Source organism: Dromaius novaehollandiae, chromosome 5 (assembly GCF_036370855.1).
Source record: "Dromaius novaehollandiae isolate bDroNov1 chromosome 5, bDroNov1.hap1, whole genome shotgun sequence".
NCBI classification, from domain to species: Eukaryota; Metazoa; Chordata; class Aves; order Casuariiformes; family Dromaiidae; genus Dromaius; species Dromaius novaehollandiae.
The window spans coordinates 13884930-14141959 of record NC_088102.1 but is presented as its reverse complement, the minus strand read 5'-3'; the positions used below and the strand labels follow the sequence as shown (position 1 = coordinate 14141959).

Genomic DNA, 257030 nt, shown 5'->3' with positions numbered 1-257030 from the left:
TTAATCTCTCTATTTCGAATGTCATTTTTCATTAGCCACAGAATATGGTCATTTATGAAAGAGGAAAGCATCAAACATTTTCTGCTCATCCAGGCTACTAGTGTAGTGCTTTGAAAACTGCAGCCTTCAGAACAGGCATTTGTTTAGAAATGATGTCAAGTGTTAAAATGTGCAACTAAGCGAGATGATAAAGCTTGTTTTTCTTTAATACCTCTTTGACCTTTTGGTTGCATCTAAGACTTTCTTTGTTTCTTCCTGTAATACACTGTAAAGTTAAGCTTATGTTCTTTTTATCAGATTTGTTATAGGACAAGTTTCTGAAGTTTTGTTCATAGAGGACCACTTCACAGGAGCAGACCTCAGGGTGAGAAAAGTATAATACATGTGTATAATGATTTCTTTCCATATCCTCCTAAGACAGCCCCCGCTGGTGGATTTCTTTTCAGGTCCCTTGAGCTCTAAGGCTTGAGGCCTGTCACAATGGTTTCCTCTTGAAAACAGCGACCCAGCTCGGTCAGAGCAATGTGTTGTCTCTGGAACAGGCAGATCTTTCATGGCTTCTTGCTGTCATGCAGAGTCCTAGGAAAGGTAGAGGGAACCAGAGGAGTCCAAAATATGTAGTGGTGGGGTTTTTGGCTTCTGAAGGGCTGACAGCTTTGAGTGCTCAGCGCTTACCCACATCCCCATACAGCTGAAGTAACCTTCTGACTGCTACAGCAACACAACCTCTACTGACTAGCTGAAGATGCTCATAACTGAAAGTGTTTTTGCCAAATTTATATGGGACTTCTCAGGCTGCACTTCTGAAATTACTGATGCAGAGTTTTGGAGGATTTGGTAGCTGGTGGTTTCAAAGGGTGTGCAAGCTCTGGACTAAACATCCAGCACGTGCTTGTGTGCAAATACCACTTGAGAGGGGCCTTAATGGCGGTGGTAATTCACCCTGGTCATGTAGTCTGCAGAATACCAAAGTGTATGCACATGGTGAGGCACAACACCTCCTCCTGAGAGGCTGGTCTTTAGCCCATCCAAGCCTGTGACAAAGCTGTCCTTTGCAGAATTGCTGGGAAACAGAAGCAGCCTAGTATTTAGTAGCATTTTCAGGAAGTATTTTGAAAACTTAAGCACCATAAATAAAAGAGCTAACACATTGTCTTGCAACTTTATTATGAACAGGAAAGATCATTAGAGTCCAAATTCCAGGAGACTGAACACATCAAATCTCAGCCTGGCACAGCTGTGGGCTGCACAAGCAGCACTCTGCAGATGGAAATTGTCACAAGGAAAAACATATTCACTAAGGAGAATATTTTAGAAGACTGAGTTCTTTACCTTTCAAGGAATCACACTGCCTAATCGACACTTTGTCCCTCATGCTAATGTTATTGTGCAGTTTTGCATACTGATTACAATCTGTCTTTAAATTATGCTTTTATTTGTGTGTTAGTGGCCTATCCTCGTTAGTCTTTTCTGTGGCTGGGGTAAGAAATGCCTATCTAACTTTTATAATGCAGCCAATTTGTTTCTCAGGCTTCAGACTGAATGCTCTTGCTGTAAGGCTGAGACTCATCTGAATTATTAATTGGAAGATTTAGTGATAAGGAAATTGTCGTAATTTCAGTATTGGGAATAATGCATATAATTTTGCAAGCTTTATGGTGGAAAATATCTTGCACCTAGTCAGGATGTGGGTATACAGGCAAAGATAAATGAGCACACCAGCAAAAATTTCTGCTATTTTTCTAGGCAAACAATATAATGCAGCAGTCAAATGGAAATTCATTTGTTAAATAGAATTCAGAGCAGGTTGCTATAAGCTGCTGGTGAGGTTATGCTGACAAGGATCAAGATGGCTAGTTTATCTGTAGTTTGTATTCTAATTTGTCCAAATTCCTGAATAATTCTAATGTGATTCAGAGGTGCCAGGCAATTAAATGTGATGGTCCACAGCCAGACAGTATAGTCTGTGTATCATCAGTAGGTTTAAAATGAGCCCTAATGCCTTTATAAGATTTGGTGTGTGGGTTGTCCCTAGCGTGGCTAGACACATGAATTGAATGTACTGTAAATAAACTGTGGCATAAAAACTTTCATTAGTGCCCAGAAAGCAGAGAAAATACTGATGAAAGTTGGAATGAGAACATCTGATTGCAGCGGATAACTCCTGCCTGACAGTTGTAGGACTGGAGCAAAGAAAAGTTCAGCCAGCACAGAGAGGGAGAAACCTGCTTCTGACACCATCGTTAGTTAGGAATAGTTCTGTAGAGGTCAGTGGAGCTATGTTATAAGGTTTTTCATCTTTGGTCTTCTGTATTTCTGAGGGTCTGCTGCCATGGTGTTCATTTCACAGACGTGGGACTAAAACAGAAGGACACAGAAAGACCCTCAGGGTGTCCCAATGAGCCTGTAGAAGAACTCAGAACTGATTATGTCTCCCCTGATTTCCAGTCTTTCTATTGCCTGGACTGCAAGCAGCAGCCTCAGTAATAATAATCATAAACCTAACAGCAGTCTGGATGTCGAGGGTCTGGGATGTCCCCAGATTCTGCTGCTTTCTCCCATGATCTGTTTAGTTGTGTCTCCATTTGATCGTCTGACTAGGCCAGGTTTGCATACCAGAAGACAAGTAAACATGCCTTTTTCCTCTTTTTTTGCCCCCCCCCTTTTTTTTCCTCCTAGAATAAAGCCTGCAATATTCATAGTTGTGCCATTTCTTGCATTATGCATGCCAAAAATCTGCCTGGACAGCCTAGGGTATGCAGGTAACAGATGTAATGAGCAAATGCTGCTGCGTGGAATACAACTAATGGGCTACATGCTACAGTACTTGTACGAATCCATAGCAACTGAGCTGGCCTTAAAGGAATTATCCCAGATGTGTACCGGTGTAAATGGGATGAAAATCTGACTAACTGTCACTGGCCTCTGAAAGAGCTACTAAAAAGAGAAGCTTTACTTGTTGCTTTCAGTCAGCAATATTACATACCTGAGGCTTCCCCATGAGTCTTGCCTGTTAGTTACCTGCTGAAGAAAGTGAGTGTGCTCTCAACAAATTGTGTGTCTCTGAAAAGTCTTTCTCAGATAATAGGTGCTTTCTTGTTGCCTCTTTAATAGCCATAGCAGCCCAATGAATCTCTCTGTGCAGTGCTGCCTTTTTAAAGCCTTCCTCTTTTGCAAGAAGAGCTGTTTCTTTTAACAGAAGTTGTATGAAGCAGAATTTACTCAGCAGAAGAAGAACATTAAAAAATCTGAGCAATCAAAAAGTATTGATGTTTAGCTAGTGTAGATGGTACTAACTGAAGAAGGTACCGATGTGTGAAGGTAGTTTGTGAGAAGGGACTTTGTAGTGGCTTTTTAAAATTTATCTCCTTTTGCATGTCTACTCCTGGATACTACTTGCAAACAAGTATAAACTGAAGCATGTTAAGAAATGGGATACCTGCAATGGCAGTGCCTATAGAGACTTGAGGTGGAACCTAGGTGCTCTATAGAAATTTCTGAATACTGTATGCGGAGATGCTTGCAGCACTAATGTATTGTTTCAGTGTAAGAGGGCTTTGTAAGGAGAGATGACTAGGAAGAGAAAGGAATGGCCCACAGTAATGTGCTTTCTGCAAATACTTAAGGGCTGTCAAAAATCAATGCCAAATCTCCTGGCTCTGAGGAACTCTGGTTTTCATCTTTTGCTAAACCTAGAGGGCTAGAAGGACTGCAGGTCAGGATCACATGGTGTTGGAGCAATTTTTCTTGAGGCGAGGGGAGTTTCTTAGGGGAACTAGAATGAAGTGTAGGCAGCCACATGGATGTCTAAAGAAATTAAGCTAATTGATATGAGACTGTAAGTGAGATGAACATGCCTTATAGCTGATTAAGTGCTGCTTTCAGACTTAAACAGTATACTTGGCCTAGGAATGCTGCAGTCCACCGTATTCCCTCTTGAGCAAGCACCTTAAAGGGGGCTTTCTGTACTTGGTCCAATCTGTTAGGTATGCATAGTTCTGTGGTTAGGTATTGTTAGCCCAGGGACTGGCCTATGAATAGGAAATTGCAGATTTCACATCCAAAAGGAAAAAAAGATGAGGATAAAAAAAAAAAAACATATTTGGTAAAGCTAGACAGGTAATGCAATATGCATAGCCTATGCAATTACAATCAAGAGACTATTATGTCAAGTATGGTATAATCAAGTAATATGAGACAATCCTTCCTTCATAAATTTACACTACTAAAAAAAAAAAAAGAATTATCCTAACTTTTCATAAAAATAAAGTACAAATTTTGGGCAAATTAACTTTATGGCAGGGCTTGGGAATTGAATGTGTATTTTCATGAGTTGCAAGTTAGGCTGCTTGGGTGGAAGCAGCACTTTCTCTCTAAACAAAACAGAAATTTAAACCTCAAAACAGAATAATCTTAGAAGGGAGAGACAAGTGGAACCATAAGGAGCTCAAACAAGAAATCAAGTTTAATTGGTGCCGTCTAGAGTGCCAAAAAGTGCATTTCATCTTCCTCATCAACTGGGAATGAAAGAAAAGTAAAAGGCAGTCTAAACCTATTTTAAATAAAACACTTTTTCAGGGCCTCTGCAAAGTGTGATTTCACTGTATTTGTTGTGTTTCCATACCTTGGCGTCCTGGGCTCTGAGATCTAAGTAATGAGCTGTTAATAGACATTTTTTCAATTAGACCATTTCTTCCTGAGTAACAAATGCTCTTCTGTTAAAGCGATTTAGTCTAGGAATTGGTTTTCACCATTGACACAAGTCAGGTCATTGTAGGCAGGACTTGACAGCTCTAGCAAAAAGCATATCACTGTAGCTTGCATAGCATGATTTTTTTCTCTTTAAAAAGTGGTGGGGGGGAACCAAAATGAGAATGATTAAAAACAGTTTGTGTTGCTAAAAGCTTTTTCCTGGGACTTTTTCATAATATGTTCTAAAGATCAGGGGAACACAGTGAGCATTGTGACTAGAATGTCTTATTGCAGTTGTGTTGTGCTGACACAGCCATCATCCTAACTTTGCTTACGTTCTTCTATCTACCCTGCAACTTGTCAAAAAAAATTGTGCTGGTTCAAAACAGCAAGCCACAAGTTTTCAGTTCTGTTATATATATTCTCTGGGCAAAATATGGAAAATCGCTCTACCTGTTTTATCATGCATGAGCACTAATATCTTAGAAATGATTTGTCATTTTAAAGATTTTGATGTATGAATTCATTTTTGTGTGCTTCCACTTCAGGTCTCATCTTTCTCACCTTCAGACTATTGTGATCTCCAAAAGTATAGGTGAGTAGGGATCAGAAAAGTATATTTCAGTTCTTGTGCTAGGACTCAACTTGAGAAATGAAGCTTTTATTCTTTTTCTCTATTTCTTGAGTTACAACCTAAACACAAGAAATTTAGGCCTACATCCTCACTTTCTTCCTGGGATTAGGCATCTCATCTTAGTATAACTCTGGGTTTTGGGGATGAGAGCGTTTGCCCATCCTGTGGAGGATAAAGACTGTGAGGCACTGAAGGATCATTGAAATAAATTGTCAAATTACAGTCAAGTGGATCACATTCCCTGAAACTTATCTGCCTGCAAAAAATAATCCCACCAGAGCGGGACCTGTTATCTTCACAGTTAGAAGTGCTGTTAATGTTGTCCCCAGTCTTGTTAGGTCACTGGTGCAATAACTACTTCAAGGTGAGAGGTTACATGCTCTGGGGTTCAGTACAGGGCTTCCTCCTTGTGTCTTACTACACAACTTAGGCCAGACTAAGAGGCTTTCTGCTGTAGGAATAAGGCTAACTGAGGGCTTAACTTGAAGCCCACTGAAATCTATAACGAGCATGTCATGAAAATATTTTTTTATTCCTTGTGATTTCTTTTATGATGCCACATGTGAAGAACTGGAATGGAAAAGGATGCTGACTGGCACTGACATTACAAAGTTAATTAATCTGGGACTTGCTGCTGCTTCTCTTCTTCTAAATCATAGAGCTGTCATTGCTTAGCTAGGTATAGTAAATATTGCCACAGCTCTGCACCTCAAGTGTGTCTGCTCTGATGCATAAATCACAAAGGAAAAAATCTACATGGGTGGATAAATTTAAATATGAATTCATTAGAGTTGATTTTAAAAGTAAGAATTTGTCTGAAGAATCATAGTTAGAATATTAATGTATATACATCTGTGCGGGGAATGCTGGCGAGAAGGTATTTAATTCCCATCAGGGGTCCTCTCCAGTGATTGCCTCTTGTATCAATTGCAGTTTTGGCACTTGCAGAGAAAGATAGTCACCCCAATGATGCATGCAATAACTGTCTGCAGAGATGATTCTTGCCTCATCAGAGGAGGAGCTGGGGTGGGAGGGACCTTGTAACTCCAAAAGGTTTAGGGTGTAGATCCCTAGCCAACCGCGAGGAGCCCCATCTGGCCCAAAGAAGAGTGCACGTTTTTGCAGCATGGGTGCTGCAGAAACATGGTGGGCAAAATTCTTTTTCATCCTGGATCTTAACTAATGCTTTTAGAGGGATGAATCTGATCCAAACAAAATGTTCCCTCAATGGAAGGCAGCTCCCTACCCGAATAAAGCAATGGAAGCCAGTGAAGGAAGGATGGGGTTTTCTTGATGGAGAGTGTTGCCTGTACTGGTGTTGGTATTCAAGGTCACTCTCTTTGTTAGTGTTGTGTTTCCTTAATGAGTTTTACTGATGTGTTCGTGTCAAGGTCTCGAGCACTGCAATGCCAGCTAGGTCACAGTCAGGACATCTCAAGCATTCAGATTTGTCTTTAAGAATTATCACAATTTGATTCAATGGCAAAGATTCAGCCAGGGTTATTACACGCAAGCACACCCCTAACATGTTTGGCCTAGTGATTGTTGTGTTAGGCATTAAAATATACTAATCTGTGGCCAGGTGGTTTACGCAGTACCGAAAGACTTCCCCTAAGACCACCTCTATTGTCACCAAGTGTCTATCCTCTTGTATACTGCAATTGGAACAATGCAGTCTACAAATTATATTCCATCTTCAGTTTCTCACTTTGGTTTCAGTCCTTTATCTTCCTGCTCCAGGCTTGTCTATACCTAGCATAACTGTTTTCTCTCGTGTCCGTAATAAGATTCAAGATTGTGTCAATGCAGATTAGCAAGGCTTTGCATGAGCAGTATATGCTGATAGCACACTGGTGAATCTTCCAGAGAGAATCCTGGATGATATGCTGATTGAGAACGAAACTCCAAGTACTTAATAAACACTTGGTATTAAAGTTTTGTGGACTGCTAGCGTAGAAATGTGGGCCTGAAGCCTATTAGATACTGAGTTTAGCATATATGAAGAATTTGCAGTTATGTTGATATAAGCTGCTACCTTTTAGCCTGGAAAGTTGATTATCTTTTCGTGTTAAATGGAAGAAAGACAAAAATTTGATGGCTTGTTAAGTTAGAATGATTAGGTGCTTTGCCAGAATTATGCTGCCTAATGAGCAGGTGTGAGGTCATGTTTAATGAGTATTATAATTATTGTAATAGCATGATAAGCATTAATATAAGTTGGAAGTAGATTTAAATGAAAAATTTCGATAACCTGCAAGAATTAGCCCAATATAAAGCTTAGCAAATGCTTGGGGACATTAATGTGTAAAGTAGTTAAAATAAGATGTTTTAGAGCTGCTTTCTGCTGGATGACATTCGTTAACCCCTGACCATCTTGCTTCATCAAACCAAAGGGGTGGAATTACTGAAGAATGTGGCTATGAACACAGACAACAGTTGTGAGCTGTTCTTGCTTTGTCTTGTGCCTGGATGGAGATGACTGCTTTGATTTTATGGCAATAAAGGGATGTTAATTCACCTCTCTTATTTCTCCAAAGTGAACGGTGGTGATTTCACAGCGATGAAACAAAATCTAACAACGCAACTAATGATTAATTGACTGTGCAATCTGAGTACCAAGCATTCGCATTGAGTATAACTTTGTGATTTTTGCTTTTATCAGCTTCTAAACCTGGAGAAACGAAAGACAGCAAGAAAAGCTCTGCTAGATATCAACCTGGTGTTATTAGAATTCTCTTTCCCTTTTTCCCCTCTTTTCCCTTTCTGATTCTTAGGAAGGGTGGAATTCTTACCTGCCCTATTCTACTAATCAGAAACTTGTGGGGATTTGGCTTTGTAAAAATTTGTGGATACTTTATAAGAAAAGTTACTTTATGAAGTAAGGCTTTATAAGAGAAAAATTCAGTAAATCTGTTTGCACTTTAAAACTTAAATTGAAGACCTATTTGTTACAATTGCTTTACTGTGGGGAAACATTTTAATTATTTTGAGGCAATTAAGAGATTATGGGCAAGAAATTTATAACGTACATAATGGCTTTTGCAGTTAAAGCTTAACATCAGTGCTATGGTTTGGAATGTAAATGGGGATAGAACACTTCTACACAACTGTTGTTGTAGAGGACTAAAATATATGGCTCATGCTTAAGCAAATTTTCATAGCACATAGTGGATCTGTAGATTATGGTATATCCTTTTCTGTTGCATCATTTAGGACTTCATTCAACAGAGCATTTAAGTACACATTCAAATCATTCTGAGGTCAAGTTTCTACTCAAACACTTATTACTTCATTTAGAAAGCACTTTTAGGGGAATTAAGATAGACTGACAAGTGATAAATGTGGCTTTGTGAGAGAGAAAGCCCTGGGATCTGAGGGTGATAAAAGATCCTGCTCTGAAAGTGGAGAATAATTGCAATAGAAGTTTTTACAGGGGAAAAAAGGCATTTTTTTTTCCATGAAGATAAGCTCTAAAACCAGCAACTGAAGAGGGCAAGATTGAACCTCAGTTGGAAGTGCATCCTATTCACAAGTAGCAATGCCTTTCATTACACCAGGATTGAAGTTATTCTTTTTAGCTTCGGGTAAATAAAAACAGATAGCAACTAAGAATATAGCTTTACTAATACAGTCATGGGGAAACATCAAAGAGAAAACAAAATGAGAGAGAAGTTGCAATGGGTGTCAGGTTGTTAGAGAATGACTGAATTGCTAAACTTTTTTTTAACAATGAGGCCTTTAACAAAGATATGGAGGAAAAAAACGGAAAAGGATGAAAATGTTCTGATATTGTTGTCAGTATAAGACTATGTAGACAGGAACATACCAAGACAATGTATACAGGTCAGCACATCTGGCTCATGGTCATTAGAAGCTGTTGCTTACACTGAGGATTGATGTTAGACCCAAGGTACTTTTCAGAACTGCATCAGCCCTCTTCTGAAAAGCGACATAGATCTTAAAGGTCGGAGATGAGTGCTGTATGGGAGTTACAGGCTTAGAAAATTTGGTACTGAGACACCTCAGGTCTAATGATTTTGAGAGGGACATTGGAGTCCGTCAAACCTGCAATTGAAACTCTGTGCAGAAGGACTGACTGAACTAGCACAGGACTTGACAACAGCATAGCTGAAAATAGATCAAGACTGCCAGTAAGGGGGAAGAAGAATACAAACTATACCTGCAGGGCTCAAGTCCATTGTGAGCAAACCCAAAGCGCTTTGAGAACATCCAGTATGTTACTGTAAAGTGGTGACAAAATTACCACGAACACAAAAGGGAAGTATTTGAAAAAGTAAATGATAAAACTGGATAAGAGTGAATTGTTTAATTGCTGGTTGTAGGATATCAATTAATAGGTATAGTGTTTAAGATCAGACAGAACCATTAGATGATCTAGTCTGAACTCTGTATGTTGTGTCTCTGTCATTCTATATTGATGGAGGTGTTAAAAGAATTTTCCAACCACTTCTCTAAGTGTTTTATTGCAATAATTAATCACAGTCATGGATGGAAATTGTACATGGGAAATCAGGTATTGGCTGCAGCCATTGACTTCTGTTATGTTATTCCTGTGATAGATTCCTGTGACCTTTAGAATATGGTTTTTTTTTCTAAACTTTTGATTTCTTTTTGGCAGCAACAGAAGGATTTGAATTTCTGTAAGTCTCTGGCTACAAGGTATTTCTTCCAGTTCTCACCTAAACGCTGGGATGGGGCTCAGTTTGGCACCGCCTTCCTGTCTGCAGTGTCCTCTAAAAAGCTTGTACACCTGCACTGGGAGCAGAGTTCAATACTGTGGGTCTTCCTTGTGGCCTATGATCATCACTCTGCTCCTGCCCACTATTTCCAGGTCACTCTTCTGAAGCTCACATTAGCCACAGCATTGCACAGGGATATAATTGCTTGCTTTTCAAATGCCCTGATTCCCAGGAGACAAGCTTCCATTCCATTAACATGGCCTGGCATTGTTTGCATCAAAATGCAAAACTTTAGATTTAGCTATACGAAAATACTTGCCATTAGAAAGAGGGGCTTTGCTTATGGATGTCTCTGAAGAACTACCTATTGTTATTTCGGATTTCAGGGTCTGGGGACCTTCTTGCACAGAGTCACTCTGATTTGCATAGTCCCCTCCTTTCCTTGTACTGCTTTTCTGTATATTGGGTTTGGACAACTCAGCATTCATATTAAAATATCCTGGTGTTCAGCAGTAGAAAGGTGAGTACAGTATTCACTGAAAAGAATTAGAAACAATTAGAGGCCTGAAGGGAGTCTCTGCCAAAGAGTGATTGAGAAGACCAAATTTGCATAATTCTTCCAAGTGATATTTAAGGAGAGAGATCATAATTGTCTGAAAGGATTACAAGGTTGTAAACATGAAAGGGGGAGAATAATTGTATAGGCAAGTCCAAAGATGTCAATTAGTATGTTAGATTAATTTCTCCTTGTTTAATTTTAAGTAGCTGTATAATCTTGTTCTGTGATAGATTTTGGAGTGCAAATTCTTTTTAATTAAAAGTGCTGGAAGGGGAAAGGATTAGTTGGATAAATTTTCTGGTTTGAGAGAAGTAGTTAGAAACTGTTGATTGAAAACTACCTATTTTTGTCATGAGTCAAATTTAGAATTTAAGCTATTTCTGGACTTTTGAAGAGTTTTGAAGAAAGTGATATTTTTTATTCAGAATTATTAAGATTTTGATTTTTAGCCTTAACTTGGGATGAGAGAATATTTTTGCATCTGAAAAAATGCATTTGCTCTTCATGAGTTCATAATGCTTAGGCAGCATTATTTTTCTTAGCAAGTTATATCCTGTTTCGCAGGTATCTTTTTTTATTCTTTTCTATTTTAATATGATTTGGTGTGCCTCACGACAATCTATTCCTTTGTTTTTCCCTGATCAGTGTTCTGTGTCATTTACATTTTGGTTTCAGTTTTCATTCATTAAAATGACATTTTTCATCTTCTGCTTCATTGCACTGTTGAGGACTTGCCACTTATTTTCATCACCCTTTCTGTTCTTACTCTTGGCAAATGAAATAATTAATCAAAACAAAAAATCCTGCTCTATGTACTCACAAGCCTTGATAGAGAATCTGAATACTTCAGAAGTCCTTTGGAATAGATATAGAGAGGTTTCCTGGCCATGTGGAGATATATCAGCAATTTTATAATGCTTGGGAGAAAATTAGGCTTTTCTGTCATTGGGAAAAGCTATTTCAAGGCAAACTCTCAGCCACAGGAATGGTGAGTTCTGTATTTCTGGACAGAAGAATAACAACGAGTCCATCAAACTATTTGCATGAATGAAAGATGGAAATGTTGATGGAGATGTTCTGAGGACAATGTTTTAGATATTGCCCTCCATTATTAATGTCCTTGAGAAGATAAGTACTCTGAGAAATGCTGTAGCGGTCAGGCCTACCACCCATTTGGTCACAGAGTCTTTTCATTCTGAAGAGGATATTATTCATTTGCTCTTCCAGCCTCTACTATTTTGTATAATTTAACCACATTCAGTCTCCTAAAACTTCAGTTTCTATTAAATCTGTACTTGGGCTGAATACCTTGTCTGGTGATACAACAGAGCCCTCCTAAAGTCACAGTGCACCACAGTAAGTTGAGAGCTTAGTCCAGAGAGACCAAGTGAAAAAAACTGGGTAGTTGGTTTTAAGTATCTCCAACCACATATTCCAAAAATCTATTTGGTGACAGAATTTTCTGGTTGCTTTAATCCCAGTGTAGAAATTGAACATATGCAAAAATATAAAAACAACAATGCAAAGAAAAACAGTATCTATTGTGAAAAAAATGAGTCTCTCTCTCATACCCCAGGTCTCTGTGTGGTTGTCTCACGAAATCAAAAACAATTTGCCAAAAAATGAGGAAATTCTTTGTTATAACCTTTCAAAGTTCTTTTTGGTTTGGAAAAAATAAAATGAACAATGGTCAAATTGGTGAACCTGAGTGAAATTTTGAGTGAACTATGAAGACCTTTTTTCTCATGTTCATTGAAAATGTGCAAACTTACCATCAGTTATTCAGATTGAAGAGAAATTTGAAATATGCAACACATTAAAATTGAGTAATTTTTCTAGCTATTTTGATCAATTCAGTGGAAATTTGTTACAGGGTTACATATTGTTCTGTAACAGAACTTGTTACAGAAAAATAAGTTACAGCACTATAGCCTATTTACCACAAAAAAACTACTAATTGCTTGAAAAGGCCAGTTTCAGTCTACATATCAGTACACATAGTGTGGGAAAATGAGCTGGGTGAAGCATAGAAGTAGATTTTGAACTTGTGTGGAATGAAAGAACATAATAGAACAGGATATTAAATAATCAGATATGTAATATCTTGCAGAAACTTAATTTTGTATAATTGCCAAAATAGCAGTTTAGTGTCAAATGACAAATGATAATATAAAAAGATTAATCTGATACTGTTCTCTTGTTCAGTAAATATCAGGATTTATTGTTCTGTAGCGTACATATTTTCTTAGGTAAGGTAAAAGGTAACTTTCACCTCTTGAATGCCAAATCCTAGTATTATTGAACAGAAAAATGAATGTTTGGTCTTAGAGATTGTCTAAATCTTATATACCTCAATGAGTCAACAGTAAGATTTTTTTTTTCCCCCCATCTGCTTTTTATCTTAGTCTTTTCAAGAGGAGATAATGGCTTTTTTGGATCTCCAAGTTTATTTACTGCAGGTCAGATTCTGTTAGAAACAGTTGGCCCTGGGGAACTTTATTCTATGTGATTTTTTTGTGAACTTCAACGGAATTATTTGTGGCATGACCTGCTACCCAGTGCAAGTAAACATGGCAGCATAGAAACATGAAGTGAGTAATAGCTTTTGCACTGAAGTAAGCCTCACCTTGGCTTTATGTTGTGGCTTACTTGTGTGATGCTATTAGCTACCATTGTTCTCCACAGTACTTCCATAGATCTCTGAAGAACTGTTTCAAAACAGCCCAGCAAGTACTTACATACATTAAAAACGGTCAGATTTTTGTATTATCCATGAAGAATACAAAGAGCAGTGGGAGTTGCTGCCAACTGCATTGAATCTCTGGCTTCAGGTTTTAAGATACTTAGGTGGGAATTGAGTAATTCTGATGTACTGGTTCATAGTAACTTATCAGATGATTGTTTTTAGAGAGTCATCAGAAAAAATATATTTTTCTGAGGATGTAACAAATATTAGGTCATCCTTTTAGCTGTATCAGAAGGAACTATTTAAATTTTTGCAGTGATCTCACTGATTATTACCACATATTGCACTAAGTAAAGTTTCTTCCATACATGAGCCTGTAAGAGTCAGTACTTCAAATACAGGATTTGTCATCAATGGATACAACTTTAAAGATTTATTAAAGATTTATTGCTGTATTCTGCCCCTAACTGAGCAGTGATACTGTAGCCAAGAGGGAAATCCACAGGATTTCCCTTTTTCTCTTTTTGTTTTCCTCTGCTTCTCCTTTTGCTCTCTTTCTTCTGGTGCTTGGCAGGAGGTGCACTCCTCGGTGGTGAAATGGTGAGAAATGGAAAATTCTAAGGAGGAAATCGGAAACCACAGGTAAAACTATGACTTTTTGGAGCCAAGTGGTGAAACTCCCGTTGGCTACAGGAGTCCAAGTTCTCCTTATAACTTAAAAAAACTCTGTATGTTAGAAATACCAAACTGCACATAGAGAAAAAAGGTGCAAATGTGGAAGGTAACAGTCCTGAAGGCCTTTGTCTGGGAAAGTCAGGGTCGTGTCAAGTATGTATGCAATGTAGGAGGCACATAAGTCACAAGTATTCAAGTATTTATTTTGTTTGTTTTCATTTTTTTTCTTCAGTCTGCAGAGTGCTGCCTAGTGAATTGATAATGGGTTTATTTTCCTTATTTGCCTTTCACAGGTAAATGCAAAGCAGGACCTTATACTCCCAGAGGCCACAGATTGAAAACCAGTGCTCTCTAGTTCACAGATAAAGAGAGACTGCTTTAGAAAGTAATTTAAAACAGCAGCTCATTACTCATTAACTTTTTCAGAGCCTTCTTGCTGTTGCCTATGTAAGAGCAGGCTACCTGGCTAAATAAGGGGCCTGAAGCTGTGGGTTAGTTGCCCTGTCCCCCAACCTCAGAGAAGGTGCTGTCAGAGAGATGTGCACTAGAGGCTTTGAGTATATCCACCGATTTCTCTTCTGAAAGAAGATAGAGATTGGAGCTGGATAACAAATGTGCTGAAGTGCTTCATCTTGCTTGTGCATCCCTTTTCCAGTTACCATGAGCATTTTGCTGGACTGATGCTACACAGAACAATCCCATTCAAACGTATTGCCCAGGGCATGTTTTAATGAAAGAAAAAATCAAAACATCTCCACTGGTGTCTTTTATTAAGTAATGCAAAATACAGTATTAATTATGACACTGCATGCATTTTAGACAATATAAATGCAAGCCTACAGAAAATATGTGACAAAGAAACCCTCAATTACTTTTGAGGTAGTATACAAGGGAAAATAGGAAAGCAGAAACACAGTGGATTAAAAGAACAAAATATTGGTATCACTTTGTGCATACATTAGTCACTCATAAATACATTTGTATGAAATAAGATACAATTCCATTCTCTTTAAAAAATATACTTCTTCAAATTCACCGTTCTTGTTTGTTCTGTTTTCACATGACATTTTATGGTATTTTATCAGGTGGATTTATTTTTTTGTCACCGCCGTCATGATTCTACCCTTTTCCTCCAAGAGTTTAGGCACAGATGGCCTCATGCACAAAAATAAATAAGAAACCTGCTTGAAGGGAAAAGAATTCTGCTCAAATAGCTGAGGATAGTCTAATAAATACCATTTTATTTATAAAAATATTTCAGGTTTATAAAAGAGGGGAGGGGACAGTCTCCCACGTGGAAAGGATGTCAAGTGAAAAGTGCTGTATAACATTTTTTGAAGAGATTTTTCTTTTAAACATACAGTACCATTATGAATATATATTTTATAATAATCCTGTTTCTTAGAACCTTATTGTTTACTAGAAGTATCAAATGCTGTTTGTTTCCTTCTGTTTGTTTTCTTATTGCAGTTTTGGAAGATGCCTAGTTCAGAAGGGTGCCGTATAATTGTGCTTTTGTAAGGCTGTCCTTCCGAGTCAAACCAGTACTCCCAGTCCGTTGAAACTGCTGCTGTTTGCTGTGTATACCCGAATGGCTTCCTTGTTCCATGGAAGACTGGTGAATTTCTGATGCCTCCACTGAACTCTGATTGAGGGACTCGGCTGAGCTGTTGGGGCTCACGTCCACGTATTCTCTTTTCAATACCGGGCTACTTTCGATGTTTTTACTACTGCATAACTGGACGGTGATCCTTTCATTTTTCTGGTCTCTTGATTCTTTTGTTTTGTAAGTGGACAACTTGTCCTGTTTACAGCTAGTGCTGATGTCAATATTCAAGCCACTGTCTGTTCTCAGGAAGCAAGAATCCACAAGTCTGCTTTGGCAGATGTCATCTACTTCTGAGCAACTATCTGCTTTGTAACTAGCATAGATGGGGCTTGTTCGACTGTCTCCTTTTTTAATAGGGCTGCTGTAGTACTGCTCTGAAAAACTACAGGGTGATAGCCTGTCAGTGTTCCTGTAGGAGTATGCACCAATGTCCTCCACACTCAATTGCCTCCATCGCCCAGGCAAGTCTTCTTCTGAGAGATGGGTACTCCTGCACTCATTCCTCATTTTCTGATTTGCCAAAGCCTGCTGTGGTGTTATGGCTGAGAAATGAAAAGGCTCGTTTGCATAAGGAGGCAGAGTCCTAGTAAAGGTGGGTGAGTTCTCATTGTCATCAGCAAGCTCCATGTGCTGCACAGGTTTGGACTTGACAAACCTAGGACTCCCCTGATGCTCATAACCTGCAGGTGACTTTCTTTCAAACAGTTCATCTCGGTTGCTCATGTAGATTGCTTGCTGAGAGGCTGTCATTGTGTTGGCTTGGGCGTTCTCCTTTTCCTCGGATGTAACACTGAAGCTGGAATAGGAGCTGGATGTTGGCAAAGAGGTAATGTACTCTGGGAAGGCTTCGTGAGAGAAGCTGGAGTGGAAGCCGTCTTCTTCTACAGTGCTGTCAGTGGAGTTCTGGGACCTGAGGAACCCCACGTCTTTCACTTGTGTGTCCACACTCTGTCTCCTCTCCCTCCTCCTTTCCTCAGGGCAGTAAAGGGCAGTGTCACTACAGTAGATGTCTGACTTGTACTGGGGCCTTTGTCCGAGTTTTCCAGTAGAGTCCTGAAAATTAAGATCCCTTGTGGATGGGCTTGACAAATGTGAGGACAGGCTGTTTGGATCTGGTTTTTCCAGTACTTTGGCAATGACGCAAGTGGGTATGGAATCAGCGTAAGAAGTGTGGCACAAGGGGACAGAAAGGCTGCACCCATGTTTTTCCAGATGGATGCTGACTCTTTCCTGAAAGTCAGATGGCAACTGTAATATAAAGAGATGACAAAGGGGATAAGAGAAAAGGGTGCGTGTCAATACTGGTATCTGCTTGGATTTATGCAATGTTGATGGACGAGTGCAATTTATGACATTACATGGTTCACTGTATACGATTTTTTGACTACTGCATTAATTCATTTAGCAATAGCTGCAATCTCTGTGCATTTCTGAAAATAAATGTAATCAAATGACTACTTAACATTTGGAAATCTTCATCTGCTCCCCCACATGGAAAATATTATGAAACCTAAAGGATTCCTTCCAAATTAATTCAAGCTGCATAGAAATGACCTAGAGAATGTATTAAATAATGATCTTAAAAAGGCAGGTAGGGAAACATAGCGTACAGAAACACTTTGCAGACTGTATGCACATGTGGTTTGCAGCTGGAACGTGGGGCTGCTGAGGTCTCTGCTAGGGTGAGGAAAGATGAGGAAGGGTCAGATTATATTCTGTTCTTCTGCCTTTCTGCCAGCTCCTCTTGCCTCCAACCCAGTGCCAAATTGGCTCCTGCCCTTCATTGTTGCATTTAATAAAAATGCTATCTGAAGAGGCTGGAAAGTTGGTTTCACTGCTGTTTGAAGCGGTGGTGCTGGTTGCTGTGTGAGAGGAGTGTTTCTCTGTGTTGGGGGAGAAGCAAATCAAACCAGACGTCTTGCCCCAGTGCTCAAACATTGCTTGTCAGATCAACAAAAAGCCTCTCAGCATTCTTCCCTCTTCCAGCAGCTGCTGGCTGACTGCTTTTCTAGTTTCTTACTAAATTGACAGAAATAGGAGCTAAGACCTGAACCTACATTACAATTCCTATGGCAGACTACCCAAAATTAATCAATAAGTCTGCTAGGCGTAAGAAATCATATAAATTTCGGAGAAAGTTAGGATCAGCTCTGTGGACAGCGATTCCATCTGCTGTTTTGTCACATGGACCAGAAGAGATTGAGAGACTACATTCATAGGTGTGGCTCAAAAGTCCTACTGGTAATACCAAGTATGCTTACCAGTCAGATTTAATCTGCCTTGCTCATTTCAAATTTCTATCAGCAATCAGACAGGGATATACCAGAGGACTGTATAAGAGCTGTCTCACAGTTTTTCTTGCTGGAAATCAAAAGAATCTCATGTTAGGGCTAGGTTTGTAGCTTAGTTTATAACTGTGGTAGCTCCTTCGATACTCATTTTGATTTACATCACTTAAGAATTTTGCCCTTGAATTCTTGGCTGAACTGATTTACTCACCAAGGTGAGTATGTTTTTATAACTAGAAATTAAATTTCCCTAGTCCTCTTTACCTCTTTAAAGTCCTGGCAATCATACTCCCTCCCTAAGTTTGTTTCTCTACAAGAGAACGGAATCCCACAACTGCTGAAGCCGTTCTCTCTTTCTCTTAGGCAAGAGAAACTTAGGGGTGCCTCCTGCTTATAATGATCTCACATCATACAACATATGGTTTTTTTTTTTTTTTTTTTTTTTTTTTTTTTTTTTTGCTTTATTGGGTTTTTTGCTGTGGGTTTACTCCCCAAAACTCAGTGCATTCAAAATATAGCATTTTGGGAAATGGCATTCTTGTCAGTGTGGAGCAGGATGAGCGTTCTTTCAACCAATAGACCTTCCATGATATTCTGGATTAATCATTTTGTTGTTAATTAACTCATAAATCTTCCACTGGAAATAAAGAGTACAATATTGCCAATCTGCTGGCAGACAGCAATATTAGTCATAGTAAGTAGCAATGCAACAAAGATTCAATAAATGGGTTGCAAAATAGGACTGCTGTAAATTGCTATAAAGGTGTGGAAAAGAAATACAAATCATTTAACCCAAAACTGCTGTGTAGGACAGCTGTTAACTTAGCATACCATTACACTGCTATTTGAGCTATCTGATATGCATTATTTAGATCATGAAATGCATTAAGAAAAGGAACATTCTTTTTCTGGTATAATGCTGCATACTGGAATTACTAAAGTGATATTGCTGCTATGGATAATATACAATCCATTGTCAAGCAACATTTGTATTTGTAAGCAGTTCATTGCCTGTGACAGTACATTCAGAATTGCTAAATTAATAAATGCTTGCAGTTATGAGTGGAGATTTTGCCTATTTGATTGACTGTATGACACTCTTCAAGAAATAGTGGGCAGATTCCAATCTGTGATATTTTTCTGTAAGTGGTTTCTAAGTATGTTTAAGATCCTAATTCTTGCTAATGGATATGGTGCTTTCAGGTATGAATAATGTCATGATGACTCCTGGACATGAATTGCTAATGAAAGTTAGTTACTAGGAAGGGGGGGAAAGAAAAAAAAAAAAAACAAAAAAAAAAAAACAGGATCAAGATATTGGTTAATGTGGAAGTTCTGTCTCAGTTCTGAGAAATAACTGCCCCATTTGGCAGAACAGTGTTGATCTACCCTTATTTACCAGAGTTGCTTAGTGCTGTTAAGCAGTCTACTGACTTAGAAATAGTTTTTACATTTCACATTGTTTTGCATTATCCCATCACAAAATTGCACTAAACTGACAAGACAGATAAAGGGAATGCTTTTGTTTAGTATTAGTGACCTTCACCGTAGCAATACACATCCGGAAGGTGCTACTGCTTTGTACAGAGGCTTGCTTCCCAAAAGACAGCCTTGTTCGCTAAGATAATATTTGTCTGTCTTTTAAGGAGTCTGTTTCTCAAACCTAGTTTCCTTGGAAGACATGATTATTATTTAAAGTTTACACCTTGGAAATAATTCATCCAGTGCTCTGGTTGCTTTAGAAAAAATGTATTTTTTCTGTCAGTCTATTTTAAAATTCAGGCTTGTAAATTAGTTGGATTGGAAAATAGCTTCAGGAAGAAAATCGATTAGATCAGCATCTTTGATGCCTTGCAGGTTGTCATTGCTCTCCCTCCCTCCCCCTGCCAACATTTTGCAGTCTAGCGTTCTCAGCACTTCGATTTTGCTAAACCTTTATTTTTCAGCATGATCAGTGCAGGCTAACTCCACTGAATAGCAGAGTTTTTGGAAAAGTGTACCACCAACTTCCATCACTAGCTGTGACTTTGTTAACAGCTCCCTCAGCTACATAGAGGACCAACAGGTCTACAACCACCCTCCCGCTGTTGCTTAAAGGGGGGGAAAAAACCAAAGCCTTCAGGGCAAACAAGTTCTGGATATGTGTAGAATAGTCTGTTTTCCATGAAGCATTTGTTTCTTTAAAGAATGATCAAGCTTGGTTACATTACCTCAGAAAGCTTATGTGCCCTGTCGTAATTCTTGCTGCACTGGAGCAACTGAGCAGCTAAATTGCAGTCCTTCCTATAGAGCTCCTAAAAAAAACAAACAACAAAAAATAGCCTGTTTTTTTAAATTTGTATCTAGCCTGTGGCTTTCAGCCTTTCTCCTATTCCTGGGCAATCTTTTAAAAGTTGACTTTGGGGAAGTTTGGAACATACTTGAATTTTTAAATTCATTAAGATTTTTGGTATCTTGCATGGTCCGGGGATTTTTGCCACTTGGCTCTGTAAGAGTGGATAAACAAAAGTACCAGACAAAATTTTGAGAACTGTTACTTCATAACATTAATCTGCATTTCATAAGACAGATACTTACCACTAGGAACTGGACTTTATTCCGTTAACATGCATGGAACCATGAAGGTTAAAATAAACATGATCTTTTAAGCAAACAGAAAATTTAAGAACAAACAATATTTACTGAACATCACCTGGATCAGCATGGAGATACTAATTTAGAAAATGCTGAAATAATCTCATGAGACTGTGGGAGAAATTCATTGCAAACATATTTTGTATTATTTTTTTAAAAATGTCCTTTGCTGCTTTATGAATTTTTTTTGATGATTCTTGGCTCCTCTCATATTTTGTAGAAGGTATCTATGCATATTAAATTTCACTGTGAATATTTAATACCACAGAAAAGGATATTTTTACTGAATAAGAAATTACCATGAGAATTTCACACAGGGAAAAAGAGAATTTAAAACAAGCTGGTTATACTATTTTTATGCTGAATGGCTTCCACAGCCTATTTAACGGGAAAACTCAGTACAGAATTTGCCCTCAACTCCATACTTCATCTTAATTTAATTTGACACTGTATCCTCCAATCACTATCTTCAGGTTTCTGGAGGTGAGCGCTGTGTTGCTTCTTCTGATCAAGGTGCCGTTAAGAAAGCAAAGTTGGCTTCAGAAACTGGTTTTATAAGTGAGCATAGATGAGATGCACAAAGCATAAAAACACTATGGACAGCAGGCAGTGTTCACCCGTAAACATTATAAAATGTTTATAGAGGAAAGAATGTTGAACAGTGAAATGACTGGAATTTTTGCTGGTGCTAATGTTGTCATTTCATTGCATGAAGATTTTAAATGTTCCACTTTTTCCTTTAAAAAGTGATAAATTTTGTGTGAAAAGGAAAGTTGGAAATTTGTCTGTTTTGAAATATCATTTTAAAGGTGTTCTCTAATAATAGGCTCAACAAGGTTCTCCTGGGATTAGTTTGCTGTGAGGCATGTGAGGAGCAAATGTATATTTCTTACAGTTGTTAGGTGATTTATATCTTCATATTCAAGTGCCTTGAGAAAATCTTGTTTGTTTGTTTGTTTTTTCGTGTGTGTGAGCTTTATATATGCACCTTTCTGCCTTAAATGTGATGGGGAAATAGGTTTCATTCATGTAGATGTTGAATTTTATATTGGTACACTATCTTTATTCCTGAAAACGGATGCCAGCAGTAGAAATCCAAGCATTCCATTTAAAAGCAAAATCTGCAGCATGTACATGTGATTCCGGCACGTTGCACTCATGCTGTGCACTTAATATATTGCTGCACGTGTATGTATAGCACAGACAAGTATTGCAGATCCCTCCTGGCATTACTAGACACACAAGAATGAAATCATTCCAGAAACTAACCCTGTCTTTAAAAGCTGTGAGGTTCTGTTTCTGCAAAGTGGTTGTCATGGAGAGTGCAAAAAGCATTTCTCGCACTTTATTTTTAGCAGCTTTAAAAATTACTACAAAAAAACTACATGCAGGTCGAATGTGCCACATGTGCTTTGTTCTCAACAGTGATGTGACAGGCCATGTGACCGGAGTGAATTTTTGTCCTTTAATATTGATCTGAATGGAAACTAGCCACATGTGTGGCAACTGGAACAATAATCAGCAATTATGTCTGAAAGTATTTTCCATGGTCTTGCACGTGTTTTTGCATCAAAAGCATCATTTCATGTCTGTCAGTGGAATAAGGGGAAATAACATCCAGGGAAGAAATACTCGTGACACAAAAACATATTCTCCCTGTGTGGGATTCTTCAGTTCAATATCATCTTTAGTTGTTATGTACAGTATTAAAGGTTTGTTTCATAGTCCTTTATTTAAAAGACTGGCCACATTTAACCTTTTCTTTCATTTGTGAAACTACATAACTAAAGGTAGGATTTTGTCTGTGAATTAGCCTCAAGTATGAAGAAGGGCTACTCTTATTTGAGACTTCCAGACCATAATATAATGTTCAGAGCAATTCAGAATATTTCTGATACCTTGGAAGAAGAGTACTCTGTATTCCAGTTCAGTCTAAGCTGCCTTTTTAAAACTATCAACAATGAAAACCTTTCTTCATATGTGGGCTTAAAGCTGACTCCATGTAGTAGTGGAAGTGCAGGAATATTTACTGGGAGAGATTTACCAATTTTTATAAATCTGAAATAACACCATTGATTTCAGCTGAATTACTCTGGATTTATACCTGTGCCTCTAAAAACCTAAATTTAGCCCATTGCATTTGCCAAGTACCTTTAATTATAGATATTAGAGTTATGAAATAACTACTGTTTCAACACAATTTCTGTAGAAATAAAGGGCCAGATTGTGAACACTGTTGCCTTTGGAAAGCTGTTAACCACATATGCATTCCTATTCACATCAACAGGCGTATTCATGGGATCAGATGCTCCCTGCTACGATTAAGAGTTCATATGGAATATGGAAGGGTTGAATGTGAGATGCTAAAGAAAAGGTATCAACAGAAACATATCTTGTGTCGATGAATATTTTTTCTAAGTGCTGAAGGAATGATATAATAATGACACCCCCCCACAGCTTTGCTGTCTTCCTTAATTTGTCCCACAGAATGAGCTTGTTTGCTAGTTGCAGAGCACCTGGTGGTTTTCAGCTGTGTTTAGTGAGATGCAGGGCGACAACTGCAAAGAATATTCCCTGTTTCCTTCCATGCAGAGATAGGTAAGGAATTACACATGAACCACAGCTGGGGAAAATCTAGCTCTTGCTCCCTTCAAGTCTGAGTGACCAGGTTGGGTCAGTTCTGCCTTCTCCTAGCAGAGCTCCCCTATGCTGGGATCCCCTTCCAGGGAGCAAAGCCTGAATGATTGCATGAGCTGTGGGAAACAGAGGGCTCGATCATGTGCTTATCCTCGTTATGAATCCTCCCTGTGTGGATGCATCCACTGAGTAGCTCTGAGCATGGGCTTCTGCCAGTCTGCTCTAATTATGGCAAATTCAGTGGAGTGATATCACCATTTCCTAGAATATTTTTTCTCATTAATTTTAGGTTAGACATAAGGGGGGGGGGGGAAATCAATAAAAAGTCTCATCCCGACCCCATGACTTAAGGAGAGCTGAAATTCCAGATTGATGGGAAACATCAAACGTAACTTAATTGCAGAGGTGGCAGCTTATCTTTTATGCAAACAATAAGAAATTATTCTAATTACATAGGAGGTGCATGGCCTACTTCATTTCTGAGTATAACCTCAAGATGTACCCATAATTAAATACTTACATTGTCTTCTGACAACTTATCTATTGTCACCTTGGCCTCTATTAAGTGATTATTCAGTGCAATTATTTCATGGCTCAAAGCCCGTTTTTCCTCTTCATAATGTTGACCCTGCGTAGAAAATGAAGTAAGTCAGTACTTTTACTACTGTCAGAATATTTCAGAAAAATGTCCAAAGCTTGATGTCATTCTCAAACCCAGAGAAAAGCACAACAGATCAATATTTCATTTTTTTCTATTTTTTTTTTTTGCTATTTTCACTCAGCAGGCAAGGTACTTTGAAAATGTGGAGGTCAAATTGAGCTCACATTTACAGACTTACTCAAAAAGCTCTAGCTAGCATGTGAAAAAGCATTATATTGAACAACAGCTATTGCTCATTTGTTACAGGATAGGGTTTCTAACCTGGAAGGGACTTGGGCTTCTCTTGGCTTTTGCTACAAGAATGTTCCAGTTATGCCATTAGTTCCCATTCTCATCAGGGAGGAAGAAGAATATTTAACAAGGAAAGTAGCTGTGTCTGAGCCAATTTATTTTAGCTGTTGACTGGGCTGGCTGCTTTAGAAGCCCTGAATGAGGTTGTTCATTTCTCAGGTTGAATATTTGCCTAATTGTGGGGCTAACACATGCTGGCAGAATGTGACCCACTGTGGGATAACAGAAAAACAATCTGATTCAGAACTTCTTTCTGCCCACTAATATAATCTTGTTTTACTGGTAGGCTGTAACTCTTTATTATAAATGCAAAGGAATCAGCAAGAAAAGTAAAGTGCCACTGGCCCTTCCCATATTCTGTCCCATTTTCGTATTGCAGTGTTTGTTGTCCGGCTCATATACCAAAAGTTATTTTGCAATGATCATTTATAACCCTGCCTCCAGCCTTCCATTAGTATTGAAAAGAGCATGTGTGTTGTGGCAGCATCCGAACACGCTGAGATCAAGGCATTTTCCTCGTGCTCAGTGCTGTATGAGGGCAGAATGAAAGGAATTCTGCCAATTATCCACAGGTCTCTTTTAGAAAGCAGCGTTGCAAATGAGAATAGAAAGTAGGCTAAACCCTAACGTACGTCTATTTTATTTCGCAAACTTATTCCAGCGACAAGTTCGCAATCCCCCTTTCCATTCTAGAATAGTTAAAGTAATTTGTGAAAGATTTTCTTCAGCAGGCTGATCATATTAGCTACTGAAACTTCCCAAATACCATATTGTCAGGGTCACAGAGAAATACTGCACCAACACACGCTTGGCGTTGTCAGTTAATTGACAGCAATGGGAGTTGTATGTCTTGAAGTCCGAACAAATATCAAGGTTAATTATCTGGCTGCAATGCACCAGGCTATATTAAAGAAGGGTGATTACATTCGAAGCAGCAACTCTTATCCTAAGTTGCTGTTTAAAGAAAAACACATTCTAAAATGGAATAAGCAAACCCCCAGTTTGCTTTGTAGCACAGATATGATTGAGGTGTCTTTGTCACCATCTGGCCTCGCCCTATTTTAATGTCTGCTTTTCTTTGGACTGGCTTCTCCCTGCTGTTCCAAGGATGCCCTCCTGAAGGGCCCAGCTGTGGCAGGAGGCAGGATTGGGCTCAGCACCTCTCCTGTGTTCGTCCCCATTGCTCGGGTTGCCAGTGCTCCAGCTAGCTGCTTGGAGACTGTATCACGGAAAGCTGAAGTGTAATTTTGAAGCTGAAGTGTAATTTTGAAAAGCACCTTGGGACTGAAGGAGTTCCAACCTCACCAATTTTAACAAGGTGCAGAATCTAAGCGGCTATGTTTTTTAATTAGATAGATCGACGTGGATTTATATGAGGCCCTTAACTGTCATTGATTTTAATGGGCACTAAGCAACTAGGCACTTTGTAATCCTCCTGGACATCTGTGCACTTCTAGAAATCTGCCTCCTTTGAGAGTGTGACTGAAGATTACATTTTCAAAGGTATTTAGCTGCGTAATGAGGTAGACAAGTGCTATATCGGTATCTCCAACCACCTAAATACTTGGGAAAAATCTGTCCCTCCAGGTTTCTAAGTCACTTCATGCTTTTGAAGGATTCAGGTCCACTGTGTATGAACTTAATCTTCCAAATAACTGTTGTATTGAGGATTTTATCAAACCTTGTATGACAAGCTGCAGTCAATGCCAGCTCAGCTGATTTGTTGGACTCCCCTTTACCTTAAGTCTTGATTTCAACAAGTGTTGCTCATGTATAACCAAGTTGAACTTGGTTCAATATATTTTGCAGTTCAGGAGAGTTTGTCTGATCTAGGATTTATAGGCTTCAGCACAGAGTAGAATTCGTAAAAGGGCAGCAGATTCAGGCTTAGGAAGCAGTAGCTTCCGTTACATCGAGTAATGCCGAATCTGACTGAATTATGGTTTCATTTTCTTTCAGTTACTGATAGCTTTGGGGGTGACATTGTCCAGACTTGGTGCCTGACCAAATATGATTAAAAAAGTAGGCTGTTGAACTTCACCTTGATTCAAATTTATCTTTAATGGGTCAGCAGACAGACACCAAAGTCACAGCCATCACAGCAGTGCTGTGGCAGAGGTGGCAGGAGAAAGAAAGGCCAGTCCTCTCTGCCAGTGTATGTTGACACCCTTCTCTTGAAATCACCATTGGTGACATGAGCCAAGTGTCTGCCCAGCTGTGGCAAAACAGGACAGCCTCAGGGTGAACAGGACACTGAAATGCTCCTATATTTTGACCACACACTGTGTGTACACTGTGTTCAGGGCTTTAGCCAGATTGTGGCACAGCGATGGAAACAAGATGGCAGAGGTTTAACCATGGGGGAAATAGTGCCCTCGGGAGAAATGGTGGAGGTAGTTCTCGATCACTGCGTTAAAAGGGTTGCTGGTTACTTGGGGTTGCAATTTCGAGCTCTTCAGTTGCTCCCTGACAATCATATTGCCGGAGTGATGGAGAGGAGGACAGGAGTCACAACACCAATGCCACAATTGAGAGTTACAAATAGGAAGGCTTATTGTATTTGTAACCACCTACTGAAGGATCCTTTGTTCCGCTCTACAGCTTTCAGATGCTTGGTTCTTCCACGAGTCCAGTGATCTCTCTCCTCTCCTTTAGGCATGGCTTTCTGTTCTGCAGGTCTAACAACCTCTCTCTCAAAAGTTAATAGTAGATTAAGTTAATTGGGTTAGTGATATGTCAATAGCTTGCAGCTAGGCTGAGGACTCCTGAAGCCCAATCCCAAATGGCACAGCTGTAGGGTGCAAAGGGCTGATCTGCTGGGTGAACTTTGTTCAGAAATTTTTGTTGAATCAGCTCAAATCTGTCTTATCTCTCCCTCCTCACCCAGCACAAAGCCAACATAAAAGAATACAGCTCTATACCGTCTGACTAATTTGACAGAGCTGCAATCATGTGCCCACATCTGAGTCTGATCAAATTTGTACTGCAGGGTGACTCCAGCAGCGCACAGCTTCAGTATTAATGATTGGGGAACCAAGCACTAAGAGCCATTGTTCCTAGCCTGTATTTAGCCTGAGCCTTGCAGCTTCCTTCTGATGATGGAACAGGGTATCTGCTCTTTCCAACAGGATCAAATGATATAATAGAAGCTGACTGTCTCTGTCTGTAACCTCGTATTTCATATATTTCGTACCTGTAACAGCTACATATTTTCACAGATCTATAAAAAAATATAAGATGGGACTTTCAAAGCATTTGGTATCTAGTCCCTGGACCTGTTATCTGTGGTAAAAGTAGGGTGAAAAGAGTTTTGATAAACTCTTAAACTCTCACAGAAGAATAGATTAAAAAGCGTATGTTGGAAGGTAACAAAAGCTGGATGAATGGATCCTCATGAGGCTTTCCTTGTGTATTAGTGGAGCAGTGAAGGCTCTTACTCTAGTCCTTTAGCATGGATTAGCCTAAAAGTTGGTTTGTCCCTGTGGTAGTGTTTTAATCTCCCTGTGTAATGATTCCATCAGCTAGAGAGCGTCCTACTGTAAAGTAGTATCAACTTCAAAGTCAAGGCCACTTGCTGGCTTTGTTGTCCTGAAGGAGCTCTGGAGATGTGTACAGACCTTTTGAAACCAATCTCAATTTTGCAAATAAGCAGTGCTGGCCTGTGGAAATGTCAGATTTACTTTGCCATGTTTGAAAAGGGTATTATTGTTCTTGATGTTCCTGTAACAGGCTTTTCAATGCTGTCATGATAATAATACAGTGATAATAGTGGCCATCGAGGCAGGCCAGCAGCATTCCTTCAATGACAGAGAAAGAGAGAGAGAGGAGATGGTTACAAATACCACAGAAGTGGCGCTTTTATCCCATCCTGAACACCTGGACAGAGGTTTATTGTAACGCTTACTGATGTGGAATGCAACAGAACTCTGCTCCTTTTTTTCTTGACTACTGTGCATTTCCAGGAGGAAGAAAGCACAGAGGAAAAATTCCCCACCTTTTTGGACCAGTATTACACTATTAGTGCATTTCTCAGAGAACCCCAGTCATACTAATCTTAATATAGCAAATACTAGTAGGTGCTGTAAGGCATCTGTGAACCAACTGCAGTGCATTTACTGCTGTCCTGTGGACTGTAGTTGGGGAACAGGTGCTTCTGGGGATACATTTTCAAAACAAGGTCTGTGTGTTTTATAGTGGTATTTTATAATCCTATTGAAATCATCCTACGAAGGATAAAAGAGGGATAAAATTTGTTCTGTAACAAATTATGGCTACCACACCTGACTTGACTCCTGTGACAACTGGTTTACAGCTATTGGGGCTGTTATGATATTTGTATTTTATTATCTTTTTTTTAAATTAAATAGCTGGTTATTAGCAAATCCTGACATCTGCTATAGAATCAGATGCTTTCTATTGTCATGGAAAACAAGATTTAATATATAATTAATATATCTTAGATTCTAATAAAATAGGGAATAAATATGCATTGCATATGGCATAAGTTCACTTCTGTTTCTCCCTGGTATACTGCCAAGACTTCAAAGAGACTCCAGCTTAGATTTGGTACATGTGAATGCATGTCTTCTGGAGTCAGTGGAGCAGCATCTCATTATCACTAATCATTACACTAATAATGAGGGATAAGAGAGTATCTATCACAAAGAAAGGGTACCCGGATGCTCTGTGCATTCTCAGTGATTGTTCAGTGACAATATTTCAATGCTGAGTGAGGACAAATTTGTTTTATAGCATCTGTCAGCACGTTTCACACCATGGTGAGCTACAGATAAAGGCACTCATCACTTGGGGACCTGAAGGCTGGGAGAGTACACAAGTACTCTCTCCTACCAGGAGTGGAAACCTTTCACTGTGGCAGAGAGCAATAGTGTAGCTTAGGTTCAAGCTTGTGTGCTCTCTTATTCCCATCCAGGTGTGTCATGATCTCTGCTGAGCATGGCACTATTTTGAAATATGGTGTGTGAACCAAGGGACCTCTTGGCTTGCTGAGAGGTGGGGGTGGGGGGTGAGTTGGCCAGGGGCATATCCTGCAATGTAAACAAAAGAAGAACGAGAAAACTTGTGGTGGAAATAAAACCTTTTTTCTATTGTAACTCTTTAAGTTAACAGCTGTTCTATTTACAATACTTCCCCACAGACCACATGCATAACATATGTTTTAGCAATTGGCTCATAAAAAGGCAAAATGTGGTTTGGATTTGCAGATATTACTGGGTATTCTGTGCAGTAATTCATGATTTTAAGCATTACTGCATGTTAGTTTCTGCTTTGCAGCTCTTCACATTATTATGACAGATTTTTAAAAAGCTCTACTACGTGTTTGTGTGTTTGCATGTTTATGGATGTTTTGAAGCTATGTGAGTTTAAAGCCTAGATATCCATAGCTAGGTTCACGCTCACATGCACCCATGGGCAGAAACTGTAATAAAAGCACAGCGAACTGACAGGGTGGAAACAACAAATAAAAATAAGGAAAGACATTTCAACAAATAATGAAACTGCCATTTGATGCCAGTTTGACGTGATTCTTGGAGTGTGGGATTTGGTGCTGATCATTACTTAGCAATGCCATTCAATATGCATTGCATTTTTGGTTTTACATCTTTGTATACCAACCTTATTTTGGTTTTACAGCAAAATAGGTATCTAAAGGAGATATTCACTTAGAGACTCATCGAACCCGCAAGTCTGTTTAAGAAAGTGTATTTTTACAGGCAGCTAGAGAAAAAGAGCCAAACATTTTGCTAATTTACTAGGTAATTCTTTGTCAAGTTACAAAGAAAATTGCAGGAACCTGTAGGGACTTCTGCACAGTCTGTGGCAGCATCCTGATTGCACTTTATGATGTACCACTGTCTCATCTTGGCTTCCCACTGCAGTAATCCCCATGACACTCATCCTTGTCTCAACACCTCTTCATAATGCTAATAGAGCCTGGCTTTCAGGAATGCCATTACATTATGGTAAGAAGTAATGACTAATTCATTATATTTATTCTATGGCCTATTAGATATTTATTTAAAGTAATTTTCTGTTTCCAAGCTGCCAAGGCCACAGGCAAGGCTGCAGCCTTCAGAGACAAATTTATGGCATTAAGGATTTTAAAATACTCACTGCTCTGGGAGGGTCAGAGAAGATATGCAGTTGATGTGTCTTATGCCTGAGGCCTTACCTATTGCAAAAGCTTATGTCATGTCGGAGTTCTTCCACTTAAAGACGACAGTGGCAATAACATTATTGCAACATGACAGGCCTTTCTTATGATGGACAAATGGGAAAAGGGAAACGACAGCTATATGGGGACTGGGTTTTCTGGGGAATAGGCTAGATTGTCTGTTATCATCATAGCTTAATTTTTCTGTTTTTATGATTTTAACTAGGAGCTCATCAAAATAATCAGAATTATACGGTCACAGTGAAATGAATGAAATGGAGGTTTCAGCTGACCTATTGGTAGGTAACAATTTTTCTCTTTCTCATGTTTTTTTGTTATATGAATCGGTAGAAAAAGAGAAGTACTATTACTTCAGACCACACAAGGTGGGCTCGTCAGGCTCGCAGCTTGAATCTGTCACTCTAGTGACTGATCATTTGATGCTCAAACTTTCTAGCCACACAGGTTCATCTGTGAAAATACTAGAGACAAGATATTGCTTAGATCTTTTTAAATGGACTCGGACAAGAAAGATATATTAGTTTCTCTAGATGAAGAAGTTCTAGGAAGAAAAGCACGAAATTTTAAACTTTGGAATCTTGTATTCATTCATATTGATTGCAGATGATGTTAATAGACAAATGCATTCTAATTAGAATTGACTTCATAAGCAAGGCCAATCTCCTAACTAAGCTAAGCAAAACTAAAGTTAGACTGTTTGCAGTATTTTGCTCTTTCATACTTTGTTCTGCTCTAGGAATTTTTGAATTCACATTTCCTGCCACCTTTTGGCATCTTTTCTTGATAATTAGGTAGGTAAAAGTAAAATGAAACTCCCCTCCCCCTGTAATTGCTGCCTTAAAATAACTATTTAGCTAAATGCTCTCCCTTGGGAGTTAAGACATTTTTCTCTCTCAGAAAAGTTTGCTCTGACTGATCTCACCCCCGTGGCAAGGCTGAATTTTCCTCCCTAGATTTGTACTTGAACTCCAGTGTGCAAGACCTCTTCTTGGAGTAAAGATCCCAGCCCAAGCCCAAGCCCTGCTCCCCAGTGCCTGGCCAGCCCCGAGCACAGCCGCAGTGGGCTGCTAGCCAGCTGCTCCACTCTGCTCCGAGCGGCATGTGTCCTCTTGGAGAGGACTTCATGTTATTAGTCACAATATTGGTCTTATTGCTGTATTACTGCTATACTGTGCTATTGCTATATTCTTGTTCTACCTAAGTTCACAATTAGGACTCTTCCTTTTGTTGAAATGGATTTTTATAAACATGTCCATCTTCAGAGTGCATGTGTCTTTATATTCTGCTGTTCTCATCTCTTGAATGTGTTTAATATACATTGAAACATCAGCTGGGATATTGATTGGAAAGATTTGACGAGAATGTGAAAAATTCAGAAGTGTAGTACAGGGAACAGACATAATGCACTTGTGTGCCTTTTCTGTGTGAATTAGCTCCTCCAGTTTTATTAAAAAATATCTCTGTTATTCACTTTAAAATATCATGTTGGATAATGCTATTTAAGGTTTTCAGGTTTTTTTTTTTTTTCAATCTAGCCAAGCTTCTTGAGAACGTTGTGAGAAAATCCCCATAAGCTGTTTTTCAAGGCAGAGCAGGAGAAGTTCATTAAAGTAAAATGCTCTGTTCGAATATCCAGCCCCTCAGACCCTGCTAAACATAGCATCTTTTTGGCAGCATCCCAATTCAAACTGCCAGACCCAAGTATAATGACTATATTAAATAACTAGTGTGGAAAAAAGTCTAAAAAAGAGAAGAATCATTATGTAAATTGCTTCAACAAAGAAAGAATTTTGTTTCCAACCCTGCTAATACATTACTCGAGTCTCAGCTGCCTCCTAATTCAGCTTTCTGTCGAATTATTTTGGTGGTTGTTGTGCTTTTTTGTGGGGGTTTAGTCGTAGCTCCTTGGAATTGCTGAGAAATTGTGGATGGAGGGACAGACTGGAACATGCTAGAGAATGAAAGCTAGGTTTGCTGCATCTCTGTGGTCACATGAGACTGCAAGATACAGTCAAATTTTATCCTCCGTTCAAGGCCATTGTTTTTGCTGACTGCTATTTCGGGAGTCAATTCTACTCATCATACGGAGAGGCTGCAGAATGGATCACTTCATCTATTCAGCTTTACTATAAAGGAAATGCAACATTTCTTCCCCATCTGACTGCTGGGATCAAATCCAAAGAAAATAAAATACAGATATATTTTTATGAAAGGATTTGTTCCTTACATTGCTGCTCAGGGTAGTTACTTGCTGTTGTCTCTAGACTTTGTGTAGATGAGAGAGATCGTCAGGTTTGGTGAAAAGAAAATGTTGTAGTATTTCTTCTCTTCATAGGGGAATTGCCATATGGATTGATTGTTTTACCTAAACCAGTTCCACTGTCCTCTGTGCCATTTCAGAGCTATGTTTAGCTCCAGTACATTACACTGTAGCTCCGCTGTCCTTTTCTCAATGGTCAATCTGGCCTAGAACTTCTTTGCTGCTACGCTGCACTTCACTGTCCCATCAGTTGTGTTTGTACAACTCTTTGTGGCCATGTCGTAAACCAGACTGGTAAAAATTAACCCTTTAAAATGAAAATAACCTCTGTTTTGGAAAGAGGCTTTTTAAGCTGTCCTTGCCATTGAGGAAAGAGTGCACGCAGTCCCACCCTCAGGATTTCTTGGTGGCCTTCAGAGATCCAGCCCACAGTGGGGACATGTTCCTGTAGTATCTCAAAATTCAATTGGTTTCTTTTAGGCTAGAGCTTTGCAAAACTTTGAATACTGTGACTTCTTGTTACCATTTATCATAGCCATTCATACAGCTCCTATTAATATTAAGTCTCTAAGGTATTATTTTCACAGCACCTTATAAATATTAACATCCCCTTCAGGAGAGGCTAAGGCAGGCCTTCCCTTGCTTAATAGTCTAGAGTGGTGTTGTCCAAGTCTAAGCCAGTCACCTTTCAGCCTTCCTTCAATCAGTAAACAGATTTCTTCCTGAGTTTCCTCATCAGATTGTGATTGTTTAAGAATCATCAGAGGAACAGCTCTCCCACAGTGCCTGTTTCTCTCTACTGGCTATTACAGATGCTGAGGGTAAAAATGCTTCACACATTTACATGCTAAATAGGCATCTAACTTTTAGCGACTGAATACCAGGTAAAATGAAACTCACCTTGAGTTACTTGCTCACTGCCATACAAATCGTTTTTGGTGGTTCTGCAGCTAGTGAGTAGGTGAGAAAGGCTTCCAGCAGGCTCACTGGAAGTGACCTGTTGCATATTGGTTTTGATGGAAAGACCTCAAGAAATGGAAAATGTGCCGCTCTCCTTGAGAACAGGAGACATAAGCCTCTGCATTTGCAAATACATGGCTCTTCCCCATTTGAACTGGTCTGGTTTCTGAGTGCAGCCATTGTTCTTGTTTTGTCTGATTAAAAAGCTGTCTGATATTAAGCGTTTTCTTCCTGTGAAGACATTTATACAAAGCAGTTGTCTGTCTTTGCTACACTGAACTGAGCTCTGTGGGTATCTTGCTGTGAGGAGCTTCTTTAGTTCTCGCTCTGATTTTTCAGTTGTCAGTTGACATTATAGTGATTTTCAACAACCTTTTGAAAAAATGTAAATATTAGAATTTCATGCAGTGTCCTAAAACTGGACTTTCCCTTGTTTGAAACTTTGACAAAAATCATCATTCTGCTCTATTCACTTTTTCCATAGTTATACAAATGTTACAAACTTTACATTTGTTGTCTTTGTCATGACATTCTGCTGGAAGCTTATGTTGAGCTGTTCAGCCAGTTTGACTTTCAGAGACCCTGACCTTTCCTGAGTTACTGCTTTCCAGAGTACAGCTCCTCCTTTTCACTTCCCCTTCTCCATGTTTTGGATATGGCCTGCAAAGCATTTCTGTATGTTACACACTTTTAGTTGTCTGTGGGAAAATATATTTTGACTGAATGGGCATAATTCTGAAAGGATCCAGGTAATTCTGAATGATTTACTTATCATTATTTAGCAATGTTGATAATCCTTTTTATCTAATTTTATCAGCAATAATATTATGTTTACTTTTAGGATACTGTTGAAAACATTGATTAATGCTAAGAACTGAACAAACCATTGGGCTGTCCTCACCCAGCCCTGGGAAAGAATTTTTTGGTAATGGAAATACTCCATGTGTCTGCTATTTTTTGAGATGGCTTTTAATCATTTTGCGGCTTATCTACTAACTGCTTTTGGTATTGCGTCTTGCTAGTCTTTTAATCAGAATGCTATGAAGTGATATTTTTCACATCTTATGGAAGTCCAAACATATCTATGTGGTTGCTGTTACTAAAGAAAGACCAGGATTTATTTAACAATTTTTCATAAAACCTTGTTGACTTCCATTATTTATATTCCTATGATTCACTTTTTCAGTAGCTGAACCTCTTAAACTGTCACTTTGTGTCTTGTACAACCTCTATTTACCCTGTTCTATACTTGACCTTTTGAATATTGGCATGAATAAGCATTTTTTTCAACCTCTTAGAATTATCCCAACATTCAGAGACTTACTCAGAATAAATATTAGCTTGACAAGTTAATATGTATTTTTATTTTACCTTGGAATAAAAAGCTGCAAATCTCCTCAGCCAGTTCTTTTGGGACTCTTAGATGGGAGCCTTACAGGCTACCACTTCCACAAAATCACAGAGTAGTTGTGGTTGCAAGGGATCTCTGGAGATCATCTGGTCCAACACCCTTGCTCAGGGCAGGGTCAGCTAGAGCAGATTTCCCAGGACCATGTCCAGTCAGGTTTTGAATATCTCCAAGGATGGAGGCTCCACAACCTCTCTGGGCAACCTGTCCAGTGTTCGACCACCCTCACGGTGAAGTGTTTTCTTGTGTTCAGGCAGAATTCCCTGTGTTTTAGTTCGTGCCCATTGCCTCTCATCCTGTCACTGGGCACCACTGAGAAGAGTTTGGCTCTGTCTTCTTTACACCCTCCCATCAGGTATTTATACAGACTGATAAGATACCCCCGAGCCTTCTCTTCTCCAGGCTGAACAGTCCCAGCACTCTCAGCCTCTCCTCATACAGCACATGCTCCAATTTCTTAATCATCTTTGTGGCCCTTTGCTGGACTCACTCCAGCATGTCCATGCCCTTTTACTGGGGAGCCCAGTTCTGGACCCAGCACTCCAGATGTGGTCTCACCAGTGCGGAACTGCGAGGAAGGATCACCTTCCTCTACCTGCTGGCAACGCTCTTCCTAATGCAGCCCAGGATACCACTGTCTGCCTTTGCCATAAAGGTGCACTGCTGGCCCTTGTTCAACTTGCTGCCCATTAGGACTCCCAGGTCCTCCTCTGCAAAGCTGCTCTCCAGCTGGTTGGCTGTCACCCTGTACTGTTACTGGCTTGTTCCTGCCCAGGTGCAGGGCTTTGCACTTCACTTTTGTTAAATCTCATGAGATTCCTGTCTGCCCATATCTCCAGGCTGTTGAGGTCCCTCTGAGTAGCAGTGCAACCATCTGGTGTATTGGTCACTTCTCCCAGTTTTGTATCATCTGCAAACTTGCTGAGGGTGCCTTCAGTCTCATCATCCAGGTCATTAATGAAGACGTTAAACAGTATTGGCCTCAATATCCACACCTGAGGGGACTGATATTATTAAAAAAAGAAAAATTTTGAGTATTCCCTAAGACACATTGCTTAACATTTTGTTTAGCTTCTATTGAATGGGGAAGTTGAATCACAATCAGTAGTAATAAATGATCTGGCTTAAAGCAAAGGGTGGCATGGAGAGCTCTGCCTCCTGCTAAGAAGAGCAGAGGAGCTCAACTGCTGAGCAAAGAGGGGAAGATGCTCAGCTCGTCTCTGGCTCATGTGTAGCGAAACAAGGGTGTGAGATGGCCCTGAAACCCCAGTATGGCAGAGCCAGATGTTTCCCAGCACAGGCATTGAAAGCTCAATGCAACCTGTGACGCTGGCCTTGCAAATCTGGTGTAAGAAGCACATCACAGTTATTACATAGTCAGGAGGCAGTTAATCCATATTGGACAACACAGGGCCACAAAAACAACATGAGGGGACTCTGGACAGTATTATTGCCCATGAGTATCCAAATAACCCAAGGATCTTGTATATCTCTGCGTGGTGTACAGAATGATTTTGAAATAATGTTCTGCAAAGCATCAGAGATGGCAACTATGTCTGTAAGGAGCTTTTCAGTCTCACCTTAACACACATGATTTCTTTTTGTATCTATGGTGTTTGTTTAGTGACGTGTCTCTGAAAATTAATTACTGCTTATAACTAATTCATTTACTTTCAAGCACAGCTCTTAAAAAAATCTTCCTGGTAAACATACAGTGTTAAAATGAACCGCTTTCAATTTGTTCTTTTGGTAATTTGTTTTTCCCTTCTGTAAGGGGTGGTCCTTAAACAGTGGATGCTGAAATCATTTAACAGCTACTTCCTTCCTGCCAAGGGACTATGGAAGGCTCCGGGATCCTAGTATGTAAACTATCCTCTGGCATTTAGAAAATGCAGTTGTGATGCCATAACCAAATCCCCCCTTGCTGTAAAAAGTAAGGACTTATTGGCTTGCGGGAAAGGTAAATATTGGACAGGATGTTAGTTCCACTGTACTGGTCAGAAAAGGAAGGAAAAACGTGAAGATGAGACTTGTGCTTAAGAAAAGTACTAGCTAATATTTATGGCTTTGATCTTAGGAAATAACTCCAGGGGAAAGCTTTTTAGTCATAAATTTTGGAAAGGAATTGGAAATATTTTTCAGAGACAGCCCCCCTCCCCCCGAAAGGTAAATGTTTTCAGACAGACTCTAAAGTCACAGTTTCAGAAAAGTCCCTAGCCTGCTACGCTAGCTAGCCCCATGAATTGAAACACTTCTGGTCCTCATCAGGGAGAGGAGGCAGCTCCTGGTAATGCCACAGACCAGGCAAGATGGTTGAGGGTGTGCTTTTGCAAGACTGCTTAGAGGCTGACTTTCACCTGCCATCCCAGAAATGCTTGCACTATATGGATCAACCTATGTGTTGCAAGGCTTAGGATCTTTGAACAAAGATATTGTTCCAGCACAATTTTTGCTAATAGTAATGGAAGCTGTGTATCTGTGTTGAATAAAGAACGATAAACTCTTAAATGACTATTCTTTTTTTCAGGTCCCATTCACAGCTTCTGAAAAGTGGTGGTGTCTTGTATGTGCCCTTAGGTAATATGCCATGTCACAGCTGGCTCATGGCACTGCTTCTGTCCATTCCCTTGAGTGTCAGGTTAGTTATGGGATCCTCTATAGAAACTCAGAGCTTTAGGGTTAAAACAGACACAACCTGGCAAATAACCTATGCTGTTCTTTATCAGAATGTAACAAATGGGCTGTTGCTGTCCTTGTCATTCCTTTCACCCTCCATCACATGTGTTGGTCAAAAGCATTTCTAGGAAAAATAATTTTAAATTCAGGGAAACTTTTCCTCTCTCTCTAATTAGTCTGGCTTTGTCCTCAACTTTTAGTTTATGACTATTGGCTGTTGTTCCTCTTGCTATATTTTCATGTTGGTCAGTTTGAAGGAGGGATGTTCTGCCCATACGGCATAGTTTATTGTGTGCACTAGTCGTCCTCAGAACTGGTGTCTAATTTGCTGGTCCTTTTTGAAGGTTTCCTGTCATAAAATTTTGTCCTTTAAGAGCGGAGATGTAATTTGCTTTTCAGCTTTTGAGGTCTGCTCATTGAGAGAAATGTGTTAATGTGGAAGGACACTGAAGAGCTGTACTGATTCTCATTAGTGATAAGAAATTACTGTGTCAAGGCTTTAGACAAAATCTCTGATTGTCAAAATGGCTCTTTTATCCTAAAGCCAGCTCTAGCTTGGAATGTTAATAAATATCCTGCTCTGCTTTTCCACTCCAAAGTAAGAGAATGAATACTCTCCACATGCAGGAATACATTTCTGAGGCCAGTAAGGGGCTAACCTTCAGATAACCTGACAATTAGAAAGCAATGTTGCATACCTCTGCACTAGTCTCAAGGTTCAGAAGAAGTCATAAGAGTCACTCTCAGAGGTGCGGAGGTCGAGTATGTTCTGGATGAAAATCAGTTTTAAATCCCCTTCTGTAATCTGCTGTGGTAGGGAAAGCTCTTGGCATGCTACAAAATCTAGCTCCAGTAAATGGCTTAAGGTGAACAAGAAAGCTATAGCTCAGTTCCTTCTCAATTTACCTGCTACTGCTGTAGGGAAAATATAACTTAATATAGCTATTTTTAAATGTATTAGAGTATAATTTAATACAGACAGACAGGAGAATATAAACAGTCATTGTAGGCAATACAAGACCTGTACTATTTAAACCTCTTCATGGTCTGTGCTAACTGCTTAGAGTAATAAAACAAGGCACTTTTTGAAGGTACAGGAACATTTCCTGCCAGTCTGGCATGATTTCAAAGTCCATATTTTCCAGCAGATTAAATATAGGAGGTTGATTTGAAGTAATGTCCTAATTGCCATACGATAGCTAACAAAAATGCAACTTAAGAGCTGGCATAAGGAGCTGTGTCAGTTTTTAGGTCATCTTTTGTGGAAATCCAGGCATTCATAAATAATTTAGGTCACCTTGTCATAGCAACATTTTTTTTAAAATAGGTTTTCAGTGCCAACAAGAAGACCGTTGTTATCAACAAATCTGATTCACCTAACTAATGCTATAAACGTTTCATCCAGCGTTTCCTGTGGTTGAAGTATCCTTATCATTTCTATTGGTAAGTAACTGCCTGAGGATCCTAGTCATGTGCAAAATTGGCTAATATTTCATGAGAAGATTGTTACCTAGTGGATGAAGTCCCAGTCTGTGTACGTCTTCTACATATCCTAGTGCAGTAAGAACCACTCCAGGCATGTCTCACTGCTTTGAGTAGCTGAAGGTCATTAACTGAGCAGCCTGTCTGCTTCTCCGGTTTCATGTTTTGTGAAAGCTTTGAGCTCTGGTGGTCTGCTCTGAATGGTGAGGCCAGTTTATCCAGTTTTGGGAAAGCCTCAATACAAGTTGGTCAGCGTCAGCCTCAATCAGAAGAAAGGTTGTCCTTGAACAGGGATGAGTGACCCAGAATGAGGTCATTGACATGAGGGTGAATGGATTGCAGAAGTGGAAATGAAAAATGAAAGTCAAATGGTGAGTTGTTTAAATGGTACAACATGTTAATTGTCACTATTTGTCACCGTCAAGTGACCATGGATCTGTTAGAAGTCCAGAACTGAAAACCTTAATGTATTCTTTAGTGGAACAAAAGCCACTGAATTATGCAGCAGACTAAAATGTTCCTACTACAGGTGACTCAGCTTTGCTATGTATTATTTAAAAAAAACCCCTATGATATTAGCCTGCTGCTTTGTAACTGCAATTTATACTGCCCTTTTTCACTGTAATTTTTTTACAGATCCCTAATTTAGCCACAATCATTGGAAACAGTCCTACTAATGCACTTTTGCAGTATGCATTCATCTTCATCTAAGTTTGTGGCTGCCTCTAACAGTATTTTAAATATACAACAGAACTGATGTTGACTCTTCTAACTTCAGATAATGAAAACTGGAATCATATTTGCATTTCTAATCTAAGAAAAGACATTTGAAGAGCATCTAAGCTATATGCTAGTGGATTGCCTTGACAATCTGGAGCAGCATCAGAATGGGAGGTTAAGATGCTCCAGTGCTATGTAAATATGAAGAAAGAGATGGAAACAGCACATTGCTAGTGTTTAGAGCAGCTGCCAAAACAGAGCCCCATATCCTGACTCAAAATCTGGTTTTAATATTCACAGAGTTGCCAAAAAAAAAAAAAAAAAAGGGGGGGGGGGAGAAAAAAGAAAAGTTTGAGTTAGGGCTACACTTCAGGTTTTAATTCAGAAAATAACTGAGCAGAAACCACATGTTTCACATCAGCAACAACTTCTCCAGCTTTGGAAATTTCATACTTCTTTTTAATTAATTGTACTGTTGCTTAAACATGGTGGCCTGAACATTTAAAAATAACATGAAGGGATTCCCCCTCAGGTGCATTTTCCATTATTCATGTGCTGCTAAGAGATTTTCCTCAAATTATCACTATAAAAACTTTCTCATGAAGTTAAATATTTCAAAATATAGCAGATAAAACCAGGATTAAAAATAGAAATGGCTTTCCAGACTTAACACTGGAGACCATTACACTGTGCTCATAACATCAACAAGATGCACAGTATTTCTTCTAAAAGAGGACTAAAATTCAATAATCATTTGGGGATATATAACGGTGTCAAAACAGAGATGACGAGAGAACCATTTTATTATAGAGAACCATTTTATTATCCTACCTGTTGTGAGAATGAACAGGAGTTTCCAAATAAAAGAGGCAGAGGAAGCAGTAAAATCCCTCCAGCCTGTTTTTTTTTTAATAACACTGATATTCATTTTCCTCCTCTTCCAAATCTCATTTTTAAAGTCACTTTTCAATTCCCCCCAAAGTGAGGGAAAAAATATGACTGGGTATTTTGGTAGTGATTGCGGAGGCTGCCACCTCCTGACTACTGAGAAGAACTGCTGGGCAGGAGTCAGAATTGAAAACCGAGCCCGAATAGAAAATTCTTTCATTTTTCAGCTACTTGGCCACACACAACAGTACATATCAGTGATATTTACTATCAGGATCAAAATATAAGCTAGAGGCTAAACTGCGCCATAGCATGAACAGGGATTTTAAAGTCACTGGAACTCTGTGCGCCTGCACGAGTCAAGGATTAACTGATAAAGATGGGAATAGCTTGTTGCCAATCTACTATTAGATAGAGGCTGAAAACTCATTCTCTAAATTAGTGTGTGTTAACCCTGTGCAGGAGTCTGAAAGGCTCTCTGTTTTGGCCTTTCTAAATATGAAAGCACAAGGCTTAATAAGTATTGCATATATTCCTGCTCCTTTAGGTTGAACGCGAAGGAACTTGAGTGAAAAAATCTGGAAAATGAATGGCCTGAGAGTGCTGAGGAGCTACTTCAATCTCCTAGCGCCTCAAAATCCTGCTTGGAGCAGGACAAGTAAAATGTATTTTGCCCTTTAGGAAATAACAAAAATAATGTCAATTATGAAAGTAACACTAAAAAAAATACAGGTGCCATATGCTGTTATGGCATACACAAGCACTACAAGAATGATTCAAGGCTCACTGAAATTAATAGAAATGTACCGCTGAAATGTGATTGCGTTCCCTAGCGTAGCAGTAGTGCCTGCGAGCCTTAACCACGGACCAGGATCCCATCAGGAGCAAAATGTCACTCAAAGAACAAAAATGAAGAGATCTCAGCATCAAATGGATAGGCCTTAACCACCTGCACCTGCTTGGACTAAGTACTATATTCCTGCGTAAAGGACAACGGAGCCTGGTTTTGTTCACGAGAGAACCCTTTTGCATTCATTCGATTACATCTGTATCATCCCTTTGGATTCATCCTGAAAACATGACCCTTGCCAAAGACCCACAGTCCTCGAGACCTCTTCAGCCTGATGGAAAATGTGGTATGTTTCTAATATGTCAGCTAATATGTACATTTACTGTGAACAATGCTCAAAATGATGGGGATGGGGGGAAGCAGAGGTACAGTTTGAATTTCAGTGGCAGATGGGGGCTGCTGCCTCGCACAGGAGATGCTGTCACAGAGATGCTGCCACTTGCCTAAATATGTGGTCATGTGGTGGTATTCCAAAGAGGAGAAATTGCATCATATTCTCTATTTTAGACACTGAGTCTTTATCCTTGTCTGCATATAACAATTCTGCATCAAAACTGAATAGGTTGGTAACTCACAGGATGTCCTCTTAGTCTCACCTGCCACTGCTTTGCTTTTTCCATCCCCCTGATACTTTGTGAGCAATCAGCCTTGGGTCACTTCTGCCTTAGCCAGACTGAGCCTGCAGCCAGCTGGCTTCATCTGACTCCCTGATTTCTGTGCGATATTGTAGAAACAAGGACCCTTTTTGTCTGGTTTAGAGTCTGAGTTTAGAATTTAGTGTTTTTTGGTGTAAGCCCATGGTAGGCCTTTACTTTCATTTCTGGCACAAAATGTAGCCCCTAAAAGCTTATATGATAAGAAAAGAAAAAGTGATCATCTGCTAAAGAATCAACACATCTGGATAGCTGTATCCAAGGATAGTAGACCTGTGGCTACAGACCACTTCTGAAAATCTGGCTGTGGATCTCAGTGAGGACTGTGAGGCATGAAGGACTTTTTAAAATCTGGCCCTACTCATATAGATGCGTTGAATACACAGCAACATCAAGAAAATGCTCCGTTCACAAAAGTGCTTGAGGCCAAAGGAGCATAAGACTAGAAAGGACACTGTGAGTTACTGAGTCCAGCTCCATGCTATTGCAGACAGCTGTGTTGTAAATCCTGATCATAAACTGATCACGCTTCAGCTTAAATGTAGCTAAGTAGTAGCATTGCCCCTAATAAAAGTAGTTCTAGTCCTCTGGGGGTTTGCAACCTTTTTCTAATATTTAGGCTAGATTTATTAATGACTAGTGTCTATCCATTTGTTATTGTAGCAGCACTGTCTTTTAACTTAAAAAGCTTTTGGCCTTTGCTGTTTATACCATGATGAGTTTACAGAAAGCAGTCAGGATCCCTGCAACCTTTATTCTCTTAGGCTAAACAAGCCAGCCTGTTTTGTTCTCATTTCAGAAGATAAATTCTTCATTTCCTTGATTATTGTAGTCTTGTTAAAGACTAAATTAATCTTCCCTGCATGGAGGTGCCCAGGACTTTATCTGTATTCTAGGCGACCTCATCAGGGCCTTCTTCTCTAAAAATGCCTCATGAGGGACATCTCAAATCATGAGATGGAAGTGCCATTCTTCCCCTGTTCACTATAAAAGGAACATGGGAATTCTGTGTTCCTAAACTGAGTTACTTGGTTAGACGGGATGAATCTGGCCAAAGGACCTCATCTTGTGCAGTGCACTGCAAAATTTCATCCTGCTTCTGTGACTCAGGGGCATCCATTCGTGTGTACTTTCCAGTTCTCATCATGGCTGCAGAACTGCTAGAATGGACGGAGCACAAGCGGTTGCAGTTGGACCACTGATGGTAGAAAGGCGTGAGATTGTTTTTTCACTGACCATAATGCTGCATCCTTGGTACCTGGGAATGGAGATGGTTCCATTGCTCTCCCCCTCAGCAGCAGCATGTTTGTGTCCTGCTTCCACATGGTAATTTTCAATTTCATATCTTCATTTGTATGAGTTATTCTTTCCCCTTTGGTCCACATAAGTATCTGTTTACTTCTTTTGGGGCTGTCCCTAACATCTGCTTCCTCACTCTCCATTTAGATGACTTCTTTTTTTCCTGTCATACTGATTACACACTCAAAATCCCTTTTACTGTGTGTTTTAATTCCCCTTGTGAAGTCTAACTCAGCTTGAGTTTAGCCAATTTTCACTTTATTTCCATGCTTGCTGACATAAAGGTTTCTGCCTTCAGTCCTTTCAGAGGCTTTGTTTATTCAAAATATCACCTGTAAGGTGGTTCCTCACTCAATTAGTCCCAGAACTCTCCTTTACAATTTTTTCCCTAATTTGCAGTGCATAATCCTGTATCTTTGATTTCAAGTTCTTTAAAGACTTCTCTACATTTCATGTTCTTGATTTCTTCAGTCCAGTTAAACTGTCCTCTTAAATCTTCTGAATTCTGTCAGTCCAGTTAAATATTCTGCTTAAATGGTCTGAATTTGGCTGTAAAACCCAAAGTCAAAGCTGCACATACAAATCTGACATTGCCCTGTGACTCTAAGCCCTCTCTCCACACAGCTTGTTTTTTCAAACGCACATTTCACTCCTTAATGACGACCATTTGAGAGTTTCTGTGAGTTGGTACTGAGCCGTGCTTCTTTCCTTAGTGTGGCTACTACTCCATTTACAATCGCATGGACCTTCTCCCCACACAGATCTCATGGTGCCCTTGTAGCAGCTATAACAATTTCCTATAATTGCACTCCATGCTCTTTGTGGAAAGCATCTTCAGTACTTATTCTGACAAAAATTAGTAACAAATAAGGAAGAAAAAGAAATTTTTCTTCTGTTATCATTCTAATTGTAACTTTTCCCCCTGACTAGTGGACTAGTTTGTTTTGACTGAACTGGTGCCCCACATTTCTATTTGCTACCACATAGGAGAATTATGGAAGAAAACACTTTTAAAATGGAAACTGTTCTTCCAGGCTATTTGTGTCACTACGGGATGAACAATTTTTCAGCTCTTCTTCTGAGCTTATAAATTGAGCCCAGATGAAGTTATATCTCTAGCTCTATGGGGAAGGAAAGAGATAGAAAACATATATTTCCTAATCAGATCTCAATCATCTAGCTGAGTGACTTTCAACTAGTTTAAACTAATTACATTGAAATTATCCAGTGGGCAACAGCAAAAGAACTTAGAAAATTTGGGGATTCATTCATTTTATTGGGTTTACAGTGCTATCTGCAAAAAATTAGTATCCCAGCTCTACTTTTTCTTACATAAGACCTGATTAAGCCCACTCCTTAGGCATTTATGTCTCACCTAATAAGCCAAAGACTGAGCAGAGGTTCTCTAAAACTCAGGTAAACATCCAGCTTGTACAGGTAGGTCCTAGAGGAGACTTGTATTTCCTGGTGACCTACAGCACCTGCCGACCAACACCGTGCTCTGGTGCTCTCCCTTTCTCTCTCTCTCTCTCTTTCTGTCTCCCTCTTTCCCACCGACACTAAAGCTCACACTTTAGAGTACCTTCCCCCAGCTAAACTTCAGTGCCACGTTTGATTTCTCTCAGAGTTTATATCCTGGGATGTTTGGCTGAAGGTAATTTTAGCTCCCTGAACCATGTTAAAGCAGGACTGGGATTTCAACTATCCTTATAGAAACTAATTCATAGGTCATAAACATACCACCGGAAGCAATTGCTTGTCCTTAATTTTGAAAAGAGAGTGCATTTGGAGATCTTTTCCCTCCTCATAGGAAGAAAAAAAATCTGCTACAACACTAATTCCATGTACCTCTTAATTAGGTTATTTAATTAGGATGCTTTTGATCTGAACATTATTGTTCTGTATTGCAGTCCAGAGGGACTGACCACTTCCGAGATTCAACTTTCTATGGATAACGAGCAGCACTTGGTTGCAAAGAAGGATGATCTCTTAAACTACCTGGAAAATTCTCTTAAGAGCAGCCTCAGAACATGGGGATTAATCTTGATTCTCTATTCTAGCTCCATTTGAATTCTTTAACTGTTAGTTCACTGGAAAAGAAAATAATAAAACTTTACTGCCTTTCTGAAGGGCTTTTAGTTCTTTTGTAGGCATGTGTGCATTTCAAGCACACAGGAACTTATATAGAATACAAGCTGCTGATTTAAATAGGGTTGTGGGAATAGTGCTGGGAAAGGCTGAACAAATAAAATGGAACTAGTTCATTCATCATTTTAATAGCATTTAGCTTGCCTCATAAAGGAAGTCGCAGCTTTTACTGCTCATACAAGGACTTATGCCACTATTAAAGAATGATGCTTCAGCTACTTCTGCTCAGAACTGCAGAGTGTGACAAACCCCAGTGGACTGAATCTATTTACTACTTAGTATCTAAATGCTAACTAATAAAGCAAAGTGGAAGGGCAGTGTTTGGAAACAAGAATTGCAATATTTAAAATTTAAAGGTAGGAAGAAGAATAATATCTTAAATAAAAACATTTTGCTCAGCACATTGAGAAGTTCAGTGTTTCCACATTTAAATCTGTTGACTTTTATGGCTTCATGTTGCATTAAAGTCCAAAAGCTTAATAGGATCAAGCCCTCATGAAAACATGAACTCCTACTCTAAAATGCTTAGCTGGTGAGATTCTCAGTCACTGTGGAAAAATCTTGGTGGATACACACCTAACGCTTCCTAAGCCTGTCACTGATTTTCACCCAATTTCTGCATCCAAAGCTTTCAACAAAAATGTTGCATCAGTGAGAAACCCTTTAGGCTCCCATTGATTCAGGATGCATGCTACAAAAATAAAGGATGAGAGAAAGAACAGCGAAATCCCCTTGTTTGGCCAAAAATGTCATTTCAGAAGTGTTCCCTCCAGAGAACTGCAGTGTAGATAGCTCCTGTACACTTCCACCCTATGAAATGGGAGCCCTGGGCCATGATGTATTCTGTAGTCTATTTTTGCACTGAATCACTGCAGTATCTCATGGGAACTGTTGTTCATTCAGGGCAGATGGTGCGGAGAAGTCAGCGAGACAAGAACCTAAATGGCAAATCCCTGAGACACTTTGGTGCCATTTCTAATGCAGAAAGTTCAGTCTGGTTTGCAGTTACAAATTGAACATCTCTCAAATTCTTTTTTAAATGAATCTGACCCTTTCTGAGAATGAAAAGAATTTAACCATATCATTTTGGCGATCAAATATAAAACTGGGTAATTTTCCACTGAAAACGAGTTAAAACAGAACTTTTCCTCCAGCTCTACAGGAGCCTTTAGAGGCTTCTCTTTCACCTTTCTGCTAAGCTGTAGTTATCCACTCCTACAGAGAGCAGCTGCAGGTGTCTGTCTGTCCTGGACTTTCCTAAATCATAGCCAAACTCCCTTCAGTCTTTACTGATACCGTTTACTGGTGTGTTTTCCACCTGTGAGTAGCTGGGGTAGCACCTACCTGACTCCGGAGCCCCTGTGCCAAGAGTCAACATGCTTTTTGCTCACCCCCCAACATCCTCACTCAGAGACTTCCAGTGTCTTCCTTCTCCTGCCTCTACTTCCCAGGTGGCACAAAGCCTCTGAGGGGAGAAGCTCTTCCTGCTGCCCATGTCAGGATGTGTCACTGACAGAACTCTATTTTTGACTATATTCCAACAGGGAATTTTCCAATAGCAAATGGCTTTTCTGGATGTGAAGATCATCAAGGTATAGCAGTCGCTGGGCCCCACGCAGGGAGATCGTGGCTCATCTACTTGCTGCTATGGCTTTTTTTTTTCTATTCTGTGTTTCTAAGGAGCGCCTGCAGTTCCAGCTGCCATGGCAGAAGGCAGAGTCTGTACAGTCCCTTGCACAGGAATGATGCATACTTTGCTCTCATAGAGATTGCAGCTTCACGTATAGTTACTGATCTAAATTTAAATCTCTTATCTAGTCTAAAATAATATGATTGTCCTCCTGTATGAAAGCATATAACTACTAGGGGAGGTTCATATCACTTATATATTGTTAGGTTTACATGGGAGTGAGTATAATCTGAGGTAACAATTTGCAAATGTGTTGAGTAGAAAACGGAGGGGCAGGAAAAAAATGTGAGGTGGGAATAAAAATATTCTCATAAGGTATCTAATTAGGAAGGAAAGAAAACAAGCCATCCATCTCTCAGATTTATTTTGCTTTCATGGTTTACTCTTCTGGCTTATCAATTGCATCAGCCTACACTTTCCAAGCTAAGTATTTGATAGAGACCAATAAAAGATCTAAATAGCAGAAGAACTGTACTGAGTCGGGCCGTCTAGCCCACCGTCCTGTTGGAGGATGGAAGTGCCTAGAGGAGGGCAGAAGAACAGAGCAAGCACGTAGTGATAATTTTCCAGGATGTGCTACCAGCTCCTGACAATTTGCACCTGAAGCACTTCACACTTAGTGGTGATGCTATACTCAAGAGGTTTCTCTTAGATGAATTTGCTTAATCACTTCCTGAACCCAGGTGTTATTTTAGCATCCATAATATCCCATGGCAGGAAGATCTACAATTTAACTAGGTGCTGTGTGAAGAAGTGTCTCCTTTCTTTGTTTGGTTTTGTTTTGTTTTGAATCTGTCACTTACTGCTGTTATTTGCTACCCTCTGGTTCCACATTAGCTGGGATGAAAAAAGCTGTTAGCTTTTTGGATGTCTTTCCTGTGATCCTCCTCTCTCTACAGTTTTGTCTATGGACTGAAGAGTCCTATCCATGTAGTTGTTCTTTGCATGGAATGTGCTCCATATTTTTCTCATCCTGTTGCTCTTCTTTGCATTTTTTCTATTTCTCCCATATCTTTTCTGAAAAAGAGCAACCTAAACTGCATGCAACAGTTAACTTGTGAATGCTGCACCGACTTATATATGACATAATGATGTTTCCTATTCTGTTCTTTTATCCTTTATAATATACAAAAAGTTTTTAAGCTGATATTTCCATAGAAGTATCTATTGTACCTCAAAACCCAGAGCGGTAATAGTTTTGAATTTGTCACTGTGTGCAAAGCTAGAACCGGGTTTCTGACATGCTCTCGGTCACTCTGCTCTGAAATCCTGCGGCTCACCACAGTCCCCTCTAACCCTTATGGCCCTGAGTTGCTTGCTGTCATCAAAGAGTGTTGTCATCACACTAGTCACCTGCATTTTAAAGGTCATTTCTGAATATGCTGACCTGCACAGGCCTGAGATCAGATCTGTCCCTGGCCTGCCTTCATTGAAAAAATGGGCCATTTATACCTAATTTTCATTTCCCCCCTTTTTTACTTTGCTTAATAGTAGAAAAATACTAATTTATAGCCACTGTCATCAGTCACACCAGAATTTAAATTTAACCTGTCATCTTTTCTATGCCTTCTGTATGTGGAACATATGTTTAAGGGTACAGGAAGTTGGTAAAAATAACAGCTTCAACTTCTTTATTCTCGTTGTCCATAAGCACCTGAAAGGAAATATCTTGACTTCCAAATCACATATTTCTGGTGCGGGCATTTAGAAATAAATGAGTATGAACGTATCAGTCTGGAGTTAGCTGATTTGTTTAAATGTATAATTCTATTTCTTAAAAACATCTATATTCTGTTTTTTCAGAAAAGTTTCATCTTTATCAGTCAAAGACAACTCACAAAGCAAAGGCTATGACACTGGTCTTGGATCCACCACTTTCATCTGCTTGGTATCTCATTCTGATTATATGCACTGCCAACTAGAAGGCTTTAATTTTCATGTTTTGCTTAGTGTTTGGTTGGAGAAGAAGTGGGAATAATTGGCTGTAATAATGGACTGTTCATGCCTGCAAAGTAAAATGAACACATTCATGGGCTCACTTCCTTCTGCTGTTGGTGCAGACTGTTTTATGCAAATTGACTTGCAGTGGAAGCATATCTCTAGGTTCTGGCTGTGAGAGGAAAAGTAAATAAGCCTAAACAATTAGAGTAACGCTCATGCAGGTGCAAAGAGCCTGCACAAAGCTCTGTTTACTCTTGCCTTCAAGCCCCTTTAATCATCACTGTGGAGCTTAAGTTGTACTTAAGGCTTTTGTGTGGTGCATTTCCCACATAGAGCATTTGAGTGCTTCTGTTTCACTACAAAAAGTCTCAGCCTTAAAGATGTATCTGGTACCAAAATAGCTGTGAGCATCTTCTCAGTCCTTGATGGAATAAGCCACTTCAGTTACGAGGAATGGGCAAGCCGTAGAGTCTCCAAGGTCATTCAGAGGTTTCTATCACTGCTTAGTAACACAGTTTAAAAAAAAAAAAAAAAAGCAGAAAAAAAAGTCTGATTTGTTTAATTCTACAAACAATAGGTAAGGGTGGCAACTGTTAGATGATGGGAATCAAAGACTTATGAAAAAATTCAGCTCTGCCATGGTAATTATCTGCACATCTAATGAAATGTAAACCCCCATGGAAATCTATATACTACTGGGACTGTCTGTTCTGTAATTTAATGTTTTGTATAATTCTTTTTTCTCCAGTAATGGAATCTCCTTTCATTTGCTTGCCCTACTGCTACTTTAAACTCAAGCAGTTAAAGCGGTGCTATAACGATCCCCGAAAAGCTTTGTTCATGTTACTGAAATTCATAATAACAGATTATTTCCTTCTCTTGTGGTGCATCCTAAAATACCAGTGCACAAAGTGAGCTATTCATCTATTTACATTTACATTAGTGGTGGCCTGAAGGGATAATTTCAGGCAGAAATTCTATAAGATTTTCTGCAGCCAAGCTCTTGCTTTAAGGGCAGAAAAATCACAAGGCTGTTCAACCAATGCTTCTTTTTTCTGGGAAACTGCAACAGAAGACCAATTTCAGCCCATTTATTAAGAAAAAAAATCAAGTATAAGCAAATATTTGAGCTATGTGTATTTTATTTTTGGATAAAGGATGTGTAAAATTCACCTAGTCATAGATTTTAGGGTTTAAAGGCAGTGTTAAATCAGCTAATATAATCTCATCTATAAATCAGTTCACTGAATTCTATTCTTGCACTAAGACCATAGTATGTGGTGGCAGAGGAACACATTTAATGTACATAAATTTGCTTATATTGCCTGTCCAAATAACTCTTGTTTTTTTTTTTAACCAAAACATGAATGATCTCAGACACAGTATTTAAAGGCAGCTGAAAACGTGGGGCATTTACCACTTCTTCCCCCATCAGTTGTCAAACTCTGCCTCCATCTCTTTTGCTCTCTCATCTCTCATCAGTTTTGTTCTTCTGTGAATTTCTCCACATATCTATTTTTCTCCTGGCATCTTCTCTTCCCAGGCTGACACTTTTTTTGTCATCCAGACAAGATATTACAGGGAAGAGAGGTGATAACATTGTTAACAGAAGGACTTGGAGAAATAAGGGAGAGCAACCACCATCAAGCTGGTCTTCTCCCAGTCCCTTTGGGAACTGGAGGACAGTCTCAGATCCAGGTGGCAGAACTAGCCAAAGCTTATCTATGAGGTAGGCAAAACAAAATGTTATGACAGTAGCGGAGTGAACTCCTAACAAAGGGAAGAGGTGAGAAGTGCTGAGGAGGCAAACAGAAAGGGATTACTAGCATTTTGAAGGTGTCTACGTGAAGGATGGGGGCTCTGCGCATGAGCAGTGGGGTTTAGGGTGGCTCTGACTGAGAGAAGATTTGGGGAAACTGCACTGTGTTTTTGGAGGAATTCCAGATGATGGGCTAGGGACAGGTTTTCACGGGGGACCCACCTAAGCTCCTCAGTCTCCTACCTTCTTCCTCTCACTCCTCCCTCTGGAATATGGGACTTCTACCTCCCCTTGCTGCCATGCAGTTGACAATCCCCAGTGTTTCCCACAAGAACCAGCTTAGTCTCCCTCCACCTTTTTCCCTCCCCACTCCCAGCAGCCTTTCCAAATTTCTGGAGGAAGCAAAGGACAGAGTCTGTTATGGGGGAAGAGAGAAAAATGTGCTCTTGGGAAGAGGAGCTGGAGGAGAGCACTGGAGGATAAGGCTTTCTATTCCTACTACTACACAGAATAGCAGGGACATTCTGGCTATTTCAGAGAGGTACTGACTACTCTCCCACACCCTCCACGGCCATACCAAAATACTGTATGTGCTCCTCCATGTCGTCTTGCTTCTGCAAATGTTGCTTCGTACATTTGTGCCACCCTTTGAAGCCAGGAAGCTTCAAACTTTGTCTAGGCAACATGAATTCAGGCTTACCAATCTTGAAGCCAGTGGTAAGAAAATCCCTATTAATTTCCAAGAATGATAACGGACCACCATAGTACAGCTGAATGTAATGGGATGCAGGTATATTCAGAATGTAGAGCACTGGGAAGGGAAGCTCCCTGGTTCTGCAGTGAAGTAGCTGGTTCTACGTTCAGGCCATAAATAGTACCTGAAACATTCAACACTTACTTGAAGAGGTATCTGCTATAAGAAGTGAAAGATGCTAGGTCCTGGCCTAAGTCATGGACCTTTTTGGTAGGGCATTAGCTGTTCTATACTCACTGAGTCATGTATTTTCCCAGTTACATGTCATGTTATCCTGAGAAGTGAAATATGAGATTTACTTGTACTTTATTTTGGCTTTGGGATAAATATATTTAAATCATTCTCTTTTCCATAATGCAGATGTAGGCTGTTTTTCAGTTATAATGGAAAAAGTTATCTTGTAGATACCTGATAGCATACTCTTTTAAATTATTTACCTTCTACACTTGATTTAAAAAAAAAAAAAACAAAATGAAGTATTACATTTGTCAATTAACTTGGGTGGAGAGATTGCATCCAAGAAACATTTGAGGATTGGGGGGGTTAGCAAATGCAGGAAACTGTCCTTTCTTCCTCTTGCAGATTTGTCATTCTTCAATATGGCAAAGCAGGTGTTTGAGTTTCAGACACCTAAAATCAAATGATTGCTGCAAGCATGCAGCCAAAGCCACTTATGTGTAACCAGTGCTCTACTTGAGAAAAGGGTGAAGGTTTTGTGTAGAACACATTTAACAGAGGTTTAAGTACAGCACTCTGTAGCTGAAAAATACTGAGTAAATGGTAATGTGTTCTTCATGGGCATACAGCTAAAGCAACTTTGAGCTGGGGAGATCTGCTCTGAGAAGGAAATTTGACGGACACTGGGAAAGGTGGAAGATGCCTGAGAGAAATGAGCTTAGAATCCATGGAGGCAATGGGATAACCACATATGGGACTTGGTGAGTGAGACTGCAGTTCTTCAGATGCAGTTAAGCAATTTGCCATTCAGCACCCACACTTCGAAATATCAAGGAGTGGTGCTTTGAAAATTAACATCTCCCTAAGATTTATCCCTTCTTTGGAGTGAATTCTGTAGCCCCTATTTAAAGGAAAACTGCTGCTGGAGTCACATACAAGATAGCAGAAGTCTGAGACTGGATTTAACTGAAATAACGTTAAAACCCCCATGAAGCACAAATTAATTGGAAAGAGCTTAATTGGGATCACCATTTTATTGGGATATCTCTAAGGGAACTGATTTAGTCTAATGAGAATGGATGGCAGTGTCTGCTGATTAACTGGGAGAGCGTTAGCATATGTTGAGCTTAACGGGGAGGGCTCCGGCAAATTTTAAAGTGTGTTCAAGGCTTTCCTAGCTCAGAAGGGGGAGGCCTGGTTTTGCGTTGCTATTGTCAGGAGAGATTTTATTTAGGAAAGAATATCATCCAGACTGTTTTGTATACAAACTCTTCCTTTCACCAGAAGATTCACCAACTGTGGTATTATAAGGGAATTATATATTTTTTTAAAAGTCAGACCATCTGTCTTCCTACAATAAATATAATTAGAGTTAGCTATAGGGTATCTTAGCAGAGAGAAGAAAGGCAATTCTACTGTCATTGGACCCTGCAGATAAGACTGACAGATGCTTGTGATATTTTAACAGATATGTTCCTAGACTTTCTACTCTGCCTGCCTCAGTTGGGTGCTAAAACAGATTATTCCTACTCTGATCATTTCAGGCCTTTATTATTGCAATGCTTAACTTTACACAATTCCTGAAACTCCAACTGGATCATGTATAAAATGTTGCCTCCAAAGTTCCTATAATAAGTGCCATGTCTAAGATAGGCTTCCAGTCCCTCTTGCTTGCACTGTCTTTTCACATTCCTTCCCTGTAAAACAAGCTGTGTTTCTACTAAAATTCTTGGTATCCCAATGTAGCAGTGTAATTCAGAATTTCCTATGCAGCATATGCTGTAATGAGCTACAGCTTAATATCTAATGATGTTGGCCTTTGGTGATCCTTAATTGCTTGTATAGTCGCTTAGGTCAAGAGCTTTTGCTTCATGTTTAAAAACTCTCTCCTGTGCAATAACGTCCTGCTGAGAAGGTTTGGATTTAAGACCATCCTCTGTTTATCTTGGCTCATGCTTAAATATTTGTACTGTTGAATTTTAATTCTTTGTATTGTACTCAGAGATTCAGGACAGGAAAGTTTGAGTGCAACAGTAATACAAATGATTGATACAGCGGCTATCAAAGTTGCCAAACTAGCTAATCTCTATATTTACAATGTTAATGTTTTCTACAAAATTGTCAGTTAACTTGTCTATTATGGCATTAAATAATCCTGGCTGCCACAGCCAAGCTGTGAAGAAGTCAGCTACACAGTTATTGAACTGGAAGTTATTGGTGGTGGTGTGGGGGGGAAGCATTTTCCGTTCCCCTTGGCACCTTTCATTTGCTGTAGGTTTTTGACTGTATTTCAGGAGTTCTAGCAGAAAATCCATGAAAACAGGTTATTCTCCAGAGTCATGTTTTACTATAAAGACAGCAGTTTATAACACCATTCCACTCCTCCTTCATTTCTACTGTCAACTCCTGTTATGTCCTTCCACTTCCAATCTATTGCCTTCTTCCCTTGTGAGATGAGACCTCCCACTGACAAACCATGGTTATGGAGAAACCATTGCTGTTTTCTTCTCTAGCTATCACTTTCTGACCACCAGCCTGCTCCCTTTAAGACTATCAATCACCTGAAGACTTCTTGGACTCAATCCCTCTTCCTGCACTCAAGTCGTCTTTGTTACTGATATCCTGCTCTCTCTTCCCAGCCCACTCTGGGTGCAGAATTTCTATGCTTCTGTACCCGCACTGACCTCTCTAGGACCATAGCCGGTCCTTTTCCGTAAATGGCCCCCTACTGAGGCCGCTTTTCTTATGCAACTCACAGTCTAGTCCCAGCTTTCTTACGCTTAGGTGACTGTTCTTTATGAACGAAATACACAGCACACATTTCTAACCCACTGGGAATGTGAAAATAGTGTTTCCAGCTCCAAAAGAAGTGTGATGTACCTCTTGTAAAGGACTTTTCAAGCCTATACAAACTATATAGTTTAAAAAAAAAAAAAATCCTAACTCTACCCTTCCCACCCTATTCTTTCCTGCAGCAGCTATATGCCAATAGGAGCATTTCATATTCCAGAGGGAGAGATGTGGCATAGAGGTTTGTGTTTTGAATACAAAATCCTGGATCTCATAAAAGGGAAGTATTTGTTGAATTACAGAGTCACTATCAGTAGGAACAAAGTGCGGCTAAGAGTTGACTTTGGTACCTGTAGCTGTTATGCTATTAAATTCTATGGATGCAAGGTTATGCTTAAAATTGGTAACTATTACAGTTAGACTATGAAGCCTACACTAACACCTTTAAACCTGAACTTGTCACTGTTCCTCTTCAGGCAGATAGCTGATACTTTCTTGATAGTGTACAGGCACAAAAAGAGAGACTTAAGAGTGTTAATCATTTATAAGGCAGCATCCGGAATCTTGTTCTGGGTTGCTCTCTCCTAACGATGTTAGCAAATTCAGACTTCATGAGCAAGAAATTCCCATTCTGCAGTAGAGCAGGTCTCTGCAGGGGTACTTTGAGCATCCACTGTTGACACACTATGAACTTATCACACACCCTAAGACTCTGGCAGTTCTCTTCAAAACCCAATATGGTGCTAGAAAACTGAGCTGGCTGTAGTGTGTTTGGCAGGAGGAAGGTTGCAAGCAAAGAGCAGAGCAGGTAGAGACGCTCAGAAACTTGATAAGAGGACCTTTGTAGAGATGACCCTCCTCTGAGGCTTTCTCCAGCTGCTAAGTCCTTAGGAGAGGATGATCTAAGTACTCAGAGCTCATCAGATTTTCATTTACAAACCCACAGGCTTTAAGCTATAGGGACACCCTTCAGGTTGTGCAAACCCTTTGTTCACTTCAGGTTAAACCTGATCTCTCCTTTACAATGAATCAAAGCTTTTATAACCCTCGGACCTTAATAAAATAATTGTTTTGTTTTAAAAAGCACTGTTGGAATGACATCAACGGCTAAGCCAGAAAAGAGCAAAACATGAGTTTTTTGTTGTTTTATTTTTTATTTTTTTTACCCTGCTAAACATAGAGCAGTATTTGGGAATGTTCCTCATGCAGTCAGTTGCACAGGACCCTATTCTCTCACCCCAGCATACTGCTAAACAGTTACTGACATTGAACTCAGAGAATCATGCCCAGAACATGCATAATGTTTAGAAAATGTATGTAAAAAAAAAAAAAAAAAAAAAAAAAAAAACCACCAAAAACCACACACATAAAACTCTCATCATAAATGTTCTAGCACTGGGGGAGCTATCTGTTAATTCTGCAGAGCTCTTGGCTTGGTAGAGCAGAGTGACTATGAAAACTGTATGTAGTAATGGAAGCATGCTATAGGACCTGGAGCAAAGCTCTGCATGCTTAAGTAATGATTCTTGACTTGTTTTCAACTGTAGCCCTCATATTTTTTCCCAGTTTGCTATAGTCTTTTCAAGAAAAACAAATTTCATGGCACAGCATTTTAATAGGTTGGACTGTTCTTTTTCTGCTCTACTTAAATTTTCAAAGTCTTCAAACTTTCTTCTTAAGCGTATTACTCTTCTGGAACACAAAAGCAGCAGCACAGATATCCAGGGTGAACAGGAAGGGATTCATAGCTTTGAAGGACAGGCTATTATTACAACCATAGGAGCTTGTATTCACCTCACCTAACTTAAGCCACCTAAAAGATAGGCATTGGATAAAGCTGTTTGTCTGGTCTCTCATCAGTGGAAGAGATGTATCCAAAGGGTATTTATGCCAGTGCTCTTAGACGCCTGTTTTAAGATGACACAGTCATGATCTAGAGATGTTTCTTTCTCTTCTTTGACTAAGGAGGAGTCCATGGACTAGCTGAGCCCTTATACTTAACTAATTTTAGATAGCTAAAAGTAGGTGGTATGAAACATATCCTTTGTCTGAAGTTCTGACTAGTGCATGTGGCTTCCCTGTATTAACTTTGGCAAAAATCTAATACGTGGCCTCGAGCAAGGCTCTTAGGAAAAAAAAAAAAAATCCTGAAGCCCTCTAGATTCACTGCTCATTACGTTTCTATTTTTTATATAATGGCATACTAGTTTTTTTCCTGTCTTCTAGAAATTTCCCATGGTTCTCAGATTTATTAGTAATATATTTTAAAATCTCAAATAATTATTTGATGTCGTAGTTTCAAAACCTGAAAGTGTGCTTATTGAGAGCTGCTGAGTTAAAACCATCAATTTTCAGTCTGTTTAAGATCATCCTCAGTTACTGTCAAAATACAAAATATTTTGTCATCTCTTGATATAAATATGTATAGTTATATTAACTTCAGATGTGTCCTTATACCTAACTGCTTCCAAAATCTTTCCTTGTGTCTTCTTACTTCCTTTATCTGTTTTCTATATTTTAGACCTTGTAATTGGTCTTGACTGCTATCCGTTCTTTTCACTTGCTACTCATAGTTTACATTTCATACAGCAGTTTTTACTTCCCCTCTTAAATTTTTTTGTCATAGCTTTCTTCTCTTTCATTCCTAAATGTGAGATCTTTTTTTAGCAAAACAATGTGAATGGTGATTGGTAAATGTTTAAAATCCTTTCTCCCAGCTGGTTTTGTTCAACATAAATATCAGTTTTGTGAAATTCATTCTTTTTTGAATTTTAAGTACATATATCATAGGTTTGTATTTTATTCTGTGTACATTTATAAAATGTAATAAATTCATGAGCTCTAACCCTTAAGCTACTACTCATTTTAGTTCAAAGATCAATCCCTGTATTTATATAATAAAGGCAAAGAGAGAATCCCTTCATGTTTAATGCAGCATTTTTTTTAATTAGGAAATTGTCATCTAGAATTTTTTTTGTGTTTTAAAGAGTTCAGTACTGGCTGCAAGTGACCATTAACATAGGTCATTAAAGCTAAAGGTGACAGCATCATTTTTTTCCCTGCATGCTACAAATAGCTATTTATAGAGATGCTGCTCACCTTGTTCTCTGTTGCAGTGTGGTGGTCTGCAGCAGACACAGATCAGTATGTGCTCTTCTGCCTCTGTTTTCTGTAAGTAAGTCAGAAATATTCAAGACTACTTATTTTAGAGTTGCCAAGGGCACTAGAGTGCCATTCGCAAGCTCTGCAGTTCACTTAATCTGTCCTAAACAGGCTGACCTAAACATTCTAGTCACGCAAGTCTTTTCCATGAGTTTCAAAAGTAGTGTCTGGCACCAACGTACACGCATTGCATGAAAATTTCCAATTCGTTTAGCTTATTACTACATTCTTAGTGTTGGTATACAGGCAGCTGGAGAATCTCTTTTCATATCCCTTGGCAACTTGATTAGTTTTATCCTTGACATCTTGATTTTCTGGCGAATGAGTATACCTTGTTTCTGCCTTTCAGTCCCTTTCTTGTTATTTAGTTTGATGCCTGACTGGTATAGCTAGCCACTTCTTCAAGTCTCCTACTTGCTTAGAGGGAGTACAGCTAAACCAAACAACTTCTTTTCCTCATAGCAAACGGATCAGTGCTCCACAGAAACAAAGTCCTCCACCTAAAGCAATGTGCTGAGTTAGCAATTCCCTTCCTGAGCATCCTACTTTTTATCCTATTTTACATGACAGGAAGGGTCTCTGACCAAGAAATCTTTTGGTTTCATCCTCTCTTTCAGATGGGATCCCTTCCTCGGGAGACAACAAATCTCCCTGGAAGTTGGCATTAGACCCTGTGGGGAAATGGCTCGTGATCTTCTTTACTCTGATTTCTGAACATTTGTAATTGTGCTAAATCTTAAAGAAGAGTATATGTAGATAAAGTGTCACCAGTGGAATAAAGTGGTAGACCCATGCTCCTTTAGCACCCTCTTCCAATAGGGGCTTCTGGCTTGTATTTCTTCTTCCTCCTGGAATATATTCCAGCTCTTTATTTTTCATCTCTGGCTGTTTATTCAAAAGACAAATTTCTGGAAGCTGGGCAATATAAAGCTGGGCAAGACCATGTAGTGAAGGTTTATCAAAATCTCATTTCAACAGATAAAGCCAATTATGTTTGTCACCATGGAGTAAAATGAGCCTTGTTCAAATGAATTTTCTCCTCATGATGCTATATTTACTGAGCTCCTCCATCACTGTAGCTGGGAACCCTGAGAGGTAGATACGTTAATATAACAGTGTGAAAATTCACAGAGGAGCAAAACGGGTACTGGAGAGACATCTAACAGGGAGATAATTCTTCAGTCCCACTGAGAAGGAATGAGGAGACAGCTGCTGTCCTTGGCTTAAAGTGTTGTGGCAGGACTGTTGGCATCTCTCCTGCCTACACAATATTCCCTCACTCAGTGCACTTACAGCCTTAGAAGAAACGTGCGTCCAGAAAAGAATATGCAGCAACATTCAGCCTGAGGAGAAAAAATTCTGCTTTCGGTGACACTTAGTTTAGTGATCTATGCAAGGGTCCTGTCCTGCTAGCTGGTGAATGCATTATTCAGAGGAGCAGGCTCATCCTTGGGCTGCACTCAGAGACTGAGGTATCACAACATGGGGGCTGGCTCCAGTGGATGATTTCCTACCCCTGTTTCCTCCTCATGTCAACCCCATAAAGCCAGATGACTTGAGCTTTACATGTGGGAAAACTTAGCGTAGCAGTTTGACGTGGATGTATTTTGCACTCCCTATATTTCTTTCCTAGGCTATTTTCAGAGATTAACCAAACTGAATTCGTTGTTCAGACACTTCTCGTTAACATCTTGATTTGGATATTGAATGACTGCATTCTGTTAGAAGGAATTAAATCTATCCTCACTTGATTACTTAGGCATCTCTGATAGCATTTAATCTGCTTTCCTTACATCTTGTATAGAAATTAGTTTTACTTTATTTGATGTTGTCTATATAGGCACTGCATTCTTTTGTATCTCTCTATATTCACTAGGACTTTGAAAGAAAAATTGCTAAAATATTTAAACATAAAAGTATAGAATTTTTGAAAGAAACCTTTATCAGTAAATTTGACACAAAAACAAACAATGTGTTCTGCCATGCTGTCTTCAGTTAGTCCCAAAATACAGAACTTAACATTTTGTAACAACAGAGAATCAGCCACTACTTTTACATCACCCAACATTAGAACAAACTTTATTGAGCTCACTACAGCTGGTGCAGAAAGACCTATTAAGTAAATTATGGTTTAAACCTTGCATTGAGAGATTTAGGCTAATTTTATTAGAGGTTTTAATTCTGATTCTCTGCCTAGTAGTTGGATAACTGTAAAAGAACTATTTATTAATTTAAAGCTCATACAGCTGATTGATGCATGCTAATGCATTTTAGATTTAATAATCACATTTTCCTTAATTGAATTGTATTTGCTCAGACAGAGCATATAATTAAATCAAGTCTTTTCTAATCCTTCTCATGCCAGATTACACTATGGTATGTTGGGGAAGAATAGTCAAAAGTATAAATCTAGTTAATTTCAGCACATTGAAAAAAATCCATGGTCACATTGTGAATTTTTATGATACTTATTATTTTCCAAAATAAAGGGGATATATTTTTTCCATATATGATCTTCTGCAATAATTAAGAAGTGTAGTGATACAATAGGGCTAGGAAGGAAAGAATTTAAGAAAATCCATTATACAGTAAATAGTGAAATCCACACACCACATGATCAGCAGATTATTTCAGACAATTGCTTTCAAAGGTCTTTATGAAGAAGGAGAAGGTAGTATTGTTCGTGAATATTTTATACACGTGCTTTTACCTGTTCCTCACTATTTTGTCTGATGGCACAGAATTAAACAAGGCTTTCGGAAGACACAGAAAACAAAGCCAAAATATAACAAAAAAACAGAGAGGAGAAGAATAAGGAAATAGTTCATGGGGACATGATGATGTGCTTGCCTATCAGCTTAGCTGTTTCTAGGATGCAAGTCTAAGACCAAAGCAGTTCTGAGATGTAAAGTATTAAAACATCTGGCTTAAATGAGGATTCCAAAATTATTTAGAGTATGGGATGAATTTCAGGAAGACATACAGAGGAAAAGACAAAGTGAGAAAGGGATTTGTCAGGAAAGGGATTTATCTGTCAGCTGAAACAGAAGTAGCACGGCAAAGTGGATTATACTAAGACTTGCAAGAGGAGGGTAAAGCTTAGGCATATGGAGGATTGCTGTTTTAACTCTCTTTTTCTGATTTTTATGGACCTTTAGATAAAAGAAAAATATAGGGATGGAATTTGTAGTAGGATGTTCCAGGTTGGCATTTTCTTCTTTTTATTATTAGTAAGAGGAACTGGATATAATGATGCACTATCTGTGCATCTTCTGTGTCCTGTTTAATTCTGTGTCCACTTTAAAACATTTATTCTGCAAAGCAGAGCTACGGAAATAAGCAGCATCTTTTTATCTGATAAATGATGTAATGCCTCAAGTCTAAATTACTGACCTGATCTAATTTGTCCATCAGAGTTAAATTACAGAATTTATCCTTTTTAATAAACAAGACTGGTTGCTGATTAAAAAATGACCTGCAGCAGAGTCTGATTTCTCTTCTTGATATCTGAACAGTATAACATTATTAAAGACAACATTCTGGGGCTATAGTGATTTGTCTGAGGATTTTGATCTCATGCTCTATGACATTTCACTTGAAGAATGAATTCCTCTTAATATCGTATTCAACCTTGTACTAGGAAAGGTCTTATAAAGATTTGTTTCCTTGACTACCCTATGTCACAGGCTCGAAACTTAATTCCATAGCAGTAAAAAAATCCGACATTGGTGTATAATTAATAACGTATCACAGAAAGAAATGTGGTTAGAGAAGTGCTGTCAAGATGCTGCTTGTGAAGCAAAGGCATGATTTTCCTTGAAAATAATTTGCAAAATATATACAGGATGATTATTTGTCTTCACTATAGAAAAAAGTACCAATGTTAGTCTTGGATGTTTCTTCCATGGGTGTAAGCATACATGGATTGAGGTCAATGGAAATACTGCCATTCAGAGCAGGATAAATCAGTTCACACCGCTTATCACTGACAGCGGTAGAGTTTGCTCCTTATTTGAAATAAGGCCAACCTACTCTGCATTCACCATGTAAAAGGACATTATAATCAGAACTGCTTACATCTGCGCCTCCTGCTACAGATCTCTGACTCACAGCATCATCTGGAAATATTCCTGAGGTTTTCATTGCAATTAACGCCCTATGTCTTACATGAGCTCTGGGTAAAGGCACCTGTCACCTCTTATCCAGGTCATTTGGAACAAAAACCTGAACATCAAACTAAAGGTATGAACAGGGACATCTTGTTAACCTAACTTCAATTAGTGGAAGTAAATCTGGCCCTAGGCTGGGAAAGGTTCTGCCATTCCTGGCCTGGGTTCCTCTTAGATCTGTTCTTCGATTTAAAACAGGGCTGAAAACAGTATCACCCCACATGCCTGTCGCTCACCTAAGCATGAATTAGGCGTCCTATAGGTGGAAATCATGCAACAGAGAGGACATCATAAGTAAGAAATTTCCATTGTTACTTTACAACTTTGCAATTTCTCTGTAAGATGATAATCTATACACAACTGATCAGGCAGAAAATTATGAGTGGCAAGTCTGCACCCTGATGTATCTCCATGTAATCCTAACATCTCTCTGTAGCTTTTTCGCATAGTGAGAACTTTACTCCAGGCCCTCTATGGGCAAAAATTTTCTTCTGTGTTTGTAACTGTTTGGTCTTGCTGACTCAGAACCAGTTCTTTAGAGAATCAGCAGCTTTCAGGGCCAACTGTTGTCTGTTTACAATTGAACATATTCAGCTCACTGCCAAACTCTGCTGTTAGTTGGTTCACCTTTTTGGAAGTCAGAAGTGGGATTTTACTTGCCATCCCCATCCTTGGTCTCTCAGCATTGTTATTATGCTTGAAAAAAGATATCTTGACTATCAGCTTATTTTTAAGAGTCTCTTTAAGCTAGCTAGTCAGCTTCCCACTCCATGCTCTTTCTGCTAGCAATTTAGATGAAGCTGACAAAATGTGCTTTTATTCTGTCTGCGTATCTATCATCTCCCCCCCACATTTCACATCAGTGGCATGCCTTGCTAGTGTAGAGACATGCTGGATAATTAAATGCTAAATACATTTTAGTTGGAGGGACAAGAGATGTTGTTGATTCACAGTAATTCCCTGAAGTCAATGTAATAGTATCTTCTGAGGCTGTGTTGATGACAGTAGATTGAAAGGAGAAATGTTTGTTTCTGTAAAAAAAAGTAAAAAAAAAATAAAATAAAAAAATCCATCTATAGTGAGCAAAGAGGATGCTGCTAGAGGTACAGGCCATGTGTAATATTGAAACTGATGGAAGATCTTATAACGTTTATCTTTCTATACACTCCAAGTGCTGCTCTGTGAGCATAAAGGATCCAATTAGAACAAGACAATATACAAACCAGTCTCTCCCCTTCCTCTTTTTCTTTTCTCCCCACAAAAGTCATTGTCTTCTTATCTCAATTAATTCCATATTCCCTCCTGTATAATTAAAATGACATGGTTTTGAATCCTGGAGCTGCTGTACTATTTCCAAAAGATAATTTTCTTTATTTAGAAATAAAATAGTTTATAGAAATGGATGACAGAAACTACTTATAGGGACCTAGACTGATACTTTGCTTGTGTATTCCTGTTTTTTTTTTCTTAACATTGACAAATCCTGTCTTCTGCATTTCCTATTTATTTTTCAAAAAGAAGATAAATAACTGACAGCTAAAATTAGATCTAAGAGAACCCATGGGGTCCTTTGATCCTGCTTGTAGATACTGGATTGGGATAGAGAAGATATGAGTGACATGGGACATCTGGAAATTTGCCCCTTGCTTCCTGATGACCTTGGCCAAGATGCTTCACTCTTCTGTGCCTTGTTTTACACATTCACAGAAGATGATACCTACTTTTGTGATGGACTTCAGACTCTGAGATGTAGAGTGCCTGCAGCACAATATCTTTTCAGTCTTAATCTTACTTGGTATCTCTTTCCCTTGTCTTGTGGTGAATCGGCAGATAATCACAAAAGGCCAAGGCACAAGAAAGATACAGGTCAAAGGCACCCACTTCCCAGAAATGTTTCTATTCTCTTCAGCTACTTTGAAAACAACAGATTCTTCTATTTCTAGCTGGCCAGGACAGTAGCCCCAGGGGTGTCCTGACAGACTGGGACCAAACCAGGGAAATCAGGATGCAGGAAATGACTGAAGAGCTCAGTATCAGAAACGCGTGATTCTGAATGCCATACATTTCAGAACCTTCTGATCATTTTCCCTGTGGGCAGAGAGAACTTAAACCACATGCAACTATCATTAACCAAAGAAAGAGTGATCACAAGGTGGAAATGGCGGCCAAGACAGGCCACGTGCTGAGAAGCAAAGGAGCTCTAATCATGCAACAGGGAGGACATCAGAAGTAAGAAGTTTCCATTGTCACTTCACAACTTTGAATTGCCAAACAGATACTGTACTTCCTTGGGCTTCTGGTATTCAGGAAGACTTCCTACTAAGAGAGGAAGACAGAGAAGAAGAATAGCTCCATGGCTTTAGAGGAAAGGAAAGAGCTTCCAGAACAGTCTCTGATGATGTCATGTTCAACTACAGCAATTAGGAACAGGCAGGACTGCATTATGAATTGCTCAGGTAGGACTGATCTGCCAGCCATGTAACAATGGGATAACAATGGGAAATGAATCTCTATTCATAGAGAGAAAAACGACTGAAGATATCTGAAAGCCTCTGTGCACTTTTGTGCTCATGCAAGTTGGACTCATGTTCCCAAGTTACACAGGAAGATTCATTTGTCTGCAAAACTGACAGATCTATTCAGTTTGAGCCTGTGCAGTTCCTACTGGTGCTAATGTGTGTGGTCTAAAGGTCTGGTCCTATTGCCTATTTCGCAGTATTTTTCACCTTGGCAATGAGTGTGAAAAGAATTAGTGAAAGATGCAGGAGGCCTTTAGCACAAAATGGCTGTAAGAATGAAAAGACAAAGTGTAAAAGCCTCTTAGAAATGAGATTTTTTTTTAAATGCTATTTTTATAAATGACTTGTTTCTGTGGCATTTACGGTCATTTCCTTCCTTAGAAATGTTTTGATGCAGTTGTCTTAGTCCACAAAGCACAGACCTCTGGAGTCTGCCTTAACTAACCAAGTATAAATTTCTCTTGAAATTCACAGCTGTCTTCACTGAATGTGAGCAAATGAGCCTGTCAGGTTGAGCTGACTCTAAACTTTTCTTGTCTTTGGGATGCAAATCCTTTTACATATATTTAGGTCACCTCTATTTCATTTTTGTAGGACATACAGTAGGGGGAAAAAAAGCAAGTTGTTCTTCATAAAAGGAAAGAAAATGAAAAAGATGTGGTTTAAATCACTGATTGTTCAAAGTCACTGTAAAAGTCATCATCCTCCATTCAGGAACTAAAACATGCTGGGCTTCTACATTCCTTAGATGTAAATCAGAAATAGTTTGACCTTTCTTCATTGCCTTCATCTTTCACTTATAATTTAAATCATATTAGTGGGTGACTGGTAGCTGTCATGGGAGAGACAGGCACAGTCTAGCCTCTGGTTTAGATTCCAAATCCAAAATGCTAGGTTCACTCTGGTAGTTAGATGCTTTTAATGCCTGACTGAAGTTATTCATCAAATTCCTCACCTCTTTCCATATTCTTTATCTTCCTGGCCTGGACACCAGCAAGTTGCTTGCTTTGTAATGACACTCCCATGACACAAGGTCTCATAGAGCTCTGCTGTACATTGTTCAGCTCATATTTAATTCATCTTTGGATTTCCCTAGCTGGAGATGCTTGGGTATATAATATGGACATCAGACTGGAAAGCTCCAGACATTCAAGAGTTGGATAAATCAACTGTTAATGCCATAAAGTATTTGCTGTATGTCTTAGTCCTCCTCTAGCTCATAGGCAGAGGAAGAAACAGGATAAAAATCAGTGGAGTGCTCAGATAGTGTAGCATTTCAAACTCAATAATCCTTAATACAAATCTCTCTTTTACTGCTGGTTTATATAATTTTTTCCAACTTTATGGCTGAGTTACACCCCCAAGCCTGCCTTAAAGTAAATGAAAAATCAGGAATTAATGTGATGTAATGGTTTTCATCTTGACAGATGATAAAATGAATGATACACTTTATATAGAGGAATTATGCCGGCTTTGCACAGAGGAACCCAACAATCTCTGTTTGGGAGCTGTGCCAGGGTGCCTGGAAGGGCTGGCAGAGCCGATGCCCAACAGCTCTTAAGCAGTAGAGGTACCAGCCCCATCCCTGATGTCAGACAACATTCAGCATCGCCTACACTGCTGAAAGGGTCTGGAATCAGTGCTGAGAGAGAAGGAAGTAATTTTCTTATTTAAAAACAGCAACGAAATGTAAAATAACAGAACCCGGGGATGACACTTTGAAGAACCTCAGGTTTTGGTTTAGCAGCAGGCTTGAGGGAGGTGGATCAGCAGACCAAGTGGTATGTGGGAGTATGGGTTTACTAAGCAAGTGCACTGATTTATCTACTAGTTCCCCATGTCATCAGATGCCTCCTTTCCTTACCGGCGGACTGTCACCTTCCCTATCCACCTCTATGCTGTCTGTGTATTTTTGTATTAAATGCAGACAGTATGTGCTACAGAGCAAGCAGCGGTTTAAATTCTGGCCTCTTGAAGGCCTTTGCATTAGAAGTGAACTTACACCATTGAAGAATCTGTCTGTCAAACTGTTTCATTCTACTTACAGAAGAGATATTTTAATGTCTTCCTGGAGAATACGGTCTCATGAGCTTTCTGAAGATGGATTTGTAAGATCAGATTTTCAAGAACATTCAAAATGCAGATGGGGGAGGAAGAACGGGCACAATTTTCATTATTGCTCAGGTTTATTAAGCAGCTATTATTAGATGTCTATCAGTTGTTCCCAAATGTAGCTACCATTAAAAATCTGGCTTCTGGCTTTAAAGGTAAAATTACACAACTTAACTGCAATAGAAAGCTTTAAAACTTCAGAAACTTTTTACAATACATTGTTTAATTCCAGTGAGGATTGTATGCAGAATACAGTTGGTTTGAGATGGTATGAAGGATTTCTTAGCATGTGTTTGGAGTGACCCTCATAATCTACTTGCAACTGCTGCTCATGAGCAGCAAGACCATAGCAGAGCATCCTCAGCAAACACAGGTCAATGTCAGGGAAACTGATGAACACTGGTGACAATTGGAACTAGATGAGAAAAGAAAAGTTCTTAAATTGCTTAGTCCTGTGACATTATCACAGTCCAAAATTTAAGGACTCAGTTTGTTCTTTGCCCACATACTAATGGAAAGAAGAATTATTAAGCTTAACTATTTACAGTTTGTATGTTACAGGACCAAACAAATCTTCTCCAAAGACACTGACTGTGGTAAGAACAGGAGTTGATCTGAATAGTGACAGCAGAATTTTAATTCTGTGCCACATTTGCCTCTACAGTGTCACGTGTTTAGTCTTGCCCAGCTTAATACAGGAAACTCTCCACTGATTTCAGTATAGTATATTTCAGCCCTTTGCCAACACAGACACTATGATTTATATTTGTATTTAGAGTTCTAAAGCAACAGAGATTTCAGTTGGACATCATTTGCTGTGATCATAAGTGTGCTTTCAAACATTTTAAAATATTTTATAGGTGAGCACTCTTTCTTTTCTGTGACTGTTGATGAATTAATGATTATTTTTTACATCCCTTATACCACAGCAGGCACAACAGGCTCTAACATTCTTGAAAACCCCTCCCAAAAAAGGGGAGGTTGTGGGGAGTCCCAGATTAGTTATGAAGTGCCTGGGTCAGTCATTGGAAAGGGTGAGTTATGGGTCACCTGCAAAGGCAGGGAGAAAGGGGACTCCTGGGAGCATCCCAGGTGGCCTGCAGGAGAAATCTGAGGGGATGTCTCCAGTGTCATATACAAGAGGCAAAGCCATCCTCTCTCTCTCTCCCAGTTCTCCTCTTTCCCAGTGACACCAAGCAAAGCCCCTTCCCTAAGTTCATCTTTACTGCAATAGCTGCCTGCATACAAATTTTTGTAAAACTAGGACTTGAGAAGTATCTCCAGTGCTGCCTGTCCTTTTCCCCAATTGTTCTGTGTGGGCACACTAAATGATCAAAACTTGTGTAAGAACCTGTATGTATATATGTATACTGGTGGAGAAAATAAAGACTTTTGTCTTTGAAATGACAAGCTGACTAAATTAGGCAAAAATAATAAACACAGCTGCTCCCCCTAAGCTGTAAAGGGAGAGAAAGTTATCCAAGAGCCCAGACCACCATAAGCTGTTGATTAACCAGACCAGCTGTTATTTAATCCAACTTTCTCTGAAGTATTGAGGGTTTTTAGAGTGTCCTGAAAATCAAATGATTTGGCTTATCCAAACCAAATATGGCAGTATTTTCCCCATCTTTTTTTTTTAATACAGTTTCCATCTGACTTAATTTCAATTTTGTTTTACATCTTCATTTTCAGTGCTTCAGAAGGCAAAACACTCTGGAATTAAATGATGTATAGAGCCTGACTGATTGTCTTCAAGCCTCTGAAGCTACTCTCAGTGACTGTCACATTAGTGGGATAAAGAAAGGTACAGTGCTCTATGGAACCCATCTTTCTTCTTTCTGTGCTGCGCCCTGAAATCTTTGCTTGGGATTTTAAGTGGGTGCCAAAACATCAGTTTAAAAACTCTTTGCTTTGATATGAAATACCTGATAAAAAGCGCAGATTTATGGAGTCCCTCTTTCTATGTTTCTAATCTTTTTATTTCATTTACCATCCAGAATGCTTCTAATTTATTCTATTTTTGTAGCACATGTGATAAATATTAGGCCACCTTCACACAGATGAAGATAAAATCCCAGAATGATTTGGGTAAAAGGAAAAGAAATATAACAAAGAAAGAGTGGAGAAAAAGACCATGAGATCAAATGTTATTTATGTTTGTATAATGTTTATATGTATATTTAAAAACAAATATCAGCTATAACCAGTTGTAACTTTGCCCTAGTGCTAGCTGGTTGCAAAAGCATCAGTACTCTATTCATTGTGAATTATTCAAATAGACTCCCGAGATAACAATGATGACATTTAAATATTTTTTCAGTTTCTTAGTAAAGGCTGATGCCTCTCCAGTATATTGCCATATTCTATATTTACTCTCAAAGCCAAGTAAGCTGTTCCCCTCACTCCAGGCTGGCCATCCATGCAAATGTTACATACTAGACTTTCTGTAAAACATAGACTTATCCTAGCATCATCAAAGGTATATGTCGAAACTATGTCTGTACTCATAAACTGTGTGTCTATGCTTGTGCACTGCATTTGCTATGGACAAGCCATGTATGGGCTGGGTAGGAAGAAGAGTAGGGAATGGATGATTGAACTGATCCAAGTGAGGAGGAAACATCTCAGGATGTGCTCATGACCCAAAGTTCTTTGGAAGTGGACAATTGTTATTCTTTCCTCTTCTTTAGACATTACACCTACATTTCTCTGTAAAGTTTCTCCTAATAGTAGATATGATGTCAAAGCAGCATTAATAATGAGCCAGGGCATTAAAGACTTTGCCATTTCTTTTTAACATCTTCAAACCATTTTGAACAGGTGTTGCTGGGTTTTGTAATAACATGCCTCGATGTGGAGCCCGTAAATGGTGCAGTGATTTCTTTCCCCAGTTATTAATTGGTCCATGACATTGACATTGCAGTTACAGACTCATGCAGATTGCAAATTAATACACTGAGATTGGTAGTTATGACACCATATGAAAAGTCAGACTACCAAGCTCCATTAAATCACTTAATAAAAGCTAAGAGAAAGTATCTAAGAAACATGAAAAAATCTTGGATTGCCTTATTTGAATTTGTTACTTAATGAAAACACAAATATTTAGAACCTGTGAAGTGAATAACTAAATTAAGCAGAATTATTTTAAAGATAGGATTATTCAGCCAGATCATCAGCCAACGCAACCTTCATTGAAATTAATGGAACTATGCTCTCATACAAAGTTTGGACTCTAGATCATCATATTCATAGCATCATATTTCTTTTTAAGCATACTGTGTTTGGAGCCTGAGTTTTTCATACCAGCTACATATCTGTCCTAGAATTCAGGAAATACAAAAACACATTTAATATTAAAATTAAAAAGTTCAGTTATGATAACTTACCATCCTGTAAAGTTTATCTTCCAGATCCTGATTAATTCTTTGTAAGGCTAGGTAATTGTTTTGTATCCTAAAACAAAGATGATATCATGTAATTTAATGCATTGTTCTTTATGTTGTTTTTTGCCTGTAATTCTCACATCAGTACAAAACCTTGGCTTGCACTAGTTGAAGCCTATTTTCTTATCACTCCTGTTGCCAGTCAGCAATTGCCTTTGGAGTGTAATTACCATCTCCTTCCTAAGCAAACTCCTTTGTCGTATCTGCTTACTATATTTTGGGCCAAATACCTTCAGGAAGGGAAAATGCACATGCCATTCCCTTGCATCTGTGTGCAGATGTGCATCACAGCATGGGAAATTGCACAAAGGGATTGTAGCTTTGTGTCAGGTTCAGGAATCATATTCAGCGAGGAAGTTTGAGCTGGACAGTTAGAAACTACAAAAAGCTGTTTACCAAGTTCTCTTAATATGGAAAAATGCAGCAGAAACCTAATGACTGCAGCAATAACAACACACAGGCATCACCATGTGACTTCAAAGAGCATATTGCTCCTTTAGACAAAAGTTCAAGGAGTTCCCTGTTCTCAAGAGTTGAATCCATCCTTTTCCTGCAACAAACAAGTCTAGATGTCTCCAAAAAGGTTAGCCTGAAAATGGTGGATATTCATTTTTATTAGCATTGAGGGATTGAAGAGACTCAGAAAATGAAACTTCCCTGCTTATTCCAGAGCAATACACCAAAGAAAGTTTTGGTCTCTACATCTTTCAGTTCCTTGGATGGTAACCTCAGAATTACAGTGGGCAAGCTGTGCAGTCTGTGGGAAAAATATCCCTATTTCAGTAGTAGTCGTGCCTTTCTTTTCATGTAAGGTAAGGAGAGTAGCTCCTTGTTCTTGCTTGTACCTATCAGCCCAGCAGGACGTATAATAAATGTAAGCCAAAAGTTAGAAGCTCAGGTGTAAAAAGTTGTCCAAATGCATCTAAATGTTTGCACTGGGAATCTTAGCTCAATAGGTCAAACAAAGCATTTTCTGTGACGAGTTGATTTTAGGTAATGTGCTAGAGAACCCTCTAACAGCGAAGTGAGATGTGATATAAATTTATTTAGCAGAAAGTTGCTTCAGCTGAGAAGTCTGAATCTTGCATGTGTCTTCCACAATGGGTAGGAAGTGAGTAGGATTAAGGAAGTCCCTTTGAGTTATTTTATGGCTCGGAGCAGCTATTGAAATTAGAATTAAGACATGCATTCAAACTATGTCATGATTACAAATAAAGGGGTCCAGCCCATCTCTTCCTTGTAATGAAGAGACATGACGGTTTAGATCTCTCTTGCAGCTTATGTCACCGTGGAGATTTTCTTTCCAGTTAAATGATCAAAATTTGCTGTTCTGGGACAGGCCAGTGGCTCACGGTCCCCCTTATGAGCCATGAGGACTCCCCTTTGGGGCTCACAGTATGCAAAGGACAGCAGCTGGGTGCTTTACATTGGCCATATGTGCCAGAGAGGAAAGATCTGTGCCCAGAACATCTGTTTTATGGGCATAAATGTCATCCCCATGGATGAAACTCTCCAGTCATCAGCCCAAACTCGAGATAGTCATTTCAATGCATATTGAGAGCCTAAGAGAAGCTTCAGTGTTGTGTATGTTTTATAGACCTGCTGAACAGAGATTTTCACCCTATAAGCAGGATCTGTGGTAAATAGTGTTTGCTAAGGTGATGACCCAAACTGGCTAGAAATTTGTGACTTGTACTAACCTACAGCTTAGTCATTATCACAATGCCATTGTGTAAATGTCCAAGTAATTTAAAGGATTGACTGAAGCTCACAGATCTCTGTGTTGTCCATGTTCCTATTAGATGCAGCATTTCATGCTAAACCTCTGAATAAATATTTATTTGTGCAACTCTAAGTATACTTGGGATTTTCATAGGTTTTTAGTCAGAGTCAGCACAACAAAGAGAGCTCTCAGGCTACCCTATACCCAGCTTTTCATGGCAAAGGAGAAGGCAGAGACAGTCTTGGTAAGTTAGTGTAAGCAAGGAGGCTTAAATTGGCTTAACTTGTAAACAGCTACACTGCACTAACATAGTTAAGTTGTGCTGATAAGGCTGTGTACCATGATGCAGGCAACAACAGTTTATGAAAACAAGATTGGGCCTGATGGTTTAGACCAGAGGTACACCAATATCTTATCCATCTGTGTCCCGTATTTTTGGTAAAGCAAAATAGGACACCAGTACTGTGCCGAAGCACTTTGCCAGCCTCCAGCAGCCTGTGGCTCAGCCAGAGATGATGTCTTTCACATCTGGTAGGCCTGAATGGACTTTTCTTCAGTTATTTTTTTTATTTCAGTTCCTTTTTAAACCCATGTAAACTAGCATTCACAACCTCCTAAAAGTTTGCATGCATTCTAAAGCATCTGTGTAAATTCCTGTCATTGGAAAATTTTGTTGGTTAAGGCCTTTTCTAGCTCAGGTCTCTCTGTACACCAGTCTGTTCTGCAGCACAGATCCATGTGGAGAGCTCACGGGAGTTACTGAAGGTTCCCTTTCCCTATCTTTAAAATTGTAAACTAAAACAGCAGTAATTGCTACCAGGATATCTGGCTTACGAGGGTGGAAATACATCACTGCATTTGCTCCTCAGCTTTTGTAGACATTGATTTTCTCTTGATATCAGTGAATGGAAGATGGTTTCCCATTAATATAATTGCTCTTGGCTGTCAACACTTCCATGATAAAGATGGTAGTGGGTTTTTGCCAGAGGTTATCACTGACAGCTTTTCTTCTTGTAACTTCTCTCATTTTTTGCCCATGCATTTTTTTCTCTTTGTATGTTTAGCAGAAAGTAGCCCATAAAACCTAGTTCTCAAACACATCTGTTTTGCAATACAAAAATTGACTGCCTCCCAGTCAGATCAAATCAAATCCAAACAGCAAATCCAAACAAAAAATCCACAGTATGTAGGAAGCTGAGCTTCAAAAAGTGTTTCTATTGAGAACAGTATGCAAAGGTAGTCAAAATACACACAAGCACACATACACAAGCACATACACATGCACATATACACACAAAACCCAAATTGGAAATTCACTGTGCCAAAAGAAGTGTCAGCAAGTGAGGATGGCAAGGAGAGAAATGGACCCAAAAATACATGGAAGAAGGTGTGAAAGGGATAAAAGAACAACAGGATAATCAAACCATAATCTTTGGGCAGTGCAGTAAAATAAAGGAGGAGTAGGGAAAAGTATTCTAATTAAAAAGACCAAATTAACAGATGGTGACTTAACTCTACTTGCAGAAGAACTATGCAACCAGATGGCCTGAACTTTGCAAAGTTCAAAACACTTTTCTGTCATAAATCTGGCTTCTTCGTAAACAAAGTGAAGAATAGGTAAGCTTCACTACCATGTGAAAATGCTTTAAGAATAAGCTCATTTTATGTGAGTGGATAATTTATTATCATTTTTGATGACTTTTTGTGTTGGTAAATTCAAATTATTAAATGATACCCATGTCCCTCCAGCTGAATATATGTCCATGCATTAAACAAATTTTTATATGTTTGGCTAAATCAGGCTAATAAAGAGTATTCTGACTGTATTTAACATTACATATCTGTGCTCTAACCCTGCAGACAACACATTCCAGTTCATCGTGAAAGAGAAAGTCTGCAGAAAGTCTCTGCTTTCACTCTGTTTCAAGCCCTCTTAAGGCTATATATCTAAAGTAAAGCAAAAGCCTTGGGCTGACCTTCTGCAAAGAAGGAAATTTCACCCAGACTGCAGTTTAGCTTTGAAGAATGACTGTTAAAATAGTAACTTATTGTTCAAAAAACCTTTACCCGGTCTGTTATCAAAAGTTACACTGACTTTCTTATAGAAACAAGAGAGTTTTTCCCATATTTATTCCAAAGCTAACACAACTGTAAGATCCTGTTCAGGAGATCCCTTCTGTCCATGATATGTCTTGCTTTTGATGAAGCAATTATATGTCGGGGCTAAGCTCAATGCTAAATATATGCTTCTATGGGACTATTCTTTGTGTATTAAAATAATTCAAGTCTCTGGTAAAAAACTAGGAAGGGAGACGTTCCACAGTTATTACCCAGGGTACAGTCTCAAGGTACTACGGTTGCAGATGTGTAAGCCTAGACTTAATTTGACTAGTCGAAATATTATCACTGCTCACGTGTAAGAGTCGCATGTAAGGAGGAGGAAACCCGGAATGGCTTTTGGAGTCCAGTTTTGATTCCAGGTTTGGTAATTGATTTTTTTTTTTAATGTTAATTTATAAAAAGCCTAACTGATCACATTTGATAGAGGGCTCACTGTGAGGTGTGTGAAATCTCTGATGTCTTTTTAGTCACCGTTCAAAGCCAAACCTGTGCTTTACAGACAGTAATTTTAAAGCTGCTCACCACTGACTAGCTCTTGTTCCTGCTGGTGCCAGAAGAAATCTTGAGAAGGGCAACTCTAAATGTGTGTAGAGAGATGGAGAACTTGATCATCCAGTCCTGTAAATGACCTCCCCATCTGAGTAAGAGAGGGGAGGCCTGTCAGCAACACAATTAATTCAGGATAAACTGACAAGGTAAAGGCTTTCAGAAAGGAGTAGAAAAGAATGCCATTCAGCCTCTCAGAAAAATTCTGCACTCAAAGGTGGTGCAAGTTTAATAATAGAAATGTTCTCTACTATATGAGTGGCATCATGTTACACTGGGCTCATTTATTATGGGGGGTTGAATTTTTCTCCCTGTGAAGTGAATAAGGCAAGAGACACATTATTGAAACTAATTATAGTTCCCTGTTTTCTCACGCTCATTTTTCTCTGTGACATGTTGCTGACACTCTTTTGGATGACAGTTTTGTTTCAGACATTATCTTTAACCAGACTGAGAAATCTAGTTCAGCTTGTGGTATGCCTTGCTATTCTCAATAGAAACATTTTTAAAGCTCACCTTGTAAAACATTTTGGATTTCCAGTATGAGATGTCTTCAGGGGAGTAATCACCTGCCTGAAACATAATTTTTAATATAAATTTTCTTCAAAATATGAAAAAATGTTCAAGTAGAATATTGGAAAGTCAGTTCTACTGATCTGATGTTTAGTGACTATCTCCAGGTATTAGACTTTGCTATAAGCAAAAGACTTTCTTGCCTGATTTTGAAGAGTGCTTAAATCAGTGTCCAATGAAGTTGATAGGAGGCCTCTTAGTGACTTTAATAGAGACTGTATTTGCCCCTTTGTTTTAACAAGAGTGGGGTGGTCAGCCCCCCGATAAACGTGACACAGGATTTGTGACAACTGTGCCTGAAATAAGGTTTCAAGAGAAAAAAAGTACCAGTGCTCTCTGTTGTTAAAGCAGTAATATATTGGAAGAAATTTATCTGAAGACTGGGGTTACTTTCAGCAGCTCTGCTTTTACTGAAGTGATAGGAAAAAAAACATATTATTGCTAAGAAAACATCATGGACAGCCTTTGGACTGCTCCTGATAGATATGTGTACATTTCAAAATCATCACGACATCCATTTTGGTCTTGGTTTAAGGAGTCTCTCCAGTTATGGAAGCATATAAGTTATAAGCCCACACTGGGATGTTTCCTGATTTGACACTTAAAGCCTACCTGGTTTTAACATTTGAATAAAATGGTTTGGTTGATGCAATTTGTTGGTTGTTTCTAGTTTTGTTTTGTTTTATTTTTTGTCCTCTGTGAAAGCTGAAAGACCAAGTTCTTTGGGTACAGCCCTGGAATGATTGCTTTTGAATTTTGTTTTGGCTCATTCTGTGAATTGAACCAAATTGTCCATATAATTATCCATATGAGTTTAATTATCCATATGAGTTTAGGAAAGTCCTCACAAGAAATGCAAATACATTCCTGAATAAATGGATTACCATAGATTCAGAAGTTTTGCAAAAAAATAAAAGAAGAGATGTTAAGAAGCACTGATAAATTTAAAGCTAGATTACACTCCATTTTAATCAGTGCCATAAAAGTCAGGAGTGCATGCTTATTATAATTTGCCATTAAGTGGGCTTGTGATTTATATTAGCTCTGTACCACAGCTTCAATAATTTTATACAATATGTTTTCAGCATCATTGCATTCTACTTGGGATAAAACACTGAATGATTTGCTACAGCGTAAGGTGAAATGCCAGAATATTGTGTATATTGAACATAAAATCTCAGCTTTGAGAAAAGGAAACCCCATTCTATTCTCTTGTGTCAGTGCAATGGAGGATAAAAACTGAAAGTGTGTAGTCAAGCTCATTAAATACATTTATATATACCTATATATATATGCAATGTGTTTATAATCCTTGTATGCATAATACAACATAGCATACCCCACATGTATGTTTACGTATAAACAATGTCATATATGTACCTATACATATACTTTTAATTGGGTATTTACTTTCATTACAGAGATGTTACATATCACATGTAAATAACTTTGTGTGTGATATGTAATATATATTGAGACAAGTGAAATACATATTCAATGTGTAAACACATTGTGCAATCAATAAGCAATAAATAGTGTATGTTTGAGAATATAGGCTTGTATTTTACTTACATATATGGATTTAACACAGCCACTTGAAATTCCTAATAATTCTGTTTATTTCAAAAAAGGTAGTTACTAACCTTCTCAGTTTTTCAGTTACTTTTTCAAGTTCCTCCTGAGCACGTCTCAGTTCTATTTCAAGATACTGACGTGTAGAATCAAATTCCGTTTCAAGCATTTCCAGTTTATGGGTGGTGTATGATAGACGCTTTCGTAATTCCCCCTTCTGTTCTTGCAAAGTACTAGAAAAACAAAGACCACAGCTGTAGAATTTAGCTGCTCCAGAAAAGCTTTCCCGGGTCCACTGTTTGACCGATTCCCTGCAGTATAGATTGGCATTAAGCCACAGAAATGTACTTAATAATTTGCTTACTTCACTTTACGAATCTTCTGATTTAGGCAGTTGAATATCTTCCCATCTGTCCTTTCTAGCGCATTCATTGCTAATATCTCATTAGCCATAATGGAATATTTTGTGGAAGAATTCTCAGTAAAAACAAAATACAGTTTAGAGTTTCATTTCACATAGCACCTTTCATTTAGAATTACCTAAAATTACTGTGACTGAAGTCAAAGATATTTATAGAGCAGTGACTGTAAATAAACTGTGCAAAATACTTCCTTGCCAGTACTCCAGGTTATAATATTTGGGGTGGAGAAAGGAGATTTTGTGTTATTTGTTCAATTTGCACCCTAATCCCTAGCCAGAGAGCTGCTAATGTTGTTATTCAGTATTTCCTCTAGAGAATGGTAATTCTAATATTTATTATTATTATTATAATTTTCAAGTAATCGCTCTTTTCCCATTTTGTTACTTACTCGGGAGCAAAGGCTTCCTAGACACAGGTATGACCCTAATTTTTCACAGTACTTTTATTAATAAAGGACCTATGCCCTGATTGTAAGCTAGCTTCAGTTATACTGTTTTCTTGACAAAATGTTTGGTGACAGAGAGGAGATTTTTCACTTTGTTGTTTTGTGTCTAGTTAGGAAATAAGATATCATAAAGCAAAAGAGATCCACGCAAAGTTTTATTCTGGAGGGCAAGGTGCCACCTGCCCCCAAATTGTCCATCCGGATTTGAAATGAGGATGCCAGGAAGCCATTCCCTGCTTCACCAGGGACCTGCTGTGTGACTTCAGGTGAATCGGTCTCCTGTTGCCTCAATTCTCCACCTGCACAATGGAGATCTTTCCTCTTTGTCTATTTAGTTTGTAAGCTCTTCATTTTTATAATACATTTGCCGAGTGCACAGCAAGACATGGCTCCGGTTGGAGCTGGTATCTCTAGGCGTGACTGTAATTAGGTACAGACACTGCTGCCACTGCTGGGATCGAACTGTTCCCTTGGCTCCGGCTGGGAGCTCTGAGACTTGGCAGAATTGGAGTCCGCCACCACCTAGAGACAAAAGGACTACCACATGATGCACTGTGAATTAACTTGCTTGTTTTTAAACATATGCTAAAAATACTATTTCAGAAAATAATGGCAAATCCTGATTCCTTTTGATGTTAAGTCAGTAGTGCTGTCAGCATCAGTAGAATAATGTTTTGGATCTATAATTAAACAAGAGAGTTGGGAACAACATGCTGTTCCTCAAGAAATACTTATCTGAGCTGGCTTGCGTGACTGCCTTCTCTTCTACAAAGTGCTATAGGAGCTTCAGTAAGTTAATGGAAAAGCTTTACAATTGCCGCTTACTTGATCCATGCAGCTTAGATCTAGGAAACAGTCTAATGTTTTGCCAACACAGTGCTCTGTTTCAATTACACATATTGCGTGGTTACAGTTATACTTAGATTACCACTTGTAGTTATATTCTCTTAAAATAATATATTCTAATTCAGACATTAAATGCAGCTCCAGTTAATACAATCATTTAGTTTCTATATGTCACTTGGTGAATAAAACTAAAACATTATATAGGGAAATGAGCATCTGAACCCAGCTTGCTCATTTCTGCATGTCCTGAATCATGAGGCTGCCACATCATACTGCCTTTCACTTGCTCTGCTTCTGGCCCCTTGTTCTTGCTACGTATGTGCCCAGCTTAGGAAAGAAGAGTGGTCAGTTTTCTTTCCTACAGCCAGGCAATCTGGATTTTCTTCTGTGAAGGGGGAGTCAGGGCTTCAGAACTGTTTACAGTGAAGAGGGATTTGATCTTGGGTCTTCTGCCGTTCTAGAAATCTAACCATTAGGATCTGCACAAAAAGTAGACAGCAGGTCCTCAAGTTGTGGTTTTGAATAAAAATGTCCAGGCTGCTGCTTTGTGCTGGACAAGTGCAGTTCATGCATGCTAGGTCCGGCCGGGGATGCTGACACTGCCCTGCCGCGCTGGGGAGTTTTGGCCACAGGCAGAGTTTGACCTTTGGAGTGTTGAGGGGCTGTAGCAGTACATATAAGCAGTACATATATAATGGGAACATCAGGAATGTTTTAAATCAGTGATAGCAAGTGACTGGAGAAAGGAGAAATAGAGGGAAGTTAATGGTCTCCCATATTCTTGACTCCAGCTTCCCAGTTTAGGTACCTTCTCACTTTGGGTCTGAATTGTACGAAACGTAAGCAGGAGCAAATCACCTAATGCCTCAAATGAAGATGCTCGTGCATGTGTTTGTGTGCTTAGGCTTGTCTATGTGGAGCAACCTGGGGTTCAAAATTTCAGCTTTGGGTAAATATTGCTCCTTAGGCAGCAGGCGACGCTGGGCTGAGCTGCTCACGCGTGCTTTGGGATTCAGCTCTGAACTGCTTTCAAAGAGTCGGGCTTTGGCAGTCTGAAACTTGTGCTAGGGCCCTGGTTCAGCAAAATGCTAAAGGATAAACTTAACTTCAAGCTCAACCTTTTGTCTCCTTGAAGTTCACTGTGAAACGTTTGTATTCTTGAATTCTTTGCCTTTAGGCTGGGATTATTAATCTCATTAAAATCAAGCACATTGTAATGAACTTTACTGAAAGAGTATATATAGATGCCTTCTTTCATATAATGCTTTGGTTAGTAAATCACAGCTGTAACTTTGTTAAAAAAATAAAAACAGGGTGGATAAGGCATAATTTAGGCAACTTCAAAGATCAGTTATTCTCACTCAGCAAAGCGTATTCTGAAAAAGCTGGCTGTCCATACTGTGACAGAGCATTATTTCTGCTCACTGCTGCCCTAGCTAGAAAGATAGGATGGCAGCCTGAAATGTTCATTTTTAGAAAATGAAAAAAAACTTCCCAAACCTAGCACACACCTGCTCAGTGTGTGCATTGATTCATCTTGTAGATCTGAAACTGGCTGGCTGTTCTTAAGAGGAATTATTGATTTTAATTACAATGGGGTGGCAGGCATAAAACAATAAATCATTATTAAAATACAAGTTACTAGACAGAAAGCTAAAAATTTTAGAAACAAAGAAATCATGTTCTGACAAAAATATGCTGAATGGCAGGACATTTATAGCCACTTCCCTGAAAAAAAAAAGCCCCAATTGGGGAAAGCACTTAAGCATCTGCTTATATCTTTTTTGAGTCAAGAAATTTCTAAAAAGATATTTAATGTTAAGCAGTGACACAATGAAACTCATGCTTATGATAGCCCATCTATTGGCACAAACAGAAAAATTTTCCTGAATCCAGGACTGAAACTACAGAATGAGTACCAATGGGTATAACACGGTGGCAGATGCCCAGGGTTATCTACAGTGTAGATTTGTGCATGAATTGAGCTTTGTCTAGATATAGTACTGGTTTCAAGTAAAGCCAATTGTTTTCTCTTGCTTCCAGTTATATATGAACAAACACCTGAGAAGCAAAGGCAAGACAAGTGAGAGAAACAGTAGACAGAGGAACAACATACAATGGGTCAGCTTTAGTACCTCTGACATGAGGGTCAGAAGCCCAAATTTTGTTTTATATCTCTTTATATATTTATATATATCTAAGGTATTTCATAAGCTTTTTCTTGAGTTTCTCATGACATAGATGTTCTTTCTCTGAAAACCTTCCCCCTCACTGCTAGCTTCCAGTATTATCACATAATGCAATGCCTGAATTCGCTCTCCTTACGCTTTATTGCATACTTTTTTTGTTCTAGAAGTCTGGGCTTTTCAAAATGAATGTTTCAATTTTTGATATGTACCACTGTAAATTTGGTAATGGTAATTTAGACGGGGTTGAAAAGAAGGAAAAAAATACAATGTCAAAATATAGACTCATGAAGTTAACCATTTTGCATTTTCCTTTTCTCCTAAACTATAAATTCCACAAGCTAGCTGCATTTTATTTCTGCTTGTCACATACAAATTTTTTTAATGCTGGTAAATCAATGTATTTTAACTCATAATTTATCCTTCATGGCTAGTTGGCCCTCATGGTTCTCTATTGTATATATTCATTGTATAGTTAAAAACCAAGAAAATAATTCCATGGAAAAAGTACAACTGGGAGAAAGGATAGGATATAATTGCAAATAGAAAATACTCTGTGGGAATCTGGTAGTGTTATGTCTTAGAAAAGGCAAATCCTATTTTGCATAGACTTTCTGGAACACAGACAGCTGGAGTGAGTGAGGAATTACAGGATAGGTTCCAAAATCCTGTAGAGAAGGACCTTTTGCATGAGTGGTTCTCTATTTCTTCTAATGATCTCTAAAGCCCTGCTCCTGTGACAACCTGTGGTTTGCAAGTCATTATCCATTTTGTTTCACTAAAGTATTTCTCTAAAAATGAGGACAGTAAGTACAATTTTAAATATTTAGACTGGTGAAAGAAAATCTCTCAAGGGAGGCCACTTTAGAGGTTGTTAAAAATGTGTCTTCAGACTTTCCAAAGTATTATTTTCATCAATTAGCTCTGTTTACAATCATAAACAACCCAAAACTATAAAATGGATATGAAAACATATATTGGCATGAAAATTTGTGTCCATAAACATTGTAACACTGCCAGTAATTGCCAGGTTTGAATTCGGAATTACTCCCTGACAGGGATTTTGAAGCCCTGTTCCCTTTGGCAATGCCCTCACAAAGAAACACCAAGCCACACTATTGAATCTGGTTGTAGGAGCTGACCCTCAGCAACAATTTAGAGGCTGCTTAGGGAAGGTATTATCAGTTGCGAGTTGGCACTGTTCAGGTTCTACATTTAATGAAGAGCAGTCTATTTTAGAGGAAAAAGATGAGAAGGCTGTACAAGCCAGGACAGAAAACTGAGAAAATAAAGTATTACCAAATATTCCTGGTATTTTCCTGGTGTTAGCAATTTTCCATCCTAGCTTGTATAAGTCTTGAAAAGAAAGAGATGTTTGCATTCCTGGCCTCAGTCCTGTCTCTCCAGTAGACCTCTGTTCACAAAGGATGGCAAGCAGTCAAAACATTTTTTTTCTAGATGTTCTCCCCCAGCTGTACTTTAAGCTAAGTGTTGTTGCCACTCACACAGCCTCAGCCATAGGGTCAGGTGCATCAACTGATGAGCCCAGCGAAGATGGACAGTGTGTGCCTATCTCAACCTGCAACAGTCAGTTGGGACTTGTCTGTAGAGCTGGCTGGAAAAGCTCCAGGTGAACATATTTCCACCGGGGCATTGCAGTCAAAGCTGAAATGCCATGTGGTGACAGCTCTATTCTTAGGAAGGTGTGCTGGAAAATGAGCAGGTTTTCGCTTTACCTGTCTGATCTCCTGCCAGCTCATCTGCCTGACAGATGGCCTGAAGATGGAGTACAGCTGGCTTGCAAAGCAGGGGCTGTTCAGCTGCCCGGACGCTGGAGGATTTCTGCGGCTTGTAACCCTGGGACAGCCCACAGAGAGGAAGAGCTGTTACTCCCTGAGAGTCAGTGTCTACTGGGCAGCCACACAGATGGAGTATCCTGGAAACCCCACACCTACATCTGAATGGTCAAAGTGCTTTGGCAGCACTTTCACATCTGTCTGACACCCCAGGGCTTTCCTTTGCAGATGATTTTGCATTGTTGTTTCAGACTGGAGCAATAGCATTTTTTGAGAAAATGAAATTCTCCTTGAATGGGCTGATTACTTTCCTTCACATAGCTCTAGGACTAAGCAAAACAAAATATGATTAACAGTGTAAGGAAAGAAATAAGCAGTGAAGGGAATGCAAAATGAGGATATGGGAGTGACCTATGGCGAACGTACTAACAACCCTTATTGAATGTTCTCATTTCTTGCTGGTGAAACAGAAGTTTTAATGTAGCTGTGAAATCCTATATCCAAATGACTGTGTTTTGTGGATAAATATCCTACCTTGAGAGAAGGAATGTGTAAGCAGGAACTAACCTGGACTGGTGCTGGGGGCTCTGAATCTTGTTCCCGGCTTTGCCAAAAATGCCTTGTGTTATTCTGGACAAGTGAGTTAGGGCGAGACTGATCTGACCACAGGCAAATGTCAATCCTAGCTGGTCAGTTGTGGCTCCTATTTCTAGTCTGTAGTGACAAACAGGCACTATCAGGATGAGATTAATCTGACCTATTTTAGAAGCCTACTTTTAGATGAGGTGACGCAAATCTGGAAGTGCCCGGTTCTTTCCATTAATTACAAAGAGAATTTAGTCAAGGAGCTCAGACATAGATAACTACGTCTCGTCAGATAACTCCCCCTCTTACTGACTCAATGCGCCGTGTATAAGATGAGGTAATAGTATTCCCTTTCTTGTCTGCTTAGACTGTGTGGAGGCCTGCAAAACAGAGCCACTAAATGCTTTAAAAGTATTTATCAGATCTGCTTAGCACCTGTGATGTGTCATATCCTAAGAAGGGTGTCATAGGATTGGGAATATGGGAGGACTGGTGGAAATTTAAAAAATAGATTCTGGAAAATAATTTTAAAAAGCTGCATTTTAAAAAGCTGCATTTTTTTCTTTCTTCCTGTGGGTTTTTATCTAGAGAACAGTCAGAAAAGGTCAGCTCTGCATAGGCACTTGCAGATGAAAAATGCTGTGAAGAAACCTGTAGAGCAGGAGAGATGGGGACTCTGGAAAGGCCCACGGGACTGCTTATGACCCTGGCCTTGACATGAGGATTTAGACCGCTAATGAAAAGCAGAAGCAGTGGCGTGGTGTGGGAGGTGAGGACTGAAAGAGCCTGGGGCCAGGTTTGTGCACTTGCTCCTGGGAAGGAGAGCGAAAGGAAAGCCTGGCAGCACGAGGCTTCTGTGGGCCTCGGGGAACAGACAGCTTGTGTGGCTTGGCGACAGTAAACACCTACGTCCCTGCTTTAGTTTTTGAGTGTTGGATTGAATCTAGCAGTAAAGAGACGATGGCAGTCAGCCGGGAGGGAGAGGAGGGGCTGGGACACTGCCTTCCCCACCTGTAATGCACCCCAGGAGCAATAGCTTGGAGAGGAGAGCAGTGTCATTGAAGTTGTGCCTCCAGCAATGTTTTTGAGATTTGTAGTTGCTGAGAAATGAAGTGCAAGCATTTTACAAGCATTTTCTAGATTAATGAAAAGATTGTTAATGAAACAGCAATTGGATTTCTGTGTTAATCAAGCTTTTTATTACGTGTTACAAGTTCAGGGTCATGATTTTGAAAGCGTAATGGTAAAACTATCTTCCTTGTCTGTAGTTTTTGTGGCTAACCTGGCAATTGCTCCAGCTGATTAAAGCGATGGGCTCAAACTACCTAGTCTAGATCCAGATATGTTGCCATACTGAGAATCCAACTGTGGACTTGAAATTCATTTCATTAGGGAAACAGAAGAAATTCCTGATGCTCAGACCTAGATCAGTACACATATCCCAGTGCTCCTGCTCTTTTTTATTCAGCTGTTGTATTTTGGGTACAAAAAAATGCCCAGGCAAGTGTATATCCAAGTTCTAAAATAGAGATTTTTCCATAAATTCAGACTCACACACGCTTCATTCAGTTCACCTTTTTTTGGCGATTTTCACCAAGGTCTGGGTTTTTATTTTTCCTTCACTACAGCACATCCACTGAATTTCTCCATTACTTTCAAATAAGTTTGTTACTTCAGAGTATGAAACTTCAGAGAATGAACAGTTTGCCTGTCAGATTGCATGCATATTTTTCCTTGGTATATATATAGCTTTTGGAGTTTATTTGCAAGTATTAAACCATTTGAATTTTCTTTCCAGTACTCATGTTCAAAATAAACAACCTGAAGTTGGGTTTGGGTTGGGAGAGGGAAGGCCAGTACATATGTTTCAGAACAAATGTGTGGGTGATCCAAATCTGGAGCTCAGATAGTTTCCAGATGACTGACGGACACATAAAACAAGTAAAAGTTACTTAGGTTTCAGGCATTCTGGCAGAATTTAGACCAGGGAAGATGGATGATTTTTCAGAAACATAAAAGAATAATTTGGAAGGGAGGTGGGGAGAAAAAAGGAGTTCCTTAGCAATTGAAGTCCTAAATGTTGTGAGACAGATCCTAAGCATAAGAGTCCATTTATGACATTTGGAGAGCTGATGCCGTTACCTTGAAACATAAATATTGCTGGATTTTGGAAGGCAGCTTTTCCTTACTCAGGAAGTGAATACCTGACTGTTGCATATTTCACTCAATTAAAAATTCAGACCAAGGAAGAGATATTATATGGTAAATGTGTCTAAACTTTGTGGACTTCTTATTCATAAAAGGCAGAAAAGAGGCACCTCTTAATTAAAAAAAACCCTGCACTGCATTTTATCTATATTGACCTAACAGTCCTTGGTTGCAGCAGGGATGGCTTCTATAACAAGTATATGGAGCTCACAGACCCATCTATCCAACAACAGCATTCAATATTAACTGTAATATGAGGAGATTAAGATATGAAAATTCAGTTACATATTGACATGCAAAAAAACCCTTAGAGGACCAGCTGTCAACACTGAGTTGTTTTAAGTGAATTACATTGTTGTCAGTGCAACACAGTAAGTTTTTTGGAAGGTATTCATAATAAAGACATTAAAACTGTCTTTATTTAAAGGTACTATCCATAACCTAAGGTTATGAATGGATTGAAGAAAAACACCATGAATAAAATTACAGCTTTCAGAAACAGACACTGAAGGTGTTTTGATTATTTTAAATGAAGTTTCTTCACCAGGCAATTGTGATTCCCCCAGTGTGCTGAAAACTGTAAAGGGCAAATGACAATGAACAGGAGAATCCAGACCTCCATCTACGGAGTATTTTACTCTGCAGAGCACCAGGGAATCCAGAGTGCAGAACAGTTCACGAAGAGGAAGGATCTTAGAAGTATAAATCAGGACATGCACGGCGTATCACATGCAGCTGCGCTGGCTAGCACAGCGCTACACTTGGTACACGGCTGCACAGAGATTGAGGAGTTGAGTCAGATCTCTGAGGACTGATTTAACATTTCTGTTGACTTGATTTGGATCTGGAGTCTTCAAAATGCATTTCCATTTCCTATTAACAACATCACCAGTTTTGCTTCTGAGATGCTTTTGAGGTTAAATACCTAAGTGAAGCCAAGCTGGCTGTATGTGAGAAATGAAGGCGGCGCACAGAAAAAAACTGTGACACTTGTGCCTAAATTCAAAGGTGACTTAAGTAGTGTGAAACAGTGGAAATAGCAGAAACTGTTATAATCTCTGCCATCTTCCAGTCTGTCTTCTAGTGCCTCTATTAGACTCTCCCTAAAATCTGTGAGGACTGACTGACTTCAGCTCACCCTGGTAGACTCTTCTTAGAATCAGTGACTTAAATACATACCATTAACTACATACTATTAGGTTTGGTAAGTAATCCTAAGGGAGTTTGAATAAAGACTGTCTCCACTCAATTTTTTTTTTCTGTGTTGCAGGAAAATGAAGGGGTGAATAGGTGGGAGAAAAGATGCAAGAGAAGAAAAAAAACCTTGCAAATCAATCAGGAATACGTTTCCTGATTCATTCCCAGGAGGTAAGAAGAGTAAATTTATATTTTCATGGTAATGGAGAACACTGCTTATGTTCATGCCCTAATCCACGTTGTTCTCACTGTCCAAATGTGGCCTAGTGCTCTGGAGCACCTGTGAAATGAGTCAGCTGGTGAAGCTGGGAGAGAAGGGAGTTAACTTCTGGTGTGGCACACTTCAGCCAGCGTTTTTCCAAGACACCAGAAACATAGCCATACTGATCGTTCCCAGGATGCCACCAACAGCCCTCCAGAAGGGACTGGATCTTCACATTGTTTGCTCCCCAGACTCTGCTCTTGACATGACTCTGGAAACAGGCTCATCTCTGTAAGTGCCCATGTTTTCTAGCATTCAGAGGCTGATAGGTATGCATAAAGCATTTGGCTAGAAAAAATGGTGAGTTACATATTTGCAAGGTACAAAAGGATAAGAAAAGCAGGAGAAAGGGCTGACTAACAAGTACTTTATCTTGCTATAACAAAGGCTACTGGGGGGGCTGTCTCGCACAGAAAATGATTTGAAGCTGTTGAGCAGACATTGACTGCTTTTTAATGTTTGGCAGAGTCTTAGCAGTCTGCGCTGCATCTCACTAGGGAATCCAGACTGCTAAGCAGTGATGAGAAGGAAGGGGGGAAAAAAGTGAGGTATTGAGAAATGGAGGTAGCAAAATTAGAGGTAAACTTCAATTTATGACTTGGAAGACAAAGAGAGCTCTCCAGGCAATTCAGCAAGCACTCTTCGGTTGCACCACCTCTCCTTACACCTTCTAGTGACCAGCTTCTAGATTGCTTTGGTTTGTAGTCATGGATAAGCACTCCCTCTGGAAATTACTGAAGACAGCCTGCCACATCAGCTCACAAGCCTATAAAGTTCTATTTTAATTGTGTTATTAAACTTTTCTTGCTTTTGCTTTTGTCTGTTTACTCTCCTGATTCATCTGAATCAAGCAGTGTTGAAACAGGAATGTGGTTTGTTCTGGATTGTGCGGTTTATTTGTAACACAACATGTAATGAGAATGGGTGAAGCCCACTGCCCAGAAGCAAACTGAAAAATATCTTACCATTTCTTTTAGAGGACTGAACTTGAAAGAGGGGGGGAGGGGTAGTATAGAAATGTGCTTTAGTACCAGGAAAAGAATCTGGACCCTATCTCATTGTGTATAAAGTATCCAGACATAAGTTGACAGACAGAGGTTATCATCTCTGTTCTCACTTTAGCTATTTTCTTCCTTTCCCAGTCTTTTTCTCTTTCCTTTGACTTAGAATTTATCTGTGTCTGGCTCAAGGGACTCATTTTGGTTCTGGAGGGAGGAAGAACTGCAGATGCCACTGCTTTTTTTTTTCCTTTATAAACAATGTATATTGCCTGCACTGAATGAATTACTGAATTATCGTTTTAATTATTTCTGGTCACAGTTGTATTCTGATCCTCTTTTGTGACAGAAGTCATACAAAGAGCTTGTGTTATATCCCTAACTTGAATATGTAGGTGTCTCTAAAAAAAAGTCAGTGCTTGCCAAACCTTATTACTAAACAGTGTAGGAGATAATGCTGCTGCTGCTTAGAATGAGACATAGCACTGACCTCTCAGATATTTCTAGTAGCTATTGGTGCAATTTTATTGTTTACCACTGAGTTCATCCATCACACACGGCTGTGTGACAATACTAAAGCAACATGCCACAGAAGTGAACCCTACAGACTTTTAGGAAGGTTTTTAGCCAGTAGACTAGGTCACTGATGTGTAGATACAAACAGCAAAGCTGATTAAATAATATACCTTAGCCTTGACACACCCAACTTCTCAGCAGTGCACATGTGATTTAGATTCTGAGGGAAACTATTACTACACAGAGACTCATGTATGATGTGTTGAATGGGAACGATGAGAACCACCAGCTTTTATCTGAATGAACTTATTTTGCCTGAATATTTCAAGGTATTTTTAATTTTCCTACAGTAATAAATGATCCTCAGCTCTTTGATCAACTTAATATTACAGGGAAAAGAAAAGAAAAGAAAAAAGAGAAAGAAATTGCCATCTGTCATCTTTGGCTGATTATTTTGAGCCTTACCTTGTTTTATACGTTCTATCACACTTTTAGGACTTGTTAACTGAGAAGTCTCCTATTCTGCAAGTGTCTAAATGAGTTCACCTCTAGCAAGTTCACCACTGCTCACCATGTTGTGCCATCATTTCATACAACCTTCCTCCTAACCTAATTTCGTGATTTACTAGTCCAGCCAAGTCTGTTTTATCCTGCTCACTCAGCTGAACTGGCTTTCCAGTATAAGATTCTGTTTTGTTGTCTTTGGGGGTGTAGAGCAAAGGACAAGGAACAGGATTCCCTTCCGTCAAGCTCCCTCTAGGAGTCCAGCACCTTGACATTAGCTCTCCTGTAGCTTTTGGAATAAGCCAGTAAATAAGAGAGCTCTCTGCAAACGCCCAACAGCCAAATCAGGCAGCAGATAGGTGTCTGAAGAGGTGCTTGTGCCGATGTGAAAAGCAGTATGCACCGTGCTTCCTCAAAGGATACCCAGTAGCCCCCTGCTTGCATCTAGCCTTGGGATATAGCACCCTGAAGAACCATGCAGAGTGATGAAGCAGCTTCATTTTCCACAGGCTTTCCTCTTGTACCTTGAGATATGAACTACCTAAACACAGCCTACAATCTTTTGCCCTCTAATTGGACCACTAACATTCTTGGTGAATTGAGACTTGTTTTTTTAATGGAGCTTTTTGTCATTTTCTGATCAATTTTTTTAAGATTAAGGTGCACTAGGCTGGATAAAATAGAATCTACCCTCATTTTGTAAGTGCTGACAGTTGTCATACTCACTGTCTTTCACTTTCACAAACAACTGTTCTTGCTTCCTTCAGCAAGCTGGTGTTTTCAAATATAATTGAAAAACAAGTCTCCAGATATATTTTTTTTAAATCTAGGTATGTTGAACCACTATGGATAAGATTTGGACCAATAAACAAGAAGGAAAAAAGTAAGCACCCAGGAAACACTAAAATATGTTTAAGAAAATTAGATCCTTCTGAGCTTTTTAAAAAGTAGGGGAAAAAATGAGACTCATCTTTCAATCTCAGTCCATTTATTTTCTGAAATGGCTAAATCCCCTGACCTGAAATCCTGGGTTTGCACTTTAAATTTTGGAGTACTTGGAGATAAGTTGTGGTATTTTCCTCTATAAGAGTAAGCTTATTTTCATTTGAAAATTAGGACTACAAGTGGATAGTGACAGTAAGAAAAGAATTTTTTTTAAAAAAAGAGCCATATAGAAAGCCTACTAAATGTCATCTCAAGACTCAGAACTGCCTCACAGGCATCTTTTTAAAAACACCACATATGATCAAACTCAGTGATTACACTATGGCTGTGCAAATTTGTTCTGATTCTAAAAGACTTCCAAATATTCAATCAAATTGAAATCAGGGTCAAACATTTCGCATTTTGAAAAAAAAAACTGTACAAGTGCTGTTTATATTTGGGTTTACCGGTCACCTCCTCGCTTTAACAAGGACAAGCAGCAGAACAAAGCTATTCTTGTATCTGCCTCATCTAAAACCAGGTAAAAATAGAATGCACGTGCAGAGCCCCAGGGACTGCAAAACAGGAATTTAAATCACTTCTCCAAGATTGTTGTGTTTTCACTCTGTAGAGAGTAGATGTCATGCCAAAAAATACTGAAGAATTTTACTTATGTCTTTCCAACAGTAGCAATGTTCTTAAGGTGAAAATTCACAAACATTATTTACAGAAAATCGAAAGACTGAAAGAAGGCACTCTAAAGCTTATTATATCATTATTTTTATCTAATTAATTTCCTACTTGGAAATATATTACAATATTTCATATTTGAGTGAAAACTATAGGATTAGTGAATGATGTTTCTTCTACATACCTGCAGCTTGTAATAATGTCAAGCAACAAAGAACAAAGGGTAAATTCAAAGGAAAAGGAGAAGAAAATCTAAGCAAAATACGGAAAAATGAGTCATTAGTTAAACTTATACTATGTGCTGCATGGGAATGTAAACTAGAATCAGTCATAACTCCTCCATCCTTTCACCATCTCTGTATCTGTAACAGTGACAAAAACCTTCCTTCGGAAGACTGAAGATTAATGTAAACCTAATAAAGGAAAGAATCTGAAGAATATGTAAACACTGGCAATTAAGAAAGGTAGGTAAACTGCTCAGATAACTCTGGTAACAACAATGGAATTCAAGCATCTGAATTGTTAGAACTACTTCACCAGAAAAAAACATTAATTGATAGTAGGAAGCTGTGGATTCTGCAGCTTCTTAAACAACTTTCAGTTGTTATACATGCTAATAATAATTTTTACAGGCTTGGCTGAGGCAAGCATCTAGAGTACTATAATAAACAGATCTGCTGTTATTCCCCGAGTTCAGAAAATGTAGCACAACTGAAGGATGAGAGACCGCAGACTGACGTGAAGAAATGAAACATTTTTACAGACATCAGAAAGTTAGAAAGAAAGCATAACTTCACAAAACATCACTTATTAGTTACCTGTCCCAGAGAGTAGGTGAAGATTTTGCGAGCCTGCCCTGGAGAATTCTAGGTTGCCATAGGCAGGTTGGCACCCAGGAATTTCGTACCCTGCAGCATGAATAGAGGACAAACCATGGCTAGGTATGGCTCATAAGACATCCGAGTGGTAACCTAGCTAGATTTGTTGCATATTAGTAGCCTATGGCATAATTTGGTACTTATAATTATTAAAATTCAGAATAGCTTACTTTAATGCAGTGTTAAATCTACAAAACAAGGTCATGTTCCAGCACACACATTTAGTGATTTTCTTGCATGACATTTGCTGTAGGTCAGAATAGGTTTTTAGGATTGATCATATCATGGCAGTAAATGGGTGCGACTCCACTGATTTTACTGGAGAAGCATTCGCTTTAAAAATTTGCAAATCAGGCTCTCATATTTTTGCACTGCGAAAGCATCAGATCAAACGAATTTATACTTCATCAGAAGAGGGCCAGCAAAATTTCTTCTGAGCACCATGGTGAGAACATGTTTAATAGTTTTAATTAAATCTGGGCTGAGGTTCAAGTTCCACATACCAGGTTCCATGCACATCTACCAGCAGCAGAACAATAGCTGCAAAATGTTTGTTGGAAATGAAAAGCACAAAGAGAAGCAATCTGAACAAGCAATATAAGCCATGAATAACACACAGCAAAAGCAGATCCAGAGCCCAAGAGAAAGGCCAACAAGACAGGCAAATTAGCAACGAGAACTGTTGCCCAACATTAACATCAAGCAATACTGATAAGATTCAGAACACTCTCTTCAGTCCTTATTCAAGCAAATTCTCACTCAAGTCAAAGGTAGTTTTTCCTGAGTAAAATCTGAGTAAGGATTACAGGATTTGACCACAGAGAATAACCCATACAATGTTGTTGCCTTCATCTGCAAAATCTGAAATGCAACATAATATGCCCTGAAGGATAAACACAATAAAAGATCAGTTTTTTCCTCACTCAAATAAATTCATATTTATTAACCAAACATTTGCATAAGCTTTCATATGGTCAGTGATTGTTTTACATGCAGAAAATCCTACTTTCCAGTATTCACCATTGATTACTGGTGGGTACTGCAAAGTAGTGACCTTCAGGATGTTTATGTGAACATGTCTTTGCATACAGTGACCCGTTTCAGGAGCAATTGTTGTACTACAGAGAACAGCAGAGAATCTCAACATTTACAGAAAACACTGCTGATTCTCCTGGCACTGCTGTAAGCTAGCCCTGGGAACAGCTTCATGTCAAGAACTACAGACAGCAAGATGATGCTCTTTAAGGCATCTGAGGAAACTCAGGAAAAGCATTATGTGAATTCTATCACATTACTTTAGTTGCACCACTGTGTTATTCATTGAACAATGAAGGACCCTTTCAAGTATCTTTTAACTTATTCCATGGCAGAGTTGGATTAAGTGTGTGAAGACACTCAGGGAAGACATAGAATAAGGCATGGCCTGAGGTTTAGGTCTTCTCATTACGTTAATTTACAGCAACGCCAGCTTTAAAATGAAAGTGGAGGTGAGGACAAATCTCTGAAATCTGTAGTACCTCAGTACTGTTGGTTCTTTAGTGAGCTGTCAGTATTATTTTGGATTATGTATGTCTCACAGCTTTCCTGATATTGTCAAACAAACTGTAAGCCTCATAATGAATAGGTGTCTATTTATTTAGTACATACCAATGCTGTGGTACTTCACTCTGTATTTTCATTTTCAACTATTGGTGACAGTACAATAGTCCACTCTAAGAATACAGATTTGAAAATGGTCTCAGTCTGGCCTTCCATTTGGTATCTACATATTTTTTAGGTGCAAAATTGGAAACTGCTCCCAAAGATAAGCTCTTTGAAATCTGAATTTTGAACAAAATCAGAGAATTCAGACAAAGATTTCTTCAAAACAATTGGAGTTTGTTCAAACCAGTGCATTTTGCATAGTTCTCTCTGGTTCACAGATAAGCCCTCTCTAGTAGCTTTCTAATGAAATATCAACACACACAGATTTTGAGATGGATGAAATTAAAACATTGCCTGGCTTCTCATGCCCACAAATTTAATTAAAGCATGGTTCTTGGAGCAAAGAAATCATGTGAGCAGAGAGAAATCTCTGCTGCCTTCAGATCTCTTACCAGCTCTTTTCCGTGCAGGTTAATCTAGCCTATCCCATACTTCCTACTGGAATAGGAAGCAATATAGCAAATAGCTTTGTTATAGATTATCTTGGCAAAAAGTTTTAAGGCTGTGAGATGTTCTGATAGAGAGGGGAGAGGTGTGAACTCTATTTTAGTTGTTTGCTCAGCATTTTTCCTGACATCCTTTTGGTAGTAAGTCCTGTGTAATTGTTCCATAAGTGGGCTAATACAGAGAAAAGCTCTCTGCTCTAAACATTACGAGTCCTGGTTTACAAAAGTTCTCCAAGAGGATTTAATAACATCCTCAGATAATCAGTGTCAGTTGTAGTCAGTCTAATCAAATTCTCATGTGCAAGGTTGAGAAATAATTAGTGATTCTAAGATTTATTTGCCTCATATACAAATATGGAAATTAGTCAGCTTTCACAATTTGCATGGGATATTGTTTTATCATTGGCAAATTAGAAATCATCAAAACATGTATGAGCTTTCCTCTAAGGCAATTGTAAATTTTAAGGAAAACAAAATGGAAAATGCTCTCTGTTTAGTCACTGTGTTGTTTCCTTTCTCAAAAAACAGTTGCAAGAAACTTGCAACTATTTAAAAATAATAATTCTATGTAAAGGTAATATTGTATAATTACAATATACAAACAGTATAGTTACAATATACAAACAGTACAGTTTACTACAGGAAAAATATCAGTCCCAACAAACTGATAACAACCTATTTTAGATTATCAGATTTTAAAATGGGTTTTTTATTACACTGTAGCATGATAAAGTTAACTCATTTTCCTTTTCTTCCTACACAGCTTCTGTTATCTCTCACTGATGTGATTGAGACAGACTCCGATGTCAGGTGAGGTTCAATCTTGAGCATACTGTTGTAATAGCTTGTGTTTCCTTGTTCCACGTGTCTTGTCCTAGAACATGCGGCATGTTACTTCAAATATTGTCAGTGGCTCATCTGACAGTAATCACAAAAGATACCTATAGACCAATATCCAATTAGAAAAAAAATTAAATAAGTCTGTGAAATACGATCAACACTTTATTTCACTGTCTAGAGAAGAACAACTAGCAATTCATCAGTTTTGATGGCAGAAGATGATTGATTCACTATGCCTGGCATAGACTCGTAGGGACTGCTTTGTCTATTTAAGAAATAACGTCATGAGAAAAGTAAACACAATGCACTGTGTACTCCCCATTCGTATTTTATAGGTGAGTAAAATTCATAGCATTTGATATGTATAAATGTCCCTGGCTCACATGCTAGTCTTCAAAAATACTGTTCTTTTCATGCAAGAATATACATGATGATTTTACAAATGCCAGTGAAAACTGGAATGCTTTTTCTGAAGTAATATATTTTTCTGATAAAGAATTTCATGGTTGCTCCTTTCTCAGCTTGTGAATGGAGGGATTAGTGAATAGACTTCAGCAATCTTTGAGCAAAAGTCACCCAAAATCTTGCCCCAACTAAAGCAAGAAGGATTTTTTTGTAGAGCTGGAAGAATGTGTCCTGGTCTGATTTTAGCTTAAAGCCAGTGCTCTTTAAAAAAGTGACCTGAAGTGAAGGGGATTTGAAAAGGCTGTGACTTTATAGGGAGAAATTCTGTCAGCCTTAACCTGAGCTGTGCTATTATGATTTTTTTTACTTGCTCAATTTAGCACTATTTTGCCCCAATATGAAGTTAAGACAGAGCTGCTATTTTTGCTTCTATTAACAACATCCAGCTATTTTAAGGGTATGCCTTTATAAACACTAGTAAGCCCCGATGAAATGTTGGCAGAGCAAGCTGGAAGAAATACAGGGACACCTTGCAACACACTGTCACGACTCTACCTCCACAGCATGTCCTTACAGAAAAAGCACATGGCTGTGATGCTGATTTAGCATCACAGACTTGCGAGATGCTGTCAGCTATGCTCTCTACCTACTTTCCTACCAGTCTTGCCAGAGTAGGTAACTGGCTGTCATCTCCATGGAACAAAGGCTGGAGCTGATAAAAATGTCAAATAATCCATTTCTGTGAGGAGGTGGCAGTTCTATTCCTGGAATGATCCAGAACTATCTATGACCACAGCACTAAATAATGTAGAACTGCTGCAGGGACTGTAACAATATATCTTAACGAATATTTTAAATCTAATCTCCTAATTGAAAAACAGGGCCATATGGAACCATGCATACCCCCAGCTGGGGTAATCTGCAGGGATTGCATAAGTAGATCAACAGTGCAGAAACCGATGCTAACACTGAAGTTTAAGGAGGTTGGGTATGTCTATCAGGCAGAAAAGAGGAGAAGATGATGACACCTTTTATACCTATTTTCTGACAGTATAGGAATAAAGAGATATTGCTCTGTGGGCTCAGTTTAAAACATTTTAAGAGAGGGTGGTTTCACTGGCAAAAGACCTGCTGGCTTGGGGACCTCTCAACGTCTTTCTGGCTCTCCTTGTCTGGCACAAAAATCCACCCTTTTTCCTCTGCTCATTTCCAGCCTTTTTTGCCCCACTTTTCTAACAAACTCCTGCTATGACTTCTCTTCAACTCCAGCTTTACCCCCCACCCCATCTCTTCTGCCTGGTTACCACAGTCCCCATCTATCCCTTCCTGTGTTTTTGGCTCAACAACTCAGGCAATATGCTTCTGGTATAACCACTTGCTCCTCCTGCTGCCTCAGAATCAGCTACAATAATGCTGAAGGTGAAGGCCTGTCTCCATGTCCCCTCTCGGGAAGCGTGACACTGCAGCAGGCTTCAACTGTTAAGAAGAGTCATGGGAGAAAGCCTTGCTCGGTCTTGGAAATTCTGGGCATGAGCACACTTAGCTGAGATTGAACCTACAGGAGATTCAGTTGCCAAACTCTAATATGTCTCTGTTAACCATGTATGAACTTTCTGAGAGGCTTTTAATGTGTGTGTGACTTTGGATATATGGTTATAAAAATGTTATAGCATAAATTCTTGATACACTGGAAGGCTTCCCTGCAGTATTTTAAGTCCCTGCTCTAAACCATGCAGGTGAAAGGGCTTCTTAATGAAAAATCATGCATTACTTTTTGTCTTTGAGTAAAACAACAGTTTTCCCCTTTTGTTATAATTTCAGAAATGTCTAAGTCATTTCAACATAAAAATATGGCATGGAACATTACAACTGATATAGTTAAAATTTTGCAAAGTGCTAAGCAATCTGTTAATGAAAAATGTTGGATGATCTCAGCTCTCATTAATGCTACCAGTTCTTCATATCTATCCTACCTAGCTATTTATCTATCCCTGCTTATCTATCTATGTGGGAGCAACCTTTTGTGGTGTAAATGTGTATGTATATGTACACGTGTGTATGTGCATATACATATATATGTACTTCAAGTACTTAACACCATTATTTTCAGGAAATGTATGTGGTAAATAGTATATAAAGCCTAAGAGTTAAACTTTCATGCTTAGACTATAAATATCTGAATGGATAATTATCACTGTATTAGGCATGTTGACAGAACAGTTGTGGTAGTATTGGAGCTACTTGCAATGTTTGATTTTGTTTGATGATGTCTTCAAATACATGTGTAGCCAAATACAAATTATGTTCCATTCATACAAAAGGCAGTTGATGCACAGGTATATCAGGAAAACGTAAAGATTTGTGACTAAATGTATTAATTAGCTCTCCGTTCTCAAAATGCTAAGGTGCCTTACACTCTGTAAATAGTGCCACGGGAAATAGACATGAGCTAAGCTATTCCCTACATTAGCCTTTACATAAATTTAAAATTGAATTAAGCTCTAAAAAGGATCCCTGGAAACTTTCCACATTCTTCCAAACTTTTGCTAACATTAATTATTAGATTAACTGGATGCTTTTGTTTGTATAAGAATATTCAGCCTTGGTTTGAATTTAGTTGGCATTGCAGCAAAAACCAGAACTGATAATGTGGCGCTTGGCCAACTTGGGGACCATTTCTTTTGGTATTGATGCTGCACTGTTTTATGGTATATGACTTCATATTTTGTCAGTCTTTAAATGCATCAAATATACTAATGGTTCTGAAATTTAACAGCTGGCTGAGTACAATTTTACTGATGATTAGATTTGGGGGAAGAGAAACAGGTGCAGAAACACTCCCTCCTGCAACTACAGAAAAATATGATAGGAATTAGTCATTCTGTATCTGCATGGAAATAATCATAAATTGTTAATAATATTTCATTTTGAGTCTCCTACTTGGGAAGATGATCATCTGCATACTCTGAAAAGCATAAGCTAGCTTGAATTTCTTGGAGCAGATAAATTATTGCCATAGAATAAGGACGGTCACTCTTTTCAAGGGTTAGAGATCATATTTGCAATGTAATTTAATGACAGTTGGTACTCTATATATTGCTTAAATGCATTCTGTTATTTCCTGTGAGAAGCAATAGACATAAATATACTGTATAGGTAGTCAAATTATACGGATGTATGTAGACATTTCCCACTGGAACTATACTTGCTTATATGTTTTTTGTTGTTTCGTGAAGTTTAGTATAATAACGACTGTCCAATGCTGTCAGTGATAACAGCCAACAACTTCTTTAAGACATTAGTTTTGATGATGAGTTTTTGTATGATGGCAGAATCCAGTTTTCATGAGGAATGGTTTTCCATACATAAGAAAAAAGATATCAGATTGATGGGGATGTCCTTCACTACGTTTCCCTTGGGTTCTTTTCTCCCACTAGCTGAACCAGAGCTGTTTCTAATGTAATCAGGCCACCATGAATCATCTTCCCTTACTTTTTTCTATCATAAGTGCTTTGCTCCAATGTGCCAGCAGCAGGTCCATTTTTATCCCTTTTTCAGTGTTTGACTTCAGACAATCTTCACACCTCTGTAGCTGCCCTTTCTGAGTGCATTGAACAAAGCTTTGTTTCAATATGGAACACATTGGGTAGCCAGTAGTAAATAGCTGACCAAGATGACTTATGTCTCTAGAAGTCAATTTTTAAGAATCTTAATGAGACAAATTTGGAGAAAATAGTTTTGTTTCCTAATGTGGAAGTAAGTGCTATAGATGCTCAAGCTACCATGTGCATACGTTAAAAATTGCCTTGCAAGTCCTTTATCACCAGCGTAACTCTTTCCCTACTTTTCCACAGTCTCCCCTGGAGCCTCCAACTTTGGCAGCTTTGGGTAATCACTGAATCATTTTGTCATCCAGGAACGCACAACAAAAGAGGACTTTTCTAAGTAGATGAACATCTTTACTGCAGATATTAGCAGTACTTGTATGTATATTTCACACCTTTCCAAAATCTAGCATGGTGTCTGTAAGCAGGCATGTGAATGTGTGAATAAAATTGTACTGAATAATGAGTAGAATTAAGATTACTGAGAATAACAATTCTTTTGTGCAAAGACTTTGGTCTGTACAATTCCACCTGTCCAGCTGTCTGGGACCTCTAGAGAATCTGAAAGAACTATAATTGTTAGACATCTTTTTAAAATGACACTTGTCCTACATAGTAAGTAGAATAAAGTTATCATTTAAGTCTGAAATGTTATATTCCTTTCACCCTAAATGGTTATGCTAAATTATATCCAATAGATCTTAGGCTTTTTATGAGAATGAAGAAGTATCTTGAAAAGGGAACTCAACAGCAAAGCCGGTGTTGATTAGACCAAGAAAAGAAAGACTGAGTAGGAATATGGCTGCCCTTTTAAACGTAACAGGGAGGGGGGAAAACTATTTTGTCTAAAGAAAAATGCTGGCATAAGAACAAGTCAATAAGACTGGCCATGATTACATTTTCTGTTGGAAATTAGAAGAACTGCTAATGATAGAACAACATGATTCTGAAGCAGCCTTCCAATAAGAGTAGCAGATAGAAAACTACTTAGAAGATGGAGTATGTGGCTGCCTGAAACTGCAGATAACTGTTCCAAAATATCCCAGGTTCCTAAATGTCTTTTATTCCTAAATTGCTTTTTTACAAAATGGCTATTGTCAATAGATTTATTCTAATAATGGGTCTCAGCCCTTCCAAATCTTACTCCCTTCAGTGGCATTCAAGTAAACTGGTACTTTTGTGAGAATAGAACCAGTACTGCCAATGACAGAAGTCAGTCCCACCTTTCAGAACCTGATACAGCTAATAAATTTGTCATTAATCTCTACTAGCAATCCATTTATCACTGCAACACTGTCATGTGTTTGTAATATAAATGCACTGCAACAGAGCGCTTGTATTTTGAATTGAGAATACTATGATTACAGAGATAATATCTACAGATACTTTCCCAGGAGATGCTCCCAGGTGGCTAAAATCAATAGAAATTATGAGTATTTTATGTCTCCTCAGATTTTCCTTCTGGTTTGTCCACCCAACCCTTATCTTTCACCCCTGAAGAGAATGAGTGTTTCTACTGTGGATAGATTTCTACGTCCCTTTTGCTGAGATAACTAAGCACTGAGTGATTTGCTTCAGAAGTCTGCTGTCTAGAGAATTGGTAAATATGCATGTAAACAACTGCCCTAGAGTATAATCTGAGCCATTTGCATAACACAGTTTGCTAGGTTAGAAGAAGGAATTCATTAAAACAAAAAAAGAGACTAGACTTCAGTTCAGAAATTGTTTTTCTTCTGACTGCTCAGAAACCCAGTCAAGTAATCCTCTTCTGCCTGCCTGTCGTAGATTTAGATTCCTTTGGCTAAATTCTGCTCTTAGTGAAGAAGTTATTCATCACTGACTGTAACTCTAATGAAATAACTCAGTGAAATTGCCTGGGTTAGTTGGCATAGACTTTATCTCTTGTATACCCGTAAAGCTTATCTTAGCCCATCTCTGTGAGCTCTGTGGGGCTATTTGCAATTGATTTTTTCTAGTTGTATGTGTCTTCCATTACAAAGAACAGATTTTCTGTTGTCTTACGGTATGTTGCATTCATTTTAAAGACACTTATCTATGCCAGGAACTGTTACATTAGACTCTTGGGTATGTCAAATAAACAATGGATCCCAACTTGGAGCAAATCAGTTCACTTCTCTGTCACTGGACTTGCTCTCATCTATTTAAACTATCAGTTTATCCAGGGAGGGAAAATCTCTTATGATTTTTGGGCACAGCATGCAGTATAATGAATCTGTATCTCAGGATGGGACTTTAAGCACTATAATAAAGAGAAAATGAGAGGAAGATTCTGGTGGGGTCACTTGAGCAGAGGGTCTCAAGTAATCAGGCTAGAAAGGAGAATATCTAGGGATGACAGCCCTGAGATGTATAAAAACATCTCTATACTCTCAGATTTGTTTGGGGTTACATTTCTGACTGGCTGACAGGAAGAAAATTATTTCATTATCTTGAATACCAGGTTAAACTAGATAAACACCAATTAATAAGTTGAATCCAAAATAATGCAGGAACCAGAAAAGAACTCAGAGGTAAAGGCCAGGCTGAATTTCATCATTCCAGGGATGAGCTTGGGCTTGGTGAGGGCCAAGCCATTCCTGCCAGGGGAGGGGGCAGTGCTGGGATGAAGAAGCAGGCTTGGTGCTCCCGCTTGTACTAGGGCAAGGGGCCATGACTGCTTCTGCAAGAGGGATGAGCAATAGTTATCAGCCTCCTCACAACAGCCTTTTCCTTGGCAGTAGCTGTGGCAGGTCTCTGGCAGAGGCAAAGCAGGCAGCTGCCCCAGCAACTGCATACTTTGTCTATGTCTAGAGCTGGCTCTGCAAATCCCATTCCATTTATTTCAGGGCTTGAATCATATACTATAGCTGGCACAAGGCCCAATCTATGCTTTGAAAATGCTTTGGGGGGGGGGGGGGGGGAAGTTCTACAAAAAAAAAAAAGCCAGGTGTGAGCAATCAGAGTACAATTAAGTCTATTATGAATGGAATGAATTATCCCTTTCAAAAATATTAACTGTTGTGGAACATCTCTTATTTAGCAATTAAAAAATGTATATGTTCAGGTGAGTCTTATTACTGTTTGGCTAAATCCTGTCACGTGCTCTTTTGCACTTCCTTTTGAATGTCAAACCTGTCTCTGCAGCAGAAAACAGCCCCGGTCTTTACCCAGATGTGCATCAGTGAGTCACAGGCATGAGACTGCTTTATTCAGCACAGACAATGTCTAAATATGATTGCAGCAAACAAATGTATACCTTTAAAATAACTTATATAGAATACACCTCTCAAATGGATCAAGGATAAAGGGTGAGACTGGCTCTGAAGTAGTAGCTGGCTGAAGTGCAGGTGCCTGCTTTCAAGGCAGGAATACAGAAAGGCTGTTCTCTCTAATCAGTGTTACAGATATCTGCATTTGGGACTCTGGGGTGCCCTGGGAGCTTGAACAGACAGAGAGCTGCATGGAGCTGAGCAGCCAGGCTCCCAAGCACTGCCGTGATTCATCTGTGAGGCAAGAGGTGCAAGTCCCCAGAGGAGCTCGATCCATTCACAGTGCTCCAAATCCACCTAACCCATATGGATGGGCACTACAGAGTCAGCACAGAGCACAGCAGTTTCGGTCGCTTCCTTTCAAAGATCCAGCGGTGGAGTACATAGCACTGGTTAGTTCCAGTCTGAGAGAACTCAGGTCCATTTCTACTTTTTCCCAGGATATGCCCTTGCTAGCTAGCTATAGGAATAGTGGGAGCTAAGACACTTTCCAAGCCTGAAACCTGGCACTGGACAAAACTAGGAATGCAAAGTGATTGATCCTGTAGCTCTTGTTGCCTTGGCCGTGTGGTATGTCTCTCTTTCTTCAGCTATTTAAGGAATCAGGGCTCCTTATTCAAGTGGTTTGAATCTCTCTTCTGAATCTGAGGACTTTTCTTTGAGTTAATGCAGTGCCTGTATTTTGTGAATCCAGAATAGGATTTGGATCAGATACTAGAAGAGCAAGCATATGCTACTTTAGGTGCAATAAGCTAATACTAATTAGGCTATGCAAATAACAGAATTTTTAATATTTTTCTTTATTTGGCTGCCAAGTGCAACTAATGGCTAATTTGGCCTGAGGCTTGTAATGCTGTTTTCTTGTTACAGTGCATACCTGGAAATGAGAAAGTCTGATCTAGTAGCAGATCCCTTCAAACAAAACAAAGAACTGTGCGTGAAGCAAGAAAGGCAGACTAACATTCCCAATAAGACAGTGTGGCCAAGACACCTGGAAATATTGCTCCTACTTTTGCAAGCTTTAATGACCACAGGCAATTAGAGTCAGATTTACATCTCAGTCAAAAGATAGCATTATAATACACCCTAATGTTTACTGGGGCTATGGGCCAGTCCTGAAAGAGCTGGAAAGAATATCATGCAGCTCATATAACAAAATCTACTAGGGATGCAGAGGTCAAGCGACAGGGTTGGCTGCTAAAATGTGAACCAATTAATACTAGACTGTACCCCCTTCACTCTCACATAAGCCTATCTCTCTTTCTCAGTCCTCTAACTTTCCCACAGCCTCCGCTAAAAGATATCTCCTTTGCCAGCTCCTGGTATCAGCAGAGAAACGTGCTACTGCTTAGTAGCAGAGCAATTTTTTTTGTCTCTTTGCAAAATACCAGCTTCAGACTCCTGCTAGTTCCAGACCGGAGGTACAGCTTCTTGGCTTCTGCAAGTGCAGAAGGTGTTGGATTAAACCAGGGCAGATCAAAGGCTTGTCTCTGGCTAAAGCAACTACTTAGTTGACTTCTGAACTGGGGAAGGCATCAGCGCCTGAAAAACAGACACCACAAATCAGCTGCTGAAAATGACAGGTAACAGGTAGCACTTGATTAGCAGGGAAGCAGTCCCCACTGATCAACTGGCTATGCTCTGCATGGTATTTTCTGGCAACTACTAAAAAAAGCTACAGTTTGCAAGGGACCTCTGGGAACATAAGGTGAGAAAGGGAATGTCTGTGGCAGGAATGAACACTAGATAAGTTGAATGACCCTGTGGAGATGCTTAAGGTAGCTCAAGTATGAAAAAAGTAAGTTGTCAATTATCAAACAATTAATATGAAACAGTTTGGGCTCCTCTGTTACTGTGATATGTTCTCTTTGTGTTTATATGAAGACAATTTTGGGGGCCAAAAGGCTACCTCTCCCCTAGCTTCCTAAGTCTTGCTTGTACATTGCTCAGTCCTAACATCCCTGTGACCTCTTCTGCTTAACTAGAATGAAGAGTATAAAATTAAGAGCGATTTAACTTTCCCATGTCCTTGTATTGCTTCTGCATAGCACAAGATCACAGGAAGACTGAAACTTGTGTTCTGCCTGAGCAGTAGTTTTCCTGAATGAAGGGTGACAACCAGAGACTGCTCTGACTCACTGCTAACTGCTGCACCATTGCAACTGGTAAACATCTAAGCCCTTGGTATTAGGGTTTAATTTTTTTCCCAACATTTTTATTTTTTTCTATTTCTCTGCTGCCAAGCATAGCTATACAGTGCATCTTGTTTTTTTAAATTCAGCAACTGCTAGTCACTTTCTCTCAGTTATATCCATTCCTTTTCTGAAAGAAGCTGTACTCTTCTATTGCTGTAGAGGTGGTGGAAGATGAAGCTGAATTCTGGCAGCTGTTTTACACCTTTAGATGAGGAATCCTCTTGACTACTTACAGGAATATCCAGTTATGGTCTTGATAACCTGTTCTAACAATATTAAATCTTCCTGACTCTCTTCCTCCCTTGCAAAGTTTATTTCAGCATCATCTGTGATCTTCCTACTGGCAACCATGTCCTTACTGAGAAGTGACATCCTTTCACGGTCTAATGCCTGGTCTCTTGTTTCTGTCTTGTTTTCATGTAATCTATTTTAACAGTTCCAGACATCTTGGCAGGAGGGCTGAGGTGCACTCCCTAGCTCTATTTCTTGACCTCTTCCTGATAAGACTTGAGAATTTTGCTGCTCCCTACAGACCTTTGAATGAGCAGAGTGGAAGAGGAAGGCAAAAATCCTACTCTCTTTCTCCCCTTGCTGTGTTCAGGTGCAACAGGAACAGCAGTTCCTGAACTTCTGAGAATACAGATACACTGAAATGTACTTGGATGGTAAGACAGAGCTCCCATTGGAAGGGTAGGTGCCTAGCCCTATCCCTTGCTTGCAACATCATCCAATATTTGGAAAAGTTCCACAGGGAATCTGGCAATGAAGTGCCATAATTCCCTTTCCATAGGATGTGCCTTAAAGGCACAGTTTGATATTTAGGATGAATTTCTGCCCTGAAGTTAATGGTGATGAGTCTGTGGGAATTTCAGTATGAGTTTCTTCTCTGATGTTTTCTGAGATCTTTGAATTATGAATGAAATCAGTGGTCAAGGTTGTGACTTAACACATATATATCATGTTGCTTTACATTATTAGGTAGATTGAGCACTTTTAGATTATGTACTTACTTCCTGGCAGAGTCACGAACTAGTACTTTCTGACTTCTGAACAATAATCCAAATAGATGCTAAGCTCTATTGCCTTATATTGATCAGGCCTGAGTTAGCTAAAAATCCCTGCTAGAATGCGCTGATATTTGACCCCTTTTCATTGCTTTTCTTTCTCAACATGATTCAGAAACATTTCAGCCAAAGCATTTGCCTTGGAGACTAAGACCGAGATAAGCTTACAGAAATGGGAAACTGAGAGAAAAAAGAGGAAAACTTTAAGAATAACTAGTGATGTGCTCAGCTGATCGTTAGCTGTACACATGTATGGTTTATATACCGAGTGTCAGTAGTAAGCATGGGAATAGCTCATTACAACAAATGTGGACTTTATGTATCTTGTAGAAAGTTGTGTGACCACTTCAACCTTTGCTAAATGCTTCATTAAAGGTTATGGAAAATCATAATTTTATTTCCATTTGTAAGCCTTTTACCTCCTGGCATTAGAAAGCCTTTTATTTCAGAAGAGTTTTGCACTCTGTTTAACTCCTTTGAGTCAAGTGAAACAGATTTTTAAGTCTTCACCTCACTGATCTTCAATTTCAGGTTCTTTCCACCTCTGGACTATTATAGAAGACAGTAATTTGCTGAAGGAATTCTTAGCAAGCTGATGTCAATATGGTTAAAATTAACAATATGTTTTATTTCCGTTTCGCTCCCGGGGTTGAATGATGGCTGTACAAGTAAGGAAAAGGATTTAAAACAAGCTAAGGTCTTGCTGGGTTTCTATAAATACAAGGTTCATTCTGTGATGGTAGGCAGCAGTTTTTCATGTGTATTCCAACACTTTTCTGTTCATTTGGACCTGACAAGGTAAATAAGTAATAAAAGTCAAACAGGAAAGGTAGACTCAAAGAAAATGCAGTTGTCCAGATTTATTAAACCCACTTGACAGTGTTGAAATTATTTTTTTTCTTGTTGTTATAGCCATCCATTCTGTTCAGGCCTTCTAGTGCATATCAAGCACTACATAAATGAATAAAGAACCAAACCTTTCTTATGTGTTAATAGAAATGATCTACTCCAAAATTAGTGTGTCTGCTGCAGCACAGAATAATGTACACTGAACAGCTTGTTCTCCCTAAATTGAATTTAAATACATATGAAATGTAACAGCTCTTAGTTAAAATGGACAGGCCTTCTAATTCAGAAGGTGGAAACACAAAGGTAGCTCATTAAAGACAAATAAAGAGCAAGCAAATAAATCACTGCCAGTGCTGGGGGAGTAGTATTTGGGCTGAGTGTATTTGGATGTGCTCTCAGCAGCATGCACAGCCACATGAGCTTCAAACTCTGAAGGCAGCAATGGGCCATAGGAGTGTTTTGCTGGAAAACTTTGACCTGTTGGTTACCCAGGACAGGTTGTGGAGACTGAGCCTGAAGAAAGGAGGCTGCTCAAGTAGGGCAGCGCAGGGAAAGTGGAAGATGCTATCCTGCCGGCATTTGCTGAGGATGGTCTGAAAAGTTCTTGAGAGTCACCACTAAAACTGGGGAAGGCTGTAGAAAGAGGCACTTGAGATACAGCTGCCAAGGGAGTCATTAGCAGTCTATAGGGTGGGCTGCTCCAAATGAACTGCAATGGGGAGAGGTCTCAGGAATTCCTGTTTGGAGGGTGTAGACTGATACAGAAAGGCTAAAGGACAGGAGATATTAGAGACTCTGTGATGTGGAGACAGACATCATACATACTCCTTTCTTCAACATTTTGCTAGGTCTTCAAGCCTTCTTATACACCACAGCTGTGGTGTTTCTAACCTGGGGCAGCTGGAACCTGAAAGCAAAGCTCACTGGCCCTCTGCAATGTGGGAAATGAGCAGCTGAGCATGCTCTGTAGCTCACTCTATGCCTCCTAAAGTAGAGCCCTTGTGGAGTCTGTCAGAACCTGTAAAATTTAAAGCTAATGTCTTCTAGAGAGAAACATTAGGCAAAACCTTTAAGTCATAGGATTTACTTCACTGCATTTACAGGGACTTGCACTAGGTAAGCATATGGCTAATTATACTTGATACTGTTTTAAAACTAAGGAATGTATTATGCCTTTGGGTTTTGTTCCTCACCCCATTCACTTACTGTGAGTGTTTAGGTAAATTTGAAGTATGGACATTTTAAGTACCTGCAGTCTTGGAAAAATAACTCTATGGTGAGATGTTGTTTGTATGAAATATTCTAGTATGCTAATTTAGGTAAAAGCTTGTTTTCAAATATAGGTGCTTAAGGTTAGGTTCATGCCCAGGACCTTGGGTGAAATCAGTGCTTTTGATACTGAAGTGTTGATGCTAGATAGAAAACGTTTCTCTTGTGGCAAATGACAAGTGTGGAGGTTTTAATCAAGCAATGCACTTGTTAAGTTTGGGGTTTTTTTAATTTTTTTTTTAAATTGATGTACTTTCATCACTGTTTATGGGAGTTATGCATATATCACATGCTAGGAGAAGAAACTTGAAGCATCTTAGGGGTATGGGAGTGCTGAATAGACTAAATGAAACACTTTCAAGTATGTAATCTTAAAAACAGTCTATTAGCACAGTTTTTGGACCAAATTAGCACTGATGTTTTGGCCAGTAAATGAGGATGTTGCTGCTAATAAAATGAGTATAGCATTGCTAGTTTACCTATTTATTGAACAAAGGATGCAGGTCTGAAGGGATATCAGCTCTGCCTTTTAATACATAGGAGGAATGGACTATGGGCTACACTGTTTGTTGTCTTCTGTGCTGGAAGATTAACTTCCCTCCAAGGCTGTTTGGCCACTGTACCTTATATCTGTCTTTCTCTTCCTTCAGCTTCTCAACTAGCCTTAATGAAATCTCACAGACAATCTAAACAGAAAGCAAGGCGCAAAGTAACAGCTAAGCAAGGTTTCACAAACCTTACTATAACACGAGGCTGAAATAAATACCTTGGGCCATGGGTATGCGTTTCCTGCTATCCTGTTATATAATCTATTTAATCAACTGATCACATTTTTTCTTAAAATGAATTTAATTTTAGTCTTTAAACCCATTTTTGATGGTTACAAATAGTCTTGCAACTGCAAGACTAAATGTACTGCTGATCAGCTCATGCTCATTCATTCTTATGCATATGCTGCCTCTTAGCTTAAAGCACTTATCTCCCTCCCTCCTCTTTCATAACTCTTACGTGCTTACAGAGAACAAGGAGGAGGGAGGGAGGGGGGAGACAGCCAGAAAAAATTTCTGAGGAATAGGTGAGATTTAACAAGGACCCTCCAGGTGGCTGAGGTATTTGGAGGCTTTGGAGTTTGACTTTTCTCCTCTGTCCCCCTGCTAGTGCTGGTTTAAGTCAGTTATACCAACTGATTTGTGAGATTTATCCCCATGAAATGGGAATCAGAGAATTCCAAATGAGGGAAACTCAAGAATAACCTGAAAGAATACCCTAACAGCTAACAGAAGTGAGGTTAGAAGTGACCTAGCAGGTCAAGATAGGGAGCTTGGCAAGGGCAAGATGCTGACCAAGACTTCTGTGAGATAAAGAGCACTTCTGCTTCATTTATATCTTGAAGACTGATCTCTGCTATTTGAACTCTGGATGTTTGTTGCTGTTGTCACTATATGATCTTTGCTGAAATTATGAAACTACTTTAGTTATTTTGGTAGTGGTTTTTTTTTTTTTGTTGGTTTTTTTTTGTTTTTTTTTTAAATGAGGGCTGGTTGATTTCTACTGCCAGTACCCTACTTCCTGTGGCCCCCAAAAGAAAGGGTGTAATGCTGTTTGTCTAGTGCCCTCAACTCTTTTGTAACCTTTATCAGCACCTTTATCATCATGGTAACAATATAATGAGGTTTTTCAAATGCCGTCATCCCTCCCTCCCTCCCTCCCTCCCTCCCAACAATGAGAGAAATGATGCAGAGACTTGGCAAGCCCAGTGTCAAGGTCAGAGCTAAGAGCTTACCGCGTCCAAATTCCTGTGCAGTGCTGATGTGCTCCTTTTCCTAGGTGTCTTTTGTTTTGTTGCACTTTGCATGCAGGCCTGGGGAGGTGGCAATGAAAAGAAAGATATTTCCAGAAATCATTCCCCTTAAACAGATACACATTCATACAGATATGAATGCATACATCAAGATATATGTTCATCCTGTGTGACAAAGCTGCATGCTCCCACAGAAAAGAAGAATCCATTCCTTTGTCTAAACTAAGATACTTCTAAGCAAGAAGCCAGTACAATGGCACAAACATATGCACTGTAAGCTTCAAATACTGGAAGGCTTCTATTTTGCTGTAGTGTTTGCAGCACAGAATAGGACTACTTTTCTTTCAAGTAACATGTTTTGCCTAGGGAACTGATAGGAGGAGTCTGAGTTGTTGTGTTATTGTTGTTTTTCCCTTCCTTGTAGAAAAGCACTTGCAGGTACTTTCTATGGGATCTAATCCCTTCTAGTCTTCAGGAAAAGCTTTGATCTTCTGATGTACCCTTGTGAGCTGCACAAAATAAACACTCCCTAAAAAAAAGGAGGTCACAACACCACAAATTTATTCAGAATTAAGTCCTTCAGCTTCACTGTCTAAGTGAAGTCCTCTGTGGTGGGTTCAAAATTCTGGCAGTCAATGACTGTACTTGTTTGCTCTGTGTGGTCCTATTGACTATTGGACTTATTGATGCAACTTTTCTTTCCCGTCAATGCCCGTTATTTTCAGGCTGCTCTTCGAACTTCATTATGACTTGCTTTTTAATAGGACAGTTGCTGTGCTCTGAAAGATGTTTGTATAGTGCTACAGCTAAGTAACTCTCCTTTTGTAGGATGAATTTGGGACAGGGCTGTTCAGACTGAAAATTTTCTTTAAATTGAGATGTTGGGAAACAATGTTTTTGTGAGGTCACAGAGTGAACAGGAACCAAATTCAAACTAAAGACTTATTTCAGGCTTCTCTTTTTTGCAGATGCTTGAGCAGAGCAATTTTTATTTTTAAGACTTCCTCACAACACTAAATCAATACATGTTGCTGTAAGATCTTTTTAGGAAGAGACTGAAGCCTCTTACTTGCTTTACAAATACATGTTTCTTTTATAAATTGAAATACATTTGAAAAACTTATAGTGAGAAGAGATAAAACATAGCACAATGATGGAAATGCTGATCACCCTACACTGGAAGACCTATTGATTGGGCAGTGCATTCAGTTCATCATGTTTAATCATTTTCCACTTTGTGCAGGCTGTTTTATAGCCCTGAATTGGCACAGTTCTTGTCTGTGCATCTGGGCAATGGAAAAAAAGCAAAGCATTCTGAGGGATTCTTGAAGAAAGGGCATGTACTAGTGATAATCTGTTCTGGGTCTGTTTGTTCAGCTTGGAAGGGTGTTTTTTGTTTTGCTTTTATTTTGCAGTAGCAGCTCCTTAAAAACTGCACCTGGAACCATATCATTCACCTCCCTGCTGTAAAACGTGACTCTTTTTTTCCCCACTACCAGCAGTAATGGCTGTGCCTTAGCAGTGCTAGCAGAAGTGATTGGAAAAAGGCATCTGTATTAGTATGAAGAAGGATAGTATTGCTATTATGTTCCAAGCGACAAACAATTTCATACAATGAAATGTCACACCAATTAATTTCATCCCTAGTTCTGAGCTGTAGCTAATCTATATATTACAACCTATATATTGCTGTAACATTTGGACTTTCAGATTTGGTGCTCAGAAGTGTTTGATATATAATTAACTAATTGCAGCAAAACACAGAATATCCACTTCTGTAAATGAAAGAGGGCAAAAGTTAATCAAAGTGTAACCACATTATTTTGAAGTACTACAACTAAGTTAAAATTGAGTTTCATACTAAGATTAACTGATGTTCTGTGCTTCCTGTTAAGTAATTATGTTCACTAAAAATTGTTCCAGACAACTCAGTATGAACTGCCATTTCAGAGAATACTTAGTGGGGCGTACTGGGCTGAGATGCACATGCTGATTTGCTCTATACAAGAGACTTGTGGGAGTCTATTCCCTTTAGCCCCTGAGAAGGGGCTTGTGCGTGTTCATAGAAATTTGGGGCTGGATTACCTGTTTCTTTGGGAACAGTAACATGATGACCATGCCCAGCAACAATGGACTAATTGTACAGCTCAACTGGAACTAGAAAACCACTTGGGTATTTGGTCTCAAATTGAGCTGCTTCTTCTGTGTAAGTGTATCCTGAGGAAGTGAGAGTGCTTAGGGACTGGGGAACTTGCTGGGAACACACTGGGAGAGATGATGGTGTCAGGGATAGGACAGGGAGGTTCTAGTAAGGCCCTATGGTAAGCAGGAGCAAGGCGAACTTGTGACTTCAAGAAGCTTGCTAGGCACTTGTTGTGACTATTTCCCATCCTCAGGTTGGCACAGAGGGACTGAGAGGTGGGGTGCTCTCAGAACCATCTGTCTGGAGCCTCCTTGCTGAGGATCTAAGTCTGTCCCTGTCCCAGACATCCTTTGTCAACTCTGTTCCCTGCTATGTTCTCTAAAGCCCATTAGATCTAATCCACAGACAGGGAGTTCTGAGAAAATGGCCCTCAGATTCAAATGCTGACCCCATAACCCATCTAGTACCTTGAAGTACCTTCTTTCCTAGGGCTTCAGCTGTGGGGGCACCCTCTTGACAGTTTTCCTTTAGAGAGAGGTATTAGATCAACAAAAGATTCATAAGAACTTTTTAAATATTTCTAAACTTATCACCCTGTACTTTAGTTAGCATAAGACAGACTGTATATAAGAGTGAAGGAAGAACTCGTCTGAGACCCCCTTCTATGAAAGGGTGCTGCCTGAAGCATTCATCAGTACTTCCTACTGCTTTTTGCTTTGAGGCAGCTCTGAATAACGTGGGGGTGAGGTGGGAGGGTGGCAGCAAACTGGCCAAAAATGGTTTGCTAACCCTGTTAGTCCCTTCAGTTACCATGATGCTCTGTGAGGAGTGCAACACAAGTGTTATGAGACTTGCCAGAATATATCCAAACAGACTGCATTCAATTGTGTTCTAACTTTAAATGATTGTTCTTGTCAAGCAATCCATATCTTGATCCCCTGAGTGAACAACACTTTTTTCTATAGTTGTTTTGGTATTTACTTATCAGGTTCATACTCTGGCTTTTAGGTATACTCTCCTATTGACTTCAATAGGACTGGAGTTATGTTGCCAATGTCAGATCTTTTTGTTCCTCATCTTTACAATGATCAGATAGAACTTCATCAAATGGCTCATCATAATTCACACCTGAGCATAAGGATACACAGAAATCTAGTACTAGTATGCACAGACATAAAATCAGTCACCTAACTGTGTACAAGTACAAATATCATGAATATATCTATATGTGAAAAGTAACAATGTGTGTTCCTGTCTGCCTAAGACTGCCCACCACTTAAACTGTCTGAAGGAAAACAGAACTTGCCACAGTCACTTCTGGATAGAAGCACTTTATTTCTTTTTGGTAAATGTGTTTTTTGTTTTTGTTTTTTTTTAATGAAATATAATTATGTGTTTTTGCAACTCTGATTCAGCTTGATGTTTATCAGAAATTACTCTGCTGGATGGCCTCTTTTAGTAGGGGAAAAAGAGTAAATACTTATGTTGCTAAATTGAATCATGTAAAATTAAAAACTACCAAAGTGAAACACATGTGTAGTTCATACAGACCTTGCCCTTCAAACTCCAGGACTGCAGTGAGAATTCCAGTGTATAACAGACTTGAATTAGTGGTTCAAAGAATCACAGAATAAATTAGGCCGGAAGAGACTAGTCTAGTCATCTAATCTAACCTCTTGCTCAAAGTAGGTCGAGTCAGATCAGGATGTTTGTCTAGCTGAATTTTGAATATTTCTAGGAATAGAGATTTTACAGTCTCTCTAGGCAGCCTACATTACCCTCCCTCTTCCCTGTTGAAAACCAGCGGCCCCACAAAATGTTCCAATATCAATCTTCACTAGTGATACTCCTAACAGGGTGGGGCAGGGAAGGATTTGACAGCAAAGCACTGAATGTATTGGATGATGTCAGACTTTCAAGATTCCTTTTTAACTTCTGGTGGAAAGTTTTCTCAAACTGCAATTCTTCGTAACCCTTCATGACCAACCTATGAGCAGACCTGATCTTCTAGAACAACATATCTGGTCTTTAGCTTGTGCCTTGCTGTTCTTTCTCTTTTGACTATCTGAATAGTTTATGCTAGGCTTGTGGTCCTCTACTCCTCTTCTCCACTGAGGGTCTGGCAGCGGATTTCCTGTCATAGGATCCCAGTGCTCCCATGGTGTGATAGAGGTAGAGCTCTCGTCTGCAGTGCTCACTAGGTCATTGAGGAGCTGCTTGCCCTTTTTGACTTTGAAGAGGGGAAATGCCTGCATGGCATAATGCTGATGGGAGTGCTTCTAGAATGTGATCAAAGGGAAAAAAATCCCTGACTCTTTCAGTGCCTTTAAAAGACTGTTTACCGTGCAGTGAAAGGTTTATATTGACCTAAAAAAGTAGGGTTGGTCAAATTCCCTCACTGTATTGAGAATAAACAGAAATACAGGATTAAGGAGGAGGCCCAATTGCAGTGTTCAGTAAAAGATCCAGTCATGCTGTTCTTATGTTCTTATGGTATGTACTGGTATGACTACAGGAATGGTCAAGGATACCATATTTCTTCCAGTTGTGCTTTTTAGCTAACTCCTCTCAGCGCAGCTGCAGCATATATTCCTTCTTATTCCAATCTTGCCCCCTCCAATATCATCTTCATTGGATGCATGACACCTTCTCTCCTAGAGCAAAATGCCACAAGCAGACAAGGTGCTCACTTATGAGAAAAGCAGCCTCATCCACAAATTGCTTCCTCCAACCCCCAACAGACTTTCTTTTTTCCTTCCTCTCAGTCAGAAAGATAAAGCTTACTGCTAGCACTGCAGTGTGCAAGCAGCTCTGGCTTAGCAGTATATTTAGAAAGAATTCTTGAAAGCGTATTTTAGAAAAAGTCCAGTGGCAGTTTGAAATGGATGTGTATAGATGCATATGCATATGCTGAGGAGGTACCCAAGCCTGATGCTGAATAGATGCAAGTCTGGGATAACTTCCTTCTCAGGAACAGCAAGAAGCTAGGGGTATCTGGGAGCTAGAGATGTGGGAAGGGAAAGCAAGTGCCTTAGAAAGCAGAGTAGAAGGCTGGAACCATAAAAAGGGATCTGGAGTGTGGGGTTCCCATTGCTGACTGTGGTGCTAGGTGCTCTAGCAGGTTGGTCTTCCATGTGCAGCAACAGCTATGGGCTTGAACTGTCACCCATAGGCTCTTAAACACTGAGCTAGGGGAATTGCGGTTGCTGAGCTTATTCATGTAAATGCTGAATATTTTGTTTTAAATTACATGCTTAAAATGTCCATTTGTTCCCATTTGAATATGCTCCATTCAAACTTGCCAAGATTTATGTTCTAAAATGGGAACTGATGTCCCATTCTTTACAATCACTCAGTATTAGCACTCAAATAGTCTTGCTACCCAGCTGGAGAGTCCTTTAAACAATCAGAGCACCTAAATATGGGAGACCCGTATCAAGAATGCTGTAAATGATGCAGAAGTCCAAACAATACTTCTGAGAATAGGGATAGAAGATTGGGGTTTTTTTTTAATCTCTAAGTAATATGCATGTCTTTTATGCATTTACTTTGCTTCAAGAAAAAAACTTAACTACACAAACTACTGTAATGAACACTAAAGTAAATCACCAACACTTAATGACGTAGCTTTGAATAGCAAATATTAACTCATTATACAATGACTGTTCTGCAGCTCTGAGTCTTTCTTTGGTGTAGTACTTCTAATCTATCAATTCCTATGTCCTACCTGCACCTACTATGTTTGAATTAAATAGCCACTATATGTAGATGCTTCAATTTTCTACATAGTTAATTCACATTGTCCTTCTAGGCTGAGGAAGTGCTCTCTATCATCTCCAATTTACAGATGAGAACGGAGGCCTGGAAATGTTAAAGGTCAGATCTGTACAGTCATTCCAATGTTTAATCCTGTCTGAGATGTTTGAGGCATCTACCTCGCACAAACGACCACAACACAAAACTAGTCAATTCCTTAAATGTGCATGTTTCTAGGATATTCCTGCAAGGCTATTTCTAGCTCAGGTATGAGTTCCCTTTTACTAAAGAGCCTGCTCAGTCTCTTTAACCTTAAGCCCTCCAACCTGCAGGGAGAAGTCCCTGTGTGCTACCCTACAGTGTTCTGCAACACCAGCTGCTGTGTTCCTGCCCTCCAGCATGGGTGAAGCATGCACTGCTATCAACAAACAAAATGCCTCAGGTTTTCCCTTCAGAAGAATTTTTCTGCTCTATTACACCCTGCTAAATGCCTCTGCTAGTGGTCCATACAAGAAGAAAAGGATATGAAAGTCTCATTGATTGATGTCTCAATCTGCCTTTTGATTTCTCCTGCTGCCTGTTTTACCTAGCTTCTATCACTGATAATTTGCTTTTAAATGTAATGGATAGGTTCAGAACCATCCATCTCCTCCTTTAGCCACAACTTCTTTCAGTGCAGTAATGACTGAAAAGTTACGTTTTCATTTAATGTGAATTTGCAAAGAAACTTTTAGATAATGGGCAACTCTAATGTTCTGACATCACTGAAGGTATTAAGGAATAAATAGAAAAGAAACTCTCCTGCTGCTGCCTGCACAAAATGGGGAGAAGGATAAGGCAAAAGCCTCAGCGCTGTGATGTTACGCAACAGCGATTATGGTAAATGAAAGAGGACACAGAAAAGGGTTGGGCTCATCTCCCTAAAGCTATACCTAAAAGGTAGATATCTGTAAGAGGGCAGGGGGGAGGGGAGGGATGGGACAGACAGGGCACAATATCTAGGCAGGAGTTATGTTAATTGCCTTCATATCAGATTATATTTTCTATTCCTTATTGTCTGACCTTTTTTAATGCAAAGGAAAACCACAGAATAAATCAAAGGCATTACTTGTGTTATAGGGAGGGTATCCTGTTGATCACTATATAAACTGCAGTAACTATTTTGATTTAAATGTGATTTTGCCTGTTTATACTGGTGATGAACATCACTCTTAACTACCTTGCCCGCAAAAATGTATGTGATGAAGCTTATCCAGTATCCCTAAGTTATGTCACAAGCATATACATGTGCAATAAGTTCCATTGATCTTGTCAGGATTATTTATATTCAGGGATGGAGTTAAGGGCAAGTATGTGTACCTCGATTTTTCCTTCTAAGCAGTTGTGCTACCATGCTGTTGAGAAGAAATGGTGATAGGGAGAAGAACACTGTCACAAATGATCTCTGAAATGATTTGTGAGATGGGGAAAAGGCATGTTGTGCTCGTAGGAGATATGAGAGCCATGAGCATTTTGACTTGGCCTGGGGGATGTTCTGCTTTGGAACTTGGTCCTGCTTCCTGGTTGGGTGAAAATACTCATTTTAGAAAAAATTATTCTGCTCCTGGAGGTTGCAAGAATTCTTTTCCTCTTACTCCAATTATTTGCTCATTCTTTCTTAATGCAGATAACTTGCATGAACTGTCCTGGCTTTTACAGAAGTCCCTCAATGATCTTGGAGAAGTCACTTAACCATTCTCAGTCTCACCGTTAAAGGAACAATACTTGCAGGAGCCACGGAGGATTTTTTGAGACTCGGTTAGTATCTAGAAGTACAAATATTCTTGTGTTGGCCAAACAAACCTACACAATGCAGAGGCAGAAACTAATGATCTCAGATTTATCTCTGCTGTACTTCCACTCTTTGTTCAATGAATGGTAGACAAAAAAGGCATGCTTAACATTTCCTCTACAACTCCAATACAGCATGAACAGCTATGCTTTGTCGTTGTCTTTCCCATTCACTTTTTATACATTTTCTTTTGTTGAGGTAGTATTTTTTTTTCTGATGGATATTAAAGTATTTTGTTGATTACTTGCCTCACTCTCGTTATTCAGGTAAACGATGTACCCACCTTTACAGTGCAAATAATGCTGTACAGCTGACAAAGCTCTACAACCATTAGTTACCTGACCTTCCTGTCTGATTCATATTTATGAATCTAATCACATGTGGAAAAGTCAATAGAGAAATAATGTAGCACACTTCTTTTAGTGCCCTAATTCAACAGCATAAACCATGAGAAGCATTTCAGTAATTTGCTATAGTTAAAGTGCTCTCAGCAGCTTCTGTATTTCAGCTGTTTGGTGCTCCAGCATGAGATAATTATCTTGGTAATTAGTTATATTGTTATTTAATAGTCCCCAGACAATATTCTATTTTTTGAAGGAACAGACCTTTCCTTCTGTATCTTCCCTACCACAAAAAATGTTTATCTATGAATCTTTTCCCCCTGCCAAATCTTTTTTTTCCCTCTTCTTCAATGTTTACTGTTTTCTCCTAGAAAAGTCCCTGTTACTGAAAGACAGCTTCTGTTTAGCAGCTGCATAGATGGGGCTGTAGGAGACTCCCTCTTCTTGAGTCTCTGAGAAGGCCACAGGAGCTATTCTTGGACTTGCAGGACTGGGAAAGAGTGCAGGTGATGGGAGAGCAGATGTTTGGCAGCACTGCATAATTGAAGGGCCAAAGAACTGTCCTATAAAATCTGTATTTCTCCCCTCTGCCCTTTTAGGCAAACAGTGGGAAGGCTGGTGAAATGGATGAGTAAAGAGAATAGTGAACCTCAGTCTTTTAAGTGTGATGATAGTTAATCTTTGTTACAGTTGCCTGAGCTTAAGCAGGCAGATCTCAAGAGTTACTGGAGTAACAATGGTGAAGAACATCAGTCTGATGATAGAAATCAGGATGAGGAAACATGAACTACTTCCTGAGAGGACATTCAAGCTTTGGTAGCTTAAAGAAGTTGTTAATCTCCCCAGAAACTGCTGAGGTGGGGGATGTCTGCTGCAGATATTTAGTAGACCTAAATCCTCATTTGTGGAGGAGAAGGGGTGAAGTTGCTGATTGCAGCACTAGGAGAATCCCTCCAGGAGGTGGAAGGGTGACAGGAGCCTGAGGAAAAGAGACAAATCTAGGGTGAGGGAGGGAAGAAGGCAGGAGACAGGGCAAAATGAATTTGAGGGTAGGTAGTTGCAACCTCTATAAAAAGACACTTCCCTCAGTGCTACCCTCAATCTCAAAGCGATTTTTATTCTTCCTGTTTAAAAGGAACAGACTGTCATCTCTCCTCTTGCTCTCTCCCATCACTCCCTCTGCAGTGCTAGTTCTCACAGTCTTTGCAGGAAACATCTTGGTTTCATATTACCTGTTATATTAAACAAAATAGCTTATGTTTCATTTAATGCCTCTGGGTCCTGTGCTTTCAGGGTACTGGCCTGGCTGCAGTTGTCCTTTCAAGCAACTCCAATTTCAAGAAACCAAGCTTCTCTCTCTGACTTTTTGACTGTACAGAAGTGGGGTTTATTTATTTATTTATTTTTAATTTCACTTTGTGACTCAAACTCCACAAAGTACCATTCCCAATTCTCACTAGCTGGTGGTCCATATGCCGCTGCACCTCTACTCTTGTAAATACAAATTCAAAGTCATGCTTGAAGATTAGACTTTTGGTGCTTAATATGGCAGTATGTTAAAATGTTGGATGATGCAGAATGGGTGAGTGGGGTGGGAGTGGGGGGACAGCAGTACTCTGCACACTTATAAAACTTTCTTTCTAAGGGGCTCCCAGTGGTTTGCAGACACTGGTGAGTTTCAGCAAGTCTGACAGGGTCAGCGCAGGGCTGAGATTGGGATCCACAGCATCTTGAGAGAAGCATCTGCAAGAAGCAGTGGCTCCCAGCTCCTTGATGTTGTCTACCAACATGTTTAAGCTCTAATTTAGGAACAAAAAATACAGTCTGGCACACTGCCAATGAAAGATTGCCGGCTTCTAACTGAAACTCTTCATTACTCTAGCAAGGGTGGTAAGCGTTCCCCTGAGGAGACAGAAGTTTTGTGACTTACACAGGGAACTTTTTTTTTTTTAACAAACAAAAAAAACCACCCCAAAACCCTCTCTGAACCCTGGCAGTGCTTCAGAGAGAATCCTAATAGCTCCGGCTTACTGGTTACCAGTGTCCTTATGGCAAGACTATTGGATCCTTCTGAGCAACAGACTTTGCTCCATGTTTTTGACTCAGTAATGTCAGCTCTTCTACCACCCAGATTTCAAGCAGCCATAGAATGTCTGGCCTGTTAAACTTCCTCTTTCCAGTGCATAATCACCCCTAAGTTCAGCAGGTTGGAGCATGGCCCTAAATTCTAACCCTGAAGAAAACAGTCAGGGTAAGAATAGAAAATGTTAGAAAACTATCACCTTTTTGAAAAAAGAGCTTCCACTAGTAAAAGGAGAACAATGGGGTTTTTTTCTTTCTGATTCTGCTGGTAATAAGAATGTTTCCTGCCACTGTAAAACTTGTAATTAACTAATTTCCAGTTCAGTGGCTCATAGTAAAAAGATGATGAAACATGTTCTAGATGGGTTTGGAAAGCCTTAAATAGCTTAGTAGCTTTGTGCCATTAATCTGTGTTGTAGGTGTACTCCAGCAAGGGTTCCAATCATCACAAACTTGTAGCAGGCAACATTCTAGATATGAATGACAGGAATATCATGTGAAACCTTGGTTTTTCATGTGAAGATGAAAAATGTATAAATAGCAACATTGTCTTTTAGATGAAAGAATGTTATCTAGAGTCCCTTTTCACTTCCGTTAAGCTCTCTGCAAAAGTGTAGTTAGCTGTTTTCAGTTTGTGTGGTCTGTGCAAGCCAAAAACATAATGTAACTAATCTAGGCATAATGAGGTAGATAACACTCAAAATGGAGTTGTAGTTCTGGGAAAAACTGGAGTCCTCCAAGGATGCAGTAATGGATTCATTCAGTTGTTTTGAATTCAGCATGCAACAGTATCTATGTCTATTTATATCTTGAGATGCCTTCCCAATAATGTGTATATAGAAATGATGAATAAGGAGATGGGACAGTCTATAAATCCTGTCTGGCAATTTAATCAGAACTGTCTGCTCTGCTTGCCATGATAATTAGTATTTCAGTGCTGTTAGAAACCTTAAAATGAAATTTCTGGTAAACTTTGTTTTTACTGCGCAATAGGATTTGAAGATTTCCTCAGGGGATGGAGATGGGAATGCAAAGCAAGTGCCAACTCTCAGTAGAGCAGTCCTGTCCACATAGTATTACCCATAAAGCATGAATTAAATTTTACTATCAAAACTGCAACTGAAGCCTTCCATGTTCCTTGAATCCAAGCTGTAGCTGTTGTCATTTGTTTGCTATGTGGTGTTAGGCTATAACAAAAATTGTTCTGGATCATGGGAGTGATTTCACTGTGTAAGAAAATGCTTTTAGACTAGAATGTATGTCCTTCAAAACAAACAAAACACCAAGGGCTAGATTTATATTGCTTCTCTCAAATGGCCCCAAGTGCACTATATGCTGGAATTAAGGGGACATGTCTCTAAGAGGGTTTCTCTTTTACATTTAGATGATATTCAGTCCTGATTTGTAAAGAAAAACTTGCAGAAGCTCCCAGCGTGTGAAATCTGTCAGTTCTAGTAGCTGAATCTACTGAGGCGTTGTCAAATTAGAAAGCATAACACAGTTAAAGGAAAGCAAGTGGTGCCTACAGTTACTGTAAAAATCTGCATCAGCAGCCTTGTCAAGGTGGAGGAAAAAAAGTTCCTGTTATCAGGATGTGCCTGCTATCCAGAACTATTTGCATTGTGTGCAGTAGACATGACAACTTTACCCCAGTAAAGTAACATTTGTTAGCAGAATCCCCGTTCAGTGCTATAATTTCATACACTTTTAATTTCTCAGATAGAACTTCTGGTTTCTGACTTCTGTAGAGCCAGAGAAGGAGGAAGAGTGTGCGTGCGTGCGTGGAGGGGGGTGGGGAGGCTTTGCTTGCAGTTACCAAACAGTTTAGTTCAGCTGAATTTGGCCCTAAAACACTTGTCAGTCTTTTCTATCTATGACTCATTTCCTCTCTCTCCTGTCTGTATGCTTGGTTGCCAGAGCTACCACCTAAATTATGCAGGGGGCTAGTAACCTGACCACATGGAAAAGCCAAGACTCCTGAATTTGGCTGCTCCATCCCATGTGATTGGGATTGGGGAGGACTGTGCATCTCATAAAAGGGCTGAAGCTTTCTTGTTTCCTCCAGTAGTGAGAGTTTATATACATAAACTCCTCTATATAAAGAGAAGCCACAAAACGGCTGCAGCTTATGAAGGAATAATACGGGACCAGAGCATCATGAAAACATGCAATTGGGAATGTCACTTTAGCGAAGGGCCTCTGACCTTTGTTGCAGCAATTTCAGCACTTCTAACTCTTCCTCCCAGCTGCAGGGCAAGGATATTACTTTGCTCTCTTCCTCAACTGGGAAGATAGAAGCACATAGGAATGATTGGGACTTTCTACCTTGCCTGCAAGCCCATGAGATATCTAGCTGCTCCATAGCAAAGATGGCCATCAGCTGGGCTATCCCAGGTCACATTTTCAAAGCATGGCATGAAAATCTTCCCTCTACACTTTCAGGAGCCCTGCCCTCTGTGCTCAGTCCCCTTGGTGGTATTGGTACAGTGAGGACAGGGCTAAGCAGAGAAGAGTTTGCTCTTACTGAAGGCCTATGAGGGGGCAGAATTAAAGTGGCACTGCTGTGCAGAGGCTGAGAGTTGGGAGGGCCATGCTGCTGATGTGGGCTGAGAAAAGAAGTGCTTCCCCATGTGGATCTGCCTGGCACTGTGTGTGCAAGGCTGTAAGAAGATGGCAGAATGGGGTACTAAGACCAGCTGTTGTACAGTTCTGGACAAAAATGTTAGGCCAGGTATGTACTTTTTTTTAGCTAGGACCTGCCAAAGGGCAACAAGAGGCTACAAATACAGCACTGGAAGGCTATAGGACTGATAGCTGCTTTTGTATAAAGACTTTTTGCTGGGATTTTCCTCATCTGACTGAGATGACCACATTTTCCTTTGCGTTGAGCTGTGGTATTGCTCTCCAAGTAATTTACTTAAATATCACTGCTGTCCTGGCTTTCTCCACTCTACTTGCTTTGCTTTGGGCTAGTTTGCTGGGTTTCTCATTTTTATTCTGCTTTTGGAGTCTTTGACTCTCACTTGATCTTTCACATTTTAATTGTTGGTCTCACATCAATTTAAATCAAAATGCAAATACAAATAAAAGCATCATCAGCTATTCACAAGCTGAAAGTCAAATCTAAGCATACAATTTTTTTTGAGTTCAAATAGAACTGTTCCAGTGCTGGAGCATGCAGTCTAAAATCTATGTTTCCCTACAGAAAACAGCACTTCTCTGGTCAAGAACAATGTGCCTCAGTCTGTGAATATACTTTATTACTGATTCCCTGTTGAGCTGGTAAGAATAACTGGGTAGGGCTGCAAAGCATTCATATTTGGCCACTCAAGGATCTGTATTAAATCTTGAAATATATTTGGTATATGTCAGTCTGGACTTTTTCTGATCAAGCTCCCTGGAAATACTACTTCCTTGTTACAGAATAGGGAGAGAGAGAATTAACACCAAGACGAAATAATATCTCAAAGGGTAGATGAGCTGGCACTTACAAACGTAGTTAAATATGCAGGTGCAAAGTCATTTGTCATGCATTTGGTGTTACTTAAATATTGTTTCAAGCACCTGTAGGACGTCATCTTATGCAAGGCAATAAGGCCAATTATACAGATATATAGACTTTTTTGACCTGTAGACTATTGTATGCAGGAAAAGCATTGAAAATCATGTTTGTGCGCTACTTTGAGTAAGCTGGTGTCCCAAATCTAAATGGCAGCATAAAGATTTTACACTTCTTGAACAGAAATGCATAGAACAGGAGAGTGCTGACTGCTTGGCTCTTCAAACTGTCTGTTGTAAGTAGGAGCTCCTGTGAGGGGAGACTAAGTTGTCATTCACTGCTGGGAACTCCAATACAGCTCTTGGAAGGCCTTAAAGATAGATCAGCTCCTTAAACCAATCCTCTTGTCCAAATGGCAATTAAAGCTAATTGAAACATAAAGTCAGCTCATCTGTTTGACCTAATTTGTATGGAAACTTCAAAGTTGAGCCCCTTTGCCTCGATGTGGATACCAAACTTTGGTCTCCTCAAACTGAGAGCAGCACTTTGGAACTGTTAAGTCACAGGAGCTTTTTGTGGACATGATGGTCTCTTTGTCACATAGCAGAGACCCCCAGAAGAGCTCATTGGCTTCCAGAAAAAGCTTCAAGCTGCTCTCTTTTCAAAAACAAACAAAAATGAATCCAAAAGAAAAAAAAAAATGTGGTAGCCAAAACTTGGTTTTGGCTCTGCTTAGCCTAAGTACTATTTCAGCATTCCTGATGTTCTAGTACATTATGTAGACCACTCAGCTACTGCTCTGTTCCCCCATGCCACAATATTTCTTCCTAATACTATTTGCCATCATAGATGTAGGTTGTCTACACAAGGTATTTGTGTGTTCTGACACACAGCCTCTTGGTTACAGTTCTGCTGACACAGCAACAGCTGGGCAAGTTCAGGAAGAAGTAGCTTTCTCTGCTTTTCTAAGAGCTTCACAAATGCATGTGTGAAGAAATTCATGCTTGAATTCACACCTAGTATACATTCATGCAATATGGTGGCCATACTAGAACTCAATTAATGAGCAGTGACTCTGTGCATTGTTCAGTGAGTTGGAAGGCTCCCAGATTCTGTTAATCCTTGAAAAGCTGAATAACAAGAATTGTGCGGTTCTCATTAACAGTAGAATGGTCAAACACATGCAAGAAATCTTCTTGCAAGGACCTACGGACAGGTATGATTCTGCTGTCCTTCTCAAGGGCTCTGTAAATGATACAGCCCTCACTTCCATGAATTTTAGAAAGTGTGATTATTGCTCACTAACTAGTGCCTGTGTTTTCAGCACAGTGTGCTTCATGCTAAGGTAGCTCTGGTCCATAACCAAAATGTTAAAGCAATTCAGTTGTTGTCCCCCCCCCCTTTTTTAAAATGTGAAAAACTTAATAGTTTTGATATATTTCAAACACTTTATTTTTAAGAAAGTTGAATCAAATCTGGAGGTACATAGCTTTTAATTGAATGCATTCCGAAGTGTGTAAATCAAAAATTGATTGGTAAATTAAATTGCCTAAGCCTTGCCAGAAGCAGTGGAGCTGGCAATTGCGAAAGGCTGTAATAAAGTGCTGCAGGCAAGTTATCTCCTTCCTTTCATCAGTCTGTGTGCTGTAGCACCAGCAAGCATTCAAACTATACTAGATTTTAGCACAAAGCACACTTGAGCATGGTTCACAAACTATACTGCCCTTGAACCATCTAGGGTTTGCAGCTTGGAAGCTTTTATGCTCTTAAACTTATAAGATTGTTTTGTTACAGCTGCAGTTGCTGCCACTGTTAGCTTTGTCTCTGCTTTCATTGTTCAGTGCACTTCCCAGACAGCTTTGGTCAGAACGCTTACATAAACTGAAGTCTAGGTGCTATTAGCAATATAGAGGATGCGGAGAGCATCAGATTTTCCCAATTCTGATTTTTCTGACCATCCAGGATTATTGTATCTTTTGCGAGGAGATCTGTTCTGGAAACTCTACTCTCTGTGTTACTAAGTTCTGAACTAGTCACAACCACTTTAAATAACGGTATTTTCTTTTTTTAAAATATTTTTGCAAAATGCCCACTTTTTTTTTTTCCCCTCTCCCCTCCTCCTGAGTAGCTCATTGTATTGCTCAGCAATGCCCTTTGCCTTGCAAGAAAAGGGTAGGCAGAGCATTATGTGTAAGCCTGGTATCACCTAGGTCCAGCCTCTTCCCCATGACTCACTGCAGCTCTCAGTTTGATGGCATGGCTCATCTCCTCCTACCTACTTCTTCAATCTCTTCAGATGTTTGCTTGGCTCCCACTTGTCCCTGCAGGCCACTTCCAACTGCTATACCTGGTTTCATTCAACCCGACTCTATTCTGCCCTCTGTTCCTGTCATGTTTCTTCTTTGCTGGATGCTTATGCTTGACTGGATATTTACCTAGAGGTAAAAGATATTATGATTCCATACTTGTTACAGCAGGTGATTGGAGATGATTCCTTCCATACCAGTATCACTACCGTTTAGCTCAGTCTTCCAAGCAGCAGGATTTATTTTGGGGCAGTGGGATGCAACACTGCTCAGCCTCCCCCTTTGGAAGGGCAGTGTGACTCCCGACTGCATGCTGCAAACCACAAAACCTTGTTTTTGGCTCCAGGGTCTCTGTGGAGAGGAGGTTTAAGGGACAATGGCTGAGGCGGGTGGTTAGAACAAAGAAGAAGGTGAGACAGAACAGCGGCTTAGGGTTGCTGTGCACAGGGATGCAGGACAACATAGCACTACTTCAGCTGGGGTGGGGCTGGGGAGGTGACATTACTGTCAATTTGACTGATTAGCACGAGTAACAGTAGCAGTGAAAATGAAGTGGGATGAGCTACACAGACCTACAGGTCATGGTACCCTGGCTGGATTAACAAAATTCCCAGAGTTGCTAGCATAAGTAGAGCAGCATGGCTCTGTGACCCAAACGGTCCTAGTTCCAGGGCTACTGTTCCCTAGAGGGTATGGGTATATCCTTATATGTCCGTTGCTCTGGTTGACAAACACTACACTTAAAGCCCCGTATAGTCTCTGGGAAAGAAAGGAGTGTGGTTATGTCTTGCTACGATCACACCCTGGATGGTAGCATGAACAAACCAGATGTGCTAAAAAAAAGTACTGCAAGGCTGTCATTGCTGCTGGAACTTCCTGGGAGATAAAACCATCTTGAAAAACAGAGAAAAATGAACACCTCCTTTACCTGTTTGAACATTTGCCTATCTAGGTGACTCTTCTACCATAACCTCTATGGATTCCACGCTCGTGACTCTTTCACACCAGCACTTCCCTATGCTTCATTTCTTCCGAGCTTGCCCTGTGCCATCTCTTTTCCTGTACCCTTGGCTGGGGGTTTCAATTCTTGGCATAGGCTGAGAGCCTACAGGCCCTGCTGAGCAGATGCTGGAGCTGCTGTCTTGTACTATCTGACTGCTGTCCCATGGTATCGCACCTCTGTGAGGCAGTGGCTCCCAGTACATCAGCTGGTAATGTAAAGGCAAGACATATGTAGAAAGTAAAGCATGTTTGTAGGGTAACTTTCTGGAAAAACTCCCCTCCTTGTATTCAAGTAACTATGGTAAAATCAATGTTGATACAGGCTGAGAGCAGGAACAAGGACAAGGTGGGGATGGCAGGAAATTGCAGTATGTTCATTAGCATATGAAGAGGGCTATATTTATACCAAGTACAAGGAAGGCAGCATGATCTAGTGGGCCCTTTAGTGAAAATGTGAATACCTTCTTAACTACCACAGAAAGGGCTGCACATGCTTCTGACATTCCCTTAAGAGCGAGTGATAGTCCTTCCTTACCACTGATGTACCACTCAAATGTGCTTGAGAAAAATCCAAGTCTGAGAATTCAGGAGACTTAGATCAGGCTGCTGACTTACTACCAGCACGGTGTACAAAATATCACTTTCTTTCATCCACTCCAAAACAAGGAAATAAAGATGCTATTTTGAAGGTTCCTTGTGAGACTCGGATCACTTCCATCAGAGATCCCTGGATGATTAATAGAAGTACCAGTATTAGTGCTACTAAACTAATGTAAACCTCAGTTGGGGAATTGTATGGATGTCTCCTAATCTAGAAGAACCCCAAGCCAGCCTCCTTCTGGCACTAATTCTGTGAGTCTGGCAGTTTGTGGTGATGTGACCTGTTTTATGTATATTTTTATAAAAAACAGTTTAGCAGATCGTAGATCTTGAAAGCTTAGGTCTAAGAATATTGATTTATGGAGTTTCTGAATTGTCACTTAAATTTTTAGGAAGATAATTAAAAATGAAAAAGCTCTTATTGAACAATATCTATCACCTTAACTGTCACTCCATGTGGAGTAAGATACTCTTCAATGTAAGAAAGACTGAGAATCTGGTCTGTCTCTGTGTGCGTGACAGAGAGAGAAAATAAGTCTGGACGTCTCTTATGCCAAAGTTGATGACTCTCACTTGAAAGGTTGAATGTTATAACCTTTAGTTCAGGCAGGATTAAATGGAAGCATAGAAAGAGCTACCCTGTGAATTTGTACTGGAATTGCAGTGGAAATGGCAGGTGTCTTTCATTCACACATCTAGCCTTATTATGGATTAAATCTGACTTGAAGGAACAGTTTTCTCAGTAGTCACACTTCTGTGTGCCAGCCACGATGGATCTGCAAGGCCTGAGACATGGAAAGCATGTGCTCCATTTAAATACATGTGCCAAAGATAGCATAGTGCTAAAAGTCAAAATAGCATAGGTAAACTTGTAACTTACTTTAAACTAATTTTTCAGTCATTTTTTTACAGACATGATAAGGAACCAAATCCAAAAACCCCTGTATTTAAAACATTGTAGTCAGCAGTAATTAATGTTTAAAGTGACTGTATAACCGTACACAGCCAACCTACATAAGTGCAGATCCCCAAGGGGTTTGTGATTAGTAGTTAGCCTTACTTCCTGCCTAATATATTGGTACCTCAAGATGTTATAAACACTAGCTATGTACTGCTAAGAATTGTTCACAGTGTGAAGAATTCATTTCAGTAACTTATTTTTCTAGCTGAAATTTCATCACAAAATAGCATGTTTCCACTTCTAGAGGAAGTTGTCCCTATATCAAGCTAAATACTGATAACCTCACACCTCTGCTTCCTACTGTTCCTTCTACCTGTGATGCTGTCATGGCAAGCTACTGCTGAAAAGGACAGGGTGTGACATTGCAGGTCACGGTGGCTCCTAGGTCTGCAAAGGGAATTATTACTGCATTATCTGAGATGAATTGTTTCTCTCCAACAGGATTCTGAGTGAAGGACCATAACGCTGAGAGGTGTATTATTTCATTACACCTTTGCTTGTGCTGCCCTGGTTCAGTGAATTCTGTGTTGAATAAAGCATGAGTGATCAGTGGATCAGTTTTGGAGGCTCCTGCATTTGCCTTTGTCTCTTGTGGGCCTGGCTGCCCCGTTCCTCATGGGCACTCCAGATGCACTGTGCTGGAGAATGTGAAAAGCTCACCTACAGGTTTTTAGAGCTGCCTTTTAAAAATGTTTGGACCTTTTGCTCTCAGGCGCTGTCAGAGTGGAGTCACTCCTCTGAAGTCTGATTCTCTGCACCTATTTTTCATATTTAAAAGGTTTCCTTATCTCGAAGTGCTTTATGAAATGCAAACCCAGATTTCTTTAACCGCGGAAGCTTTCACCCCAGGTGCCTACGTGGTCCTGTGTGTATCCACCTTGCTCCTCTTTTTCTGCTTCTCTAAAATGAGAAGCTTTTTCGTTTTCTTTCCAGCTATTTCCAGACACCTTTCTCCCTGCTCTTTACCAGGAGTCTCTCACCCTCTGTGCACCTCACCTCAGCAATTGGCTTGGTCTTGCCCCCTGGCCCACGGGCTCCTGGCTGCGGGGGGGATACATCCCCAGCTGGTTACAAAAAGAGTGAGGAAGGAGCTGAGGCAGGGGATAGGGCAGCCTGTAATCAAGTGCCATGTAGTAATGGCTCTTCCTGTGATGATGCTATGCTGGCTTCTACATATTGTCTATGGCAAAAAGAAAACCCTCTTTCCTCTGTCCTGCTCCTTTCACTCTCATTCCTCCTTTTATTCTCCTGGCTGTAGGCTTTCTTTCCTCATGGCTTCCCCAAGACCACTGTGCTTAAGAGAGAAGGTAATCTGTCTTTATCTGGGTGCCAGACTTGGATGGGTTCAGGAAAAAACAGTTCTCTCAAGTCTGTGCATTCACCAGGTATTTAGTGATTTTTTTTTTTTTTTGATTCTATTTCTGTTTCTTCGAACTGCAAAGGGTCCTATCAGTGTACATCCATGATAACTACTATTGACACAAGCCTAGAAAAGTTCAGGCTGGAGCAGTGCAACTTCCCTGCTGTGGTGCTGCTGAAGCTCCCCTGGCCTGGCTTGCTGCTCTGATCTGGAACACAGAGTGCCCCTTGCACTGGGTTATGTGATGGGGGGGGGGAAAAAATGTCTGTCAGAAAAAATTCTTATATGCAAGAAGCATAAACAGAAAACTTCAGTAACAAGCTCCTGACACAGCCTTGCCCTTCTCTTGTTGGAGTTAATAGCTAAACTCCCACTTCCTTCAGTGGGGCAGTATGGGCTTTTCCATCTACATAGTGCTCATGAAGAACTAGGGTAAGAACTACTGCATGCATTACAGCTTCAAAACCAGGATGCTAGGAAAATGGAGCTTTAAGGTTATTTACTCTTGTCATAGCAAATCCAGGAACGTATTGAGAGAGAGAGCTTATTCTCCTGGGCTCTGCAACCTCCTTTTGCAAATGTGGCAAGAACCTGTCTGTTAAAAGCAGTGGCTAAGGCATGCTCAGGAAAGTATTAAAAGTATTGTATCATGTTTGTGCACACATGCTTATCAAGCAAGCATGTAAACAGATACTTGCTTGCATTTTCCAACAGCGTTATTCATGAAATGAGTGTGCATATGCCATAGGTGATCATGTTTAGACACTTTGCTAAATGCAGGACCATGTACTGAGGTACCTTCTCAGTCCTTACTCAGGAAAAACTCGCATTAATGTTAGGCTTTAACATTATAGTGGTTATTTACATGCAAAACCATAACATATTGCACAAGGTTTTCCTTTCAGCTCAAAAATTATAACATTCTCATTGACAGGAGACAGTAGATAAATGTACAACTCAAGCACTTTATAAATAAATTAGAAACTTTTGGACATGCATCTTCAAGTCCACTGTAAAAGAATTAACCTCCTCATCCTTCTCAAACCAAAAACAGCATCTTGCTTCTAGCCCAGAATTTGCTAAACACTATGTCAAATCTGTTCTTTCACGTTGCTACCCCCCCCCCCCCCCCGTTATTCCCAGAGTTCTGCAACTTCCCTGCCTTTCTAACAAACTTACAATAGGCATTCCAAACTTAATCCATCTAAAAAGTTGTGCTTGGGCAATAGTTGCCACCAACCAAACTGAATCACTAGGCTCAGAAAAGGAATTTGGGCTTGTCCAGGAAAACCAAATAAGATTGTGGCCAATATTTTGAGGTATTAAAATAAGCCCCATTAAAATATTGAAAGTGAAATCAAAAGTTCAACTTCTGTCTATTTGATAGTACCTGGGGATCCTATTAATAGATGTATTTTGATTTTTTTTTTTTAAATGGCCAGAATGCCTGCTTCTTTCTTTTTCTCTCTTAACAACATACACCAAAGCAATATCCCCCAAAGCAGACTTGCACTCAGACATGAGATGGGAAACTTATGTTTATAAAAGCCATCTCCTTTTGCTTAAAGCAGAGATGTGCTGAGAAACTGGTACAGTATGACAACATTTTAAACACGAAGGAGACAAGATTTATCTGGCTGGTACACAAAATGAAACAGAAATCGAGCACCAATGTTACAGCATTATACTAAAACAAACCACAGTAATTAGATGCTTTGAAGTCAAGCCTATATTTTCTTCAGTTTTTTCATGAATTATTGATCCACTTTCCTCATTAAACAGAATGGCAGGCTCTTGCAGTAAATGGACAAGTGACTATACCATTTATATAATCAAATATCCTCTGCATCTGGCAATAAAACATATTTGTGTGTAAAACACCCCTTCTGAATTGACATGTCTGCAAAACCGATTTACTAGTATAACCACATTCCTTTTCTTTTGTCTGTAAAACACGACTTCCCTGTACATCATCATGCAATCCAGTATTTTACACGGCTCATATCAAGCAAAATATTTTCCGAGAGCCTTTATCGTCCATTGTGCAATAGAACATTTCTTGTTTATAATGAGATGTAAATAAACTGTTTCACTTACCTTATTTTCTCCATCTCTGCCGCAGAGGCCTACAAGAAATCAAATAATAGGAGCAAGTGAATGAAAGAAAACATTCACTCTGCAGATTTATGCATAGTTAAGGCTTTCCAAATGGTTTTCGATGAGTGTCTACAAAGCGACGGTAAGCGAACTCCACATCTGCATTAGCAGAAAATAACATTGACAGATTAACTAAGAAATAATGCAGCACGCTGCAGGAGCACTGTATACCCACGAGCCATGGGCAACAGAATGACTCAGTTGTAGCGCTGAGGCAGAATATTGGGGGGGGGGGGAGCACGCAGCAGCAAGTAACAGGTTACTCTGCCTCCTAGATTTCACAGAAAAAGTTGAAATCTAGAGCTACCCTCCGCACAGTGGGCATGGGAGCAGTGTTCTGCTGGCTGTGAAATTAAAGTGACTTCATCGCACGTGAATTTTAATTCTTAATGTTTCACAGAGCTTGACAGACAGATTGGACACAAGCATTTTGTCCTTAGTGGGAGCTTCGAGTAATCAAATTTCGTTTCCTCAAGTAATACACAAGTAATCTTGACAATTAGCATCTCAATACATGTAGGCTTTTCATTAACACTTTCATTGCTACTTACCCAGAGTGTAGCTTAGAAGTCCGGTAACTCTTCAGTTCCTAGTGACTGCAGCTGCAGCCAGACTCCCATTAACCCTTTGATACCTGCTCATTACTTCTGTTGCCTTGAATCTTTAAAGCCTGGTACAGCCGTAGGTGGCAATTTCAATAATCTGTCTCATTTCTTTCTACCTTATAGAAGCTATAAATCCCTATTTATCTGTAATACAGAGCCTCGTTAATCTCTTTGACACTACACGATCATATGAAAAGCAGTCTTGTTAACTCTTTGGTTTCTTTCTCATCATTATCTCATGCAGTTCCCTAATAGCTGCTTCCCTTTCATCTTATCACACCACTAGCATAGAATCTCATCAGTCCTCCTGGCTCCGGTTTATTGTAACTAAGGAATAAATAGTCGGAGCAATCCTGCAATCTCTAGAGTGAGATAAATCCCAGCATCACAGAATCTATTTATACTGAAAGCATTGCCCATTAATCATGAATGCTTTAAACCTTATTGATTAATGACTAACAATCATATTTGAGTACAAAATAAATTAAAGATTAAAAATAGGGAAATGTAAATTTAATCAGCTAACCAGCAGGAAATTTGTCAAACTGCCTAATAAAACACCCCAAACGACAAATTGCTGGTTCCTCATTGTGTCACTCACTTTTCCTTCTCCTCATTTACTTTTGATTTGCACCCTAGATAAGTTGTCAGTCAGGCCAATGTTTGCATGATAATTTCTGATGACATACATTAGGGATTTAAGGCATTCGCTATAACTTGGTGCACAAGAAGCCAGCTGCAGGAAAAGCCCTTTTTTGGCTTCCCAGTGCTGTATGTAATACACATTACGCAGCCTCTGCATGTGTATTGGAAGTTCAGGGTTGTCCGTAGTAAATCCTAGATTTTTTAGATTAAAAACTTAACCCAGGAACCCTTGATATAAATTAGAGAAAGCAATCTATTGAATGAATGTGTACCCTGTAGCATGTAGGGAGCAGTTAGTTTAAGCAGTACTGGTTGGAAAATGAACGCGGGGGCTTTCTGCCTGTGCACGGCAAGCCACTGGCAGCCCCATGGCTGCCTGTGTCTCTACTCTCTGGCTTTCCCCGAGGTGAACTCTCAAAACAGGATCCTGCCTTAATCATCATGTCATCCGCCCATCACCCGGCGGAGGCTAGACATAGTTTTCGCCAGAGCCACTCTGCCGTGGACCGCAGGAGTTGCCCATGAAGACCAGGTACTCGGAAGATCTGATTTCACTGCTGCTGTTATGGCAGTTCCTACAGGCGCAGGGGAAAGCTGACTTGAGCCTCACTTTTGTCTAGTGCTTTGAGTATTGCTGTACTTATGGAGCTGGGGGGGGGGGGGTTTATGTGTGATTAAAGCGCAGGATAGAGAAGAGGAGTTGTAGGCTGGTTTTCTGGCTGCGCTGTTAACCTCATCGCTGAATGCAGGAGAGTCACTGGCTGCCAACCCAGACAGGAAATTAGCTTTTTTTTTTTAAAAAAAATCGCAATAAAAGCCTGACATTGAAACAAACCAGAAAACTAAACCAAGCTACTGTTAGTTCAGGCTGAACTATCCACCTTTAAAAGTGGTAAGGCTCTTTTTTCGCTCGTCAGAGTAAAAGCTGCTTGTTTTGTGTGACATGGACCATTTTCCTTTGGGCTGCTGGGGATGTTCTTATCTCCCTTTCCCTGAGAGCTGTGGCAGGGTGGAGAGCACCACTCTGATGCAGGGTGCTGAGTTAGCTCAGCCCTGGCAGGGAGGAGGATACTCTGACTCGGGTCAGAGCCCTTCCTGGGCCGCGGCACGGGAGCGCTCAGTTTCTTTGGATTGTGATCCTCTTCGAGGAAGCAAAGTGGGAGTGGAAGAAGGCACTAGTGTGTGGGTGTTTCTCAGGGGAACGTCCTAGCTTTCAGGCTAGAGATTCAAACAGTCATATGGAACCTGAGATGGTGAGAACAAAGATAAGAGCAGCTGAGAGATGTAGAAATATAACTTTTATGCAAAGCAGTTCCATTTTTTTCCAGATAATTGAGTTCCTTAGTAAAGTCCTTGGTTATCATAACCCCTTTTCCCCCCTGCCACTCCCCCACCCATCTTTTCACAAGATGATATTTTTACTGAGGCAAAATTGCTGTTTCCTAGCCAGTTCCATGCCACTGCTATACCCTTGGAAGTTTTGAGGCTACTTCATTTTTAGGCTGCTCTCCATGAAGGCTCCCTTCTGAAATATCTTACTGAATTGATTCCAAAGCTTATTCTAAACCTTTCTGAATTGGCCACTTTTAGACTGTCTTGTGGGACCTATTTCGAGTAGGAAGACTGAAGTAAAGGTTAGTATGAGGATGCTCAATGTTATTTAGGAGCTGCCGCTTGCTACTGGATTGACTTGTTGCAAGTACTTCTTTATGCCTGAACTGAGCAGTGTGATTGAAATCATGTGTGATGGGGGGTCTTTAGAAAATATTTTAAATTAAGATCAGCAATTATCTTTAATTACAGAACTATCAGATAAGATTTGCATACTTCTTTTTTAAACTATCAAGGCAAGGTGACTATAGAATTTATTTTAACAGCCTAAAAATAACAATTTTTGCCCTTAACGAAAGGGTTGGCCTTCGTAATTCTGTATACTACATTTCCCAATGACTTCTTTGCTTAATTAAAATTCTGAGACTGGCATGAAGATTTTCCTTCCTATAGAAATGCTTGGTGCAGTAACTTTGCCTGGAAGCATTTTCAGATGATGCTTAGGACTACTGGTAGAAACTTGACTGTGGTTTACAAGTATTTGAAGAAAACAAGTATAACGCTGACGAGACACTGCTCCTCTTTTCTGGAAGTGCTGCGCATTTGAAAGTCCAGTTTGGGACAGGTATTCAAAAGGCAGGTTAGTTGTCTAGGGTTTCTTTGGTTTTGTTTCCCCCCCCCCCCCCCATGTTTATCCTAAATAGCTATTTGATATCCTTTGATACTCTTTAAGAACAAAGCCACTCACTGTCTTGACTAAAACCAGTGATGCTGTTAGTGGAAAACGCAGGAAACTTTGTTTTGTTTTGTTTTTTCCTCCTCTTATACTGTTTTTCAGACAGCATGGCCATCTTTCAATTGTTTTCAAGTCAGTAGAGCAAATAAAAATGCTGCAATCCCCTAATCTGTTGTCTCCAACATGTCTAATTAATGAGTCAAACAACTGTAAGGCAATGGAAGGAGAACGTTTTAGTCATTGGTGTGGATACATCTTAATATAGCAATCAAATTATTTCTTTTTTTTTGTTATATGATTGTTGTCTATAACGTTGATTACCGACCAAAACTTTTTTTAATAAAGTAAAAAGTCATGTTCATAGTCTATCCATCAGTCTGTTAAATTCATGTGGTAACAACACTGGCAAAAATCTTGCGTTTCACTTCCTTTATTACATTATTACTTTCTGAAGAACAAGCAATCTAGAGATTTCAGATCTTTCAGATACCTAAAGAAATTTCCTTTTCCTAAGATCTGAGGACTATTTTCATCCTTTAGTGTCTCCCCACTGTATGTGTAAAGGAGGAGGATTTCCCTGGAGATGACATCAGTTTTTCTGTTTTGTTTTGTTTTCTTGTTTTTGTTGTCTTGGGAAGAGATGTTCCATTTCAGAGGGAGGGGCAGGACCCAGAGTCTAGCTCAGTTCCCACCAAGCTGTGTGATCTGTTTTCCCTTTGAGTTGAGTGGACCTTGGACTGGGTTATTGGCTAATTGCTGCCAAATATGTAAGGAAAGAAGGGGTAGCAGGAAATGGCTGCTGCTCATTTAGTCTGATTGCTATTACTCTGAATTGTTCGGTATTGTGAGAGTAGCTTTTACTTCTGTGGTGAGGAGAGCTGTAAATAAGAGTTTAGTCAGAACTAAGGTGCTCTGGGCTCCTGACACATTTGTAAACTGCCACATGTTTTGAATCATAACTATTTCATTTCAGCATTTCTTTTGTGCTTGCAGTTGTACTAAAGTTTTATTGATAGCGCCAGTGTGGCCATATAGCTTTTTTTTTTTTTTCCCCTATAGTGTATAGGATTCGCAAATTTGATTTAATAAAATTTATGGGCTACATATAGTTTGATAAGATCAATCTTTAATTAGACTCTTAATCAATTTTTAGAGATTTCTTTGTATAGGCTTCAAAGCACCTCAAGTGATACCTGAAAGGAGACTGTAATTTGATCTATAGGAACTTTAATAGAGCCGGAGGAAGTATCCAGCTGTATTTGATTTGGCTTCAAGTATTGAATATTTCTAATAGTTCTTTAGAAAAGAAAAAGAATCTTTCTGTAAAAGTCTTGCATGAAATTGTCGAGGAGATGCAAAGAAAATTGAGTTCGGCTCTCTGCAGTTGCCATTATAACAGACGTTTTGTTCAGAAAACACCACCTCCATATATACCTCCATACCAAAAGCCACGAAACACCCCCACTATTCTCAGACCTCTGAAGACAGTAAGTATCTAAAAGGTGAAGTGGCATAACAATTTACTGAGGGAAGAAGGCAGAAGAGGTGAAGAACATCTCTAACATCCTGTGTCCCCACAATACTAAGGAATGTCTTGGGATCATTGGACATTTCCCCCCAGAAAGAGGATCACATATTCTAGAAAGAATGGGAGGGTTTTATTAAGCTGGGGGGGCTTTCACATCTGACCTGAGCAAAAGTATCTGACATTCGGATTAAATGTGAGTAACCATGGGCAAGACATGCTAGTTCTCTCAGCACCACCAAGAGCAGTATTGCCCCCTTCCCTATCTGTGACCAACTTTTCACACTTCCTAGGGTGACAGAGGAAATCTTGTGAAGCAAAGTTAGGTGGCAAATGGAAATGTGGTTGTTCGGGACTAATTGTACACAATAAACATATAGCTTAAATAAATCCAGTTCAGTAGAGAAGTAGACAAATTGTCCTTTTATGTCTTAGAGGAAATAGCTAAGTTCAGCACCCCAAATCCTCAAACTAGACTTGAATGTGTAACTCTAGATCACCACTACTCTGTCATGCAATCTGTCCTTAAACCTGCTGGGCTCCATCTTGAAGCAATTAGGTTCTTTGCCATATGTGTTCCAGGACACTACTTAACTGATAGTAATTAGAGGGTGATTGGTGATTCCAGCCATGTTAAATTTGGTAGAACCAGCTTATCTCTATCTGATCTTGCATCAGTGTTACATTTAAATTTAAAGCATATTACTTCTGCCCTGTTTTTAAATTCCCAAATGCATTCATGAAGAGCCATCTTATTTGTGAGGGAAAGCAAGACATGATTCTTTGTCTGTTCTCATAAGATCATGCTCACTTCCCTCAGTCATTTTAGTATCCCTTCTCTGGATCTATTCCAAATTAATTCAATCTTATCTGAATGTGGGTAATCAGAACTGTGTCTCATATACTAAACTCCTTGCCAGCACCTTGTACATTAGGGTGAATGCTTCAGTGACTCGAAGGGAAACTTATCTGCAATGTATCTTAGATTTTCCATATCACATTGGAGGCTCATTGTTATTTTACAGTCCAACAGTGCACCTGGATCTCTGTTTCTCTGATGCCTCTGTATGATGAGCCCCAATACATGAAGTCTTTATGTGGATAGCTTTGTGTTGAATTTCATCCTGTTTCCATTATTCTGCTTATAAGTAAAACAGTTCTTATACGAGCCTCCAAAGTGTTGTCAATACCTCCAAACACCTGTCATTACACATTCCAGAAACACAAGCTTAATTATTGACCGAAGGTCACTAATAAGTATTTGTAACAGGATGTGTCCGAAACCTTTTTCCAAATTTGAAGAAGCTTTTTCCAACCTGATTAGACTTACTTTTAAACCTGTTACAGTTTTTCATTTAATCAAATTTTCATTCAGGTTAATAATCTTGATTTATTCTCCATTATAGCAGTTTTAAATGGTAATTTTATGTTGAGCACTTTATGAACTGCTTTCTGCAAATCTAGATAAATTAGGATGTGCTCCTTGAGTATGAAATCAGTTATCTTAACAAAAAGAAACCTTTTCTAAAACTCTGTGTTTTATCCTGCTTCTCCTGTACCTCTGCATCCTTGTTTTCTCAGTTTGCTTCACCTACATACATGGAAGCCTTCACTCCTTCACCCTCCTTTGTGTTGCATTTTCTCTTCATGGTGGTGATACCACAGGGTGAACAGGCTTGGTTTGCTCCTTTCTTGTCTATCATAGTTGCTGCTGTTCTTTCCTCAGTCAGACATCCTAAAATGATTGCCATGTTCATTATCATCCCTACTGAAAGATATGCCAAAGTATCCCTGTAATAATTAAACCTCATCTAAATTACCCTGAACTTCCATCTGACCTTTAGTTATACAATGGGTCTTCTTTCTTCCTTTTTCTGTGTGTATGGCTAAAGATCTTTTTACTGCTAGCTTTGTAAAAATCCTTAGCAAAGTTCAAATTCACTGGAATTTTGTCTGAAAGAGTCTGGGGAACAATCACAACAAAATAAGATAAAAAGAAATCTTGGCCATTATTCTCACTTTATAGGCCTCAAGTCTTCCTTAGCATATACTGCATGCTTAAACATGTATCAAACAAGCCACAAATTAAATTGAAAGTATAACCTACAGGTTTTTTCTTCACATGCTTGGGAAAGCATAACATTCTCAAGCTGTTTTATTTATTAATATTTTAGAATTTTTGTTTTGCTTCCTTAATTTCATTTTCACTCTGTAAAGTCTCAGCTCCAGAATCCCAACAGGGGTAAATCAGCACGGCTACCATGAAGTCAAGCCTTGCTGATTTATACTGCTAGAGGGTCTGCTCTTAAATGGCATTTGGGTGCATCAGACTGACTTCCATCGTATCTGGTACTCTCAGCTGGTATGAGACGCCATAATCCCTGTCAAAAAACAGTCCCCAAAGAACCTGCACTTGTTCTCTGTCACTTGGCAAACCCTACAGTGAAACCTGAACAAAGACTATCCAAATTGGGCAGCTTCCTGCCTTAAAATTACATTTAAGACTCCAATTGAATCATTCAATGCACTTTTTTTCAGTCAGATGATTTGACCCTGTATATATGACTAATGTGATTTAACTGATTATTTATATTAAAATAGTCCATGTTGCCATCAATAGAGATGAGGATCCACAGTGCTAGGGGCTGTATGAATCCATATGAAAAGGAAAACCTTTCCCCAACAATCTGACTGCCTAAAATAGAGAGGTATGTGCAGTTATTTTCATTTTCTGAATCATGCAGAGACCCAGCAGCACCTGTGTTTAGTGAGACTGGATTGATGAACTGTATTTCCTTTACAGTTGTTCAACATCGTACAATGCCCTAGAATTACAAAAGGTTAAAACAGAGAGGTGAAGCCACGCTGCTTGTCCATTGCTTGTCCAAGTAACCTGCATAGTTCACTTCCAGCTAGCTTGACTCCAGTGTGACCTCTGCCAGGTACATCTGCAAATACTGTGAGTGAGTGGAGGCTGAGGAGCCAAAGGAAAAGGCAATTTAATAGACTAACTGGAGTCTGGGTCTCTTAAACTCATGGCACTATTTACTGTACATTGCCAATATGCTTGTGTAAGTGTCTATATTACAGACAATGTTAATGGTAATTACAGGCATTAATGTATTTAGCCACAGTAGTTGCCATTTAAAAAGCTACTATTTGTCAATACATAATATAAAGCGATATCTGAGATAATCAGGATTAACTGCAACATCTTGGTTCAGTGACTGCTGACCTAAGGGGAGTCTTATACTACTGACTGGGAACAAAGCTTGGGTCATCATCAGCCAGGATGAAATATGAATCCTAACATAGCTGACATAAGTCCTATAGAAAGCCATATACATTTGTACGTTTTTATCTTTATATCTCTACATATGTCTCTACATACTGGAGATTTTTTCTTTGCATGTTGGCGATGGGAAGTGGGAGTGCAAAAATCCTACATCCTACACTCATAGAGTTGTGGTTGTAACAAAATATGCATTTTCTGCTCTATATACATCTATCTATATCCCTCAGTTGTCAAGAGGAATCACCTATAATACAAAGATTCCCCATTCATTTTTCTTACTGTGCTGAGTAGCTTTGTGCCCTGTTTTGGGTACCACCCCAAAAGGAGAGTGTGTAGGGAAAGGCAAACAATGCGAAGAGAGCTGGATAACTTTACTAGCAAAACTAAGACTGAAAAGGGTTAAGATAATCATCTTCAAGTGGGGAAAAGATAGCTGTAAAGAGAAAGGGAATCGACAATTCCCTATATTCAGTGTGGAATAGGAAATAATGGGCTCACACTGAAGCTGGAAAGAGCAAAGCCAACAAATGGAGAGGGAATTTGCTCTCTGCTTTACTGCTTTCAACATATGTCAGTTCCTAAGGCACTGCTGCTTCCTGGAGACCCAGGCCCTGGGGAGCTGAGTGAGTTTCCTGAAAATAGTGCATTTGTGTTCATGCCTCTTGTCACTTATGAACTTGTCTGTGGACAGGGAAGAATAAGATAAACAAGGTGCAGTGATATACCTAGACAATGTCATAGATATTTCCTTGAAAAGAAAGTCAAACTTCAAAGCTTTCGCATCTGTCACACAGCACTGGTGGAAAACAATATCTGTTTATTGATTCACCTTCTTTTTCTATTCCATTTCCAACCAATGTGTGTGGTGCTTCGAAGTCATGCCAGTGGTGCTATGTCTATTTCTGGAACAATGGGTGTTCCAGTGAATAAAAAGCCATGGACTATGATAGATCATTTAGATTTGGGTCTGTAATTGTTTATGGAGAGAACTTTAGTTAAGCAATAACAGAATGAGGCAAGAGAATAATATTAAGGAGATCTTTGATCTTTCTCTTTCAAACCAGCCTCTCTCTTCACCAAAGCAATAGGATCTTCCTAATAATGTTATGGATGAGATTAAAAAAAAGAATCCTCAAATCCACAGAAAAATAGAAAAGAATTATGATGTCAATCGAAATCAAAGAAACTGGTTCTAGTCACCACTTGGCTTATGTGCCAGGAAAACATAAGTATGGGGAAGAAAAGAAAGAATCTTACTGCTGTTCACTTTATCACAAGAAGCCACTGCAAAGTCTGTTCTGTTCATTTGAACCCCAGTGGTGTTAGAGCACATGCAAATATGCATCTGCAAAATAGGCTTAAAAAGTGGCATGCCTCTGTAGCTGTTTGGCTCTCACTGTTAAAGTTATAAAGTGTTGTCTACTATCTACCTGAAGGTGAATATATATTGTACCTTACTCAGTGCCTCAAAATGATGAATATTAATTACCATCAAGAGAATCTGTGAGGTAAGATAGGTCTGGGAACCCATTTTTCAGAGACCTTGAGTATCTTAAGGGAGCTCCACAATCAGATGGTGATGTTATAAGATAAGAGATTTGAACCTAGCTCTCACAAGTCTTTAGCTGATTTCCTGACTACTTGTTCGAACCACTTTCCTCATCACTTCTTAGGCAGTGTGTGAAGGTGACCAAAGCTCCTTTTCTTTGCTACTCTCTGCACTCCTGTATAAAAGCCAGCCAGATGCTCTCTCCAGTATTGCCTAGTAAATAAGGCAAAATATTTCCTAAGCTGCAGTGATTTTGGTTTCTGTAAAGCCGCAGTGTTACTGCTGTCTGTCAGCATTTCTCAGTCTGGTTGTGTGATTGTAATAATTTTAAGTATAAGGTAACTTTTATGCTGGACTTAGATGGTGTCTTAATTGCTGTAGGGTCAAAAGAGGTCTTTTCTTTTTATATTCACCATGTTCTGCATTAACATTCTTCTCAGGGGTTCTTTTATGTGAGTTGAAAGAAGTCTGTTCTTACTCCTACACAAAACGTGGAATTGTTAGGTTTTACTGTGGAGACATTAAATCAGACTCTGGAGATTCCTTTGTCGAAAAGGAAGCTGTATTGTTAAAATTACATCTGGCTTTTGCACGTGTCGCATTTCACAGGAGCATTGAGCCTGTATTATGTAGTGGCTTTGCTTGCAGTCTCTCTTTATGCAGTGCTATTTTTAGATTTTCATCCTGTTGGAATTCAATAGTCTAGTTGTCAAGGCAAGCAAGAGAAGATGGCTAAGGTTGAATTTGTCAATGATTCAGCCATGTTCGTTGTTACTATTACTATATACTCTTACCATAGTAGGGGACAAATACCACATTCAGGACATATCATTGTATGAAACTGTCAGGTTTTAGAGTGAAATGTATCAAGTGCTCTAATGTAACTGCAAACCGGGTTTGAATCATTAGAGAAGAAGCAAAAGGTTGTCAGAAGACCGAGGGGAAAGTTGTGCTTTCTGTGGAAGGAATGGCAGTCCGTCACACTTGACTTAACTGTGATTTTTTTGTCCTTTTTCCCCTCCCCCCACCCCCTCTCTTTCCACGGGCAGTTTCTTTCAGATACCCTTACTGCCCCTACCTTTGTCACATGAAAGAGAAAAGAGTTAGGCTGTGGTGTCAGATAAGGATGGGGAAGGATCAGACCAGAACATTATCCTGTCCTGGTGCAGGATAAGAAGTAAAGACATTTGAGGTTAAACAGAAATAGGGTCAAAGCCTAGGAAAAGACGGATTTTAGTGGGCTGCAGATTGGGATTTAATACTGTGATGTTACACTGAGCAACTGAAAAGCCAAGAATGAGAAAATAGATATTATTGTTATTAGGTGAATACATTTGTTATTGATACATATTTAAACAGTACTAAAGGCATTGATCTTGCAAAGCACACAACATGTATGTAGTTCTGATCAAAAGCATTATTTCACTGAAGATAATAGGTTTTTGTGCTTAGTGTAACTCCTGGGTCATAAAAAATACAGAATTTTAAAGAACTTCATCAAATTACAGCCTTCAGTGATTTTTGACTTTCTTACTGTAGCCTCTCAAACACTGTAACACAGATACCCTGATCTAGAATAGATAGGATTTATTTCCTTTAATAAATTTAATGAATTTAAAATTAGGCACCAACTGTCAGTAGCACCTCTGTCATTGTGTGTATCCTGAGATCTTGTAGGTACCCAAGGAGACAAAAGCACTTGCTGTTGTAGTTATAAGTTGGGAAGCCCCAAAAGTGTGGGTTACAGGCTGCTCAGGTCACAGCCTTGGTGTGTATGAGGAATGGATACTGCAGTTCTGGGGTCAGCAACACTCTTGTTCTGAATTGTCTTAAATGAGCTCAGCACTTTCTAGGCTGACTGAAACCTGCTGGTGCACTGAAACTAAGTTTCTGGATATTGGACACGCAAGATACTGTTGATCAAAAAAAAGATGTAAGGGTGGCATATTATATATACAAGATAAAATACCTATTTGGAGAAATACAACAACTCTTACATTTTCCCATTCTACAAATATAAGCTTAAATCAAAAATTTTAAATAATAAGCTCTAAACTTTACTTGTTTGAGTGCTGTCTGGCAGGAAAACCTGATTATTGCCAGTTTGCTCTTTGCAGTGTGGAAGATTTGCAGGACTGAAGTAACAGTCTCCTAGCAACCACAGATCCTCTAAGAATCTTCTTGTTGATAGTCCCCAAAATATGTTAATGGTACTAGATATTGCAAAATAAAACACTGGGGTCCATACCTAATAAAATAAGGAATTCTGATTTATATCTTCGGTCCAAAATAACACTGCATTGGTTTGGAACTGTATTACAATTCTGATAGTGACTCAACATGATTTAGATTGCTAACCATTTTTGTTTTTTTTTTTTTAATTAGATTCTCATTACTAAATCCCGATAGTGCAAATGCTTATACACATAACTGTACTTGAATAGTCCCAGTGAACTTGCTGTGACTATTTATGTGTTTAATTACTTGCTGGACTAGAGATTTAGTGTCTGAATCTTAGCAGACAATATTTTAAGGGTACTGCTCCTCTCTCTTCTGCTGGTTATCTATAACGATGCATTTCTTATTAGGAGATTATTCCCTAACAATCTATTACATGTATGCTGAGAAAAGGTAGTCGGAGAATTTAAATCTTGAAAGCAAAGTTCAAAGCTCACATCCTCATGGGAGATTTTGATTCAGCAATTATGCTGTCCTCAGGGCATCCACAGAGTGCCTCACCCCTCTGGAGTGCAGTAAATCTTTCAAGGTGCAGCCCTGAGAGCAGGAGGGAAAGAAAAAAGGAGCAAGCATGTTAATCAATTCAAATGCCTACTACCAGGGACAGCTGCAGTGGTGTGCCAAGAGACATCAAAAGGGCTACACAGATGTAAGTCAGCCTGGGATGCAGGAGTCTGCATTTAATGTAGAATCCCAAAGGATATATTCATACTGCTGCATTGCTATTTTTAATGAATGAAGCAGGAAGGACCATAATGCCAGACAGAACTTATTGGAAGGGACTGAAATTCAAGATAGGGAGGAGAGTTCACAATTTTTTTTTTTTTTTAAGCCAAAGATGGCTTTCTGTAGAGAGCAAAGATACGAGTTCAGAGAAGAATAAACTGTATAAAACAGGTTTTCAGGAATGCTGAAATTAGCAAAAATGGTTCATCCCCTATAGAACTATGCTATAAAGAATGGTCTGTATATTAGGTTTCTGTAGGTTAGCTGTGATAATTACACAAAGGATAGCATTTCTTATCTGGTTCTACTGATTATTGTTTAAATGCCATAAAGTTTTACTAATTTGATCTTGATTACATTCTTTAGAGAGGCTTCACCTAGAAGAGAAAAGCTCCCCCTTTTTGCTTATACAGGCAAAGAACAACTGACTCGTTGTGGTCAGGATACCTGACTGGCTTTATTTTATAGTAAAAAAATGATGAAACAAAAGTGAAATGTCGGAGAGAGACTGAAGTATCTATCTCCTCCAGAGCAGTCCTGCTGGAGCTCTGGAGTGCAACAGAGGAGGGAACTTTCCTTCCATGTAAAGCGCATCTATTTGCAGTATACTGGAAAGAGCTGTCACTAATTTCTATGCATGTAATCAGTAAGCAGAGTTACAGTAAACTGGAAGGGGATTCTCCAGGTAATGAAGTCCTCTGTAATTGGCAACAGGAGATACGGCCTTTTTGTAGTAACCTAAATAGGTACTTCTAAATCTTTTAGATTTTTGAAACTGCGAAAAAATATTGTAGATGTCTGATTGTGTGCTTGTGTGGTGCTCTGCCATTCAACATCTTCTCACAATTTACTGCAAAGGCAAGGAAATCTCCTTTTGTGAGCTCTCTGGTATGTGCTGTCAGTAGACTCAGCCAGTCAGATGATTACTGTAATAGTCTAAGAGGAAAGCTACTTACAAATTGGATTTGTAAGTGAAAAACTATGATCATAAACAGGCCTAAGATGTTTGTGGATTTTTACCTTACCACATAACTAGCTAAATAATGATGGAATTTCATGATTGTGAAGGAATGTTTTTCTCCCCCATTCAAAAAAATTCTTTACCCCTTAATGCCTACATCATTATTTAGCACAACAGTAAAACTCATCCCCGCCTCAGGGAAGTTGTGTGATTTCTTGTTATATGACAAACATATTATACGCACTGTGCTCCTTTGTGACCCCAAATGATTTCTGAGCCACAGACCATATGTGAAGCAGTGCTATTGACTGAGGTCAGTCCTGTTCACATCCCAGGTGGCTGCTATTGAGACAAGAAAAAGGCAGTGAAACATAAGAAAAGCCTACAAAAAGGCTATAGAGAGGAGAAGAATGGGAGGTATCAAATAATGACAGCCTATACCTGCAAATATGTCATGTTGCACTGATGAAATTTGTGAGAGAGGTATTATTGCCTTAATGGTGCTTCATCCAGTGCTTTGCTGGGCTAATGGTTTTCTGATGAATACCTGGCAAGCGTAGGTGGGCATCAGAGATGTTCTGGTCTTTCTCCAGGAACAGAGCTGCAGAGACATTGGTCAATTCCTCTCTTTCTCCTGAGGTCAACAGAGAAGCTGCTGACTCTGAGGGCTGATAGAAGAAATGCTTTTAGTACAGGTCGGAGCAGATATTCCCTTGCTAAGTGGTAGCAAAAGAGACTGAGCAGGCCACATCAAAGTGACTGCAGAGAGTGTGTCCCTATTAATTACTCCAAAAGAGCTTCTGAGGAGATGAATTATTACAGAGGGAAATGTAGTGAGACTCAGGAAATTTCTTCCACTGTCATCACAGCTGTTGTTTTTAGGGCTTTTTTTTCTAGTTGTTATTTCAAATGGGCTATGCACCTAGAACTGTTATGTCCATCACTCCTAAAAGAATGGCAGGTTTGCGTGTCAGAAACACAAAGGCGTAGAGATGAACAAGGACAGTCACTCCCAGAGACTCAAGGATATTGCACAGGTTCAGAGAAATAAGCACTCTCTGAGCAGGACCCTAATAAATTAATGAGCGATGCTCTATAAATAGTGTCACCACATGCTGGTTTTCCATTCAAGGTTACATGAAGACATAGTGACTTTCTTTCTTTTAAGAACTCAGCTTAAAAGAGAGTAGTATTTTGGACAGCAAAGAGGATGTTAGGAAGCTGGGTTCAATTCCTTCATCTGTGTCACATTTTCTGTGATTTTCAGCAAACCTTTTGAACCATGCTATTATGAACATAATTAACTATATTCATGTTTAGGGGCTAATCCTTAATCTGTCTCATAGCTTAGAGTGTACCTGCAATACAGATGTCACTGTTTGTTTCTGTATATTTATGTAGCAGCTTGTGCAATGAAGATTGCAATCCTAATCCTATCTCAGTTAGGACATCTATATTATTACTGCACTGATTTGATGAAATAGGCCAGGAAAATAAAACTGATAGATTCAGCCTGTTAAGCTCTATAAATTCAAGTATATTTAGTATTTGTTAAAGGTTTTGTTTTTCATTTAAATTGAATTTTTGTATCAAAGAGAGAAGATGTTGCTGTGGTTCAAGACTCTGTTTCTCCTAGCTTCCCAAATTGTGCTTTTCAACATATTTTTTGTGTGACGCTGGGATTAGTCAGAAGATGGATTTGAGTCCTTGTTTCTCTGTATTCCTACCTGTAAAATAAGGTTGTGAACAGCACTTCCCAATAGCACAAATATGCAGGGAGAAGAAAAGAATAAAGGACCATGAGACTGAGAGACAAAAGGAGCAGGGCCCAGTGAAAACCTTCGGGAGGAGTGTCTTATCTGTAAAACACGTGCATGACTATGGCAGGGAAACTGGGTATCAGATTATGTATAAATTAAACAGAAGGAGCATTTATACTGAAAGTGATCTTTGGTGTGAGAATACAATCCTGAATATCAAGCAATGAAATAATTGCTCTTGTGTAGAAATTAACAAAGGGAGGCTATGCATTTGCCACTTCGTAGCAAAGCAGAAGGAATTTTAGTGCTGAAAATCTGCCTGAGAAATCAGCCAGCCTGATAAAGTGGGGACATGCAGACCAATAAACAGTAAAGTATATAGGCACATATAAAAGTGCATTTTCTTAAAATGGTTTTCTGGATGTCCAAAAAAGAAAGACCCACAAGATGGAAGCTGAAGCTCAAGATAGAATATTATCATGTCATACAATTGTATTTTTTTCTTCTTCTAACAGTGTAAACATGAGACACTGAGGGAACAGAACCAGGGAAAGAAGTATTGTCACCAGTGTGACAGAATAAAGAACCCATTGAACCCAAAACTTCATATGAAGCATAATAAAAAAGAGTCAAACAATTGATAAAATAGTGAAGGGTTTGAAAAGGACACATACAGAGAACCCAGGAGGTAAATGGAGAATAAAGGGCTCAGCAGTCAAGATAGAGATTTTAGTATATAATATTAATATGACTATATAATATAATTACAGTCAACATGCCAGATGCCTTTTTTTCCACATACACTGTAGAAAAATGCTAAAGCCAGTCAGAAAAAAAACCATCCTCTTTCTCAACTGGGAAAGGATAGGAATTTATAGGCTGAAATTCTGGCACTGTTCGTCTTCATGTGATTTTTCACTATTTGATTCAACTATTTTCAGAGTTTCATCCAACAGGCATATTCCTTTGGGGCAGAGGAGTCACTTGAACTTCTAGTTTGATATTAGTATTTATCAGGGAGAGGATGACATCTCTCTTCTTGCTGTTAAACCAAAGGGGATAGCAAGGATTTGTTTGTAAACCTGTACTTCAGATATCACTAGAAAGGACTGTCAGGGTCAGTCTTGTGGCGTGACTAAAACAACGGAGCCAAATGAGCCCTCAGAAAGAAATATTTCATTTTGTCAGGTCATTCTTTCAGAAAGTGAAGCTGCTTTTCTTTCTCTCTAGAACAATAGCTGGCACATATGAAATAAGCTAGTCAAGTCTCTTGGGCAGAATTAATATATTTTATTAGACCAGTTGGTACACTCTGAGAAACAAATAGAAAAGCCATGATATTCCTGAAACTTTATTTGGAAAAAACAAAATTTTAAACACATAAAGAGGGTCTTTTGTTCTTTTCTTTCCCCAGATATATCGGTTGGCCTAATAAAAGTTCTCTCACCTTACAGACTTGGCCATGTTTATATTCTTAGGGTTTTTTTAGCTAGAGTAGCCCTATAACAATGTATGATATGTAAATATGAAATATCCTGTAAGTAGGAAACTATCTTTCTAACTCCTGTCAGATATTCAGATTATACCTTGCTGCCTGAGGATTTATATACCTTCAGACAAATGTCTAACTTTGCTCCTATCGCTATTGATCTTTTAGACCTTCAGATTGTTTCGTGACAAATTCCATATGCAAGTTAATCTGTGTTTAAAAATTACTTCTTTTGATCATTTTTAAATATGTTGACTTTCTGTGTCATTTGAGTCTTTCACTCTTGCATCTTAAACTGGAGTATCTGGCAATCATTTTACTACCTGGATTTTGTATATGTTTTTCTAAAACTTAATCCATCCTTTTTGCTGTCTCTTCCAGAACTGTTTTAACTACTTCAATTAAAATTCCTCCTCCCTGCAAGCTTTCTGTTTCTGCCTGGCATTGACAAGATGAAGATCAGAAATGTTTTCAGTACTCTAGACTGCAGTGAAATGGTTACAAAAGCTACATTTTCTCTTCCTGCTTTTTGGACTACAACAGAGTGTTCAGCAAATGTTCCAACTGAGTTTTCCATAAGGGCTTTTTGTTCTGTTTCTTGCCTTTTTTCCCCAATAAGCTTAGATTTCTTGCCACCAAGCACTACTTCATTATGTCAGTATTGAATTTCATCTTCCTTTATGCTATACCTTCGCCCAGTTTTGTTAGTTCTTTTTGAAATCTAGCATCTTTTGACTTTCCTGAATAACTTTGTACCATCTTCCAGGTTTTCTTACTTCACTCTTCATCTGCTTTTCCTACATTATTATTAACACAATGACTAGTGCATCATACTTTAACCTATTATTAACCTTTTGGACCACTTAGTCTTACAATTTCTTTTTTCTTAGTGTTTTGAATGACACAAACTTTATTTTTCTCTCACTCCTCTCTCAATCTGATTCCTTAATTCAGCTAATAGGAGCTCACGTTCTATACAGAGCTCCCCAGGACCTAGTAAATGTAACATATACAATCTTCTGGAGTGACTTGAAAAGGCTAATGTTATGCCCATCTTTAAAAAGGACGACCTGAGGAATTACACACCAGTCAGCTTTGCCTCTATGCCTGCAGCACATCCTTTTAAAACCATTTTCAAGCACATGAATTTCTTCTGGCTGTGAATAATTCTTGCATCTCTTCAATACCACCTTGAATTTTCACTGAATGGTTGAGATTGAAAGTAACCTCTGGAGATCATCTAGTTCAACCCCCCTGCTCAAAAAGTCTTTCAAATACTGATCTTGTTTATTTTGTGTATTGAGGTGAAGATACTTATCTAACACTATCCCTCTAGTTATATTTCCAAGACTACATTCTCTTCTTTTTATTAGCACTGTCAGGACAGCTACTTGACCATCTACAGACTTTGTTTCATAGTCTCCGAGTCTATAAGCATGAGCTTTCTTTCTTACACCTAGATGTATAATTTTATCATTGGTTATATTAATGTCTTTTCCAAAGAGCATTAGAAAGAACAAAGTAAGATCACTTAAGTCACTCTGATCTCATAATTATTTACCATACTGTGAATGTTTTGGTTATCCATGAATTTATCATCATTTAAAAATGTTTCCTCTCAGTCACCAGTAAAAGGCCTAATATTGTTAGGCCTAATTTCTGAGAACTTTGTAAGGTGGTTTTCTGCAAAACAACCTTTTGAGAGCTGCTAGTAAGTTCTGTAGCTATTGAAAAAGTGTTTTATTGCCATTATATAGCACCATAACTTTTTTTCAAAGCAAGGTATCATGTCATATTAAATCAAATCCCTTTAGAAGACTCTCACAACTGCCCTTTTACACTTACCCATCCTTTGGGAAATGTTGGCCAGAATGTGAAGCTGACATTGTTGATAGGGAAAGAAGCAGCACAGAATTTCTCATCAAAGTGATGATGTTCTATAGAACTTTCCAAAAAATAATTCCTTCCCCCCAACCTGCTGTGACTATGCAAGACCCAGTTTGAGAATTAAGCTGTTAAAATTTTTAGCTGCATAAAGCAAGCTTAGGCTCATGAGGATGATGCAGCCACAGCCTTTCTGGGGTGTCCTGTGTGGTCCTCGTACTTCTCTGTTCAGATTGGGGACTTTACTGAAGCACACTGTTGCTTCCTCTGGAAAGGGCAGTTAGATTTTTCTGCCAGAAAAAGCATGGTGGAAGGCAATAGGAGAAATAGGGCAATCCTAAGTCTCACATGACATGGAAAGAGGATTGCTGGGGAACTGTTTGTGGGCTCAGGAGCATGGAAATTTGCCTGAAATTAACATCAGGCAAAGGAAGAAATAAATTCTCCTACTTAAATATGTGGGTAATTCAGAAGGAAAAGCAGGGTGGGAGAGGAAATGCAAAAATAAAAAATAGAAGTGCCTTATCTGATAAACAGCCTGAAGGCAAAATCCCAATAGAGGAAGTACTGCAATTCCTCTTCAGAATTCTTGCGAAAGTTACTTCAATTTAAAATAAACAGGTATAAAATAGAAAACTTAAAAAAAAGAAAAAAAAAAAAGAAAAGGAAGATTTTTTTGGAACTTTTTTTTTAAAATCAGCTATACCAAAAGATTACAAGTCGTGTCTAATCAATAACTTATGTTGATTTTTTTAACAAGTTCTTGCTTTGAAGACTTTCTTACCTTTGTACTAAGTAGTTTAGCTAAATAAATGATCAAATGTGAGGCTTTGAAGTTCTGAACATTTATCAAAATGTTTCAAATCAATGCTGGGTAAACTATTAATAACCAAAAAGTCATAGGAGCAAGCTATTTTTAACCAAAGGGAATTGTTAACATTCCTTATGATCAGAAATTAAAGTGTCTAGTTCTTGGTAAAATTATGCAAATCATGTTGTCTACAGAGGTTATTAGCCATGCCAGGTTTTCTCCCATGGGAGAAAATAGGAAAGCTAATTTCTCCTTTCCCTTTAAGAAACTAAAGGCTCAAAACAGTGTAGGCTCCACAGTATGTGCCCTGATTCCTGTATAAATGTCTCCATGTTCAGACAAGAGCTATACCCAAGCAGTTTCCAGGGCGTTGCAGGCCTGAGCAGCTCCCATTCAGACGAGGGTGCCCAGCAGTAGGGGTTTGGGTGATCCAGACCTGTCTCTGTGGGAAGAGACGAGCTCGTGGGGGATGCTGCAGACTTCCCCAGTTGCCAGGCTGACCGGCTCACATGGGACTCGCACTGAAGTGGTGAGACCCCAGGGAAACCACTGCCGTTTACCTCCCGGGAATCAGTCCCAAAGCTACTCCACTTTTACCTCTAGACAATACCTGTCTCGTGTGTCTCTCCCGGTTTTGGTACATAACCCATATGACAAGGAAGAGTGACAATTCAAAGAGCATACAAGTACCTGCCTGACTACGCTGTTGCTACTTGTTTATTTGTTTCCCTGGTAGCACATCAGAAAGCACAATGCCCCAGAGTGAGTGTTTGCAAGATTAGGCCCCCAAAGCCTACTGCTTTGCCCTTAACTTCACATCCCAATAATGAGCGGTTCCACAGTAGACATAATGTATTATATACTGATAATAACAACATAGGAATTAGTCTTTCCTACTCGCAATATCTATCATGATCTTCAAAACATATTTTTACACAAATAAATAAAAATCCATGCTACTTAAAACACAGTGATAGGTAATCTCAGGTTTTTATATCAGAAGGGTATCAAAAGCTGTAACTGTTTTACTACTTTTTTTCCCCTGATTCTCTTTTTTGTTTTTTATATTTTGCAAGGGAAAGCATTAATATAGAGCACAAATATGGCAGTCACTTATGTTTTAATATGTTCTGTAAGTGGAGATGGATGAAAACTTTTCATTGAAGAAAGAGGATTTATCTGAAGTACGTTAGGTCCAAAGCAATTACAGAATACCTCGTTGCAACCCTTGTAAATAAAAACTACAGAAAGTGTGAAGAGAAACAGAGCTGTGCAAAGGTCTGCTAGATCTGATTTTTTTGTGAAGATAAAAGACAACTGGAATAGACTTTAATGGTGCACCTATCATCTGAAAGTAATGGGTGACAATGGAAAGCAAGAGAATCAGAAGGTAGATTTATTTCTGACAGTAGCAAGTTCTGCTGCACTTGTACTGAAGTTAACAGTTTCCAGTTAATCCAAAGTAATTTAACTGTAAAACTGCATTACAGGGATTTGAGTGCTGTACTTCACATAAAAACACAAGATATTTTTAACTCTGGGCTATTAAAGGAAAGTGCAAATATAGCAAGTCTATGACTGAACTAAGGCTGAACAGTCAGTCTTGCACTTCTGAGAGGATGAGATCCCTGGGTTGTGGCTGGAACAAATGGCACAGACTGCTGGAAGACTCAGGACAAACTTTAAGTAAGACAATTAAGTTTGCTATGACATGAAGTCATTCCATGTAGATCAAAGTTATGAGGGGTTGACAGTGCACTGGCACTATAGGTATAACTGAGAATTCAAAATGCTGAAAGAAACAAGACTTGAGGATAAAAACAAGTAGAGCTCAAAGTCATTATTGAGCAAGAGTTATGTGGAACTGGATCTAACGTAAAGATGACCACATGCCTGGACATATGTGATAGGGTATTTTTGCAAATTCTATGTGAGAGTTTGAAAGCACCAAATTATGCATGTACCTGATGAAAAGGATGGTGACAGAACCATAAGTTCAGCTGAGTGGATGATGCTGCAGCAGAAGACAAACAGACTGTCAACTGGAAAGCAAACAGGACATGGTGGTTTTAAATTTGATATCAGATCATAAGTCTTGATAGTCCAGAAACATTGTTGTTCAGTATGAAAGGGAGAGAGACACAAATAGTGAAAGGCAAAGAGGTAAAACTAGACTATTAAATATATGGATGCATATGAACCTGGAAAATAGTAAGATGTGTAGTTGTGCCAGGCAAAGAAGTACCATAAATATAGTAAGGTATATTAAGTATGAGATAACACAATAAGGTATCTGTGTCAGAATCTGCTGTCAATCTGCCTGCTCTGGGAAGAAAAGAGAGGTGTACAAAGGTTTATTGAAACAGATAATTATGCTGGGAAATGTGTGTCTAATTTAGCTGGTAAAAGAAGGACCTAGGCATGGCGCTCCTACGCAAAATTGCTTACTGGAAAAGAGCTGCTCATTTTAATTTTAGGAAACTGAGGAGTGAAATAACAATCTCCCAAGTCCAAAGCTATTGTGACAGTAAGCACAGAACTCAGTTGTCCCTCAGTGCCTCAAGAAAGCTTATCTCATGCTCCCACCAAACTAAAGTACCTTCACATAGAAGCACCTTACAGCCCTATATCTTTACCTTCCTGATCAGACTGCACACAGTGTTCTTAAATTTTTTACATCTTAGAAATTAAGACTATCTGTTACTCCCACATTCATCATAATCTGATTTTCCATTCTACAGTCCAGAAAACGATATGTTTACAGTGAAAGGTTACATCATAAGGGTTTTGAACAAAACCAAAGCAAAACATAAACACTTAGGAGTGGCAAGAACAGAAACGCTCCTAAGCAATCAGTTTTGATTTCATGTTTGGTAAGGACTGTGCAAGGGTATAATGAAAAATTTACTATACATTAGCATAAGGATTCCTCAAACTATGCCAATCAAGGAATGAACTGATCATTCCATCAGTCAAGGCCTTCTACCTTCTGGGGAATGTTTGGCAACAGCTATTTACGTTTCCATTTTCTGTAGGACCTTGAAACACTATGTAAAACTGCATGGTTTATTTTATGAGTTATTCTTATTTTATTCCTGGGGAAACTGAGGCACAGCAGTGACGGGCCTTTACCCAGAGTTACTCAATAAACAAATGGAGACAATTATAAGAATGCCCACCGTTCCTTTGGTCATCTAAGGAAAGCTTTCATCTGCCTTAGGAGCTTCCCTTATTGTCCAGGTTTAGGAGAGTGGTCTGATACACAGTGGTAAATCCTATAAATCTATAACCACCTTTACCTACGTTTTGCAGCAATACGTATCTTTAATGCAGCTGTCGATACACAAAACAATCAGCATTGGAACAACTGTGGTCTTAGGAACTGTTGTTCAACAGAAAGCAAGGATTTAAAAGAAATCTGTTAGTTGTTGGCATATTAAAAAGCTTGGCATATTAAAGCAGGGCATGTATACCTTTGTAAAGTTCCATTACAGCTTAGAGAACATATGCTAATATTTTTTATAGCTATGAGGGATTCATAGTTTGGAGAAATGCAAGAACCAAACTATTGATCGGTGGTACTAAAATAACTGAGTTACTAGAAGAGCTACCTGTTGTTTTTCTCCTGCTGCTAGAAATCCAATAAGAGTGGAAAATACTTAATCCCTAGTTTTCATGATGTTCAGCTAATTATTATGTTATTAAATACTGACTCAGCCATAGGGGTTAATTTGTTTCTTCCTTCTCAAAAAAATGGAGATGTTATGTTTCTAGAAAGTGAAAGCTGAAACATTCTTCTCAGCACCCTGCTCTCTGTCACTAACATTTCCCAATGTAGGGGAGAGATTTATTTCCTTCAAGGAAGGAAGGAACACTTACAATGTGAATAAATACAAGAAAAACAGGAAACCGGCCACAGCTGTCAATACGCACCCAATTTATGGAGCTGGAGCATTGCTGTGGTAGTATCAGACAGAGACACAATAACCTGTAAAAGTGATTTCTGCAGATAGGAACTCAGGAGTGAAGCGGTTAGCACCAAGAATTTGCATCAAAGGCCTGGTGTTTGAAGGACAAAGGCTCCTTCTCAGGTTGCTTCTTGCGATGTCTGCTCTTACGCTTCAAATGGGCATAAGTGGTGTACAAATAAGCTACGAGTACCTTAACAAAGAAATAGCTTTGGCTGTTTCTACTCTTCCCTGTTCCCCAAATAAACAAACAGATAAATAACAATTTGACAACAGTTTCGCTCATTCAGTAGGGGACCATTTCATTTTTTTTGTTGGAATAATTAACAGAGTTTTTATTATTTTCAGCGATCGTTGTTTCCTGCTCTATACGTGGAACTTTTCTTCTCAGATACTCCAACCCCCAGTTTCTCATCGCTGCAGAATGGGAGGTTGGTTAGGAAAGGTGGGATAGAGCAAGGGGAAAGTGGGAAACCTGGGCATAAACACTTGTACCACAGTCCTGGAAGGCAAACTTATAGTTGTGTAAGGTCTGCTGCTATCAATGAGGTAAAAAGCCATTTAGATTTAACTGGGGACTGAGTCTGGCTCAACAAAAGTGTCAGACTAATTTTGTTTTAATTATTTATTGTGTTCCAATTTTCGTTGCTGTTTCTACTTTAATTGTATTTTTAATTAACTGCATGGAATGTAATGGGCTGCATCCCTCCCTCCTGTAACTTTACTAACTGGTTCAATGTCCATTTTACGTTTGCTCCATCAAAAAAAGAAGCAAGAGGAAACCTCAAAATAGCATAAGTGAAGATCAGTATACACAAGGCAAATGAAGATGCTGTTCTGAGTTCTGCTGCTGGAACATGGGCACCCGTACAGAGTTTTAGCTTTTTTTTTTTTTTTTTTAACCCAGTTTGTTATTTTATTTAAATTCCTTACGATCACTGCGTTACTCCGGCTTTGTTTGCATTACAGCGATCCTCAATTTCCTCCTTATAATAACGCCTCGTGCACTGGGAAATATTTTACCTTCTCTTCTATTGCTGTGGAGGGAAAGGCTTTGCCGGAGCGGCAGGAGATGAGTGTCTGGGAAAGGCAGGGCCTCCATCCACCTCCTGCTGCTGTCGGGGTGCCGCGTGCAGGGCGCTCCCCATGGCGGCGGGGCCGGGCCTCGGTGCCAAGGCCTGTCCCATGGCCTCACCAGGGAGAAGGGCAGCTGAGCACCTCCGCGGGGCCAGGCCGGGCAGTCGCTCGCAGTAGGGGGGCCTGTGGCCTCAGGCTGTGCTGAAATGGCAGCTGCGGGCTGTGCTGAAATGGAGGCCCGGCCCTGAGGGGAGTGGGGGGGGTCAGGGCCCCTGAGGCCTGGCACTGCCCTCAGGGCCCGGGCAGCGGCATTAATTAGTGCCCACCGGGGCACTTTCCCACTTAATAGGCCTCAGCGTCTGTCGCTCGGTTTTATTTCGCCCTGCTGGCTTACCGGCAGCCCTGGTTTTCTTGTCGCAAGACTATGATTCAGCTTCAAACCTCCAGAAATAGGATGTGTCTGGTGCTTTCTGCGAGCCTACAGTACGGCGCTGGCACAGCGAGCCGAGCCATAGGAGATCTGGCTGTGGAAATAAGTAGTTGCGAACCAGTTTGTGAATCCTCGGCAGCTGCTCATTTTAACCGTGCTCGCGCAGCAGGTTTTTGTTACTGTAGCTCTCTAGGGAATAGCTGCCCTTTAGGGAAATGTCTCTTTATTTTCAAGGGAACAAGTGTCGCTGTATGAACAAGCCTAGTATTTATTCCTCTTTCTCTTTTGTTTAAACTGCTGTGGTTATCCAAGCAGGGAGCAGGAGGCAAGCGCAGCCATCGAGGTGATCGTTCTTGCCCAGCTAACATCAAATATTGATGCGGACAGCTCATGAGCTTGACTGATGCAGATGTGTATTTAAATAACTTTTTTAGTGACTCCTTGCAAGTATTGAATTTTCTGTCAGAAACTGAGAGCTGTTGGTCAGCAGCATCTAAACAGAAGTCCCCCCGGACTGCAGCCTACTCGCTCGCTATTCAGCGGTGGGCAGCTAATTCAGCATTGTTGTATCCTGCTTACTTGAGTGTTTTCAACATTAAACTCCCAACAAGTTCTGGATTATCTTTGCTTCTGGCAGTGGAAAAGGAAAGAAATTTAGTTGTCACAGATAAAGTGGTGATTTGAGGGATGGGGCCATAGTGAGATGTTTAAATAACTTCCTTTTGGTCTAGCTACTGAACAGGCTTTATATTATAAATTTAAGGAATGGATTTAGAATGGCAAAAGGGTTGCAAAAAACCTGCTCTTCTCCACTACTCTGCAAGCTACAATACAGAAAAGCAACCTGAAGATGAAGGTTGATTCTCAGAAATGGAAAGCTTCCTTTAAACTCAGTAGGTGCCTGCTTATTGTTGCGAGTCAGTGTTTTGGAAATTTCACAAGCATGCGCTCAAGAGCATGCGTTCAAGAGCATTACACAGGGATATAAACGTGCTAGTGTAGTCTTCAAATGAGACAAATGAGCAGAACTGCATGTTTTATTTACTCTCTGCAGACAGATAGTAATGGTATCTCAAAGCAAATGTATCTGCTTGTAAATATCAAATAATATTGGTCCCAGGGAGACCTCACTCACTACTGAATGTAAAGATCTACCCTCTCAGAAAGACTTTCCAATCAGTTTTGCATCTACCTTCTAATATTTTTCACCTTATTTTCCTGGCCTGTTTATGAGAATATCATAGGAGGATGTTTAAAAGCCAAGATTTATGGTATCTGCTGCTTATTTCTTATCCATAAGATGTGTTTTCCTGTCATCTAAGGACCCCTGGCACTGAAAAGTTTCATTTGAGAAGGTCAAGTTAAAGCCCCTATGCAAAGAAGAAGTTACTGAAACAAATGTCTGAGACAGTCTGTGGAAATATCAGTTTTATAGGGCTTAGTGAACAAAATATGTATTTAAAAATATAAAACAGCATGCTGAATGAGGTCCTTACCAGACCTGAGGTCAGAGCTGCAGTTCTGAGATAGGAGTGCATAGCACTGGGGAAAGTAGGCTTCCGCATTTAGTATAAATCCTCCAATCCATACTTCAACTCATGAGATTTTCTGCTCCAGAAGTCTGTCAATCTCATTGTGTGTCAAAGTTTTAATGCTACAGTTTCTGATGTGGGGCTAAAACCCACATAGCACCAAGACCTACTGAGAAAACAGAATATTTCAATTACAGCTTTGGCAGAAAGTAATGGAATACTGATTCCTTCTTTTCTGTCCCCAAAATGCATGGTGTGCTAGGTTCATATTCAGAACTGAACTTTCCTTTTACTCGGGTGACATTAGAGTGTGGCGGGGGGGGAGAGGCATAAGGTTACATCTGTGTTTCTATTAACCACATGCAGTACATCAATGGGCAGAACTTTAATACAGCCAAAAGCCTTAGAACAAGTGGGGCAAAAATATCAATCACACGACTGGAAAAATGCATCAGAGCAAGCTCTGGCTCTGAGTAGTGCCTTGCACTTCAATCTGCTATTGGCAGAATTCAGAAGTTTTCATAATGTTGACCAGACAAAACGGTTATGTTAATTATTGTATATATCTGTGGGAGAGAATCACTACATGCTGGGGCCTTCTGCCTCTGTGATACACCAAAGCCATGTTGTGGCAGGACAAGAAATCAATTCACAGGCATGACAAACACAGGCTGCTGGCTGAAGGAACAAAAGAAAAATGAGTAGAAACACCTTTAAAACCTATTGTCTCATAAATTGCAGAGAAAGGATTTTAGACCAAACTTGGGCCAAAGAAGAAAGAGCTATTGGTCTTCTCTCCATCTCACTCTTTGCCTTCCCTCATCTGGCTCTGCACCTTTCAGGCATCTCTGCTGATGGTAATTGTTGTAAGGTAGCTTCGATTACTCTGAAAGTAGCATTTCTTTCTAAAGGCCCCCAAAGATAGTGTGTGCAGTTGAGAATGATTTTGAAACTCAGAGGAAGGGGAAAAATCATGTTAACAAAAATTGCTAGAAAAAGAACACTAAACGTTTTTGATTGCCAGTGTTGCTTTCCTGTGACTGGTGCCAAGAGATACCATGATCAGTATGAACTGCATGGGCTCAGCATTTTCCTCTGGCCGAGTACCCACCCTTCTGAAGGCAAATAGTAGATCTGGCTGGAAAATGACTTTGTGTTCTGGTTACAGCCCTGCATCCTGTGCAGAAATTCAACTTTATAGTAACGCCTGTTCCTTTATCCAAACATCTCCCTCCTCTCTCACTTGCTACTCCCCTTTTCCTCTAAAAATGGCGAGGGGGAAACAAGTACAAACCCTAACTTCAAAAAATGCAGGCTTTTTGTTGAGATACTTAATTTAGTTGAAAACGCAATCTTTTCATTGTGAAGCAGCTCAGGCTGTCTCTTTATTTTATTCTGTCTTGAATAAATAGCTTACTCTATTGAGTACCAGCTTATGGGTGTCTATGCTCTGTAAAGAAGATTTTGATCTTATTTGTATTTGATGAGCTGAGAAGCTGTAAATGACCATATGCGTCACCTTGGGAACATTGTAGCTTTATGCACTGTGTTCGACTAGACAGAGGATCCATTAGTGACCCAACGGAGGTGTTTTAGAGCAGGCAAGGAGAACTCTCTAAACACCATCTGCTCATACTGTTGCTTGTAAAACGATGTCACATCTGCTGCTCTAAAATCATTATGCTGATCTCTCCTACAGTACATGGCTGCTGCACTCTCAGCAGTGGGCAAAGGAGTCAATGCCACATTATTGGGACAAGAAGTGTTAAATTAACTAGAGATGAAATTGCATATGGCCTTCTTGGCTTCCATTATCTTGTGACCATACCATAAATGTCACAGAAAAAGTGAAGGAGACGATTCAGCGCTCTATATTTAACTGATGAAGCTAGATAAATACTTGGGCTGTTAGTCTTTGCTGAGTTTGCCCCAGCTTGGCTGCTGCTGTTATTGCTACCTGCTTCAGACCTAACTTGGCCAAGTCCTCTCAGAGACTGAGGGGGTATTTAAAAGGTAGGGCTTCTTCAATAACTCAATTGGTGAAAAATCAAGTTTGTTCTTGATTTCAAAGACATTGTGAAGGTCAGAAAGCACAGCCATTTATTTTGGTCATCAGTTCCTATAGCTTACAGTGCTTGACTGCATGTCCATCTCTCATAAGGTGTTATGCATAAGGCTAATTTATCTACCCCAAAGCTTCAGCTGTGTGTATGTGCATACATAATACATTTAGAACACTGCTCATTAATACATCATTAAAATGGCAAGTAATGCAGCCATAGCGACAATTTCACGATAGTGGTGTATAGAATTAGAAACACAGTCAGTGCTGGCATCAGGAGGAGGAAGGTTCTAGTGATGCAGTAGGGACTTTTGAAAACAATGAGCAATTGCAGTCCCCATTGACTAAAGATGTGGTACTTGGCTTTTCACACCCAAATTCAGTTATTTTGACCTGTGGTTCCTATATAGTATTATCAAACATGCAGGTTGACAGTTTACTGTTTTGAAGGGTCTGCAGTTGAAGAAACAGTAACAAAGGGAAGTTGTTATAGTTTGTTTTACTAGCAGTTCAGTGGCTATGTTCTTCCTGTGTTCTCTTCAAACAAGTTTGAAACACAGATGGATTTTGCTGATGCCTGAATTGTGTAAAGAAATTAACATTATCTTTTCTCAGTCTAGTATTTGATAAAGGAATTAAGTCATGTACTTAATCTGTATTTTGACAGCCTGATGGTCACCTCCAATTTTCAAGGCAGAGAGGAGCATAATTCAATGCAGCATCATACAAGATGACTTGACAAGAGAGGCCAGGATGCTAGGAAAGGTGATAATACAGCATTTTCCATTGCCATAAGAGACTAATATGAGACCTTTATGAAATAATTTGTCATGTGCTTTAGCTAAAGAATAGAAGATCTGATGTAGTCCTTTTTCATAGTTTTTTCTTTCTTTCTTGTAGTCCTCTTGAAACCTTTAGTGATCAGAGCTGCATTATTTCTGCTATTGAGGGTGGTTCTAAATTGTCCTGCATGCCTGAAAGAGCTGGAACAGACCAGAAAATAGGACATTGAAAGGCTTTTCTGGCCTGTGTTCTGCTCCTGGCTTGACCACTGACCTGGACAAATCACTTTATCTCTCTATGCGTCTGATGCCTATTATTTCTATTATCATATTTCACACATCAGTCAGTGAAATGATACTTTCCATTATGGAGTATTTGAACCCTAATCATATTTGTAAACGCCACTGTACCATAGGTGGAAATGAAAGCTTTAGTGTTCATCCAAGGGCAAGACACTTACCTTTTCTACAGCACTGTATCAGGCTGGAAGGATCTCTTGTACGAAAGAGATTTGGCCCCTTTGTACCTCTAGAACAGGGATTATCATCTTTTCTGCTCTTTCAGTGAGCTTATGTTAGAATTGAAGTGCCCCAGAAACCAAGTATCCTTAGAAATGATACCCTCCCCCACCTGAACTTCTCAGACAGGAAAGAACCTGCGGCAGAGTAAGACTGTCCTGCCTGCAAATGCTGTGGCTGTAACAGAAAAGGGAACTAATCTTCCATGCAGTGCGCAAGGCATCCCCATGCTGAGGCATTCCTCTTACAAGAGAACCTGTGATGAACAGCACGAATCCTCATGGATAACAGATAGCAGAAAGAGCAGAAACTGATATCACTTTGCCTATTTTTGTTGATGCCTCAAGATACTTTACTTCAGGAGGCTACCTATACAGTTCCTTAAGAATTAACTACCTAACGGGATTTCATATATGCGTCATTAGAATTTGAATCTTCTTGACAGTCTGTATAAATGTCTAAATTGGTCATATTTCATCTTTACAGTAGTTATTGTAATATTCACTTCTCGTGAGAGGAATGAAAAAGAGTGCTTCACTCATCTGTGTTTTCTAAGGATGGAAGTCTTTGTAACAGACATTTGTCCCCTTCTGTCTCAACAGCTATAGTATGCATACTTTAGGGCATACATTGATTAAAATTAGAGCAACAGTAAATACTTTGTTTTCAGGAGGCTTTGCTAAAGCTACAGGAAGGAATGGAACTGCTTATATGGACCCAAAGTTTGACACTTTAGAGGAAATCACACAGGAGGCAGCTCTAGCATCAGTGACTCTCCAGGTACCTTTGGTTCTGATGGGTGGCTGTAGCATCAGCCTCATCTGGGTGATTAGAATAGTGCAATTCCGTTGTGAGATGGAGGCAGATGGAGATGTGACACCAGCAGGGATGCAGTTAGCTTGGTAGCTGCAGTACGTCAAATATAGAAGAAATCCTGAAGCTGGTGCCAAGCCAAGTTGAGAAGCCTATATAATGTGTTGCCACACAGGCACATCACTCTGGGTTCAGAAAGAGTCTAACTGTGTTCGTGTAATGACACTGTCTAGGTAATAAGCAATTGTTCCTGGCTTTATCTGCTTGGGTGCAGCATTACCCAGATGCAGCTAAATTATTATCAGATATGGCTCTGTAAGCATGGTTAGCTTCTATGGAGCAAGGTTTTCTTTCTGCCCTCCCCATGCAAGCATGTCTTGTAGCACTTAAAATCTTAACTTCTAAAAATTTCTGTAGAAGTGCCATTCTCCTTACCCAAGCTTTTCTATAAGCCAACGTTTGCAAATTGGAATTTTGCAACAAATTGGAGCACTGAGCTGCTAGCAACTCAGGGGCATATCGGAGCAACTAAGTCATTTGTATTGATCAGGCTTGACCTTGTTTATTCTGTGAGATGAGATAATGTCATGGCCTTAGGTGACAAGTGCACAATTCCTTAGAACACATATGCATGTAGTAATAATGATGAAGTCAATAATTAAGTGATTCTAAGACCTCTTGCTCACAGAACATGTACTACTGGTAGGAGTTTTTTGGTATTCTTTTTATCTGGAAAGATACAGACTTTCTAAGGAAGAAACAGAGCTGCTTTTTTCCCACAAACAGGAAAAATCAATCTATAATGTATAATATGCTCCCTTGTGCAGGCAAAAGTAAATATGTGAAGATGAAGTCTGGTTGGAGTGTTGATTGTCATATACATGCAACTAAATTTGACTCAAATGTAATATCCAAGGTGATTCAAATCTCAAGACACTACAGAGCTGTTCAGGTCTGAAGTCAATCTTACATAAGATTATCTGAGAAGAACTAAATTTTGGCTTGGTACCAATAGTCCTGGAACAGTAGCAGTGGTATCCAAAGCTGTCTTGAAGTAAAGCATTAGTTGTTTGAAATAAATGCATTTAACATGAAACAGGTCTTAAAAGCCACAGATCAGTCTCTTCTCATGCCTGGCTTTCTCTGAAAAGTAATGTAGCCTGGATCTGAGGACAATGAGTCTTGTTTGGACCCATCCATATTTCTCTCTGTGTTGATTGGCCTTTTGACAGTGTTCAACAACCATATCTTTCCAGTCCTGAGAAACACTTTTTATTTTGTGCAATCCTTTTTCCAAATTTTTCAGCCTGCTGAACTGGTCAGTTCATTTCAGCCTGGAAGTCTGACATAGTCTTGAATTGTGTACCCTCCCCTACACTGGCATGGATTTGCAGGCTTGCTTTCATCTAGTTAAATCATTTGGCTTTCCCCATTATTTATCTAACCATTCCAAATTTAGATTAACACATAGACATGAGAAATAATTTCATCTTGCCTACCAGGTTATTCAAACAGTTTATACCACAGCAATGCCATGTCCATTATACTTGGTAATTGCTTTTGGCCTATTGGAACTCTCTCTTAACTTTGGACGTTAAATAGAGTATCCTTTTCTATACTGCTAGCTGTAAATTTCTCTGCATAGATGTACAGTGAAGATGGTTTCTTTAGATTTCATTTCAGTTACAGCTATTTGCAAACTGATATGCAGTTTCTGCAGAAATATTCCTGAACATTTTGACCAGCTCTCTGAAGAATGGAAGTTGAAAATCACTTTAGTGGGCCTGGATCCAATATATACCCATCAAAGGAAGTGCAGACATGGTTGTGGAGATCTCAGTGGACTTTAGAAAACATAACAGACAGGAGACAGTGTGACAAAATTCCTCTTCTGAGTCACTTTTTTATTAGATTCAGCTTTCTTAACCTCAAATTTTCAAGCCTGCTCTTTCATGCTCTTCAGAATCTGTATTGGTTTACCTCTGCTCGTCCTGTTTTCATATCTAAGCCAATGTAACCAGCACTCACTCAGTCTCTCTCTTTCTCTCTCTCCCTCTCAGATTATCTTCTACATATGAATGATAACTTGGCAACTGAAATGTAGTTTTAGGCAGTGTTCTATATGTGCATTCAAATGAACATTATATAATCAAATACTTTTAAAATATCTTTACAGTAACAAAATGCAAGACTTTACAGTTATCCTTTTGCTTCTTACTAGGCAAGCTTCAGGTGAGAACTTGCACTAAATAAATTACATTGAAGGCAAACCTTTTGCACGTAGGAGTCCTGAATCTGTAGATAAGACTGAATGTGATATTTTTTCCCTTGCCACTCCCTCCTTTTCTCATGGTGAGTTCTGCAGGCTGAAGTATTGTTTGTTGAGATAAAATGCCTGATAACTAATGTGTTTAATTTAAATGACTAGATTTAGAGCAGGCTGATGCTTAAATTGGAGTAGACTGATGCCTACATTAACTGACTGGAACTATAAAGCACTCAGGAGTGTTTAGTCAGTTAGTGCTCCATCAGTTGGATGTTCTGATCTGTACAGTATGAGTAAGTCCACTGGAAAAATTGCTAGGACATATGGCTAATCAAAATGTAAAAAATCATATCCTGTCATAGGCTCAGTCTGGAGCCTTCTGACCGCTTTGCAGGACAGCTCCCATTGTGGAGCTGTGACGTGACAGAACATGCAATTTCTCTCCATGTTTCATTATCTTTCACTGCTTCTGTTCTCCCTCAGGCCGTCTTTGATAGATGATAACTAAAACATCCAAGGGCATCCTATAAAATCCTAAGCTTGAGCTGCTGAAGACTGTATGAAATTCTTAAGATTGGGATGTTCTCCTATTTGTTAGTTCTCTATGAATACAGGCAACTTTTTGTTTGTTTTTACATTTGAATCGGCTTTTTTAAGAATAATGGAGCTTCAGTAGCTCACATTTTAGCAACGTCCATGTGCATATATATAGTCTTAAGTAACAGTTCCTGGACCATTATTGTTTTAGCAGGATTATAACTATTTCTCTAGAGGCAAAACAATATAATGTGGCAGTTCAAGGTCTGGCGGCTCAGGATTTTCTACAGCGCCATGCAAGCAAAGAACAATCTTTTTTTGCCCTCCTCCTTTGGCATAAACACCCCTTGCTCAGAGAAACAAAGAATATCATAAGAAGAAATTAAAAACAAGAATGTTTTTGGCCAGGCCATAGAAGAAAGAGCTTCAGTGCAAAGAAATAACTTTCCCTGTTCTTAAGGTTTCTCAGAAAAATTAGGAATGAAATTATCAGACTAGATGTATTAACTCCAGACATACAATCCATAGCAAGGTTTTCAGGATGTCAGACCTCTCACTAGCACTTTGACGCACTAATGGAACATGCCTGTTTAGTGTAAAGATATCTGAGCAAGTTCTAACCTAGCAAACTTGGCTAAGTAGTAGCTGGTCACTGAACCCTGTTCAGGCTAAGCTGTCCTTCCTGGGGATGCCTTGGCTGCTCATGTAGAGCTTGCTTGGTTATATCTATATTTCCTTGCAATGCAGGAATATCTTTTTTGTTTGATCTCATAAAGTCTGCCTTTACCAAACTAGAAAGATTAGGAAGGACTGGGGGGTGTATCTTGTCTTCCCTTCCTCCTATAAATCCTAGAGATTGGTTCTTCAGCTACTAAAAATAAATTTGCCGTGTTTGTTCCACCCTAGAGAAAAATTTCTGTACACAGTAAGAGCCCACCCAGCAAGACAGGAACAACTCAAATAGTCACATTAATGCACAAGTACTTATCACATATGACCCAAAGAAGTGGTTTGAGAGAGAGCTCACCATGCTTGTACTTCTAGGCAGAGAAGCAGATTTTCTGGCTGGCATTTCTTTGCTCTGAGAAATCAGAATTTCTACAGGCAAGCCAGATCTTGTTCTGCTTGAGGCACCATTACCAAATGACCCAAGAGAAGGACTTGTATCCAGGGACAAGGACTTCTCTAATTTGCGTGTTCGTGCTCCAGCCACAGTGTCATCACTTCTCAGACTCTCTATTTCTCGATGAGTTTTCCCATCTAGAATGTTCTCTTTCCAGCCTTCAGGAGACTTTCTCTTAATGCGCAGATCATCCAGGCTTCTCACACCGGATGGAAAGGTGTTCTTCAGTTTAGCAGCTCGGTATGCCCTCAGGCTCATGGGATCAAGCACTCTGAAAGTAACTTCATTAATAAATTGAGAGAATTTGAGTTTAGCTTCAATTTTTTCTTCCACAACAGACAACGAGCTTGATGATCCTTGACTCACCACACTCAAGTCAGATGCAGAGGAACTGCTTTTCTTGTGTGTCTTCTTCTGCCTCTGGAGTTTTTGGCCAGTGTTTCCCCATTCTGCCGGATATAGAGAAGAGTGTTCCAGTCCATGGGTTTTTTCACCCCCTTTCTGACAGTGCTTTGATCGATGGGGTCGATAGCCTTCATCCTTATTTTTGCTTTTAACAAAGCTTTTAGCTTCTGACCTTGTGCTACCCTGTAACTCAAAGCTGTCCTCACTGGAGCTGCAGTGTTTTGAGTAGCTGTTCATTGTCAAGTCTCCAGAGACTTTCGTCTCCGCATCAGTTCCTGCTTCTGATACATACGCAGAGGTGGATGCACAGCATGCTCTTTCTTCAGTCACCCTGCCAGCCCCATCTTGCTTGGCAGGTCTTCCAGGCACAACACCCTCTGGCTTAACAGGGGAAATGGAGCCCTGTGACAGTGGCTCCATTTATTTTTGTGTCTGTATGTCAGCTGGCGTCAGTGAGAGTGGCATTCCCATAAATCCTTCTGTCTTGGAAGACAACAGGCGTGTCTTTGACAGGCATATTAGTGCAGCCACCACATTTTATTCCATATGCATCCCAAATTATGCATATGTTTCATAATTAGATCAATAGCACATTCTCATCATTTTAATTAGCCATAGTAATCAGCAGAATCTATAGGACATGTAAATTTTCCAGGTTATTGAGTGCATAGTGGATAAACATGAGCTTTCATTGATCCAAAGAGCATATGATATATTCCTGTCTGTTGAACTGGAAACCAAACTACCATGATGTAAATCAATTCTCACTAAGTAAAGTCTGGGGTGGTTCTGTTTCAGGGCTTTTTAAAATCCAATAGTAGAGAAGGTCATGCTATTCTGTCCTAATGCTACCAGTGTTTGCTGTTCTATTAGAAAGCTTAGTAGCAGATCTGTTGGACTCAGAAAGGCAAAAAGAGAATGTGATTCTCATTTTCTACCTGCTTGCTCTTGCCATCATTTTCATTCCAAAATAATTTGTAGAAGGTTTGAACCCAAAGCAAGGTGCATTATTTCAGCACTGTAAATGAATCTGGACCAATAACAGTGAGGTCTTCCACCATTTTCTGTGCAAAGCCCTTGAAGTTTTGTATGGAGGGTAATGGTTTAGGCGAGTCTTAACTGTGAAGCGCAGAATCGTTATTTTTGCTTTGTGCATGCAAGAACCTAAAATTTAATCAAAGTGAGGTTAAGGGCTATAGTCCAGCTTTATAATCAGTCTGAAGGCTGGAATCTCCCAATGATGTGTTACCACAGGAACTGACCAGAGAATTAAATGATTAAATCAGAAGATTTTCTCTGTATCCCCTTTCCTTGGGATGAGTGAGAAAACAAGTTATTTAACCCTTTTTTGCTGGTGGGAATCAGTCTCAGCTTATGTCACCTTCCTGCTATCACCGTGGCATTCTGACTGATGCAATACAGCAGGTGCAGAAAGAAAAGAGAAGGGGACCAGAGCAGAAACCTGCATGACCTCCTGTAAACACTAGGGCATGGGGAGGTGAGGAGGATCATTGGAAGAGGCTGAGAAGAGAAGTAGAAGAGACTCCCAGGTGGGAAGGGGGAGGGGAAAAAAGTCAACAAGGAGCACATTTAAGTGCATCAAAGACAGCTGGCGGGTCAGTAGAAACTCAGGTTAAAAGGTAATTCTACGAGCTTTTGAAGCGGACATTGTACTTAGGTCCCTCGTTACCAGTCACTTTGCTGCTGCAAAGAATTTATTGTCTCCACATTGGTAATTCCAGGACTCATTTAAATCATAGTTCATAAAAACTGCTGAACTGTTACGAATCTCTCACATTAACATAGTAAGTGCATTAATTTTGCAAATAACAGGGGAACAAGAAGATCCTTTTACCACATCAGAAATCAATTGCTTTTACTGGAATTGCTTTCTGAAATGCTTCCATATTTTCTATGGGACTATGCCATACCACTGCATGTAACGAACATTATCCTGATCACTGAGAAAATGTGGCTTAAAATGCATAAACCCTATTCACACCATACTGGTTCAGAAGAATGTATTCCTCTCAATTGAAGGTGAACTGTGTCAGTTTGTAGGGCTGGCAAATGTTTTCTTTTGTCAACACAAAGATTTTCATGACCTTTTCAATGCAGTTGTGGCACAGTACAGCACTATTCTCTTCTTGTAAAGCCAGAATTTAGGGGTTTGTTCAGCATGTCCTAATACAAACTTCTGTAAACTTACAGTGACTCACTGAAGCAAACAGGATTCCCCAAAGATGTAGGCTCTCTGCTAATACATCTCAGAACTTTTGCATTCCAGGATCCATTAGAGCCTGGCAAAGTGCAAGTTCTTGGTTGCTGCAATTTTAATGGACTGTATTAATATTTCTGTTTCAGAAACAGAGCAAGCCTCACTCTTGAGCCAGAATCTTTAATGACTTGTACATATTTGGAGAAGAGTGGTTTTTATTCATGTGGCATTGAGTGCATTTGTGCATGAACAAAGCTATGCGAACTACAAGCAGAAATCCAACTCTCCATTGCATATGTGCAAATTTTAAGGTGTGAATGAGACAGAAGTCTGTGGTACAGCCAACAGATATGGCTTATATATTCTATTGTCAGGAAGGAGCCCATTTGTTTTGAAATATGTCATTCATATGACAGTCAGTTATCATTTGCAAAGAAGAAGAAAAATGTCGGGATACTTGTATGTTTTTAATACTGCTGCTTCTCTTTCTTCAAATGATTTCTGCCTAATGACTTCAGACCTTTGTGTTTTACCAGTCAGGAAACGGTGATCATGCCATATGATCTAATAGCCAAGTATTAAAAACAAAGATTAAGCTACACCTGCAAAAAAAAAAAGATAAGATTTCTTGCCTGAATGAGACTAGGCTGACATGGGAATGACTGATACAATTCTGTTTACGTCCACCCTTCTAAATCTTCATTAAAATAGATGTTATCAAACTTAATAGCAACACTGACTGTTCAGTGGTCTGTCTTAAATAAGTTGACCAAAATATTCTCTAGAGAGTGCTGAATCACCAAAATTATTTCCACTAGTCACAGTTTCAAATAGAGAAGCTGAATATTAAACCAGCATATGCATAAGAATGTGGATGTTTGAGACTTTGAACTCTTTTATAATGAGTTGATATTCGTAATCTAGTTTCCATATGTTAAGTGAATTACTTTTAAAAGTGTTAAAATTATTTTGCCTTATAGATCTACTCTCTTTGAACACTTTGCTGATAAAGAGGATTTTTCTTTCCCATGCAATCAGGTGCGTCTGTAAATAGCAATGTAGTGCTGCAGTAGTCTAGGCAGTATTCTTGAAGCATACCTTTAGCAAGCTGTGTTAGCAATCAGATTCTTCTGTTATTTCTTGCTTTAATATGCCTCTGCTAGCTGGATGCTTGCCTGACTCCTGATCTTTGTGAACTCTTCTAAAACTGTTTTATTAACATTAAAATATCTTAGCAGAAATACTTATGTATTAATTTTGCATTATTTTAGAAATGGTGAGTACAGTTCTTGTAATGAATCAGTATGTCTGTGCAAGTCAGTTGAAAACTGCCTGAACTATGTGACAGACTTGACTGTAAATAAGACGTCCTTTGTTAGCAGTTCTGCCATTAACCTGTTAGATGACCTTTGGTGGAAACCTGAACTTTCTTCTGCAGCTGCCATTACTTGTCCTTAAAATTTAGGAAAAGACTGTCTTTTTCTATGCATTGATACGCAACCTTGCATCAGGCCCTAATCAAAATGAGATCTCTAGATATTAACAAGAATCAGACTGTGATAACTCATAAGTGAACAAGTTCTAGGGACTCAGGTGGATCCGATCCAGTTTGCAATTTAGTCTACTGCAATGACTAACCTATTGTATTCTATTTTAGTATTAATAAAATAATAAAATAGGGTAATATTGATTCTTTCCTACGAGAAACTAAGTTGATGGCTGAATCCGAAACATGTATAACAGTGTTAGCTAGGATCACAGCTTAATTGGGACTTTCATAATGATTCAGTATTTCAGTTGACAAGATTGATGTATTCAGGGACCTGTTTAGTAAACTTGTTACGTAGCCAAGCACATGAAGATTTACTAAAGGTTAATTTAAGCTTATTTATATTCTGAGTGTCATTTCACAGAGACATTATAAGAAACCTGCATATTTTGTATAAAAATGGAGCAGAACAGAGTAGTTACCTCCAACATGAACTGATTGAGAGTAATTCCCTACAGATCAATGTCCAAAGACTGAAAATTGAAATCTTAGTTATGCGGGAAATTAAAAAAGTATATCATCATGCCCACTTCCTTTTAATAATATTCTTGCTTTTTAAACTTTAGGCAATTTTAATTTTTACTAATAATATCAGAAACAAATGCAGGATATACATGTAGCAAAAAAGCTGCAGTAGGTTGTTATGACAACTGGAAGTTTCTTTGTGTAATGCTCTGGAAGATGTGATCATTTTTGGGTCAAAGCAGACAATATTCAACAGTTCTAGTACTAAAGTGTACAAAGGTTTTATGTATCAATAATTATGATTTCAATGCTCTAACAATAAGATATTCTGCAAATTACCTACATTTGAAAAACTATAAACAGGTCTAAAGGTTTTGCACACAGTGAGATTCATAAGAAGATTTTAAGCTATTAACTAAAAAGCAAATCATGCTTTTGAACAAAATATTGGGGTATATTTTAATTCTGGTTAAGGTTGGGTCTGGCACCTTTTGTAGTTAGTGGATAGACTCCAGGATTTTGGATCAGGAATTACACTGTTTTCAGTACGGTTCTTGTTGCAAAAAAGGGTGAGTCTTTCCATTACAATGCAGTGGATTTCCTGTAAGCTAGTTCTCTCAGTCAGCCTTTACGTTGCCCAGAAATATTGTCTTTGCACCAGAGTCAAACCCTCTGCTGCCAGCAGCAATTGCTGATCAATCACTGTTCTGATATAAATATCGCTATAGGAGATTAGAAGATTATAGAAGATTTTAACTTTTCAGGTGTTCAGGCTGTATGGGTTATGAAGTCCTCACAAACTGGGGAATTAGGTATCTACCAGGTGATGTAGATAAGAAATTCCACCAAAATGACGTTTTTCTGGAAATGTCTATTATATATATTTTTAACTTTCTCTAAACTGAATCTTGTTACTTTCAGAATATTTGTGTGTATGGTTAACTATGCTGAAAATTCTTTTTCTGGTCATTTGGTTCTCCAGGCTGCCTCTGATGAAACCTTTTTCAAACCTGTTCATGGAGCAAATTCTCATCTCCCACCTCTTTGACAGGAAATGCTGACTAGTGGCTACACAAGCTACCTCCTCTGGGCCGTGTGTGGCATCCTTCTCCAAGGTGCCAACACTATCGTCAGTTACCATACTCAAATTTATTTCTTTTATTAAAAAGAAATATTCTTTTCTAAAAGAAATATTTCTTTTATTTTTAAAAAAACCTAATATACTAATAAAGGGCAAACTGTAAAGAGGAAAAGTGCCAATGGAATATGTATGAAGAAGAATGCAACATAACTGGGTAAGCTTACATGGATAGTTACCTAGTCTCCAGAGCCTAGCAACTTTTTTGACAAAATCTTTTAAGAAACAGCGTTTCCTCATATTATTCAATAGCTCCCTGATCAGTAGATTCTCACTGTATACAGTCCTGAGAAAACAAGATGTGGTGTTTTCTGAAATAAGTAAGACTAGTCATTAATGTTCAGTGTGGCTGAAGGGCTGTTGGATATCAGTCTACAGGACAAACTGAGAACTTAGGAATGACTAGATCATTCAGAATGTGGCTCTGTTGGGAGACAGATGTACCCATTCATTCCTAAGTTTTCTGTCTGCCCTACAGGTGTGTAAGTCCATCAAGCCCACTGCTCTCAAAATAGCTACATTCCAACTCTTTCAGTGCCCATTCTTGTTCAGATATGCTCTTTCCTCCTTTCGCTTTTAATGAAATAGATATCAAACTTCATACATTACTTTTTGTACTTAATGCAGTTTATTCTGGAGCATTTTACTGGACCTTTCTTCTTTATAATTAAATTTATCCCTTTATATTATTCAGATGTTCCTCTTTGGCTGGGTTTGTTTTAGAAAAGGGTCTATTTTTTCTTCTCTAATGGTTGCCAAATACTGATTTGCTTTTAATATAAGGTTGTCTAGCCTAATTTCTTCAGCAAGAGAGTGTTGGCTTAAAATGCTTTCAGCATGGTTTCATTTAGCACTTCTCCAGAAAGTGTCTAGTTCCCAAATTAATGGGAACAATGTCTATTCCTATGGTGCTAGGTGTCACACAGCAAAAATTCCATATCATTAAACATTAACTTCACCATCCTTTTTTTTTTAAGAGAAAATCTTTTGTAATGGGCAGGAGACACAGCACTTATTGCTTCTAGTCATTTTACCTCCCTAGACTCTCCTTGAAAGTCTTGCACTCCTAAGTAAAATTCCAGTGGACATTTACTCTAATTCTGTAGGATCCAATTTTAATATTCAAGGGATCCAGCTTTCTTCAGGACTGGTAGAATGAAAATTCAGTTCCTTTATTTTAATGGGCAGCTGTTAACTGGAACTAGTTAAAATCTTAAAATGAATTTTTCCTCTCCCTAAAAACTGCTGATAGTTGTGTACCATTGGCTGTAATGGCAAACAGAAAATTATACCAAAGCTGCCAGCATTAAATCAGGCTTGATTCTTAAAACCTATTTAGTAATTAATTTGTTTGCATTTGGAAGACTCACAAAAAATGTGTTTATATACGTAAATCCAAGTCCATTAAAACTGATTTGCTTTCTCTATAACAGCAACTTAGATGTGGGAAGGTGAGAGAATTAGGATTTTTTTTTTTCATTTTTTTCATGTTTGCAGTGATTAACATTAGGCTGCCTAAATTAACCTAGTGTAGCTGTCAAATGAATAGGATAGTATAAATGCTATGGAATTGGCTATATGCAATATGTCAACATACAGTTGGAGATCCAGTTTTGAAGGGGCTTTACCACCATGACTCTTCCCCCACATATTGATTGGTGTACTGACAGAATCCCATTCAAACATAAATCATAGCAGGGGACAGAAATCTAAATCTGATTTTTCAACATTGCCTTAGTTATAGTCATGTTAGGCCATATTAAAGGTCTTTAAGAAGTAGAAAGCTTCACTTGTGTATTTACCAACTTTATGGTGTGCTAGACACTTGATTGTACAATTCAGTATGTCTGTAAACTGATATCCACTTTCATTTCTGAAGCATATGATAATTTTGATCAAGAGGAAAATTTCAGGGATGAAAATCAGCTTCCTGAATGTACTTCATAAGTATTGACAGCACTGGTGTTAAAACTAATTTCAGTTTCTTATGAATTAAGTGCTTTTGGTGAAGTATTTACCTATTCCCAAGAACAGGAAGAAAAGTGATAGTTTTCAGTGGCATGAAATGGACTGGAAAAGATACTCTAAAGTCTCACAGAACAGAGACTTGTGCTTCTATGCAGGAATCTGCATGGTGGACTTTGCTTCCAACCTTAAATCTAAATCTAAAGATCTAAAGGATCTAAATGCCTTCTATTAATCTACCTCCCCAACATGCTAAGGCAAATGCTTGTCTCTCTCAACTGCAGGGTGACCAAACACAATGCTACAAATTGCTGTGCCATCTTGTTTTCACACAGCTGCAAGTCTGATTAATTTAATTTATAGTTGAATGCTAGACAAAGCTGTGCTAAGCCTGTAAGTAGTGTTGAGCATTAGAAAATGTGGTTTTTAGCATAGATCCTGAACCTCAAAATGGAGTCACTGTTCTCTGACAAATGCTACAGCCGCAGCAAGACTAGAGCAGTCCCAGTTTACCATGCAAGCTACACCTTAAAAAATGAATTAAAATTTAGAGAGATAAAAATGTAACCTTAAAATGTATTAATAAACTGGTTTTTTAATTATTTTTAGAGCAATACAGTGGAGGAAAAGAATCTCCATTCTACGCAGGTCCATACTATGCTCAGCATCATACTATCAGGACACCTTCCATTACTTTGTAAGCAGCCAGAGAAATATGAGTTCTATACCATTGGCTGTTTTCTCACTTAGCAGTAGAAAAGTGGACTGTGGACACATTTTGCTGAGTATATTTTGCTCAAAGAAATGTACCAGGCATGTGCAGCATTAGATGATAGGACATTTGGTAGCCCTTAATTCCTAGGAGACTTTTTCCCTTTTCCTGTCACCCATGAAGACAAATTTTACTCTTGCAGAGACGAGCCAGAGAAGTGAAGCTGCAGACTGTGATCTTTTTTCAAAGGTGTTAAGTGATCTTTTATTTATCCACATTTCAGACAATGGAGTGCTTTGAAGAGAGGAATGCAAAACAATATGGAGGCTGATCTACAATACAGAGAACAGATTTGTGGTCTAGCTAGGTTGAGCTTCGGAGCAGATACACCATCACATTTTCTCATTGTTGGCATTTCCTTAGCACTAAAAGCTTGTGGTATCACCAGCCTGAGAGATCATTGCTCTCAGCCAAGAGAGATGGAGCTTCCTAGCTAACTGAACATGACAGCATCTGTGAGTAACATGTTCTTTGTCAGATTAACATTTAGTGACCAGCTGCAGCTGTGTACCTTGACTGTAACTGACTCCTCAAAATGCTTTCTGTCCTCTACCATCATCATATTTCTCTTGCTTGGGTTCTGCTTTAGCCACCTGCTTCATGAGCGTTTTTTAACACGCGGTACCTTCGTACTACCTTTGTAGCTACCTTTGTAGCCATGCTGTAGCCTTGGGTAGAGTTGTATGTTTACCTGCATTACACTAGCATTTGAGTCTGTGTCTCCAGTTCACTTTGTAGTTGCATGGTGAAAAGAGCCAGCAAAATAATTGATTCTTCTGAGAATACACAGATGAGGAGTCTTGGTTTCTTTCTTTGCTCCTTGAGCGTGTGTTTTTAGGAGAGTGTCAAATCTTTTTAGTCTATTTTCAAACCTGTTGTTCTTTGAGGTAGGATAACAGTGTCATGTAGCTTTCTAAATTACATATACTTTTTTTCCTCATTTTACTCTCCTTTTTCTTTCTTCCTCTTTCTCAGCTTCTATAGCTTTTTCTTTATTATTTGGCCAAAAAACGGAGGAAAATCATAAGAAAATTTTAAGCAGTAGAGAGGAAAAGTTAATGGAAGAATGGAAATAGTTTTTCACACAAAATGAGACTGGGTATATGAGTAAGTTTTATTTTTCCACAGGTGGAATGAAAATATTTTTCCACCTTCTGAGTTCTGCTTTATTTTGAAATTCATGTTTTCTATACCAATATCTTTTTGATTACTTATATCCATTCTTAGTTTGATGGTGGGTGAGTTAACACTTGAGCTCCACTCTGTATGGCCTTGCTGTCCCTGAAGCTATAAAACATCAATTTTTTATGTGATACCACTCTACTGGTGAATTTAGCCTACCCAAAGTCCATCCTAGTGATGCTTCCAGGAATTATTGTAGAGATCTTTCAGTACAGCATCATTTTCTTGTCAGCTTTTTTACATCTGCAGTAATATGTAATTCTACTAATTAAATCTTAAACATAGAAGAAAGTTTAATATTGTGAGAAAAGTCTTTGTCGAATGCATAAACCACGAAGGAATAAGATGTTGCTATGATACTCTTTTCTTTTTTCTTTTTTTCCTGTCCTGTGAGCCCATTCAAATTAGTGAATTGTGTTATACTGAATTGTTTTTTGCAAAAGCTCACAGTTCTTTGTGCTGGATCAAAACATTGAGGGGCTTTGACTTTCATGAATACATGAACCTGCAGTAGGTTTGTGGAATTTTGTTAGGATCAGTCCTTTGGAGGATTAGGTAATCACAAAGGATAACAAATGAATGAGCTTTTTTGGTCTAGGCAATGCCATCTCCTTGATTCTGAAGCTGCCATTCCCCTGGGGAGGCCTCACGAACTCAACCCTCTTTCCCCTACTAGTCAATCTCTATTAAATAAAGTTACCAATGATTGTATCCTCATGTTGCTGAGTAGTAACAGCCATGGAAAGGCTCAAAGTTTGTTAATGGTGTTAGTTCCCAGTGATGTCTCCTTCAGTCTTGTGTGGAAGGTACCATAAGTTTTTACTACTTGCTGGTCCTTCCATAACTATCCATCTTTTTCCTGAGATTTTGTGGTAGCTTTGGGAAGGGCTGTGGGATGTCAAGCTAGAACTCTCATTTGTTGGCTTCTAATTTATTAGGCTGTACAGAGGTGGCCCTACTAAGCTTCGTGTTGCTTGCAAAGGAGGTGTGTATTATTATTCACCATAACTAACACAGTAATTTTGTTCTCTCTACCCTCTTTCTTTATCTCTCCATATGCATAATCTGCCAAAAACTATCTGTTTCTATTATACAGTAAATAAGGAAATGGTTGTTCCAGTTCCATGCTTCAATATATCCTGGAAAAGTTTCCTTAAAAAAAGCTTGCCTGCATATAAATGAGTTGGCTTGGCAGTATGCTTTTAAATGTGTTGTTGTGAAGAACTTGAGAATAACTGAATAACTGGGAGAAATAAATGGTAAATTCTTGCCTGTTGGTATCATGGAGTGTTGGGGGATGTATATCTTGAATAGGAGGAAAATGTTTGGTTACCTTGCTGTGGAAGTTAATTGAGCAATTTAAATTTATACAGCAAATTTTTTCCTACATAAAAGATTATGATAAATTATATTGTTTGGAGGTATAGAATATTTCTGTGTTAATAGTTTCCAGGATATCAGTAGCAGAGCTGTAGTGTTTCAGATGCAGTTACAATACATTTTTGCCAAGTGCTGCACTCCTGTTTGTTTGCGATCAGAGTTGCACATCATATGAACTGGTGCTAAGCAGCTAGGGCTAAAGGAAAAAAAATGCTTTTGTGCAAGTGGATATATGTGTGTTTGCACATCAACTGTAAAAGGAGACCTTTCTTTGTCTGTCCCTAACTCCCTTCCGCTGGAGCTGTTGCAATTTAAACATGAAGGAAAAGATTGTTTCTTTTTTTCCTTCAACTCCTGTAGCCCCACCCCATTTCATTAGATTAAAGAAACATGTTCATCAGAGCTGTTTAAATACTCTTGTAGAAAGCATGCTACAGTATGTGCTATCTGTTTTGGTTAATGACAAGCATTTATATTGTTTCTCATACAAACAATTATTTCATCTACACACTTTTGAGTTTAACGATGATTGACTAATACTTTGTATAATTATACAAAGTCATCCATCATAAATATTTTCCTTCAGCATTTAATACAAACCTAAAGTAGCTTTAATGTGTTCATATTAGCTTTATTAAAATTATTAATGCCACCATATGACTTTGTCTCTCTTAAAGATAGAAATAATTGTACTAATTTCATACTTAATGGCCAGTAGTGTGTTCAGGGTGCATATTCCAGTTATGATGAGATCAAATAGGCATGTTCCATGATGTGCATCATGAAAATAAAAGATACATAAATCATTTTTAAAAAATCTATTATGACAGTCAATTATAAATTATTCTATTAGCTTCCAGCACTGCAGCTATGGGAAGCTTCATCCATATAATTTGCCGTCACGTACCTTAATGTATTAAATATTTCCTTTTAAAGACAGTAATGTCTGCCAAATGAAACAACAGAGCATGTTAATTCATGTTTAAAGCAAGCAATTCAGATGTCATATTGCAGCACCACCAATTTAATGCCAGAGACTTCTTTGCTACCTGTTATACATTTTAAATGAAAAAAATAGACATGCTGCTAAGAGAAAACAGTACTTACTTGAGAAGGATTCTGCAAGCTCTGTTCTGCTAGTCCACAGACTGAAATGATGGAGCCAGATTTAGAAGTAGCTTATTAGGTGCATGCTGCTTCAACAGTTACAGCTTTTTCTTTTCTTTTCTTTTTTTTTTTTTAATCTGGAAGACAGGATCATTTTCTTTTAATGAAGACAGCAAAGAATGATATGCTGTCCATGTTGCCATGAGAGCATAAACTTGCATAGAAAAGTCAAGCAATTGTAAAAAAACTTATCAAGGGTCATTTGCTATCAACCTGCCAGTGCTTTTCTCTGTAGTTACAAACTTTAACAGCATCAAGGAAGGTCATGGTATGTCACAAATGTGGGAAATTACTAGTTAATCATGTACACTTGAGATCGAAAGTGATTGAGTTAGCACTGTTTGTGAATATAAGTAGATAACTGGGTAGAGTCAAATTCTTCAACAGAAACACCCACTAAATTCCCCAAAGAGGTGGCAAGGCTCTGACTGCAATTACAGTGCAGTACCTGTGACTCTCCTTGGCTCTGGTGGGTACATGTTACTTCTAGAACTCCAGCCCTGAGAAAAGAGCATAGGAACTGCCCCAAAGTGATCACACAGATGTGAAAAACCTAAGTGTCTTGTTTCTCCTTTGATATTCTGGGAGGAGAATTTAAACTATCACCATATTTTTATGTGTATGCAAACCATTGCAACTGTAGGGGCATGTAAACATGGTTATAAAATTATCCATATATACCTATATATGTTATATATGAAACCATATACACCTTTGGAGTTTTAGTGATGTCACCATTTAAAGTATTTGGCTGTTTTCATTAGAATTTTGCCTGTGCAAATCCTAACACAAATATGTACATGGTGGTCCAGTATTGAATTATAGTTGCAATATTGCACTGCAGAAAAAAAAGTCATTGTTTAAATTTAGCCCTGCATTTGTAAACTATGCTTAAAAATAAAATCATGAATACTTAAATACCTTTTACCGTAAAAGGTCTTTTGTCCAAAGATGTTTTAGGATAGGGAAGATTGGAATTTTGGAACTGGAAATTGGATTTTGCATTTTAGAAACTAGAGATTGCTCTGAGGAAATTGCTCTGGGTTTGGCTTATCTGTCCAAAGGACTGGGCCTTTTGTCTCTAATGCCTGTAAAGACAGGCAGATGAACTGTGTTATCACCCATGCTCTGTATCATTAGCTTGACAGTCTGAGGTGGGGAGATGGCCAGTGGTTAGCCACATCTCCATGTCTTAACTAGAAGAAAAAAAGTGGGGGGAAGGGATGGGAGGATGGGAAGGGTACCACTCGTTTCTTTAAGATGTTGCAGTGCTGCTGTTGAGTTCCTACAGGCATCCCAGATGGAGGGAGGCAAGCTCAGGAACTTCCCCTTACAGTTACTCCTCATCAGCTGTCAGGAGATTTGGGCTTACTGCTTCCACTAATTTTTGAACACTGAATAACATGCAAAACCTGGTTCACCAAGGAAGCAGTGTCCTGCCTCCCTGAGAGACAGATCTGCCCAGCATCCCAGAGGGTACCCTGAAGAGCAGCACCTGCTTCTCACCAGAAAACTCAGCAGAAGCTGCTGAAATCCAGTATTTGTTGCTTCTCAGAGCTACAAGATACTGATGTGGAGCAGAGATTTCTAGTCTGCGGCTCCTGATGGCTTCAGTAGTAGAATAATTCCTGTAAACACAGGACCTTGTCACATCCCTGCTTTTGTTCCCATTTACTTTTCCGACTGGTTGGCATGGAAAATATCTGACTGTTCTCTGGTCTCAGCTTCATTCCAGGCATTTGTAACTCAGCCCAGCAAGGCCACAGCCTAGTTTTGTAACTAACGTTTCCATAAGAGCTTTTGGTGAGCATATTCTTCCCCTCTGGCTCCATTGTGCCTTGAAAGCAGATTGGTGAGATACAAGTAAAAAGGAAATGGACAGACATCATATACCAGGACCTCCAAGACCTGTATGGGGATGGGAGGAAGAACATTGTATTTCTTATGAGAAATGGCTTTTTTTTCCCCATGAGCTGACGTAGGAGAGGAAACATGACTTCATTTGTAGCTGCTGATTTAGCCACCATTATACTTAGAGTTGGAAGCTGAGAGGGACAAAACATTGCCCGGCCCTGTGTGCACCCCTGTCCCTGCCTTTTCCTTTTGCTTTTCCTGATGTAAACACATTTTTCCAGGCCTCAGTGGTCAATTTCAAATTGTCCAAATGAAATTCCTTTTCCAATTCCCAAGTGAAAGCAAGGCAAGGCAGATAAACTTCTATCATGAACTAGAAATAAACTCTCTTTCCTTCTACCTCCTTTTCCATTCCTGTATCTTCTTGGCTTGGTTTGCTTTTTGCACACTATGCAATGCTATACCAGGCAAGCCTCTTTTCCCTCCCTGCCCCTCCTTGAGCTCAGCTTTCTCCTGAATTCATAATGCTATTGTGAACTCCTGTACAGGAAACATGAAGCATTTCAGAATGAATGGCTGGCACAGCCACTGAGCTTGGGGAGAGATACAGAATTTATGATCACTAGCCTGGCTGAGAAAACAGTAATGTGATTGATTCTAAGTATATCTTGCAGAACACTGCTATCTAACCATTCATTCTTTCCCATTTCTTTCTCCACCTCCCTCTTCTCTCAGTCAAATAATTGCAAACAATAACCTCAGCAGCAGTCAGAAAAGAAAATACAGTCAAGGCTCAACTTTGAATTTCAGCAGTAATGTGACTGGAATCTTTAGTCTTGCCCATTTATAGGATTTGAACTGGATTTTTTAAACCTCATTCAAAGAGAGGGGGGGCAAGTCTTAGGAGGGTTGAGAGTATGGCTGTAATGAAGCAGTGCATTTATAAAAGCTGGTGCTTTTAGAAGATAAAAGGTAAAAGCAAAAGTCTAGAGCAAGACTGATACCATTGATCAGTTGGTCATTGATTGTGTAACTTAATTTGTTGGTAACTTAATGAGGATATCATGCAATTTTTATTACACCAAATAGAAGAATTAAATCCTGAAGTACATTCTAGCTCAACTTGCTATCATTTGTGAATAACAGGGATTGCCACAGAGCTACTGCTGGGTAGTTTTAAGTATTGGCTAAATGTCCTCAGTTCTCTGTGCAGTAAGAGTGGATCTCCATATGATCCCAGATAATACATTTGAAAGCAGTCATCATATTTGAAAAACAGTAAAAGCTTTGGAAAGTTTAGTGCTTGTTAATACCATCTTCTTTCAGTGTCATGTTTTAAATCCATATTGTCATAAATATTCTTTTCAGCTCAAACCTGGCTATAAAATATAGCCAAAGGTTAGAAGTTAGAAAACTATGCAATGCAAAATAAAGCATCAGTCTTTAACAAAGTACATCATTATCCATCAAACAAACTGCTAGAGAGTGTGATAAATTCTCTAGCATTTGGAATTTTTACTAAATTTGTAAGTGTATAGACACACACACACACGGGTATACATACATATGTAGACATTTTGATTTGCAATGTAATTTAGGCTTCCTTGGGAAAATATGAAAAGCTTCTTTTTTTCATTTACTTGCTTCACACAGAGATATTGCTAAGAGTAAGGTCACAGTAACAGTATGGAGAGTTTGCCTGAATGGTATCTTATGGTTTCAAAAGAAGCCTATTTTGTGGTGCATAGGCACTTTATTTGTTTGCCATTATCATATACAGAGCTTGGAAATGTGTCTTTTTAATCTTTCTTTGCTATGCCATGTAAAAAATTTTATGAGCAGAGTAAAAAGAAATGGCTACTTGTGTTTAAATACCGGTGTTTTCATTACAGGAAATTACGAACCAAGTGACCAGCCATTATACTGAATTTAACATCTTTATTTGGTCTTGCTCATCTTCCCTTCTTGGAGTGATATAAGCTGGGAATGTGGAGGAGGGAGCTTACTCAGCCCCTTGTGTATGGGGAGTATTTTCTGTTTCTCAACCACAATACGACTGAAAAGGCTTGATAATGACTTCTAAAATCCCTCCCTGACAGTCGCATAATAGTTATGCAAAACTTCCTAGCCCCCAGTGTTTGACAGGGAGAGGGAAAGGAAGGCAGGTGCTGAAGTTCCTTTACAAACTTAAAACCTCCAAAGGAGAAACTGGCAGGGTGCTGGGCGGTCGGCCTGTGGGTCGGGATCTGCATTAGGCCTGGTGAGGGCAGCCAGGAGCAGATGCAGGGCCATGGCCATGGGGATAAGCCGAGCAATTGGTCCATGACTCCAGTTCGGGGTTGGGACCCGGATCAACACCAGGGATGGAGCCTGGCAGGGGTCAAACACTTGACCCTCAGCTGCAAGTAGCTCCCACAGGATGGGCGGATTGGGCGACCAAACCTCTTGCAGGGGGATGCTCCCACCACTCTGGCAGAAACTGTGATTCTCCCTTGTATTTCTGTTGGGTAGTGCAAGGTTTCATATTGCATTCATATTGGGAAAATCTTTAGGTTGGCCATAAAAATTGAATAAATGCATTCCACTGTGTGCCATCCCAGTTATGGCCAGTAAAGAGGGGAACTGGGGATTGGAAGGACAAGCGTGAATGAGAAACCGCTGGACTGGTGCTGGCAGAATTGCTGTGTGCTCAGCCTGTAGTGCCTGTGTAGGTCTCTGGGATGGCCTTGGGGAAAGCCATGTCCTCCTGTGCAGAGCAGCAGAGATGACTGGAGTGGCTGCTTAGGAGCAGGCATGTGAGGCAGGATTAGTCCTGCAGATGGTTTACATTGGTGCATCAGGACAAACAAAGTCATCCCTTAAAAACTGAAGATAGGGCTTAAGCTGTTTGCTGAAATTGACCTCAGTCCATGAATAACCTCAGCTGTTCTGAAATTGTGTTTTTAAACAAAAAATAAAAAATAAAAATGTCCAGCTTGTCTCCTGAAGACCTAACTTGTACCTTGACTGGGGGATTATTCTGTCTTTCTAAGTCCTCTGGGATGGTTCAGCAAAATAAATGTATCTCAGTTGACTGCAGTGCTCATCACTCTGTCAAGTGTAATCAAATATGGGGAGAGGACAGGGAAGATAACCTTGAGAGAGGGGGCGTGCTGCAAATTGCAGGCAATATATAGCAAGCTTCCATTCACGTGTGCGCTAATCTTTTCTCCCACCATGTTTGTCATTCTCCACACATAGCCTGCTATCTGCACATCAGTCACGCTCAACTTTCAGCAGCCTGGCTATTGCACACCTACGCACAAATTCCCACAGTCTTCATTCATTTTGCGTTTGTATCAGCATTCAAACACCTCTATGAAAACTATACAGTACACAGGAAATGAATGCTATTAATGAATGTAGTTTTGAGGAGACCTCTGTTTTACTGGAAATGGTCATTCTGGACCCCGGTAGATTAGGCCTGTGTTCCGCAAATCTTGTCTTTTTCATTAAGAAAATGCCCATATGCAATGACTTTTGAGGACATAGACTTTCTTTTATCAAAAGAAGCACATAGGAATTCAATGATGTCAAGCTGAGAGCATTATTAAAACTGGGGGATATAACTATGCTGTTGAAGCTATTGACTCCAATACAGCTTGGAGCTACAAGTACTTAACCCTGGGTCAGCAGTGCTAAGAACATGACCTGCTAGGAATCTCTGCCTTTAAATTTCAAATGCATTTGGTTAACTTTGGAAATAAAGCTACTAAACTGGATTTCTTTTAGAGTTTATGAACTATTCTTGTACCCCATTCTCTTTGTCTGTTGCTTTGAGTCTTTATGGATTTTCAACAAGATAGTATTCTTTCTACCATCTGTAACCAGCCTTTTCCCAATATGTTGCCAGTGCTGCTGCTTTGTTTATTTCTCCTAAAATTGCTTCAAGAAGATGTAAGGAAGGCAAAATAGAAAAACAGACTCCAGATGCCAAATTGATCTGCAGAAAGGCATATGCCTGTTAAGCTCTATTTAGACAGCTTCTTACTAAGTATATTTGTTCTGCATTGTTAAATTTGACTTACTTGAAGATAAGTCTCTTTTCAGACCCTTCAAGGTAGAAAAGGAGCATTTATAGCTATATATCAGGCTCGCTAATGTGAGAAGACAGGCCTTCAACTCTATAAACATCTGTCTTGTTTCTAAAAACAGAGAATATGTGCTACTTTCTAGAACTGCCTTTTTACCATTTTTATAATTAGTCTTTCCTAATCTTTAGAGAAAGAGGAAAGAGAAAGGACAGAGTATAGAGTATTATCATGAATTACAGATAGGAAAGATTACTTGTAATTTAGACATAATATTCTCATTTCCTGGTATCAAGAAGTTGATAAGCAGCTAGTTCCAATGCAATTTCTGATTGCTTGAACAACTGAGGAAATCCTAATTGATTTAGGAAGTTCAGGGTGGATGTTTCACCAAGGCAAAATAACATGGTGATAGTTTCAGAGACGACTTTTGAACAACCTGTTTCTCAATGCTTAGAAGGCAATACAAAGAACAACATTTATTGTAGGGACTCTAACTCAATAATATACCCATTTAACCCTAACCTTGTCCAGATACCAAATGGAGATAGAGCTTAGAGACTTAAAGTATTTCAACTCAGTGGATTTATTCATTCTTTTAATTGTTCCCAAGAGTAAATGACATAGATGTTAGCTTGCTTGCTGATATGCTGGAGATAGCTTAGTCTAGTTGCAAATACTGCTAGAAATACAGAAAACTTTATGGAGATTTCAGCAAATTCTCCATCTTTGCTACTCCCTTCCTCAATGCCTCATGACATTGCTGGTGCTCAGAGGAGTGGACAGTTGTTCCTCCATATGTCTCTGTCCAAATAAACTGGACAGCGAATGGAAGTTCCAGCCTAAGCAACACCATCAATCTAATTTTATCCATCACTGTAATAAGTTGATACAGTTCTGCCGGTAGCTACACAGAATGGTACAGGTGCAGTATATGTTGCAGAAGGGGGAGGGAACTTGTGCATACCTGGAGCTACATGATTTGGAAATTCTTTGCTAAGTACAGTGTTCCGTTTCAACCTACCCGAAGAGGGTCATATTTATCCTCCTTGTTAGATTTATATATGTAATCATCCATACTTTCTCATCTTTAAGTCCAAAAAGATATCAGATCCTTTCAAGTTTTGCAGAAGTAAACAATAATGTATCCTGAAGGAAAGCTCTTTTTTTTTTTTTTTTTAGTATGTTCAGTCCCTGCAACCTGCTTGTGCTAATGATTTTTTCCTAAATGAAAGACTTCAAATGAAGTTCTGGGTTGCCCTTCAGTCAGTTGTTCCTTCTAAGCCATTACCTGATAAAAGTAACTGAAATTGCATTTTGCTATAAAATGAAGATAGTGTTAATGGCTGCATTGACCATTTGAAGAACTAAAGCCCTTGAAATAAAGATTGATATGCAGATAAAGGAATTGTGGGTAGAAGGAGAGGAAGGGGAGGGTTTATTGATGCTTTCTTTCAAATAGATGTTCCCATTATTATATTCATTAGCTCCATTTTTGCTATTGACAGCTGGAGGAGTTATGCAGGGAGAGTGGTTCTCTTGAAGAACAGTGTATACACCAACTGTCATGCCAACAGGACTGTTATTTTTCACTGTCTCACTGTCAAGCCACTGCAAATGAAAACTGTCTTGAAGATTCTTATAATGGCAATTTGAACTATGAATTGGTTTATTCCATACAATATTGTTAGCTTTTTTCATCATTGTTTCTCCAGTGACTCTGCTATTGTAGAATAAAATTGCGCTGGATGAGTTCAAGCCCCTTATGCTGGTCTTGAGGCTCTTTTGGGGTAAGTTTGTGGCTGTGATCTGGAGTTGGCTTGAGAAGAAAATTAGGTTCCACCTAGTTGTGACCTCCCCACAAGTGGATCCTCCAGTGGATCCTCCAGGGCCTCTCTCCATCGGTCCTGTTCATCAGTGGCTGTCCTTTCTATAGGAGGGGATCTCTTATCCAACAATTGCGGTGCAAATGTTTTTGTTCCCCTTGCAGCTTGCCAAAAATTTTGCCAAGGATTATTAAATCTAACATCTGAAGTTGCTAGCAGCTACTCAGTGACCTTGCTACCTGGAGATGTGACATAAGAAGTATGGTCATCAGCTCTGAAAATTGAAAATTCTGTTTCAGGGCATGTGTCATTAACATTTTACTAAATATGCAGGCATAGTTCTCTCATTCCACCAGGTGTCATGGCATTTGTGGGGTGGTAACAGTGTGGGCTATTTTATTTGATAAAAATGTATCTTCTGTCTCTCCTTTGGGATCTGATGGATGGTTTCTGTCAACAAAGAACACCAGACTTACCTGCCAAATGGCAACAGCACATGATCAGCATCCTTAAGGTAATTCTTATGGGGAAAGGAATTTTGCAACTGTTCATACCACCTATCATGTAAAAGAGCCCAGTCTCTTCATCTCATAGTGTTATAAAATGCACCATGGTCTAAATACTCAAAAATTTATTTTAATGTCAGATCATGGAATCTTGTGATTCTTGGATTTCATTTATAAAAACAGAAAGCTGTGCTTCAGGAAAACCTGCCAAATGTTGCACCTGAAAGATGCAGATATGAAAAACCCCAAAAGACAAATCAAAAATTTATTTCAAAATGTAATTAATTTGTGTTGTACCTGACTCATAAAGCTACAGTCATTTGTCAACAATTTGTCACAATTTGCAGTTAAAAGATGTTCCAGGACACCATGTGAACAGCATGGTGGCAACCCCTCAAAAGACATGATCTGACTCCAAATAGACCTGGTGCGTTAGAAAGTGCTGGTCAAGATTAAACCAAATCCTTTCTGGACATATTTGATTCTATTGAGGAAACTAATAGTATGTGCTGCAGTAATGATTAAACTCCAAAACACAAGTTCTAGGTGATCCCTTATAAGTGCATACATACCCGAGAGGTAATAGGGTTTTAAATAACTTTGTGATAGCAAGGAATCTCAAAAAGCTCATCTAATATCTCTATCCAAATGGTAATGTTCTGATAGGATTTGAATTTTTAATCTTCCCAAAAATTCAAGGAGCTTCAGAATTTTAGCCTGAACTTGTGATTGAACTGGCAGACATCCCATTTAGTATTCTTACGTGAGAGCATTGCAGAATAGCATTGACAACTTATCAGAAGTCTGCCACATAGTGTGGTTCAGACTTCCACATGGACTTTAGAAAAGCTGCACTTTGCACAATATTCTATATGACATATCTTAACTCCCAAAGAATTGCTGTGTTACTGCTCTCATCCTCAATGAATTTCCCTGAAGAAATATATTGTGTAAAGAAGCTTTCTTCTGCTAAAAAATCTTTTCTTTTCTGGCAGCTAAGAAGACCATCTCTTGCTTCTATGCAGTCAAGGGGATTACAATGAGGTTGGCTGCATTAAAAATACAAAACAGAAATTAACAATGTTTGGCAAGAGTATTCTGATAGTGATGATGGATTGTAGTGACAGATAATGGACCAGCAAAGTGATAACTAACTGTCATTATTCCATTATCTGTGTTTTTATGTGTATGGGATGTTTCCTCTCCCCTCCCCCTTCTGAATCAAAAGGCTTGTATTTGTCCATGGAGAAAGTTGGTTTTACACTGTGGCATGGTATGTTGCTCCAAGAATTTGAGGGCTAATAAATCCTACCTGCATTCCTACCAGGATAAGTAAAACAAATCTTTCATCCTTTATTAGAAGATTCGATAAAGCAATATTCTGCATCAAATTTACAGGTTATGCATCTTTTTTTTTTTTTCTTTCCTGTAGAATATTTTGTGATTGTTGAGTTTGACTAAGAGAGAGTAGGAAGAAGCTGGGGGAATGGAAGCATAAACTATGAAGAGCAACCATTCCAGCACTCCCAGGAATAGAAGGCATGTTACCTGAGATACAGCAGTCCTTGTAGAACATGGTTGCTGGGTTGACAGCAGTATATCAAATCCTAGAATGAACAAAAATGGCTGTGTAGTTAAACTCTTCAAAATTGCAAAATTTGCCTTAACTAATATGGTAGACCACAGGTTATGACATGTAGCCCAGCAAATAGGAATTGCTTGGAGAGATTAACATATGTGGAATATAATTTTGCTTTATAGGAGAAGGAAAGCAGGAAGGGTGGATTCATGAAGCTAATGAAGGAAGAAAATGGATAAATGCTCATCAAACCTAGTATACTTACAGTATAGAGCTGATATTCTCAAAGCAGTTTGCATGAGGTCACTGCTGATCTCAGTGCACATTTAAGTATTTCATGCAATTATATGACATTAGAGGATGGTCTTTTTCAGAAGTGCTCTATGCTACTGCCATTGAAAAGTCAAACAGAGCCTTGGTATTTAAATGTGGTAGCACCCAAGTGTCCAGGTCTGGATTTTTGTGTGAAACACTCATACACAGAACAAGATAACCGTTGTCTCCTCTTTCTGCTGCTGCCCTGAGACATCAACAGTCCTGTTCTCAGGGGGCAGTTGGTGTCCCTGCTCTAGCAAAGCCTTTGGGCTTGGCCTTCTCAGCCTCCAAGGAGGGGCTGCCTATCTGAGAGCTCCTAGGCCACAGTTACCATCCCAGATCCCTTCATCTCCCTCCTTCCCTTGCATATCCAATTTAGCCAGTAGCTCGCCAGCACTGCACTGTAAAATCTACTACTGTCTTTTCCAGATGTGAACAATAGTGCTATTTTGATACTTGTTCAGAGTGGAGGAACTGAAGAAAAAATTGCTTTGCTGAAAGACTGAAGTCTAACAGATCCATGTTACACTCCATGAGCCTCCTTATGATTTAGAATCAGCTCTAGCTGGTCCGTGTAGACCTATTCTAAGATCTAGTTCCTCACAGGAAGCTTTGAGAAAATTATATATCCCACATGACTGGAATTTCATATCTTACATGGAACCTTGTGCCACATCAAATTAGACTGCTTTGGAGGAAGGCAAAGTACCTTCCTGTAGCCCAGCTGAAGGTATACAGATCCTATATCCTTGTAACCATTCATATATCATATGCTAATAACCTTATGGTGATGTATAAGGGCTATATATCAGATACTTTACCAAGTCAGTTGCTATAAATAAGGACATGAATTATTTTCCCAAATGCTGCATATTATTTTGATATGATTGGATTATGGTAGCAATGCATTTACAGTTACGTGTCTAATGCAGGATAAGCGAGTGCACCACCAACAAAGAATCAGAATTTGTCAAGAGTATAGAATATCTCGTTAATGCACTTTTCTGTAGGTGAAAAACCCTCATTAGATTTTGACAACAATATTCCAGTTATAAAAGCCAAAGTACTATTTATCAGAGCAACATACTGTATTTAATAATGAAATATATGATGTCAGGAAGACAGGTGCCTGTTTTATTCTGACCAAGAATTGTTTAGATTAGTCCTCCTCTCAAGGTCCAATTAGGGAAATTTCATTTTGCCTTCATAAAACTTTCCCTTTAATTTCAACTTAATAAGATTACTTTTGTCTGCTGCTCGGCTAGAACTGCTTATGTAGTACTGTGCTATGTAACAGTTCCCAGGGACTTCCCTGAGGTGCCTGCAGTCAGTGATGGATGACACAATCTCTGGGTAAAAGAAGAGGTGTATTTCAGTTTATAAAATGGCATGGATTCTCATTAATTATTTGAATGCCATCACTGTCCTCAGCATGGTGCAAATATGCACCTTGTTTCAAAGAAACGAGAGCTATTAACTGTAACTGTGAAATGATTACATGAGTTAGTAACTGGCCATGTGCCACGCTTTTTGCCTTTCATAGCTATTCCAGATCTCTGCTCAAGATGGGTTACCTAGTAGATTCCCAGACAAAACATTTGGCTGATAGATGCACTGCAAGATAGCCTGCATTTCTGTGCTTCTCATGCATTTCCGAGCTCCTCATGCTTTATGAGACAAAATGTGCTGTCCCTCAGGGAGCTCTTTTGAGGCCAAGGTTTCTCTCTCTCATGCATCGTTGAATCACTGTGTTTTAGCTAGTGAAGCCTCTATTCTGAAATACATAATTTACAGAACTAATGATACAGTCTTTTCTCAAAGATATCGTGGTATGGCATTATTTATTACTGTTAGCATAATATAGCTTCCATCTCTCACATATAACCAATGAAAATCATTCTTTTGAAAATATTTTTCATTTCATCTGCTATCACCACTTCAGCTCACCAAATTTGGTTCTAGATTCTACTGAAGTGATGAGCAAAACTACTGCTGGGATCAAGTATGCAGACCATACTTTTCCAGGTCAGGCTAGCTATGTCTATGCTAGTAAATTAATAGGTCTGGCATTGAGGCTAGCTGGTACAAAATAACTCGCGTCCATACTGTTGAACTGTCTTGACCTCCAAAACAGGAAGGATGTATGCAAATTTCCTACTTGGGATGGTTCTTTGTCCATATTATTTCCCTGACCGTACCCAGGAATTGTTTAAGAAAGTGCTAGTTAGGCTGAGTCAAAGCTGTGCCAGGCAATAACACCATTATAATGGCATAGACAATTGTGTTTCATTGCCTAGGAATGTTTCTTCACACTGCTGTAGTTTACTATAACATAGCTTTGATTTACCAGAAAGTCATTTCTCATAACTGCTTATCAAGAAGCCAAGAAGCTCCATTCTACCACAGAAGCTTCATTCTACCATTTCTATTTCTTCTCCAACTTTCAGCTGTCTAAACTGAGCTGAGACAACAATCTTGGTATTAGCATTGTTTTACTTCATAGAACTGTGCTGTTGCACCTATTTTATTATGTCTGTGTCTTAAATAATTCCTCTTTGTCTCTTCAAGCTCTTCGTCTATTCAGGAGTCACAATCAAATTGTGTGTGTGTGTGTGTGGTGGTGGTATTTATTTTTTATTTTATTTTTATCTAGCTGGTTTCATTTAACTTCAGTGCAACCTAATGGTTCAACATATTACTCAGGGTTTTCCTGAGTTCCATGCAGAAAGTATCTTCCTGTCTTATCTTACCAGCATTCATCAATTCTATGATGCTGACTTCCCAGAATAGCACTGATTTCCTTTCATGCTTTCACTTCCTTTTTTCTTCTTCTCCTTCACCTGTATTTTTACACTCAGCTGTTCTGTTTGTTGCTTAGAACAAGTACAGTCTAAAATCAGCATGGTCTTCTTTTGTTCCTTAGTGCGTAGATAAGGGCAATCTAACTTTAGTTACCTAAAATGGAATACTGTGTCAGTACATATAAATATATTCCATGTCTAAGTATAGGCCAGTTCTAAGGTTCATAAGTTTATCATTGCTAGTGATAAGTAAATCTCCCCAAACTTTGTTTGGATAATTACTTTACAGTTCAGGAGACTCCAAAGAACGTTTGCGGTAATGTTTATCCAGCTACCTTTTATGAAACTTTCCGGATTGCTTTCTTGACTTCTTGACTGGGGAAATGTATAGTTTCATATACAGTGAAGTCTAAGCAATAATGAGCCCTATAATGTATGTGACTGTATTCCATGACTGTAACCTTACAAATCTTTACATAGCTAAGTGAATAGGCCGTAAGTAATACCATTGATTGCATAGATACTTGGAGAGATTAGGGAACAAGTTTGATACTCTCTATGTATTTGCAATCACTACGCTGGCTGTTGAAGAGTGAAGGTTTTAGACATCTCGAAAACACAGCACCAACTCTCCTAGTTAAAACTGTTTTCAGCTGGAAATCTGCCTTTTTTACAATCTTTTGGCAGTAGTGAACACTGTACACAGTTCTCAGTTCCTCATTTTTGCTTCAGAAATATTGTTTTGGAGGTTGAAATGGAAAGGATGGTTGCTGGAAGAGCATCTGTTTTTGAAAAGCAAAAGGGGAAGTGGTATCGACATGTCTAGAGTAATTTCACATATGTAACTTGAAAATTGTAGAAATTTGAAGCTCTGTTTTTTATAGTTTTTTTTAATGTAAGATGAACTTTCACTTATTATAAGAAAAGTCAAATTCTGTGAGGTTTGGGATGGTATTGTGAGGAATGAAAAAATTTGTTTAAAGCTTGCAAACTAGAAGACAAATATATTTCATTGCATCAATGGGTATAACCTAAAATACAGTCAAGCTGGCAGAAAACACTCTGATTCAGCTGGGTACATTCAACACAAGTGGATATAACATTGCCATCATTGAATAAGATATTCCAAGGGGAGGTCTCAAATTTCTTTAAAACCCCTTAAATACTTAAAGCGGTACAAAACCTGTATGGAGCTCTGGCCAAGTCCTGCCAGAAAACTCAGGAAGGTAAGTGGAGCACTGAACCCCCCTCTCAAATACTGGGGAAGTAGACTTACTCTACAGCTGCTTCTGTATTGTGTATTTCATTTAACAGTGGCTAAGTTTTGTTTTCCTCTTTGCGACCAAGATACAGCATTTGCAAAGGGGAAACAATAGCCTGCTCTCCTATTAACCTAACCTTATAAAAAATAACTCCAGTGAAATGCAAGTAATGACAAAGGTGTAACCACTCTTTCCCTGGTCACAGAATCACAGAATGGTTGAGGTTGGCAGGGGCCTCTGGACATCATCTAGTCCAACCCCTCTGCTCAGGGCAGGGTCAGCTACAGCAGGTAGCTCAGGGCCATGTCCAGTTGGGTTTTGAGTATCTCCAAAGATGGAGACTCCACAGCCTCTCTGGGCAACCTGTTCCAGTGTTCAACCACCCATACAGCAAAAAAGATTTTTCTTATGTTTAAATGGTATTTCCTGTGTTTCAGTTTGTGCTCATTGCCTCTTGTCCTTTCACTGGGCACCACTGAGAAGAATCTGGCTCTGTCTTCTTTACCCCCGCCCTGCTCTGATGATGTATTCATACACATTGATAAGATCCCTCCTGAGCCTCCTCTTCTCCAGCATGAACAATTCCAGCTCTCTCAGCCTCTCCTCATATGACGTATACTCCCATCCCTTAATCATCTTTGTGGCCCTTTACTGGACTCACTCCAGCATGTCCTTATCCTTCTTGTACTGAGGAGCTCAGAACTGGACCCAGCACTCCAGATGTGGCCTCACCAGTGCTGAGCAGAGGGGAAGGATCACCTTCCTCCAACTGCTGGCAACGCTCTTCCTAATGCAGCCCAGAATGCTATTGGCTGTCTTTGCCGCAAGGGTGCGTCTCTGGCCCGTGTTCAACTTGGTGTCCATCAGGACCTACACAGCCTTTTCTGCAAAGCTGCTTTCCAGCTGGTTGGCCCCCAGCCTGCACTCATGCAAGGGATTATTCCTGCCCAGGTGAAGGGCTTTGCATTTCCCTTTTGTTAAACTTCACAAGATTCCTGTCTGCCCATTTCTCCAGCCTGTTGATATCCATCTGAATGGCAGAACAACCAGCTGGTATATCAGGCACTTCTCCCAATTTCTTATCATTTGCAAACTTGATGAGGGTGCACTCTGTACCATTATCCAGGTTATTAATGAAGATGTATTGGCCCCAGTATCAACCTTTGAGGTACAGCACTAGTGACTTATCTTTTATGAGAGAAAAAGAGGTCCATTACACTTGTGTATGATAAAATGAGTAGGATGGGGAGGGGAACAATGGAATTTTGCCTATTGTGCTTGTAAGGCTGGTCTTGCTTGGTTCAGATACCTCAGTAATTCCTGTTTTGCCTTCATCCTTAAAGATGGAAGTCCTGCTAAGGATATACACCTGCATATGTTTCAGGGAGTTGCTGGAGAAGTGGAAGGTGCAGAGCTGCACATCTACTATATTAAAACGTGGAAGAGCAGTTTCAATTACTGTGGAAACTCCTAATTGTTTCAAGCTCTTTTACTACTAGTAACCAATAAACTAGGTCACAGAGGAAAATTGAAAAGACACAGTAAAAAGTATCGTCAAATAATTTTTTTCACATCCAGGTCCTGACAACATCAAAGTATAGGGAAGGAAATGAATCTGAGGTTTATTTCAGACCACTTTTAGAGAAATATTCTAGTCAATTAGTATAGTTAGTGCATGCATTATGCTGTGATTAGTGCAGAAATTGTACAAGAGGAATAAAACTGCTGTCAACAAGTCAAAGTTGCAAGTATTTATTTGTCATTTGATAAAATAAATGAATGGTTTTCAAGTGCAGCTTCTGAACTTTTAAGAAAGGTCACTCATTCCCTGTGAGGGAAATTGTCTTTCAGTCAAGTCCACTCCCTGCTTTGGCTGGCTTGATTTATATCTTATCATTGCAAGTATCATCTGAAAATGAAAAATAACATAATGCCATAAAAGTGTTATTGGAAGCACAGAAAATAATATCATGTCCATTACTGCTGACATGAAATCAAACTGATCTGTGAAAAAAGCATTGCAGCTGATCAAAAGCTCCTGCTTTGTTGTTACCACCAAAGACACTTCTTAAGATAGTGTCTCTCTTGGTGGTTACTTACTTTATTTCCAGTCTTCCTGTAGAAAACCTCTCTCACTTCTGGGGAAAGCCAAGTCTCAGTATTAGCCTAGTACAAGCTTGTGGCTGTGGAGATGGTTTTGGCAAGAAGATAAACCCTGAAGGGATTTGAAAGAGGGAAAAGGAATTTCCCGCGTGGTTAAGTGAGAAGCCCTTCCAAGGCGTAGAAGGCAGAACAGAGAAGGAAAATACAAGATAGAAGGAGAAGGAGATAAAGGAAGCAACGGTGTAAATTAAAGATGGCTTGGTAGATAAGGTGGCCTTTAGAACGAGGTATGTATCTTCTACTGTGTGAACTTGGGAGAGCCAGTCAATCTTTGGTACCATCTCCAAATGTGTAATTACCTTACAAGGACACTGGGAGGATAAAACTATTTCAGACTGCTGACTGCTCAGGAACTACAGCAAAAAAAGAGGTGTAAGACCACACTGGGCATGAAGTGGAGGAGTTATGACACACTGAGAGCAGAGAACAGGGAAGATGCAGAGAGATGTTGTTCAGTGTGAGAGGAATGAAACCCAAGCACATGCATATACTCTGCTGGTACGCTATTTATACACCACTGCATTGCACAAATTGGTTCAAACCCAAAGAGCTTCCTTTTCACAAATTAGAAAAGAGGAAAATCAGGTGATAAAAATGCTGAACCATCACCTAAAATTTCAGTTTTCAGAGCTGTCTGGTCTTTTTTTTGAGAGGGCAGACTGGAAAAAAAAGTTGTGGAACATTTAGAGGAAAATATACTATTTTGAGCAGTTGGCCATGTATTCAGCCTCATACTTGGGCAGTACAGTATCTGACTTAATAAAATATTCTATAGGAAGAGTGCAAATGCTTTCTCAGAACAAACTGCAGCAGAGAAAACTTCACTATATAATTATAAAAAATATGCTCAGGCTTCATTCTCCAAAGTATCTCTGTCAATCAGCTGGTACCTTCCAGTGACTTCCAAAGCTGTTGACTAAATCTAAAGAACAGTTTCATCACCGTTTGGAGATGCACACTCGGTCACTATTGCATCATTATACACTTGTGCATTTTACTGAATGGTACTATTTGTGGTGCCAGATACAGGTTTTGGTTTGAGCCTACTGCTTTGAAACTCAAAGAGATTTTTTCCTTCTAAAATTTAGGATATTTTGGTTGTTAGTTCATGCTAAGCTAAAACAAAAAGCCTTGCCTGTCAGCTTTTTGTCCATGTTACCATTACTGTTTTACAAATGACACAGAAGCCATGGCTCATCTTTGTAAAGTGCCTTGTAATCTGTTGCTCCAAAATACTATTCAGCAATAAACATTATCAGTGTCAGATCTCCAAACAAGCAGTGGCAAGACAGTCTGAGTATCCTATGAATTGTATGATCCTGTCATTTTTCTCTGAAATGAAACACAGAATAAAGGTGCAGAATGAAAGGCCTCTTGCATGGCAATGAAATGACAATGAAATACTAGCAGTATGGTAAGATACCTTTGTTTTGTGGCTTTGGAAGAAAGAAAAAGGAGCCTGCTATGATTAAAATCACTGTCAAATAGAGAAGTTGTCTTCCTCCCAGGGTTTATTCAGGCTACATATGCAATGTGCCTGGGAATATGATTATTCACTGATGAGCCAAACTGGCTGTATACTACAAAATAGACGACTGACACCTAGCTTCAAATATGGATAATTCTTATCCCCACTGAGCTGCTTGTACAAATACTGATATGAAATCTGACATGGTGCTGATGTGTGTACACAGTGACAACAGGAGATAGCAGACTGCAATATAGTCAAGTTGCCTTCTGAACTGGAATTCATTGGAATTATGACAGCATTTAAAAATCTTAGCTGCCTGGATTTGAGCTTGACCGATCAAAAAGTAGTGAAAATAGTTTTTTATCTTTATGTTAATCTACTGCTTGTCTTTTTACTGGATGTCTTCCTTCTTAGGATGACTAGCGGGAGTAAAGTATAGGAAATAACTATGGACATGGAAGGAAAAGATTGTGATTGTTTTCTGTATGTTGTGTCCTTACACTTCATGGGGTCTTTCTGTTTAACAGTACAAAAGCTGTTTGAAACTCGGGTCTTGTTTGCTCTGTCCTTAATTTTGAGCTTCAGAATAACCTAAACTGAAAAGTTATGTTTGTATTCTGTATATTAAATGCTAAACAAGGGAAGAACAAATGTAGTAGGTTGTTTAGAAAGGAACTATTATTTTCTAGTTTTTTTCAGGAATGCTGTACTAAAAGCAGCCCAACATCCACTTGCATCTAAAAACTGTCATGCTTTATTTTTACAATTTAAAGGGTTGACTGGGAATCTGCATCTTTACATAACCACTGAGATACACGACCTACAAGTAATACTTTATACAAAGTAACTGTGGATCTGCCTGCTTAGGTATCAAATTGAATGTTGAAACTAAGATATTTGCAGTTCTGTCTTGTGGGCCAGCAGATTGTTGATTCAGAGATAAAAAGCAAGCTCTGCTGTGTCCTGAGCATAAGAACCAGTCTGTACCCATGAGGGTGGAACTATTTCCGTTTTGCATGGATTGACACAGAATGGCATTTGTAGTGTCTCATTGCTATAATGGCTTTTAAAAGCCAGGAAGTTTAGGAAGGAATTTTGCCATTAGAACCAGTCCCAGTGCTAGAAAACCCCTTCACAGCAAGCAATGATGTGCTGAAGGTATAACCTCTTTTTGTGTCAGGTGTTGTGTCACTACTGTGAATGGTTTATATTTCACGTTCTCCTTAAAGAAATTTCTTTGGCTTATACTGGGGCTTACTTGTACCGGACATAGGTAGTGTAGGTTTGTGACACTTGTCTCCAGCTCCTTGGTATGCAATTATAAAATAGGCTGAACTTATATTGTAGGGGTAAGTTTTGATCCTTCCTTCTTGCTAATAAAAATTCAGAGCTACTATCTGGGTATGATTTATGCAGTGATATGTCTTAGGCTACAGGCAGCTTCTAACTGTAACTTTCATGGGAAAGGCTTTCCACGGATATGGTCAGTGAAAAAGGCCTACAGCAAAAGCAGGCCCCTCTGCCAGTCTCTTCCTTCAGATGTTGCAGAGCATAAAGGGAAGATAAATGAAAAGGACCAATGTGTAGGCCTGAATTTTCCTTTTGTTTTTTTATGAGGTTTTGGAGGCAATCCTGTTTAAAGAGCAAAGAAGGCATTTTTAATGGAGAAAAAATTGTAATTCTAATAATGTTGAAAGTCTACAGCAATTTATTAATGCCTTATTGTGTTTGATCTGAATGGTCATCGTCATGTTAGGCAATAGTTTAGGAGCTACTGAAATGCAAACATTTCAGCCTGCAAAAGGGAAGGAGAAGTGTAGGAGACATTCTCAGATCACAAGAGACTCTTACAAAGACAAGTTTGTTCAAATCTCTGTGCTGGAGAACCATGCTAGCCTTAAATGCTATGTGCACTGCTCGGAGCTAAAGCAGCGAGAGCCAGTGCTTAGCTAAAGTGAGGAGGATCACATCCTGGGAGTGCATGGTGTAGAGAGCAGAAGCAGAGAAGCACTCGAGAGAGAGAAGGGGCTGGAGCAGTCAGCAGCGTGGAGGCAGCACTCACCACAAGATCAGTGGCAGCTTCAGTTATGCTTTGCTGCCAGGCTAGACTTGACAATCCTAAACTGGGAAGCAGATGTTACCCAGGAGTTAAAGCAACCTGCTGGCCTCAGAAGAGGGAAAGACTAAAATAGCACTGGTTGTGCTATAGAACTCATCAGCGTTCCCCTATTTATTTACCTTGTTGGGTTTTTCTAGTCTCCCTGTAATAAAATATTGTGAAGGAAATTGATTCATGTTTGCAAATAATGATTCATTAAACACCAGCTTTAACTTTTTCTAGTTGGTTGAGAGCCTCAAGGTAAAGTTTTGTTTGCAGCTGCTTAAATTTGTGCCTGGCTCTTGTTGCTGGTAGTCAAGACCTGCTTGAAGAGTTACAGTTGCCTTGCGTATCCCAGTCAGACACTAGTGGTGGCTGTGCAGCTTACCAGTAGATTGATATAACTGCCAGTTCAAACCACTGAGATCTCTCAGACTGGATCAAAAGACTCACAAAATTAAAAATAAAATAGTGTTACTTTATTTGACACAAGTGTTTAATTGAAAGGTTTTGTTTCCAGGCACACAGGAAGAGAAGGAGGGTTAGATTCATAGGAATAGTACAGGAGGAAGTACTCTAGCACTAAGTTTTGCTCTGCCCTAACAATTAGTTTTAAGACTTGAGGAAGCCAGGGGCAATTCCTTCTTCTTACCTGAGGTGACTAGGCTTCTCTCAGAGAAGTGCCCTAATAACCATACTAGCAGAGTTTTTGAGTTGGTTGACCTTGATTTCTTCTGTTAATGATGCTCTTATATTCTCTAGGGTAAGGAGGAATCTACACTGGATGCCTCACCTTTTGAGATATATAGGTGGATGGTTAGTAATGTCACAGTCCTGAGGTGGATCTACAGCTCTGCTGTTGCAAAGTGTAGCAGCTCTGTATAGTGCTTAGATTTTCATAAATCAAGAAAATAAGAATGAGACTCTAGCCTAGTGGTTTGGACTTTCACCAAGGAAACAGAAGATCTTGGTTTCTGTTCTTGACTACATAAGCAACCAAACATTTATTAGAAGTGGGAAGAGACCAAAAGGAGGGAGTGCAAGCATGACACCAGCAAACTGTTTGAATTTCAACATGCGTCAAGAATGCTGGGAGCTAGGAGATGTGGGCTTGTCTCCCATGACCCACCTGAGCTGGGAAGGAACAGGACAGCTGTTATTATTTCCTCCTGGTAAGCCAGAGCTCACAGTATAAATGATATGTCTAATTTAAACTGAATTGGAATCTTTTCAGGATAACTACACTGTTGGTCGAATGTACTGTTTTCCAAGAACAAATACATTAAATGCCTCAGATTGAAGGTGGTGCTATCAGCTTTCCCTAAAGACTACATGTTTGACATGAAGAATCTAGTCTGTTCATCTGGGCAACCAGGGAGCTGTACCAGTGAGTTGGATGTTGGAAGGTGAAGAAAGACTGCTCTTAACCCATCCTCAAAAAAGAGGTAAGAGGGCTCACAGAAGAGACCAAGTCTGTTAGTGTTGATGTTTTGAAAAGGAGAGATATCTTACTCTTCCTTCCCCTTCCCCTTCCCTTCCCCTCCCTTTCCCTTCCTTCCCCTTCCCCTTCCCCTTCCCTTCTTCTCTTCTTGTCTTCTTTTTCATACCACTGAATAAGCTTTTGTGGCAAAAGAAGGTCCTCCAAAATGGAAAATGGAGTTGCAGCTTGTGGGCTGGGCTGCAAGGAGAAGTTGTGTCTTGCAGATAATCAGAATGAGCTAAGTATGCTGGCCAGGGCTTCTTGGATGTATAGCCATTTTAGCTGGCTGAGGAGAAAAGCTGCCAACCTTCTTTACGGGCTGGGAGGGGAGTTTGCGTTTTGTCATTAACAGCTGGAGCTCTCCACATTGGCTAACCCAGTGCTGTGCTCTGGCTGCTGACTGCTCTCCCTTGGCCCAGAATTGGCAGAAGACAGCTGGTGTTGTAAGCTAACTGGTTCTGCAAATATGAAGTTATCCGTAATCAATTATAAAACCTGTATCTGCAACGTATTATTTGCTGACTAGCAAAGTAGAAGATCCGTTGGCCTGAATTATTATGTTTCCAACAAAACATTTCTTGAACTGCTAAATTAAAACAGTATCATCAGTATATGAGTGTTGTCCAGTCTAAAAGTTCCAGTTATTCCTTGCTGCTTAGTAGAGGGGGTCATTAAAACCTTGACACTCTAGTGTTTAATTAACCTATGTTTCCTTATTCATTTAAGGTTGTGTATTTCAACAGTAGCAGCAAGTGATAGGTTTGCCTTTTCACAATATTGTTAGAGAATAAATTATACTATGTACTTTCTCCAGTCCTAATCGTCTAGAATCTTTGAGCTGAATTAACTTGACTCTAATTGCAGTGCTGTGGAAGAGGCATTAAATAAAATGGGAGATTTTTTATGTGGGCATTTGCTTTGAAGAAACATGCTGGTTATTTATATGTATTTTTAAAGTAGATAAAAAGGGCAGTGACCAAATATAGCTTTTAATATGAAGCACTATAGCCAAAACAATATCTGCTTAAAAGCTAGAAATCTTTGGCTGGAATTCTTCATGGGCAGAGCCAGTTCACTGGCACTTTTGAAAGTTAACCAAGCTTTATATTTCTAAGACATTTTCAGCTGTTTGTAATGAGAAGAGTAAGGTCTGACTAAAAGTTATATGCTAGTTATCAGTCAATCTTAGGAAAGAAATCATTCCTAAGAATGAATTTAAATTAAAAAATTCTGGCAAACTTGTAAAATGTCTATAGTGCCCCTATGCTCTTTAACTGCATTTTTAAATTTGACAGTAGTGCCTTTTGTGTCAGCATATGCATTTTTCATTGACTGAAATACTGCACAAATTTAGCCAATGTGCAAGTCTTAAAGTAATTGAAGTTTGCACAGGCTCAACAGAGACTTCAGTTTTATCAGCTAGTATGTCCAAATATTCCATCATGATTGAACATAATCAAGCTCAGGGCTACAGAAATACCCTGAACTTGATCTGTAATAGCTGCTCCAGACCAGGATAAGCATGGATATTAAAGGACAGAGCAGGGAGCTGTCTGTCTTTCATCCTCTGTGACATCTGTGCTAGCATCTGGTGAAAGAGGAGGAGTAAAAAAACCCTGTGCAAAAGCGTATAGAACAAAAGCTGTACTGTAAAATGGAAAGAAGGTGGGGAAAAGTGGTCTGATGAAAGTGGAATGGTGAAGAAATCAAGTGAAATGGGAATTAATTGAAGTGGGAAGGAAATGAACTGAAAATGAAGAAGCAGATAGGAACTGTTCACATAGAGACAAAGGATGAAGGACATGGAGATGTGGTCAAAGAGCTAAGGAAGTGTGGTTTACACATGGAGATAGTGGGGGGGGGTGCTGGTAGAAAATCTTGAAGAAACAATGTTATTTTTCATATGGAAATAGGAGACAAAGGTAAAATGATCCTGTTTATTCCACCATATCCAGTAGGACATATCAAGAACCTGATGTCGCAGCCCGAAAGCAGTCGTTCAGGACGACCTCCCTCCCCTTGGGGCCAAACGACCAAGTTCGTGATGCCCTTGGACTGAATTAAGGTGAAACGACACCAGCCAACCGATTTTAAGATTTATTAACACAAAGATAAGGCATGTGGTCAAATAGGATAATTCAATGGCGAATACTGCAACTAGCTAGACAAGTCCTGTGCCACACATTTCAAACAGATCTTACCAACATTCAACAAAAGAGAGGGGAAAAAAGAGAGAGAGAGGGAGAAAGATATCACCACCCGTGGATCCAGCGGTGTCCCATTGGTCCTCTTCCTTTGGGAGTCTCGGCGGTGGGGGGGGCTCCTGTCTGGTGGTAGGTGGGTCCTCTTCACCCTGGGTGTAAGTTTTGTCGATGCGCGTGCAGTAATTACAACTCGAGCAGGGTCTGACCCTAGGTTCCTGCTGAAAAGCTCGGAGCCAAAATCAAGGCAAATTAAATAAATAAATTGTAATGGCACGCGTGCAGTGGCTACAGCTCGAGTTGGGTGCCTCCGAAGAGGGACCCTGAACAAAGAGATCCCTGGGCAATTATAGCTTTTTCAAATTAAGTTTCCCACCCCCCCACGTGGTAGTTCAGACCAATAGTAATTTTTGAGTCTGGGGTCTCCTTCTCCTTATTGGATCTCATCGTTGTTCCTAGGCAGGCTGTTTCTTTTCTCCCTTATCTTTTCTGTTGCAGTTTCTGCCGACAGGTGTGTCTTCCTTCCTATAGGTGTGTCTTCCTTCCTTGGGTCCCACCATCATCTCTCAAGGTCTTGACAAAGAGGTGGTAACTCCAGCAATTAGCACTGTTTCAGCAGTGCACAGGAATGCAAATTGCTGGTAACTCCCTTATCGTTCCTGCCTGCACTAACCCTTGGGCCCTTTCTCACCGAACTAGGGAGTGCGGCCTAAGGCTTCAGCAAATTTAGCCACTCATGCCAAGCAAGTTTTATAGAAGTTGTGCTAAAAACGGATCCCAAAGTCTCTGCCCGATTGTGGTCTCGTTCAGTGCAGGCTCAGTGTGTCCCGGGTGGTCGCAGGGAGACAATCTCGGGGGTCGCAGCAGCCCAGTCCTGTTTCCGCCAGGGACAGATGGCTTGTTCGGGGTTATGGCCTGCCTGCACCCCATGCACCAAGAAATGTTTAAGGCAAAAAATTCATTCATCTGTCCGCCGCACCTGATTTTAGAAGAATGCTTAGAGTTAGATAGCCCTCTAGCCTTAGCTTTCATTGGTTTTAGCCACATCTGTAAGCACTCAATACATCTGTAAATCCAACCCTACTGTGTCCGTCTGGATGCTCAGAAAATGAGGCATTTAGTGTGGCAGAGGCCCCATGAAACGAACTGCATTGTAATCTGAGCTTTAATGACACAATCACATAAATTCTTACAGGGGAATTTAGTTCTGGTATTACGGGCAATTTCTGATACTTTCTGCTGGGCTTTATGGATTTGGTGTTCACGTAGGCATGTATAAATATGTTTGTTCTTTGTATCAGAACCTTTTATCGGCCAGTTTGGCTAAGCTGATCTGCCTTGCAATATAACTGCATGTGTATGTAATTTTTATAATGGTAATTGCTCCATTAACCTCACCATTTTAAATGACCACCTTAACACTGTCCATAGTAGCATGAGCACTGCTGTGCTTCCTGCTTAATGTATAGGAAGAGAATATACTCACTATACATACTCAGGGAGGTAAATTCTGAGTATTTTGTGTCACAAACTGCCTGTTGGAGATGCCTGTGTCTCCTCTGTAGAAAAATTCACACAATGGGCCAGGCTCTTCCTCCAAATACACAAGTAGCTCCTGATGTGAGCAGGAGTCACAGGATGAGAGATCCTGGCTCTCTAGCAAAAAGGGACATTTTTCCCCCTGCCTGAGCAAAGGTGAGGCATACCTGACACTGTCTCAGGCATGGAGGAGGAGATAAGGGACTTTCTATAATAAAGCCTGGATGCTTGTGATTCTGTTTTTGAAACAGGCTTATTCCAGTCCTTGAGCTTAAATCAAAACAAAGCTGGGGTCCTGTGAAGCTAAATGGATTATTTTGTTACAGCCTCCTGTTCTAGCAGTGTAACTCCTTGAATAGTTTTTCACGAATTGATCCAAGATAAAGATATCAGTTTATTGCTCTTGTGTAGCACTTCTCCATGTCTGTAACTTCAATATTTAACATTTCCAAAGGGCACTTGAACCATTTGGTTTGCAGTAACTTATTTTTATCTAGACTCTTATAGATAAGACCTTTTTTTTCCCTGAGAACAGTACAACTTTATAGTTCCAGAAGCTAATAACGACTAAAGGCTTTAACCACACTTATCCCTTGGAACATTAGTTATTTCTTTCTCAGAATATCAGACTTCTCATTGACACTTCTGGGTCACGTTAAACTAATCTTTTTTTTAACCTGCAGCTTTTTTCCAAGCTTTCTCTTATCATTTTGAAACTTCTATAATTAAAGGAAATCCTGATTCTGTGTCTGATATTTTCACCGTCATTATGATTTGGATTTGTAAAATCCCAGTGAGCAAGTTGAATGTTACAATTATTGCAGTAGAAAAAATGGCCGGTTTTATATCAGTTCTTCTCCTTCCCTCTGCTGCCCCCAGAAACAACCTAGATGACTTTTGTAAAACCATATTATGGTTCAAATTATCTACACTCTTTTTTGCTAGCTGTTGGGCAACTTCAATTGATTAAATTCACTTGTTTGTGTGTGAGCTTTGTTTCTCTATTCTGGGTTCCACTGATCAATATACCCTGTGCTGAATGAGCTCAAAATGGTTCAGACTTGCTCAATGGGTACTTGGCAAAGTGTTAGATTAAATTAAAAAAAAGAGAGAAAGTGAGAACAATTTTCCTCTCAGTCTCTTCCGGTGTGTTTTAAACTGTATGATTGATTGTAGTCCCTGCTTTGGATTTTGTTTATATCAAAGTTTATCAGCAAACAACCTGGTTCTTTGTCTTTTGATTCCCAGTGTCAGAAAATCAGCCACATCCCCTCTGTCTTTCTTTCCTGTGAATACATCTAAGTAGAATGGTTTAAAAATCCTTTGATATCCAGAATGACATTTTTCTTTTACAGCTCTTTTGCATGAAAGTGATTATACAAGATATAAAGTAAGAAAGAAACAAGAGTCCGGGTTTGGTTGGTTGCTTTTTGACTTTTTTTTCTTGCCAGCTATCTCAATGAACTAACCATAGTACTAGTGACTTTCATTTTGGTTTTTCTACAGTAACAATAGGAGTAGTGATTCCCACCAGCAAAATGCATTACTAATTTTTTGTATCAAAGCTGGCTGATGCAGGAAGAAACCTATATTCTGGTCTCACTGGGGAAGCACCCATAGCTTTGTTTCCAACTCTTCCCAGATCAAATTTGACATTTTTAGGGGTGTAAAGTGTATAAACTATTTCTCAAGCATCAGTGGTTTTTGTCATTTGCAACTGTGATGCTCTTACATCCTAACTAGGGCCTTTACTACCTCTGACCATTTCCCTGTCATACCTTCCCTGCAGTTTTCTGAAAAATCTCCTCTGATGAGTGATAAAAATAATTCCTGATATCCAGAATTACTTTTGTTGGCCTGTTACGTAGGTCTCTTCAACAACTGCACTGTTAAAGATGGTTGTAAATATAGAGAAGCATTTTCTGTCAGTTCTTTACAAGTACTTTATTTCTCAGTACATCTGTGAAGCAGATAAATATATCGTTATACTTGCTGCTGATGTTAGAAAACTTCAGCACAAATTAAATGACACTTTCTTTAGCTTGTATAAGGTTTTTTGAGGAGTTGAGAACTGAGCATTAGTTTCTACAATCCTGTGCACTAGCAACTAGTAAAGAGGAGCATCAAAGGTGAAGTGAGAACAGTGCTGTGGTTTGGAGTTAAGCTTAAGCTATGCCTGATGGAGATGCTGATGCAGATGGTAGCTGATGGAGAATGCAGTCAGTTGAAAGGTTCTGTCTTTATTAAAACAATATCCATTGCATATATGTGACTCGGACTTCTTACTGCTAAAAAGGCGCTTTTAAATATAAACTAGGATGACAGTTCTCCCTTTCTTTCTTTCTTCTCTCAAAATAAGTTTCTAAACTTTTAGAATTCCTAAAAGTATTCCTTGTCAGTATAGTCCCATGAGCTAAAATGTCTCCAGAATTGCACACCTTTCTCACATAGCAAGGGTGAATACAAACTGACTCAAACAGCTACCAGTTGGGCTTTATTTTTAAAACGGAGTGTGATATCTACCAGATTTGTGGTACAAATGTTCATACCCAAATCTGGCTCAGATTAGTAGTGTCTTGAGTCTTTTTAAAATCTATTTGCTGTCATTACAAAATCTTTTGAAAGAAAAGGGCTCTTTACTCCCCAAAATGGACAAATTTTATTTGTCTTATATTAATATTCATGATGCTTTCCAGAACAAACATGAAAATTGTTTTCTTTATGGTATTTAAATGAGTATGATTATCTCAGGAATGATTCACAAACATGTGAAGTTTTTCCTTTTGCCAAGCAAAGCTAATACGCCTCTGTCAGATTTTTAATCTGCTTGCTCTCTCTGTCTTTTTATAATAAATGATGTTGCATATTGTACACATTTTACAAAATGACAGAATCACTGAATAGGAAAATTAGCTCCAGTGCCTAGTGCAAAATGACATTCAAACGTTTATATCTGTGGGATAGTTAAGGACTTTGAAGCTAGCGCTCGAAGGCTAGATATGAGGGGCTGTGACTCATTTTTGGTTGTGAAGGAATGCAAAGTGTCTCCATTGCTCTCTGTCTTCCTTGGAGCTGCACACAGACATTTTTTCTTAGTCATCCTGTAGAAATCGAGTCAGCAAAATCCTTCTGGCAAGGGGTGGCCAGAGCATGCAGTGGCTTGCTGGTGGAAAGGGATGGCTCGTGGCTATCAGAGAGAGGAAGTCAGCCCATTTCTGCACTCAGTCTGGACTTGGTAGCCAGTGCCACAAAGTGCAAGGAGCAGTGCTTCAGAGGGACTGAGGTAGAATGATCTGATGGTCCTTTTACATTGCCATATCTGTGTATGACCTTTTCTTCAGGTATAGCTCGATGGGGGCGATCTGTCCCCTTCAGGCTGGATGTTCTCTGTCTCATCACTAATTTGTACTGCTCAGCTGGCACATGTCCAGAAGAGCAAATGCTGCCAGAGGAGATCCTGCAGCTGCCAGGCTTCAGCTGTGGCTGGACTGTGTTTTCGCCAAGCTAAGCAGAATGGGGTGCTGGGGGGTTGCAGATCACTGCTCTGCGAGGCCAGGTCTGTGCCATCAGAGCTGGCGCTGGCCTTGAGAGTTAGGGAGTGAAGCACCTTCTCTGACCGCTGCTGTCATTGTCATCTTGTTAGACAATGAAGGACACTGATTAGCAGAGAGAGCGAGCCCAACTCGTCACCTCTAGTTGAATTTTTGTCCCAGTGACACCTGGAAAGCCTCTAGATTGGAGTATGCCAGGAGGCCTGGGTTATTTTGGACTGAGGAAATGCAAAACATTGCAAAAAAAGGCAGTGTGTTGAGAACACTTTGGTAGCATCCTTTCCTCCTTATAGCAATCAGGGTAAATTTTCACTTGATTGGAACTGTAGCAGGATGCTACGAGCAAGGGGCAGCTTAGATTCAGGTTCCATTGTCCTGAGTACCACACACGAGAGAGGATGCTAAGGATTAACTGGAGAGGAGCCTTTAAAATGTCAGTGGGAACTTTGCCTGAATGAGAGCTGGGGAAAGCTTCAGTAGTGGGCCAGGACACACAGGCAGTGAAAATAAGTCCCCAGACTGAGCAGGAAGCTTGTGCCTGTCAGACACTAAAATAACAGTTGCTTAGAGCCAACTGAGCCTCTATTTATGATTTAAAGATTAATAATCTGAGTGGCAACCAAGAGGTGAAGTGATTCAGAAGTCTAGTTTTCAATTTTTAGAAATATAGAACAGACTTTTTTATAGCGGCAGATGTAAGAGGGGAGGAGGAAGGGGCAGGGCTGTGAAGGAAGCTGCAAGATGCTTTTTGGATTGTATGAAAAGCATTTGGCTGTGAACCAAAACCCAACATTTTTAATTTTTTCCCCTGAAGATAATCAGGAATCTATAGAAACAAAATCCATGAAAGGATAGTTTGGATGGCATGAGGTCAAAAGCACTTATGTGAATGTGCTAAGTATCCTTTGCAGCCTATCTGTAAGGAAATGTGGGCAATTGCTCTGTAGTTTCTCAGCACTATGGCAAGGAGTGCTGTATGTAGGTACTGTGCAGTGTGAACAAGGGGAATGAGACAGCGTGCAGAGGAAATGATAGTGGTCGGTTGAAGGTATTGTTACTTCAGTCCTAAGGTAGGACTGGTATAAGCAATTCGATAGAGTCAAATAAATCACTGGCAAAGGTATACATTATTCACAAGGACAAGGAGATTCTATTGCTGTGCTTGGAGATCCTGCTTGGTATTGCAGTCATTTAAATTATCATTAAGCTAGACATGGGCATGACCAATCAGAGTGTCATTTTTTTCCCTGGAGCCTTCCTTTAATGCCTTTCTTTCTCACCTGTAGAAAGGCAATGAATGCCTTATCCCCTTGGGGCTGCTTATTTAGGGTACTGCCTTAGAATTGGACTTGATCCTATCGGGGTGATGGCCGTGCTGGATCCCTGAGCAGTGAAGTAGCATTGATTTCATTGTGGTAGAAGTGAAGACAAGATTTGTCTTTGAAACAGGTCAGTTTCACAGAGTCCGTCTAACTTTTTTTTCTTTTTTTTCTTTCTTTTCTTTTTTTTTCTTTGCAACGAACTCACACCTTGTTCTTTCACAGATCAAATTAGCAGGCTAACCAGAGGGTCAATGTCCCCGTAGTCATCATTTTCCTATTTTGTCTTTTTCTCTTCTCTCCTGTAACATAAACTAAACTTATTTTAGGTTAAGATGGTAGAATATTCTTTTCAAAATTGACAAAAGAACATAGCAATCCCAGAACAATTTCCTCAAGTTCAGTTTGGAAAAACTTACCCTGGCATCAGCACAGGAGCCATGTTTTTCCTGTTAGATTAAACCCATGGAAACATTTATAAATGTGCATTAAGGAATATTAAAATTTTCAGTCCAAGTTTTCATTATTATGTATTCATGTCCACATATAGACCCCTGTTTTACAGGGGTTCAAGAATTCTTTGTGCACAATAGTGATGCAAAACTTTTCATTTGGGGTCTTATTCTTAAGCAAGATGGTAAGATGATCTAATAGTCCTGGCTTACTCTGGCTAATGGAAGTCTGGACACTGGCATTCATAAAAGGTGTGATTTCCATTCTGGTGGAAGGTCCATATGCAGTTCAGCCTTACATAAAACCTGAGTGCAAGCTCACTTATGAAGACCTAAACTTAGCCTGCAAGATTGAAGCTACAGCTGATGATTTCTGTTCCCATATTACATCTTTGTGATGGCTCTTACTAAATTTAAAGAGGCCTTATTTTTCATCCCTGAATTGTTATCTTTTAAGTAAATGATTTGTATGAGAACCGTGCCACAACACAATTTGAGAAATTCAGGATTTTGACAACTTCTAACACATTCTGGAAATACATCCTTGCATTTGCCAACTGTGTTTCTCAGAAACAGAGTGGAGTTTCTTGCTTTTTTTCAAAAAACACCTTTTTCACAGTACCCAGTGCTGAAAACTAAGCGGCAGAGGCACTATGTGCAAGAGTGTGGTTTCAAAATTTAGTGCAAATTATGGATTGCGCCTGGATTTTTGAAAAGGTGATAGAAGCCTTAAGAAAGGACTGCGTGTGCAGCGTGTAAAAGCTTCTTATCCAAGAGCTTTAGGTGCCCTTAATATGATAAAACCTGTAAAGGAACCCAGCAGTTGAAGTTGGCCTAGCACAAATCCTCTACCTACTCATTTGAACAATTTTTCCCATCCTTCCTCTTTCTGTCAAATGCTTTAGGTGTGGATAGAGGGGAGGAAAGATGAGTCATGAAGGTATAGACAGTATAGACTATTTTCAAACAAGGTTCTAGGCACCTTTCCATTAAAATCAGAGCTCCGAAATGGCTCAAGTTCATATTTTCAGTGCTCAGCACTCAAAGCTATGGCCAGATGTAATATGCTCAGTACCCCTGGCTTCCAGCTGGAACATTTGTGGCCACACTTCTCAAAAGCTTTTTCTGTATTTCTGTCTTTTCGTGTTTGTTTCTGTCTATAATAGATATGCCCCCCTTTTTTTTTCGAAAAGATCTACAAATGTATTTGCCAGCTAAGCTGATTTGAAAAATGACCTAGCCAGGCAAATAATGGATCTCTAAATTGCAAGAAAATGTGACAGTAAGTTTCTGTTACTCAGGGAAAGTGAATCTTTCTTTTCCAGGTGGTTGATTGATTCCCATTGTGAACATCATACACTTGTGATTTCTTGGGTTTTTTTTCCCAGTCTGGTAATTTTATTGCTTCGTTATTCAAACAAGCAAATATATGACATATTAGAAAGAAATCAGCAGTTGATTCAAAGAAACCGAAATCAGCTTTTAAAAGGCTCTGAGAGTTTGGGGTTTTTAAAATTATTTTGTTAAGACTGTTAAGTGAATTAGTGCTATATGTAGACTCTGGTCCCAGTAGAAATTCAAAGGGAGAGTAAGTATATAAATTCTACTTAGATAAAGGTTGCAAAGAATAAGATTAATATCCAGACTAGAGATTTTAAATGGACTTCTCTACCAGGGTGCTCTGCCAGTCAAAAGCCCCGATGGCTAATGGGGAAATTCTAGATCATTTCTGAATAGAAGTAGCAGTGGGGAAAAGGTGTGTAGAAGAGAAACATGGTTTTTGCCTATTTCCTCACTCTTTAAGGTAAATATCATAAACATAATAGGTACAGGCCAAAAACTTTGGGCAGAAGGTTCTACATGTTGCCTCCACAGACAGCTCAAACTTGTGCTGAGGTAGCAATAATGAGGCCCAGCTTGCCATATAACATGTACAACTCTGCTGGTGCTCCCCTCTTCTTTGGAAGTAGCTTTCAGCTCTAGGGATCCAGCAGCCAGTGGAAAAAGCAGATCACTTCTCTGGGTTATTCTTTTCCCATCTTCTGCAGGCTAGGGAGACACTGTTGCATCCATTCAGTTCAAGTCTTGCTTCAATATTTTCTCTTTGCGACCATGAGAATCAAGTATGCAATATTATTTTGTTTTTTAAAGGAAGTTATCCAGATGAAAGCTATAGAAAAGCAAGGAATGAAGCTCTACAACAATGGGGTCACAGACCAATGAAGAAAACTTGGCAGATCCTGTAGTTGCTTAATGATATGTTAATCTTAAAGAAGTTTGAAGGCATCTAAGGAATAGATTTGGGAGCCTTATCCTTTGAAGTTTTGCAATGTCTACTAATAATCACCAGCTAGATTTAGTATGTCTGGATCCTCATTTTCCCTATCCTGATGGTGATTTCCAGACAGTAATTCATTCACTGCTGTGCTGGAGATAAAAGAGATGGAAAGGGTGTCTGACAGCAATGGAGAAGCAGGATGTTGGCCTACTTTATGGCCATGAAGAGAGTAAGAATGCTTACTTGATACACAGGGATATAATATATATTTTTAAATATCATTTTATGTAGTAGCTACATTTAGTGGTTTAACCATACCCATACTGGTATCCACAAACCAGCAGAATTGGTCAGAGATAATACTCTTTCCCCTTTTTTCACGCTTATTTTAAGAGACTGTGAAGTGATGTTTAAATTGTTTTTATGATCAGAATTGGGTTTTTTGAATCCAAAAATACGAATTTGGGATCCCTGCAAAGGCTGTTTTTGCCTTGGGGGAGAAGATGTAAACTGTCAGTGTGGTTAGATTTGGCCCATCATCTTAATGATGCATCAAGGGACCTATAAGGTGCATTTTGCCGAAGATTTAGACTCTCTGTGCCTGCCGTGAGTTCCCTGCTGTCTGCCCTTCAGGCATGAGGTAAACACTGCTGGGTTCAGACAGTTTTCTGTAGCAGGATGCTCATGTGTTTCCTATAAAACACCTGGAAAGTTTCTCTTTTGCTTTCTCTCTCTCTTTTTTTTTTGTTTTAATTGAAAATGAAAATGCATATTGTAAACCTTCTATAACCTTTAAAATCTGCATGGAGTAAAAGGAGAGGAAAAATTGTGAGCCCAGAACATTTAATTGCTAATTTCTTTGTAGAATTCTCTGAAATTCTGTGTTCTGGCATCAAAATTGAAGGAATGACTTTTCAACTAACATACCTTTTAATTAAAATAATTACGGTGTGGCAATTAAAAAATGGCAAATGGAGTCTGGTTCTTTTAAATTTCTTTAGACTTGGGGTGTTTAAGTCCCATAGACTCTCGCAAAAATCAAAACACTGACCTGTTGTATCCCTATCATCTATATAACGGTATAAGAACTGCCTAGAATTATTAGTGCTATAATCATAGAAATAAGAGGTGCACAAGTAGATGATGATGTGCTCAGTTTTTAATTGGATTAGTCAGTACCATAATAAACATAATGAAAAGCCAAGCAAGAACACTGCTGCATTAAGAGAGGTCCTCCACAAAACACAGACTTGGTAGATATATATCTAGCTGGAAGTGCTACAAAACAGTCTAAAGCAATGTAAATACTCCAGCAAGCCTAAACTAATGGAAAAAAATTGGAGGGTTATTTTGTGTTGTTTTTCTTTATGAGTTCATCTTGAAACCTTCTGAGTTCAGCCAGATATGTGGGATTTTGCTGACTTGTGGGTAAAATGATTAACTGATTTAGTTTTGTACTATTTTTAGGTTTACAAGTTTAGAGGCATATATGGCTTAGATAGCACTGCAGGCTATCTCCTTCAGTTCTTCTTTTAAAATTAAAAAGATATTTGTGCATTTTCAAGTGGGTTCTATGGATTTGCTCAGGTAGTGGATGTGAAAGATAAGGGCTTTCATCCATCCCTTTCATTATGATTGTCTTCAATGTTATGCAGCTTTTCTCTTTGTTTACCTGGGCAAAGAGTGGGGAAGAGCTCAAATGGGACCCAAGAGCATGTGCTTTTTGTTTGTTTCCAAAGGCCACTCTAGTGTAGCTGCAAAAGGAGCCCTGAGGGCACAGCTGGGAGCAATGCCAAGGGCTTTGCTGAGCTGATTTGGGGACCAGCTCATTCAGTCCTAGTCAGTCTCAGGCCAGGGGTATATAATGCTTGTCGACATATGGGGAGATGCTTCTAGCTACTCACTAAGGCTAACTGATGAACTCTACTTTGAACTAACATCTTTTTTAGGACAAGATGTCCCTCTGTGCCAATGCAACAACACTGTCAACAACAACCACTTGACAGATGAACACATCTACTTATGTGTGCACAAAGTGCAGGAGCAAGTCAAAGAATGGATAATATGTATTTTTAAATCTTTGTCAATATGATGTTCAAAGTATGATTTGCCTCCTGAAACTATAAGCTGCCCCTCCTCATAAAGGTTTCTTGCCCTGTTTTCTCTCTAATTCAAGCAAGCAGCAGGTCTTCAGAAATAATAACTACTATTTTTGTTTGCCTATAGAAAATTTTTTAAAAAATCAAAAAACTTTAAACAAAAATGCATGCTCTCTACCCTAAATTGCTTGAAGTGACTGTCATCAAGGATCTCTAGCTCTTATTTCCAGCTTTAGATGGATGGCTCTAACATAGCTGGCTTTTTGTGGGCAGATCTTCAGCATTTCTTTGAAACCCTTTCATGCCTCAGTTCCACACCCTCATAACCAAAGCACCCACAGTCACATGCATTTATAATATTCTTGGCTTTTCTTTGAAGCTGCCTTCTCCTTGGGACTGTTGCAACCAATATCATATAAGCATATGTGCTAGTATCTTGATTAGGTCTGTTCTGGGCTTATATTTGGAAGGAGAGATTTAGGTTTCTGCATTGGTGGCTTATGTTGACAAAAATTAGTCATAATGATACAGGCGTCCTTTCACTCCACAATAAAATGAACCTCTCTCAGATATTCCAGTGCTACAGCAGAACTGTATCCTCCACTTACACATGCAGTGGTGGCAATCTTTCCCTTATGTTTTGCATGCTAGTATATGTATATTAAGGACTATTAGTGATCTATAGCATATTATGCACTGAGAAGACATCTGGAAAATAAAGTAGGCTATATAGCCCTTTCATAATCATGGCCTCAACCCCTGCCAATTTTCAAAAAAAAAAAAAGTCTAGGGATGACCAGTCTTGGCCTCTCACCACTTCTAACCTCATTCATAATAGACCTGTGTGTTCTTTTTCACTCAGTTAGCACTGTAAAAAAAAAAGAAAGAAAGAAAGAAAAAAAAAACCTGCTGACAAACATCCCTTCATATTTCTATTTCTTGTACTACTTGCAGTCTGTGTGTCTCCTGATCAGATCCAAGGAAAACTCTTTGAAAGTATAATCAGATGGTGAGCTCACTGAAGATCAACTGTAAATTTAAAAGCAAGTTTTCACAAAACTCACAATGCATGTAGTCAGCTCCAGCATATTGACTTGGAGCAAACACAGATTTTAGTCTATTATCAAGAAGAGCAGATCACTAGCTGGTGAATACTGATGTTGCTCTAAAGCAACTATAGTGAAGAGAAGAGTGAATGCTAAAAGAGAGCTAACTTTTGCACCATGGTACGTCTAGATAACTTTAGGGGAGATCATCATAATCATCTCCGTCTTTCAGTGGACTGACAGTGGGTTTGTGATAGCATCTGGAAAATATATTCACATGTTCATCCTTTGATTTCAGTAGAACTATGCTGATTTACACTAGGAAGGAGTGTGGTCCAAGTTTAAAAACTGAACTGCAATCATATGTGGTATTAGCTTCTGTGTCAATCGGAACTACTTTTGCAGTTACCTTTTCTGTATGCACGTGTGTCGGGCTAGATGTGCAGGAAAGCACTGATCATCCTCAAGGAGCACAGCTCAAGGGGTGAGGCAGCCCGGTGTTCTCCCCGTGTGCGTCCTAACCATGGCTTGAAAGAAACGGAGCTCATGACACAGGGCTACGAGCTGTATTTGCTTGAGCCCTAAGAATGCTAAGCTAGGATTCTTATGGTACCGCACTAGTATACTCAGACACTAACATGAATTTAAATGAGGTAAGTATAATTCAGTCATAGTGTAAAGAGAGGCAAAGAATTATTTCAACAGATTTGTGCCTATATCATAGTTACCCTGCAGAATAGGCAAAGTACAAAGTATGTCTTGCTTAAACTGAATAAATTCCAGTAAGTGTAGACCTTTCCTGAAAGCCAAAACTTGCTTATTGTATTATTTATGAGTCAACTCCCATAAGTATTAAACAACATATTTTATGTCAAGTAAAATGAATCCTGAATAGAGAAGGGAATTTTAAAAATAAGTAGCACCTAACTGCGCGTGAACTGTGAAATGTATTTGAAAATTAATTTTTTATTTCCTCTTGTCATATCTGATTTTGAGTACACTTGTCACTCTATCACACAACTATCTTGTACTCATTGCTTCTGACATATATGGCAGGCCAGTGATGCAGACTGCAATCTTGCTAAATTTACTTCTCCTCCTTCCTCTCTCCCTGCCTCCATGCATATTTATGCAAACCTTTTACTGAAAGAATTGCCTTTCACTGGTAAAAAGCTGGCTAGAGTTTTCTTAATCATCCTTCTGTAGTGATAGCACTTCTGACTGGATCTGAGCTCTCCTACTCTTCCATTTTTGCACACTGTGGGAAGTAATTGCATCATCTAGTCTAACTCTGTATGTGGCTTTACAGTACAGCTAAAGCCATCTTATAGCTAACTGCTACCAAGAAGTGTGATCTTGTTCTCACCCACCTCTTCTCAATGGGATTTTCAGCACTCTTCTTTCTACTGGCATTGGTGATCAGCTGATCTCACAGCAAGCTGGTTCAGAAGGCTAAACCAGAAGAAAGGTAATCACTTTTTTTCTCTTCTTTTTTCTAAAAGGTTGATTCTCTGCTGGTTAGACACTGTAATCATGGTGTCATGCAATTAGACCAGTCCTAGGGAGGAGTTGGAAGCACATGGCCCAACCTGGAGCTGCAGGAAGTGATAGATGGGCCTGTCCCTGGCAACAGCTGGATATTAGGCTGGCTTGGCTGTGTCCCAAGCAGCACTTCCAAGTGCCTAAATTAGCTTGGACTACTCCAAGCATTAAAGTGGAATTTTAAAATATGTGCTCTGAACTCTCATTAAATACTTTTAAGTATTCAAACATTTAAATATTTAGGTGAGCTGAACTGCTTCTGAAGGGCTCCAATCTAGAGAAAATAGTTTACTAATTCATGTACCTTGTCTAATGGCCTGAGTACCCTCACTGAGTCTAGGGAAATAGCACAATGTCTGAGTACACAATAGCATTTTGGTTTGGAGCACTTCTGTTGTTTTGAAACCCTTTTTGCAGTTGCCACACTTCCTGTTTGTTGGTTCAGTTCAGGTACAGGTATCTTTACATCCCATGCTAATGATATTTTTTTCCATTGTGAATAAATGTGATTATTCCTTTGACTATAATTGCTGGATCAAGTTCATGTTTGCTGTAAGAAGTATCGTCTTTCCAAACCAAATCTGTTGTAACACAGTCCATCAATTGCATGAACACTATATCAGGGATGAGTTTTGTGCAGTGATATAATATCCATTAGGAAATGTTTAAATGAAGAAATACTGCTCTTATAGGAATAAATTACACTAAAAGACTACAAATACACAGAACAACAGGTAGACAAAAGAATAGCTCAAGTGAGTCAGCATGTAAGTCTAAGTTCTTTGTATTCAGCTTCAAATGACACTATTTTACTTTTTAATTTCAGTTATTACTGTGATAATGGCATTCAGATTGTCAGTGCAGCATGACAATTACAGTAAAGAAATTATCTCTAAACCTTCAGAAGGAAATTCATCATTCAGTGTAACACATACAATAGTTACTGCCAGCATAAGAAGAAACCATTGCTTTTATTCAAGTGACCTGGTAAATACTACCTACCATGCCAACCAATAAACCTTGTCTCAGCAAATCAGCTCTTTATTAATGTCAGCTTGCTGCTGTTATCACTAGGCCAGCTGCTTTGATTTTAAATCTTTTTTAGGGGAAGAGGTGACTTCTAGAGAATGCAAGGAAGTTTCTTAGATTCACCGTAAGCAGGTCAGGTAAAACCCTTTCAGATGCAGATTTGCTGGGGAAGAACAGAAATAATATAAAGTCTACCACTTGCTCCTGACTCCTCTGCCATGGGACTAGGACCCTATATGCTTCCACTGTCTGTCACAAGTTTCTCTGAGCCCCCCACATTTGGTGCACAGAGTGGGGAAGTTGGAGAGAACTTGTACTGCTGTGCAGAGTCCAAGGCTTCTCCCCGTCTTCTGCACCACATTACTGCCCTGTCCCACCAGGTGATGCCCTAGCAACATGTGCCTGTTTTGAGATAGGTCTTACTTTGAGTAAACTCCACACTTCTCCTGTAGTGTGGATACAATTTCAAACAATTGATGTACTGCTGGAGGTTCCCCCTCCTAATTATAACAAAAAGCAGTATGTTCTTATTCCTCCCAATGCCCCTCATTGTGACCCTTGATGTAATTGATCATATTGCTACCTCACCTCAAAAAACCTGAGTTAAGAACAGAAAGGTTCAGTATTGGATAAGGGGTTTTTTTTCTTTATCTGACTGAATGTACAGAAACTTTACAGGTAAGTCTTTCTTTATTCCTAAAGCCTTCATTGGCACAGCTTCCCTGGGCTTGGCTTTTTCATCCTTACTGTTGTATATCCAAATGAACTTACTGGCTGATACTGTATAAATTGTGTAGAATGAAGTGAAAGCAGGATGCAGTTGATATACATCTCTGCATTTCCTTCATGCCAGAAAGTTATTTCCTGCACAATTTCCTGGATTTCTGAGGCCTTTGCCAATATTGACAGCTGTATGTCAAAAGGACTGAAATAATTCTAGTAGGAATAGAAAAATATTCTGAAAAAAAAGCCTCCTTTAAAACATTTCCTTGTTTAGAGTGTTAATTTTAATCCACTCCAGGACTTGGCGCAGTGAGACATTCTGTTAGTCTAATGCAAATCCAGAATGGCTATAGTATATAGTGCATTCCTAGTTTTTTAGCATGATTTATTTTTAGGAGGCGTAGAATCATAAGCTGAGGGATCTCAAGAGGTCATTTTGGCCTTGTCCCAGCCCCAGGTCAGGATGAGCTATGCTCGTGCCATTCCTGATAGAAATGTCCCTTCCACTGTACTTACTGCTAAAAAGTTTTCCTGATTTCAAACTTGTATATTCCTTGCTGCAATTCATACCCATTGCTTCTTGCTCTTCCTGCCATAGGCATCTCAAATGGCTCTAGACCACCTTGTGTGGATATCTGAATGGAAGCCAGTATTCCAGTCAGGACCTGGATGGGATGATTGTATCACATGTTGGTGAGCTATTCCCATTAATAGATCCTAATGCAGCATTTGCCTTTTATTGAAACAGCATGGCATTGTTGACTCATGTTCAGTTTGTGGTCCACAGCATCCCTGAGATCCTTTTCTCCAGAATTCGTTCACAACCTTTTGTTTCCTGTTCTTTATTTGTGCAGTTGACTATTCTTGCCTAAATGTCTTTTACACCAATGAAGTGGCACACCCTGATTAAGGTTCCTGTGACACACACTGCAGCAGTACATCAGATTAGCAATGCAAGTTATGAGCATTTCTCCCTGCTTCTCTAGTCAAAGTCCTCAGCTTCACTTTATAGGGAGGCAAAGTCTATATCCTTGCACTCAGAGCTTTAGGAAGGTAGAATGTGTTTGTTTTGCCACTTACTGAAGGTAAATTTGCAAACTGCAAATCTAGACAGTTGTATCTATGGAAACATCACTTAAACGTATGAGTCTGCGGTTTCTTCTCTACCCCCCTGATTAGGATTTGGCTGTTGTGTAGACCACGTCTTTCCAGTTGAAAAATAAATAAATGGGAAAATTCATTTTATTCCAAGACAATCTGTGAATACAAATGACACTTGTAGAATTTCTTAATTGATTTCATCACAGTTTAAGATACATCTGTACTAAACAACATTTTGTTGGTTCACTATTTAAAGAGCAGTTTAGAATTCCCAAGTAAGCTGATTTTTCATATCCTTTATTGAGCTAAACTGTGATAAGAATTGGGCTAGTAAGCAGAACTGTTTGCACAATTTCAGACACTATTTAGCCAATGAATGTGGCATCTTCTTTGCAACAGTGCTTGAACAGCAATACTGCAATCCAATATTCACCATATGAACTGATATAGATGCTGCTCTTTGTTTCTGCTTTGCTGACTAGCAAGCTGTTAAGAGGTTGTGAGCTGAGAGAATACCTGATCAGGCTTAGCTGATCTGAATTCTATTTACGATTCAGATGCCAGTTTGTGAACTTGTTCAGCACATTTTGTCTCCATTCCCCAGCTTTGCAGTTAGGCAATGGTTACTGGATTGCTGTTGATAAAGTTCTCAGTTTGAGAGTAATGAGGGTGCAAGTCCTCACAACTGTTTTTTTTAGTGAACAAAAAAAACCATTTTTGTCCCTCAAGAGAGGAACATTACTTTCAAAATTAAGTTTCTAGTGCAATATTTCAAATAAACTTATCAATTAAATGTTCTGCAGCATTCACTGTTTTGCCAAATATTTCTGTCACTGAAAATATTTAGAAAAGTGAGTTTAGAAGAAATTTGAATGCTGCCAAAGATAATTCACTTTAAAATGTGAATGAAAGACTATATATGTGTTGCATAATCAGCTATGAAATTGGCCACAGAATTTCAAATGTTTTGTACTTTCATCTAAAAATTTCTGGAAAGGAATTTATCTGCAAACTGTTTTCATGATTTCCTTATGCCTTTTCCTCTGTAGAAAGTACCGATTTTTAACTTTATATGTCTGCCAAATCTGAATAGAATTCAGAGGACAAAGAAGAGGCACTTCTGAGCCTGATGATAATCCTTCTGCTAAATACCAGACTATTGCAGATAGTAGCAGTACGAGAAACTGTCAGAGAAAAGTTTACAAAGATCCTTTATTGTGACAAAATACTTGGGGGTCAAAATGAGCTTCATCTATTTTGAAGAGTTTGAATTTTCACTATACTGCCATGATGTTCTCTGAAGAGGCAGCAACTCATTTCAGGTTTGCATTTTCATTGCTGAATGTCCTTTTGGCAGGAGCGTTTCTACCATTGCTCCTAAGTACAATGTTTAAACAGTCTTCTTTACTGTAAAAAGGAGAATGGATTTGAATTTTAATATGAAAAACCTACAGTGTGCACAAGCATAAAATTAATGTTTCTTTTACTGCTTTTGGTCCTCTAGGGTTTTTCAAGAGACTGGTATCATTCTAACGTTAATTGCCTTCTGTATTTCCTGTGTACATTATGATTAGGATTGATAGTTATAACCACTTTATTAGAGAAACAGTCTCATATACCTCAATGATTTGATCAGATCTAAAGCTAATGGGAGGAAATACATTCTGAAAAAAATACAGGCTGGTATTTTAGTGTTTTCAACTAAAAAACCCAACCCACCATAGATTATTTTGTTATAGTATTCATCTACATTTGCTACCATTATGCTTAACTGAACAAAGATGCCATTGGGTGGTGGCATGGCATTGTTATCTTTTATTATTAGGCAAAATCAGGAAATGACAATTTCATTAAAATATACAGCTTTAATTACACTATGACATTATTTTTACAATCAGGAAAAAGTTGAGCAGTTGTGATTCCCATTAACATTAAATACAACTTTGGGGGCCTAGTTACGAAATGTAATGAACAGGAGAGAATGCTGATTGAGTATATTGGTATTATTATTGTTATCATTTGTAGATTTGTATGCATATCTGTATTACCTTAGGGATCCCAAAGAAGAAAAGATCAGTTAGGAATGAAATGACTAGATGTGGCAGAAAAGATAAGATGAAAAGATATTTCTGCTCTCACATAGCTCTTTAAAAAAGTTAAACAAAAACTAAACATGCATCCCAGGTTAAAAGGGAACATCTAAACTTCGTTTTCGAATTGACGCAGTGATAATTCCAGATGTAGTTTCCTAGAGAGTTCAGTCTTTGGGTTATCTTTATTTCCCTATCACAGAAAAGGACCTCGCTGTTCTCCAAACATATAAACCCGACTACACCAAACTCAAGGAACATTTATTGTTTACTGGTTCTAGCAAAATTTTCAGTTCTACTTCACATTGGATTCACATGCCTTTTGAAAATCCTGCCAATCATGTGCCTGCCTCTTTAGGTGCGTGACTGCCTTTAAAAGTTTAGCATAGAATACAAACATATTTTCTTTTCTTTGTGTGTGTCGCGGTACTAAATAAAGATTAGTTGTCCATAGGGAAATTTTATGCAACATGGATAATAAATACCAGTGGGGAAAATGATTAGAAAAAAAGCAGAAAATTGGCCACTTTTTGGAACCGAGCATTGTTACTCTCTTCTATTGACACAATGACAGTAGTAGAATATAGTAAATGGATTTTTACAAGAAGATATATGTCTAAGGTTATCTCCTGTCCTCTCTCAGTATTCATTAACCAGTTCTAGCTTTCATTCTCTAAATATTTCCTTGTGGAGGCTTTGACTCTCTCAGAAAAGATCACATCACCTTTTAGACTGCATTAATACTGCCTAAAGAGAAGGAAATGTGAAAAAATAAAACATCTCTTTTCTCATTTACCTCTGTGGTTCTTCACACATTTCTCTATACTCAGAATAGACCTTGCTGGATATATGAGGGGTTACATTATCACAGGAACTGTAGTCCACATAGGTCTCAGGACTGATTTGTGACTACATATGTATCTGGAAAAATTTGCTAGTTGTAAATTGCTTCGCTAAAGTTAGCCTCATGTGTAAGTCAAAGTCTACATTTCTGTTAGGTCATGCAGCTTAGCCAAAAATCTTTTGTCTTTGTTGCTACATAGCAAAGAGAGGAACATATTGTTTAGACGTTCTCAAAGTTGAATTTTATGCATTAAACTTTGGGTTTAAGATTTCTTTTTACAATAGTCTTACAGCTTTCTATAGGAAACAGTGAAGCTTTTTTTAAAAAAATTATTTTTGTGTTTTCTCTTGGTGGCTTCTCTTTATTCAAACTTTGGAAACTTTAGGTTTTGATTGTATGTGGCTAAAGAGGAAATTCAAAAGCCTGCTTCAGAATCAGTTGGCAATATTTGTAGACATTTATTCCAGTTTACACTGGAAATATCTAAATATTTCTCCACATTTTCATTTACCCTAATGAATTAATAAATCATATAGTAAAAGCTGAGCGAGAACTTGGAGCTAAAGCTACTATTACTTCTTGACCTAAATGATAGCAAAATATGTTGCTCCAGTCAGATTGTCTGGGCATTAATCTCTTGTTTAATTATGCCTCTCCTCTTGTTAAAATGCTATCCAAAACTACTCTGTAATACCACTGAGATCAAGTTTCAGGTGCATGAAAGGTTGCCATTTGTTCTCTTTCTAAGAATCTCTTTCATGTCAGCTGTATGGTAAGAACAAAATAAACCATAAATTCACATTAGAAAACTTTGACTGCATCTTTGTTAGGACTTTAAGATTTTCAGAGAGACCTAAAGGGGAGCAGTTGTCCAGCTATCATCAGAAGTTGCCATAACTAGGATGCCTAGCTCTCCTAGTTCCCTTTGAAAGACATTGCCTTAATATTTTGAAGTAAATGATATCCATATGATCTACAAAGTATGTACTCACTTCACATATTTTCTGCTTGCTTCTAAAGAAGTTGTATTGCCTTTAAATAAGTTCCTAAGGCTTGTTTGAGTTAAGGAATGTAAATCAATATAACCTCAAGTTGTCTTTATTTGCACAAGGATCTAAGAGATTTCTTGTGATGGAGAGAAAGCAATAACTTGTCTTTCAACAGACAATGGGCACATTTAATAGCAGTTGGCATTTGCATACTTCTACCATGTCTTCACTATGTTGGCAGATTTTATTGTGCCGAAAAGGTCACTGGGCTGGAATGAGTGGGTGATAAGGACAGAAGAGCTGACTGTGAGAATCCCATGTGTTTGACAGCAGCAGATTTGGGTGCTCTTGAAAAGGCCGATATTGACTGATGCTTCTAGGACATGACTTTTACATTAAAGATGAGAGTGGTGCCTCCATCTGTAATGGAAGAAAAAGTATAAAAGTGATGTTCTAAAGGGTTGAAAAAGATTGTGAGGCAAAAGAGAAAAGACTGACAAGTTGAAGTGTACAGTGAGAAAGAGAGAGCCTGCTGTAACTACACCTGCTAGACCTATGAAAAGAATGAAGTTAATGCGCAGCTCATTTTCCAGTTCAACTAAGTGGCTTAGGAATCTGAATCCCCTTTTCAGAAGTGGCTTGGGTGTCTGAGCATCATTTTTACTCTGAGGGTCAGGACCTTCAGGTCCCAAAAGGTGTCTCAGCTGAACAGATCTCCTCTGAGCACTTTCCTCCCATCCACAGGCACTGGTTCCTCACGGATTGGTCCACCCAGCAGTGCCGCCCACTGTGGACTGGCGGGATGAGTGCTGCTTACTTAATCTGGCAACCCTTCCATTTTGTAGTGCAGACTCAGATGAAATCACCCCCGTACTGAAAAGCCCACCTGTGCACCTTCCTACTTCCTGACAGATAGATTTCCACCACAGCTCAATGGGACAGAATCAGCATTTCTGATACAGCAGTTTGCTGCAGCGTGAGGAACAATAGGATTTACATTTGGAAATCCCACCACTGTACATGATCAGGTCTCTGTTGTGAAATAGGCTCTGTGACTACGGTAGTGCTCTGTTCCTGTTTTGGATCAATAAGGTAACAGTTCAGACCTGCCAGCTCGGCTTGCATATTTTGGAACCTAATATTTAGCCTCAAGAGGGTATAGCTTGGGTTCATATTGATGGACTTTTGGTCCATCTGCATGCAGATAAGATGTTTGATCTCATACTCCTCATTTTTGTGAAGTTTTCATTAATTCCAAGGTATATGTGCCCTCATGAACTCTTGAACATCATTTACAAGTGCAGAATGCGTACACAGATTCGGTATTTCTTCTTCAAGATGTCAACCTATCATCATTTGTCTAAGAATAATGTTGAAGGGAACAAGGAAGACTGGACTCTGCTTTGCTTTGCAAATGTGGGATCCTTTCAGGTGAAATATTCACATTCAAGCATACAAATATTTGTTTCCATTTGTATAGGCATCAGAAGTCTCACTAGATTTGAGATGCTTGTAAATTATCTGAACGTAGCTTAGGAGCTTGCCAGTGCTTTCTGAGTTGGGACGAGCTTTAAAATATTATTTATTCCCAGACAAGAATTGCAAATATGTAAATATTCTTGTTTAGAAGCAGCAATGCACTGATCTTTTTCTAATCAGAAAAAGGCTTATGTTTGGTTTGTGGTTCAAGCGATATTTTCCGTTGACTCTTGTTTTATCCAAACATCTTCTCTGGTCTCTAAAAAGATGCCAATTTATGGGTTCCTGATAAAGCTGGCAAAGAAAGTGCATGATTACAGCATTCTGTGGTAGTCTCAGCCCTATCAAGCCTCTCTTATTTCAAGTAGATGACTCATGTGATAGTTTGATATAGTGCATAACGGGGTGCTTTGACTAGTAATAGCGGTAAACAAACAAGTAGAGAGGAGTTAGGTATGTACTGTGCTTCCACCTAGCAGTAAGAGAGGTAAGGCCTGCATAAAGGAGAATTTGGTAGGTATCAATATTTCTATAACAAAAGCATCAGTTCATATAATAGCATTGATATTTTGTGCTGACGTCTCAATGTCAAAACAGTTGTGCATAATTGAATTCAAGCTCAAGTTTGGGAACAAAGAGATTATTAGATCTTATCACCTGATTTCCCTTGTAACACAAGCAAATACCTTCCACTGAATTATCCCTGTACTCAGCACAATAGCTGTTTGACTGAAAAAACAAAACAAAAACAAAAACAAATTTGTTCATCTTTCCCTTCCCCCTCCCTGACCTTTTTTTGGCAGGGGGGATGGGTATAGCCTTTTAATATCCGACCTTGCCTCCTTGTGGAAGAGCTTCATACCCTGTAATCAAGTTATTCTTCTGTCATCTTTTATTAAGCCTAAGTAGCTCAGACTTTTTAAACCATTCATGATACAGCCTTCTTCTATTGTTAAGTCCTTTTTTGGAGAGTCTCTTCTTATCAGTTTTTCATTGCCTCTTAAATAAGAATGAATACCCTAACAGGACTAAGCGTTAGTCTTGCCAGTTCTGTGTGGAGGGAGAAACCACATTCGTTTTCCTGATACTTAGTTAAAACACCTTAAAAAACCCAGTGTGGCTTGGGAGTTATATGGTCACCATGACCTCTGGTGTTGGGGAGGAAGAAGAACTTTTGCTGCCCTTCCATGAGTGGCCATGGAAATACTGACACAGTTGCATTTTCCCACTTCTGCAAATTCAAATGGGAAACAACTTTTTTATAAATTATATATTTTGTGCTTGCAAAACTGATTTTTTTTTTGGCATTTCCAGCTGGAGCATTTGGCCACCTCATTCACCTGTTATGTAGGCTGTTCCTTGTTTCAGCCACAGCTTTCAGCAGTGGGGTCCCCCTTTTGTAATCAGGGCCTCTATTTCTCTTCTTTGGCATAGAACTTTTCATTTGATGGAAACATTTTTCTTTTGAATTGGTAGAGCTTAAATGCAGTTAAGTTCACCCTACTCGCCATTATTTATGTTTTGCAAACATTTCTCTTACGTAGGCTTGCTAAGCAGAGATTCTAGATCATAGCTAGGTAACAAATGGGGAAACCTGCTTTTTCCCAAATATGGATTTAGAAATATTTTTAAATGGTGTTGCCTTTTCAGCATCACTAAACATTTTACCATCTTTATCAAGTAATGGGTGTATTCTGTTGCTATGAAGTCATGTATCTTATACATATATATAAAAGTTTGGAAGATATATTTCCATATATACTCTTAACATCATTTGTCTTGCCAGCTGTGGATTTTTCCCTCACATCCTTAGATTTTTAAATCATTTTTCCGTATTTTATAAATTCTAATTTACACCGATATCTGTTTCTCTTTCTTCCCTTTCTATCATTTTTCATCACTGGTAATTGCTGCCTTTATTCATCCACTGAATTGTAGCTTTTTAACAGTCTCTAATAAAATTTGTACATTAAGAACTCCCAATTTCTTTTCATATTCCTCCCACTAATTTTTATTAATGTTCTTGAGCTTGCAAAATTAACTTTCCTGATGAACTGTGCTTGTGTATGTGTGACAAACTATTTTGAGATTATCCTACTTACCACGGTCAACACCAACCAGTTATTAACGTTGCCTTCAATGCATCTTTTGGCATCAGTCCAGTGATTAATTCATCAGGAGTTCTCTTGTAAAGTGATATTCCTTTTCAGTTTGAAAATGATAGACTGCCATGAGGACTTGAATAATATTTTACTATTTGGTGGCATGGGACCTCCTGTGTCTGCTTCCACAGACAAAGTCTTTGTTAATACAATTTTATTTCTTTTCACATGTATAGACGTGTGCCTAAGGACTAAATTACCCTACTATCAGATCTGATTCAGTAGTGATTTATGTACACTCAAGATTCTATATATTGGGGTTATCAGTAACTCAAAATAAAACAATTCATGGGATTTTTTAAATAAAATGCAGCTCTCATCCCCTCCTTTTCCTCCCATCCCACCTTTATTTTATACTTGTTCCATCCTTCATGTCTCAAGCATAAATGCACAGGATTGAACAGATAAGTGTTTAGATATTTATGCCTGTTTCCTGCTGCTCTTGCAAGCTCATACTGAGGTTAATTCCTGGTGAGCTGGCACTATACACCGTCACACTCTAGTTCTCAAGAAGCTATTGGCAAAACTAGAAACAGGAGGTTTACTTCACCCACACGTTGTTCAAGGGGATGAACTTTAAATTTAAATTTTGGCACTTCCTCTTGAAAACTGAACAGCCACAGATTCATCTGTTGTAACAGAGTTAAAGAGGAAGCAATGCAAATCAAAGTTTTGATTGGGTATGGCTTATAGTGTTGAGGAAGGAAGCATAATAAATATTCTAGGTCTATGAGGCCTCCTTCTTCCTTGCATTCCCTTTCCAGTTTCTTCGTATTGCTTTACTGACACTGAAAATATCGATGAAGGAAGGCTATCAATGTCTTTGGGTAACTTAAGCTCTGTCATACACTCTGAGCAGGCTGAGGACACAAATTACAGGTAATACACCTGGGTTTGTGGAGAGAAACAGAGATATTTTTGCATCATTTTCACATTTTTAGCAAGCACTTTCCCATATCTATAGACCTATTTCTATATATTTTAATTACACGAAACCAATAGGGCTCTATAAAATTAACTTTTGGAAAGATTAATAAACGAACTCACTTTGAGTCTGATACCTTTGTCTATCTCCGGAGGATATGAATTCTTTCCACCTAATTTCAGTAGTGTCAGTAAAGTTCTGAGCAGCCTTTCTACCTGAGGTCTCTGACACTTTTCTTGCTTGTGAATAAAATGGGGACTTTTAAAATTTATTTGAAACTTGTTCTGTTTTTTGCCTTTGGTTGATATTTGTGTAGAATGTCATATATCGTTGGTCGGATGAATTAAAGTGGCTTGGCTGTGAGTTTCATTTTTGTGGTATTGGAAAATTTTATGACAAAAACAGGTTTCGCAGAATCTCTTTAAAATGGTGAAGGCTATATTTCTGCCAATACTTGCTTAAAATTGAATTTTCATTTGGCAGCTTTCATGACACTTTATTATTTATTTTTCTATCACAGTTTGAGCCCCTCGGTTTGGCTGTTGGTGATCCACACAAAAGTCTGAGCAAGTGCTCACTGGAAATGAATTTTGGAATTACAAACCTGCTAGTAATATTCAATGTCTGAACAGGCTGAGTTCAGATACTGATGTTGAGGACTAAAAGAAGCATCTAGCAGATTGGGTGAACTCATGATGGGCTCGGAGAATAGCTGATTCTGCAAATATTTTAAAGGCAACTAAGTAATATTGCAAATCTTTTTAAGGCAACTAACTTTGAGGGTTTTATCAGAATAGTGAGAAGTCTATGCAAGGATGTTGCTAACTTTGATCTTCTTACTCCAGCACTACCAGTCCAACACATTTCACCTTACTTCAATTACAGTGAGAATTTGATTTAGGCATCATTTGGCTAGAACCAGTTTGTTTGTAGTTTCCCATGTGGAGATTGAGTGCGCAAATACTCTATTCATGATCTAAAATCTTCAGCTGAATCCTACCTATGTTCTGTATTTTCTCTTGGCTATTGTACCTCCTTTCAGTTATAAGTAGAAAGAACTAAGTAACTTGTCATTGTTCTAAAGAAGCAACTTCCATTTAATTAAGTAGGTTTCTTCTGCAAGCTTTCCTGTCACAACTCAGCTTTCAGAACCGGGAGCAGAGGAAAATGGATCAGTAACAGAGTTCACCTGCTGCAGCATCTACCAACTCTGCAGCAACTATTGTAATGACTGTGTGTTGTCCTGGATACCACCAGAGAAAAGAAAAGATAGCAGGGATGTGATTCTAATTAGATTACAGCTTTGTTTAGTAGGACATCTAGGGACTATCCGATGCATAACTCATCCAGTACAGGTCAGTCTGCCTAATGTAACCACCTCCATTTGGAGAGTGACGGCCACCATCTTCATGCCTCATAAACATGCCTGTAGCAGAGACATCCTTTCTTGGGTTTCAGGGAGTGAAGAGGGTCATGCCTTTGCAAGAGGAGATCCAGTCCTATTTTGCACCATCTTTACTGAGGACCACAGCCCCTTATTACTCATTTACTTTGACATACCTACTGATTTCTACCCAAAATGTAACCTACCCATGAGATTTTCAAGCTGCTGAGGGGATGGTGAAAACTATTGATGATGACAGTCTGGCTGTGATGGCTGGCTGGTCTTCCTAGCCTTGAAGTTAGCTCGGTTCTCATACAGAGGTCCAAAAGCTTACTCCTTTCTTGAAAAGCCCCTGGGGTGGAGGAAAAGGCTGATAATCTTCCCATTATCTGAGGGACTTCACCAGCTTCATTATGCCAATCTGCCTGATGTTCTTCTTCTCAAGGAGGCAGGACTCAGTGAATGGACTCCTTAACAGAGACCTGTGTGTTTTCTTTCCTTTCAAGCTCAGACCAAAATTGTTTCTGAGATAGCACAAGGAGAGTGGAGGCAGAAAAATGGTATCTGTGGGCCCATACAAGCTAGCTTACGTGAAAATGAGTACTACTGTCAAAGAGTTACATTGAGATCTGAGCTGATTTGAATGAGCTTTTGAACACTGGATGAGGCTCAGAGCAAGGAAGTAGTGTAAAAATAGAACAAGGCAGTTATTTCTCCTTACTGTAAAGGGAGACCATAAGCCACAAGGTAGGATCATGACACTTGGTTTTGTATAAAGTGATACATACCACAGACATTGTAAAAGCCAATAGTTATTTTAAATTAAAACCTATAGGTACAGAGGTAATAGATTTTTAAGAAGCCATTGTCTTTTATGTGAGAATTTAGACAGGTAGGTAGAGGAAATGGAAGCAGCCACATGATCTTAACTGTGTATAGGATATTCAAATAATTTTTGCAGAATGCCATCCAGTGTGTCACAGTTAATAACTTGTCTCTACCTCTCTTGAGAGTCCTGCATCTGGTATTCCTGAGAAATGACAATGAAGCAGATCCTACGTGCAGCAGCACATTCTTGTGTATTCAAGTCTGGTCTGTAGGTGTTGTGAGGGGACCCTCTGCCTTGTCCATTGCGTGCCGAGCCACGCAGAGCACGCGCAATGAGGGCAATTGATTGACACTGACATTATGGCTTTTCTCAACCATTGTTCAGATGCTCATTTGCAGTGAGGATGTGTGGATCAGCTTTGCAAAGCAGGCACTCAGCAGTAATCTCTCCAAATACCCCCTACCAGGTAATTATTTCTCTTAGTCTGATTCTAATGTGAAGAGTATGGTTACAGGTCTGGTCTTGGATACAGCAGAGGCAGTTCCTCCTACTGTCTTTCAGGATTGTAATTTACTCCTTCGGGGGTCTTTTATGCCTGTTCACAGGTTCAGCTAGAACATTGTCCTTCAGATTGAAAGTACGATATTTTATTATTTGTTTCTCAAAGCATGACTAATGGTTTTGTTTGAATAAAGGAGAGGAGAGAGGGGAAGAGCAACTACAGTGAGGGAAAGCATCTGCAGCGGTGAGAAATACATATATAAAAGGTGTTACCACTTAGCCAATGGTCCTGGAAAGCCATCTAAGGAGTAGTTCAAGGGCCAAGAAATTTAGAGAATCTGGAGCAAGCAGAGAAAAAATGAGGTCTTCTATGCCTTCAGAATATTGTCTCTTGACCTGAGACTGCAAAGCTGTAATTATACTGATCTTTTCATTTAACAATTAAATCAAAGACCCTAATGCCTTGTTGTGGGTGTAACATAAAATAGATAAAAGCTCTCTTGAAAAAGTATCAGCAGTGATCTTTAAGCAAGGAAATACCTGAATTCTGATATTTTTTCAATTTTTTTCAAAAAGGGAAAAGTTGCAGCTCTCTAGAGCTGATGAGTATTTTATTCCTTTTATCTGTCACTTGCAAAGAGTTATGAAACATTTATTTTCTCAGTCTTCTCAGAACTGGTAATAAATTGTCAGAGGCAACCATTCGTATCTGGTGGCTTCTTAAATAGAGGATTAGCCCTTCAATATTTCATTTTTCTCTAGCATTGTTTCGGAAGCTTGACTAGGAGGAGGTAATATGTAAAAGGTTCTGTGTAAAAGGGCTATTTGTCCAGTTGCAAAGAGTGGTGGACAAGTGATTCTTGGAGATATTTTATTTTTCTCTCTCTTGTGCTCTGTGTGTACATGTGTACAGCTGTGTGGGAGAACTGAGGGAGACAGACTGGCTGTCAGGAGCTGCTGGCTTTTGTCAAAGGTGTTATTGAGGACTTTTGCAGGCCAGCAGATTTTTGACAGACTCAAACTGTTAATGGGAGACTATAAAGAAGCTTATATCTTGCTGCTCTCAGCATGGGTGTGTTAGGAAAAACTTAAGGGCTCAATAATGCACATTGGCCTGCCTTGCAGGCTGGTATGGAAGCAGACAACATAGTCCTGTGGGGATTTAAAAGAGAAGTCTCTATTCTTCTGCAGCTTCTTGCCCACTAGTATGTTGAGTTCAGTGTGGAAGTACTGAAGTGAACAAAATGCATATATAAAAATAGATTTCTGGAAAATAGCATGTTGCTTTTGAAAGGTCACTGGAAAGCTCTTCTTTGGGGAGGATTCCCAGGCTCCACAGTCTAGCAGTTGCCTGGGATCTGTCCCCAAGTGTGAACATGGGAAATGCACATTACTTCTCTCCATGGCTGTCTTTTTTTTTCTGCACTCAGCTGAGTTTCAACCTTTTCATTCAAAAGAGAAAGGAAGGAAGTTCTACCTGCGTATTGCATACTCCATTCTCCCGCATTGCTCTCTGGTGATGTGTGAAATGCCATCAGTATATTACACATGGCAGAAGAAATCTGAACTGATTGAAAAACATATGTATACTTGCTAAAGTGCATATCCTGGTTCTTTGTTTTTGGATAGATGACAAAGCTCTTAAGTTAAGGAAAATGCAGAAATCCCCTGCTGTATTTGATGTGGTCAATGAGAGTTACTGATATTTTAGCAGTAATTTCCAGCCTGGAATTCGTTGGTTTTTTTTCTGTCATTGTGAAATGCATTACTTCACCTGAAGTACTATTCCTTTGGAGGAATACTTGCTAAGTTTAAGAGTGAAGTTAAAAAGAGTAGGGATTACAGTAAACATCTGGTGCAGGAGTTTCTCAGATCTTATAAAGAAAATGCTGGATAACACTTTCTGCTTCCAGATGCTGAATTGGACTCCTTTAACTGACTAATCCCACACTAACAAGCACAGCCCCTGTGTGTATTCAGCAACTACTCTGATGATGGACTTTTTGTGACTTAAACATAGAAGAAACTGAAGCATGAAGTTGCAGTACAAATGGTACACAGCTATACTCTGTTACGGATTGCCAAATGACTTCCAGTCTTGCTTGAAAACTAGAGCTCCCACACCTCTTCACCAAGTCTTTGTATTTCCCTGGTCATTTAATTGCATTTTAGATACCTGAAAACATCTAAAGAAAATCCAGACAGAGGGAGGGAGATAAGGTTAACACTGCAGGAGCTGACAGAAGGTAGGGGTCTAATTTGCTTCTCATAGGGCCATTAGGCTATGTCAGCCAAAAAGAGATGCATTTTATTATAACCCATGTAGCACTGAGGTTATATTTCAGCTAGCACTGCAAAAACTAGTACCTTGCACTGGCCAGATGAGGCCTGAGGGTTATCAGGCAGAAGGGGATAAGAAAAGCAGTAGTGAAATATTTACTATGACATGATGAAACCATCAGCAAATCCAGCCTGCTTCTCATAGTAACAAGGTGCTGAAAGCTTCTCAGTTGAGCAGTAGGACTTTGGGCTCCAGGCAGTGAAATTGCAGAATTGCCCTGAAGTGCAGAGTAAGAACATGGAAAACAGTTTCCTCAACCTGAGGGAAGGGAATTGTGTTGTCTGGAGTTATTGATAGTTCTATTCACGTCTGCTACTCAGATGACATGATCATGACAAAAGGGCTTGGTCATATCATGAAGTATGTACTAATGCAAGGGACAAATAGCAAAGAAGTCTTCTTCTTGAGTCTGCTCACTCCACACTTGTGTCTGCAGCAATATCTGTGCATATTCTTTTCCTTCCTGGGGAAGCAAAGCATGGTATGGACAGATTTCTAATAGCTGCAAGTTAGCTCTTGCATCCAGTCCCCTTTCTTCCTGCCAAGTCAGTACAGTGAAGCCAGGACCCAAACTATCCTGACTCACTGCTAAGACAGATCATTATCTCTCGAGGTGCGAGAAAGGAAAGTAGGAATTGGACAGTAAGGAATGCCTTTGAGTCACAATACCTCCTGACATGCTATAGTTGAGGAACATATAACAGTTGACCTCAAAATAATTCAGTACTGAAACTGTAATTGAAACCATAGCAATTGAGACAGCCTCCACAGGAAAAGCTGAGTTTACTTGTACCCTCCACACTACTACTGATGTGCACTAATGTACACTAATGTGTACAAATTATGTCAGAAAGATGTTCAAATCTTTACACAGGAGAACACTGCTTATTAGAGACCTTCCAACATCTTACGGAAAAGTCTATAAAACCCTTTATAATTAAAAACTGTACAGTTTAAGAACCATGTTTCCCTGAAGTTGCTTCTCTGTTGTGACTAGGAATGCTTGCAAGGTGCTAGGAGTTTTACTGCTCAGATAGGATTTGTTCTCATTGCTTATTCCTCACCTGAAATGAGTCTTTTTCTTGTAGCATTTAGTTTCTGTAAAGGTGGTTGTAAGGCTGCAGAGTGTGTGTTATGTCTCCAACACAAGAATGAGTAGCAATAACAGGTCAAATCTCCATCAAACTCCTCCCCGAGATGTAGCATTTCTGGTAGCTGGAGCTCAGGTTCTGATCTCCAGAAAAAAGCCTTGTCTATTAGTATAAACAGATCAACTTATTACAGCACAAAATTATATGGTATTGTCTCATATGGAAGGAGAAAATGGGTATTTTGGTCAAAGACTTTTTACTTCTAGATCAACAAGATAAAAGAAGGAGTCTTTGTGCAAGATTACAAGGGATGTGTGTCTTTTTGCTTCTGTGATCTGCTTTGAAATGAACACAATAGGTCAGGTTCCCTCTGCACCCTAAGAGATGTGGTAAACATATTAAAAGGTAAAAACCAAAGTTATAACAGTTTCCATGACAATTTAGAGCCTGTGGAAATGGTAAAAAAATAGTTAACTATGTGAATCTGATTTTTTTAAAGCTCAAATATAGCAAAGTTTTACCAGAATTCCCCTCTTCAATAATAAAATCAAGCAAGACAGAATGCATTGTTTATAAGAAGAATTGTCCCTTAAATGTAAGTATTTTTAGATGCTACCGCTCAACAAGATTTGTAATGTGCAGCTGCCATGCAATGCTGTACTTCGAAAATCACATAGGGAGTCTGTTATGTGTTTCCTGTCAAATAACAGAGAAGTTTAAAAAAGTATCTGATTATTTGAACAGTTAAAATGTCATCATGCAATCATATTTAAGTTTGGAAATGAAATATATCAAGGCTAATGTTTGCTTACTCTTGATATTGGTACATAATGCCTGCAGCTGATAGATGTCTTTATTGATACAATGTCTTAGGGAAAAGCTATTTCACAGGAAAATGGTTATCGTGAGACTTTAAAAAAAAAAACAAAAACAAAAGAAGAAACCCTTATGGGTACACTGTGAAATATCCTGAGGAATACAGACATGTACACAGGAGAAAAGAGGCGATGCCTGTTCAGTTATCTCCCTGAGAAACAGAGTTGTGCAAGTAAACTGATGCAAGACAATGTCTCTTAACTGTTTTTTTGCATCAAGGTACCAACTTGCCCATTTGCAAGCAACTCTTATGCTGTTCAGGTTTTGGTTCAGGTTTTGAAAGGAATTTAGGTAGAATTTCTTTACATTAGACTGGAATGTAAAAATGTGAAAGAATCATATTGTTGACTCTGCTGCAAACTCTCTTTTCCAACTGTTTTGTGATTTTATTAACATGAATAATCATTCTGTGGAAGGTGTATTGATGCTTTTTAAAACTTACTCTATTAGATGAAACACAGTTACTTGTGACTGAATAGTGAATAAGTAGTTATTATTCCCATTATAAATTGCAGTAACATCTCTGATTTGCAGGATGGGTTTCTCTCATTCTTGTACATACATTGGGCTTACATCAGATAATTTCCTGAAATCTGGGGGACTCAAGGAAATTAATAAGACTTAGGGGGAAAAATCCTTTGAACATCTGAATGACTAAATGGGCCTGGTATTTTTGTAAAACCATAATTTTTGTCCCAGTAAACTTTTAAGACTATTCCTGAAGAGTAAGATTGATGACAAAAATTGTCGGTTCTGTTGACTTGTCTATTTACTACCAAATAAAAATATTTCTAATGCTCTGAGCATTGTAGTACCTGTGATATCTTTTTTCTTTCCTATGTACTCATAGTAGTTATTTTACTAGCAGCCATGGAAGAAAGTATTTGACTATATTGTGCAAACCCACAGTACCTTAATCAGCCTGATAACAGTTTCCTGGTGTACATTTTTCTCTTGCAGTTTGGCTGAAGGAACCTAAAGGAAGAAAGAACTACCACGAGCTGTCCAGTCCTTCTTGTCTCTGATAGTAACCAAGACCTGATGTTTAGAAAAGTGCAGGATGTATAACTCTTAAATACTGGATTTGTTTTGATAATAATGCCAAATTCGTTCAGACGGAGGTGAGGGCAAGGAGGTGCTTTTGTGATGCATTTTCTTCAGGAGTGACAAGCTCAAGCAATTGCGGAGGTCATAGAGCTGGACGAGATCTCATGGGTCATCACATCCAGTTTGCAGTAAGCAGCTAACTCACATGGTCTCATTCCTCACATCCCACAGGGATCCTTGTTGCTGTCTTCAGAGAGGCTATCATAGTTAATGGCCTGCAGCAGCTGCCTAATTCCCATGGATCTACCATGATAAATAAAGTAGTATCCTTCTCCATCAGAGGCAAAGGTGAGTTTCTCCTCCCTCATTCAGAGCACAGGGAGGTTTTCTGTCCAAGATGGGTACGCTCTGCACCATCCTTATCTGCTCTGCTGAATTTGGCCCCTTGATTGCAAATAGAAAGAAAGCGAGTCAGTGCCGCAGGAAAGAGAGTTGCAAACTCCCCTCCTTGAGTTTCTCTGAAATGACACTACTGAGAACTGCATCAAATTTGTGGCTATTGATATGCAGATGTTACAGTCTTTCGCTGCATCAGGACAAAGATGACTGCATTTCTATGTCGGTTTTGCACATAAATATGTATGTTATCCCAGTGCCCCTGCTTCCTCCAAAATGATAGCAATTGATGTTCAAATAGGACAGGCTATGCGAGACAAAAAACACAAATAAATTATGCTCATGAAATATTCTCTTCCCTTTCCTTGTTTCTGATTTTTCTTTTTCTCTGCTATACACAAAGCTCAGGCCAAGCAGGATCCTTCTGGCTATGTGTGTGGGCGGCCAATCTGGTTTTCTCCCAAGGTGACAGCTGCTTGCTTTTCATTAAGGAATATGACTGCCCTCACCTGGTGAGAAAATGCTTGGAAATTTGCCATTCCAGTGATCTTACTGTATGCGAGTGTCTCTGTCAAATATGACAACTGAGCAATGCCTACAAAATAAAGGTTCACCCACTACCTAGGAGCACAGTTGCTAAAAGAAGTTCTTTAAAATAGCTCCTGATGTCTGACTTAAAAGGCAAACATGGTAGATTTGATATTATTAGATTAAATGAAAGGTTGTTCTGGCATTTATTTTATCGTTGCTGATTCAGAGGCATTTAATATGCTTATTTTTAATCCTGTCATAAGTTTGTGTGATTATTCACAGAAATAGAGCTGGCCAATAAGTGTTTCTGTCAAAATCTGCTTAGTCTATCATACTTAATAGAATACTATTTTGAAAAAAAATCTCAGGGCATAATTCGGCTAAGTCAAAAAAAAGGTATTTGGACAGTTTAGAAAAAACTTGTAAATTTTTTTATTTTTCTCAATGTTGTTATGTAAGATGAAATTTTATATTCTGTTAAAAGTAAAATAAAAAACCTCAACTTCATCAAAACATTTCTGGTCATCTGAAAACAGAGGGTATTCATACATATCTTTTGAGAGAATTTCAGAATGGTGGACTTTCATTTCTGTCTCAAAACATTTTAGAAATCTTGAGACCCTACTTGAAACAAGACTTTTGCTGTCTGCACAGAGCTATGTCAGGAATGTGGAATAGGATCAGACATGTGAAAAGTTAACTGGGGTGACTGTTTAATTTTTCACATCCAGTAAATTCATTCTACCGCAGTAGAAAACTGAAAGAGTATTATAGTGCAAGAACCAATTTTTAATCACTTTCTTGGAAATGGTTTAGAGAAGAGGAGCCCTCTCTTTTTCTCCTTTTCAGAAAAAGCTGAAACACACAGTGCTCCTGGGATCAAAGTGACTTACAGATACAAAAGAACAAGTCAGCCATCCTTGCTTGGTCTGCAAAAATACCTAGCACCATGTTAGGTCTATCCTCAACTAGTGAAGTGCTTAAGGAACATGCTTAAAATTGACCATGGGCTTAAATATGTCATTCAGTTGGGACCATTTTTTGAGTCTGAGCCTTTCGCGGTGTACACTCTGGATACTGAGTGGCAATGCACGTCATTGCAGGACGAACACTGCTGCAAGCAGTGAGGATGTGAAACCAAGTTTGAGTGGACATTTTTCTCTCCCCATATTTGCTCCTTGAGACTTCATTCATTAATGGGTAATGTGGACTAGTCCACATCACAGTTTTGATGAATTTGGTTATTTATACATAGGGACTGTGTAGAGCAACTTAATATCACATGGAAGTGTGTCTCAGGCCATTAGCAGCCCAGATTATTTATGCATCAAAGAGAAATGATCTTGTCTGTGGTTACAGTGAAGCAGTATGTGGTTTTCCAGAGTTCTTCTATTCAGTCACGCTTATATATGGATACCCTTTTTTTTCCCAAACAGGGGATTCAAATAGGAAGCTGTCTCTTTGTTGTCTTTCCATAGTCTGCCCCACCTTGCTCGCTAAACTTTTCTAAGGACCATGTTCCTTGATGTTCTCATGAACATTTGCTTTTGTCTCTGTTCTGGTGTTTTACTTCATTTCTTGCACATACCCCATTAGTAAAACAAAATCCAGTGTAGGCTTTCACCCTGCTTCTGAATGTATTTTTCTGAGGTAATGATAGTAGCTTGTGGTGTGAGTGTTCAACACAAGACCATTATTATATCAGCATTTTGATTGTATAGATGAAGGTTAATTGTTAATCTTTACCAAACTGGGAAGTAGTTGTACCAATCCACCAATTTCAACAAGCTATTACTCAGCTCGCTATACCACAGTACTGCTCAATATCCTGATAGAGATTAAAATAATGACAACAATGTATCCCAAATAAAATAATGTAAGTTCAGATGGTAAAGTTCAAGTAAACACATATATACATAGCTTCTGTGTCAGAGGGTTTACACTTTATCACCCCAAAGCAGCTTCAGTCTCATTCAAATAGCAACGAACAAGTTTCAGAGATTCAGTCACTGCCCATTTGAAAAGTACAACAATGTATCAAATCCTTTTGGGCAGAGAAATATTTGTTTTCTGAAAAAATGAAGCTGTTGCTTTCACAAGCTATCACCACCTTCAGTATAGGGTTGATGTAGTTGTAACTATAGCTGATTTTCCATAGGGGATCTCAAAGGGAACATTGTCAGAAGAAAGTGGAGCTAAAGAGTACAGAAAAAAAAATTGTCTTGGTTAGAACCAATCATGCAGCAATTTAAAGAGATGGATTTCAATTTGCACAATGTGACTGTCACATTTAAAAGGTTAATGGAAAGGGTACTTTCTGCAAGTCTCTGCTGGCATGTTTATTATACCCAGGTGATGGAGTGGTGCACGTGAAAGCCTTCGAACAAGAACAGATATGTTCACAAATGCTCTGTGATAGCTTTAATGCTGCTGCAGGGGGTAAAAATAAACCTTGTTTCAGAAAAAGAATAATTTTATCTAACACATTTAGTTTGTCAGTGAGAGAAAGTAGTTCCACATACCAAAAAATACAGAAAACTCAGACTTTGCAGAGGATTTAACTTTGCAGATATAAAAAAAAATCAGAGATCTCCATATTTATGGAAGTCTGAATGACTTTTTCTTATATTGCTGCATGGGGCTGCGGTTAGTGGGGAGAGCACCAGCTCCCTCATGCATTTCGGTAACAAGATGGCTGAGAGAAGCCATTGCCCAAAACAGAGGTTTGTGTAAGTTCGGGCAGCAGCTGCACTGTGTGGTGAAAAGGGGTTTTGTGAGTACTCTGTGATAGTGAAGAACTTTTATAGTGCTCCAGAGGAAAAAAATTGTTTTTCTAGGTCATGTGCATGTGAAATTTCATGCAAGAGAAACTACTGCTTCCTGGATTTGTTCAAAAAACAGTTTTGCTAATATTCTCCTTAAATAAATGCTACTGGTTTAAAAAAATATACACCCTCACTCTCTCCTCTTGGGAGCCCTCCGGGGCTCTGCCTCACTATTCTCGCACAGCTAGCCAAGAGAGAATTGTTTCACTTTAGTCAAAGCATAATAGATCGTGCTGTCTGTTCGGGGAGGATAAACACTTTCCATTTTATCGTGGGCTTCCCTCCAGATCTAGCACGCTGTCGAAAGGTAACAGTAGCTCTGCCAGACCACTTTGAGACGTCTGACGTGCAATTGCTTTAGTATTTCTTCTGCTTGAAGAAAGAGCATTTTCAGCTTTGCTAAAGGAGAGCTCTTTACATTCCCAGAGGACTCAAAAGAGAGAGAAAGACTCAATCCATTTCAACACAGAAAGCAAAGGAAATATTCCCCTTGACTTCAATGAGGGTTGGGTCTAAGCCCAAACAAGGGCTGATGAATGAGTTGAATCAGCTGCAAGTGTTGTCTGCTGATGTGATTGCCATCTTTTATGTAGAGCTGAAAAGGACTCATTTTTTGTCTTCCTTTCACTACCTTCTTTATGCCTGCTTGAGAAAGCTCAAGAACAGGACATGTTTCACGCAAAATCTTAGCTCTTTGTTTCTTTCCAGTCACTGCAACAGAGCACCGCTGGCTGCTGTCTCCTTTTCTTCTGCATTGCATGCCTCTGTGCTGCAGATCGTTAGTTATCTGTTCACAGTGTACTTGCTCTGCATGTGCAATGTAGCCTGCATGCATGTATTCTGGCTGATAAAGAGTACTAAACAGATTTCAAGACACATAACCAATTCCTGTTTTTCAGTGAATCCAACTACATTGTTCATTAATCCTTTTTTTAATATTAACTGCTAGAAGTTACTATATTACTGTTCTGGGGATAAAGGGGCCTGCTGTGTCGTCACTACTCATTCTCATATCTCTGATATGAAAAAAAAATAAAGGGCTGATCAGGGTATTAAAAAATAAAACAAAGAATTCCTGATATACATTCACCTAAACATAAAAAAAAAAAAGAGTTTAATAATGTGTATGCTCTACAAAGCATATTATCTTAACTATTTATGTTCTAGCTAAAGATCGCTGGCCACAGGGAGCATGGAAACAGCAACTACTGGGAATTAAGCTTTAGAAATCAGTGGGGCATATCTTATCCACACAAAACTGGCACTGTTGAGCACAGCATACCAGCATTGTGTTCAGTGGCAAGAGTTGCACTGCTAGCCGTGCATAGCAAGAAAATATTAGATCACTTCCATAGGCATGTCACATTTGGTCTTGTCTCCATCCTTGGGAACATAAGGGCTTTCTCTTTTTAGGAAACAGCTTCCTCCGAAAACTTGCAAAAAGAAATTGCATGGCCTGAAAGCCATGAGAAAGCTATCCACTGATGCTCTGCTTTTCTTCTGTTATTGAAAATGAAATCGGTGTATATGAATGGTAGATTTTACGACACCGGAAAGTGCTGGCACAGATGTGTGTAAAGCAAGGCCTATAAAGTTTCCCTACTCTACATTAGTGGTGTGCCCCTGGGTTGTCCTGGAAAGACAGTCTTCTACAGTGAAGAATAGGCTGTTGGACATAAATCATTCTGTCCGAGATATCCAACCAGGACCTTACAGATTTCTTGCAATTACCGTTCACTTTAAATTACATTAATTTTCAAATAAGCCACCAAGCACAAGCCAATGTTGAATATATTTGGCCACTCTTAGAACTTATTTGTCAAAAGGTTTTTGAATTAAAATTCTCAGTGTTCCCCAAGGGGGAATAAATCAGTATGTTTAATAAATCAGTATGTTTTTTGTCTTTTGTTAACGGATGCTGGTGAGGACCAGAGTTTTTTATTAAGCAAAATAAAATTGTGTGTGATTTTGAAAAAGAGGAGTAAAGAGACTGGCATTTTTTTCCACACAGTTCTAAGTCCCCATGTACACTGGGTGCTTTCCAGGCTGGTCTCTGATGGGAAATGGTTCTATCTCTGTATGCTCCATCTCCAGAGCATAATCTGATTTTGCTTCCTAAACTGCATATTGTGCCAACATCTGAGTAGAGATGAAGATTATGGATTAGACTCTATGTCTGTTCCATGGCTGTAAATACTGATAAAGGTCCTGTTGCAGCTCAAGTGCTCTTTTGGACTATGCCCTCAATACAATGTGTTTCTCAGACATAATTCTGCTTTAGAAAAGCAGCTTGAGAGACCAAGTTTGTCTTTAACTGAAAGACAACCAGTGTGAGTGCACAACTTCTCACCAATCCGAAACAGGCCATCTTGGGCTCATCAGTTCATTTACATGGGCCTTGCTGCATTTAGAGGACTGTAACTTTTGACAATTGGGATAGCAGTTCTGTAAATTTGTTTCCATTGGGAAATGAAATGGGACAACAGAAGTTCATTTAACAAATTCTGGGTTGTCTAACAACCAGCAAAGCATGAGATTTCTGGGTCATCACCAGTTTGAGTTGGTGTGTGTGTGTGTGTGTTCAGATATTTGATGGCCTTCTGGCAATCTGCTGAGTTGCATTTGTTCATCTTCCAGGGCACCTACTTTTTAGATTACTCGTAATGTTACTTTTGAAAAATATAATAGGTTTTGCCTTATATTTCATTTTCCTGTATGAGATAATTATCTTCTGTTCTTTTTTCTAGACTTGTTCCCATACTCACCCATCTTCTGAGCTTCTAAAGTGGGCTGCCTCTTTCCCTGTTGTCCTGATTACTCATTGGGGATCAATGAAGTCTTTTCCCTGATTTCCATTTGCATTAGGTAAGGACCCATTTAGAGTGCAATTTTATTCTCTTTATTACTAACACTTTACCTGTTTTCCAAATGTCCCCAGAAGTTTCATGACTGTCTTAAACCAGTGTAACTGCAAACTGACATAGTGACTTGGTTTTCAGTTGGATAAGCAAAGTGATCAGACTCCTCTCCTAGCTGCCAGATGACTCCAAGGCCGACACAAGTCAAGCATAAGAATAATAGGTACTGTCCTTCTCGGTTAAATCAGTATAAACTGACTGTAAAATCAGTTTAATTATCTGTGAGATATGTTCAAAAAGGGCTCATCTGAAAGAGAATTTCCAGTAATTTGAAGTTTTTCCCTAGGGTGTTTGTGGGTTTTTTTAGGGGAAGACATTTCTGACTGTTTTCTTTTCATCCTGGTCAGATTTGGAACACGTGAGATTTCACATGTGTAGCTGACCAGGCACATGTGATTTTCAGCCTATTGGGGTGATGTTTCAGATTCCTGGAAGGCAGAGCCAGAAGGAAGCTCTATGAGCAGGAGTCAAGTTGTTTGAGATCTTTTTCAATATTTTTTCTTTTTGAAAACCTAAATCCTGAAATTTGATAGCTGATGAATTTTCAGCTATGGGGTGCTTTTCCTTCCCTTTTTTAAATTTTTCTTTTGCTCCTGAATTTGGTTGACCATGTGATATGAAGAGCTGGGGCTGAGGGGAGTGCCCTTTTTTATTCCCTAGTGTCACTTTTCAAATATTCAGCAAAACTTGAAATACTTACTGGATTAAGGGATATCTTGAAGATATTTGATTCTGTACCAGGTGCATTTCAAAATGTTGATTTTGGATAGAGTTCAAAGCTAGCAAAATGGAAGCTAGAAAAAATAGAAAGCGTCTTGGAACTAATGAGAGCCGGTTGCACTCATTAGCATAAGTGAAAAAGAAAGGGGAAGACAAAAAAAACCCCCCAAAAAATCAAAAAAATCCCATTACAGTGACTACTATCAGGAAAGAATACATAAATTCAGTACCTAAAAATGAAAAGAAAATTCACCATTTTCACACTGCTCTCTCCTCCCCAGTCATTTTTCACTATTTCTAGATGAGACACACATAGGCATTTACACTGTATTGATATTATGAGTGTGTAATTTCTGTGAGGATGAAGGAGATTTTCAGCATTATAAGAAAGTGTAAAGCAGATTCAGATGCCTGTTAGCTGTAGTAGAAATTGAAAGTCCAAAGTGATGAGTTGCTCTTGTTCTGCAGTGTGTGGGCAAGGATGAATCACTGCCCAAAAAGACATCCAGCAGATTAAGCTCCTCTTGAAAAATCCCTCCATGCTCTGACTCACTGCTTCTTTCCAAAAAGCCTGTGATAGACAAAACATTTATTTTCAGGCAAATGATTATGAAAAATAAAATAAAATAAAATGACTGATGATCAATTTCTAATGTGAGCAGCATCTTTTTTAATGCCAATTGATTCATTCATCCTCTTGAATTAATTAGCTCTGCTATTTTCTGTTTGAAAATAAACTGCTTTTTAAGTACATTCCTGCCCTTTTGAAACTCTTAAAAATATTGATCCATCAGCAACATTTGAGTAAGAATATTTAAGACCAGGAAAAATCGCAGCAAAGGATGTAACAATGATGACCAAGAGGGACAACAGAAGACATAGCTGGCAGCCTGGCCATACATCTCTTGGAAGAAGACAGGAAGGGCTATCACTGTGGACTTAAAAGTACCAGGGTCATCAGAGGCTCAAACAGGATAGGAGAAAGAGTGTATTTGTATTTGTCTGCCTGGCTAAGTGGCAATACTTGTACATGTATTCTGAGATACTGTAGCTCAATTTGTGGCCTAAATGAGCCTGCATGAGGTTTCCACCTAGTGTGCCAACTTTTCTTAGGAACGTGGGAACAGGGCCATGAGCAGCATACACTTTCAGAGCACCAAGTGACTCCCTCTCTGCTCCGGATGGACGGCACAGTGGTCCAGGTTCCTGCTGCAGTGGTGGACATCAGCTCACCCAGCATGACGGCTGTCTTCCCAGCAATGGTATAGCAGATAACACAGGAGTTGCACTGAAGCAGGCAAGACAGCACAAGGAGTTTTTAAGTGGGAGCTGAAGTAGAGGGGCTGCGGTGATACCACTAATTAGGTGCTCAGAGAACAGCTATGTGAGGTGCACAGGTAAGCTAATGGGATGAGATTAACACCAGTTTTTGGAATGTAGAAGGAAATTTTGGAAATTAGATCTGCAAAAAGGATCAAAGATTTAACTGGAAAAGGAGCTGGAGATGAGGACTAAGGGGGAGAAAAGATTTCTTGGTCCAGAAGGAGACTGTCCATATCAGTGAGATTCAAATGAAGACAAGGGGATGGGTATCAATTCATCTGAGAAGTGAAAAGTAGAACTCAAAGGAAGAGTCATAGTAACAGAAGCTGTAAAGATAAATGAGTGCTATACAGATAGAAGTTGTGGATGAGGCTCTGTGGGTTGAGAAATGAGAGTTTGGGAAGAGAAGTAATCACACCAGCATAGAAGCAAATGACTACCTATTCTCAAGCCTTACTCAGAGCTGTGGCAGAATAAACGTTATTTTAAAATATCATAAGACTGAAGCCAGTACTGCTAATATGTGGACCTCAGGTGTGCCAAGTCCAGGTCCATGCCTATTTCCATGTAAGGCTGGCAATTTGCTCAGTGCTTCTTTATCTAGGCATCTACCATGTATTTCCCTTGCACTGGAATAGGTCCGTTGGATGGGAATTTGTTTCCTTGGGCTACCTGCCATACAGAACCAAGGAGGGAGCATATAGTTTCATGTTGGTCAAAGGACACAGCTAATGCCCGAAGCTCAGAAATAGAGTTTGATGGGCAATCCTCCAGTTTTAGGAGAATGGCTTGGAGAAGGGTGTCAGTACTACTTGATGGAGTGGAAGTGTAACTTGGAAGGACTAAAACACATTACTGTTTGGCACATATTTGCAGATTCCCTTGGAAATGCTGAAACTTACACTCAAATATTTGGACGTTCATGACCTGGATAATTAAACTTAGAAAAACATTAGAATTAATTAGTTACTGTATACATCCTCTCATACAAGCTGTTGCACTGTCTCCTGTTGGTGTGTTCCTGTTAGGAAGTGAATCTATTACTGCAGCAGAGTCTATACACAGAAACATTTGCACTGAAAAGGCGTCTGAAATAGAACAATTTACACAAATGCACAACATTACATAGTGATGATGGACCAGCTTGGAGTCCTAACCGCTCAGTTTTTCATACAAGTCATCCAGTTGGTGACTGATTTTTGTAGCAGCTCACATGAGCAATAGTTCAGCACTATGAGTAAGGGATCTGCAATCTGTCTTCCTATTATTATTTGTCTAATTATAACCTTTCATACTGAAGTAAGTGCAGAGTTGCAGTAGAACATGAACACATTCACCTACAAGTTGCATAGGTATTGCTCAAAACAGTAAGATATGGTTTCTGTCCAGGAACGTTTAAAATGTAGAATGCAGTTGTGAAATAACAAGAGACGATAAAAAGAAACAGAAGAAGAATGAGGTAGGTTTAGACAAAATCAAACAGTCATATAGGTAGGGTTAGACAGAAGGCATGGAGAATATAATTACTATGTATTTCTTATCTTATAATTGATATTTATATAACATATAAGTAACTTAGAATACACTTACATAAATTACTGGGTGTATCTTATCCTATAGTATAGTATAGTATAATAATTATTGGCCTTTGATTAAAATGGCCCAAATACCACAAGTGCTGATCAACATCATTTTTTTTTCTGTAAATTATCCAAAACAAAGCTTGAAAGTTATAGGACTTGGCTCTTCATGGATGAAACCAGAGTTTTGCCATTTGTTTGAATGGAAATAAATCTGGTCCAATGTAATTTTATAAAATGTCTGTATTAGTACAGCTCCAGAACTTTTTACTTGGGTAAATTCATTCACATATTTATTTATTTTTGTCCTTTTACATTTTCTATTAGCAAGGAAATGACTGACAACTAATGCTAATTATTCTCTACAGTAAGACCAATTTTTTACTTGTCTCAGGCTTTGCTGACATTCAATTGTTTGGACTGATAATTCTATACCAAGTTTAAATTGCTGTGGACAGCTTAACTGGTTCTGGACAATTTCAGCTCAAACAAAATTGTAAAGCAAAGGAAAATACCAAGTTTGGCCCCAGTTAAAAAAAAAGTTACTTCTTGTTTGCAAACTACATGAAATTTGCTACATCGCTCATCTTATGTATTCTCTGGCCTTCCAAAATTTCTGCCCAAATTTGGCTTGGTTATAGGATGTTGGAAAAAAATGCAGTCCAAGTGTATTCTGTAGATGATCTGAACTGGGTTTTGCTGAGCAGAGATTGGGACTGAGAGAAGACGAGAGTGAAATGAGGACCCAGGGATAGCGAAGACACCAGGCTGTGGAAAGGACAGTTTGGAGATGCCTGGGAAGAACAGAAAATCGGCAGGAAGCATTGCAACTTGGAGAACACACTTCATTCAAGTGCCTGGAAGGGAATCAAGAATCATCATTTCTCCACTGTCGCAAATATCTGTGAAAAACGCTGGTAAAGTGTCTGTTCCTCTCTAGTGCTGATTCACCCTGAGAATGACAACCTAGCATTGCTATCCATTATTCCATTAGCTGAAATGACTGCAATCTGCTTAGTGGAGCTAAAGGCTTGAACCTTTCTGCTGAATCACGACGGTCTCAGTACACTCCTAGGTGATGGCATCTGGGGCTTTGGCTTTTAAAAGCCAGAGAGTGACACTGAAAAATATCAGCTTGGAAGAACATTGCTGAAGTTGGAAAATGCATGTGACCCTTGTCTGCACATTTGAAGCAGACTGAAAGCACTCGCCCTTCCAGAGGGAGCAGGGTAGACTGGATTCGGGGAGCAGGATGGGCAGTGCTCAGTTCAGAAACAGCTATGCAGCCTCATATTTATTTGCCTGCTGTGCAAGAACAGAGTTATTCTGAGAGCCGGGAGACGATGCCCACTGCTCCTGTTATCAGTGTCCTGGACACATGGATAGGCTGGCGAAGGAGCTGTGTTTGCCCCAGTTTAGTGAGTGGCTTGCAGTCACATACTGCATGGGGCTCAGACTGCTCAGAAACACAGTGGCTTCCTCGCGGCTTTTTCTTTTTTTAAATCCTGACTATTGTTGTAGTATTTCACAAGCTTTAATTATTTATTTTTCACTGACTGTGAGGTCAAAAGTTGCCGTTTGTTTGTGAATGACCACAGCCTGGTTTTTCGGACAACGAAGCACTTTATATGCTGAAAGCACATTCCTTATTGATTTCAGAAGCAGTGAGGAGTAGTAAGCCTTTCTGTAAATCCAGGCCCAAGGTACAATGTTAAACATCTGTAAATGGAGACACACAGCTAGTGTCCACTTTCGAAACATTCAATGTAAATGACATCTCTTCCACTACATACTGTGGCAGAGGCAGATGCTTCTCCAAGGCAGTATGCAACTGCCTTAATCTGGAAATTATCTTTACTGGATCCCCTGTCTGATTCATCACATACTTTCCCATGTCTGCCCCACGTGAGGGTGAGTCCTACAGCCAGGGTCTTTTCACTTTATATTTAATTGGTACAAGTACACTGTAGTCATATTCTTATAAGTCATTGGTCTGGAAAAAAAAAGCATAAGCAAGAAATTTAAGACTGCATCATAATGCCTCAGGTTGCATAGGTGTTCTTAAATTTTTGTTTGACTCTGCAATGATGTAGCATTACTTTAATTGATATCACACATAAAGAGAGATTCTACCAACACCTGTGCAGCATTGGTGAAATCTTGACAGACGGAGTCAAAAACAAATGTCCCATTTAATTTAAGGAGGCCAGGACATCTTTCTTCATATTCTGTCGATTATCTCTTTATTTTGTTTTCCCCCCAGAAAAGTTGTAAATTAGTATCTTTTAGATATTGCCCTTTTTAATGTTTCCAGAACTTGCAGTATCTCCCATTCATTCAAACACTTGTCTAAGCAGGTATAAAACATAGTCCAGGACATACTATTGAAGTCCCAGACCTGGGAAGATTTAATCAATATTTAGCTGTGTAGTTCTGTGGATGTAAATACAGAACTTGGGATTGATCAGGTGCATACATGCTTGCAAGATCTAATTGAAATATTGTTAAAATAGGAAATCATAAGTTTTGAATAGTTTTTGAACGTGTTGATAAAATCTGACATTTCTTTTCTAAGTGAGATGATGGGTGTGGGTTATACTAGCCTTTACCACATAATTAATATCCTTTTGAAAAAAACACAAACAAAGAAATGCCTCACTGAAAGAGGAAATCCCAGTGTCCTACTTCTAACAATTTTAGACTAATATTCTATGATATACATAATAAATAAGATGATTTAGGGATTGCCTTGAGTAAGCATATTATTGTGCTTTAACACTAACTCCAAATACTGTTATTGTTTCTGGTTCAAATATTGAAGCATTTCAATTGCTTCTAAGTTTAGTGCTATTTATTTGGCAATGGCTGAAGTTATGACAAGAGCACGTTACATAAACTTGCTGATCACAGAATTTTTATATTAATGTTTGATTCTCTGAAGAAGGAAACTAATGGAAAGAAGCTTGAAAATGCATCATAAATTAAAATTGCAAAATGCTACAGCTTATTTAATCTTTAGCGTTGACAGGCAGACTAAGAATCTAAATAGCCACAATGAAGCTGTAAGTATTTGTTCAGAGAAAATCTTTAACCTTGATAAATTATTGAAGAATTTCCATTAACCCTTTGATGTGAATGGGCCAATTCTCATGCTTAAAATTATTCTGGAAAGACTCACAGAACAGGGTAGTATTTTTAAATACTTTCTGCAAGTTATACTTAAATAGGCTTGTCTATATTTAAGGAAAATCTAGATTTCTTTGATGCACTGCCCCGCAATTGTGAAAGATTTACTGCCCAGAATGGTTCACTGGGCATAGTTATCTTCATTCACTGTTTTCTACAGGCATTTTGGAGAATGCCAGAGTTGCAGGGTAGCTGTTCAAACAGCTGAAACAACGGTTTCTGATTATGGTACATGTATTTTCAAATTTAAATAGATTAGCAGTACGTTTTGAATAATTTATCAGAAAAAAGGTTTTCTCTGCACAAATAAGGTGTTGGGAAAACACATATCACTGCTTCACTATTCACCCACTTATTCATTTCTCCAAAAGAGTTTAAAAATTGTTCCTGTATATAGGAACTGTTCCTGTGTACAGCTGTACTATACAGCTATTGCTGTTCTTACCTGCTTTTGCAGTCAGGCAGCCCAGATATTGGTATGCAAAGTCAATTACTTTGAATTCTCATGTTGGACTTTTTATTACCACACTCTTTGGGCAGAAATTGATTAATTTTTGTGTCTAGACTCCTGTCCTTCATTGAGTCTTCCACTAAACCATCTACAATTTGATTTTTTTTCCAGATGAAAGATTGTATCTAAACTATTTGTGAAACTTATTGACTTCATATCAAAATATGATTGCATTTGTTCTCTCACCTAGAAAAATAAATTATAGAACTGATGTTCCAGGAAGTCTACTTTTTGTGAGTAAAAGCTCCAGTCCTAGAGTCTTAGGGTCTCACTGAAATTCAGAGCTGGATATTCATCTGGGGTAAAAGCTGCACTGCATTCATTTTCAGTACATGGACATCTGGCATGCAGGTTTTTTTATACTTAATTAATCATCTGGCTGTGGAGTTTTAATCTATATTTCAAGATGATACAAACCAAAATGTGCTCATGGTAAAAATGGAAATGTAGCAGCAGACCCTTAAGCACTGCATAATCATGCATCAGGCTAACTTGCACAGAATCTATAATTCATGTTGTAGGTGATCATCATTCATTATGTATTTTCATTTTTAAAAAGCCTTACTGTATACTTCAAGGTTTGTCAGCACTTACATACCATAAACAACATTTATGAGGGCTTGCTAATTATTTCCAGAGGCATCAGACCAAAAAAATGGTAGCAGATCTCCTTAAAGAGAACTAAAGTGATTGTTGTTTACCCACTTCCCAAGTGATAGTGGAACCATCACACATTTAAACCTGAGATGCTTCTATCTATGCATCCTCTGTGTGCAGTTTTCACAGCTGATAAAATCAACTTCTCATTCACAATTGTGTAAGGTGAGAGTAATTTCACTCAGGGCCCTGTAATGGCACTTTTGTGAAATTATTCTGTGTACAGTCAAGCAAATTGTTCTTTCTTTATATATATTTCCTATTAAATGCAAAATCTTGTTTGGTGTGTACCAAAACCTCTTGCACAAACCTTCTCGTAGACAAGAAGAGTAAGCTAGAGGAGCAATGTTCAGGATAAAGTCTGTAACGACTTCCGTTTTAATAGAAAGCCAAACCAAACAGCAAAGTCTGAATTCTCCATCAGTTTTGGAAGATATTCCAAATCTGGACTGAAGCCATCCATCTCTAGCCTGATTCAGCTGATTTCAGGAGCATCATTTGGTACTAAAGCTGACATCAGTCATTTTTATCAGAACGCTATACTTTGCATTCCTTTGTGGGTATCTGCATCACAAGGTGGTGAGCCCTTAACTGCTCTAACTGCATAGATCCTTCAGAGGCAACTGCAGATTTTCACCATTGCAAGCACCTACAACAACCACTCTGAAACAAATTATAAGAAAAGAATTTGTAGTTTGGTCCATTCTGTTTAAATAACCTACACTGGTATAAGATCTGTGATTGACTTAAGCTTGAATGTGGGGGGAGAAATATCCTTAAAAAGGGTTCTCTTAAAATCCTCACTGGGAAAAGTTCTTAGGGTGAGGAAAATATAATGTTAATAGACCTAACTGGCACAAAGGATATTAGCTCAAGAGCAGTTTGAAGACAGATGTTCTGCTTGCCCATGATAATTAAGGTAATAATGGCACATCTGTTGAAAATAACTTTGAGATGTTTTAGCCCCACCAGGAGGAACCGATCACTGTTGGGTTTCACAGATGTGCAAAGTCAAAAACAATTGTATGGACTGGATCCAAAACTCATAATTTTTATGGATCAGGCCCATAATTGTTTTCTGCATTTTTGCTTCTCCCCCTATTTCTTACCTGAACACCGTGGCAATTCATATGTAGCTAGACACTGGGGAATAATGACAGCTGATGGTCTTGAGACTCACAGGGGGTCTGTATGCAAGGGAGGAGAAGAAAAGAAATGGGGTGTCAAGATCCTCTGTTAGAAGGCAGTGCTGGGGGAACAGGACTGCTAGGACATGTGACAGAGGGCAGAAAGGGTCAGCTTAAGCCCAGTCCTTTGAAAAGAGAGTCCTGGACACCAAAAAGTCCAAAGCAGAGAGTTTGACAGAAAAACAAGCAGGTGCAAGGTGGCTTCATTCCATCTGCTATCAGCATTTGTGTATGGTTTTCCTTGTAAGGAAAGCATCCAAATCTGTTGCACAAATATTATGGGTATCTTTCTGTGCACTTTCTATTACAGTAAAATCTCTGGGACAATCCATTGTCCTAGCTTCTACCTAAGTATAATTTCAGCCAAATTTTAGCACTGCCTCAAACAAACTGTGAACTTTATGTAATCTTGACTTCTTACTTGTTCTAGACTTCTCAGAAGAAAATAGTTTAAGGCTTATTATATGTATGTATGTATGTACATATCTATTTAAAATAGCAAATATTAAATTCCATTTAAGTTGACACAAAAGCTAAGGGCACTGATTAATGACTGGAGAATCATAATGAAAAAAATTTAGTTGGCAATTTGAAAGAGAAGTGTTTTCCTACAGAATATTTCTACCACAGCAAAATCACATTTTCTGACAGAAATTTCTTTTGTACAAAAAAAATTTGTCAGTGAGCCCCAGGTGTCAGGACTCAGTCATCAGCTGTAATGGTGTTCTAGTAACTCACCCTGCAAAAGTTATCTTAAGCAGTCTCTCAGAAACCCTCTCTTCTTCCTGATGCACTTGCTTGCTCTCAGCAAGGGGAATAGCTACATGCAGAGCCTCTCACAATTACCAGCCTCTTCTAATGGTAAGATACAGTTTTCAGTTCCTTATAACTTTGTGAGGTGTTACTCTTTTGGACTGAACTTTTACATGCAGGAGGAATCCACTGAGAAGTGGAAACTGGAGCTAATGGCAGGGGAAGAGACCTGGGCATGGTAGAGGAACATAGTTGTCCCCTAAGGAACCCTGGGACTTGAGGCAGAACAAGCAAAATGAAATTAAATCAGCTCAGAGAGCAATGCTGCAGCTGGTGAGGCAGAAAGGAGCGCCTGAGAGAGGCGGCTGGGGAAAGAGATCCCGAATGGGATTGGGTTGTCAGCTGCAAAGCAAAAAAGGCCCCACCTTGGAGACCTGGAGCTTGCTGCTTATTGCTGGGTACAAGAAGTATCATTGCTGTTCAGCCTTATTCAGACTGGTTGGCACTCACAGAAAAGTATCTGGCTACGAGATGAAGGTATTCTGAGTCCCAAAGAAGTGGTGGCCAAAAGCTTGCAAGTGTTTATCTGTGAGCCAGGAGCCTGCTGAAGTGCTAGCTGGAGTCAGAGCAGTAGCATAGGGTAAGGTCTGCCCTGGCAGGAGGTATCTTCTTGCCACCAGGTAGTGATCCTTGCTGCTGCTGCTGTAGCCCTGCCTAGCTGTGTGTGAGTGTGCTGGGCATTCCCTGCCATCATCTCCTGAGATACATTTGTGGAGCTGGAGAAAGAGCTGCCAATTCTTTTCTCTTCCTGGTGTGTTATGAAATCTCCTCCCTCTTCTCCTCTGCTAAAACATGCTATCCTGTATGACCACAGGAGTTAATGGGATCTCTTGCTGGGCTGAGGACTTTCTGGAATGTCAGAAGTGTGTTTTGTTTCAAATCAAGAATTGACTTCCTTGGCCTGGCTGGATACCTCCTTGAGTTTTTGTCAGACATTGGCACAGTTCCCCAGTATGAGTATATCCCAGGTGGTCCATTTTGTAAATGGTGTCCACAGAGATGTAGTTATCCTGGATGGCCTATCTGAAACCGAGTTCCCTTGTATAATCTACCTATATGGAGAGAAGCAGATAGATTCTCACCCAATTTCAACTTACCTCCAAGCTGTAGTCTGCCAGAAGATTTATCTCGGTGCTTTGGCTCCATGTTTTAAATGAGGTAGCACGTACCCCTTAGAGAAAGTGGCTAGCATGCTGTGAAGATGTGTTGCTTTGTACAAAAAGTATTCGCAAACACCAGGTGTTCCAGATGCAGGGCACCGCCGAGGACAGGTTCCCCAGGCTGGATATGAGGATTGCTTGCATTGCAAGGGCTCTTGGGGTTTCCCATGACATTTGCAGTGCGGCAAACTCACAACTGTCCAGAGGGTGCTTTAAGGGGCACCCACACAAGCCACTGTGTGCAGTCCAGGGTGCCGGGAGAGCTGCAGTAATATGACAGTTGGAGGTCTTGCTGCAATGGGGGAGTGAGCAGTGCTTAAACACCCACAGAGAGGTAAATAATTCTGTCAAGCATAGTTTGAATTGGCCTTGAATGTGGCCTTGGGGTTTATTTATGGCACAGCTTGTGCAATGATGGGAAATTCAAGCTCATTAATTAAGTAATGCTCCTCCTATTCGCTGCATGAGACAGGTGATCACAAAGTAGTTCTTCCATGAGATGTGTCAATAAGGCTATGGCATAAAGCATATATTTAAGAGGGGAAAAGTGGATTTTTACAGGTTACTTTTAGCAGATCTCAGGCAACTTCTTAGGTTTGAGTGTCTGACTTAAGAAGCTTAATGTTTAAATAGCACTGCTTTTAATGCAATTATTTATATATAGTCTTTCAAACTGAATGAGCTGAGAATTTGGAGTCCATGTATTCTTAGTCCTGCTATAATACACAGCTTTCTGAAGAACAGTTGTCCAAAATAGCCATTTTCAATAATCAGTTTTAAGAATGTATCAGGAATTGCTCAGTGCCTTGCTGCAGAGTGACTTAGACTCTCAGGATCTGACCAGAATATTAATTTGGTCTCAAATATCAAAGCACAGAACAGGACAATACATTCAAATTACTCAGTGCTCTTATTTTATTCCCATAGCTGTAGAAATGTTTGGGGGGGGGGCAGGGGGGGTGTTGTGTCAATTATAAGAACAGACTCTTGGCTCCTCCATCTGGTTACTAACTATACACAATGAAGTGGTTCACTAAGGGTTGATCACAAAGTGAAAGGCACTGATTTTATTTTCCCCCGATTGTCTTATACTAGAGACAATGCTGTGGTATTCTAGTACATTTTATACAGCTTTCATAAGAAATATCTTGTGAAACAATATAATTCTATGACTATATATATTCTCTTACCAGTCTGCTTTATCATTCAGGAAATACTCGGGTTTTATTCAAAACCATGTCAACAGAAGATGCACTAATTTTTGAGGAATTAGTAATGAAAGCAGTGGGAAAAGCTGACACTCTTTATTATCTTGTGAAGATATTCAAAACCACCTTATATAATCATAAAACGGCCTTCCCATGAGCCCTCTGGAAAGATTAATATGGATGCTATGATGCCTCAGGATAGTAATATGCATTTTTAGTGGCAGTCTGTGAAAGACTTCTTGTTAACAAGAAACATAAAAATAGTTCTTTACTTCATGTTTAAATAATACCGAGGTACCAATACAGACTGAAAGAAATGAAGATACTTGTATTTAGGCCATTACTATGCAACTGAACATTCATGTTGGCTCTGGACCCCCCTCCCCCTTAAGTAGACAAGTCTGTAGTGTCACACCCTCTTTTGCAGGCAGCTGTCCAATACATTGTCCTGCTTTGTCTTTCTGTGTGGATTTTGGGGGTTTATCAAATCTCTCGAGTCTTATTACTCAATATGCAGGTGCAAACATGCAGTAAACATTCCAGTTGCACATACTTAATTGTAACTTGCTGTGCTAGGCAACAGCTTTGCCAAAAAGAAAAAGAAAAAAAAAGCCTTAACATGTTCCAGAATTTGTGGAAACAATTTAATAAGGCCTTGAAAGACAGGTTCTCAGTTTTCTATGCTGATTATCTTAGCCATTTTATTGCCTGTGAGGTGTTGATTTATTAAGTTTCAATATATAATTATAACTTGCATATTCAGAGATGGTGGTAAAATCTGTTGCCTGCAAAAGTCCCATTGCTACTGTAAAAATGATAACTATGGTTAAGTAAGCTGGAATGACAGCTTCACTATCCTAGAAATAAAGTAAGTGAAAAATGTTTCTATGCCAAAGGCCGTACTATAATGGAATCATAATGGTATTCCAGTGCTACGCAATTGCAAAAATAGGACACAGTGATCTAGGGTAAATGTTTTGTAATAAAGACATTCTTTTCTGAGATATTGCAACAGTTAGCTGACCCCATGGACCTCCAGGTTTGCTGCCACGGTGCAGTATAGTCTGCATCCCCCAAGAATTTTAGAATGACAAGGATGAGAGAAATCACTCATCTTGACCCAAATGGAAATGTCCCTGCTACCTAGGTTGAAAAGCTAATGTCAGTTAACTTTAATCAGAATGAGAGCTTTGGCAGCATTGTTCAGTGAAAGCCATTTGGGAGGCGGAGGGGGAATGAAACATATACCCGACGCTAGCAGAGAACTTTCTTCCTTTTAATGGAAACTGGCCTGGGCACTGAACTCATTTCTCACAAAATTGCAGATTAATGTAGCTTTAAACAGGGGCTATGCTAGAAATTGTTGCAGTAGAATGTATGCTGTAACTTATTGACCTGACCTGTCACCTTCTGACTTTAAATATTTCTTGATAAATGCAGTTACTCAGTTTTATCTGTAAGAGTTCAAAGCTTCAGCATTAAAAAATGCTGAACAATTTGATTGGTGATACCTTTTGTGTTTTAGTACTGCATAATTTATTAACAATTAGTGAACTATTAGCTGACAGGCTGCTGTTTCAGTTTCATGGAATAAGCCCTAGTGGTTTTAATTATACTCTTTGGACAGTTTTGTTCTCAAATCTGACTTGCTGTGTGAACAAAGCTTTAAACCAGACAGTCCGATTTTCAGTGTTTTTTAGGGATGTGGGAGGAAGTACAGATCAGACTATTAAGCTAAGGAAGCTGATGGTGCTTTTCAGGGTAGGTGATGGGGTAGTCATTTTGCATTTTCTTCTTCCATGGAAACTAGCAGGTGAAGAGGGAGGTTCCTGCTGGTACCACCAAAATCGTGTCCGTATGCTACAGTGCTAGGGGAACCATCCACACCAAGGTCCTGCATGCAGCAATCCATAAAGAACCTCACCACGGATCTGGCCTACTCAAGAGAGAATGTGCACCCCTGTGTCCATCTTCAATAGGCAGGAACATGACTGCTGATTTCAAAGACAACGGTGGTAGAAGGGTACTGGGCTGAGGTCTGATGACATTTACTCCAACTGGGCAGAGCAGACAAGGCCCTGGCCTTGCTCTGAGGATGGATTTAGTTCATGAAAAAGGTATTGGTCTGGAAATACAGGCTTTTTGAATGTTTAATAAGACACTTGAGGTAAGTTACACTTACCTTTGTGCTTTGCTTTCTAATATCTTTCCCTGTTTTTCTCTTCCGTGATTGAAATGTTAAGCCACCCAGTTTATCTTTCTAACAATTTACAGTTAAAATTTACAGTTCAAAGGCTTTACATACATTTTCTCTGTAATATTAGAAAGTGAAGTGTGTTTGGAGATTTTTGCATTGTAATCTGAAAGTGATTTTTTTTTTTAGTTCTCTGTGGAGAAATCATTATTTAGAAATTATATATCTCTGGTGTTTCTATGGTAACATTTTTTACCTAATGCTAATGAAATAAGAATTATGGGAAAATAAAGTCTTTTCTTTTAGCGTAGAAAGCAGAGTATTAAAAGGATAACTCTTTTGTAGATTGCAAAAAGTTCAGTGCTGATATTTAGTCACCTTCAGTCTTGGTACAGCTTCAGAAATGGGACAGGTTCATTTCATTGAATTCCAGAAGCTAGACGGGTTACCATGAGGTTAAAATAAACAGTGTTTGCTGGCAATGACACGTCAAATTCTTTTGTTTTAATCTGAGTCTGGGCATTTGGGCTTAGCAAGCTTTCTGTCTTTGCATGTTTCCTGGTTTTTTTTGTTTTTTGTTTTCTGCCCTATCTGACACAACATAGTTAGCATTTACCTACTGTGATAATTCTATTTCTCCCAGCACTGGGCAGGAGGTGTAGGAGGTGAAAGCTAGTAGCACTAGTATCATAATTAAAAGATGTTGGGTTTATTCCCAGTTCTACCACAGGGGAAAAGCTCTGATTTGCTTCCTTGAAACTCATGGTAAAACTTCTTTTGATTTCTGTGATGATTGCACTAACTCTCCCAGGATCTTGGGGTCCTCCTTGGGCTTGATGTGCTGCAGGAGTGCAGGGTGGCTGTGAAACTGGGTGCCTGGCTGGCAGTCAGGTGGAGAGCACAGCAATCTATATCCAAACACCTTTTATTCACTGCAGGAGCCTGTGCTGTCTTAGCACAGGGCGCCCAGCTGCAGGAAGCCCCAAGAGCATTGGGCTGTTATATAATATTTACATATATATACATATATATATTTATATATATCCATAGTATTTATCTATAATACTTGTACCTAGTGGCCCAACAGGTGCAATTCTGTTCTGCCTTAAGCTGGGGGTCTGGCTGAGGGAAGAGACGGAGGCAGAATGGTGGCAGGGTGGATGGAGGCAGCTTCAGAAAATAGGAAATCCAGCTGGTCTGCCAGGTGTTTGTTTTGGGAGACTGATTGGAC

General features: G+C 39.2%; 1 protein-coding gene and 2 long non-coding RNA genes across 3 annotated transcripts; 1 reads left to right on the top strand and 2 right to left on the bottom strand.

Annotated features, from left to right (window-relative positions):
• Positions 1-14699: 14699 nt before the first annotated feature.
• Positions 14700-166128, bottom strand: BEGAIN (brain enriched guanylate kinase associated). The gene is made up of 9 exons (XM_064512070.1): positions 165391-166128; positions 130543-130571; positions 91058-91147; positions 76732-76893; positions 75032-75088; positions 70069-70135; positions 23635-23742; positions 20054-20137; positions 14700-16803 (listed from the first exon to the last, which is right to left on the bottom strand). Exons 1-9 carry the CDS (start codon positions 166126-166128, stop codon positions 15430-15432), a joined length of 2709 nt encoding a protein of 902 aa, XP_064368140.1. The 3' UTR covers positions 14700-15429.
• Positions 93841-108626, bottom strand: LOC135328448 (uncharacterized). The gene is made up of 2 exons (XR_010389320.1): positions 108547-108626; positions 93841-94208 (listed from the first exon to the last, which is right to left on the bottom strand). It is a non-coding gene; the product is annotated as an uncharacterized LOC135328448 (long non-coding RNA).
• A 48913-nt stretch (positions 166129-215041) lies between the features above and the next one.
• LOC135328639 (uncharacterized) lies at positions 215042-241201 on the top strand. Its single transcript, XR_010389595.1, has 4 exons — positions 215042-215105; positions 217530-217624; positions 234504-234938; positions 241090-241201. It is a non-coding gene; the product is annotated as an uncharacterized LOC135328639 (long non-coding RNA).
• The last annotated feature ends 15829 nt before the right edge of the window (positions 241202-257030 follow it).

What these genes read in the sequence shown, in the direction of transcription:
- BEGAIN (XM_064512070.1), bottom strand. Translation starts at nt 166,128, where the DNA reads ATGAACAGCTACTCAAAACACTGCAGCTCCAGTGAGGACAGCTTTGAG. An exon ending in GCAGAGATGGAGAAAATAAG is followed by an intron (nt 91,148 to 130,542) that starts GTAAGTGAAACA and finishes TTCATGCTGCAG; the next exon opens with GGTACGAAATTCCTGGGTGC. An exon ending in GGGCACATAAGCTTTCTGAG is followed by an intron (nt 16,804 to 20,053) that starts GTAATGTAACCA and finishes TTTATATTACAG; the next exon opens with TTGCCATCTGACTTTCAGGA.